Source organism: Gopherus flavomarginatus, chromosome 4 (genome assembly GCF_025201925.1).
Source record: "Gopherus flavomarginatus isolate rGopFla2 chromosome 4, rGopFla2.mat.asm, whole genome shotgun sequence".
Taxonomy (NCBI): domain Eukaryota; kingdom Metazoa; phylum Chordata; order Testudines; family Testudinidae; genus Gopherus; species Gopherus flavomarginatus.
The window spans coordinates 39,773,718-40,062,075 of record NC_066620.1 but is presented as its reverse complement, the minus strand read 5'-3'; the positions used below and the strand labels follow the sequence as shown (position 1 = coordinate 40,062,075).

General features: G+C 42.6%; 5 protein-coding genes across 16 annotated transcripts in view; 3 read left to right on the top strand and 2 right to left on the bottom strand.

Moving 5' to 3' along the window:
* Positions 1 to 12,248: 12,248 nt before the first annotated feature.
* LOC127050243 (60S acidic ribosomal protein P1-like) lies at positions 12,249 to 12,669 on the bottom strand. The gene has a single exon (XM_050951979.1). It carries the CDS (start codon positions 12,579 to 12,581, stop codon positions 12,294 to 12,296), a length of 288 nt encoding a protein of 95 aa, XP_050807936.1. The 5' UTR covers positions 12,582 to 12,669; the 3' UTR covers positions 12,249 to 12,293.
* A 62,008-nt stretch (positions 12,670 to 74,677) lies between these two features.
* Positions 74,678 to 185,790, top strand: PPM1B (protein phosphatase, Mg2+/Mn2+ dependent 1B). Of its 8 annotated transcripts, none has more exons than XM_050951891.1 (8): positions 75,434 to 75,645; positions 118,317 to 118,461; positions 155,163 to 155,407; positions 155,828 to 156,691; positions 158,428 to 158,545; positions 173,585 to 173,696; positions 174,956 to 175,013; positions 181,807 to 182,881. In XM_050951891.1, exons 4-8 carry the CDS (start codon positions 155,846 to 155,848, stop codon positions 182,110 to 182,112), a joined length of 1,440 nt encoding a protein of 479 aa, XP_050807848.1. In that variant the 5' UTR covers positions 75,434 to 75,645; positions 118,317 to 118,461; positions 155,163 to 155,407; positions 155,828 to 155,845; the 3' UTR covers positions 182,113 to 182,881. The 8 variants fall into 8 exon arrangements, with proteins under 8 accessions (XP_050807845.1, XP_050807846.1, XP_050807852.1 ...); XM_050951890.1 differs by having other exon boundaries at positions 155,160 to 155,407; XM_050951888.1 differs by lacking the exons at positions 75,434 to 75,645; positions 155,163 to 155,407 and adding an exon at positions 74,678 to 75,003.
* Positions 185,791 to 229,041: 43,251 nt separating this feature from the next.
* On the top strand, positions 229,042 to 251,145 carry SLC3A1 (solute carrier family 3 member 1). Its single transcript, XM_050951845.1, has 10 exons — positions 229,042 to 229,487; positions 231,002 to 231,181; positions 233,137 to 233,291; positions 237,825 to 237,950; positions 240,749 to 240,868; positions 241,845 to 241,969; positions 243,420 to 243,618; positions 245,115 to 245,261; positions 249,436 to 249,552; positions 250,482 to 251,145. Exons 1-10 carry the CDS (start codon positions 229,052 to 229,054, stop codon positions 250,920 to 250,922), a joined length of 2,046 nt encoding a protein of 681 aa, XP_050807802.1. The 5' UTR covers positions 229,042 to 229,051; the 3' UTR covers positions 250,923 to 251,145.
* Positions 251,146 to 252,023: 878 nt separating this feature from the next.
* PREPL (prolyl endopeptidase like) lies at positions 252,024 to 278,061 on the bottom strand. Of its 3 annotated transcripts, XM_050951842.1 has the most exons (15): positions 277,776 to 278,061; positions 276,985 to 277,339; positions 275,655 to 275,783; positions 272,645 to 272,711; positions 269,845 to 270,048; positions 268,039 to 268,162; positions 264,616 to 264,832; positions 262,908 to 263,093; positions 261,117 to 261,311; positions 260,210 to 260,385; positions 258,358 to 258,574; positions 257,701 to 257,850; positions 256,451 to 256,577; positions 253,572 to 253,654; positions 252,024 to 252,564 (listed from the first exon to the last, which is right to left on the bottom strand). In XM_050951842.1, the coding sequence occupies exons 2-15, from the start codon at positions 277,192 to 277,194 to the stop codon at positions 252,511 to 252,513; spliced, it is 2,139 nt and encodes a 712-aa protein (XP_050807799.1). In that variant the 5' UTR covers positions 277,195 to 277,339; positions 277,776 to 278,061; the 3' UTR covers positions 252,024 to 252,510. The 3 variants fall into 3 exon arrangements, with proteins under 3 accessions (XP_050807799.1, XP_050807800.1, XP_050807801.1); XM_050951843.1 differs by lacking the exon at positions 277,776 to 278,061 and having other exon boundaries at positions 275,655 to 275,875; positions 276,985 to 277,062; XM_050951844.1 differs by lacking the exons at positions 276,985 to 277,339; positions 277,776 to 278,061 and having other exon boundaries at positions 269,845 to 269,983; positions 275,655 to 275,750.
* Positions 278,062 to 278,387: 326 nt separating this feature from the next.
* The window catches only part of CAMKMT (calmodulin-lysine N-methyltransferase), a 389,892-nt gene continuing 379,921 nt past the window's right edge, over positions 278,388 to 288,358 (top strand). Inside the window, exon 1 of one of the 3 annotated variants that reach the window (XM_050951924.1) lies at positions 278,388 to 278,967. In XM_050951924.1, coding sequence (XP_050807881.1) covers positions 278,818 to 278,967 — 150 coding nt within the window. In that variant the 5' untranslated portion in view covers positions 278,388 to 278,817. The remainder of the gene's footprint in view (positions 278,968 to 288,358) is intronic. The other 2 variants (XM_050951927.1, XM_050951926.1) reach the window with 2 other exon arrangements.

Genomic DNA, 288,358 nt, shown 5'->3' with positions numbered 1-288,358 from the left:
CCCCAGAACAAGGAGAGGGGAAAGTTGAGTTGATATTAACTCTCTGCTCACCCAGGATCAGATTGTATCCCTGCACCTATTCCATTACTATTACTGAACAACTTCCTGCACTTGACATTATTAGGTTGGTTTTGTGACACTATCCTCATGCTTCTTTGGTTGTTGTTAGGCTTGTTTTTGTTCTTATGTTAGTTCTTTCTGGTTCTACACCTACCACATTTATATTTTTGGTTCTCCTCTAAATGCCTTTGTATGATGATGTCTTGAACTTTATGCTACGAGGGCCTAATTCTTGTCTCACTTATACCAACTAAGGTACCCCAGCTAATTATACCTAGATTGTGAGTGGGTTAGTGGGAGAAGCCCTCTGTGGAGGGCTCTCAGTTCTAGAATTTGTTTTCTGCACTGGTTTACTAGAGCCTGATGGTTTCTTTTTCAGGGATGATGGGCACTTATAGCTTCCATTAAAGTTGATGGGAGCTGTAGGTGTTCAGCACCTTTGAAAATCAGGCCATACATCCATGTCCTGGGTAGCATAAACTGGGGAATCTCAAGGAGGAAGAGAACATTTGTTTTATCTCTGTATTTGGCACTGGGATGGCTGCTGCTGGAATGGTGGGTCCACAATTCAAGAATGATGTTGATAAATACAAGAGGGTTCAGAGAAGAGCCACAAGAATGATTAAAGAATTAGAAAACCTGCATTATAGCGTTAGACTCAAGGAGCTCAATCTATTTAGCTTAACAAAGAGAAGGTTAAGGGGTGACTTGGTTACAGTCTATCAGTACCTACATGAGGAACAAATATTTAGTAACAGGCTCTTCAGTCTAGCAGAGAAAGGTATAGCACGATCCACTGGCTGGGAGTTGAAGCTAGACAAATTCAGACTGGAAATAAGGCATACATTTTTAACAGTGAGGTAAATTAACCACTGGAATAATTTATCAAGGGTTGTGGAGAATTGTCCATTAGTGATAACTTTTCAATCAAGTTTGGATATTTTGCTAAAAATTATGCTCTGGATATAATTTTGGGGATGTTCTGTGGCCTGTGTTACAAAGGAGATCAGACTAGATAATCACAGTAGTTCCTTCTGGCCTTGGAATCCATTAATCTATAGGAAGGGTGCAGGAATACCTGGTAGCACTGCAGGATATGGCCTCTTTGCTAAAAATGTAAGCAGTTCCCTTTCCTATACATGTTTGCAAAGGAAATGAATTTATTTAAAAAGCAATAGTGTATTTTCAAAGTGGCTTTTCCAAATTTTGTTTTATTTCCTTTCAGAACATACTGAGAGTATCATTGTTTTACATTCTGTATAAAACTCAAATGTGAAAAAACATGACATTCATTTAGTATCGTTATCCCAGCTGTGGCAAAGTACTGTATTCGGTCAAATTCACAGGCATAGCTTTGTCAGTATTGAGAAGTCACTTGCTCCCTGTGAACCCAATCACCACGGCAGGGACACCTCAAATCTGGAATACACATCATTCTATAAAGACAAAGTGGTCCAACCTCAACTCTTTGTTACTAAATTCATGAATATGATTTTCAGACATCTCAGGCTACTGCTTGGAAAAGATGATATTGGACAAATCCCTGATTAGACCCTTTGTAATGTTAACCACCCCCTTTGCGCTTGAATTGATTACGCGCATTTGGTGAAAGGCTATTTGAATGGCAAGTCACTTAGTCATATTCTGGTTTTCACACATCCTTCAGCTTCCTACTGTCCTCCTGCTCATTCTTTTCTCCTTTCTCACAACAGTAGGCACAGCATGTTCCCTCCATTGTTCAGCATAGTTTAAAATGGCATTAAGAGGGGAACAGTGATGTAAACAGGTGGAAATAGTTCCCACTGCAATGGTTAGTATTCTCCCCATGTGCACAGCTGCGGCACTCTGCTCTCCTAGGCTATAAGGAAAAGAGAGAAATTAGCAGCACTTCATTTGAAGAGATGAACTAATTATGGCAAACATATTTAGGGCCCTATCCTGCGAGATGTTGAGCACTCTCAACGCCCACTGAAGTCCTCACAGTTGAGGGCACTCAGCATTTTGCAGGAGCTCTCCTTTAATGAGGTTTACCAGTTTTCAAAAACAAGCAAACAAACCTATTTTCTGCATATTTAGTGCATTGGGGACTGAATATGAAATTGAAGATTAGACTGAGCCAAAACAGAGCTCCAGACCTGAGATCTAGATACAGACCAAATTTTCTATATTTATAGTGGGTCAAGCTGAAACTCCAGATCAAAATCCTCTCACACTTGAAGATTTTAATTCCACATTAGGGTCTGAACTTTCCCAGATTTCACGGTGTTCAAATTAGCCCTCTTTAGAGAACCATTTGCTGCAAACTCAAATCTGAGCCTGGACTCTGACCTAGAGTTTAGCGCTGGGTTGGTGGTTTCTGTTGTTTGTCTGAGTCCATCACTACCAACATCTATTACTCTGGTGGTCATATCATACTGATATATCATTTAGTTTATTAAATAACATTTACTCCTGGGGCAATTCTGCACCAAAAATTAAAAATTCTGCACACAATATTTTAAAATTCTGCAAATTGTATTTGTCAAAATAACACTATATAATAATTTCTATTATTTTGTTAATTTATTTCAAAATACCTGTCAGCAAATATGTCTGTAACAATAGAGACACACAAAAATTCCCCCAGGAATAGACAGTTAAAGAAACCCCTTTGACAATCCAGTTCCTGTTTCTCTGCCCCCAGGGCCCAGCCGAAGGACCAGACACTCACACTCCCCAGAGCCCAGCCATGATCCCTTCCAGCCCAGACACTCACATTCCCTACCCCTTAGAGGCCAGTTGGGGAGGGCCCCTAGCCAAGACACTCACACCCTCTACCTCCTCACCCAGAGCCCAGGAATCCAGAGGGAGAAACAGCCTGACGCTGGGTCCCAGGCTTGCATGGAGTTTCCTATGTGCTGCCGCCTCCTTCCTTCAGGGGATGTTGGGAACTACAGCCACCGGGAACCCTACAGTTCCGTCCACCTTCCCCCAGCCTTGTCTTCTACTTGTGAGCTGGGCTCTGTCGGGTCCAATGGCCCCTAGTGGTGGCCAACATTCTGCAGCCCATTTCTGTGGGGGGTGGGTGGGAGGAATGGAAATGCTGTGCGCACAACATTAATTTCTGCAAAATTCTGCATTGTGCAGTGGTGCAGAATTCCCCTAGGAGTAAACATTGCTTGATTTTTTTTTAAGCCAGACCTGTTAATTTTTTTTAAAGTACTCAGACTACCTGTACACTGATATTTCTCCCTTCACCAAAGTGATTATAACATTTTAAAATAACTTGCCAAAAAGCTAATTTTTAAAAGACGCTTATTTTTTAGTGTGAATGTGACAATACTACATTTTAGATTCCTAATCAGCATAATATCTCTGTGGCTTTCTGAATTGCATAGACTGGGGATGGCTGGATTCTGGTCTACTCTGGTGATAGATCAGCTTTTGCATTTTGTGAACAAAGAAACCAAAGCATATCACAGAATTGTTGAGTTCCTCATTGGAGAACTACAAATGCTCCTGCCACCTTTCACACTCAGCTACCTTCTATGCTGGTGTAAAACATCACAGCATTTAGGGGCTGATCCTGGGAATGCAGACAGCCTTATTGTGACTTCAGTGCTGAATACTGAGAAGGGCTGAGCACAGGCCCAGATTAACCAATGTGCACTTGGTGCACTTGCATGGGGGCTCCCAACCACTGGGAGAAACCCAACATCCCCCCTCCAAACACACACACATACACACAAAACCAAATCAGGGTCAGGAGCAGACCATTTTGGAAGAAGGATCCTGCCTGTTTCCTGGGTGAGAGCCAATGGGCTGGCATGGGGGAAGCTTCGGGACAAGAGTTACTGTGGGGTGAGTCAGGAGTAGGCTCATGCTCTAATGCCTCCTCTGGGACTCCCTACCTCTTGCGGGCAAGGCAGGTGGAGTGGTGCCAGTTACCATAGTGAAAACAAGTAAATTTGCTCACCATGCAAGTTTCCCCAAAGTAGACATAAACATCCTTACAGTTAAATCAAGTAAAGGAAAAGTGACTTTGTTTCCTAGCAAACATAGCTTCGGTAGCCATCAACGCTTGATCATTTACATAGAGAGGGAACTGTTAAGCTGCTGCCAACTGCCCATAGTGCCTTTCAAAAACAGATGTTACTGTTAGAAAAATAACTTATGCAGCTTGACATATGAGTGCTGCAATTTTGATTTAAAAGGGAGATGAGAAAATGTGGTTGAATTAATGAACTGAGGTAGATGATGTGCAGTATGAAAAAATTATAACAGGAGAAAGTGGCGAGTGCCCACTCGCCTGAGACAGTTAAAACCAGATTGCCTGGATTAATCGTAGATAGTAGGGAATAATCCTGCATTTGCATGAGAATGGATGGGTCTTATTGGGTCTTTTCTGACTCTAACGCCTATGATTTCATGTGGACTTTTTGGTCAATTCCCAGATGTAGTAACTGAAACTATATTGACCAAGGTCTAAGGTCAATATTTACCAGGAGGGGATTGATCAAAATCCACATGTTACATACCAATCAGTCTGTCACAAAAAAATAATGAATTGTAGTGTGGATTTTGCTATAACTTTGTTTTGATGTCTGGTGGCTTTTTCATTTAAAACAATCTTTTGCATTCTAACCTGTCACTTCAGTTTATCTGGGTACCCCCATCCTATTAGCTAGGAAGGACCTTGTCTTCAAAGGTAAATAGTACTATTTGTTGTTTATTCCATAATCAAAGAACAAGTTACTTTCGGTCTGGACAACTTAGACAGAAGGAAAGAGTAAAGAAAAAAAAGAGCAAATATAAGGGATCAGATCTGCCGCTGCAGCCAGTGGAGTGATGCCAATTTATACCAGTGGAGGATCTGCCTTAAGGTCTCCATCTGACAGCACAGTCTTGTGTTTCTGTTGGAGCAGCCAGCTTGGACTAACACGTGGGGAGTATCTCTGCAGTCAGGCTAGGTGACTCACTTTACCCAGGCATACAAAGCAGCCTTCCAGTTACTTAGCCACACGCTTCACAAATGCTCTCCTCTGCTTCTGAAAGCAGCTGAGAGGGGAATGAAAAAAGACACAGATGGGGAGATTACCAGCTCTCTGCCATGCGCCTCTTTCTGTCTCTTGAATACACCTTGGTGCCCTCTGATATAAAAGAATACAACTTTCTGTTATGATTCATCATATGGTAGCCTCTAGAAGCGCAAATAAGGACTATGGCCCCATTTTCTTAGATTTTGTGAAAGTAGTCAACATTGACATTTACCAGTTTGCCACCAGTCATGAATGAGTAAGGCTCTAATGTAGGTAGAGTCAAAAATAACTAATGTTAAAATCCAGTCACAAATCAAATACATACTGTATTTCACGCATAGTTAACACTATCTAATTAAGTCTTCAGTCTTCAGGTGTAATTTTGCTGTTCAGATTTATATACACCTTTGTAGACTATGTTCCCTACAGTGAGTCATGATGTCTCTTCATAAATGTTGTTAGGGATACAAAGAAAATCTTTTGAAGCTTGTGTTTTTTGCAGATACAATGTGACACAAGTGAGGACCTGAGAAGTTGTCCTGGTCATTCAGGTGCTGCTTACTTCATTGGGAACAAAGTACATAGCAGGGTTCAGATTACAGTGCAGTTCTGAAATCTGCTCCCAGTTCTTTTTCTGAATGGTTGTAAAGCACAGTACTGGCAAGGGCTGGGGAAACTAGACTTCTATGGAAACAGACATTCTAAAGCAAGCTATCTGCTATCTAGGCTTAGGGGAAAGTCAGAATTACACTGCAGTGATGATTTGCAATGCACAACAACACAAGGAAGTGAATTTCCTGCTTACTGAGCGTGAATTTTTGCCCAATAGGCAAAAAAATAATAATGGAAATGCACGGAATGACAGTGCTAGCTGGAATTCTGTTCTCTTTTGGGAGGAAAAGGGAGGTCCTAATACAACTTTACAATAGCTTTTTTCTGTTGTAGATAACAAAATTCTTCTAGATTACAAAAAGAATTTGGAGGGTTGGTTAAAATAATAAATCTGAGGTCACCTGTAGAAACATTATGACTGTTACAGCAATGTACACCTTTGCTGCTTGGAACATCACAGACAGCTGCAGTGGCACAGGAACCAGCAAACAGAGCTGTAAACAGGGGAGTTTGAATGGGAGTTTGCAAGGGGAGTTTGGGGGAAGACTAAGAGAGGCAGGCAGAGGAACACACAGGCTACCGAAGGGAGTGTGCAAGCAGTGTCCTGGTGCTTGTTGGGGGTTTGTTTTGCTGTGGGTGGTGGTGTTTTGGGTGGTTTGTGTTTCTCAGATTTACAGGATTTAGGTGGGAAGCCTATGACAGATACAGAGGCAGCAGTTGTAGTGACCCAAGCAGTGGAAAATACAATGAAGATGACTAGATGTGGAGGGGGTACCTGGAAAGAGTTTTGTCTGCATGAAGTGCCGTCTGATAGAGCTGACGGAAGAAAAGATCCGAGGATTGGAGATGCAGGTGGAAACTCTGGTCCAGTTTAGAAGGGAGTTCGAGCGGATGATGGAGCAAAGACATGATGAGGCTGAAGGGAAAAGGTCAGACTTGCAGATGGAAGCAGGACCAAAGAATTCTGAGGGGAGACTGCTATGTTAGGAAAGTTGACAGTGGAAGCATGTGACTAAACGAACAAGGCAGAGGAAAAGACGGGCTAGTGAAGGAGCAATAAAACTCAGGAACAGGTTTGTGGAGTTGGAAAATGAAGAAAGGGCACAGCAGGTGGTCACTGAAGGTGAGAGGGCAAGGAAGAGGAGAAGAACAGCTAGCCCTATAAGGAGAGGGGATGACAATGGAGATGACACAAAACATGAGCCCCAGGAGGATATTGGATGGGTTGCAGAGGATTGCAAGGGTGAACAGTAATCGAGAGGACTTTCAGCCAGAGGGAACAGGGGATAGACCAGAGAATCGCACCGTCACCAGGAAAAGGCAGGTCTACGTGATTGGGGACTGAGAAGAATAGACAGGTCTGTAACCAGAGCTGATCCAGAGAACAGAAGAGTGTGCTGTCTGCCCGGTGCTAAGATATTGGATGTGGACCTAAGGATGAAGAGGATCCTAACGAGAGCAGGAAGGAATCCACTGATTGTCCTTCATGTGGGAACGAATGATACGGCTAGATTCTCGCTGGAATGTATCAAGGGAGACTATGCCAGGCTGGGAAAGACCCTTAAGGAAATAGAGGCTCAGGTGATCTTCATTGGGATTCTGCCTGTTCCTAGAGAAGGGCAACAAAGGTGTGACAAGATTATGACGATCAACAGATGGCTCAGGCAGTAGTGCTATAAGGAGGGCTTTGGGATGTGTGGCCACTGGGAGGCGTTCATGGACAGAGGACTGTTCTCTCGGGATGGACTTCACCTGAGCAGGGAGGGAAATAGACTTCTAGGATGGAGGCTGGCACAACTAATTAAGAGAGCTCTAAACTAGGAATTGGAGGGAGATGGTTGGGAGATGTCCAGGTAATCTCCATGCCGGATTTTAACATTGAAAGGGAAGAAAACAAAGCAAGAAAGGATACTGTTGTGGGTAGGAGAATGGACATACGGAGGAAGGGTAGTGTAGATACAATTCTAATAGGTGATACTGGCAGTAGAATGTCTGAGCCTAATTGGGTAAAGAATGTGAGTGAAGCCAAATGGCAAGAATTAAGATGTTTGTACACGAATGTGACAAAACAGAGGAACTAGAGTTACTGGTGCAGGCAGGGAAACCAGATATTAGAGGCAAAACAGAAACATGGTGGAGTAGTAGTCATGACTGGAATACAGGTATTGAAGGCTATGTGCTGTATAGGAAAGACAGAAATAAAGGCAAAGTTGGTGTAGTAGCATTGTATATCAGTGATGAGGTAAACTGTAAAGAAATAAGAAGAGATGGAATGGATAAGACAGAGTCTGTCTGGGCATAAATCACATTGGAGAAGAAAGCTACTAGAGCCTCCCCTGAGATAGTGCTTTGGGTGTACTATAGACCGCCAGGATCTGATCTGGATATGGATCGAGACCTTTTTAATGTTTTTAATGAAGTAAATACTAATGGGAATTGTGTAATCATGGGAGACTTTAACTTCCCAGATATAGACTGGAGGATAAGTGCAAGTAATAACAATCGGGCTCAGATTTTCCTGGATGCAATAGCTGATGGGTTCCTTCACCAAGTAGTTGCTGAACCAACAAGACGGGATGCCATTTTAGATTTGGTTTTGGTGAGTAGTGAGGATCTCATAGAAGAAATGGTTGTAGGGGGCAACCTTAGTTCGAGCGATCGTGAGCTAATTCAGTTTAAACTAAATGGAAAGATAAACAAAAATAGATCTGTGACTAGGATTTTTTATTTCAAAAGGGCTAATTTTAAAGAATTAAGGAAATTAATTAGGCAAGTGGATTGGACTGAAGAACTTGGGGATCTAACGGCGGAGGAAGCCTGGAGCTACTTCAAGTCAAAGTTGCAGAAACTATCAGAAGCCTCCATCCCAAGAAAGGGGGAAAAAATCATACGCAGGAATTGTAGACGAAGCTGGGGGAGCAAGCATCTCAGAGAGGTGATTAAGAAAAAGCAGAAAGCCTACAAGGAATGGAAGATGGGAGTGATCAGCAAGGAAATTTGCCTTATTGAGATCAGAACATGTAGGGATAAAGTTAGAAAGCCATGTAGAGTTTTCCCTTGCAAAGGGAATTAAAACCAATAGTAAAAGGTACTATAGCCATATAAATAAGAAGAAAATAAAGAAGGAACAAGTGGGACCTCTAAACACTAAGGATGGAGTGGAGGTTAAGGATAATCTAGGCATGGCCCAATATCTAAACAAATACTTTGCCTCAGTCTTTAATGAGGCTAACGAGGAGCTTAGGGATAATGGTAGGATGACAAATAGTAATGAGGATATGGAGGTAGATATTACCACATCCAAGGTAGAAGCCAGACTCGAACAGCTTAATGAGGCGAAATCAGGGGGCCCAGGTAATCTTCATCCAAGAATATTACAGGAACTGGCACATGAAATTGCAAGCTCATTAGCAAGAATTTTTAATGAATCTGTAAACTCAGGGGTTGTACCATATGACTGGAGAATTGCTAACATAGTTCCTATTTTTAAGAAAGGGAAAAAGGTGATCCAGGCAACTACAGGCCTGTTAGTTTAATATCTGTAGTATGCAAAGTCTTGGAAAAAAATTTGAAGGAAAAAGTAGTCAAGGACATTGAGGTCAATGGTAATTGGGACAAAATACAATATGGTTTTACAAAAGGTAGATCGTACCAAACCAACCTGATCTCCTTCTTTGAGAAGGTAACAGATTTTTTAGACAAAGGAAATGCAGTGGATCTAATCTACTTCGATTTCAGTAAGGCATTTGATACTGTTCCACATGGGGAATTATTAGCTAAATTGGAAAAGATGAGGATCAATATGAAAATTGAAAGGTGGATAAGGAACTGGTTAGAGGGGAGACTACAACGGGTCATACTGAAAGGTGAATTGTCAGGCTGGAGGGAGGTTACTAGTGGAGTTCCTCAGGGATTGGTTTTGGGACCAATCTTATTTAATCTTCTTATTACTGACTTTGGCACAAAAAGTGGGAATGTGCTAATAAAGTTGGCAGATGACACAAAGCTGGGCGGTATTGCCAATACAGAGAAGAACTGGGATATCCTACAGGAAGATCTGGATGACCTTGTAAACTGGAGTAATAGTAATAGGATGAAATTTAATAGTGAAAAGTGCAAGGTCATGCATTTAGGGATTAATAACAAGAATTTTAGTTATAAATTGGGTACACATCACTTTGAAGTAACAGAGGAGGAGAAGGACCTCGGAGTATTGGTTGATCACAGGATGACTATGAGCCGCCAATGTGATATGACCGTTAAAAAAGCTAATGCAGTCTTGGGATGCATCAGGCGAGGTATTTCCAGTAGAGATAAGGAGGTGTTAGTATCGTTATACAAGGCACTGGTCAGAGCTCATCTGGAATACTGTGTGCAGTTCTGGTGTCCCATGTTTAAGAAGGATGAATTCAAACTGGAACAGGTACAGAGAAGGGCTACTAGGATGATCCGAGGAATGGAAAACCTGTCATATGAAAGGAGACTCAAAGAGCTTGACTTGTTTAGCCTAACCAAAAGGCTGAGGGGAGATATGATTGCTCTCTATAAATATATCAGAGGGATAAATACCACGGAGGGAGAGGAATTATTTAAGCTCAGTACCAATATGTACACAAGAACAAGTGGATATAAACTGGCTATCAGGAAATTTAGACTTGAAATTAGATGAAGATTTCTAACCATCAGAGTAATGAAGTTCTGGAACAGCCTTTCAAGGGGAGTAGTGGGGGGAAAAAGACATATCTAGCTTCAAGACTAAGCTTGATAAATTTATGGAGGGGATGGTATAACAGGATAGCCTAATTTTGGCAATTAATTTGTCTTTGACTATTAGCGGTAAATATGCCCAATGGCTTGTGATGGGATGTCAGATGGGGTGGGATCTGAGTTACTACAGAGAATTCTCTTCTGGGTGTCTGGCTGGTGAGTCTTGTCCACAAGCTCAGGGTTTAGCTGATCACCATATTTGGAAGGAATTTTCCTCCAGGGCAGATTGGCAGAAGCCCTAGGAGTTTTTTGCCTTCCTCTGCAGCCTTGGGCATGGGTCACTTGCTGAAAGATTCTGTGCACCTTGAAGTCTTTAAACCATGATTTGAGGACTTCAGTGGCTCAGACACTGGTTTGATACAGGAGTGGGTGGGTGAGATTCTGTGGCTGCATTGTGCAGGAGGTCAGAGTAGATGATCATAACGGTCCCTTCTGACCTTAAAGTCTATGATTCTATGAGATGATCCTCCTACTTCCGAAGCTAATAGATCCTCCTACCATCCGGGCTAATAGATCATCTCTAGCAGCAATATAAGCCCTAAAACATATAGCTGAGCTCTTCTGATGCTGTCCAGAGAAGAGCAGCAGTACCCGTTCACACAAGCCAGTTCAGTTCAATACTTGTATCATGCTTTCTATCCTACAGTAGGATCTCAGAGCTTGTTATAAATATTAATTAAGTCATAAAACATCTCTGTGAATTTGGTAAGTATTATTATAGCCATATTGCAGATGGTGAATTGAGGCATGGAAAGTAATAGTGACTTCTGCGGTGTCACATGGGAAATCTACAGCAGAATTGGGAATACAGCCCAGGCATAAACTAAGGGTGAATCTAGCCTGAAATGATTTTTCTGCATTAATCCTCGACTTAAAAATATTTCTCTCTACGATAGAATTAGTGCTTGATTATTTTTTGTTCAGATGATTTATTCATGTAATAATGCAGATTTTGGTGCCTAAAGAAATTAAAATAATTACAGAACTTGCGGTTGAGAGATAGTGCTGTGTTAGTAGCACCTAAATTATAAATCACATGACCACTGGCATTCATGCAGTGATTATGGCATGCAGGTCAGTGAGACCCAGACAGTTTTTAAACCACTAACAAGTGAACTCTCAGACACACAATTGAACTCTGAGACACTAGCTATTGAATTCATGTGAAATCAGTCTACAGTGGCTAAGAGCTGCTCATTCACGCTCCAACCACTGCTCTTGTAAGTGGAATTTTCAAACTACAAATAAATTATAATGGAAGGGTAAACAGGACCCCCCTAGGGAGCTGATGTACACAAAGCCTGCTGCTCTTGCAAGATCTATTTCTACTACTAGCTTTGCTGGAGAGGTTGAGAACTGTAGCAGAATGAAACAGCTAAACTATGGACTGATAAATTTGGAAATGGAAGAAAAAGAAAATTTGACATGGAAGTCAAATGTGTTAGTCTCTTGTTAGTATGAATGGGTATAATGTTGTTCATTTTCAACAGGGCAGTATGGAAGGGGGGGATGTTGTTGGAGGAACCCATGTAAACTGAAGGATAGCTCTTTCAAAACATACAATTTTGTTCTGTTTATTTCTGTATGAAAATATTTCTATCTTTATTTTGAAACATCTCCCTTTCCAACCCAAGGGTTGTTCTGTTTGCATTTTTGATGGAACTACTTGTCTTTGCAATGAAAATGTGTGAAACATTTGAATTTTCACAAGTTTAAGACAAAAGCCATTTTTGCTTGAAAACTGGACTCATTTTGACTCAGAAATATTATGTATATTCATGATACAAAAAGTCAGTTTAGTCAAAGAGACCAAAGCCCATGTTATCATCAGATTCCTCAGATTCTTCTTTCTTTTTTCTCCTCAGCAGGGGCAGCCCCACCATCAGGCGCAGAACTCCCTGAAGGAGCAGCAGCAGCTGGAGCACCACCAGCTCCTACATTACAGATCAAGCTTCCAATGTCAATGTTAGCTAGAGCCTTGGCGAACAGGCCCGGCCAGAAAGGTTCAACATTTACTCCAGCTGTTTTAATAAGTGCATTAATTTTGTCCTCCGTGACGGTGACTTCGTCGTCATGCAGGATAAGCACGGCGTAGATGCAGGCGAACTCAGAGCTGAAGGCCATGGCTGAATGGGCAGGTGGTGGTGGGGTGCGGTGCTAGTCGCCAGGATGTAACGGCCTTAGCTTCAGCTGAAGGACGCAGCATCTTTTGTGGGCAGAGAGCCAGGAACCATTCATGACACTTTTCTCAGATACACTTATTTCCATATGGAAAAGCAAAAAAAAATCAGAGTTTGTTACAGATATTTCTCACAGCTGTGCTGGGAAGTTTCTGGTCTGCACTGTGATCGGTCACATTTCTGGGGTTAACTGTATCTCTGTCCCCTCAGTGGTCTGCTTAAGGGTGCCAATTTAGGTTTCATGCTCCCAACCATCACCTCTGGATGGGTGGGACCTGCAGCCCTCTTCCTCCAGACTGGGGTGTAGGCTTGCAGTTTCCCTGCAATCCACTGTGTTTATCCCAGCAGGTCTGAGTTTAGCCTAAGGATATGTCTACACTGCAATTAAAAGCCTGTGGCTAGCCCATGCCAGTTGACTCAGACTCATGGGACTTGGGCTAAGGGGTTGTTTAATTGTGGTGGCAACATTTGGGCTTGGCCTAGAGTCCAGGCTCTAAGACCTTGCAAGATGGGAGGGGCCCAAAGCTTGGGCTGCAGCTCGAGCCTGAATGTTTACACTGCAACTAAACAGCCCCTTAGCCTGAGCCCTGTGAGCCCGAGTCAACTGGCACGGGCCAGCCGCTGGTATCTAATTGCAGTATAGACATACCCATAGAGGTCCAGATCCGCAAAACGACTTGGCATTGCAAAGGTGAGTGTCACAGTGCCTCATTTCTGGGAGCCTAGGAAATCATAGGAACAATACTGTGACACTGCAAAGCCTAAATTATGTGCCTATACTCCTATACAATGAATGGGGAGAGAGAGGTGCCCCAGAATGGGAAGCACAAAAGCCAGCACACTGTGTGGGAGAGCCATTTAAGCTAGCCAGTGGAAGATACCAATAGGAGGCATGTGTCCTAAGCTCCATCCCTCTCATGGCTATAGATACCTATCTCTGCTAGTAATCCTCAAGTGGGAATCCCTCTCCTCATGGTGGCATGTGCTGAACTATAGTATATTTTGATTTGGATCTCCCTCAATCTCTCCTGTCGATGTTGTTCCACTTTAAATAATTATATTGGGCCAGACAAAGAATGAGACTCACTCCATAACACAGCGGTTAGAGCACTAACCTGAAAGGGGTTCAAATCCTTTCTCCTCAGTATGCGGGGGTGGGAGTTGAACTGGCGTCTCCCACATCATGGGTGAGTACCCTAACCAGTGGGCTAAAGGAATATCCTCCTCCTTCCCCCTCACCTTGACTTTTTGTGTGGAGTTAGGTGGCATGTGAGCATGCTTACTGGCTCAGACTCTGCACGACTTAGGCGGAAGAATACCTATTTTCCCCCAGTTTTTGGAAGTTTTTGGAAAGTATAGGGGACAATTTCCTGGTGCAAGTGCTGGAGGAACCAACTAGGGGCAGAGCTCTTCTTGACCTGCTGCTCACAAACCGGAAAGAATTAGTAGGGGAAACAAAAGTGCATGGGAACCTGGGAGGCAGTGACCATGAGATGGTCGAGTGCAGGATCCTGACACAAGGAAGAAAGGAGAGCAACAGAATACGGGCCCTGGACTTCAGAAAAGCAGACTTTGACTCCCTCAGGGAACTGATGGGCAGGATCCCCTGGGAGAATAACATGAGAGGCAAAGGAGTCCAGGAGAGCTGGCTGTATTTTAAAGAATCCTTATTGAGATTGCAGGAACAAACCATCCCAATCTGTAGAAAGAATAGTAAATATGGCAGGCAACCAACTTGGCTTAACAGTGAAATCCTTGCTGATCTTAAACACAAAAAATAAGGTTACAAGAAGAAGAAGATTGGACAAATGACCAGGGAGGAGTATAAAGATATTGCTCAGGCATGCAGGAGTGAAATCAGGAAGGCCAAATCACATTTGGAGTTGCAGCTAGCAAGAGATGTTAAGAGTAACAAGAAGGGTTTCTTCAGGTATGTTAGCAACAAGAAGAAAGTCAAGGAAAGTGTGGGCCCCTTACCAGGGCCGGTGCAAGGATGTTTCGTGCCCTAGGCGAAACTTCCACCTTGCGCCCTCCTCTGTCCCCGAGCCCCCGCCCTGAGGCACCCCCCTGCGGCAGCTTCCCCCATCCTCCAGGGAGGAGGCAGAGCAGGGGTGAGCTGGGGCGGGGAGTTCCCCTGAGTGCTGCCCCCGCCCCACTTGCTACAGGCAGCCCTCCCCATGCCCCCTGCCCCAGCTCCCTCTGCTTAAATGCCGGTGGTGACCGGGGCAGCCGTAGCTGGGGAAGAAAATGCTGTCCCCCAATCCTAGTGCCCTAGGCGACCGCCTAGGTCACCTAATAGGTTGCACCGGCCCTGCCCCTTACTGAATGAGGGAGGCAACCTAGTGACAGAAGATATGGAAAAAGCTAGTGTACTCAATGCTTTTTTTGCCTGTCTTCACAAACAAGATCAGCTCCCAGACTGCTGCACTGAGCAGCACAACATGGGGAGGAGGTGACCAGCCCTCTGTGGAGAAAGAAGTGGTTAAGGACTATTTAGAAAAGCAGGATGAGTACAAATCCATGGGGCCAGATGTGCTGCATCCAAGAGTGCTAAAGAAGTTGGCGGACGTGATTGCAGAGCCATTGGCCATTATCTTTGAAAACTCATCGCGATCGGGGGAGGTCCTGGATGACTGGAAAAAGGCTAGTGTAGTGCCCACCTTTAAAAAAGGGAAGGAGGAGAATCCAGGGAACTAAAAGCCAGTCAGCCTCACCTCAATCCCTGGAAAAATCATGGAGCAGGTCCTCAATGAATCAATTCTGAAGCACTTAGAGGAGAGGAAAGTGATCAGGAACAGTCAGCATGGATTCACCAAGGGCACGTCATGCCTGACTAACCTAATTGCCTTCTATGAGGAGCTAACTGGGTCTGTGGATGAGGGGAAAGCAGTGGATGTGTTATTCCTCGACTTTTGCAAAACTTTTGATACGGTCTGTCATAAACAGATGGTTAAGGGTTAATGCCTCTTTTACCTGTAAACGGTTAAAAAGTTCACCTAGCCTAGCTAACACCTGACCAGAGGAACCAATGGGGGTTTCAAAAGAAAGGAGGGAAGTTTTTCCTTTGTTTAGAGTTTCAGTTTCAGCCGGAGTGAAAAAGATCAAGGAACCAGCCTCTTATCAGAGTAGTAAGTTTTAGAAAGGAATAAATAGGTTTATGTTTATTTCTTTGTAACTTGTCTTATGCAATTAGAGGTAGAATCAAATTGGGTATTTGGGTATTTTTTTTTGTGTAACTAAATTTGTGCCCAGGGGAACATCCTCTGTGTTTGAAATCTGTTATCTGTGAAAGTAGCTGGTATGCTAATCTCTCCCAGAGAGTTTTCTTTTACCTTTCTTTTCTTTAATTAAAAGCCTTTTTCTTAATACCTAATTGATTTTTTCCTTGTTTTTAGATCCAAGGGGGTTGGATCTGGATCCACCAGGAGTTGGTGGGAGAAAGGAGGGGGGATGGTTAATTTCTTCTTGTTTTAAGATCCAAGGGATTGGATCTGGACTCACCAGGGAATTGGTGAAGGAGTCTCTCAAGGCTACCCAGGGAGGGGAAGGTTTTGGGGGAACAGGGAGTGATCCAGACACTGAAAATTCTGGATGGTGGCAGCGATACCAAATCTAAGCTAGTAATTAAGCTTAAAAGTGTCCATGCAGGTCCCCACATCTGTACCTTAAAGTTCAGAGTGGGGAAGGAACCTTGACATGGTCTCCCACAGTATTTTTGCCGGCAAGTTAAAGAAGTATGGGCTGGATGAATGGCCTATAAGGTGGATAGAAAGCTGGCTAGATCATCGGGCCAATGGGTAGTGATCAATGGCTCCATGTCTAATTGGCAGCTGGTATCAAGCGGAGTGCCCAAAGGGTCGGTCCTGGGGCTGATTTTGTTCAATATCTTCATTAATGATCTGGAGGATGGCGTGGACTGCACTCTCAGCAAGTTTGCAGATGACACTAAACTGGGAGGAGTGGTAGATACGCTGGAGGGTAGGGATAGGATACAGAGGGACCTAGAAAAATTAGAGGACTGGACCAAAAGAAACCTGATGAGGTTCAACAGGGACACGTGCAGAGTTCTGCACTTAGGATGGAAGAATCCCATGCACTGCTACAGACTAGAGACCTGATGGCTAGGCAGCAGTTCTGCAGAAGAGGACCTAGGGATTACAGTGGATGAGAAGCTGGATATGAGTCAACAGTGTGCCCTTGTTGCCAAGAAGGCCAATGGCATTTTGAGCTGTGTAGCAATGCGGACTTAGCCCTGCAGCGCCTCCTGCTGGTTGTCTTGGGGAATTAGCTCTTCCAGTGTCCGGAGCGCCCTCTACAAGCCAGTGATCTGCATTACCGCTGGCCTGTGTCCCTCCCAGGACCCTGTGCCCCTTTTACCTGGGGCGCTGCCCCTCTGGCAGTAACCCCTCACAGCCTCAGGGTCTCCCCCTCCCAGGGGAATCCCCACCCACTATCCCCATTTCGCCTCAGTGTTAGGCTACCTCCAGTCCCCATCTTGCCCCCACTCACTGGGGTGGACTGCAGTGTATGCCACTCATCATAGGCAAAGGGGGTTCAGACCTGCTTACCCTGCAACCCAGTAGCTAATAGGCCTTACCAGGCCTGCAGCTTGGGGCTTTCCTAGGCAAGAGCTCCCCAGCTCCCTTGGCCTTTCCGCACACTCACTCACTCATGCCCGTCACCCCAATCGGGCTATGCCCTGCTCCAATCTAGGTTCCCTGCTTGGCACCTTGCAACCAGGCTGTTCTCCCTCTACAGGCCGAGGGAGAGTGTCTGGGCCTCTGGCTCACAGCCTTTTATAGAGGGCCAGCTGGGCCTGATTGGGGCATAGTCCCAGCTGAGCCTACTTTTCCTCAATCAGCCCAGGCTTCTTGCCCCAGCCACAGCCCTCTCCTGGGCTGTTTCAAGCCCCGCACGGCAGGAGCAGGGAACTACCCCACTACAGGCTGTATAAGTAGGAGCATTGCCAGTAGATCAAGGGACGTGATCATTCCCCTCTATTCGACATTGGTAAGGCCTCATCTGGAGTACTGTGTCCAGTTTTGGGCCCCACACTACAAGAAGGATGTGGAAAAATTGGAAAAAGTCCAGCGGAGGGCAACAAAAATGATTAGGGGGCTGGAGCACATGACTTATGAGGAGAGGCTGAGAGAACTGGGATTGTTTAGTCTGCATAAGAGAAGAATGAAGGGGGATTTGATAGCTGCTTTCAACTCACTCTCCTGAGGCTAACACAGAAAGATATAGGCCAAATGTTGCTTGAGTGCGACCAAAACCCAGGACCATTCACTGCCATGCTTTGTGCTGCAATGATTCCATACTACTTGCTACTGGCTTGCCGTGGTAAAGTGTCCTACTGTGGAGGACGAAATAAGGCAGCCCTCCCCAGAAACCTTCTGCAAAGGTTTTCAGAGTACCTCCAGGAGAGCTTCATAGATATGTCCCTGGAGGATTCCCGCTCCATCCCCAGACACGTTAACAGACTTCTCCAGTAGCTATACTGGCCGCAAATGCATCCCAATTCTTCAGGACAAATCAAAATTAAACACTATTGATTTTAAACCCTGTACTGTAGTTACAAATGTGCACTCACCAGAGGTGCCTTCTCTGGCTTCAGGGTCAGGGATCCTGCCTTGGGAGGGTATTGGCTCCTGGGTGATGAAAAGGTCCTGGCTGCCAGGAAGAACGGATTCACCAGTTGCTTGCTGTTCATTCTCCTCCTCCTCCTCCTCTTCCTCATCCACAAAATCCTTCTCCCTGTTGCGTGCGACTCCCCTCTTGCAGGTGTCCACGGACAGTGGTGGGGTAGTGGTAGGGTCCCACCTAGAATGCCATGCAGCTGATCATAGAAGTGACATGTATGGGGCTCTGACCCAGAGCAACCATTTGCCTCCTTTGTCTTTTGGTAGGCTTGCCTGAGCTCCTTTACTTTCATGAAGCACAGCTACGTGTCCCTGTTGTAGCCTCTCTCCACCACGCCCTGTGCGATTTTTGGCATATATATTAGCATTTCTTCTTTTTGATCGAAGTTTGGCCTGCACAGATTCTTCTCCCCATACAGCAAACAGATCCAGTGTGTCGTGTTCAGTCCATGCTGGAGCTCGTTTGCAATTCTGGGGGGACTACATGGTCACCTGTGCTGCTGAGCTCACTACGCTGACCAAACAGGAAATGAAATTCAAAATTTCCTGGGGCTTTTCCTGTGTACCTGGCTAGTGCATCGGAGTTGAAAGTGCTGTCCAAAGTGGTCACATTGGAGCACTCTGGGATAGCCCCCAGAGGCCAATACCTTTGAATTGTATCAATCTGCACTACCCCAAATTTGACCCAGCAAGGTCAAATTTAGTGCTACTCCCCTTGCCAGGGAGGAGTTGTTATAAACAGATAGCTAAGGGTTAATGTCTCTTTCACCTGAAGCACCTGACCAGAGGACCAATCAGGAAACCGGATTTTTTCAACTTTGGGTGGAGGGAATTGAGTGTCTGAGTCTTTGTTTTCTGCCTGCCTGCTTTCTCTGAGCTTTGGAGAAGTAGTTCTACTTTCTAGTCTTCTGTTTCTAAGTGTAAGGACAAAGAGATCAGCTAGTAAGTTATATGGTTTCTTTTCTTTGGTATTTGCATGAATATAAGTGCTGGAGTGCTTTGATTTGTATTCTTTTTGAATAAGGCTGTTTATTCAATATTCTTTTAAGCAATTGACCCTGTGTTGTATCATCTAATACAGAGAGAACATTTGTATGTATTTTTCTTTCTTTTTATATAAAGCTTTCTTTTAAGACCGGTTGAAGTTTTTCTTTACTTCAGGGAAATTAAGTCTGTACTCACCAGGGAATTGGTGGGAGGAAGAAGTCAAGGGGAGATCTGTGTGTTGGATTGCTAGCCTGACTTTGCATTCCCTCTGGGGGAATAGGAAAGTACTTTTTGCTTCCAGGACTGGAAACAGAGAGGGGGAGTCACTCTGTGTAGTTTCACAGAGCTTATGTCTGTGTATCTCTCCAGGAGCACCTGGAGGGGGGAAGGGAAAAAGGATTATTTCCCTTTGTTGTGAGACTCAAGGGATTTGGGTCTTGGGGTCCCCAGGGAAGGTTTTTCAGAGGGACCAGAGTGCCCCAAAACACTCTAATTTTTTGGGTGGTGGCAGCAGGTACCAGGTCCAAGCTGGTAACTAAGCTTGGAGGTTTTCATGCTAACCCCCATATTTTGGACGCTAAGGTCCAAATCTGGGACTAAGGTTATTTCATGAGTGGCAGCTGGTGGGAGATAGACAGAATCCAGAAGCCAGTAGAAATATTATATTTTTCTTTTCTCTGCTAAGGGCTTTTTAGCAGAGAGAAGCAGTTGGTTTTAAAAGGGAACCAGAGAGAATTTTTTTTTCTGCTCTCTCTCGCAGTTTGTGGCTTGCATGTAAGGGTCTTTTGTCATGCAATAGCCCTCCCATTAGGAGGCAAGTACCAGCACTTATATGCATGTAAATAAAGTGGTTTTTCTGGTTTCCCTTCATTGAACATTAGCTAGAGAGAGAAAAGGAAAAAAGCACTGTTGCTAGGCAGACTTCAGGAGGCAACAGAGAACCTGCAGTTCAGAAGATAAACACCGGAGGGCACCCCAACACAAGAAAACAGGAATCATGACTTCTAAGGCAAAAATTGAGGCCGAAGAACAAATCAAAGAAGCTGAACACAGGCGACAACTGGAAATAAAACAAAAAGAGATGGAGATGAAAGAAAGAGAAGAACAGATCAAAGAGGCAGCCTACCAAAGAGAACAGGCAGCCTACCAAAGAAAACAAGCAGCCCAAGAGGCAGCACACAAAAGAAAACTAGAGGAAGAAGAGTTCGCCCACCGAAGGAAACAAGAAGAAGAAGAGTTGGCCCACCGCCGAGAAATGGAAAAGCACCAAAAAAAAATGGAAAAACAACAAAAAGAGAATGAAGAGAAGGAAAAACAGAAAAAACATGAACTGGAGTTGGCAAAAGCTGGGCTGCATGTGCCAGCCAACCCTAACAACCCGGCGCCAAATATTGCTCCACAGCACAGGAAATTTCCCACCTACAAGGCAGGTGATGACACCGAGGCCTTCTTGGAAAATTTTGAAAGAGCCTGTCTTGGGTACAACATCCCCGAAGACCAGTACATGGTAGAATTGAGGTCACAGCTCAGTGGACCTTTAGCAGAGGTGGCAGCTGAAATGCCTAAGCTGCAAATGAATGACTATAAACTTTTTCAAACCAAGGCCAGATACCGAATGGGGATAACCCCAGATCATGCCCGTCGGCGCTTCAGAACCCAAAAGTGGAAACCCGAGGTGTCATTTCCCAAACACGCCTACTGCATTGCAAAAAACTATGAGGCCTGGATAACAGGAAACAACATTCAAACCTTGGAAGAACTGAACCTCCTCATACAAATGGAGCAGTTCTTGGATGGTGTTCCTGAAGACATCACACGGTACATACAAGATGGAAATCCCAAAGATATCGCTGAGGTGGGGGAGATTGGAGCCAAATGGATGGAACTGGCAGAAAGCAAGAAAGCTACTGTCAAGGGGAACGATTACCCCAGGGGGCCCACAGACCATAAACCCTACAACCGAGGACAGCCAAAGACCCCACATACCACCCAAGTAAAGCCACAGATACCCTACCCTTCAACCTCACCAGTCTCCAGTAACTCACCTCGGCCCAGTGACCCATCAGATGGAAGATGCTTTAAGTGTAATGAACTGGGACATATCAAGGCCAACTGTCCCAAGAACACCATGCGAGTGCAATTCATTACACCACCATCACACCAAAGATCCCCAGGCCTGGATGCCTCTCAAATACCCTTGGAGCGAAGGGAAAATTTGAGAGTGGGCGGAAAGAAGGTTACTGCGTGGAGAGACACGGGGGCACAAGTGTCAGCTATCCACCAATCCTTCGTTGACCCCAAATTCATCAACCCAAAGGCCAAAGTTACAATTTACCCCTTCATGTCACAAGCTGTAGACTTGCCTACAGCTCAACTGCCTGTCCAGTACAAAGGCTGGTCAGGAATGTGGACTTTTGCAGTCTATGACAATTATCCTATCCCCATGCTACTGGGGGAAGACTTGGCCAACCAGGTGAGGCGGGCCAAGAGAGTGGGAATGGTTACACGTAGCCAAACCAGGCAAGCTTCCAGACCCATTCCTGTTCCTGAACCGTCCACAGAGGCCCCGTCTGTGTTACCGGAGACCCAGACAGAGGTAGTGGACCCGGATTCCATGCCTACCACTGAAACAGCCACAGCACCTCCAGTCCCAGGCCCGGAACTGGAACAGCAACCAGCACCAGCAAGTGCAACCCCATCTTCAAACTCAACGCCAGAGGGCGCCAGCGAGCCAAAACTGGCAGAAGCAACAGACAGCCATACCCAAAAGGCTCAGCCAGAGCCTGAAATACCCTCAGGTGCACCAGCGGAGAGCGGTTCACCAGCAACGGAAACAACCCCATCACCTACATCGCTTCCGGAGGGACCAAGCCCAAGTCCACAGTCTGAGGAAGAACTGGTGACCCCAGCCTCAAGGGAACAGTTCCAGACTGAGCAGGAAGCGGATGACAGCCTTCAGAAAGCTTGGGCGGCGGCACAGAGCACCCCACCGCCTCTCAGCTCTTCTAATCGATCCCGGTTTGTTATAGACCAAGGACTTTTATACAAGGAAATTCTTTCTGGTGGACACCGGGAAGAATGGCAGCCGCAAAAACAGTTGGTGGTTCCAACTAAGTACCGGGGGAAGCTCTTAAGCTTAGCCCATGATCATCCCAGTGGCCATGCTGGGGTGAACAGAACCAAGGACCGGTTGGGGAAGTCCTTCCACTGGGAGGGGATGGGCAAGGACGTTGCCAAGTATGTCCGGTCTTGTGAGGTATGCCAAAGAGTGGGAAAGCCTCAAGACCAGGTCAAGGCCCCTCTCCAGACACTCCCCATAATTGAGGTCCCATTTCAGCGAGTAGCTGTGGATATTCTGGGCCCTTTCCCAAAAAAGACGCCCAGAGGAAAGCAGTATGTACTGACTTTAGTGGACTTTGCTACCCGATGGCCAGAAGCAGTCGCTCTAGGCAACACCAGGGCTAACACTGTGTGCCTGGCCCTAACAGACATCTTTGCCAGGGTAGGTTGGCCCTCTGACATCCTTACAGATTCAGGGTCTAATTTCCTGGCAGGGACCATGGAAAAACTGTGGGAAACTCATGGGGTGAATCACTTGGTTGCCACCCCATACCACCATCAAACCAATGGCCTGGTGGAAAGGTTCAATGGAACTTTGGGGGCCATGATACGAAAATTCATCAACGAATTCTCCAATAATTGGGACCTAGTGTTGCAGCAGTTGCTGTTTGCCTACAGGGCTGTACCACATCCCAGTTTAGGGTTTTCACCATTTGAACTTGTGTATGGTCACGAGGTTAAGGGGCCATTACAGTTGGTGAAACAGCAATGGGAGGGGTTTACGCCTTCTCCAGGAACTAACATTCTGGACTTTGTAAGCAACCTACAAAGCACCCTCCGACACTCTTTAGCCCTTGCTAGAGAAAACCTAAAGGATGCTCAAGAAGAGCAAAAGGCCTGGTATGACAGACATGCCAGAGAACGTTCCTTCAAGGTAGGAGACCAGGTTATGGTCTTGAAGGCGCAACAGGCCCATAAGATGGAAGCATCATGGGAAGGGCCATTCACGGTCCAAGAGCGCCTGGGAACTGTAAACTACCTCATAGCATTTCCCAATTCCTCACTAAAGCCTAAAGTGTACCATGTTAATTCTCTCAAGCCTTTCTATTCCAGAGACTTACAGGTTTGTCAGTTTACAGTCCAGGGAGAGGATGCTGAGTGGCCTGACGGTGTCTACTATGACGGGAAAAAAGACGGTGGCGTGGAAGAGGTGAACCTCTCAACCACCCTGGAGCGTCTGCAACGGCAACAAATCAAGGAGCTGTGCACTAGCTTCGCCCCATTGTTCTCAGCCACCCCAGGACGGACTCAACGGGCATACCACTCCATTGATACAGGTAATGCTCACCCAATCAGAACCCCACCCTACCGAGTGTCTCCTCATGCCCAAGCTGCTATAGAACGGGAGATCCAGAACATGCTACAGATGGGTATAATCCGCTCATCTACCAGTGCATGGGCATCTCCAGTGGTTCTGGTACCCAAACCAGATGGGGAAATACGCTTTTGCGTGGACTACCGTAAGCTAAATGCTGTAACTCGTCCGGACAACTATCCAATGCCACGTACCGATGAGCTATTGGAAAAGTTGGGACGTGCCCAGTTCATCTCTACAATAGACTTAACCAAGGGGTACTGGCAAGTACCGCTAGATGAACCTGCCAAGGAGAGGTCAGCATTCGTCACCCATGCGGGGGTGTATGAATTCAATGTCCTTCCTTTCGGCCTTCGAAATGCACCCGCCACCTTCCAGAGGCTGGTAGATGGTCTACTAGCTGGACTGGAAGAATTTGCAGTTGCCTACCTCGATGATGTGGCCATTTTTTCAGACTCCTGGCCCGAACACCTACTACACCTGGAAAAGGTCTTTGAGCGCATCAGGCAGGCAGGACTAACTGTTAAGGCCAAAAAGTGTCAAATAGGCCAAAACAGAGTGACTTACCTGGGGCACCAGGTGGGTCGAGGAACCATAAACCCCCTACAGGCCAAGGTGGATGCTATCCAAAAGTGGCCTGTCCCACGGTCCAAGAAGCAGGTCCAATCCTTCTTAGGCTTGGCCGGATACTACAGGCGATTTGTACCACACTACAGCCAAATCGCTGCCCCACTGACCGACCTGACCAAAAAGACCCAGCCAAATGCAGTTAAGTGGACTGATGAGTGTCAAAAGGCCTTTACCCAACTTAAGGCAACGCTCATGTCTGACCCTGTGCTCAGGGCCCCGGACTTTGACAAGCCATTCCTAGTAACCACAGATGCATCTGAGCGTGGTATAGGAGCAGTGCTCATGCAGGAAGCAACAGATCACAACTTCCATCCTGTCGTGTTTCTCAGCAAGAAACTGTCTGAGAGGGAAAGTCACTGGTCAGTCAGTAAAAAGGAATGCTATGCCATTGTGTACGCCCTGGAAAAGCTACGCCCATATGTTTGGGGACGGCGGTTCCAACTACAAACTGACCATGCTGCACTAAAGTGGCTTCATACTGCCAAGGGGAACAACAAGAAACTTCTTCGTTGGAGTTTAGCTCTCCAAGATTTTAATTTTGAAATTCAACACATCACAGGAGCTTCTAACAAAGTAGCTGATGCACTCTCCCGTGAGAGTTTCCCAGAATTCAGTAGTTAAAAAGTGTTCTTAAAATGTAGAAGTCGGTTAGTTATATACTTAGGAGTATATGTAAAGGTCTATGTGTTGTATTAATCTGTTTATTTTCAAGTTCTAGAAGGAAATCGCCGCCAGTGAGCTTCCCCACTGTCTGCAATTTGGGGGGCGTGTCATAAACAGATAGCTAAGGGTTAATGTCTCTTTCACCTGAAGCACCTGACCAGAGGACCAATCAGGAAACCGGATTTTTTCAACTTTGGGTGGAGGGAATTGAGTGTCTGAGTCTTTGTTTTCTGCCTGCCTGCTTTCTCTGAGCTTTGGAGAAGTAGTTCTACTTTCTAGTCTTCTGTTTCTAAGTGTAAGGACAAAGAGATCAGCTAGTAAGTTATATGGTTTCTTTTCTTTGGTATTTGCATGAATATAAGTGCTGGAGTGCTTTGATTTGTATTCTTTTTGAATAAGGCTGTTTATTCAATATTCTTTTAAGCAATTGACCCTGTGTTGTATCATCTAATACAGAGAGAACATTTGTATGTATTTTTCTTTCTTTTTATATAAAGCTTTCTTTTAAGACCGGTTGAAGTTTTTCTTTACTTCAGGGAAATTAAGTCTGTACTCACCAGGGAATTGGTGGGAGGAAGAAGTCAAGGGGAGATCTGTGTGTTGGATTGCTAGCCTGACTTTGCATTCCCTCTGGGGGAATAGGAAAGTACTTTTTGCTTCCAGGACTGGAAACAGAGAGGGGGAGTCACTCTGTGTAGTTTCACAGAGCTTATGTCTGTGTATCTCTCCAGGAGCACCTGGAGGGGGGAAGGGAAAAAGGATTATTTCCCTTTGTTGTGAGACTCAAGGGATTTGGGTCTTGGGGTCCCCAGGGAAGGTTTTTCAGAGGGACCAGAGTGCCCCAAAACACTCTAATTTTTTGGGTGGTGGCAGCAGGTACCAGGTCCAAGCTGGTAGCTAAGCTTGGAGGTTTTCATGCTAACCCCCATATTTTGGACGCTAAGGTCCAAATCTGGGACTAAGGTTATGACAGGAGTACAGAAGTTGATTTTAAGAGCCCTTTAGGTTGACGGAATGGGATTGGTTGTGTGGATGCATTCATTTTAAAATCAACCTAACATAGCTACATCCTAACCCCATAATGTAGACCAGGGCTAAGTCACCATTTCTCCCCCTTCATTGTATAGGAAGACTAGGCTTCCTATACAATAACTCAGGCTGTGTGGATTGCAATTGTTCCTGTTATTTTCCTGAAGCACTGTACTGTAGACCAGTGGTCCCCAACCTTTTTGTGGCCAGTAGCACATTCATGTTTTCAGAAGAGTATGGCGGGCGCCAACAATTTTTCAAGGCTTGTTTTATATTTGTACATTAAATAATACAAAAAACATCATATTTAATATAACATAATATATGAATCCAAAGAGAAGCCGGAGGAGAGCCGCGAGGACAGATAACACTGGCGCCCACAACCTGCAGCCCTGGAGTTCTCTGTCCCTGTCAGGCACGGGGCAGCGGCTTGTCTCCTCTGCTGGGCACTAGGCGGGCCCCGCGCCTGCTGGGAACAGAGAACACCATGCTCGCAGTCTGAGTTCTATGTCCCCATCAGGTTCGGGGCTGCGGCTTCTCTCCCCTGCTGGGCACTAGGCGGGCGCACATAAATGCCCTGGTGGGCGCCATGATGCCCATGGGCACCACGTTGGGGACCACTGCTTTAGACACTTCTTACATCAGCGGAAGGGGTTATTGATGTAGGTAATCCACCACTCCAAGAGGTAGTAACTAGGTTGACAGAAGGATTAGCCATGTCTGCAGTTGGGGTTAGGTCAACCTAACTACACTGCAAAATGTTTACAGCTCTGAGTGACATATCTAGGTTGATCTAATTATTAAGTGTAGACGAGGCCTAAAAGTTAGGTGTTGAGATGCTGTGTGTCACAATGCCTAAATCCCTTTGTGGATCTGGGCCTGTGTGTGCAAGTTTTAGTTAAAGGCTCAATCCAGCAGTTACTTTAAAATTAATTCTTCCAGGAATACAATCTAACTGTTTTTTGTGCAGCATACCTGGTACAAACTCTCAAAAGGCTTTACACAAAAGTATTATTCTGCTTTCCCAGGGAAATTCACTGATGCAAGCTTACAAGCAGTTTTTAATCTTTTTTTCCAGTTTTTAGTTTTATGTTCTTTTACTCATGAATATCTGATGTTTATTTATTTACTCACAGTCAGATCATGTGTAGTACATAATTACATACTTTATCATTTACTGACTGATTTATTACACGCTGTATTGATATAATAATATACCCTACCATGCAGAGCTAAGGAGCCATACCTTATCAAATGGAGCTTCAGAGGGACACACACTAATCAGAGAGCTGTCCTGTCACTGCATTTAGATGGCATTTGCACTGTCACAACATATAAACACAGTGCTGTGACACGGATATCACAATGCAGTGTCAGGACACCACTCTGCATTTGTTTTGTGACTATCAGCAACGCCATTCAGTAACATATTCATTCCTTTGTCTGCCCCTTCCTTGTTTCTTGGGAAAAGGGTGTTTCTTCTCACACTCTTTCCCTATTTCTCTTTCCTTCCTGAGGCCCAATCCTGCCAGGTGTTTTAGCATCTTGTGGAAGGTCCTGAATGCCTTTAATTGCCACTGAAGTCAGTTGAAGATGAAGATGGTCAGCATCTTGGAGCTCATGCCCCTGGGTTGCTTGAAAACTCACAGAGGTTTGGACTTACATGTTTAGGGCAGTGGCCTATGCTGCCTCACATGGGAGCACTAGGATTCCACAAGAAATAGGGTACAGAGCCCAGAGCAATTGTATTTGGCTGTAGAGTCACATGTTGGATATTGCTACATTACTATTGATACTTAAAAAAATGTCAAAATGTTTTTGAAAGTATGAGCCATTTGACTGGCCTATCTTATCACAGGATATAATCAATAAATCATGTGCCAGTTCTGGTCATTCTGCATGTCAGATGTGTCAAGTCACATGTCTACATCAGTGTCCAGACTGTTACAGATTGCGTGTTTGTTACTGTTACAGATTGTGTGTTTGTTACTGTGTCTTTCTACCTCCTCAGTGCTGGCTTAAGAGCTATTATCCCAAATTCATAGTAATTGCAAGAAAATTCCATCTGTTTGCCCCAAAAAGAAGGAAACCAAATAAAGAAATTCAAAGGAAACTGCACTACTAACCACGACATGCCACCACCTGTGGCTTTGCTAAGGGATCCTCATGCTGATGGGAATTCCGTGAAGTAAACAAAGTGCATTCCCAGTAAGCAATCTGCATAACCTCTAAGTCATGCCAGTTATCACCAACTGGTTGAGCTGAAAGATGAAAGTCACTTTTGATATTTACAGACCATGAGTTATTGATTGTTGTGTAGCATATACAGACCAGTTCTATAGGGAAAATGCTTCTCAGTGGAAAATAAAGCTGATAGTAATTTTATTGTAAGGATGCTCTTTGCCTGTCTTGTTCATCTGTCATATTGTAAACTAACCTAGTTCAAATGCAAGCTACAGTTTAAAATTGTACTGAAAATCAGACAGGAGTAAACAGATCCAATTCAGCATACCAGATGAGAATACAGATTACAAAAAATGTACAGATGTGAAGGGAGAAAGATTAAATCATCAGACTAAGAGCCAGGATATCAGGCTTCTATTCCTAACTGCCAGAGAATTCCTGTGGGACCTTTGGACATAAGGTACAGAGGTTAGTTTCCTCATCTGTGAAATTAAGGTAACAATACTAACCTATATCACAGAAGTTTTGTGAGGCTTAAATTAATATTTGTAAATGGCTTTGAGACTGACAGAAGTGCAGATCATTATTTCAGTATTATTCTCCTGGCTAGAATTTCCATAGTAAGGGAAGTTTGTTAGTGTTGATTTTGGTTTGTTTTTCTGCTAAATAAGGGGACATTGTAATGTGTTTCTGAATCTACTGTCCCTTTTGGTATGTCACCGTGGTTAATTTCCACTTAATCAAGGTTTATGGGCAAACCTTCAAAAAGCTACTCTGTTCTCACATCACATGTAGCATTTAGGAGCCTCCCTCAAGATGGCACTATTAAACTGCTTCACATACCTCTGAACACTTGCATAATCTTGTTTATGAAGTACTGAGGTCATTTTAAAGCTAAGATCACGCGATGCTAATTTGGCCATTTTCAATTTCTTTTTGGCAAAATGCCTTTTTTATGTCTAGATGTAGACATTTAAAGGCAATGTTTGTGTGAAAACTCTGCCAATAGATTTTTGCAGTCAGGGAGTGCTAACTGAAAAATTGCTGGGATTACAGTTTTGAATCTGTTTGAGAAACTGTAAATCCCACTGAATCAGTTGCAATGTTGCATTACATTCCTCTCAGTCCTTCAGCTGAAACGCAGGATGTGCACTATGGGGGAAGATACAAAGGATAGGGGGAAGGGGGATTTATTCCTCCAGGCTCTGTGAGCCTAGGTCACCTTCTGCATGCAGATATTCTTAGTCCCCAAGCACTGTGCCCCACCTCACCTCATTTCTGTTCCTGTTTTCTCCTCCATTGTCTCCAGTACTTAAATGTGGCCTGGCCTTAGTGGTTCCTCCCCTTTAGTTGAGGGTCAGGCCTTTAGTTTTTAGTAGGCCTAAACCCACCTGTCCCAATACTGCAAATAGTACCGTACCCCAGCTGGCCTCTAGACACTGTGGAGCTCCCATGGTGGGTCTGGGCTTTCTGTGCAAGAAGGGGAGAGGGGGCAGGGAAGAGCCAGGGGGATGCTCATTTTTGTCTCCCTCACCCAGACCCTCCAGGAAATCCACCAAATAGCTTCATTAATCCTGAGTCTGCATTGACCTTTGTATATCCAATCCTCCTAGCTGTGAGCATCCCCTTAATGGGTTGGGAGGTCCCACCGCTTAGGCCAATTGCTCCTTATCTTTGTTGTTCCTTTGCCACAAGACCATTACCTCTCCTCATTCATATCCTGCCTGAAGGCCGGTAACCGAGAACTTCCATCTCCATTGCCCCCCTTTACATCTCTAATCTTGGCATCATCCTTTCCCCTAAACTCTCTTACTCTGACATCAATCATCTGTGGATCTGCCTATTACCATCATATTGGCCCATATTCTGCCACCTTTATGCCAAGTGAGCAGTATCTTTCTGTTCACCTAGGCCCTGATCCTGCAAACACTTATTCAAGTGTTTAACAACTGTGGGTAGCCCCACTGATTTCAATGAGACTTCTCAGAGTAGTAAAGTTAAGCATGTGCGTAAGTGTTTGCAGGTTTGGGGTTTTAGGCCCATTGAAATCATAACTTGATGAGTAGGTGCTACTCAGTGTGAATAACAGTAGTAGAATCTGGCCCATTAGTACCATTTACTTGTTTTATGGATGGGCCCACAAAATGCTGAATGCTAAGAACACACACACACCGCAGTGCAGAGCTGACAAAGAACACATTAAATGGCTGACAGGGGTGAGATGGATAAAGTGTATAAAAGAAAGCTGAATGTATTTCCAGTCCTAGAATACCTGGTATGTCTGAATGGTTTCTGTTATGTGATGTATATAAACTACAAGGAGTATTTAAGAAATTTTTATGACTGTATGAATGAAAAATGTGTTTGTTTGTAGGGATCATTCCTTTCTCATGGAGAATATCAAAAGTATGTATTTTTACTCATACAGCTCTTCTCTTCTTATACCCATCTCCTCTTTCAAGTCTTCTATCCTTTCTTCTTCCCCCTCATTCAAATTCTTTGCATGATTTTTTTATGGCCTACACAATAATGTTCTTGCACTGGCCATATATTTACTGACTTTTTAACATGTTTAAAATCCCTCTGTATAAAAAGAACTAGAGCTGAAAAAACAAAGGGGAAAAATGAAAACAATTCACATTTCTATGTCTTCATTAGTTCATGTTTAACTCTGTACAAACAATAAAAGTAATTCTATAACAGAGGCCTAATTTACCAAATGACTTCTCTGCATAGGTTATAATGGATGCCAGTGAAAGATGCAAGAAAGTACACATTGGTTGCATTCCTAGTTGCTAAATCTATTATACACATACACGTATTGAATGTTCCTACCATGATACTCTGAAGCAATGTAACTGGCATAGAAAGATGAAGGAATATAGTATGAATTTTCTATGATTGAATGGATCCATCAGAATGGATATGGGCAACTGATAGATATTGGAATGCCACTTTGATTCCTGATAAGAATAGCAATCTTATGTGTACATAGGGGAAGTAAGAGAGCAGTAAGGTAACCTTTCACAGAAAGGGAGCTAGAATGCTGGATGGAATCTAATCAATGTAAGACTGCTTACAAGAAGGTTGGCATCAAAACACAACAGCTGAAGTGTAGCAGATGGCTAGATCTGAAGTAGATGTAAACAGAGGTTGAATAAACAAGCACTGCATTCTGGTAGATGTCAAAGTTTTCAGGCTGTACAAAGTTTAATTTAAGAACTCTACTGCAACTGCCTTACCTTCTTTTACTAAATACCCAAATGTGATACACCTCTAAGGGCACATGAAGTCTAAAAGGCAACAGAATCACTGTGGCTGTTGTGCATGGGAGGATGCCGAGCTGGCCACTGAAGGTATGTCTACACTGCACTTAAACACCTGCAGCTATCCCATGTCAGCTGGGTCAGGCTATGGGGCTGTTTAATTGCTGTGTAGATGTTTGGGTTTAAGCTGAACCCTTCCACCCCCCACAGGGTCCCAGAGCCTGGGCTCAAGCCTGAGCCTGAACATCTATATCACCATTAAACAGCCCCATAGCACAAGCTTGAGTCAGCTGACATGGGCCAGCTGTGAGTGTTTAATTGCAGTGTGGACATTCCCTGTGTGCCCATGCAGTGAGTGGGAATACGATTCCCTCCTGCACCAGGTGCTCCAGATCTGTACTCTTCAGGGATTCCATCTATAGTAGCCAAGAGAGGTTGGTGGTTGCTAGGGTGAGGAGAAGGGTGGGGTATATGGTCAATTAATACATAAATGCATGGATATCCTGGCCAACCCCAATGGCCCTACATATAAGAGGAGGTACAGCAGTTTCCCACTGCAGTACTTCCCTGTGCAAAGCTCATGTATTTGGGCTTTGTGCAAGGGAGAGGATTTGAGATGTTCATGGCAGAAAATTGGGAGGGAAGGAAGAGAAGTTAGTTGTGCAGGCTGAATGTAGGAGTCACTTATCCATATGACAAAGAGATTTCTATGACAGCTCTCCAGTGAAGTAAAGACTGAGACTTGTGAGCCATATGACTCATCATCCCTGAGCTCCTCCATGTGTTCTCTGCTAAATTGTCTTTTTTTCTCATATGTGACTTTGCATTTTCTTCCATGCCCACTCCACTTCCTGGCCACAAACACCATTCATCTCCTTCAAATCTCTCCTTAAAACACTCCTTGTCTGCAAAGAAAAAAAAATCTCCCTGAGATCTCTTCACCAACCATGTCTCTGCACTTTCTCATGCCTAAACTGTTGTCCTATGCATCACATTATTTTAAGGTGAATGCAAACTGTTCAGCGTCAATGTATTCTGTAAATTGCAAGCACATATATTGTGCTGTAGATATGATGTCTCTGAAAATTAGGCCCCTCAGACAATTAGTCAAATGTTACAATTGGGTTCTGAAGCAAAGATGAGAGACAGAACATGACAGATCTGAGTTGAATTATAATTGATATGACAGTTGAACAAGAACCTGAAAACAATTATACAGATAAGGATAGTTGGGTGAATAGTACATTTGGAAATGTTCAGAAGTGGAGGTTGGTTCAGATCCGTCTCTAGTTAAATACTCTACCTGCTCTGCTTGAAAGCAGGGAAAATCATAAAATCAGTAGTAAAACAGAAAAGGCTTGTGAGTAAGGTTTTTGTATTAACTTATCCTAGCCAGATTGCAGTTCTGGCTGTTTTCGGGTAACTTGGCTTGAGGCAAGTGATAAACACCTGATTTCTGGCCAAACAAACAAACAAACAAACAAATCCCAAACCAGCAAATAACAGTTCATTAAAAGTGCCCAATGCTTAAGTTATCCTTTCCACCATTCCTTTACTAAATATACTATTGCAAGTATTTGAGCCTTCCGTGGGGTTAAACAGGAAGAGCAGATACTATCTTATGGGCGCTGATATAAGAAGATAGATCTGATCCTCAAATACATCTGAACTTAGCTCTGCAATTTTATACCCTCCATACTCCTCTTTCTTTCAGCTATAGTCTTATTGCACCAGCTCTCAGTTGCAGCAGCAGCAGCTTTGTTACAGCAGTCACAAATTCTCCATGACTTCAGGATGTGAATACATGCCTTTAGCTATAAACTCAGCTTTTCATCCTTCAAAGGTAGATAACTTGCATATAGGAGGTCTGCCTCCCAGACGAGAGCTGAAGTGACGTCTACTATGAATGAATACTAACAATCTGGTGTCCATTTTTGTATGAGTTAGAGTTTGCCCCATGTTTTTGGCCAGAATTGCCCCTCCTTTTTATTGTAATAGAGTGTGCTCCATTTACTAGCATCAGTTAGCTGTTGTCTTGCTCCCTAATGGAGGTAGCTTTTCAGAGGTGCTTACTGTATGTGTACTAATTATCAAGCAGTTTGTGATTCCTCTAGTATTATTTTATAAACATAAAATATTATGAATGGATACTATGCCTCTATGATACAGGAACTGTGCAAAAATGTTATGACTGTGCTTAACATAGGAACAGCCAGACTGTATCGAATCAGTAGTTTCATCTAGTGTGATATTTTGTCTCTGACACTGGCCAGTAAGAGATATTTCAGAAGAAGATGCAAGAAATTCTGTAATGGACAGTTCTGGAATAACCTTCTGGTAGGTGAAACTTCTGACTAATTTCTTTTGATTAATGATTGGTTTATGCCCTGTGTGTAAGGGTTTATATCCCTTGTACATTTTTATCCTGTTTTATGGATCTTCAATAATTCTGAATGTCTATACAGGCCCAAGGAGAGTAAGAAATTTATAGAAAAAGAAATATTTGAACTAGGACAAAAAAAAGATAAAGGGAAAAAGAGGAGTGAACTAATTCTCTCTCTATCTAAAGATATTTTATATGACTGGACAAAAGCCTTTTATTTCAGGTTGCTTGGTTGCAACAATAATACTACAGTTAGAAGCTCTTTGGGTTTTGAGTCATGTGATTCCAGGGAAAGGGCATTAAAAATATTAGGTCAGCTTGTGCTCTCACATGTCATTTTGGAGTCTGTACTCTCAGTGTCATTCTGGAGTCATCTCATTGAGAACACTGGAATTGCTCTGGGTTTATACAGATGTACATGAATGCAGTATTTGGGCAACTTTTTTCATCCATGGTTGATGGCGGTATCATTTCTATTCATTCCCTTTAATTGTCAAATATTATACACTTAACAGCCCATGAGATTTGATACCCCCTCACATAGGTGCAAAGGCTTTGTCCACACAACTACAACTGTGGTGTTATAAACAGGTAGAGATACAGTGCCCTTGATGAGTTGCAAGAAATATGGTTCCATTTGTGTCACAGCCACACTTGTACATTCACCGTTCTTCCATGCTTAGCTGAATGGTTGGCCATAGCGATTGTTTGCCATTTGATCCATTCCTGTGTGGTGGCAAGGGCTTGAAGGGCCAAGAGTCCAATGTCAGAACAGACTTGATGTACACACATAATAAGGGGCCTCCCTCTGGACCGCCTCCACCCCTCGGTTAGTGGAATTTTATCCTGGATATCACAAGCCACCCAGAAAATTGTGTTCACCAGAATGTCTTGCAGCATTCTGGCAACGTGTCCAAAAAGCATAAGACATCGTCTGCAAACAATGCCCCCAGACATCCACACTGCCCAGTTTTATTTATATCAGTGCATTCTGGAACAATTCCTTACTGTCTCAATAGGCAGGACATGTACATAGAGCAGCAAGGGGAGCATGCAATGGAGGATGTCCTACCAGATAAAGAGCTGGAAGGAAGAGGACTACCTAATCACTACACAGACATAGTTTAGGAGTCCTGTCTACATAGTGAAAAAAAGGTTCTTCATTTACAGGAAATCAATCATTCTGGATGAGGCAACTGGCAGGCATGAAACACTGTTAGCTGCTACAGTTACTAACTGAATTTTAACCATGCATAGTAAGGACACAAATCATGTTTAGAGTCAGTCATGCCATTAACTGGTTCTATTAAAAGTTGTAGTGTGGACAAAATCAAAGAGGGAGTGGCTATAAGCCTGCTGCTACAGAACCTTCCGTTTTGCCAAATCTGTGAAACTTTTGGTGAAAGAAGTTTAATTTGTGACAAAGAACAAGCAAAAGTGAAGCAGCCTTCCATGGTTCTGTTTGAAATTACTGGCTCTCAGCAGTGAGTCTAAGCAGGCAGCTTGCTGTGTGGAGACAGTACTTTGGTGGCCACTATAGTTTGGATTAAATAATGCTCAGCAGAACTACTTTGCCTTTGGGGCACATTGTGTGGGTTTCTTCTCTTCACTAGGAAAAAAAGCCAAAACTGGATTTGGATTCTCAGATTTCCAATGTTTTTGAAGTCTGTCAGAGATGGCACTGAGCAGCATCTCTAAATAGTTTGGAGTGAATGTTTTTTGAATGAGTAACTGTGAACAATAGCTTGCTTTTACTGAGGAAGTAAAAAATCTGCACGTCTGATTTAAAAAAACAAAAGCAAACAAGCAATTCCAGATATCTTTTGCTTTGCTACTTAACATTTGGCTGTGGTTCTGAGACCAGAACTGGTCCTCTTGGGCTCAGTTATGTGATTCAGAGATGCCAGAGTTACTTTAGCCTCTAGCAGGACTGGAGGAGACTGAGGGTGGTGGAACAGATTGGGATAACACAGAAGGGAACTTATTGTCAGCACAAAGGAGGACAATGTTAGATACTTTTAGGGGTTTTTCAGGTATATGATTTGAGTCAAATCATTTGACTAAAATGTGTTTGAGAAACAGCATAGTAAATAACTAGTACCAGCGCATTGCACTTCTGGCATGCTGTCTGTCCAAGGATCTCTAAGGATCTCTACAACTATCAGTTAAGTCTCAAAATCCATGTGAGAAAGAGAAGATCATTTTACAAATAGTTGAACTGAAGAGCAGAAAAGTTAAATGGTTTGCACAGTGTCAATGAATAAGTCAATGGCAGAGCTGTGAATAGAACTCTGCCTATGTTCTTTGAAAAGATGAAAAATTGTCTTAATGAAGAAAATACACTTGTTTAAAAACTAAATTAAAGGAATCTATGGAAAGATTCATTCATTCCTAGTAAAAAATCATCTGAAGTGACAACTCATTTTTGGTTCCAACCCATCGAACCTCACTCTCACAAATCCAGCATCTCACTCTGAAGTAACAGTCAAGCATTACACGCTGTTGAACTGCTATGTTTGACAAATTGCTCATGAAACGTGTGCCTTTTTACTTCCTAGTCCTACTTTATAGACTAAGGCCAAACTTGCCGAGGTGGATCCCTAGGGTTAACTTAGGATTGCCAACTTTCTAATTGCACAAAACCGAACACCCCTGCCCTGCCCCTTCCTTGAGGCCCCACTTCTTATCTGAGGCCCTGCCCTTCTCGCTCCACCCCCATTCCTCTGTCGCTCACTCTCCCCCACCTTCACTTACTTTCACGGGGCTGGGGCAGGGGGTTGGGGTGCGGGAGGGGGGTGAGGGTCCTGGCTGGGGTTGTGGGCTCTGGGGTGGGGCCAAGGATGAGGGGTTTGGGGTGTGGGAGAGGACTTCGGGCTGGGGCAATGGATTGGGGTGTGGAGAGTGAGGACTCCAGCTGGGGTTGCAGGCTTTGAGGTGGGGGATGGAGATGAGGGGCTTGGGGTGCAACAGGGGGCTCCAAGCTGGGGCCGAGGGGTTCAGAGTGCCAGAGGGGATGTGAGCGGCTCTGGATGGGGATGTGGGCTCTGGGATGGAGCCAGGGATGAGGGGTTTGGGCTGCAGGAGGGGGCTCCAGGCTGGGGCAGGGGGTTGGAGGGTTGGGGAGGTGTGGGATCCAGGAGGAAGTTTGGGTGCAGGAGAGGGTTCTGGATGCAAGGTCATGGCAGTGCTTACCATGGCTCCCGGGAAATCCCTGCCCAGGAAGGCTCCACACACTGCCCTCACGCCCACAGGCACCACCCCCACAGCTCCCATTGGTCACAGTTCCTGGCCAATGGGAGCTGTAGAGCCAGCCCTTGGGACGGGGACAGTGCGCAGAGCCTCCCTGGCTGCCCAAGTATCTAGGGGCTGCAGGGACCTGGTGGCTGCTTCCAGGAGCCCCACAGAATTAGGGCAGGAAGGAAGCCTGCCTTCGCCCCAGACCTTCATTGCGCTGCTGACTGGACTTTTAACAGCCCCTTTTGGTGGAAACCCAGATGCCTGGCAACCCCAGGTTAGGTACCTAAAATAAGTGACCTGATTTCAGTGGCACCAAGCACCTGCAACTCCCGCTGAAGTCCTATGAGTTGTGGTTTCTCAGGCCCTCTGAAAAGTAGGCCACTGACTGAGGTATTTAAGTATAGATTTAGGTGCCTGATTTTAGGCACCTGCATTTGGTCTAATAAACACTGAAGTTTTTTAAATGTTTTGGCTTCTTTGAGGGCAAGTGTTCTCTGTGGGTGATATTCACTTCTGTGCAGGGGGCAACATAAGGTGTATGCTGCACTTAAATTCCATTTAAACCCTATTTTAAGGGCATATGTGAAACTTTAGGCCCTGTGGCACCCCTCTGCACAGGGTGCATTTCACCATAGCTGAATATTGCATAGATGGTGATAGTATTTTTTTCTTTTATGTTAGATATATAAATAGTGACTCTGTTTTTCCACTTAAGGTAGCAGGACTTCCCTTTGGATAGTGATTAGCTACTTAGCAATCTAGCTGTGAGTAAAAGAGGTCTTTTAAGTCACTGCTTTCTTGAAGAGCACCATCAGCCTGAGATTTACTAGGGAGTCCTCTGACAACTTGTGCCTCCCACCCCAGCCACTTAATTCATAATCAGATTTTCCCCAAAATTACCCTTAGTAGCTGGACAGGTCTGACATATATGAGTAAGTCCCTTTTCATAGTATTGCCAGTCTTAAAAGTGCAAGAATCAGGCCCCAAAATCATGACTTTTTTTTATAAAAAATTCTCATGTTTGTTCTGTCCTTTGATTTTTGAACTCTCCCTACCCATTATATGTGTGGCAGTTTCACCACATCTTCTCCAGCACCTATCCCCTCTGATTACATTTAATGTGGTAGCACTTCAAGTTTTGAAATAATCTATTAGTTTGAGGGATATTCCCTAAAAATAATATGGAAGTGAGGCTGGAACAGGTTTGATCACTATATATATATATATATATATATATATAAAAGATCACTATATATATATATATATATATATATAGTGATCTTTTAAAGTAATTTTTTTCCTTTTATTTATTGTAGAACAAACTGAAAATGCAAGGCCTTTCTTTCAGATTCAGAACCACTCCATGCGTGCACTTAGAGATGATTTAGTCATCAACTCTACAAACTCAATCTGGATCTAAAAATCAAGCTGTGATCTTTCTGGCTCATGCACTGCTTCTCATAATAAGAATTCTGCTGGCCGAATTCTCCCTCTGTTATATCTGTGCAACCCCAATGGGTCAGATTCTGATCTTGGTTAGAACTGTGTATATTGGGAGTAAATCCATTGAAGCTACTGGCCCAAAGAGGTAGCACAGGTGTAAGCGTGTGGAAACATTGGTGCTTCAGCAGGAACTCAACAATTCTGCTGATGATACACAAGACAGAACAGAATCCAGCTCACTCTCCCATAATTGTGCTGATTCTGCAGTGCTAACTGGAGTCAAAGTAGTAAACATTTATTTTTGTCCCTAAAATAAGCAGATGTGACTCAGAGCACACAGAAGGAGCTGATCTGTTGAGAAAGACGATACCATTCTTGTAATGTCATAATAGCATGGTAATGCTATTTCAATAATTTGTTTAATAATTACTATACTGTGTGTCTTTCTAAGGCCAGCCGCACTGTATTGCACTTTCAATTGTAGCTGTGAGGATGCATAAAACAAAATGAAAAGGAACAAAAAATAAAGTTTGTTTTCTTTTGTGATGTGCTGATATTTATTTGAAAAGTTTTCAGTTCACTGGTCAGTATATTTCCACAATCTGCACATCTGTACTTCAAAAAGTAATTTGAATTATGACATCCTATGGTACTCAAAATAGACTGGACCACCAGGGGAGGTGTCATGAAATGACATTTAGTAAAAGCTATTCTCTGTTCCACTGCACTGTACCCTGCCATGTCCTTCATGCCAGTTATTGATCAGACCATCATTCAATGCAAAACGCCTCTCTTTGAGCCCAGGCTTGGAATGTATTAATAAAGTAGGTCATTGATTAGCTGGAAATATGACTGACAACTCCTTCAGTTTGATCCAGATGTACTGTACATCTTGGGGGAGGAGAGCAGACGAGGATTCAGTGATGTGAAAGGAAATAAAACCCACGCTTTTCATATTTTTTGAAAGATTTGCTTCAATAAAATAGCTAGCAACAGTCCCCTCAGCAGATTAAGTAGTATGTAAATTTATAAAAAAAAAAGCACTTCTGGATTTCCTAAAGTAAAAAAAGGGAAATAGGTAAAAGTAGGACAAATCTGCCAGTAATTTATCTAATTGCAAAAGACCAAGAGCCTAGGGAATTTCTTCCTCTCTGAACAAAGAATTTTAATGGACTACTCCAGTTCAATATACTGAGCATTTTGGAAATGAACTATTAAAATCTCTATTGATTTAATATACAATGTGTTTAATACAGCATGGGTAAATTATAGGAGCAATGAGGACAAAGGGCCACACTTTGATCTCAGTTACACTTTGTAAATCTGGAGTAACTCCATTGACATTGTGGTAATGGAGACCAGAACTGGGCCTGAGAAATTCTGTATTTGTTTAACTCACTTCTAACCTTTGTCATCAATATAAAATTAATATAAAACCAGTGGAACATATTCTATTTGCTAAAATAACACTTGATACAGGATCTTCCTATTTAACACTGAAGGATAAAATTCTAGTTCTGGCTGTATTGTTGATGAATACACAAAAATCCATGGCAGCTTTTGCTCTTCAGCCACTGCTCCAGAACCTCATTACCATTTGCACAGGCATAAGGTCCACTGAATCTGCATAACTTTGAACTTTCTGACCCTCCCTTCACCTCCACTCCACTGTTTGCAGAGGTACCACTGCCTGGCTGTTGCACTGCTGGATTTCCTTGGGAAGAACCAATAGGGGGCTTAAATGGAACATGCAATGATGATTATGCCCATTAACACACTCTAGTAATAGGCTAAGTACTGTTGAAGTTTTTGTTTTTAAGGAAAGTGATTTATGAAATTTAAACCTGAACATTTTAGGTTTTAGTTTTCAAATGACTTTTAGCTTTTCTACCACAATTGTTGTTGCTTTTAATCTTTACAGTCCTGGATGAAGATGAGTAGTCCCACCGAATTCAGTAGTACTACACGTGTAACTTTAGACGTGAGTAACTGTTTTTGGGTTCAGCATCTAGATTTGTTACTCATGTTATGCTTTCACGCAGCTATTGATGTGGATTAAAAAGGGAAAATGTCTCTAGGGATGCTCATAACACTGGAAAAAGAGCAGAATTATTGTGCATTAACACAAAATACAGCAGTAAGTACAGCATTATTTGATTTGAGATTTTTAATGGGATTCCATAAAACAAGCAAGAAACATCAGAGACAAACAGCTGCTGAAGCAGTGACAAGAAATGCTGACAGAATGCATTTTCTATGTAGCTGTTGAAAATTACAAACAAACAGGGAAGTGATACATCAAACAGAGAGTAACACACAATGATCGAAGAATGGTTACTTTGGGAATCCCTCCTGCCAAGGGTTCTACTCTTTCTCACAAACAGAGGTTTCTATTCTTTTTTATTGTTCAACTGTGTGTATCATGAGGGAATGGAAATTAGAAACATTTTTTAACAGTAAATGACGTTTCAGTTTTCCAATGGGTGATATCCACCCTCTCTGCAGAAAGGCAGCAGAGGGGCTATGCACCACTATAGCCCACTTTTGAGACATAAAACTGTACCGTGACAAAAAGTGGACATAAAGCATGAGCCACCACTCAAGCACACCCTCATAGCCAGAAGTTACTCTACAGCACCCCACTTTTGTTTCCCCCTTTGCATTATTCAGATAAACTTCATTCAGGCTTTTTTGGGGGGGAGGAGGCGGTCAAAGACACCCCTCCTCATGGACTGGACAAACACAACTAGCACAAAATAAACCAAGTAAAACTAAAAAATCCCCAAATATTGTCCATTGAAAAGTCCACACAACACAACGGTGTCTCTTTCTGCCTAAGGCCTTTATAGACTTGCCCTACTTAGTCAAGGTCTCTCATAGATCAGCCTATGACAACCCTGAACTCAGGCTCTTCACAGCAAGAACAGTTCATACTATTTCCTGAACTTTCCCCTTCTCCCAGCATCCTCCTGCTGCTCTTTTTAAGGCAAACACCTGATGTCACCAGGTGTGGCTCCTCAGTCATCAGGGTTGGCTGGCTGTAGGCCTTTCAGCCTTAGGGCAAGGCACTTTGTTACAGGGCAGAAACAGGGTTGCCAACTTCCTAATGGTACAAAACCGAACACCCCTGCCCTGCCCTGCCCTGCCTTGCCCCTTCCCAGAGGTCCCATCCCTACTCTGAGACCCTGCCCCCGCTTGCTCCATCACTCATCCCTCTGTCATTTGCTCTCCCAACCCTCAATTCACTTTCATCAGGCTGGGGCAGGGGGTTGGGGTATGTGGGGGGGGTGAGGACTCTGGCTGGATGTGTGGACTCTGAGGTGGGGCTGGGGATGAGGGGTTCAGGGATGCAGGAAGGGTCTCTGGGCTGGGGCCAAGGGGTTTGGAGTATGGGAGGGTATGCACTCCAGCAAGTGTGCAGACTTTGGGTTGGGGCTAGGGATGAGGAGTTTGGGGTGAAAGAGGGGGCTCCAGGCTGGGGCAAGGGGTTGGGTTGCGGGAGGAGGTGAGGGCTCCCACTATGGGTGTGGACTCGGGGGGTGGGGCCAGGGATGAGGGGTTTGAGGTGTGGGAGGGGAGTCTGAGCCAGGGCATGGGGTTGGGGTGTGGGAGAGGGTTTGAGATGCAGGGTCCCGGTGATGCTTACCGCATTGCCTAGGAAGTGGCTGCCAGGTCCCTGAGGCCCCTAAGCGCATGGGCGGCCAGGGAGGCTCCACATGCTGCCCTCCCGCCTGCAGGTACCGCCCACGCAGCTCCCACTGGCTGCAGTTCCTAGCCAATGGGAGCTGTGGAGCAGGCACTGGAGCGGGGGCAGTGCACAGAGTGTTCCTCGCTGCCCATGCACCTAGGGACCACAAGGGCCTGGCAGCTGCTTCAGGGAGCCCCACAGAGCTCGGGCAGGCAGGAAGCCTGTCTCTGCCCCAGGTCCCAGTTGCACTGCTGACCAGACTTTTAACGGCCCGGTCCACTGTGCCAACCAGAGCCACCAAGGTCCCTTTTTGACCGGACGTTCCAGTCGAAAACTGGATGCCTGGCCACCCTAGGCAGAAATGTCTGTTTCAGCTGTCTAAATTTATACTTAATAAGATATTTCAGCATTAATAGCTGCTGGAATATGTGATTAGCTAACCAAAGAGTCTCATAGGTACCTGCAGATATTACACTTGAGGTAGGCAGCTCTCAGATTAGCATGAATCTTCCATGACTCTTACCTTTGATTGAGCCTGTTAACACTCAGAAAGTGAATCAACAAGCTTTATTTTTCTCATTTTTCTAAATATCTTTTAGCCACTTACTTACTATGAGCCAAAGCCTTTCTCCAATGAAGTCAATAGGAGCTTTGCCACTGATTTAAATGGAGTAGGTATGTATTGGCTATATTGCATTCAGAGTAGATTTTTCTTTCTGGCACACATGCTTCCATCTGAGCATGTTTACTTTAGTTGTCCTATTTTGTCTTGTGAAGAGATCAGATTAAATCTTCACCCATTGCAGCATGAAACATAGGAAGAGACAGTTTTATTTACTGTGGCTTTGTACATGTAGGAAACCATCTCTTTTTAATATTTAAATTAAGGAGTCAGTGTTGAAGAATTTAAAACTTCCTACTAAATCACGTGGATCAGATTCTGTCCTTGCTCATAATGTGCAAGCTTCTTATGTCAGTAGGGTTTCATAAGACAATATCAGCCTTGGAGGAACATAAAGCACAGCCTTGGTAGCTAATGGATATTTAAAGTGAATTAAGATGTTTCGGCAAAGAACTGTCTTATCAGTACAGAGAGCAATAAGAGCTGTGGTGAATTCTGTGGAAATGCTAGAGAGACTGAAAACAAGATGAAAGCCCTTAATAAATCCTCAGGTCTCTTACTCTGCAGGAAGATGTGGGGTTTAACATCTGGTCAACTGATAGACAGTTTATCCCTTTTCATATTTTCAGAGCATAAAATGTAATTTTCTTCTTCCTCTAATTATTAGTGGTTTTTATTGTTTCTGTTATATCAGCGCCAGTCCAGGTCTAGAGCCTTAGGCTATTACATTTTGTACAAACATATAGTAATAAACAAAATGCCAGTCACAAAGAGCTACAAATGTTACTCTGAAAAAAAAAGACATCCAGTGATGTCATGGTGCAGTCCTTCCCATTGTTTGTCACCCGGCACAGCTCAGGGTGGAAGTAAAGGTGATTTTATGCCACCTTTATATCCTCCCAATCCTGGGGCCACTGAACTTGTCCCAAGAAGCATCTTAAAGGAGCTTTAGGGCAGTTCTGGGCTGCACTACTTCCCAATGGCTCCTACGGGTCATTCCTAAAGCTGGCAATCACCAGCTTGCAGGGGCAACTTAAACCTCATCCTCCTTTTCACAAGACATGCTCCTTAAACTGAGAGAGGGGGTGGCACACCTGCCTTATACCACTCAGGGATTCCCCCTTGGTGAGGAGACCCCCAAATGGTCAGTTATACCTGCTTTAAGGATGCTTTGTGATGCCAGAGCTGTGCAAAAATAATCTTAACAGGGCAGAGGACCTAGCTATACATCTTAGGTCCTGATGCTTCCCTGATTGAAATCAATGGCAAAACTCCAACTGATGTCAAGGAGAGCAAGATTGGGTGCTTATTTTGTATAATGTCTTGAATACAAATTATATTTCTAAACAATGTACATAGCTGAACTTAGGACCTGACTGCACTATTAAAGTCAATAGGAGTCTTGCCATGCTCTTCAGTAGGTGCAGAACTACTACTTTATATAATAAATAGCAGGAAGAGAGCAAAATGAAGGAGAAATAGATAGGGGAGAACAGATGCTTCTCAGCTGAAATTAGTCCCTACAAATGCTTCTCTGCTCTTCCACAAAGCACTCAAAACGTTATTGGAAAAATCTAGCAAATAAAAAAAATCCTTCAGAACAAAATGGTCTCTGCTTTGCTTATTACATATGGAGTAATGTCAGCCAAGTAAACTTGTTTGTTATAGCAACTCATCCATTTCTAAACTTTAAGTGGAAACAATTAAAGTTAAGGGGGGAAAACCCACCTTTTCTGATCTGATCAGGCAATCAGGACTCAAACTCTAAAAGCAAATGTTGCTCTAGTCTGTAAGTTTACTGCAAGCAAGCAACAGCTTTATTTACAACCAGAGGCTTCCTTATGTGCCTTCACACTTGTGTTAGCTTTGTCTAATTACAAGGTCAGAATGAAGAAATAGCAGGAAAGAAGGTTACATGTGTTTAATTTGAGAATATCTACTGCTCTCCAGGAAAGTTGGAACCATCATTAAATGTCAGCTAGACAAAAAGCAGTAGGATGACATTATTTTGTTGCCATGAAATGCTTCTAAATTTACCTTGAAGATTCACATATCCGCCGGACTGCATGTCTGCCAGTGACTCATGCTGACTCATTCAGTAAGTGAGCATTCAGCTACTTAGTCTTCATACCCGCTTACAGTTATATGATTTCCACAGAGTGATTTCTTTAAAATGTAATTAGGCATGCTTTTGCTACAGGGACACATACAATTCTGTAATTTTAGTTTTATTTATTTATTTCTGTCTTATTCAATGTGTATTCATAAGCCGTTTTGTGCTATTATTTCCAAACCAGCTTTTAAAATGGTGTGGATAGGCACAACTATTCTTACGTCCAGCCGTACAGGTTTGTTTATACATGCTCCAGTTATACATAAGCAGTGATAATTTACTGATGTTTATGGAAACCAAAGGCCTAACACTTTACTAGTGGATTTCTGCCGTGGTTTCAACGCGAGCAGAAGCAAGGCCCAGTTGTGAAATGTTTCTAGTCTTGCACTCCGAAATAATTAATGAATGGACAATAATGGTCTGATTCTGATCTCATTTTCAATTGTATAAATCAGGAGTCAGTCCAGCAAAGTGATATAAAAATTGGTGTGAGATCAGAATCAAGTCCAATAAATTCCTAATAAGTGTAGCTATGAATATATGAATGGAAGTCACTGGGAACTTTGTCATTGACTTCAACGAAAAGAATATTAAGTCCATTGTCAATCTCTCTCTCAAGTTTAGATGTAATTCTGATATGCTACAGCAGTGAGCTGGTGTATGCCTCCAAGTAATTCTCTATTGTAAAAGGACAAATATTGCAGTGGCATAAAAAGGGGAATGCCCTGGAAACTCTCTCTGAAACAAAGAAAGTGGCACTTCTCTGCATTCCACTTCATTGCAACTTCCTGATCTTCCCTACAGTTGGGTATAATTGTTAAATCATGATTACACAAATGGTTTCATGCCAGCTCTCCACTTTCAAGGTAATTTATTTATTTTTTGTAAGGAATCTACAAGTATTTATTCAAAAGGGGTCCGGGGGGAAAAAGTGTATAAAATGAACAGGTCTAGACTTCTGTGTTGCCTGGACTTGTTCTGGAGTCATTTGCTTTTTAATCTCTTGCAATATATAACTACCCAAGTCACAGGCAACAGAAAATCAGGTCTACACAATGATCCTTCTCCCAACAGGAGTAGGATCAAACACTTAATCATGTTAGTAGGGGGCTCCAGAAACTGTTTTGCTACACTGTTCATGTCTTTGGAGAAAACAGTTCTTACCTACTCTCATGCTGCCCACTCCTTCTCCAGGATGGCAGCTTCTCTGGGAAATTGTGGCCTCTCTCTTTAGCATTCCAAGTTTGGTGGTGTTTTTATAGTTCTGGATTACATGCTTCATTTTTCTTGTTCTTGTAGTCAGTCATGGATCATACTCCTATCCTACGGTGATTCATCTATGTTTCTGTCCTTTGATCTCTCGCCCATCTAGAATCTAAAAGTGCTGGCTAGGCCATGGTGGGTATCTGCTTCACTGACTTCTTGGTAACTTAGATGTAAATTGCTTTATTTTTCCTTTAGAAAAATAGAATCCCAAAATCTCCTTAATTACTTTCCATCCACACCATCCCTTTTCACACTAGATTTCCTGCTAAATTTTTCACCAGATCACTATTGTTTCATTGTTGGGTGTGGACAGGGGAGGTGGGTTTGTATAATTTTTGGTGGTGCCCAGAAAGAGTCCAAGTCCCCCTCCCCACCTGCCTTGTAAGCCAATATATATATGTTAAAATAACGTAAAAATGGACTGGAAACAGTAAGCATTTAACTGTGGGGGTGATGTCTGTGGGGAGGGGCCAAGGATGCGGAGTTCATGGTGCAGGAGGGGGCTCAGGGTGGGGCAGGGGGTTGGGCTGTGGGGAGGTGAGGGCTCTGGCTGGGGATGCGGGCTCAAGAGTGGGGCGGGGCTGGGGATGAGGAATTTGGGATGCAGGCAGGCTGCCCTGGGGCTGGGGCCAGAGAGGAGGATTCCACAATCCCCCAGCCCTCCCCCGCCCAGCAGCACACTCACTAGGCACTGTCACTGCACGTGCAATCTCAGGTCCAGGAAGCCCCCTCACCTCCCCTGTGGTGGGTGCTGGGATGGGGTGCTGCCATTACATGTGGCATCCTCCCCAGCTGCAGCCTGCTACCCTTCACCATAGCCTCACAGGGGACGGGGCTGACCATGCCCAGCATGGGGCAGGAGTGGTGGCTGTGGGCCGCAGGGGGATGTGGATCACAGTGTCAGACACTCACCCAAGCCCCAGCAGCTGCTCAGGAGAGGTCCAGACTCCATCTCCTGGAAGTCCCCTCGGCCTCACATTTCGGGGTGTGTGTGTGTGTGGGAGGGCTGCCAGTCATGTGTGTACCTTCTTCCCTCCTCCCTCCGCAGGTGCAGCAGCCACCTCAGCCTGCCACGGCACAGCTCTTGTGTTGTAGGCAGCAGCGGCCAGCGGCAACAGTGGCAAGGGAGCGCAGAGCAGAGCTGCAGGGCAGCTGTCCATTTGAGGCAGTGACGTTCCGGGGTGAGGCACACGGGGTCGGCAGGCAGGGGCTGGGGGACACTCTGGGGGAGGCATGTGGGGGCAGCAGGCAGGACCGGGGGAGAGACCCGGCTCCAAAAATTGATAGAGCCAGGCCCCCAGGCCTTGAATATTCTAGGAGCCCAGGCACCACGGGCCCATGCAACTTGCCATCCCGGCATGTAGGAAAATATTTAATAGCATCTGGTACTGGCCAGGTTAGTCAGATCTCCTTTGGGGTCCCTTGCATATCTAAAAGATGTTTCTTTTAAAATATCAAAGTCCTATAATTCTGACATCTTGTTCCAGAGAGACTGGCTTCTTCTTCTTGCACATTTGTATTGCAGACCAAAAAAGCTCAGGAAAGCAGTCTCTCTCATGCTCTTTTCCTCAGCCTAGCATGCATCTAAAAGAAAAAAAAAATCTTATGTCATCTTGAGACTTGCCTTAGACCTTCCTGTAATTCATATATCTTTACCAGTAATTTTAAAATTCACTTATTCAATTAGGTAATGGGTAGCTGCAGCCACAGCCTGTTAAATGGACACACTATATGCAATGCATTTTCTTCTCCTGAGATTGGTGCACAGGCGTCCTTACAGTGTACACCTATATATCTTATTGGCAATGCCCTTGGTTGCAGCGTAGGAACAGAGTTAACGTTGTTAAATGTGCAGAGGAACAACGTCCCCATTGTTTATTTTATAAATTTCATGTGACGTCTGGGAACGTTCATTCATTTCCATTTTTTAAAAAATCCATTGGATTTTCTTTTTCAGGGTCTATCCTGCACTCTTTATATGGATCATACTCCTGCTAAAGCCAGGAGATTTTGTTCTGAACAACGAGAGCAGAACAGAACCTGTAGGGGCTGATCTTGCAAGTATACTATATTCTCTCATCTTCTACTGAGGACAGGAGGTGGTCAGAGCACTCAGCACCTCCCAGGAAGTGCTCAGCACATTGCAGATTTGGGCCATTGATACACTTGGCATACCTTGATTGCTCCTATGCTCCCTTTGCTACTGATGTGCAGTAAAGAGTGAACATTGCCCTCAAGCTGAAATCTGATCTTCAGACAGAGCTCAACCAATAACTGCAGAAAAGGGCAACAGATTTTCCTTAAGCAGCAGCATCAACAGCAGGAGTTCTGGAAGCTGTAGTGGCAACAGCCACTTCTGTTATGACAGTTCTCTTGTAGGTCACCATGGTGAGAATGTATCTTGGTACTTCATCTGTCCAGGCACACTAATGTCGTTTATAGACACCAGAAGAATAGTTTATATTAATGAATATTTTAGTATGAGTATTCTTCATGGGTACATGCTAATTAGAAATGCACACATACATTCCCCTTGAGGGAAGATTTAACTAATGGATAAAGTGAAGAGGGATTTAGCAGCATTTTAAAAAAATAGATTAAAGGCATATTTACCTTGGTGTGATTGCATCTTTGTGAAACTTGTTACTACACATTTGAAAAACTGGCTGTTGTTACTAAAAAAAAGGTCCTTATTAGATTTCTTACAGCTTGTAACCCTGTGTCTTCTGCCTCTATGCCATAAACATCCATATGACTTGTATGCATTTCTTCATGAATTGAAGATCAAATTTGCTGTGAATCATTAAAATAGTTAAATTTAGATTTAACAATTTACATTACATTTTAAAAAAACACATTTTGTGGTTAACTCTTAGATTAGAAAAAGCCAGTTAAAGCGGCTGCAGTTTTCTCAAGCAATGATATAAACAGCCTACAGGGTCCTGTATATATATAACAATTACTACTATGTCAGGGAACCTGTTTGCAACATGCTTGTGTCCTGATCATGTTCTGATATTGTTGGGTTTTACCTATGTAGAACAGACCAAATTGTATTATAATCTTACTAAAGAAATCATGATACAACCCTGAAAGGCATAGATAAGTCTCTAGAGATGTGCAGATGGAGCAGATTGTGAATTACCAGTCCTTTGTGACTGGATGCAGAGGACTTAGCGTGAAAAGAATTAACTCCTTGCTCAAATCTCTAGTGACAAAACCACACACAGAAAGGGTTGGGGTAAGATAATAGGACTTCTTATTGAGGCCAATCAGGGCTAAGAATTGTGGAGCTGTGTCAACTGTGTCAACGGATGATAAAGGACGGAAGAACAAAAGTTGTCCTATGATCGTGTAAACTAGGAATAAGTATACTGACACACTAGGGTATGGGTATCTATTTGTTGTTCTTTTGCTATATCTTTGAGACAGTCTTCATTTTATTTTTTTTAAATGCTGTTTAATTTCGACAGAAACTATGTTTGCTCTTGACAGGGTCAGGTGATGGTGAATTTGAACCTGGCATTTTCTCTTAATTATGGTATTAACATGAAAGCAAAGAGGTCAGAAGGGAAAAGTGGACCTTTTTGGAGAGGAAAGGAGAGGTGAGGGGAAAATTGATGGCTGCTTTCACAGCTTATATGACTATTTTGATGTCATACCTCCCTTTATTATGTCAGTGCATTAGCACACACTAGCCAGAGTGGCAATTTGGAAGTAGTGTCATCTAGCTGCAGGTTAGAGTACAGCAATATGAGTGAGGTGATCTAGACTTTTCTCTTCCCTCTCTGATAAAGTGTCTCTATGATCCAGGGCAAATTGGTATACCCCATTTTCCCCTCATCTGTAAAACAGTGATAATGCTGCCTAATAATGTGACATTTCTGACAGATCTGGATAGAACCAACTACATGACTGCAATTTAGTATTATTATAGCTATGTGTGAAATGTTTTCATGCAAGCCACTGATACTTAAATGTACTTAGTGCAATGACAAAAACACCAAACAAATAACTCAAAAAACTCCAAAGGTAATAACAAAATGTTTTTAAGTACATCAGAAGCAGGAAGCCTGCTAAACAACCAGTGAGGCCCCTGGACGATCGAGATACAAAAGGAGCATTTAAAGACGATAAAGTCATTGCAGAGAAACTAAATGAATTCTTTGCTTCAGTCTTCACGGCTGAGGATGTTAGGGAGATTCCCAAACCTGAGCCATCCTCTGTAGGTGACAAATCTGAGGAATTGTCACAGATTGAAGTGTTTAGAGGAGGAGGTTTTGGAATTAATTGATAAACTTAATAGTAATGAGTCACCGGGACCAGAGGTAATTCACCCAAGAGTCCTTAAAGAACTCAAATGTGAAATTGCGGAACTATTAACTATGGTTTGTAACCTGTCTTTTAAATCAGCTTCTGTACCCCGTGACTGGAAGATAGCTAATGTAACGCCAACACTTAAAAAGGGCTCTAGAGATGATCCCAGCAATTACAGACTGGTAGGTCTAATGACAGTACCGGGCAAATTAATTGAAATAGTAAAGAATAAAATTGTCAGACACATAGAAGAACATAAATTGTTGGGCAAAAGTCAACAAGGTTTCTGTAAAGGGAAATCGTGTCTTACTAATTTATTAGAGTTCTTTGAAGGGGTCAACAAAAATTTGGGCAAGGGGGATCCAGTGGACATAGTGTACTTAGATTCTAGAAAGCTTTTGACAAGGTCCCTCACCAAAGGCTTTTACGTAAATTAAATTGTCATGAGATAAGAGGGAAGATCCTTTCATGGATTGAGAACTGGTTAAAAGACAGGGAACAAAGGGTAGGAATAAATGGTAAATTTTCAGAATGGAGAGGGGTAACTAGTGGTGTTCCCCAAGGGTCAGTTCTAGAACCAATCCTATTCAACTTATTCATAAATGATCTGGAGAAAGGGGTAAACAGTGAGGTGGCAAAGTTTGCAGATGATACTAAACTTCTCAAGCTAGTTAAGACCAAAGCAAACTGAAGAACTTCAAAAAGATCTCACAAAACTAAGTGATTGGGCAACAAAATGGCAAATGAAATGCACATTGGAAAAAATAACCCCAGCTATACATACAGTATGATGGGGCTAATTTAGCTACAACTAATCAGGAAAGAAATCTTGGAGTCATTGTGGATAGTTCTCTGAAGTCGTCCACACAGTTCGCAGCAGCAGTCAAAAAAGCAAACAGGATATTAGGAATCATCAAAAAAAGGATAGAGAATAAGATGGATAATATCTTATTGCCCTATATAAATCCATGGTACGCCCACATCTTGAATACTGCATACAGATGTGTCTCCTCATCTCAAAAAAGATATACTCACATTAGAAAAGATTCAGAGAAGGGCAACTAAAATTATAAGGGGTTTGGAACAGGTCTTATGTGAAGAGAGATTGAAGAGGCTAGGGCTTTTCATCTTGGAAAAGAGGAGACTAAGGGGGATATGATAGAGGTATATAAAATCATGAGTGGTGGGGAGAAAGTGAATAAGGAAAAGTTATTTACTTGTTCCCATAATATAAGAACTAAGGGCCGCCAAATGAAATTAGTGGGCAGCAGGTTTAAAACAAATAAAAGGAAGTTCTTCACACAGCGCACAGTCAACCTGTGGAACTCCTTGCCTGAGGAGGTTGTGAAGGCTAGAACTATAACAGGGTTCAAAAAAGTACGAGAATAATTCATGGAGCTTAAATCCATTAATGGCTATTATCCAAGATGGGTAAGGAATGGTGTCTCTAGCCTCTGTTTGTCAGAGGGTGGAGGTGGATGGCAGGATTACCCGTTAGGTTCACTCCCTCTGGGGCACCTGGCATTGGCCACTGTCTGCAGACAGGATAATGGGTTGGATAGACCTTTGGTCTAACCCAGGATGACGATTCTTATGTTCTTATGTTAACTGTATAGCATTGCAGGATACTTTAAAGATAACTAATGCAATATAGCCCTTTATTTGGGATTACCTAACTTTTTTGGGTACAAGAGCTGTAAGTCTACAGAGCCTAATAAAAATATTGTCCTCACAATATTAATTTTTAGAGCCCAGTTTACTGTTACCCTGCACTTTGTGTAATCATTGGCATTAGTATAGAGTGAATGAAAACAATATTTCCTTTCTCCCACCTCTTAGTACTGTTTATTTAGGCCTTGTCTAATGACATAATTCCATCAGTTTAACTAAAAGTGTGATTTTAAAAAAAACCCAGTTTAGTTAAACAGGTGCAAGTCTATGTGTTGACATATTTTGGTTTGTAAGTGGCTTATTGTGGTTTAGCTTATACCAATTCCTACACAAATTAAGCTAAACCACAATAATTATTAATTATTATTTTAATCTAGTTTATAATGATATGAGTGTCCATGCTGCCTTTTGCACCGTTTCAACTAAACTGGTTTAAAATCACATCTTTAAGGCTTGTCTACAGGGGGACACTCAGGAAAGTTAATCCAAATTAACTGAACCTGTGAATTTAAAGGGGCTCAGTTAAACTGCATTAAACCTCTGCATGAAAACTCTCCTTCAGAATTGAAGTGGCCCTAATTCGGTCTTGTTTAATTCACTTTAAAATGGTGAGAGAATAAGGCAATGATTCTGTTACATTTTTTTCTTTTAGAGGGAGACTGCTTCGAAAGTGTCAAATAGATGATTTGCAATTTGCTGCAGAATTTTTTTAAAAAAATCACACTCTACCAGGTTTTCATTTAAGCAGTCTCCTATGTATGACACGTTAATCGCACAGCAGGTAGTATCACTGTTTATTAAAAGTTATTGTTAATGTACTGGCTTATTTACGACTCAGTTGCTGCCATAATTACACAACTCAGAATCCTTATCAACCAGTCAAATTGGGACTACAATCAAAATAATTTGCAATCTCCCAGAAGTCTATCTTTGATAACTCTAGTTTCTCTTCCTAGCAAAATAAGGGAACAAATATCAAAATAAAATGTCTGAAAATTAACAGGATAATATAACCAAGTGCAATGGATAGCACAGGTCTAAATAACAGACCTTGCTAGCCAAACGTGATTGCTTTTTGTTAAAATAACAAAATCAGGAGAAAAGGAACACAGTAAGTACAATATATTTGGTTATAGTTGAGCTTTTGAAAGATTTTCTCATGAAGTGTTACACTCAAAACTGATTAAAAGTTGCTTGAAGGGAATGGGAAATAATCCGAAGTCCAGCTTTCAAAGAGGGAGAAACCAAGACAGTAGTAATGCTGAAAGAGAGCTAGCAGTGATAGTGGATAGAAAACTAAGCAGAAATTTGCAGAAAAAGGCCAGTGACATTTTAGGATGGAAATTGAGACTCATCATGTCATGGAGCAGAGAGGTAAAAGTCCAGCTAATATAGCTTTTCTGTCACCATAGCTGCAATACTGCATTCAGTTTTGGACTCCTCAGTTCCAGAAAGGAATTAATGAATGCAAAGGAGCTCAAACAAAAGCAATACAAATGATCAGGGGATGAGAGGGAATGATTTGAGACGGTATTAATATAGCTAAACATATGTGTAATTTCACTATATGACTAAGGAAGATGTGGGAGATAACTGTCTAGAAACATCTGAAGGGTATCAACACCAAAGGAAAGGAATTATTCAGCATGGTACAAAGGGATGTAACTAGGAATAGTAACAGGATGAAATAAAGTTTGGCTAAACTGCAGAAGAAAGTTTTCTCACTGATTTCAATGGGACTTCTTGTGTGAGTTAAAATTGCATAATCTAGCCCAGCGTAATGTACAAAGTTGTGGATTAGGGAAACATTGGAAGCCACTTTCCTAGGGAGACATGGAACTATAATGGACAATATATTAATAAATGTACTAAAGAGGATAATCCTGAATTGGCAGGATGATGAACTAATGGGTCTCTGCTGTCTCTAGGGCAGTGCTTCTCAAACTGTGGATCAGGACCCCAAAGTGGGGTTTTAGTGGGGTCGCCAGGGCTGTCTTCAACTTGCTGAGGACCAAAGCCGAAGCTGAAGCCTGAGCTCCACCATCTGGGGCCGAAGCCTGGGGGCTTCAGCCCTGGGTGGCAGGGCTTAGGTTACAGGCCCCCTGCCTGGTGCTGAAGCCCTTGGCCCCCCGCACGGGGCAGTGGGGCTTGGGCTTTGGCTCTGGCTTCCCCATCCTGGGCTGCAGGGCTTGGGTGGGCTCAGGCTTGGGTCCCCCCTCATAGGGTCATGTAGTAATTTTTGTTGTAAGAAGAGGGTCACGGTGAGATGAAGTTTGAGAATCCCTGCTCCAGGGCTTCAGTCTCCACTGTGCTCAAGCTCTGCTCAAGCCCAGTAGAAAGGAGGGAGTTGATTGCAGCTCCATGATTCACAGCAGCACAGCTCCAGTGCATGTTAAAGCTTCAGGGCAGCAGCTTGAATTTACACCACTGATATAGGTTTTCTCAAGGGCCTTACACTAGTGAAAAACTAGGTGCACTTCCCTCCCCTTATTCTGGGACAGGGAGGCATTGTGGTGCAGGACATGACTTATCCTACAAGGGAAATTCTCAGGGGAAATCCCTGGCTACTTTGGTGCACTTTGTGCTGCATAAACAGGACAAAGTGAACTTGGCAAACCAGCGAATCTAGCTACTAATGTTAGAAAGTTTTAGAAATGGATGAATGGAAACATTGACTAAAGCCAAAGATGGACTGCAAAGAAATAAAACATAATAAGGAATGAGTGGCAGGCAACTCTTTGGATCAAATGGACTGATGTAGAAACCAATCTAGACATTTATACTGTTCCCATTCCTATAGTACCTGGACATTGTGGAATGTGTGACATTGGACATGTATCTGTGCCCCAAGTTCCTGAATAACTATGTAGCATTAAGGATGGGGCCTGAGCAAAAGCCTGGATGTGGAATGCTCACCTGTATTTTGTATTATGATCCAAACTCTGTTGTTCAATCTCATCTCTGCAGAACTCAAATAACAGTAAAAACTCCTAACACACCATTAAGTCCCAAACATACTCTACTACAGATAGATGGGATTAGTACACGTAGCTAACTTTTCACCACAGTTAAGCATCAACCCTCTTTCACTGAAATCTATATGTATCTTCCAGCCAGGTGAATCTGCATGAGAGTACAGAAGGGATGGAGAGGCAGCTTCTTAGGACATTGGAGACTTCTCATGAGGTGTAAGTTTTTATCTCCATCAAACATCCACTCCCCACTAAAAAAATAGACATCTTGAGTGGGATTCCATGCCACAGAAGTCATACATATTGTGGCTGAACAGAAGGTCCTAAATGACTTATACTCAAAGTAGCTATATCTGATTATATGACGCTTGAATACTAAGAATTAGTTGTATCAGAAAGCTGAGCACTATAGCAGCACCAAAGTATTGGGATTTACTCACTAGGAGTTCCAGGTGTTACAGTAGTTGCTGAATCAGAGTTGATCTATTTTTAATTCATTAAGCCAAAATTGCATTTGTATGACTTTAGCTGAACATCTCTTTAGTTGTATTTGCGAAGATCAGACAGATCTGGAAAGGTAAGAAACTTGTTTATATTGTACACTGACTTATCTAGTTGTGTCTTAGACATTGTTGTAAACTAGGCATCAAACCAATGCTATCTTAGCAAAGGCAGCTATGTAGAAAGATTTTAAGAACATATCAAAGCTTTATGACAACTTAGGTTCTACTTTTTAACCAATTTTATAGTACCAAGACTACACCAAGGTACATACTGAAATATCAACACTGAGAAAACAGAGTGGATGTTGGCTGCTCCTATTATGGTCCCTCTTACAGGATGATCTGCCCTTTTAATAGCCTAGGGATTGGGGGACAGGGAGCAGCTGCTGACCCTACCCCAGATAGGAGCCCAGCAGACAGGTATTGGGAATCAGCTGACACAGCTGATCAGCACCTCATGATTTGCTCAAACTCTCAGTGGGAATATAAAGGAAAGCTCAGCCATGCAGTTGGTCGAGTAGACAACTGGTGCCTCCCCATACTGGGCAGGCACAAGCTAAAGGAAGGACATGTGGCCGCTCCACATGTCATCCCGCTCAGTGACCCCTCCCACCCTGCACCCCACCCAGGGCCGCAACACTCTCCCAGCCCCACATTACCTGCAGGTGGCAGAGGGCTCTCTGTCCTTCTCTCCCTGTGCCTCCCCAGCCGCACTTTCAGCCACTCTCCCTGGCAGCTGGGCGGGGAGCAGGATGGAGCTGCTTATGCCTGAGAAAGCCTGTCTGGGAGGCTCGCTCTCACATACACATGCACTCAGCTGCCAGGGAGAGCGGCCAAACGAGCCAGGGGAGAGGAGGACAGAGCAGGCCAGTCTGGGGGTTACTTGACCCCCCCATGCTCCCACTACACGGTGCTGAATAGAGCAGGAGACTGCAGCCAGGCTATCTGGCCCTGTGGAGTGCCCCTGGGTCAGAAAGGGCTCTGTCTGGTAGCTGCCAGAGGACCCCGGTCTGAACCTCTAACCAGACTGTGTAGTCATACTTATTTTATATTCTTCTTGTTTTGTTTGGGAAGACAATAAACAGAGCCCTGAAGTAAGGGCAAGGCCGGCTTCAGGCACCAGCTCAGCAAACAGGTGTGTGGGGCGGCCAAGGGGAAGGAGCGACACGTCAGGCTCTTCGGCATCAATTTGGCAGCGGGTCCCTTGGTCCTTCTCGGAGGGAAGGACCTGCCGCCGAATTGCCGCCGAAGAAGAAAGTGGCGTGGTGGAGCTACCGCTGATTGCGATCGCGCTTTTTTTTTTATTTCCCCCCGCAGCTTGGGGTGGCAAAAACCCTGGAGCCGGCCCTGAGTAAGGGACAGAAACTTAATCTATGCATGGCTGTCTTCCTGTCCCCTACCTCATAGACCAGCCTACAGTCTCATAGAAATGTTGCATAGAGGCCACTCCAGTAGGCTCTCTGCAACAGAAGCCATGGAAGGCAGTTACTTGCATGTGCTTAATGGAATGAGTGTATTGTATTGTTATGGCATGTATCACCAGGATGTACTGCTGTGAGTTCTTTTTCTTAGCATAGAAACAAATTTTGACTCTTGGAAAGACATGCAGTGTTGTTTGTTTTCAGTTATTCAAGGTTTTGTGTGAAGGTAGCTTTGGGAGAGAGGGCGCTGAGCAAACAGCAGCAGAGTTTGCTCTCTGCTTTGAGCTCTCTTTAAAGTAAATTCTTGATGCAGAGGTACTTCATGAGAACTGGGCACTGGTGTTGGACTGAGATTCCGGAACAAAGGAATTGCCCTGCACGCTGTTTGACCATTTCATATCAGGACCAGTGTATGTGTGTAATAAACCATGTTACATTTAGTATATGCCCTGACTCCATGTCACTGATTTTTCCTCCACTGGGAAGCTGACCTGCTAGGCCCCAGACATGTGCTAATGATTTGCAGAGGGGTGACTTGGATGTCAGATGGGACAACAGTACTTTGTTGGCCAACATGGCAGCAGTCACACAAACCAGTGGGTTAAAGTATGTATGTCTATACTTACTTCCCCAGACTATACCATGGTCTCTGTGTAGTCCTTTCAGTAAATGGTTCCTGTTTTAAGTAGTAATTGATTGTATAGTTGTCCATGGGACTGTCACAACCAGAATATGGGAAAATGTTAATACCGTTTGTAGTTTGAGGCTAGGGGAGATGTCATTATAACAGTTGCCAAAACATGGCCTACTTTCTACCTAGGCAATAACACGTCTGTGAGTTTTATGACTATAGGTTACTTTAACTTCTTCATAACAAATATTGAATAGTGTAGGCCACTGCTTCTCAGAATGATGCAGAACTTCTGCCTTGGTGCAAGTGACAGTGTTAGTGTAAGTTGGAATGGGAAGTTATCAGAGATTACAGAGACAATGGATAACGGGAGGTTACCCCCAAATGTTCCCTCATTTTTGTTTGCATCTTATTCAATGGATCCTTAATACAGGAAACTATATTTACTGCAGGTGAATCAGAAGTAGTGCAGAACTATACAACTACCTGGGCAAACAGTTGGTACTGGTTCTCTAGGATTTAATAAGATGTGTCTCCCATCTACTAATACAGTTGACACTCATTTTAATATTATTGATAACTATTCTCACACTAAGGGCTTGTCTACATCACAAAGTTGCAGCGCTGGTGAGGGGGTTACAGCGCTGCAACTTAGGAGGTGTACACATCTGCAGGGCATCACCAGCGCTGCAACTCCCTGTTTGCAGCGCTGGCCGTACTCCCGTTTTGTCTCGGGTGTAGAGGATCCAGCGCTGGTGATCCAGCGCTGGTAATCAAGTGTAGACACTTACCAGCGCTTTTCTTGACCTCCGTGGAATAAGCAGGTATCCCAGCATACCTGAGGAAGCCTCTGGTAATCAAGCAGGTCTCCTTCCCCGGTTTGCTCTCGCGTTCCCCGAACCCCCCCGAGCAAGCAGGTCTCCTTCCCTGCGGTTTGCAGGGTGGTTCGGGGAACGCGAGAGCAAACCGCGGCGAAGCTGGTCTCCTTCCCCGGTTTGCTCTCGCGTTCCCCGAACCCCCGTGCAAGCAGGTCTCCTTCCCTGCGGTTTGCAGGGGGGTTCGGGAACGCGAGAGCAAACCGTGGGGAAGCTGGTCTCCTTCCCCGGTTTGCTCTCGCGTTCCCCGAACCCCCCTTGAAGCCGCCCAACAGCGCTGCAGTGTGGCCACATCTAACACCACTTGCAGCGCTGGTTGCTGTAAGTGTGGCCACTCTGCAGCGCTGGCCCTATACAGCTGTACTAATACAGCTGTAACAACCAGCGCTGCAAAATTGTAGATGTAGACATACCCTAAGTCTTATGGAGCCCAGACTGAAGAGCAGAGGTACCCAGACTTTAACTAGGACACACTTAAATCTAGTTAACAATTTAAAACACTTCAACCTTTATAACCACTCAGGCCTTGGCTACACTCACACTTTACAGCGCTGCAACTGGGGTGTGAAAAAACACCCCCCTGGGCGCTGCAAGATACAGCGCTGTAAAGCGTCAGTGTAATCAGGGCAGCAGCGCTGGGAGCGCGGCTCCCAGCGCTGCACGCTACACCCGTAAGGGATGTGGTTTACATGCAGCGCTGGGAGAGCTCTCTCCCAGCGCTGCTGCTCTGACTACACTCACACTTCAAAGCGCTGCCGCGGCAGCGCTCCCGCAGCGCTGCCGGGGCAGCGCTTTGAAATTCCAGATGTAGCCATACCCTTTGTGACAGCCTTGAAGGTGGCAATTTTGCAACAAAAAAACTTCAAAAACAGACTTCAAAGAGAGACTGCTGACTTGAATTAATATGCAAATTAGATACAATTAACTTAGGTTTAAACAGAGACTGGGAATGGTTGGGTCATTACACTAATTGAATCTATTTCCCTATGTTAAGTTCTCCTCACACCTTCTCAATTATCACTTCAAAAGTTTTTTTTCTCCTGCTGATGATAGCTCATCTCAATTGATTAGACTCTTCCTTTTGGTATGCATACTTCTACCTTTTCATGTTCTCTGTATGTATAAATATCTCCTGTCTGTGGGCTTGTCTACATCACAAAGTTGCAGCGCTGGTGAGGGGGTTACAGCGCTGCAACTTAGGAGGTGTACACATCTGCAGGGCATCACCAGCGCTGCAACTCCCTGTTTGCAGCGCTGGCCGTACTCCCGTTTTGTCTCGGGTGTAGAGGATCCAGCGCTGGTGATCCAGCGCTGGTAATCAAGTGTAGACACTTACCAGCGCTTTTCTTGACCTCCGTGGAATAAGCAGGTATCCCAGCATACCTGAGGAAGCCTCTCTGGTAATCAAGCAGGTCTCCTTCCCCGCGGTTTGCTCCGGTGTTCTCTGAACCACCCCCCAAGCGGGTCTCCTTCCCCGCGGTTTGCAGGGGGGTTCGGGGAACGCGAGAGCAAACCGCGGGGAAGCAGGTCTCCTTCCCCGGTTTGCTCTCGCGTTCCCCGAACCCCCGTGCAAGCAGGTCTCCTTCCCCGGTTTGCTCTCGTGTTCCCCGAACCCCCGAGCAAGCAGGTCTCCTTCCCCGTGGTTTGCAGGGGGGTTCGGGGAACGCGAGAGCAAACCACGGGGAAGGAGACCTGCTTGCTCGGGGGTTCGGGGAACGCGAGAGCAAACTGCGGGGAAGCAGGTCTCCTTCCCCGGTTTGCTCTCGCGTTCCCCGAACCCCCCTTGAAGCCGCCCAACAGCGCTGCAGTGTGGCCACATCTAACACCACTTGCAGCAAAGGTTGCTGTAAGTGTGGCCACTCTGCAGCGCTGGCCGTATACAGCTGTACTAATACAGCTGTAACAACCAGCGCTGCAAAATTGTAGATGTAGACATACCCTTAGTGTTCCTTTCTATGCATCCAAAGAAGTGAGCTGTAGCCCACGAAAGCTCATGCTGAAATAAATTTGTTAGTCTCTAAGGTGCCACAACTACTCCTGTTCTTTTTGCGGATACAGACTAACACGGCTGCTACTCTGAAACCTATTTACTTGTGTTATCTATTTTCCTTTTTTCGTGTGCATAATAGATAGTTTGGAGTCTGCCTTGACTCAAGCAGGTGGAATTAACACCTTTTGATTCACCCCAGTCAGCTTAGTCGAGGATATTTTTTACCCATAAATATATCACCTTGGTTCGTCTCTACCATGGCACTAGTCATAGACTTAGGCCAGTCTCTTCTACTGGCATAGATCCTCAGCTGATATAAATCAACCACACTGATCTACATTAGCTGAGGATCTGACCTACTACTGTCAGCTAAAGAATTGGAATACCATGGAATCTTTTGTTGGATTCTGATCTTTGGTTTTAAATGACTTTTCTGTATGAAGGCTCTAGTCAAGTCAGTGTCTGTCCATTCAGATGATAACGGAACCCCCATCTAGAACTATACTTATCAAACTTAAACACTCTTTGGGTTATTGGCAAATGTTTACTAGGGCACATTAAGCCAACTCATGGTGATCATAGAATATCAGGGTTGCAAGGGACCTCTGGAGGTCATCTAGTCCCACCCCCTATACCGTGGGGGGTATATCATTTATTGTGATAATGATAAATGTTGGCTTAATGACTGCTACTCACAATAGGTGAACAACAGTTTTGTTCTGTTATTTTGCTCATAGAAATACATATTTTCCACGCAAAATATTATGTTAATGTACAGTTAAGACTGAGATGTTTAAATACTCAAAATGCAAAACATTCAGGGCCCAATCCTCAGCTCATGTGATTTAGCAAAGCTCCAATTAAGTCAATGGAGCTTCACCAGTTTACAGCAGCTGAAGATCTTGCCCTCATTGCTAAGGCTCTCTTTCTCCAGTGTACTAGGAGCATTCATAACATGATCACGTATCCCTGGGCAATATAACATACTGTTTGGCAGAGCTGAATACAAAAAAATTAATTAAAAATTGAACTAATTTGGTTTGAGCTTATTCATATGCCTTTTGTGTTTGCTTTCTGCAACTGTTCTATCTAGCAAATGTACTGGTAGGACTGTTTGCAGAAGGTGAATTTTACATATATACTATAGGAGAGTACAAGTGGAAAGCATATTTTTGCATTCATAAAAATAACTATTTACACTGAAGATGTCATTCTCAGTCATCCAATCACAGAACAGGAACATGACAACTATTTCAAATACTCTGAATGAAATGCATGTGAACAATCTAAAAATCAAGAATTATCTAAAATATTAATTGGTGAATGATTTTCTCACATTTATTTATTTTTTAAAATTAATCTGCTCTGAGACAAATCATAAGCCAAAAAAAATTAATTGACAAAAACAATTATTTTTGCCTAGCTCTACTATTGGGCAAATTCATATTTTAGAAATATAGGTAAAATGTTTTAAAGTTTACACACCAACTAAGCTTGTGATATTATTTGAATTTGGTACAATAATTTGTCCCTGTAGAAGATATAGTAAAAGTAGATCAATGGGGTGAAATCCTGGCTCCACTCATATCAATGGGAATTTTGCTTTTTACTAGGGCCAAGGTACTTTATCCATGCTGATGACAAATCTCTTAGTATGATGGTCTACGCAAGTAGGAGTATCATGTGCCAGCTATTCCACATATGTAAGGAAGAACTACAGTAATACACTGTTCAAATAAATCTAGAATCTTACTCATAAGAATCAGGAGGTTGCAAGTCACTTAAAGTTAAGAAATTTCACATTTTAATTTATCTAATGGTAAAGAAGGCAATCTGATGCACATTTGCAACAATTTAAAAATTCTGCTGTTACTGTTTTTGGCCCCAGATCTGCCATCAGATTCATGTGGATGGACCCATGGGACTCTGCATGGCCACAAAGGTCCACTCACACATATCTGATGGCAAGATCAGGAGGATTAGATATTCCATCTTCTTTAGTACAGTGGGGGATCTTCTGTAACTGATACATTAATACCAGCAAATAAATGTAACCTTTATGAAAGGTTTCTTCTTCTATGGTCATACAGCAGGGAAGTCTCAAACAGAGCTCCCACCCACCTGGGAATTCTGTCAGTAGGAGAGAATTGGGGACCTTTCTTTCCTTTCCACTTCACATAGTGGGTGTAGTGTATCAAGAAGGGACTGCCCAGCAGAAGGGTGAGGAATTTTATTAATGCTATTTGTTCAATAAATGGGTTATTAGGTGGATATTACTTAGCAGGTTTGAGAAGGAGCATAGGAAGACTAAGCAGCTTGTTTTCTTTGGAGAAAAAAATCTTTGATTATTTTTATATCAAGAATGTTACTTTTCAGTGACTATAAAATGCTGTTCTGTGAAACTGGAGCATCTGCTTCTTGTGATGAAACTAGGATGGAGTCCATTTGACACGTTAGGCAGACACACGTTTCAAGTGAACAGCTAACATTTTCAGAGCTCAGAAACCAAAGGTAAAAGGTGAGATGATAATGTAAAAGTACTGTCAGCTTTCAGTATCTTTCTGAAGTTACTGATGTTATTTTGTCAAGACCTATTTCACAGCTCGTTGACTTGAGCATGAAGCAGATTTAATTCCTGAGGAGATCCATCAACAGCTATCACTGAAGAGACAAATCTATTCTCACAATAACAAAAGAACATAAAAAACGAGGACTTAGAAAAATCCATTTAATAAGAACATCCTTTCATCCTTTTTAGAGCAGCATCAAATAGAAGTTTATTGTAAATAACCCATTGACTTTGTATTTACAACTTTGTCCTGTAGAGTCCATTTCAAATCTTCTATTCAGTAGCATTTGTATAGGTCATTTAGGAATTTGCTTTCATTTTAGCTTAATTATTCTGTTTTACTTTCCTGACCGGAAAAGGAGTCTGAATATTGTTTGTACTTAAGTTTGTGCATTTATATGTATATACACACTGATATTTATATATATATATAGTTTATATATATATAGTTTTCTTTAAAACAAAATTAATTGAAAACCTCTTAAGTGAATAGCCCAACCACCAAAAAAAAAAAAAAAAGTCCTTAGCTGCCCCCTTGCAACATCCTGCCATTATTTCACCTACTTATCATCTCATCCACTTCCATTGCCACCACAATGACAAATGCCTCTTGCCACACATGCCTCTTGTGCAAATTTTAGTTCTAAGCCCTGTGGAGTGCCTAGATATTTATATTTTCTAATTGTTTGGAATGTTGAAGTGATGTTGGGTTGAGTTAGACAGTTCATGGGCTTGCTGTAGCTTTTTAGATGATGGTTATGTTTAAGTGAGTTATGTTAGATGATAAAGAAGAAAACTTTTTATTAGAAAGTGGAAAGCATTTGCAGTGTTTATCATTTTGGGAAGTTACTGTCTGCAATGTTTCTAGCACTACTCAGGTGATGTATTGGGGAAGTATGATTTTTTTCTGTCTCTTTCAAAAGCTGATGTTTATAGCTGGAGTTAAGATTTCATGTTTTGTATGGAGATGAAGGAAAGAGTCTTGTGGTGGTTGATCTGGGCAGAAAAAATAATCATGGTTGTAGATTTCTAGGGGTGGTTTAAAATTCAGCTAGTGATTTCCTGGCTTTTTATAACTGTGTTGGTGTAATATTCACTGTAGAAAGAATGCATGCTAGAAGGAGATAAATGGAAGTTGCAGTAGCAGCTAAGTGTGCCTCAGTCATATTGAGCATAGTCATTACCCCATGGCAACCATGGAGTAAAGTGGAATCTGAGTTTTATCATGTCTCTGTTTTACAGACAATCTGCCTGATTCTGCTTCTACTGAAACCAATGAGAGATAGTCCCATTAGCTTAAATGATGTCAAAATAAGATAGCCACCTTCCCCCTCCCCACCCCGTCCTCGTGTTTCTGTTTGCCACAATTCAAAGTATGGTTCAAGAATTATCAGAACTGAATGATTTTTATAGTGGCCCACACAAAAGACACAGCATTTTTCAGCCAGATGTGCCATCAATTGAATAATATATGAATTGCATTTAAAAGACTACCAGATGCAGCCTAAGTGAAAGCAGAAAAGGACTTGCTAGGTCTGTTAGAAAGTATCTTACTTAAGTCCTATGAGGGGAGATTGGAAAAATAAAACTAGGGCTGTGATGGGGCATACAAGCTGCATGCAGGCAAGGAGGGGGGTTAATGGAGGTCTTTGCCAGAGTAGCACTGCCCTGGGAGATTTTGACCAGTGGTTTCCCCAGGAATTGAAATTAGGGGGGGTGTTTGAATTTACAGGGGGGGTGTCAGGTCCAATGAGATATATAAAAGAGATATGAATAAAGTAAATGTTTTGTTAGGATTATGCAAATTTAACATAAGGAAAATGCAAGTTACACCAAAACACATAACAGATCTAGATTTCTAAAAAAAAAAAATTAAAAAAAATGTATTTAATTTAATTGTCTTTTGAAAAGTAAGCCATCATGGGATAAGAGGGCAGTCCTCTCATGGATCAGTAACTGGTTAAAAGATGGGAAACAAAGAATAGGAATAAATTATCAGTTTTCAGAATGGAGAGAGATAAATAGTGGTATCCTTGAGGGGCCAGTACTGGGACCAGTACTGTTTAACATATTCATCTGGAAAAATGGGTAAACAGTGAGCTGGCAAAATTTGCAGATGATACAAACCTATTCAAGACAGTTAAGTCCCAGGCAGACTGCGAAGAGCTACAGAGGGATCTCACAAAACTCGGTGACTGTGAGATAGGGCAACAAGGGCAAATTAAATTCAATGTTGATAAATGCAAAGAAATGCACATGGGAAAGCAATCTCAACTATACATACAAAATGATGGCATCTGAATTAGCTGTTAACACTCATGAAAGAGATCTTGGAGTCATTGTGGATAGTTCTCTGAAAACATCCACTCAATGTGTAGCAGCAGTCAAAAAAGCAAACAATGTTGGGAATCATTAAGAAAGGGATAGATAATAAGACAGAAAATATCACATTGCCTCTATATAAATCCATGGTATGCCCACACCTTGAATAGTGTGTGCAGATCTGGTCACCCATCTTAAAAAATACATATTGGAATTGGAAAAGGTACAGAGATGGGCAACTAAAATGATCAGGGGTATGAAACAGGAGGAGAGATTAAAATGACTGGGAATTTTCAGCTTAGAAAAGAGATGACTAATGGGGATATGATAGAGGTCTACAAAATCTTGACTGGTGTGAAGAAAGTGAATAAGGAAATTTTATTTAATCCTTCACATAACAGAAGAACTAGCAGTCACCCAATGAAATTAATAGGCAGCACGTTTTAAAAAAACAAAAGGAAGTACTTCTTCACACAATATAAAGTCAACCCAGGGAACTTTTTGCCAGGGGATGCTGTGAAGACCAAAACTATAACAGGATTATAAAAAGAACTAGATAAATTCCTGGAGAACAGGTCCATCTGTGGCTATTAGCCAGGATGGGGAGAGATGCAATACCATGCTCTGAGTGTCCCTAGCCTGTTTGTCAGAAGCTGGGAATAGGCAACAGGGGATGATCACTTGATGATTACCTGTTCTGTTCATTCCCTCTGAAGCACCTGGCCTTGACCACTGTTGTAAGACAGGGTGCTGGACTATATGGACCATTGGTCTGACCCAGTATGACCATTCTTATGTAAAAAATAATTATAATAATAAAAATGTTTAGTACAGAAACTCCCAATATAATGACCTCCCAAGATAGCAACAATGTGAGATAACAACCTTGGCAAATAATGAATTTTAAAAATCTTGGCCTACTAGGAAACATATTTATATAAGTTTCCATTCCCAGTCACAAATCTAGCATTCTGGAGCAAAGTGACTAAAATAAAGTCCAACAAACAAATGTTTATTTAACATGCCCCTCACTTTTCCCTCCACTGCACTCCACTCACTGGTGTTGTCCTTGGTCAGTGGAGACTCAGAGTTCAGAGGTGCTTTCACGTGAGTACACCTTCCAGGTGGGGGACAAGAAGGCACTTTGCTTGTTCCTCCAGCTGCTCACTGTTCGCTCTGGCCATGTCTGTTCGTTGTGCCACCGTTCACTCCACCACTCTGTTGCCAATGGCCCTGCACAATCACCTTCTGCTGCTATCTGCCACTGTGACCTCTGCGAGTTGGTCTCTTGAGGTTCCACCAGCTCTCGGTGATTTCAGCTGAGCTCTCAGTGCAGGAACCTCGCTCGCTGCTAGTGCAGTCTGGGCTGTCTCTTACACAAAAACACTGTACCCACAGGAACACTGTCCCCACAGCAGGACTAAGCACTTAGACCTGATTGTCAGTGATTTCAGCTGCAGTGGTCACTTAACAGAACAAAAGACTATCTATGGAGCCTAATCATCTCTGTCTTTAAACAGTGGAGAGGGACAGGTCCCCACCCTCTCTCTTGATGTCTTCAAATCATCACAGGCTACAGTTCTACTGCTCTTTTCTCATACAATAAGAACATTTCATCCCCGAGTCCCCCCACATTCAAGTGGTTTGAAACCTAACCCCAGCCAAAATATATCACTTGGACAACACAACTCTGTTTGCTGGATACCTAGGTAGATTAGGTGTGAATGTAAATATAATCTGGCCCTGAAACCTTTCCCCACAGCCCCAGCTCATCACTGGCTGTCAGGGAGAGCTCATTTAGACTTTGCTTACAAATCATCATTTGAAATTATTAGGTTGGCCAACATCACCGAAATGAATGCACTGACATCATAAAAAACAACAGCTGTATAAGGAAGCAAGGAAGCTAGTCTATGTTCATACTTTTCAAATCTATTATACTTTTTCAGATACACATATTTTATCATACACTGTATAAGCTTTTAAAGTGTGTATTAATGTTCAGTTTAAATTCAGATTTCCAAACAGTCACTGAATTGGTATGTAATTAGCTCACAAAACTGGGGGGGGGGGTGTTGGGGAAATTCAGGGGGGGTGTAGGGAAATCACTGATTTTGACTGATCAGGGAACCAGCTTTATATTGAAGGTTATGCAATAAGTGTATAAAAGAATAAAAATTAAGACTCAGAACTTCTCTTTACCACCACTGGATGGATGGGTTGGTGGAATGTTTTAATTGGATATCGAAGAACATGCTAAAGAAGTTCATCACCACATATCTTCGTCATGTGGACCAGTCCTTCACTCTCCTCCTGTTTGCAATATGAAAGGTGCCAAGCCATCTACAGGGTTCTCTTTTGAATTCTTATGGGAGGCAACTTCAAAGGATTTTGGGCTTGATGAGGGAGATGTGGGAGGAACAGGATTCTCAAGCTGAAAATGTTGTCCACTATGTACATAAACTTTGCAAGAAGCATGAAGGTCTAAGTTCCTTTGCAAGGGAGAACTTTTTGAATCTCAAGAGAGTGTGTCAGTGCTTCATTTGTGCCAGGGCTGAGTCCTGGCATGTCTACGCTTGGAAGTTCATAGTCCCGGCACCTCTGGGCTTGCTGCATCAGTTATGAAAGTAAAAAACATTCTTGAGCCCCAGCATGTAATTTCTTGAATGCTTACCCTCTTTCATTACAAACTAAGCACTGGAGTGCATACAATAAAGGACGTCATATCAGAATGTTCAAAGCTGGTGAATAGATGCTCCTTTTGCTCTCTAACACAGAGTCAACACTGTTGGCCTGATGAGAGTAGGGTGACCAAAGAGCAAGTGTGAAAAATTGGGAAAGGGGGTGGGGGGTAATAGGAGCCTATACAAGAAAAAGACCCAAAAATTGGGATGATCCCTATAAAATCAGGACATCTGGTCACCCTAGATGACAGGGCCCCTATGAAGTTATACAGCAGATAGGATCAGTAATTAGAAAACCTGATAAAAGAAAGACTAAATGGATCTACCATGGAAAGCTCAGAAGGGATTATTTATAGCCCCTTATGCTCTGGAGCCAGAATAGGGCTCTCAGATACACAACACTTGGACCACCAAGACCATATGTGTTGGGAGAATCTGATGCCAGAAGACCGAAGCACGACAACTGGCACCTACATTCTACAGTCTTTTTAGCCCATCATATGCAGATGGCAGCGGGACAACGAATCAGGGAACTGCCTCAACCTCTTCCCAGGAAGATGAAGGAGACCATAAATAAGGCTAAGATATCGTCACTGATATTTTTAGTGAAAGTCATGGACAGGTCATGGGCAATAAACAAAAATCCAGTAAAGCCTGTGACCTGTCCCTAACTTTCATTAAAAATATCCCTGACAAAATTGGGAGGAAGGAGAGTTCAGCACCCACCACTTCTGGGGCTCTGGAATCCCCTGCTGCTGCTGCAGTGAGTAGGAACTCCAGGCTCCCCCGCACAGTGGCTGGGCAGCAGGGGGTGGGTCCTCCTGCTGCCTGCTGTGGCTGGACAGCTGCAGAGTCCTCCCCCCACTGCCCACCATGCCTGGGAGCTCTGGGAAGAGGGCATATTGGGGAGCCATCCTAGTACCCATGGCTGTTTCCATTGTTTGGATACAATAGTTCTTGTTCAGTGTAAAATTGTTATGGGTGAAGATTAAATGGATGAGTTTGGCAATGAGTTTGGGCTGGATACCTGAAGGTTGTCTATTGTCTTGTAAATATTTGAGGCAGGCAGCTATGCCATCATTGTGAGGGATGTTAGTGTATAGGGAAGTGACATCCATGGCAAGGATGATGTTCTGAGGGAGGTTGTTAATGTTGTGGAGTTTGTGGAGGAAATCAGTTGTGGTCCTGGAGGAAGCTGGCCCTTTGTGTGGTGAGTGGGTTGAAGATAGTTTCTATGAGTCCTGATCAAAGTTCCCTCTAAGCTGTGCAGCTGCCAATTAAGCCCTGTGAAGGCACTCAGGGCTATGGTGGGGAGAGATGCCTCTCCCCAAGCCCTAGACCTACTGCAGCACCCCCCCTCCCCAACCCCGGACCTGCCACAGATGGGAGACAGGCGTCCCCCCACCCCTGGCCCTGACCCAGCCTTGCCCTGCTGCAGCTGGGGGACAGGCACCTCTCCCCCAGTCACTCCCTAGCTGCCCCCCCCCACAGCCTAGCCCCGGATCTGCCATGGCCAGAGGACTGGTGCCCCTCCCCCTCAGCCCAGGTGCTGCTGCAGGGAGAAAGAGCTGGGGGAAAGCCCCACTGCATCCCAAATCTCTCATCCCCAGGCCCACCCCAGAGCCTGCACTCCCAGCCAGATCCCTTACCCCCCCACTCCAACTCTCTGCCCCAGCCCTGACCCCCTTATCCCCAGCCCCACCACAGAGCCTGCATTCTCAGCTGGAGCCCTCACCCCTATGCACCCCAACCCTCTGCCCCAGCCCTGATCCCCCTCCTACACTACGAACCCCTCAGTCCCACCCCACCATATAAATTTGTTATGTGCACCAATATGGAAGTAATGTGTCAAACATCACCTCCATGTTGTTGCACATAACAAAATTCATTCTGCACGAGTGGGAAAAATTAGAGGGAACACTGGTCCTGATATTCCTTCAGTAAGAGTGTTGTAGCCAGAAATGATGCATCTGTCTGGGTTCCCTTGTTTGTGTATCTTGGGAAGCATGTAGAAGGTCCATGTGGAGGATAAGTTTGTAGAGTTTCTCTTGGATTTGTTTGGGAAAGGATTTGATGATATCTTTAAGTTTGTGGGTAAATTCTGACGTGGGATCTTCTTTGAGTTCTTTATAGTAGGTGGTGTCAGAGAGTTGTCAATTGGCCTCCTTAACCATAGTCATCATGGTTGAGGACTACAATGGCGCCCCCTTTGTCTGCTGGTTTGATCACTATCTGGTGGTTAGATTTCAAGGACCACATGGCTGTCCTCTTGGCACTGGAGAGATTATGGTGAATGTGATGTTTGTTAAGGATTTCACAGTCAATTTCCTTCCTTTAGCAATCAAGCTAATGATCAAGAGTGTGATTTCATCCGTTCTGTGGTGTCCAGTCAGATGATTCTTTTTTCCTTATAATTGTTGGTGTGGATGTGGTATTGTGAGTGGTGTCATCATTGTTGTGAAAGAATTCTTTGAGGCAGTGACAGTGAAAGAATTCTTCTAGTTTTCTACATTTTAGCAGGTCTCAGGTTCTGTAGTGAGACAGAAGTTCAGTCTCTTAGAGAGTACAGATAATTCAACTCCAGTGAGAGGTAGTCTTAATTAAGTTGATGATGTTTGGGTATCATATAGTGTCCATGTGGTGAGTACTGGTATCCTGGTTTCTCCTTTAGGTAGTGTTCTATGGGTTGTCGAGTAGTTGACATTGGTTCTACTTTTTGTTTTCATGTTGGATGGCTGTCATCGAGGATTTTTTTATAGTTGTATGGCTGTCATCAAGTTGTTTTTAATTTCTTGCATGATCTCCAGCTAACTTCCCCATTTTTTCCCTCCAGTGTATAACAGCATGTGATGATTTCTTGTTTGAGGTGGTCCCTTCTGGGGTGGGTGAGGTGCAGTGATTCCTCAGTTTCTCTGAAGTCCATCTGCAGAGCTGTTCAACATATCTAGAGTTGTATGTAGTGGTCAGAGGATTATAAGTTGTGACACCACTGGGGATGTTGTTTTGTTTTATGCATTTCCCCAGGTGTGGATGTAGCTGTTAAGTTTTGCTTCCTTTTTTTTTCATGTTGTGGAGATTCCATTTCAGATGGCTAAATAAGATCTTTTCTATTGTTGTATGCAGTGTAGTTGTAACCATGTTGGTCCCAGGATTTTAGAGAGACAAGGTGACAAGAGACAATATATCTTTTATTGGGTGATGTGTGAAGAAGTACTTCCTTATGTTTGTTTTAAATCTGCTGCATATAAAGTTTACTGGGTGTCCCTTCCTTCCTGTGTAATGTGAAGGGGTAAATAGCATCTCCCTTATTAAGTTTCTTCACACCATTCATGATTTTATAGACCTTTAACCAGTGATGAGCTCCCAAAATCCTAAGAACCGGTTCCCTACCGGGTCCACAGCGGCACTTTGGTAGCGGCATTTCGGCGGCAGGTCCTTCACCCGGAGCAAGTGAAGACCCCCACCCCACTGCTGAAGTGCCACCAAAGACCCGGTAGGGAACTGTGTGGTGAGTACAGTACAAGCCCCACATGCCTGTCTCCCTCCACACCCATCCAACCCCAACTATGTCCTGCCCCCGACTGCCCCCCTCAGAACCTGCAAGTTTCTCCTCCCTCTCCCCTCCCCCACCGGGGTAGCAGAAGCAGCTCGGGGCTCCGGGGGCTATTTAAAGGGCTCGCAGCTCTCCTGCTTCTACCACCCCGGTCTTTAAATAGCCACCAGAGCCCTGGGGAAGTGGTGAGCCTCCTGTGGCTATTTAAAGGACTGGGGCAGCAGAGGTAGCTGGAGTTCTGGCCCTCTAAATAGCCCCTGGAGCCCTCCTCTAACCCTGGGCTCTGGGGGCTATTTAAAGGGCCCACAGCTCCCCTGCTTCTATCACCCTGGCCCTTTAAATAGCTGCTGGAGCCCTGGGGAAGCAGCGGGGCTCTGGTGGCTATTTAAAGGACAAGGGCCGCAGAGGCAGCTGGAGCCCCAGCCCTTTAAATAGCCCCTGGAGCTCCCCGCTATCCCAGGGCTCTGGGGGCTATTTAAAGGGCCCGTGGCTCCCCTGCTTCTACTGCTCTGGTACTTTAAATTGCTGCCAGAGCCCTGGAGTAGTAGTGGGGCTCTGGTGGCTATTTAAAGGGCCGGGGTAGTAGAAGCAGTGGGAGCCCTGGACTTTTTAAATAGCCCCTAGAACCCTGCAGCCCTACCCCAGGGCTCCAGCAGTGCGGCTCTGGTGGCAATTTAAAGGGCCTGGGGCTCCAGTCCCTGCTGGGAGCCTCAGGCCCTTTAAAATGCCCCCCTAGGGAAGCCAGGTCACCCTTTTACCAACTGGTTCTACACCAGCTTCTAAATTTAACAACTAGTTCTTGCAAACCAGTGCGAACCGGATCCAGCTCACCACTGCCTTTAACATATCCCCCCTTATTGTTTCTTTTCCAAGCTGAAAAGTCCCAGTTTTTTTAATATCCCTTCATCTGGAAGCTGTTACATACCTCTAATCATTTCTGTTGCCCTTCCTTGTACCATTTTTAATATATAATTTGATATGGGGCAACCAGAACTACATGCAGTATTCAAGGTGTGAGCATGCCATGGATTGATATAGTGGCATTATGATATTTTCGGCCATCTTATCTATCCTTTTTTCTAATGTTTCCTAACATGCTTTTAGCTTTTTTGACTGCCACTGCACATTGAAGCAGATGTTTTCGGAGAACTGCCTAGTGAGTTCAACATGTCTTTCTTGAGCAATAAGAGTTAAGTGAGACCCTGCCATTTTGTATGTGCAGTTGGGTTTATGTTTTCCAACGTGTATCACTTGGCATTTATCAACACAGAATTTCATCTGTCATTTGGTTGTTCATACTATTCCTTTATTTTTGGACTTTAATACCCCAGAGGGGGTTATCTTAAAATGTGACCAGGCCACAGGCCAAGTCAGAGGAAGAGGTGGACCACAAGACAACCAGAGCCGCTGTGGTCATGTGGCGCCATATGCAAGGGCGGGGGTAGCTGCTACTCCACACCCAGCCACCAGGAAGCACTCCAGCAGTGAGTCCACTTTTTTTACAAGCACATACATAAATAGATTATTAGAGAATAGCCTACTCCCACAATGAAAAATCAAAGCCTTTTCCAGAGACAGTTCATGAACTTTTGCCATTGCAGCCACACTCCTTTAGATCCGAATAAAAGGAAAATGCCATGTAAACTGACTTTTATGCCCATGATCATGAGTTCTGTGATTGACAAATGTTTAGAGCATATAGTGATACATATAATTTGGGGGACATGAAACTTTAAACCAATTTAATGAAAGGGGAAGGGACACCACATTGTTGACATCAGTAAAAAGTATTAGCAAAGGAAATATTTTATGCTACTATACAGATAATAGATTAACATGTGGACACTCAAAAAAACACGTGAAGTTTGGGTCAACTTTTCTTCAGTTGAAGCCAAGGGAAGTTTTGTCACTGATTTCAATGAGTACTGGATTTCACCATTTATGTAGAGAAAAACATGATGTGGGGTGGGAGAAGGGAGAATGTACTTTATTTTCCTTTTCTGATTAAAATGGATAAATGGGGCTAATGTCAAATTATAGGCAACAATACTCCTAGAAGACTATAACACTATAGATGTTACAAAAATATTCTAGCATCAACGGGTTCTTCTGCAGAAAGTGACCTAAATACAACATAACCTTCTGGTAGCCTAGAGCCACTTACCAGGAGGATTATGGAAAGAATGAGAGCGTGAGGTGCAGCTGCCTCACGACACTATGCTGATTGCATGCTGTTACCAAAGATATTTAGGAGGCAACTTTGTATGTGAAAGGAGAGAGTTCAATTAACAGTTGCTTTGGCTGAAGACTGGCTGCAGAATTAAAATACTGTCTAAAAGGATGGCGCGTTGGTGTGCTAAGGCCCTGGGTGAGCATGCTCCCATAATCCCGTTACTGAAAGCCACTGTATCAGAGGGTAGCCGTGTTAGTCTGGATCTGTAAAAGCAGCAAAGAATCCTGTGGCACCTTATAGACTAACAGAGGTTTTGGAGCATGAGCTTTCGTGGGTGAATACCCACTTCCTCAGATGCATGTCTGAAAGCCACTGGTTGCAGCTGCTGCCATTCAAGTACCTCCCCTGTCCGCCTCCTCACTTCTGCTTTTGAAAAGCCCTGGGCTCGGGCTGCAGCCAGGCCTGGTGCGCGGGACCCAGAGACCGTGGACACGGACAGGGATCAGCCCTGCACTGCCGGCCAGGGTGCAGGTCAATGAGCCACTGGCCTGGACCGCAAGAGGGGTGCAAGGGCCTCAGTTTCCGTCTTTCTTATGCCCTGGCCTGCCCCGGCTTGTGCTCCCGGCTGCACACCGCCGCCGCCGCCGCCGAGGTGCGAAGCACCAAAACGCGTTCCCTCCTCCCCAGCAGTGGGCGGCTGAACCCCTCGCTCGCCGATTGGCTGGCGGTGATGTAATGGGAGAGCACATACGGGCATTTCTCATCACCTCTCCGACCTTTCTGCCCGTTTGCAGCTGGGGAGGGCATCCTCTTCACCCCCCGCGCAGCCAATCACAGGGCAGAGCGGCCTGCGGTTGGGGGGAAACGCTTGCTTGCTTTTTCAAAGCCGACTTAGCTCTTGCAGTCTCCTACGCCTCTTCCCTTCGGAGGAGTGATTGACAGGCATGCAGCCCAATGAGACCGGGGCTATTACAGCTACGTACGTACCCGCCCATTAGCAAGGCCGCTGTGATGTTGGACGGGAGATGGGACGTAATTCGACTGACAGCATCAAGAGCCTATGGAGTGTGGGCGACCAACTTGCTGTGTGAAAGGAGGTTCGTGTTCGGGAAAGAAGGCTGCGTGGGGAGGGGCGGTGGGTTTAACTGACAGCGACTCCCGTCAATCGTGCCCAGGCTGCAGTGCCCGGGTAAAAAAGTGCGGAAAAGTGAGGAGGACAACAGGAGAGGCACTTGATTGACGGCAGCCGCGGCCAATAGCTTTCAGTAATAAGCTAGAGTATCCGCCAATTGCCATCTGATCGGGCGGAGAGAGGACAGGACAACTGGTGAGTGGCAAAGGGGTTAACCAATGCCGCTTAGCATATGTGCTGTTTGTTTGTTTGTTGGCCAATAGGAGTCAGGAAGAGGCGGGACTAACTGAATGAAAAACATGCTAGCCAATAGACTTGAGCTGCCTATGTTGGGTCCCGAGGCCGGCTGTTGGGGGCGGATCATTTCACCCCCCACCCCCGCCTTTTGGCTGCTGACGTGAGCGGCGGGAGGGGGAGGGCCCAGCATCGGGCGCTGGGAGAGGGGTTCCCAACATGTCGGTGCTGCTGGTTGCGTTCGGACTACGCGAGCGGGCGGCTGTTGCGGCGGGGGGAGGCCGACCAGGAGCGCCCGCAGCGTGAGCCCCAGCCCGCCACACCGGCCAGGCCGGCCCTCGGACACCGGGGCACAGACTCTGCCCGCGGCCAGGTACAGGCCAGGGCCCGACTCGGCTAGGGGGCATTGCGGCGCGGGAGGCCTCTCCGCAGCGCCGGGAGTCGTCTGTCTGCGCGTGTAGCGGGGCAGGCGGGGCCTGTGCGCGTGTAGGGGGAAGGGGATGGGCAGGCGGGGCCTGTACGTATGGGGGGGACGGGCAGGTGGGGCTGAGCTCGCGTGTACGGGGGGTGGTAAAGGGCAGGCGGGGCCTGGGTGTGAAGGGGGGAGGCGGCAGGCGTGGCCTGTGTGTGTGTTGTGGGAGGGGAAAGAGGAGGGGGGCAGGAACGTGTGTGTGTTGTAGGGAGCGGGCCAGGTCTGTGAATGTGTATTGGGGGGGGCTATGGGGAGCGGGAAGGCGGGGTGTGTGCTTTGTGGGAGGGGTGCGCGGAAGGGGGCAGGATATGTGTGTGTGTTGGGGGGTGGGGAAGGGGACAGGCAGGGCCTGTGCACGCACGTGTGTGTACTGGGGAGATGGGGGGATGGCAGGTAGGGCCTACACGTGCGTGCGCTGGGAGGGTGGGGTGCGTGCGTGCAAGCCGGTATTGGGCGGGAGTACCGGGACAGGTGGGGTGTTTCCACACGCACACGTGTATGTCAGGTAGAGGGGGGTCTGTGTATCTTGGGGGATGGGTAGGGTGGCAGGTGGGCCTGTGTTCCTATATTGGGGGTAGTGTGCTTGATGGGGGGTGCTGCGCAAGCATGTGTGTACATGCAGTGGATGGGTAGGGTATCAGTTGGGAGGGGTTGTGTGTGCCTGTACTGGGGAGATGGGTAGGGTGGCAACCAGGGGGGGCTGCCTGCACCTGTACTGGGGGGGCGAATATGGCGGAGGGCCTGCCCTTGCCGGTAGTTGGTGGGAGGGGGGTAAGGCTGTGGGAAGGAGAGCCCATCTGTGCCTGTACTCAGGGGTGGGGGTGGCGGCAATGAGCGGGAGAGCCTGCCTGTGTCTGTATTTGGGGTGGGAGGGCTGTTGTACTTGGGAGTGGGTAGGGTGGCATACAGGAGGGTCAGGGAATAGGTGGAGCTGTTTGTGCTTTTGGGGGAGAAGCTGGGGCCTGTTCCTGTTTTTTGGAGGGAGAGAGGAGTGGGAGGTTGGACAGAGCCTGTGTCAGTGCATTTTTGATGGCATAGGTGGGCAGCGGAAGGGTCTGCATGTGCCTATACTGCAGGGGTGGGTAGGATGGCAGGCGGGAGGGCCTGTTCCTGTAGTGGGGGGGGTGGGTAAGGTGGCAGGCGGGAGGCCTAGTGCAGGCAAGCATGTATGTGGGCATTTGCGGACAGCAGGAGCAGGCATTGCGTGTGCACATTGGAGTGGTGGGGGAAATGTAGGCATGGTCTGTGCATGCATATGCTTGTTTGTGGGGGAAGTGAAGCCTGTGGGTGTGTGGGCACACGCACATTTGGGGGGGAATGTGGTGTGTGTGTGGGGAGGGGGCAGTGGGAGATGGGGCCAGTGCATCTTGGAGTAGGGGAATGGGAAGGGCCATGCATGCATTTTGAATGCGGGGCTGTGGTGAGAGGCAGAGCCTGTACATGTGCACCTGTTTTGGTGGCGTGGCAGTGGCTACAGGCAGGGTCTGTGTGTGTCCTTGCATTTCAGGTGGTGGTGATGCTGGCAGCACCTGTGCATGTGTACACGTGGTGGGGGTGACGAGCAGGTGGGATCTGTGCATGTGTGTATTTGGGGGAGTGATGTTGGTAGGCAGACAGAGCCTGTGTGTGTTTTGGGGGTGGTAGCAGGCAGTCAGTCAGAGCCTGTGTATATGTGTGGGAGGAAGAAGGGGGATGTGATAGGAAGGCCTGAATGTTTTGTTGGGAGGGGAGGCTGGCAGGTTAGGCCTGTAAGTGTACTGGGGTGTGGATAGGGGGAAAGTGGCACACCTGTCAGCCTGTTTTTGTAGTGGGGGTGGGAAGATAGGAGTAAGGGTCTGTGTATACTGGGGTTAGGGGAAAATGTCAGGCAGGCTGGCTGGTCTATGTGTGTATGGGTGGAGGTTAAGGGGAAGGCAGCAGGCAGGCATGTCTGTTTATAGGCAGTGAAAGTGACTTCCTGGTTCAGATAGCTTCTCATACAGCCCAGGAAAGAATTGAACCAAGGTGTTTACCCTGCCCACTGTGCTACCAAAGGCTTCTGGGGTGACTGCCTGGTTGGTAGGCAGGCTGACTTCTGAGTGTTTTTGGGGTGGAGGAAAGTGGCTGGCATATAGGAATGCCTGTGAGTGTATGGGGGTGAGGTGGCAGGGAGGTTGGCAGGCATACATGCAAATGCATGGTGGGAGCAGGGGGCTCACAGACATTTGGAGAGAGGAGGAGTAAAGTGGCAGACAGGCAGAAAAAAAATCAGTTTTTATTTAAATTGGATTATTTTTGTTTTTAATTTCATTGTTTTTACTTTTTAAAAGCAAACCTCTTTAAAATAAAATGCGAATTAATACAAAATGTTAAGGCCTGAATTTTACAATCTCTTAAAACATTTAAATGAACTAAATATGCTGAACCCATGAGCTTATATAAAAAACTAAAGTTTTTTTCTATATAAAAAGAGAATCATGGGTAAACCATTAACTTTTGAAGTTAAGCTTTATAAATATGGCACAGTAGGTCATGTATGCATATTAAACAAAACAAGCCCTTAATACACTACAATTTTATATGCTGGTTGGTGTATTTAAATTCTGCTTGCCATCCTAATGCAGCTTGCATGGGCAGACCGTTAATTTGATAGTAAATAAGCAGTATATCATTCACAGTTTCCTAGCATACTAAAAGTGTACAATTAATAATCTGAAAATATTAAGCTAGGTAATTGCTTAAGTAAATGTATATAGTTCTAGTGCATTATTCTAGGTAGCAGAAAGATGTACCAGATCTAGTGTAAAGGTTCTATTTAGTTGTAAATCAACATGTATTAAAGATTATGTCAACTAATGAGAATACACCTTTCTTTAGAAGTTTACTGAAGTACAAATGAAAAGGTTGATTAAAATTTAGAGTGATGTACATAATGATTTAAATCAGGGACTTAAATGAATCCACCCTACAGGCAGGCTTCTGTTGTATGAGGTGAGGGAAAGGAAGGTGGCAGGCAGGCTTGTGTGTATATGGGGGTGGAAAGGTGGCAGGCAGGCCTTTGTGTGAATTGGGGTGTGCGAAGTGACAGGCCTGTGTAACTATTCCATGGGAGGAAGAGTTGTTTGGGGGGGAGGGGCGGACGTACTGGTAGGTAGGCAGGCAGGTCTGTTTGTACTGGGCAGGATGTAAGTCAGGTCTTTGTGTGTATTGGGGGGCCAGAGGAACAGGAAGGCAGGCAGGCATGTGTGTTTATTTCTAGGGTTAGATGGCTAGGCAGCAGGAAAGCAAGGTATGTATTCTGTGGGCGGCAAGAGGTGGTGGTATGGACCTATGTGCGCGCTTTTTGGGGAGGAAGCAGGAAGGTGATCAGGTTGCAGCTAAGCAGGTGGGTCGTCTTCTGGTGGATTGATGTTTGTGGTGGCAGGCAGGCTAGTCTGCCTGTGTACTGGGTGGTTAGAGGAGTTGGTTGGTAGGTCAGTGTGTCTTGGGGACAAGGAGAGGATCTGGGAGAGATGAGTGTTTTTTCAGGGTGATGCTGGGAGGTCTGCATTGTCCTGGAGAGAGGAGGCCTGTTTAAATATTGAGAATAGAAGGGGCAGCTGGGATGCCTGTGTGGGTGAGAAGAATTTAGAGGGGAGTGGTGATGTCTATAGAGTGGGAGTAAGAACAGGAGAAGCTGAAAGCTTATGCAGGTTGAGAAGAGAGAGAGAGAGAAGAATAGGAGAAGCTTTGGAAGAGCAGTGGCAGTTGGGAAGTGGGCGGGTGAGAGTTAGAAGCTTGTGAGTGATTGGGGTATGTATCGGGGGAGGAGAAGTTGGGGGGGCCTTGTGTGTGTATTGTGGGGGGGAAAGGCACATGTGTACAGTATATGTATTGTGATGGCCTGTGTGTATAGGGGTGGAGAAGGAGTGGAGAAATTGAGTGGGTTACATATGTGTATGAGGGTGACATGAGAAGCTGGGAGGCCTATATGTATTGTATTTAAGGAGTGAAATAGTTGGCAGCCTGTTAAGGTTGCCAACCCTCCTGGTTTCACCAGGAGTCTCCTGGAATCACACTCTATTTCCCAGAGGCTACTTCAGCCAAACCAGGAGATTTTGGGCTCTAAAAGTCTGGCGCAGCAGGAGGTTTAAGGCAGGTTCCCTTATCTGCCTTGGCTCTGCGCCACTCCCTGAAGAAGCCGGCACTATCCCTGCGGCCCCTGGAGGGGATGTAGAGGTAGGGGGTCTCTGCATGCTGCTCCTGCCCTGAGTGCTGACTCTGCAGCTCCCATTGGCTGCAGTTCCCAGCCAATGGGAGCTTCGGGGGCGGTGCCTGTGAGCAGTGGTGCGTGGAGGCCTCTTGATACCCTGCCTAGGGGCTGCTCCCAGAGAGATGTGCAGTTCCTTTTGTGAGCCACCCAAGGTATGTGCTGACCCTCAATCCTTTCCTGCACCCCTGCCCACACCCAAACTCCCTCCCAGAGCCTGCACTCTCTCCTGCACTCCCTTCCAGAGACCGCACCCCAACCCACTGCCCCAGCCTGATGAAAATGAATGAGGATGGGGGAGAGCGAGTGATTGGGGGGGAGACTGGAGTGAGCAGGGGGTGGGGCCTCAGAGAAGGGGCAGGACAGGGGTAGGCAAGGGTCTTTGGGTTTGCATGATTAGACAGTTGGCAACCTTGAGGCCTGTATATTTGTATTATTGGGGCTGAGGAGAGGTGCGGAATCCTATGTGCGTGTTATGGGATTGGGTGTTGGATGGATGGTTTAAATGGCAGGGTGGATTGATTTAAATAAAAGCAGTTTTAAATCACTGATTTCCGTCTTGTTTTGCATTTGTACTTTTCCTAAAGAGAGATGGATTCTCATTGGTTGGAAACCATTAAGACATGTTGATTTGCAACTGAATATAGCCTTTTCACTTAATGTAATATTTTTTGCTAACCAAGAGGCTATACTATATCTACATATCTATTTAATCGTATAGCTTATGTACATTTATTCAGATTCTTAATTATGTTTTTTTAGTATGCTAGAAAATGGGTTCTGTTTGGATGGAGAGATGCATTTAAAAATTTACAAACAGCATTGAAATTTTTAAATTTGCTGGACACAAAAGATAAAATAGGTTTATCAAAACATATTTTGTGTTTAAAATGATTTTATTTATTAATCAAAAGAAGTATTTGTAGGTAATGAGTTGAACTGATTGTTTCCAGTCACAATGTCCTTCAGAATTTTAGAACTGTTAGGTCTCATTCTGTCAAACACATAGGCTTGGTCTATACTACCGAGTTAGGTCAACATAAGCTGCCTTAGGTTGACGTAACTATGTCAGTGTCTACACTACCAGTAGAACAGGAGTACTTGTGGTACACTGCCAATGTTAAGTGCCCTACTACACCAACATAACTCCACCTCCATGAGAGGTGTAGGGCTTTTGTTAGTGTAGTTGGTGTAGTCTATAGACACTCCATTGCTTGGATCAGCTGTTGGCAGTCTTGTTGGACATCTGGGAGGCGAGAAGCCCATGGGACAGCTAGGCTTCTGGCAGAGAGCTGTGCAGAGTTGAGAGCCCTGGCTGTCAGCGTCCAACACTGCCTCTCTTCAGTTGGTGGAAGCGCTCCTGGTAAGGACATATACCACTGACAGAAGGAGGGTAGTGTGGACATCAGCGTCCACAGTACCTACTGCAGTGGCTGTAAGTTGACCTAACATAGGTTGACTTAAGATTGTAGTGTAGGCAGGCTTTTATTCATAAATAAGAGTAAAACAAGCTTTTTTGTTTTTCCAGTTATCAGTTGGTTTCTTAACTTTGAGTCACCGTGGTTGAACTATATTAGTTAAATAAACTGAAATGAAAAAAATTCTCTCTGCACCTGCAGAGGAGACTGCTGCTGTCAAAAGCTGGTTTAGTGCTTTTGGAAACTAAGGTTCCAGGTGCTTAGCCAATGACTTCCACCATGTCAGTAATTTGATTCTCTTTAAAACATTGATAGTAAACATACTGCTCTATATTATTTTTGAATTTTGAATGAATTTAATAGGTTATAGTGAGTTTAGGCCTACAACATAGGTTGCTATACTTTGAAAATAAAGTTGAAATTTATTTTTTAAACTTTATTAAAAATCAGATTTTAAATTAAAAAAAAACTTTTAATTGTTTTTTTGGGCAGGGGGGAAATCATTCATTTTTATTCACCCTATGCATATGCATATTGGAATAAGGGGGCTGGGAGGCCTTAGTAGTTTTGTCTTCGCCAGGAAAAAAGTGCAGGAAAAAGATTAACTGGTGTTCACTAACAAGGTAAAATCTTAGTAGAGACACAGCAGTTTATCCTTCATAATGTTGAAGGTTAGGGTAAATCTTATGCTCTCCCATAGTCTTGACCTCAACCTGTTGACACATGTGAAGGCTACAGACTGTAGTGTCTGCTATTTTTACTCCTGAGGAAATTCTGCACCAAAAAATTAAAAATTCTGTGCTAAAAAAAATTTCAAATTTTAAAATTCTGCAAATTGTGTTTGTCAATAAATAAATGTGGCTCCAGTGTGGCGCACAGGTCACTGGCTGCACTGAGGTGGGAGATAACTCTGAAGCCCCCACCTCCTCTGCTACAGAGACTCGACAGTGAGGCTGCACCCAACTCTGACACAGTGCTTGGGCTGGACCTGGTCTAGAAACACCCCAGGGTCCTGCCCGAGGTGCACTGCGTGTGGGTGGGCAGGCTCAGCCCAGCAGGATCCAAGTGTGGAGGGGCTTAGTGTTAGGGGATCCTGGTGTGGTGTGAGAGGTTTCTGTGTGGGGCAATCTGGGTACAAGTGGCTCAGTGGGAGATGCAGATGCACAGGGGCTCCTTGGGGGTCCTGGGTGCAGGGGCAATGGGACTCTGCAGGGGATCTAGGGGAAGGTGGTTGGGGCTCAGCAGGGGGGATCTGGGTGTGGGGAGATGAGACAGAGGGTTGGTATGGGGGGCATGAGGGCTTTGTCTGGGGGGGGGGGTGGGCCGGGGCCAGGGGATTCCCTCCCTCTCCCTCCACCAGCCCTTTCTGCGTCGGCAGCAGCTCTGGGGGAGAGGTGCCTATCCCCTGCCGGCAGCAGCCTTGCGTGCCTCAACTTGCTCCTCTCCCCAGTCCCCACCCACTCCCTACCTCTGTCCTCTCCAGGCCCTTGTAGCCCCTTATAGCTTCCTGCACAGCCACACAGCTTAGCGGGAACTTAGGTGGCATCATTTTGAGAGCCATATGTTTCACCAGCAGGGCTAGAACGTTTACAGCCACCACACTGACCTTTCCCACTTGAGCTAATGGAATAACTGATAGGAGACAACAATCTTTTATTGCTCTTATGTGGACCAGCAGTAGAGGGGCATGGGACACTTTGCCCCAGTGGGTTTCACAGATATCTACTGAAAGATGAAGAGATTCAGGAATCTTGGGTTGTGAAAGGAAGTGTACTGTAGTGGCCACAGACCTTTCTGCCTATTCTCCTCAAGCTTGACCCCTCCTGGTTCAATCCTTCCAACCTATCCCAGTCTCTCTCTCCGACGCTCCTGGCTCTTGGTCCTGGTTGCATTCTCATTGCCTAACCAATCAGTCTCTGATCCTCAGACTTCTCAGCCCAGTCCCCGTCTCCCACACAAATTCTAATCTTATCCATTCAGATTTCCTATCTAGTTTCCCCCATTCTACTTCCAGTTCCAATATCCTTGCTTAGCCAGTCCTTGTTCCCCGTACTCCTTACAGGGTCTTCATCCAGTCTTTCCTCACCCTGGCCTCTAGTTGCCTCTTCCCCCACTTAATTTATATGTCCCCATTGGTTTCCAGTTGCTTCCTCCTTGCTCCAGATAGTTCCAGTCTTGCCTTTGGCTCCTTATCTGATCTCAGCCCCTCCCTCCCCATCTCCTTGTCTAGCTAGTCTTGCTCTTATCCATTCTACAGTTGTCAGGCAATTTGAGTTAGCACAGGGGGAGAGATGCTTCCTGCTCTCATTTCTGGTGTCTGGCCCAATTTGCAGAAGCCCAGAGCTGAAATTGCTGTTGAGCCCTGGGCTGGAGCATGTTCAGTGTGGACAGAATCTTGAGGAAATTTAACTGTGAAGCTCTATCAAATTGCCACTGAATAAGAGGCAACTGCAAGTCATTTAGAGGCTTATTACTGTGCCAAATTTGGGTGAAGTTTTGTGGGGACAATAAAATACACATCTCTGACACAGAGCATGGATGTGGTAGAGCAGGGGTAGGCAAACTTTTTGGGCCGAGGGCCACATCTGGGAAATTGTATGTAGGGGTGGGAGGGAGTGTAGGGTGTGGTATGCAGGAAGGGGCTCAGGGCAAGGGATTGGGGCAGAGGAGGGGTGTGGGGTATATGAGGAGGCTCAGGGAAGGGGGTTGGGGTGCAGAGTGCAGGAGGGGGCTCAGGGCAGGGGTGAAGGAGGGATGCAAGGTGTAGTAGGGGGCTTAGAGCAGGGGGTTGAGGTGCAGGAGGGGTGGGGCAGAGGTCTCAGGGCAGGGAGTTGGGATGCAGGAGGGGTGTGCAGTGCAGGCAAGGATCTTAGGGCAGGGAGTTAAGGGGTGGGGTGCAGGAGGGTTTTGGGCTCCAGGGTGGTAGCAGCATGCACTGGGGCCAGGGCAGGCTCCCTGCACACCTGCCCTGTCCCCAGCCCTGCACTGCTCTAGGAAGCATTGTGGCCCCTGTGGGGTGCGAAGGGCTCCACATGCGCTGCTCTTGCTGTGTCTCCAGGCACCTCCGCAGAAGCTCCCATTGGCCACGGTTTCCCGGTCAGTGTGGGGGTGTGTGTTTGTGTCTGGAGGCAAGGGCCTGGGGGCCCCAGGGATGTCGGGTCGGCCACTGCTGAGAGCAGCACAGGGCCCGTGGCCCCATGGGGGGCAATCATGTGGGTTGGATCCAAAGCTCTGAGGGGCTGAATCTGGCCTGCGGACCGTAGTTTGCCCACCCCTGTAGTAGAACTTCTCAAAGAAAGTCATCAGAATTTAACATGGACATAACAATGTGTTTTTTCTTAACCCTATTCTTAAATGGCTGAACTGTTTTGGCTGAGGTTTTCAATTCTAGACAGCTGACATGGAAAACTTCTGTCCAAATAGTTAATGTTTGGCAAAATTGTAAGCAAATGAAAAAGGGTCTTTTTAATGGAAAGTGTGGGGCTATCTTAAGTTGGTGCTACTGGTCTTGCTTTAATATGATGATTGGTGAAGCTATGTGGCCATGGGTGGTGGAGTTGGGAAGCATGTGGGGGAATTTGTGGGTTCTGAATGAGAATCCAAGAGGGTGAGTTGGGAGACCACACTCCATACATTTGTATTCTTCCTGTAGTGTGAAATGTTGCCAAGTGTGATTGTTCAAGAAATAAAGAAAACTGAAAAACTTTGTGTAAGGAGGCAGAAAGATAAAGTAGGGGAGAAGAGGTATTGCAATTCAGGTCAATTTCAGTTCAAGTTTCTTTATTGGCATGATAGAATATACAAGAACTGCCAAAGTGTTGCTGCTTCAAATTCCCAAAATCCCCCTTTTGCCAGAACCCTGCTGGGCCTCTGTAGACCATTAGCAATGCTATATGCATTTTTGTCAAAGAAATTTGAACTAGATACTACATTAAGATCCTGCTGGTATAAAGATTTAGCCATTACCAAATATTGAAACACAGTTTTCTGTTAAACCAGTTGGAGGCATTAAATCAAGAGAAGTATATCTTATATTGGATAATACTATCTGGAATATATATTGGATACGATATAAATTATATAAATTAGGAACTGTTATATTGATAAATGCCGGCATTGTCAGGAAATGGGGTATATGCCATCTGACATTGTGCTTAAAGGAGAACATGCTATTTTCTGGTTAGTAGAGAACACTTGGAATCTTTATTTTTCCAAGAAACTGTAGCTGTACAGAGCTCTGATAATGGCTTAGAGACCAGGGGTACGTCTATAGTGTTCGATGTATCAGGGATTGATTTATCACATCTCATCTGGATGCGATAAATCGATCTGCTATTCGATGCCTGTACTCCACCTCAGCAGGAATAGTAAGCGGAGTCAATGGGAGAGCCGCGGCAGTCGACTTGCTGCCTTGAGGACGGCCATGTAAGTCGAACTAAGATACTTCAACTTCAGCTACGCATATGTAAATAGCTGAAGTTGAAGTTGAAGTTGCCTGTCTTAGTTCGAACCCCCCTGCTAGTATAGCCCAGGCCTTACGCTTTAGTATTAGAAATCAAAACCAGGCAAGTGATCGAAGAATGGTATGCAGATATATCTGCACTGTCTGAAATGGAGGGGATGTACTTTTGTAATAAAAATGATACAGATCAGTTCACTGACATATGGACAGACTTTATAGAAATGGTGAAATAAGTTGGTGGGTGACTTTGTTAGAGTGCTAATACCTATGTGTATTCCACAGTGGGTAAATATGTGCTCGATGGGTCTGACGCAAGATTTTTCTAACAAGTAGTATCGGTCCATACCCGTACAATTGTTTCCCTCATGCTTCATACCCCAAGTATAAGGAGTGGTGCATATCAGCACCTTTCCAGTCCCCTCTTAACTGCGTCATGGCTTCAGTTGGAATCCTCTAGTGTCTAGAGCTGATCCTCTTCAATGTTTTTCTTGTAAATGTTTAAAAGTTTTATGTGTTTAGTGTTTTAGGCTATGCATAAGCTTAAAATGTTATAGCCACACTGCTATAGCACTTCAGCGTAGACATTACAGCAATGGGAGGGCTTCTCTCATCGCTGTAGGCAAACTACCTCCCTAAGAGGTGGTAGCTAGGGTGATGGAAGTGCTGTCTACATTTAACTCTCTCTCTCGGGGTGTGGGTGGTTCAGACCTCTTAGAGACACGTTTACACTGAAAAGTTAAATCAGTATAGCTAAGTGCATAGTTAAAGCCCCACCCTGGGGAATCCTCTGAATCCTTGGGGGCAGGATATAGATTATCCTCTGCCTTCCAGGGTTTGAGTTGCATCTCCTGCTCCTTTTTGGTCAGTGACAATCACCACTGCTGCCTCTACTGTCTTTGAGAAACACATATCTCCACTAAGGCTAAGTCTAAAGTAGCACTTTTGTCGTTAAAACGTATGTTGCTCAGGGGATATAAAACATCCCCCGACCGACATAAGTTATATCAAAAGAAGTGCCAGTATAGACAGCACTATGTCAGTGGGTAAAAGCTCTCCTGCCAGCATAGCTGCTGCCAGTCATTGGGGGTGGTTTAATTATGCCAACAGGAGAGAGCTCTCCCGTCAGCATAGAGCAGCTACATGGGAGACCTCACAGAAGCGCAACTGCAGAGGTACCATTGTGCCCCTGTAAGGTCTCTAGCATAGTTATAGCCTAAGTGCAGTATCTGCTGCTCCTTTCCCAGCTGAATGTGACAAGTGTGAGAACTCAGACTTTGGAAGCACCAAATGAGGCCTCAGTCAGATACAGTTCGGTGAGATGCCTCATACTTGAGCCTGAGACATTGAGGAGTGCACTTCATAGTTCGATGTCTGACTCAGGAATGGGTATGGTTCAAGCAAAGGACCTTTCATCTCTGCATTCTCATGAACATAAGAGGCACTTTGTGAACATAAGAGTTGATCCCCCTCCTAGATCTTCTAAGAGAAGGTCTCTCCCCCGTCCAAGTCAAGTGAGTCTTCGCGATCAGGATTCAAGGACTTAGATCCTCCTACGTTTTGTGACTATGATCAAAAGGTGCAGAAGAACAAGGCTCTTTCAGCCATCGTTTGCATAATCAGCACCAACCTCAATACTAAATAAAACCTAGTACCAACAGCTGAAGGACTGCCAATCTTTGGTACCAATGATAACCATGCAGATGGAGGCTCCATCACTGACAATACTACCACATCCACAGTGGAAGAAACCACTGACTACCAAGAGTTTCCTTACGCTAACTCCAGTGGCATGGGGCAACGAGATTCAGCTTCTAAGGCTCCAACATTCAGCACCACTTCAGAGGATATCTTCATCCTCCCAGACTCTCAGTCCCCCTGTTGTCTGCACTGACCCTCACCAGTGAGATTCTGATCCCAGGGAGAAGCTCATTTCCCATTCCATTCACTGGCAGCAGCTTCCCTATACCAGTACTGATGGCAACACGAATGGAACTGGACCCAGCCTTTTCATCTTCTGGAGATCTGATGTTCCAGTGGATCCATCTTCCCCTCCACCAAGAGAGTTCAGTCTGGACAGAGGTTCAAGAGCCTCCTGCTTCCACCCTTGTCCGTCCAAGTGGGACACCCTCCCCCTCCTTCAGGACCAATGCTACCCAAGGTAACCTACTTTTGACACTTCATGTTGGGCTCACTGAGGACCACATGACTTGTACGCATGAAAGCCTGAGTCTATACAATCCCAAAGGGAATGCTGTCACTCTCCCCTTAGTGATCAACCCGGGAGCCTCCTGAACCTATGGATGTCAAATTTGATTCACTTGTACCTCCGTTACTAAAATGTCATCTTCTTTGCCCAATGAGGTGATTGTTCCAGCCTGGTTTTCTCCTTCAGATTACCATAAACAGTTCCAATAATTAATTTGGCATATAGCAGAAGAACCCAAATCCCTTAGAGTAGTCATGGGACTTGCAACAGAGGCTCTTGGACATCCTACAGCCTATACAGGTCTAGACAAATAGTACTCCCAGTCAACGAGGCCATATTGCAACTGTCAAGAACTGTATGGTATGTATAGCCACTTCTGCCTGTATACCTTCGAGGATGGAAAAGTGGTACTTGGTCCTGGCTAAGGGAGCAGGTGTCTTGTGCTTTTACCATGCCCCAAGCTCCCTATTCGTCCAGGCAGCCATAGAAACATCCAGACAATAACAGGCCAGGCTTTTATACCTCTTGGGGAGAAAGGTATTTACTACTCCTGGGGGAATTCTGCACAAAAAAAATTCTGCACACAATATTTTAAAATTCTGCATATTTTATTTGTCTACATAACACAATATAAACATGCCAATTTCAATTATTTTGGTAATTTATTTCAAAATGCCCATCAGCAAGTGGGACTGTAACAATACAGACCTCCCCCCCCAAAAAAATTAATACAGGTAATGTATTTTTAACAAATAGATTTCTTACTAGGCATATTAATACACGGAGTAATTAATTTATACTACAATACAAAAACATATTTTCCTTCACCCTCCAAAGGCTTGGAGTCATGGATAACGGAGATGCTGAGGGGGAGGGAAGGAGTGTGGGAGTGAACCTGGAGGATTTTTGGGCGTGGGTGGGAAAAATATGGAACTGGTGGGGTTTTTTTGTTTTTGTTTTTTTTTGGATGGGTGGAGGGATTGTTAGGAAGCTGGAGACCCTTCCCCATGCAGACCCTTGCTGACCTCAGACCTCTCTCATTCAGTCAGGCACATCTGCCCCCATCCCTGTGTATCCCTGCAACCTCTATCCCCAGGTGGTCCCATGGCTCAAACAACTGTCACCCAAATAGCTCCTGAGCCCATGCCCCAGTCCATTCTTCTCCCCCCCACTTCCCCCCCGCCCTTTGATACCTAGTATGTGATGCCCCAGGTACCTCACTTTGTCTATCCTAACCTGGTTCCATGACTGGGTGCTCTGATGACATCGAACTGGGTGCTGGCAGCTGGGTATTCTGGTGCCACAGCAGCCTCTGGTGTGTGAAAGGCAGAACTGCAGCACTTTTACAGAATGTATTTTCGGCAAGGGTGAAAAAATTCTGTGCCAGATATAAATTATGCACAATGGCACAGAATTCCCCTGGAAGTAATTTGCTTCCACCAGCCTTCAAATTAGAATCTCCTACTATGAGGCCCTCCTTCCAAAAGGATTTTTTTTAAAGAACTACTCCAAGTTCATGGACTCTGAAGAGAAGTTGTCCAAGGAAGAGAGGGCCTGATTTCAGGCCCTTATCAGTGAAGTCAGATTGGTGGCAAGAACCTTGCTACAAGCTGCTGTTTACTCTGTTGATGCTGCTTTAGAGTCCTTGTCAAGAGCTGTAGTGATGTCCTAGGATTCTTGGCTACACTCTTCAGGGCTTCCCAAGGAGATATTGGACACACTGCAGGACTTGCCCTTTGATGAAATCTGCCTTTTCACAGAAGACAAACTAGCCTTTGCATTTGCTAATGGACTCCAGGGAAATCTTTCACTCGCTAGCCATATATACACATCAGCCCTGAAGAGGAAGTACTGTAAACAACCCTACAGGCTGAAGTCCTTACAGCAGTTGTACTACCAGTGCTCTGACAAGCCACATCACAAAAGGAAGAGGATACAAAAAGTTAGATACACTTCCCTATCTGCTTCTGCTGCAGCTACCCAACCTCCCTCTCCGACCAGAAGATGCTTTAGCTTGCAGCTCTCAAGCATCCAATCTAGTTTTGATGCCATCTCCACCTGATTCCCAGATTCACTTCGGTGGACACTTGACACGATGTCCCCACAATTGGAGGGCAGTAACAGATGGATGTTGGCTGTTATCCACTCTGGATACACCACTGAGTTTCTTTTCCTTTCCCTCTTCAGAGTCCTTTCTCACAAGGAGATCCTCCTTCATGAGGTAGAATCCTTGCTATACTGGGAAGCAATAGAGCGAGTACACTTTTGAGCATAAAGGAAAAGGGTTTTGCTCCAAATATTTTCTAGTCCCTAAGTAGACTAGAGGGTTCAGACCCAGTCCTCATCCTGAAACAACTCAGTATCCTCAGTATACTCGCAAGATAAAATGCTGCATGGTTTTGTTGGCATCGATTATACCATCCCTAGAAAGACACATGGTTCACAACTTTCAGTATGAAAAACACCTACTTTTACATAGATATTCATCTTCTCCACAGAATTTTCTTCAGAAAATCACTATCAATACAGGATACTCCCATTTGACCTTGCAGCTTCACCCAGAGTCTTCACTAACGTTTTCTGAAGTAGCTCTATACTTCAGATGGAACAGTTCCACCATCTTCATGTATCTAGATTTGCATGTCTTCTCTGTAAGAAGCCAAAGTAATAGCATTGACCTCATTGCTACTCCTTCTCCAAGCATTTCGGGGAGTCTCCGTGAACATAGAGAAGTCTAGTCTGACTGTGACCCCGATTATAGACTTAATAGGGCTAAGGTTTATCTCCCTATGGACAGATTCCAAGCTACAGACAGACTGATAGATCAAGTTATGCACAACCATTGGACATCAATCTGTTTATACCTTTCCCCTCTTGGGTCACATAATGTCATGTATAGAATATTTGCTAGATTCCACCTCTGCTGCCTGCAGGCTTGGCTTTGAACAGTATATATCAGTGGTCTCCAACCTTTTTATTCACAAGATCACTTTTTGAATTTAAGATAAATCCAGGATCTACCCTGGCCCTTCCTTGAGGCCCTGCCATGTTCACTCCATTCCCCAGCTCCCTCTGTCACTCGCTTTCCCCACTCCTCAGGAGTTTGGGGTGAAGGAGGGGGTGCAGGCTCTGGGAGGGAGTTTAGGTGCAGGGTCATATGGTTACACTGCACCTAATCTCATAGAATCCACTGGACACTTCATGAGTTTTACTTTTTAGTAGTGTCATTTTGTTTATAGATCCAAAATCCTTCAGGGATTTTCACAAATCAATATAACATTCTCAACTGTGGGGCGTGCATTGGTTGAGCCTGGGGCAGAGGACTGGGGTGCAGGAATGAGTGGTGCAAGCTCTGGAAGGGAGTTTGCACCAGCCTGAAGCCCCCTCCTGCACCCAGAGTGTTAGGATGCAGGAGAGGGTGAAGAGTTTGGGCTCTGGGGGAGAGTTTGGTGCAGGAGGGAGCTCCAGACAGTGTGTTGGGCAGAGTGTTGGGGTACAGGAGGGGGTGTGAGTTGCAGGCTCTGGCTGGGAGGTGCTTACTACAGGCGGCTCCTGGTTGGCAGTGTAGTGGAGCTCAGGCAGGCTGCTTCCCTGCCATGGCCCCATGCTGCTCCTGGAAACAGCTGGCTGCTGGCACATCTCTGCGGCCCCCAGGGTGGGAGGCTGCTCCACGCGCTGTCCCTGCTGCTCCCATTGAGCCCCACTGCACTGGATTGAGCTTGGCTCCTTGACTGATTTGCCTGGAGCGGCACGCAATCGATGGGTTGGTGACCACAGGTGTGTGTGTGTGTGTGTGTGTGTGTGTGTATATATATATATATATATATATATATACACACACACATACATATATACACACACTGAGTAAACCTAGCATAAACTCTGGAGTGACAATCCCCGTCAGACCTACTGGAAGGATCTGGCACAAGTGTGCATGGGCATTCCTTTCCTATCAGCTGTATCTGACAGAAGGTTAATCAGAGATGCCTCTTTATTAGGGTGAGTGGCTCACATGGATGATCATATGTCAGAGGCACTTGGATGCCCTGGGAAACAAGGGTCAACGTAAACCTCCTGGAACTTGGAGCTGTCTAAAAAGCATGAAGGGCATTCTTATTATTAATGCAATCTCGCCACATCTCATAATGTCAGACAATATCACAGCTGTTTGGTGTAGGGAGGAGTGAGATCTATTACCTTCTGTGTAGAAGTGATCAATCTGTGGAACTGGTGTATCAAGAATCACATCACCCTATGAGCAGCATACCTCCCAGCAACCCAGAATTCACTGGCAGACAGCCTTAGCAGGCATTTTGTCATGGACCGCAAGTGGGAATTGCACAGTTCAGTGTTGAACAGCATGTTTTCTCAGTTGGGAATCTCTGCCTGAGACCTGTTTGCCTGTCAGAAAAATAGGAAGTGCAGCATATACTGTTCCGGAGGAGCTCTTGGCCAATTCTCTAGCAGCAATGCTCACCTACTTCCTTGGGCAGACTGTCTAAACTGTGTCTTTCCTCCTTAATTTACTGTTTCCTCGAGTATTTTGGAACATTCAAAATGATAGCGCACAAGTCATTTTCATCATGCCCATGTGGCCCTGGCAGTTCTGGTTTCCAATTCTGCATGTCAGCCTGACTGCCCATCAGCATTTTTTCCTTCCCAGACCTCTTGACACAAGAGACTGGCAAGATCAGACATCCCAGCTCAGAAGCTCTTGACCTCATGGCTTGGTATTTGGATGAGCATCTGATCTAGAATGTTCCAGTTCCCAGAACATGTAAGTTGTCCTTACTAGTAACAGGAAGGACTCCTCCCCCCCCCCCCCCCCCCAAAAAAAAAAAAAAGTTTCCTTGAAATATGGAAGCCCTTCTCTATTTGGGTCCAGCACTTCCATCTCCTGAGTAATCTTATATCCTGGATTACCCTTTTTCCCTCAAGAAGTCAGGCCTTTCCCTTAGCTCAATACTTGTTCACCTGGCTGCAATCAGTGCATGTCACCTTCCATCAGATAGCTGTCTTTACTCACGCGGTCATTCCAGGTCCTTATAGGTTTTAATTAGAATTTACCCACCAGTAATAAACCCAACCTGTCAATTAGACCTTAATTTACTGCTCTGAATACTTACCAAGTTACATTTTAAACACTTAGCACTACCTGTTTGTTGTTTCATTCATTTATGAAGATTGCCTTACTATCCCCTCAGCCAGATGCATGAGCTAGGGGCCCTAATGGCAGACCCTCCTAACGCTATATTTTATAAAGACAAGATCTCCCTATGTCTATACCTGAAATTCACCCCTAAAGTAGTTTTGGAATTTTACATAAACCAGAGTATCCACTTAACTGTGTTCTTTCCCAAACCCCAACCTCAAGTATAGAAAGGAGACTTTATTTCAGGGGTAGGCAACCTATGGCATGGGTGCCGAAGGCGGCACATGAGCTGATTGTCAGTGGCACTCACATTGCCTGGGTCCTGGCCACTGGTCCGGGCGGCTCTACATTTTAATTTAATTTTAAATGAAGCTTCTTAAACATTTTTAAAACCTTACTTACTTTGCATACAACAATTGTTTAGTTATGTATTAGACTTAGAGAAAGAGACCATCTAAAAATGTTAAAATGTATTAGTGGCACGTGAAACCTTAAATCAGAGTGAATAAATGAAGACTCGGTATGCCAATTCTGAAAGGTTGCTGACCCCTGCTTTATTTCCTTGACACGAAACAAAGTTCATCCTTTTACTTACAGAGAATAGAACAAATCCGTCACCTAGGGCAGTTTCTGGCATACACGAGTTTGAGGACAAACTTTCCTCCCAGAGAATCTCGAATTGGATCTCTGGCTGCGTCACCCTTTTATGAACTGGCACATCATCTTCCCTCACATGGGGTATGGGTTCACTCTGAGAGCACAGGCAGCCTCAGTAAAATCACACCGGGAAGTACCTCTGCTTGACATTTGCAGTCAGCAGTGTGGAGTTCCATCCACGTATTCACAAGACATTTTACCTTGGTCCAGCTCTCCTTCACCTTTGCATCCTTTGGGACAACAGTTCTGCAAGCTGCCATACCACCTGCGTCTTTTCACTCTCCTTATCTCACTGTTTCTAGTGGAACATACATAGGCACCAGCCCTCGAAGAAGGAAAGGGCAGTTAGTTACCTTTTGTAACTGGAGTTCATCAAGATATGTGGTCGTTATCTATTCCACTACTCATCCTCTTTCCCCTCTGCTTCAGATTTTCTCTGAATCACTGTAAGAGGAGGAACTGGAGACTTGTGGGTCTCCACCACCCCTTTTACTTTTGGTGTGGACTATGATGGGAACAACTACACAGGCGTGGAGCAGTGAACACTACTTGCTAGTAATCTCTGGTCTTAAGCATGTGGAGTACGTGCTTACCTGCAGTGGAATACAGATAAGGATCACACATCTCGAAGAACTCGAGTTTCAAAGGGTAAGTAACTTCCCTTTCTTGTGCCCTCTCCCCTCTCTGTTTTTCCCTTTTTGTTTCCTCTCTTTTTATTGCCTTCTATATCACTTGTAGTTCATGATAGTTTTATCATCTGATTGGTAACTTCCACTGTAATATTTTGTTTTTTATTGAATTTTTAACATAATATGTAAAAAGACACTCAAATATCTTGTCTGTATGTACGGTTCACCCAGGAAGGGAAAACATACTGCTTGGCGTCTCATCCCTCTTTGTCAATTTGTCAGCAGTGTCTGTTCCTTGTCTTGTAGCAGGGTGCTACATACTGTGATGCCATCCACTGTTTCTGCATAAAAGTCATTTCCATGATTACTCTTGGGGAAATTGTGCCAAAAAAATAATTCTGTGTTCAAGATTTTAAAATTCTGCATATTTTATTTGTCAAAATATCATAATATAATCATGCCAGTTTCAATTACTTCAGTAATTGATTTAAAAATTCCTGTCAAATATGTCTGTAACAATATAGACAACAAAAATCAGGAAATGTTTTTTATCAAATAGATTCCTTACTAGGCATATTAATACATAACTTTGAGTAATTTTTTTTTAGGGGGGATGGATTGTTAGGGAGTTGGGGAGCCACCCGATGTAGACCCTTGCTGACACCTAACTTCTCCCATTCAGTTAGATGCATTTCCCTCTGCCTCCTACTCTCACTCAGCCACCCGCCATCCCCTGCCTTCATGCACACTGTCCCCTGTGTGTCTGCACCTCAACTCAGCCACCCCCCATCCCCATGTGGCTCTGCACCCCCCTCTCACATTCAGTTCCTGCCCCAGTCTGTCCTTCCCCACATTAGCCCTTTTGAATCCCAGTGTGTAATCTCTCCGCCTCCCCCAGTAATCCTGTTTGCCCTGATCTGTCTGTCCCTCCTTCTTATATCCCGTGCCTCCTGGCTTGGCCCCGCGGGCAGGGCACTGTGAGGAATGCATCCTTTCTTCCCTATGGGCTGCTGACTGCTACTGCCGGTGAGCCAGCTGCCTCTGTTCTGGTGCCACAGCAGTCCCTGGTGGGCAGAAGGCATAACTTCACTGCCTCTCCAGCAGAATGTATTTTCTGCAAATACATTTTTTTGGGGGAGACGTGAATTCTGTGCATATGTAGTGATGCAGAATTCCCCAGGAGTACATATAGTTTGGAGATAATTGCATCAGGAAAGGTTAGGATTGTGCCCTGTTCTGTTGGAGCCCCTTTTTGATGAGGCAAATTTAGTATGGACAACTTAGAGGAATGAATTAATTTTCTATCATAGTTTTAGTTTTATTAGATTTTTAAGACTTGCTTTATTTGAAAACAAGAACTAAGATGTTTTCATGTGATTATTCTTCCTTCTGGTCCCTATTTAACATTCTCCTCCCATACCAACTTAAGGTGCGTGTTGCAATTATTTTGTCTTCTTTGCTGTAACCTTCTTTCCTTCTCAGTACATTGGCCAAACCTTTTCACTCTGTTTCCATTTTATAGCTTGTCTTTCCCAGCGTTGGTTCCTCCTTTGGTTTATCTAATATTTCTTGAAAGAGAATTTCTTCTAGTTTCTATGAAAATCTAATAAAGCCAACATTTTCTTAGAGGTGCCAGTGTTTGAGTGCAATATCTTTTACATGTTTAATATGAAGTTGGTAAGCAATCTTGTAGTAAGGGAATATTTAGGGAACCGAAGTCTTGGATTTATGGACATGTTTTGCAATTTTTTTTTTGAACTGCTGTTTTTCTTCTAATTAAATTAGGAGAACTACTGAGAATTTAGTTCTGCCCTAATATGCAATGGTCCCCAACATGGTGCCCGCAGGCACCATGCGCCGCAGGGACATTTTATGTGTGCCCACTTAGTGCCCAGCAGGGGACCTGCCGGGGACAGAGAACTTAGGCTGCGGGCGTGGTGTTCTCTCTTCCTGACAGGTGCGGGGCCTGTCTAGTTCGCAGCAGGGGAGAGAAGCTGCGGCCCCGCTCCTGCTGGGGACAGAGAACTCGGGGGCTGCAGGCGCTGGTGTTCGCGGTCCTCGGCAGGTGCGGGGCCCACCTAGTGCCCAGCAGAGAAGAGAATCCGGGGCCCTACACCTGCTGCAGACAGAGTACGGCAGGGCTGTGGGCACCGGTGTTCTGTCCTCACGGCTTTTCTCCGGCTTCTCTCTGGATTCATGTGTTATGTAAATATGTTTTTTGTATTTAATGTACAAACACAAAATAAGCCTTGAAAAATTGTTGACACCCGCCACACTCTTCTGAAAACATGAATGTGCTACTGGTCACAAAAAGGTTGGGGACCTCTGCTTTAAAATATTAGACTTCTCATTGTCTTCTGGGACGACCAGTATTACAGAGTGTCCTTTACTGAGAAGGGGGAATGCTTCCATTGTAACACTCATGAACTTTACTGTAACCGTTTCTATTTCAAGATTTCTGTTGCAAACTTACTTTTTAATGCAGTATTCCTAAGTAAAAATCAGTTATTAATTATAGTTTGAAAAGGGTTTTCTAATGTTAGTGCATTACTTTGAGAAGTTTCAGAAAGTTGTACAGAATTGTAACACTAATGTAGTAGTGACAATGTTTTATGGGATAGAATATTTTTGGATGTAATTTTGAAGATTTTTCATGAAGTTCTTTTGAATGCTGAGTAGCAATAATATTCCACATCCTCCGCATTCCACATTTTTGATTTCCAATTAAAAGGCATTCATTCTCTACTGTGGACTTCTCTTGGTGCTCTCCCACCCTACTAGCAAAAGATTTTTGTACCTCATGTAGCTATCCTTTGGTTTATTCTTATTTTTCATTACAACTTCTATAGCGGTCACTTATGTTAGTGCATTTCCAGCATGGATTGACATTTCCACAGCCTCATGGGGCTTTCTGCAATGTCGAGAGGAATTAATATTTCCTGAGCGCTTAGTGTTTGCTGACTTTCCTTTATATATGTTAATGTTTAAAAAAAATCAAATCAGTAGCTACTAGCTAACAAGTCAATTCAGTTGTGGAAGCTCTTGTCAAATTATTCTTTATCATCTGAATTGCCACTTTTTCTGGTTTTTAGAAAATATATTTCTTGTATGTGAACTGGAGCTCTTTCCATCTCCAAAATGGTTCTGCTTGACATGTGAATACTTTTGGTACCAAACTCCCATTTAAACAATTGTGAAAGAAGTAATTACTTATAAGCTTTCCAAATTTTCATCAGTGTAGAATTACTGATGTGTAAATATTTGCAGTATTGAGGCCCAAGTTTTTCTTCATATAAGTAGACTTCCAACAATATGGGATATTTACTTTTAAAATCTTAGTTGGATTGGCATTTTTGCAGATCAGAAACTGATTTGTTTGATGCAGTCTTCAGGGCTCTCTCTTTGGGATAATGTATGAGCATTTTTGTTCTTCAAAAAACCCCAAAACAATTATTCAAAGCTTGTACACTGTTTATATTGTACATTAGAAGTTGCTTACCCTTTTTTGATGGATGTGGCAGAAACTGATCCCTCTAACTCTTCCATGCCTGCATTGGCTCTGCATTGCGAATACTAGTTTAAAAACTTGGTTTTGTTAATATAGTAATTAAAAGTACTTGATACAAAGGAAGCAATGCAGTGAGTAAAGTGTTTTTTTAACGTAGTCCCTTTTCTGACCAAAGCTACACTTTTTATGTACCAGTTGAATTCTGTTCATCAGATATTCTTCTGTTACGCTGGAACTAGCTATTGTATATACAAAACTCATTGCTTTGTCTATAAACTTGTCTTACTAAAGGAAAAAATGAGCTGCTTTATCAGAAACTAGTGCTCTTGTGTGTCCACTCCTTCAAACAGCTCAATTATCAAATGATTAAAACTGATGGTTCTGCTTCATTATTTTAACCTATGACAGAAGAATGAAGCCAGTAGATATTATTTCATATTCTCATTATGGTCCTTCCAATAGAACTTAGGTGTTTGCTTTACGTAGAAAGTAATTAGGTACTGCATTTTTAAAACCCTCCTATTTTAAGAAGTTTTATCCTTGTTCAAATCATTGGCTTTGATCTTGAATTCATTGAACTATTATGTTTTTGTTTTTATTTTTTATAAAGAGAAACAATTGAAAGTAGTTTTCCAGTGCTTTACCATGGTGACTTAACAAAAGATGAAAAACACTACCATTCTGTATTACTGATAATCTTTATAACTGTTATTTCATTTTATTATCACCTCTAGTGTTACTTGAGTGCTCATTTGATGTACTGATAACACTGCTCAAAACTATTCTGAATCTGTTTCCGTGTTTCAGATGTTGTAACTGGGGTAAGGAGGTGGAGGAAACTATTCAATCTGCTAATCAAACACCTGAAGTCTTTCCTCTATAGAATTATAAGCGTCTGTCCTTGGAACTTCCAACCTGATTATTTGTGGTATTTTGCTTAATGTAGGCAGGTCTAAAGTGGACTATGTATATTTTGTAGCCTTCTGTCATGGACTGTACAGTACTGGTGACTGTATACACTCAAAATATTTTACCTTGTCAGGGTAAAAGGTAATGGAAAAATATTTGAAAATTAACAATATATTGCAACTGCTAAGAGTGCAGTGTGCTCTAGTGATTAGGGCACTGGACTGGGAATTGGGGATCTGGGTTTTCTGTACTTAATTTTTTTACTTGTGTGACCTTGGGCAAATCATTGAAGTTCTTGCTTGCCCATACAGCAAATAAGGATAATCTTCCATTGTAAAGTGCTCTGAGGTCTACAGATGAAGTGTTGTATTCAAACTTAATAGTATTTTTACAAACCAAATACACAATGAGATCTGAACTTTCTCTCCTTGATTGGATGAGTTCTACTGAAAAATCTACCTTCTATCCTGTGTCAAAGTATAGATTTAAAAAAAACTGTCTAAAGAGCAGTTGAAACTTCCCCTCTTACTATATTTAAAAATAGAATAACAATCCAAGTCTTTATTTTATACTTGGGTTTTGTCTCTTAAACTTTAAGAATTGTCATGCTGTCAGTGGTACGATGCAGTTTCTATTGAATTTAAACTTTCATTGTTTTAGTGTGAGTGGAAGCTTTATTTTGGTTTTCCTTGTGGTAAACTGTTCCTGAAGTCCCAGGGATGCATTCTTAATTCTAGAATGATCTTGTGTTTCAGTCTCTTATGTGAGTAAAAATTTGTGATTATCAGGTTAGTACCTCCTTTTTAAAGCTGTAGAAATCTATATTAAAGTTTAATATCTAGATTCCAACTCAACCAGTGCAATGGAACTTGCTTTGCTCCTAAAAAATAATAATAAAAAAAATTGCATGCAAAATTCTAGCTTTATTATAGAAAGTAAAGTAGCTCAAAACAAAAGCTCCAAGTTAGTCTTTTCAACCATAATACTACTGGTGTAGATAAAACACTTACCGTAAAGTGTTAACTGTTGCATAGTGCAGTTTGCTGGGTTTGAAAGAAACTAAAGAAAGGTATAATGGACTTCTTACAGGTGCTATCATATTGAAAAATTAAAAAATTATATTTTTCTCATTTTGTATATCAAAAGTTCTCATTTTTTGAATAGTCTTTTAGCTTTAAAAGATCAATTAAATGTACGCTTCAAGAAAACAAAGTGTTGTCTTACCTCTTTCCCTGCAAATACATCACAGAAATATTCGAACTTTCAAAAGTTCTACGGGTACATTTTCCTTTCTTCCATTCACAAACAAATCTCAGGTAGTCAGGAACAGTTGAAACAAGAAGGTCTCAGGCTTCCTGAAGCACCCTGCTGACTGGCACTATTGACTTCCAATTCCAGTGTATGAAGGCTCCTGACTTAGAAGAGCCTACGGTATACAAAGTGACCTAGTTCACCCAGTTTGCAATAGATTTTCATTTGAAGATTTGTAGTAGAATTAGGCTTCCAGAAAGGTGGCTTCTAATCAGGATGTCATAGACCTACTTTAAAAATCGAGGAAGTCTTTATAATTAGAACATAGAGGCCTCTTTTCTATTAGTGCTGAGTTTGTTAAAGCCATTCAGCACTCTACTTCTGTATAGATGGGGTGTATAGATGAGCCTCAGTCTGAGTTTAAGTACAGGGTAATCTGTTGGCAGAAAGATCTTTTCCAAAAGGCAGTCATAGTTGTCTGAACCTTCGCCATCATGTTGCCAGGTTTCTGAAGATTTCTTGCTGTCATTTCAGTTATCCATGCTTTCAGCCATCAACTTTGTAAGAAGTCAGTGAATCTGGAGTCGAAGGAATCGCCTCCATTTTCTCCCTGAAATGGGCTACTCTTGGACCAGTTGTAAAACTAATATAAAATGTTAATCTTTCTGTTCACTTAAATCAGAGTTCATTTACCCTCGCTCCTTCTTCAGACCAAAACAGGATGTTATGAAATTTTGCTGCAAAAGAATGTGGTAATGTGGAACAGCCCCTCCTTATTAAGAAAGAGGCCAAAATAATCCCCCAGTGGATTAGGTTATAAATTGGATTGGCCTATATCCTCAACAAAATACCTTCCTTAATAGATGTTGAAGACCATTCTGCAAGAAGTACCTACTTCCTTGAGCTTATTAGTAGAACCTGTTCTCTGTTCATTCCTTTCTACATCGCTTTTTGTTTTCATTGGCAGATGAGGCCTTTGACCACAGTATTTTGTAGGCTGCCAGTTGAATGATCATAGCTAGTGAATGAGCTTTAATAGAAAAGGAAAAGTGTTGTTTTTTGGGTTTTTTTGTCAACTAGGGTAATTTTCTTATGGATAGGACAGCCACTATTCTAGATGATCCTATTCTATGAAATTTGTTTAATTGGTGGCTTTTGATCTCTCTGTCGGCTTTGGAAAAGCTCTGCTTGTGAGCTGCAACAATTTCTTGTGCCACTAAAGAGGAAGGATATAAAAATGGGTTTTTGAGTGAATATAATTCGTTATAGCCAGTGGGAAGGTTGACTTGGAGCTGAAGAATAACTGTCTCTTGTCTTGTTGTCTCATGGATTAAAAATTCTCTTAAGGTGAATTAACGCGTATAGGCAAAAGTACTCCCTGCTCTTAGTGTGGGAAGGGAGTAACGCATGATCTACATTTCACTCATTAGTGGAATTCCTTTTGTTTGCTTTCTCCCTCCCCCCAATCCTATTTATTTGCAGTTACCTTTATCCTTTTGAATATTCTTTTTGGAAGTGGGAGGAATTGCATTTGTAAGTCACCTCTCCACTCTTCTCTCTCCCCCTCCCCCGCCCTTACTTGGCTTAATTCCTGTCATTGCCACTTGAAAAGAAAAGCCTTATGAAATGGGTGTTGCCATACTTTAATTGTGAAGCTGTGTGGGTAGGTGTCATGGAATATTATGCTTGCTTCATGCTGTTACCAAGGAAACAGAAGATGCAGATTCTATAAGATCTCTAGGGGTGAATGAAAAGGCAGTTTAGTCTCGGAGCATCATGTGCAGAGAGCAGAAGAAAAGTCCCGCTCCTTTGGTGAGTGGATTGAAGGGTTGAGTACTCACCCTGAAGTTTCTCAGTTCTTCTTCATGGAGAAGGAAAAAGGGGTCAACCTGCTTGACTGGGCTGTTGAGTGGTGGCATCTTCAAATTTCTAAACCAACCATGGAGGTAAAATAACCCAAGGGTTATCGCCACAGATACAGAAATTGCTGAATCTTATTGTTCAACCTACAATTCTTTTCTTGATCCTGAATTTTTTGTCCCTTCCTTATTTCAAGTATTGAAACCTTGTATATTAGCTCAATAGCAGTACTGGGCTCTAAATACATTTTGTTTCCTCCACCACGTACAGGCTGCATTATTTTTAAATAACTATAGTGAAATACAGGACACAGTGTTTGGGGAATAGGTTTGCTACACACACAACATACCTGAGAAACTCAAAACCAAGGAAATGAAAAATTAAGCCTGAAGAGTATCACCCATAAGCATGCACCTTACTACTACAACTACTGTATACCACATACCTCTACAATGAAGAGCATTGGGAACCTCTGTTAGATCTGCACTTAGACTTTCTTAGCCCCCTTTCTTTCGTTAGGCTGATTTGGATTCTCAGTGATCTGCATCTGCACTGAAGCTCTCCTTTATGAAACAGTTAGAACACTGGCTCCCATCCTCAGCTTCAGCACTGCTCTGGCAACGTCCTTAAGAAAAATCTCAGACACTGTTCCTGTGAAGTCAATGACTCAGTTGACACCAGCTAGGTCTGTTTTCTAGTGCCATTTGCATACGACAGTGCATGCTCTGGCACAGTCCTCAGGCTCCTTTAGTGTAGATCTTACATCTTGTTTTGACTGTGCTTTCCTGCCCCTACTCAGCATATTTCCTTTGTCAGAGCTCAGTCTCCAAGCAAAAACAAGAAAACAGGCACCATAGCATTGAATCTGATGAGGCCCTGAAGAAAGAAGCAGTACCAGTGATCTGATGAAACCCTGGCACTACCAGCGCTAATGCTGCTTTTGGTACCCACCACAGGGCAGTAGATGTATGGGTGGGAATACAAAGGAAATCTCTGCTCCAACCCCACAGAAAGAAATGCTTTGTCCTTGCTCACTCTGGAACAGAAGTGATGACATTTGATATCTTCCTCAGTAAACAGATGTATTGTGGTAGATCTGCACTTGCAGAATGTGTGCTGAACCACTGAGTCCTTAAAAGATTGTTTATGCTGGTACCATTTCAGTCTGTTCAGGAGTCTCCTTGAGTGTTTCTTGTCTTGGCAGATGTGGAACCTGATGTGGTGATAAATACACTACATCCAAACTTTACCACTTTCTAATGCAACCTCGGGGAATGAGCTCCCCCTTGCTTGTTTCACTAAAGTATGTTGGTAGTATCTGGGTGATGTGTATCATCCTTGAGCAGGAGGGACTGAAAGATTGTAATGCCCAATGTATTGCTTGGAGATCTGTAATACTGATATGTAATCAGGATTCCTGCTGATTCTAAAGACTTCAGACTTATAAGTCTTGAAAGTGGAATCTCCAGCCATGGTTGAGGACCTCTGTAGTTACTACAGCCATTGCGATTGGAGAGTTAAAGGTAGTGCATAGTGGAAGTTCAGGTGTTGTAACCATCATATGTAATTGCTTGTACTAGGAACTAATATGGACTTTTTATGAAACTTAGCATGAAATTGATTAAAAATAAACTATTTAATCTGTATAAAAATGTAAAAGCCTTTTGTTATAGTTGTCTATAGGCATAGTTTCTGGCTTATTTTATGAAACAATTCCAAGTCAGACTTAATTCAAAATAAAACACTTGAGTGTGCTGTGTTACAGTAACTGGAATGTAGTGCTTCCAAGATTCCTGATATTTAAAAATACCATGCACTTGTAGTGGTTTCTTATCCAAGGACCTCAATGCTGTACTAGCAATAATTACAGTTGGTAAAACTTTTGTGAGGGATAATTACCCATCTTGCAGGTGCATAAAACTTAAGACACATGGTAACTTAAACAGGATAACGCCAGAGTAAGAACCTGATCTTTGACTCCTTCATGTGTTCTAAGCATTTGATTGAAGCAGCATTTTCTAATAAAGTCTGATCTGCTGAAACTCTACCTTCCATTGAACGTAGAACATGCTAAATAAAAACTGTCCGTTTTTTCCTAGTGGTAGTTCCTCTGTGTGCCATAACTGTTTCCAGCAAGTAAAACTTAGCTTATTCATCCTTGCATGTATTTCTCCTTTGACTCCTGCTTTGGGCCATATATGTGATATAGCTTTTTCACCCTTTCCTAACTTTAGAGATTCATCCTTGCAAGTGGTAGTAAAACTTTGTTGATCTATAGATACCTTAAATGAGGCCTAGTGTGACGGGTTCTCCCTGAAATTAGAGTACCACTGAGCCCTCTGACCCACCAGCCTGGGCTCCCTCTCACCCTCTGCTGCAGTGACAAGCTGCAGCCCCCCTTCCAGTTGGACACTTCCTCCAGTAGTCACACAGGTAGGGACACACCCAGCTGCAGTTACATGCAGGCTCTCTGATCAGCTATTGCATGAACCAACAATAAAGAGGCTACAGCCAAAATAACCACCAGCCTCCCACCTTATGCCCCCTTTCCCCACTGGAGTATAAACGCAAAGTTATACCATGTTGCGCTGTACAGCATAAGCTCAGAGTTTGCCCTTCCCTCAATATGGAGAGGAAATGCAACAGCCCCCTGAGCTGAGATTCCCAAGCACTTCACTCCAAACTTACTGGTTTAGATTAAAACACAAAAGTTTAAGTGATTATAGGTGATAGCAAACAGATCAAAGCAGTGTCAGGGCGTACCCATGTTAGTCTGTATCCACAAAAACAAGGAGGAGGCTGATGGCACCTTAAAGACTAGCAGATTTATTTGGGCGCAAGCTTTTGTGGGTAAAAACGCCACTTCTTCAGAAGTGGGGTTTTTTTACCCACAAAAGCTTATGCCCAAATAGATCAAAGCAGATCACCTAGTAAATAAGAATGCAAACTAAGCCTAAGATACTAGAAAGACAGGATATAAATTAACAAATTCTCTCCCTGGCTGATGGTACAAGCAGGCTTGCAGATTCTCAAGATACAAGCTGCACTTGCTTTACAGTGTGGAATCTGCAGGCTTTTTCATACACAGGTTAGAAATCCTTTTAGCCTGGGTCTGGCACTTGCCTCAGTTCAGTCTTTGTTCATCAGTTGTTTTCAGGAGTCCTCTTGTGTGGGGACTGAAGAAGAGATGATGTCACTCCCTGCCTTATATAGCTTTAGCATAGGGCGGGAACCTTTTGTCCCGCACTAAGTTTGTGGAAAAACACTGATATCCCAAGGAGGAGTCCAGAGTCGTCTGGCCTGGCCATAGACTCTTGCGTACCTTGCTGAGTCATAGCAGCCATTACTTACAGGCTGTCTGAAGCATTGTCAGGAAGGCTCACCCAGGGATGGATAAGCTTCTCCTTAGGCCTATTGATTTCCCTAATGGCTCATTACCCTGAATAGGCCCTTCCCCATCACCTGTCTAGACTGAAAGCATCTTGCCTAGTGAGTGTCACCCAGGTATAATTACATTTGAAATACAGATACATAGTCAATATTCTTAACTTTAGATAAAATGATACATGCAGGATCTGCAAATATGATTTGCTGAATATGGATTATCCTAACTTTCCAATGATGCCTCACATGACCTGTTTTATACAAAATGCATCATTATGCCATAATTATATATCACTGAAGAATATGGGATGCAGTGTCACAGTGGGGATCAAAGATGAAGGTGGTAGGTTGGGCATGGAGGCTGGCTTGTGAGTATTACATTCTCTTATCCCACTGCAGACACCAGGATGAACAGTCTGTCCTTACTGAACCCTCCACTGTGAATATGAAACTTGTGCTAGGGGTCTCAGTTCCACCAGAGCAGAAGAGAGAGAGGTCCTCTGCTTCACTGTCAGTGTTGGTTTACTCATTCAGGATATCTAGCTCTAGCTAGAGGAAGTCTATGCTCAATGGAATTACTAGGCTTACTTTGGTTTTCTATGGCTACGTCCAGACTACCCACCGTATCGGCGGGTTAAAATCGATTGCTCGGGGATCGATATATCACGTCTAATCTAGACGCGATATATCGATCCCCGAGCGCGCTTATATCGATTCCGGAACTCCATCAACCCCAACGGAGTTCCGGAATCGACACGGAGAGCCGCGAACATCGATCCCGTGCGGTGTGGACGGGTGAGTAATCCGATCTTAGATATTCGACTTCAGCTACGTTATTCACGTAGCTGAAGTTGCGTATCTAAGATCGATTTCCCCCCCATAGTGTGGACCAGCCCTATGAGTGTGACAGCACATACTTCCTCAGGCCTTTCTCCAGAACCAGTAATAGGCAGAAGTAGTGTTTCAGTGCTTGTCTTAAATTTCTCTTCTCCCTTATACCCTCATTACTTCCTGATAGAGCAAGTCATCAGTATGGTTCTTTAATCATTTTCTACATCCACCTATCCTTTTGAGGCTGAAAGTCTGTAAGGAAAGTTTTTTTTTTTTTAATATTTTTTCCTCTTCTGAAGTGTATGAATTGTCTGTCTTCTCAGAATGTCAGAAGAAATAGGATTTTCTCATAGCAGAGTGATAGGTGACATGCAGAAGTCCCCTAACTTTCAGTTCCTGAATCCCTGGAGAATGTAGTAGCCTCTAAAAGGAAAGGTACCTCTTGAGGAGGAGCAGGAGGAGTTTGTCTTATTTGTTTAAAGTTGTTAAGTCTGTCTGTCTCTGTCTCAAAAGAAGAAAATCCAAACTACAGTTTGGGATGTCATAAGGTCATACAGGTCAATCTTTAACACTAAATGGCAAGGCTCATTAAGTCTAAAAACCTGTTTTATATAAGCTATTTTGTGCAAGATAACCATATTCACTTTGTCCCATAACAAGGAGGAATGTGTGGCTGTGAGGTACAGATATCCTATCTCATGAAATACAGAAATCAGTGAAGTTTCAGAAATGTTTTGAACAGTTTTCAGGGCATCTGATTCAAGTCAGTTACATCTTCTATGTGAGAGAGGGGGAAAAATCATTTTAGAATTACATCCAGGAAAATTTTGGACATTTCAGTTTACACTTTTCCTGTTGAGTCTTCAAGGAACCACACTTATTTCTCAGGTCCAACTTCCTACCAAAAACAGAGGCAAACTGAATTTCAAAGTCCCTTACAATACTGAGCAATAAAGGCCTGTCCATTTCTCTTGCCTGTTTGCAAGTTTAACTTTTTCATTTCTCCATTTTTTCCTATATATTTGTCATGTTATCAGTACAAGTTTTCTTAAACTTTCAAAATTAGCTGTGCTATGGAGAAACCTCTTCAAACTTCTCCAAGAAGTCAGTTGCATGATTCCAGATAATAGTGGGTTAACGTTGAGTCCTCTTACTCTGCATCAGTTGGGGGTGGGAGGTCATCACACTGCGTCACTAACGCCCACAGACAAGGAATTAGCAGATGACTAATCAGTCCAAGGCTCTGGCTCTTAGGCAGGGCAGAGCCCCAAACGTTCTAAAAGTTTCTGACCCTCAAGCAGGGCAGGACAATGAGCAGTCAATTGGTGTTGGGCTCCAGGCAGGGTAGAGCAACTGGGCAGTCTGACCTCTGGCCCTTGTGCAGGGGCTGAGCAAACAAGCATTCTGTGAATTCTGTCCCTCAGGGAGGGACTGAGCAAATGAGCAGTCTATGAGCTTGGGTGTTTCTAGCGAGTTCCCACTGGGATCAGTTCTTAGCTCTACACTAGTCAACATTTTTATGAATTATATGGAAGAAAATGGGATTACTTGCCAAGTTTGCAGATGACATGAAGATTGGGGAGTGGTAAAAAATGAAGAAAACTTGACGTTGGTCTAGATCAATCTGAATCACTTAAGCAGGGCACAAGCAAATACTTTTTTCAATTCAGTGATGTGCAAGGTCACCAAGGAGTGCAATGCAGGAACGCTATACATACAAAATGAGGGACTATTCTTGAAATCAGTGACACCAAAAAAATACTTTGGGGTCCTGGTGGAAGGTAGACAGCTGAACATGAGCTCTTACTGTGATGCTGTGGCCAAAAGGGATGTATAAGGGAATACTGAGGGTATGGCTACATTTGGAATTTAAAAGCGCTGCCGTGGCAGCGCTGTGGGAGCGCTGCCGCGGCAGCGCTTTGAAGTGTGAGTGTAGTCAGAGCGGCAGCGCTGGGAGAGAGCTCTCCGAGCGCTGCATGTAAACCACATCCCTTACGGGTGTAGCGTGCAGTGCTGGGAGCCGCGCTGCTGCCCTGATTACACTGACGCTTTACAGCACTATATCTTGCAGCGCTCAGGGGGGTGTTTTTTCACACCCCAGTTGCAGCGCTGTAAAGTGTGAGTGTAGCCAAGGCCTGAGAATGTGTAGACCATTTATATTACTGCTGTACTTGGCACTGGTATGACTACCACCTTAGGCAGGGGCAGAGCAGCAATTAGTCTCATGACTCAGTCTCTCAAGCACAGTGGGGACCAGATAGTCTGTGTTCAAGCCAGGCAGAGTACCAAATAGTCTATTGGCTCAGGAGGGGCTTTTTCTGATCTCTGAGGCAGGCAGAGCAATAGGCAGCCTATTGCCTGATGTCTTGCCTCAGGTAGATGGCAGACTCTCACAGACCTTTTGGCCTAAGGGTGGAGTGGCAAGGAGAAGGGGGACCCAGACCCACCCTGGTCCGCTGGGTCCCAGCCCAGGGCCCTAACAGTGGCAGAGTGTTCTGCCACTTGGTCAGCGGAGATCCTGGCTGCAGCACGCTGACTGGGTTTCAGGGAGCACTGCAGCCAGACTGGAGTCAGCTTCCCTGAGCCACTTCCTACCCTCCCCTTCGAGTGTACCTGGATTCATGGGGTCCTCCACTTCCCTGGGGTAGGATTGGCAGCAGCAGTCCCAGCCACTTGGTTTTGCTGGTGGCTCCAACAGCTCCAGCCAGTCTTTAGCGGGGTAAGGATCCTTCTCAGGCTCGACCCCCTGGAGTGGGCAGAAACCATCCATCTCCCCTGGGCTGTTCCAGCACAGCTGAGCTTCAGGGCTCCTCCTTTATACTTCCTGTCCCGTTCCTTAACTTCCAGTGGGAGGCCCAAGCCCAGTCTGACTCTGTTCACTAGGGTTCAAGGGGCGGTCCTTCCTCTGACTCAGTGGGAGGCCACTCTGCCACTACACAGACAGGCAGGTTTTTAGATGTAATTTTTTATATTTTAGGCTTTCACTTTGAGTACAAAGCCATTGTTCATGTAGAGTGTACTTTTTGTAGTATTCGCTAGGAATTTGGCAAATAATCAAAGCTTTAATGTTCTTGAGACTTTTTATCCCTTCTCTCTTAATTTCTTTTCTTATTTAATGCTTCAGGCTTCTTTGCTATAACATATAAGAGGTTTTGGTTTCATTTGATATACCCTTAATAGGAAGCATAAATTCTCATAATTATTACCGTATACCTTTAATCAGACCTTAAGTGGTGGTAGTGTGGTGAAGCTTGTATAATTTCTCAGTGGGCTGCCTGCCTTAAATGCTATCAGTTGCACTTCTACGAATATTAGCTTAACCATGCTTACTGATGCTAGTTACTTCTCTCAGTTCTTCAAAATGTTGTAATATGCAACTTCATTTTTCTATAACAAGTCTGATCACACCCACCCACCCACTTTAAGACCCTTGCATACAGCCAGAGCAGTATAAATGAGATTTGGCCCCTTCAGTATTCTCTCTGACCAAATCCTACTTAAAATTAAGAAAACTATGAATTTAGAGGAAAGGGCAGTAATGTCATTAGTCTAATCCCCACCCCCCAAAAACCAACAAAACACCAAAAACACCCCCTGCCCCCATGAAGTAGGACATTATCCTAATACTTTTCCTTCATGTAGCATGCCATTCTAGACTTCCTGGTTATAGCCTTGACATTCACTCTTTTCTTGATTTAATCCCAGAAAAACAAGGTTTTCCCATGCCAGCTTCACTGTATGACACTTTCTGTATCTCTTGTACTTTTCAGTGGTGAACACAACTGCAACACAAAGATTAAACAAACACGGATGCATTCTTGCGCCTTCCTTGGGAGGTCTACCCTGTAGTGTGAGAACTGTAGAACACCCAGTATTAGCTCTCTCCCTATCTTATTGCATAAATGTAGATATTCTTGTACTTCTGCAGCATTGACCTCAAGACTTACCATAGCCATATCTTCTACCATCCTGGACAGAGACAAAGAACAAGAGAAGGAAACCAGTCCAGAACAACTGGACCAATACCATATAGCCTTTCCCAAAACCACTCAACTTTGTCACCTGTCAGGGGAGACTCTGTCTCAGTTCCAGCGCCTGATGACTTTCAGGATTTACTGTCTCAATTAGCTGATACACCAGAACTTGAGACAACATTAACTGAAGCTAAGGCCTATAAGATTTTAGGTATCTTGTTCTTCACTGATCCAGGTAGAATAGCCATGTCCTTATAAGAGTAACCTAGAGCTATCTGTAAAGTTCATGGCAGACCCCTGCTGCTCTTGCCTCTACAGCAAAGAGTGTAGAGAAAAGATACACAGGGCCATAAAGAAGCGTTGAGTAATCCGTTACTCACCCATTATCAGGAAGACCAGTAGCCTGGGAGGAAGCTAGTCAGTTGGCCCAGTGCGAGTGACTCCCAAAGATAAAGATCCTGACAGGCTCACTTTCATTAGTAAGAAAGCCCATTCTACCTCGCTTCAATTATGTATAGCAAATTACAAAACATTATTTGAAGTACAGATTGCTGACATGGGACAAGTCTCTTTCCCAACGAACTAGGGCTCAACAAACAAATGGTGGTAGCTAGGGGCTACCATTACCATCTTGAGTCTGAGAAGGTGTATGTATTTGTTTGACCTTCTCAGATTGATATCTCATGAAGGCTTCCCCATTTTCCCAGAATAAGGAAATATTAGGAGTGGAAATTTCTTCCTCTGAATTCCATAGACATCTCATCTATGTCTCTAAGACAGATCAGGGAGGCTCTCTCTACTTTCAGTTGGTTCTTGTGAGAAAAGTTGAAAAAGGACAGTGAAGGAATGTGGGAAATGATAAAGGATTGGAATTGGACAGAATACCCCTTAGAGATAAGTACCCATCTATTAGTGGTTGAGGTTATTCCTGTCTAAGCTGATAAAACAGAGAAGATGGCATCTGAAGATCAGTTCAGGGATGACTGTCTGGTTTGGTTGACTCTCAACTTTCATACCAAACCTGCTGTCCAGATGACTATACAGGAGGCTTGATGCCTAGTGAAGGTGGTGGTTTCCTCTGGGAGAAAACAGGCTTCTTTCTCAGAGGGTAATAGGTAGGGAGTAGGCAGGTTCTTTCTTCTTAATTAGGGGTTGGTATAATCTTTCTAAAGACACTTCACTCTATTTTGACATTTATCTCCTGTATCAAAGCAAACTGATCACTCAGCCTTGAGTTGTCTAAACTCATGGGTCACATGCCAACTTGCACTTCCATGCTAGTGAGACTTCTAAGACCATTGCAAGGCTGGCTAAGATCAATGTATGGAATGAGACTCAGACATGTTTAATTATCCTATTTCATATTCTGGCATCAATAAATTGATGGATAGAAACTCAACGCACAGAGGGGTACTTTTTCCCACTCTTTCACTTACAGAGACAGTGATCACAGATGTTTAAGGAATAAAATGTGGTGCACTCTTAAAATACCTTCAGATGCAGGGCCGTCCTTAGGCATAGGCAACATAGGCAGCTGCGTAGGGCACCTGAAAATTTGGGGCACCACTGGGTGTTAGTGTCCTCCCTCTTGTTTTCCTATTCCTGTTCTGACCCTTTCTGCAGGCTCCCACAGATGGCTGCTCTAGCCTGGTGAGTCTTCCTTGGGAGGGAATCTAGTAGTTAAAAGTGAAAAAACCTCCAGCCTGCCAGACCTATTAGCACAGCATTGAAACTGTTAAAGAGACATTCAAGGGGTAATAAAGCCATTTAACAGGCATTTGCCAACCACAAGGTATGTACTGACAGGTTTCAGAGTGGTAGTCTTGTTAGTCTGTATCAGCAAAAACAAGGACGAGTCCTTGTGTCACCTCAAAGACTAACAAATTATTTGGGCATAAGCTTTTGTGGACTAGAACCCATTTCATCCGATGTCCATGAAAGCTTATGCCCAAATAAATTTTTATACTGTCAGTTTCTGACTTTACTGACAAAAACAGTTGTGCATTAATGTAATATTTACACAGAACATGTCAGTCTACAGGACCTTAGTTTAAAATTTGCTTAAAAATATTTCATTAGTGAGCTGGTGAAGATTATAAAATCACATTTCTAAAAAATGCTTGCATAGAGTTTTAGATGCACAATCATCTTTAGCCTTAAATGCGTGGATCTTCAGACATACAGTTTTTTAAATAAATCCTTCAAAAGACCTCCCTTATCTAAAATACACATTTTAATTACTATAGTTTAAAAAAAAAAAAGGGCTTCCAAGTCTTCCTGTCCTTTCTGTCCATCCCTTCACCACCTCTCCCCCAGCTCCCCACTGAGGAGAGCCCTTAAAAGGACAACAGTCCTTCTCTTCCAGATAGCTGGACAAAGAGTTTCCCTTTCTTTACTTCTGACTATCCGACGAACTAGTTTTAAAAGAACCCTCCAGCAAAATCAGTACCTTAGTAAGACAAAATCCTTGTTATACCTAAAATCTTTGGAAACATATTTTTTTAAAGTTGGTGAAATTTCATAACCATGTCTCTTGTTATGGAGATCACACAAAGTAAATTACTGTTCCCTTTTTCTAAAAGCAATGAACATTGTTATGAACACACTAAACCTCTCTGATTAATTTAAAAGAATGTCTTTGTTTCAGTGAGTTAAATATGTAATAATCTGGAATGCTGGCTTAAAATTTGAGTATATTTAAAATATAAATTCAACTTAGAAATACTGAATAAGAAAATGTAAAACAGAGAAGAGCTGCATCATGTATTCCATTATATGTAATGTTGTATTCAGCAGGACAGCTGACTCACCCTTACTATGAAGTTTTTGCAAATAAATCTCTGACAAACTTCAAGGCATATCAAAAAACCTGTGACTGACATTTTTTATTCCCAAATTTTAGTGCTTTTAATTAGGTACTTTCTTCATGTCCATTCTGCATGAGGGAGAGTGCATGGAAGTCTCTGTGGGGAACTGTGACTCTCCGCCACCATGAGGCAGGCCGGGCATCTCATTATCCTTTGCTGTCAAGTCCCTCCTCCCCCTCCCCCACCAGGCTGTGAGCTTAGGCTGCCATCCGGCACAGGGGCACCAGTTTAATAATACTGCGTAGGACCCCATAAATCCTAAGGACGCCCCTGTTCAGATGTAAGGAATTTAGCGTCAAGAGGCGATTCATGACTTCATTTAAATTTGGAAGTTGGACAGTCAGAAAGGCTATCACACATGGTCCGTGAGAATGTGTGTCTGCAATGCATTAGATAAAGAAACTAGGCAGGGCTCACTCATTGCTCCTGTGTTGCGAGTCCATCAAGTTTTGGAATTGGTGCCTGACCCATGGGATAGCTCTGATAGCCCTTCACCTACCAGGTTTCGGAAACACCCTAGCTGATCACAAGGGGCAATCCGTAACCAATCACAAGTGGTCCCTCAAAATATCTGTCTTTATTCGAATGTGTCACTAGGGGGTACTCTCATCATAGACTTATTTGCCAAGAAAGAGAACACAATGCTCAAAATTCTGCTCCAGAACATGCGAGTTGAAGATCTGTAGAGGATGCTTTTCTCACATCCTGGAAACAAGGTCTTCTGTTTGCTTCTCTACCCAAGATAATATGAAAAATAAGACAGAATACAGCACAAACTATCCTTATTGGCCCAGCCAGTTCTGACGACAGATCTAATTCACTTATCAGCTCAACCCCTGATTCACACTACCAGATTTCCTGGACATATCATTTGGAATCAGAATAAAATTTTCTACTCAGACTTGAAGTCATTACACTTCTCAACCTGGAAGTTGGTTGGTGGAGCGCCACCGATAGACTGTTCAGTGTAGGTTTGAGAGAGTTACTGCAGAGCAGGCTTCCACAAAGAGAACCCTGTTCCTCCAAAAGGAAGAGATTCTCAAAAAGGATGGCTTAGAACAATATTGATCTTCTGAAGGCTTCCATTCCCAAGATTCTTGACTACGCACTACAGTAAAAGCTCTCATGACTCTCTAGTTCAATCAGGGTTCACTTTGCAACAATTGCAGTGTGCCACCCTCCAGTTGAGTCATGATCTGTGTTCTTACCCTGCTGTTCTGAAGCTCTTTAAAATAATTTATCTACAGTTGTCCAGTGGGGAGCCAGCTGACATCTTCCTAAGATCTCACTGTCTTAAAAGATCTTCTGGAGCCCCTCCTTGCAAGTGCTCTCTTCACCACCTTACTCTCAAGACCGTTTTTCTTGTGTCATTACATCAGCAAGAAGGATGCGACTCCCAAGCACTTGTGGCTAACTGTTCCCACTCTATAGTCCACAGGTCAAGTGGTGTTATGGTCTCCTAAATTTATTCCCAAAATTGTTTTTTAATTTTACCCAAATCAATCAATCAATTTTCCCTGTTTTCTTTCCAGAATCCCACTCCACTGGAGAAATAGCATGTTCTGGATGTGGCTAAAGCCTTGTATTATCTGGCTAGATGCTCATCTCCTTCAAAATAGTTAAGGGACAAGCTATTCTAGTATAGAAAATATCTACATGGATTACACAGTGTATTTCTATCTGTTATTAAATGACGAGCATACTTTTTGTCTTCTCTTCTACTCATTCTACTGGAGTACAGGGTTTTCCTAGAAGGAGATGTAATCAGGACATCTTTCTTGGGGAAAACAAAGTTCCAAACAGATCTTTGACCTCTAGATTCCACATGCTCCAGAAACCCACTCTTTTGTTTTTGTATATGGGTAGGTGGAGATCATCTTTAGCTAGAACAAGTGTGGACCTAACTTAAAATGCTGCTAAATTTATGCTAGCCCCAGACTTTCATTTTAGCATACACTGTTAAGGAGTTCACTGAAGTAAAGCAGAAACTAATCCTACAAGATAGAACATTCAGCAGTGTTCATTTCCAATCAAATTTTATGCTTAGACAATTCAAATGACTGAAGATGGATACTTCAGTGTTGGCTTTTCTTGTGCATCTCATTGCAACTTAAAGAACAAAACCAAATTTCTTCAAATATGGCTTAAAATAAAATTACACCGTTGAATTTTTTAAAAATTGATATAAAGCTTTGCAAAGCCTTTAGTATTCTGGGGGCTCTAGCTTTGATTGAAAGGTCTAGACATGTACTATAGCTGTGGTTATATTTTTGTAAAGTTGCTAATACTGTTTAAATTGCTCTAAAGTTATAGAGTGCTTTAAATAGTTGTTTGATATGCTGAGTTTCAGTAAGTGATGTCTCAAAGTGAAGTACCCACATTTCCTCCTTCCTTCAGAAAAAAAAAATGTAGCAGGGGAGTTTAAGTGGAAAAATTTAGCGCTTAGTGTAACATGAATGTTGAGAAAACAAATGCTCAAGTTAGAATTTTCTAAAACTCAGGTAATTCCATGGCATCTTCTTTGTACAGAAGAAAGCATAAGTTGGCACTGAGCAATTCATAAATAATGTCTGAAATTTTATTTATCTCTTGTTAAATGTAAACCTTGTTTTATTAATGCCATAAAATAAAGGGTGGGCAACATGGCTAAGGAAAGGTATCGGCTTCCCTTTTAGGACAGTGTCTTAAGATGTTATGGATAGCTTTATCCTCAAGTGAATTCTTGTTTTCAATAGATGTCCTCGGTCAATACTGATTTAGTTTGGAGAACTCTTTACCATTAGTGTTCCTCAGTGAATGAGATAATAAATCTGGAGGTTGTAGTAACCCTCTGCCTCATCCTTGTCTTGTTTAGATGCAACTACGTGTTGAATGACTTGATACTTCATGCTTATCAGATGTTTAAGTACTTGCAGGCCAACCAAATCTCCATTTGCCATTCAGCCTAAAAATGAAAATCAAACACCCAAAAAACTGATAGTCAGCTCACTCCTCCCATACATCATTTGATTACTCATATAAGGCAAGCTCTGTCACGCATGTCATTTTGCAAGACTAAAACCAGCACATTGTTGCTGTCACTCTGAGCAGGTCACTGGTGACCTGTGATAGGTATGGATGTTGAGAGCGTTTAAAAAAAAAAAAAAAAAAAAAAAAAAAAGCTGCTAATGCTGTGTTTATGCCTCTCTGTACCTGGTCATTTGGGATATTAATAGATAGTTAATTTGCAGGAATTTATTAAATTAAATATCCATGAGGTCAGCAGTTGGTAGGCCTACCCTTTTGTGGAATAAGATGGAGGTTCTCTTTCTTAATAAAAGTATTTAAAGTAACCATTTATTTACCTTGATTCTTTTAATCTCCACTTACGGATTTATACATTTTCCAGAACCGGGTTTGCATGTCTCATTGTTCTTTAAATTATTAATTTTTTTTAAGATACCTACAGTTAAGTAATACCTTTTGCAGTCATCTTATGTTCTATGGTGGTTGATTTTAATTTTCTGACAGTTTAAGGGCTTTATCTCCTTAGGCAGTTTTCAAGCAATTTAAAGAAAAAAACTTGGAAATCTATTAGCAGTTAGGGCATATTATGTATAGCATATTTACATGACTTGTAAATGTCCTAGTATTGTTTTACTTGTTGTCTGAATGTTTTAACAGCAATTAAGTCTTACTACAATCACCAAGTATTTTTTAAGCAAAAAGAATTCTAATATGTTGTTTTAGTTATTTTGGATTAATAGTATTCTGTCTGCTTATGAAATGCTTTGTTGTTCTAGTCTCCATGAATATTCAAAAGTGTATATTTAATGTATTTCCATATAATTCTTTTAAGCCTTAAAACAGAATGTTATGAAAGACTGCATTTTATACTTCTGGTCCCACAATTTATAATGATTGATTTAGCTATAGCTGTTGAATTGTATATTGAGAGCTTTTCCATACATAGGGTTTCTGAGGATTGGGAATGACTTTTGGATATTACTGCTTGTTGCTGTGTGAGTGTCTTTCTTTGTTAATATTTCAACAGTTAGTGCACTGAGGGTATAGTGCAGGCATTGCTTGGAGAACTCCGCTTCATCCAGAAGCCATAATAACCTCTCTCCTTTCCAGGAACTTTTAGTTCCAAGCAATGTAGGCAAAAATGTTTGTTGTTTTGCTAGATTCCTACTCCCTGCAGAGGGCCAAAGTGGAGCCAGTGCTCTGTTTCTGCGCTGGCACTGAACAGTGTGAGGGCTAGGCTATGGCCACATGCCCTTCACCCTGGTCATCAGAGCTGAACAGGTATTTGGATAGTCTGTTTTTAAAGTAGTGGATATTCCAGTAAGTCTTGTACTCTGCCCTCCGCCCCCCATGTCGCAGGTGAAACTCTGGCTACTTAACCATATTTTTTTCTTGGGGCTTTTGCTCCAGTCTGGTTCCTTCCACCAGTATACCAGTCTTGGTAACTTTTTGTGGAATAGAACCATGTTTGATATAAATATATTTTATATTACTCATCTTTCTTCTGTTGTGAAAATGGCATTTAAAATATTTTTGGAGTTAATTTTTTTTAAATGTATCTATCAGTTATGCAGTATTGTAGCCATGTCAGTCCTAGGATATTGGAGAGACAAGGTGTAGGTAATAATATCTTTTATTGTACCGACTTCTGTTTGTGAGAGAGACAAGTTTTTGAACTATACAGAGCTCTTCCTCAGGTCTAGGCTGACCTGAGGCTAAAATTACACATTTATTTGAGGGCCCATCCCCACAGTGATAGGCACTTTACAAACATCTAAGAGAGACAGTCTCTGTCCCAGAGAGCGTATACATTAATTATACATACTCAGCTCTCTTTCTGGTGTCTCTTCCAGCAGTAGAGATTTGTGCTTTAAAATCAGAATCTAGCCCAGACATAGAACTCAATCCTCCTAATTCACATGCATAAAAGTAAAGAAAAAGCATTAACTATTGAAATGTGAAAGCTGCCTTTTAATTAGCTAAACATGCCCAAATACATTCGACACAAACTAATCTATCAAAAACTCATCAGCTGTATTGTCATTAGTGAATCTTGAATGTATAGATTAACAGGATGCACTGATATTTTTGACAACCGGGCTAGGAGTTTTAATACAACCAGTGTATCAAAAAACCAAACAAACCCTATTCTAGTCTTAACATTCAATTAATTATTTGTATACCTTTCTGAGTAGATAACTACTTTGTTTTTTTCCCTCTCTTTCTGTAGGAAATTTTGAAATAAAGCAGATGTTGCATCGTGCACTGGTATCTCAAGGTTTTCCAAGTTACTCTCTTCTGTACGTGTTGGCAGGAATGTAAACCTAATGTTCTAGATTAATGCTGGAGGAATTGGCTAGAGGTGCAGTTAACAGGTAAGAACAGATTCTGCTAGTTTTGGGGAGGTAAGATGGAAAGGTAACCTGAAATCTTACCTTAATGACTGAGGTAGCAATTTTTGTTGTTCAGCTGTTTCAACTTGAAATTGTCTAAGGATTTATAATTTAGCATTTCTTAACATTTGTTCTGAGTTTAATTGATTTTTCTCATTCTTAAATGTAGTCGTCAACATTTTAATGTACATTTAACATTCATATCCTGGGTATATGTTGCAAACAGGTAGATCATTTCGGCTAGACATATTTTTCTGATTAAAGGATAATTAAATTTTTGTAAAACTTTCAATGGAAAACATTTTTAGTAAGTGAAAAACTGTAATTAATCAGCACATTGGTATCCAGTAATCCAGAATTGATGGGTTCTTCCTCTCCAATAAATATTGTCCTCTAGTGGCAACTAGTAAAAACTCTTGGCAACACCTGGCTGAGATCAGTTTACTGTTTCCTTTCTCTTAGGCCTGGTCCTCACTGGGGTGGGGTCAGTCTAAGATACGTCAACTTCAGCTATGCTATTCTTGTAGCTGAAGTTGCATATCTTAGATGAACTTAGAATCACTTACTTCGTGTCCTTGCGGCGCGGGATCGACGTCCACCGCTCCCCCGTCGACTTTGCTTCCGCCTCTCCTCAAGCTGGAGTTAGCAGTCGATGAGAGAGTGATCGGGGATCGATTTATTGCGTCTGCACTACACATGATAAATTGATCCCCGATCGATCCCTACCCGCCTATCTGGCGGGTAGTGTAGAAATACCCTCAGTGTCTCTCTTGCCTTAAATGAGGCAGTTGTGGCAGTACTGTCAAAGTTTCCTCTTTGACTCAGGGTATGTCTACATCTACAATTTTGCAGCGCTGGTTGTTACAGCTGTATTAGTACAGCTGTATAGGGCCAGCGCTGCAGAGTGGCCACACTGAGGGCTTGTCTACATCAGAAAGTTGCAGCGCTGGTGAGGGAGTTACAGCGCTGCAACTTAGGAGGTGTACACATCTGCAGGGCACCACCAGCGCTGCAACTCCCTGTTTGCAGCGCTGGCCGTACTCCCGTTTTGTCTCGGGTGTAGAGGATCCAGCGCTGGTGATCCAGCGCTGGTAATCAAGTATAGACACTTACCAGCGCTTTTCTTGACCTCCGTGGAATAAGCAGGTATCCCAGCATACCTGAGGAAGCCTCTGGTAATCAAGCTGGTCTCCTTCCCCGGCTTGCTCTCGCGTTCCCCGAACCCCGAGCAAGCAGGTCTCCTTCCCTGCGGTTTGCAGGGTGGTTCCGGGAACGCGAGAGCAAACCGGGGAAGGAGACCAGCTTCGCCGCGGTTTGCTCTCGCGTTCCGCGAACCCCCCTGCAAACCGCGGGGAAGGAGACCTGCTTGCTCGGCGGTTCGGGGAACGCGAGAGCAAACCGGGGAAGGAGACCAGCTTCGCCGCGGTTTGCTCTCGCGTTCCGCGAACCCCCCTGCAAACCGCAGGGAAGGAGACCTGCTTGCTCGGCGGTTCGGGGAACGCGAGAGCAAACCGGGGAAGGAGACCAGCTTCGCCGCGGTTTGCTCTCGCGTTCCCCGAACAAGCAGGTCTCCTTCCCTGCGGTTTGCAGGGTGGTTCGGGGAACGCGAGAGCAAACCGCGGCGAAGCTGGTCTCCTTCCCCGGTTTGCTCTCGCGTTCCCCGAACCCGAGCAAGCAGGTCTCCTTCCCTGCGGTTTGCAGGGTGGTTCGGGGAACGCGAGAGCAAACCGCGGCGAAGCTGGTCTCCTTTCCCGGTTTGCTCTCGCGTTCCCCGAAACCCCTTGAAGCCGCCCAACAGCGCTGCAGTGTGGCCACATCTAACACCACTTGCAGCGCTGGTTGCTGTAAGTGTGGCCACTCTGCAGCGCTGGCCCTATACAGCTGTACTAATACAGCTGTAACAACCAGCGCTGCAAAGTGGCCACACTTACAGCAACCAGCGCTGCAAGTGGTGTTAGATGTGGCCACACTGCAGCGCTGTTGGGCGGCTTCAAGGGGGGTTCGGGGAACGCGAGAGCAAACCGCAGGGAAGGAGACCTGCTTGCACGGGGGTTCGGGGAACGCGAGAGCAAACTGGCGAAGGAGACCTGCTTCCCCGCGGTTTGCTCTCGCGTTCCCCGAACCCCCCTGCAAACCGCAGGGAAGGAGACCTGCTTGCACGGGGGTTCGGGGAATGCGAGAGCAAACTGGGGAAGGAGACCTGCTTCCCCGCGGTTTGCTCTCGCGTTCCCCGAACCCCCCTGCAAACCGCAGGGAAGGAGACCTGCTTGCTCGGGGGTTCGGGGAACGCGAGAGCAAACCGGGGAAGGAGACCTGCTTGATTACCAGAGAGGCTTCCTCAGGTATGCTGCGATACCTGCTTATTCCACGGAGGTCAAGAAAAGCGCTGGTAAGTATCTACACTTGATTACCAGCGCTGGATCACCAGCGCTGGATCCTCTACACCCGAGACAAAACGGGAGTACGGCCAGCGCTGCAAACAGGGAGTTGCAGCGCTGGTGATGCCCTGCAGATGTGTACACCTCCTAAGTTGCAGCGCTGTAACCCCCTCACCAGCGCTGCAACTTTGTGATGTAGACAAGCCCTCAGTTACAGAACCTTCTGTAACTTTTGTTAACTATCCTTCATAAGTATATTGTAGATTCAACTGCTGAAAAACGTCTGCAAAGGGAAAGATATCTGAGGTGTTGCAGAGTTCCCCAGGTCATTGTTGCAGGTTCTGGTTGTTTCATTTCTATTCATTGCTCTGACTGGCAGGTTGAGAACTGTTGGAGAAGTTACTGATCTCCTTTTCACCAGAAAGTGATTACATCAACCAGGGTGTGGCATTAACATTTTTGACCCTGTTACTCTATCTGGTTGCTGTGTTCCATAGCATAGTATTTATCATTGTTTTTACCACAAAGTATATGTGTTAAACCAGTATGCTTCAGGACAGTATATTTATGCATTCTCAAATCATTTTTGGTAGCTTCCCTTTTAATATTGCAGCTGCAGTAATGTCGTCAGTGTGACTCTTATAAAAAAAAAAAAGCTTTATTTTAGTTGCTAGTATCTTTAACAATATGAGAATTACATTTGAACGATAAAAGACTCAAAATCAAATATGCTTTAGCAGTCCATCCAGTAAAGGCCTATGGCATATATGATTGTGTAATTAATTGCCTTTCCAGTACAAATCCCTGTCAAGTTTTTATTTAAAAAATTATGTTCTTGAAAAAGATCAAAACTGTAATTTAAAAATAGTTAAAGGCAGTGCCCTAGATCCAGAACCCTAGCATATAACTGGGCATGAAGCAAAGTATCATTTAAAAAGGCCATACTTAACACAATGGAGGAATATCATCTGGACATGGTTCTTAACGACCATAGATCAGTATTTTTTGGTTTAAATGCTTAAGTTTGATTCTTGTACAGATATCACTTCCAGATCATGCCTAAAATATCAATTAATTCTGTTCTAATATTTATAGCCAATATTGGGGTTTTTTATCGTGCTTTGATTTTTACTACTTTTAAATGTTACTGGTAGAGCCAAAATCTGCTAGGCTTATTCATGTGACAGGTATCATTTAAGGCACCTAAGTAAAGTGAGCAGAACTTGACCTTTAATATGAGTCTGGTTACCTTTATATGTAAGTCAGGAAAATAGGAAACAGAATAGCTGAACATATTTCATGGAGTTAGAAGAAATAGTGAATTGCAGCCTCTTCCTTGTACAACTTCACACTCCAGCAGCGGAGCCTTATTTTAGCCACGTGCTACACAAATAGCCCTGCTTTTTGGATAGCTTGCAGAAGTAAATGTGGGAGGGAAGCAAGCTTGATTATTGGCTGTAAAAAATGTGATCTGGTACAGACAGATTCAAACACAAGGAATTTCTTCAACTCCTTTACATCATGTGTAAATGGCACTTTCTCCCAGCTTTCACAGTGCCTGAATCAAGAAACCTGTCTAAAGCTGAACCTAGGTTTAAGGATGATGATGGTAAAAAGAGGAAGTACTATAAAGAACTTGCCTCCTCTGTAGTGTCTCCTTCTGTTGGGTATCACTGCCTTCAGATTGCCAAATCATTCCACGGCCATGGGGTCTTCGTGGAACATCGAACTGCTGTTGGATGCCCAAATACTCATGGAAGCCACAAATGCTCACTTTGATGTGCACCCCTTCCTGTCTGGTTCAGACCTGGCCACAGCAGTACATGCATTTGTGATTCTGGGTTGATTATTGCAATTTATATCTGAGAATGCACCTTGAAAAAGCTTCTTCTAGTACAAAATACAGCAGCAGCCTGACTGCTTAGCAACAGAGGTCATCTCGATGCTGCATTTTTTGTATTGGTTCCCCACTGAAAGCAGAGTTTATTTCAAGGTCCGTTACAAAGCTATCTGTGGTATTGGACCTAGTTACCTGAGAGATTATCTCTAACTCTGAAACCGTCACTACAACAAGTGGGCTATGTTGTTCCTCTGGAATTGTGAAACTGTAAAATGATAGTGGTAGGTTTGGGATTACAAGCATTGATTTTTACATGGATGAATGTGTTTCCTTTTAACTCTGAAAATCAGTTTGATTTATTGGACATCTATACTGTATATTTGTTAAAGAAATCAAATACTGTTAAGATAAATAATACACAAGGCACTCAAACAGTCTTAACTCTGGCCTATCATGATGAAATGCAATAATAATAATAAAAAAGGCATTTTAGTGTTTGTGGCCCTAGATGTAAATTGATTTTTAAAGGCATATTGGAGAGTTTTTTAGTAGTTTCTCTTCTGGCTTCACTACAGAGCAGATTAAGGCTCTTTGGGTGCCTTAACTATGCATTTACTAGGTTAATGTTTTTCTTTTTAGTGTAACATTTAACTTTGTTTTTGCCATAATTATAACTTCCATGTAGTGTGTTTATCTATAAATTACTGATGCACAGTCAACCATAGTTACATCTTAAAATTTGTTTGGGAATTTCTTTAACTTTTTAAAAAACTGGAGTCCCAAATACTAAACAAGAAAGAGAGAGTGCTTCCATGCAATATTTCTGGTTTGGCATTCTAGAGCTGTCCATAGCAGCTCTGTTAAAATTCTTGCTAAACCATGGACAACTGCTGCACCCAAATCTGACAGCTCTGCACCTGATAGCTTGGTTGCCGCATGGTTGAATGTGGAGGAACAGGCGTGCTTGCCCCGTGTTCAACGAGTACGGATGGGTAGCAGAAAGCCCTCCACCAGGGTGACCTACCTGGCTAAATGGAAGTGGTTGGCATGTTGGGCGTCGGACCAAAATCTTTTGCCTGAACAGGCCTCACTCCAGTTGTTCCTAGAGTACCTTCTGCACCTCAAGCTCCATGGCCTGTCACTTTCATCAGTCAGAGTCCACTTGGCAGCTGTTTCAGCCTTCTACCTTCCAGTTCAGGGCAGGTCACTCTTTGCTCATCACATGATGGTCCGGTTTCTAAAAGGTCTCAACTGGCTCTACCCTCAAGTCCTTGACCCTGTCCCAACTTGAGACCTAAACCTTGTGTTGTCAAGGCTCCTGGATCCTCCCTTTGAGCAGTTGGCTTCTTGTTCCCTCCTCCTTCCTGCTGGCAATAACATCAGCCTGTAGGGTCTCTGAAATCAGAGCCCTTACGTCAGAGCTCCCCTACACTCTAAGGACAAGGTTCAGCTGCACCCAGCCATTTTGCCCAAGGTAGTTTTGCAATTTCCTACTAACCAGGATATATTTTTTTTATTGGTCTTCTTTCCAAAACCTCATAAGTCAGATGAGGAGCATAGACTATACTCTCTGGACGTCAGGAGAATGCTGGCCTTTTATATTGACAGGACTAAGCTGTTCCGTAAGTCGACGCAACACTTAATTGCAGTGGCGGACAGGATGAACACCTTACTGTTTCTGCTCAGAGAATTTCTTCATGGATTACCGCCTACATCAGGTTTTGCTATGAACAGGCAAAGATGCCACCACCGGCAATCATAACCGCCCATTCGACCAGAGCTCAAGCCTCGTCAGCAGTGTTCCTGGCCCAGATGCTGATTCAGGACATCTGCAGGACCGCTACCTGGTTACCCATTCATATGTTCACGTCCCATTACGTGATTACCCAGCAGGCCCGGGACGACGCTGGCTTTGGAAGAGCAGCTTTGTGAGCCGCACAACCATAAATGCCGAGCCCACCTCTGGGGATACTGCTTGTAAGTCTTAGCATGGAATCAGTGTGAGCAAGCACTCGAAGAAGAAATGCTGTTACCTGCCTTTTGTAACTGTTGTTCTTTGAGATGTGGTGTTCATGTCCATCCTATTAACTGTCCTCCTACCCCTTTCTCGGAGTTACTGGTATGAAGGAGCTGAGAGGGCATAGGGCTGGCGGCGCCTCATGTACCGGTGCATGAGCATGAGAAGCCAGAGGGTACCAGAGCTGGCCCTGCGGCAAAAAATTCTGACAATGGAGCATGTGGGTGTGCACGCACCTAAAATGGAATGGACGTGAGCAACACATCTCGAAGAACAACAGTTATGAAAGGTAGGTAATGGTTTTATTGGCTCTCAAATTATCTATAGTCCTTATAATTACAATTGTGTATCGAATTGTTGTAATAGCTTAGTTTAATTATAATCTAATTTCTTAAGTGCAGGCTATCTTTGCAGATTACAGTTAATTTTAACTATGTGGAAAATAATGAAATGCCAATGTTGTTCCATTGTTAAGGTCATTCAGGACAAAGAAAAGACTTGCATACATGAAATTGTTTAAAGGACCAAGTTTTTAAACTAATTTAAAATATAAACGACTGGATTTACCTGCAGATTATCAGACAATTGATTCTTCACTTGGGGTAAAATGCTGTAAATTTGGAAGGGTGTACTTTTATTTTTCAGACAAAACTAAGGTTGAATCCCTGTGTTACCTGCAAAATAGAATGCAACTTCAGCTATGTGATGACCAGCATTTCCATAATATTTTTCTTATTATTGAACGTGGGGATAAAACTGCTCCTTTTTGTAAAGCGCTATAGATAAGAAGTGATATGTAAGAAGGTGGTTTAATTATCACTAAAACATTGTAATACTGCATGCCCACTTGTGGTGTTTACCAGGTAACAGTACAGTAATTGGTGTGTAAAATCAAGTAATAGATTTAAGTTCCTTGATTTGCTTTGCTCAGTTCAAATGCAAACAGTTAAATAGTATTCATTTTTCTATGTAGGATTTAAGAATAAAGTGGAATGTGTTAATTGATTCTTTATAAACCTGTTAAAAACAAACCAAAAACTTGTGGTGTATTAATGCAGAGCATACTGTACTAGTTCCGGGCCAGGGATTTAAGTGTTCATTTAGATCCAAATGAAATGTATGTTTTCCTTCAGAATAGTATTCTTTTCAATATTGCCTGCTGCCCCCAGATAAAAAGATCTAATAACCTGTACTGCATTGTGTGACAACGAGACTTCAGTTACTTTGGTTGTCAGTTCCATCTTCAGTTTACAAAGCGTAGAGTGTTTTCTGTAGGAATGTCAGCCTTTTTTATAGTAGGAGCACATGCACTTCGTAAAAGGCAACTCTGGCACTGTTCATTTTTTCCATAGCACTGACTTATTCAAAATTATTAGCCCATGGAGTAAACTCTTCAGAGGAAGAAAATTATTCTTTCATATTCTGTTCCCAAAAAGATTGAGACTGGGCTACCCTAGTTATATTAAAAGATGCTTTGTTGTCTTTGTATGGATTGTAAATCATCAGGGCATTATTTTACTTCAGAATAGTTTATTTGAAACTCACAAGTTATCTGAAACTTACTGTTTAATATATCAAAGATTTACTGTTAATACTAGCTTTTCAAACCTGTACCTGATAATTTAATTACACTTTTTACCTTGCAGCAAAACATCCTATAAACAGATTTTATTTTCAGCCTCTTAACTCTGAATATATGTGGAAAGCAACATGCAGGTATTTTATTTAAACATGATGGAAAAGAATTGTTAACCTTCTTGCCACCCCACCCCCAAATACCTAAACCAAAAAACCTCACCAAGAATATGCTGTAACTAAATAACGATAATTGTTTCTCTGTCATAACATTATATAACTACTAATTGGAGATAGGGATGGAGACTAATAATTTTGCTCTTCTTCACTGCCTTTCAAAGATCTTGAAATATTTTACAAACATACTTTAAAGGACAGCTACAGTAGATGAAGTGTATAAACCCATCAACATTTGTGTAATACCAATGGTTCTGTATTTATCTTTGGAGTATGTCAAGTGACCAGAATGCATAATATTAAAAGAAAAAATATTCAACCTGCATGGTGGCAAAAAGATTGGATAGCCTTACGTAAAAGAGCACGTTATGAAGCATGGGAATGAAACGGAAAGATGACTTTTAGAGAAGTATATGGTTAATAGGAAATCAGTATACAATATAAGTGTTATCTGTTAAGCATTTATATAGTTCCCTTCCCCCATCACCATAACGCCTGAGCGCCTCAGTTAGAACATGAGATTATTTGGGAGCTGTGTCAATGTCAGAGCTACTCAGTGGGTATCAAGGATCAGGATTTCTGGGCTCTGCTTCAGACTGTTAATGGGAGTGGGGTCCATCGAGTACAAACAGCATAGCCAAGGACAGATTTGCAATATTTGTTTTGAAATACAGTGGCAATGGATGATTTGAATCTGCCATATTACGGACAAGGTTTTATTCCCAGCTGTGCTAGAGAAGTGACCTGCAACCTATCACTTGCAACATCTGTATAATGGAGGAAGAGCTTGCTCCTCTCCTAGGTAGAGGTTTGAGCTAGGGGCTGTGAAGTGTGCAGACCTACTAAATCAGTAGAAGAGTGAGGATTAGAACTTCATGGTCTCCTTCTGGCTCCTAGCCCAGCTTTCCTTTCACTAGGCCAAGAGGTGGCAGCTTCTGCTGTCTCATCTGGAGCTCAAGCTCATTAGGGCTAAGGAGCATATTCAATGCAAAAGGAATATTAAAATTTTTTGAAGCAAGTTTCTAACAAGCTTTGAGTGTGTGCAAATGAGGATCCTCTCAAGCTTTTAAGCTAGCCAAGTATTGGTGAATCTTCATGAGGTCAACAAAAGGGAATCTGACATCAGAATTTACCCCCCCCTGTCAAACTTTAAGTCCTTGCCCCAAACTGTGTAGTTGCTCCAGAGCAGTGGTCCCCAAGCTTTTGCATCTGGTGGACACCAGACGACGAGCCATGGAGGAGCGTGGCAGCAGATGAGCATCCGCTGAAATTCTGCCGACAAGCGGCAACGTCAGTAGGCGTCGCTGCTGAAATGCCGCCGAAAAGCATCATCATCCAGACGGGTTGCTGCTGAAATACCGCTGAAAATCGTTAATACTAGCTTTTCAAACCTGTACCTGATGATTTAATTACACTTTTTGCCTTGCAGCAAGACATCCTATAAACAGATTTTATTTTCAGCCTCTTAACTCTTAAAATTGGTGGCATTTCAGCGGTGATGCCTCTGGATGATGCAGCTTGTCGGCAGCATTTCAGCGGATGCTTGTCTGATGGCTCACCTTAGATGCTCCGGCGCCACTGCGTTGGGGACCCCTGCTCTAGAGGTCTAAGAAATGGCTGAAAAAAAAGTGAACATTGAATTTAGGGGAAAATAAGCAGTTTTGCTATTTTTGAAGATGGCTGTATTGTTTGCTGGAACATCCTAAAAATAATAATTTTTTTTTTTTTGTTCAGCCTGAAAGAGAGAACATGCACAATATCAGCCCTCATTTGGCAAACTTACATTAGAAAGCTCCTGTTTTCTGTTATAAAGTGTTAAGCAACCTTAGCTATAGGCCTTGCTACCATCTTTGCCTTAAATACTTTATTGCACAAAATCCTAAATGCCCCCATGCGATAATCTAGTAAACAGTATACCTCAAAATATTCAATATTTTAAAAAAAACTAATAGAATACATAATCCTGTATGTTTTAAGAAACCAAGAGACAGACACACACACTGGGGGGAGGGGGGAATTGATAGTTACTTTTGACAACATCAGCCCTTTTTTTCCTCCTTTAAGTAGAGAATGTCAAATAATTATTTCCTATATACAAGTGTAATCTTACTACTGTTTTCATCATTTCTTAATGAAGAGTTCCCCATTTAGAATTTAAATCCAAGCGGGACCCAAAGTTTTATAATGCTTAATGGAAAAAAGACTCCAAAATCCTCATGAGATTTTTTTTTTTTTTTAAATCATGACCTTTGTCTTCCAACTGACTTACAATTCTTAATAAGTTTAATCTTTTTGTTGCCATGCTGTATGTTTTCACAAAACTGTAGAACTGGAAAGGACCTCGAGGGGTCATCTAACTAGTCCCCTGCACTCATGGCAGGACTATGTATTATCTAGACCAGTGTTTCCCAAACTTGGGATGCCGCTTGTGTAGGGAAACCCCCGGGTGGGCCGGACCAGTTTGTTTATCTGCTGCGTCCACAGGTCCAGCTGATCACGGCTCCCACTGGCCACGGTTCGCTGCCCCAGGCCAATGGGAGCTGTTGGAAACGGCAGCCAGTACATCCCTTGGCCCGCACTGCTTCCAGCAGCTCCCATTGGCCCAGAGCAGTGAACGGTGGCCAGTGGGAGCTGCTACACAAGCAGCGTCCCAAGTTTGGGAAACACTGATATAGAGCATCCCTGACAGTTGTGGGTGGTTGTTTTTTTTTAAACCTTAAAAATCTCCAATGATGGAGATTCCACAACCTCCATAGGCAATTTATTCCAGTGCTTAACCACCCTGACAGTTAGGAAGTTTTTCCTAATATCTAACCTAAACCCGACCTGCTGCAATTTAAGCCCATTGCATCTTGTCCTGTTCTCAGAAGTTAGGGAGAACAATTTTTCTCCCTCCTCCTTGTAACAACCTTTTATGTACGTGAAAACTGTTGTATCCCCTCAGTCTTCTCTTCTCCAGACTAAAAAAAACCCCAATTTTTTCAATCTTCTCTTACAGGTAGGCCCCTACCAAATTCATGGTCCATTTTGGTCAATTTCACGGTCACAGGATTTTAAAACTTGTAAAATTCACAATTTCAGCTATTTAAAATAGAAATTTCATGGTGTAATTGTAGTGGTCCTGACCCAAAATAGAGTTGTTGGGGGGGGGGGGGGTTGCGGTTCTGCTATCCTTTCTTCTGCGCTGCTACTGGCAGTAGTGCTGCCTTCAAAGCTGGGCAGCTGGAGAGCAGAGGCTGCTGGCGAGGAACCCAGCTCTGAAGGCTGTGATGCAGCCTTCAGAGCTAGGCCTTTGGTCAGCAACCACCACTCTCTCTTCGCCCAGCTCTGAAGGCAGTGGGTGCAGAAGTAATGGTGGCAATACTGCAACCCCCCTAAAATAACCTTGCAGCCCCCCTGTAATGCCCTTTTGGGTTAGGACCCCCAGTTTGAGAAGTGCTGGTCCCCTCCTGTGAAATCTGTATAGTATAGGGTAAAAGCACACGAGACCAGTTTTTACAGTCTGATGTGTTTTTTCATGGTCATGAATTTGGTAGGGCTGGACTCATAGGTAGTGTTTTCTAGACCTTCAATAATTTTTGTTGCTCTTCTTTGGACTTTCTCCAATTTGTTCACATCTTTCCTGAAATGTGCATCCAGAACTAGACACAATACTCCAGTTGAGGCCTAATCAGCGGAGAATAGAGCAGAAGAATTACTTCTTGTGTCTTGCTTGCAAACACTCCAGCTAATACATCCCAGAATGTTTGCTTTTTTTGCAACGGTGTTACACTGTTGACTCATATTTAGCTTGTGAGCCACTATGATCCCCAGATCTTTCCAGCATATTCCTTCCAAGGAAGTCATTTCCCATTTTGTATGTGTGCTACTGATTGTTCCTTCTTAAGTGGAGTACTGTCCTTTATTGAATTTCATCCTATTTACTTCAGGCCATTTGTCCAGATCATTTTGATTTTTAATACTCTCCTCCAAAGCCCTTGCAACCAACACCTTTTAGGTTGTTATCTGCAAACTTTGTAAGTGTGCTTTCTATGCCTAATCTAAATAAATGATTAAGATATTGAATGGAACTAGACCCAGAACTCATCCCTGTGGGACCCCACTTAATATACCCTTTCAGCTTGACTGTGAACCACTGATAACTGGTTGGAAAACTTTTCCCAGAAAGAAGTTATGCACTCTCCTTACAGTAGCTGCATCTAGGTGGTATTTCCCTAGTTTGAGACGGTCATGCGAGGCAGCATCAAAAGCCTTTCTAAAGTCAAGATATACCACATCTACCACTTTAGCCACAAGGCTTGTTACCCTCTCAAAAAAGCTATTAGGTTGGTGTAGCAAGTCAAGCACTCACCACCATGGCGCCTTCTGCTGGTTATCCGGGAATTAGATCAATTCCAGCCTTAGAACACTTCCTGCTGACTGGTGTCTCACGTGCCTTGGGTCCCTCCCAGACCCCGGTGTCCCTTTCCTTGGGGTTCTGCCCACAGCAGCACCCCCACACTCTAAGTCTCCTATCCCATGGGAACCCTCAACCCTCTAAGCCCACCTTGCCTCAGTGGCTATTGCCAGTTGTCATCTAGCCCCCATACTCTGGGGCACACTGCTGTCCGTAATGGCCACTCATCACTGGCAAAGGGGTTGGACCAGCTGCCTTTCCCTGCAGCTCCAGTATCTTCCTAGGCCTTAACACGGCCTCAGCCTGGGGAGTTGCCAGGCTGGAGCTCCCCAACTCCTCTTTCCCTTCCCTAGAATTGCTCTGCTTTATGTACTTTGTGCTCCCCTGCAGCTAGGTCCTTCCCACTCCAAAGCTGGAGTGAGACTGACCCAGTTCTGCCCTGATTGGGTGTGGCCCCAGCTGTGGCCGCTTCCCCAGTCAGCCTACCTTTCTCCCCAGGAGCGAGGTAACTGCCCCGCTACAGTTGGTTGACACAATTTGTTCTTGAAAAATCCGTGCTGACTGTTACTTAGAAGATAATAAGATGAAAAGTATTTGCAAATTCCTTAATTATTTGCTCCCTTATCTTTCTGGGTACTAAAGTTAAGCTGATTGGTCTGTAATTCCCCTTTCCCTTTTTATAGATGGACATTATATTTGCCATTTTTCAGTCCTCTGGAATCTCTCCTGTCTTCCATGACTTTTTGCAAATGATTGCTCATTTTCATAAACTATATGATTGTAAGACTTAGAGGTATTCAAGTAGAAACAGAAAACATTGGGGTAAGAGTTTATTCTTTATAAAATTAAAGAAAAGCACTCAGTAGTTAGGAAAGAGCAGAAATTAAGCTTATCTGAATCGTTTAATTTGACTGTTTATTTTATGCAGTACAGCTGCCTTTAATTACAAGATCACATCATTTTCTTCATGGGCCCCATTTTATTTATTGCATTAAGTGTTTCCAGTCTCTTTCTCCATTGAGAAAACTATATATTTTTGAATGGCCAACTCCTGAGCACAAGAAGTTCACTAGCTGTAGTTGTGACAAACTGTACAGAGTACAGAAAGACACATTTGAGATTTGCATCTGTCCCTAGAGAAGTCTGTTTTTCTGCTTTATCAAGAGAGTTTTTTTCTGGTGGAGAGACTTGCCACCAGATTAGCTGTTGAAATGGGATTGAGTCCTCAAATTCTTCTGAATTGTTTTCCAGGCATTGGTTTTTAATAGCAGTGAAACTGAGGGTTACATTTTTGCCTCCTGGTCTCAGTAGCAAACACAGTACAAGAGATGTTTCTGCTTATTAGGAGTTAGTTGAGAAGAGTCCCCTGTAGAACTGCATTTATCTTTTGGGTCCAGAGAGCTTTTCACTGGTGCCTCAAGTTGAACCTCTTTAAGGGTAAGCTCTAGTTAAATCTCCAGGTGTCTAGGATGACAACTGATCTCAGCCTCTGGAGGTGAAAAGTTTTCATGGGTTTCAAGTCATGTCACTATCTGTAGTCCCAATCTGATTTGTGTAGGGACATCAGCTTCCTGGAGTTCAGGGCAATGGGCCTGGTGATCTGATGCACTTCCTACCATAAATCTCCATTTCTGCTATCCTCAGAGAATGCAACAGATAGACAGAACATGTAAACCATTGGTGGGGGAAACCAGGAGGAGTCCTATCTCCAGGCCCTACCTGGATTGTTACCAAGGTAGAAAAGGCTCATCTGATTGTCTGGTTGACATACTTTCAATTGGTCCTGACTCAACATGTCCACCATTTCCTCTGAAAAATGGCAGCTGAACAAACAAGCTGTTCAGGATGTTGCCACACAGGGCCTATGCCAGGGTGACAACTTTGCCTTCTATTTCAGTTGTCAGCTCCCCCTGTTTTTGTTTGACACTGCGACCCTCTATCCTTGGGAGGTGGCTGCCTTCTTCAGTTCCCTCCTCCTAAATTGAGTCTGAAAACCCTGTGAAGACAAAAAGGGAGTGATTGAATTAAGGTCACTGTAATCATTTAGTATTGGCCACAGAGACCATATTTCCTCAGCCTCCTCCCAGATGTCTCTAGATTCACCCTGAATTTTACCTTAGTCTTTGGCAGACAGCTTTTGCATCAGAGACCTGTGTTGTGCCTCAATCCATTGTGTCTATCCCTAATGTGAAGTTTTGATATTCAGTTATCCAACAAATCTCATTTATTTTCTTTTTTCCTAGAAAGTATTCCAACATTAGAATTAGACAGAAAACAAAATGTCAGGTGATTGGCTGCAGCAAAACAATGCATTTCATGGCAGAAATGTTGAATTTCATAGCATCTTGGGGAAAAATACAAAATTCTGCAGCTGTGGAATCATGGAACTCACATGTTCTTGATTTAAGATTAATGTGGCAGAGTTCACTTCTGAGCTAATTGTTTCAGGCTCTGCAGACTGTTTGGGCTTGCTCAGCTCATGCTTTCATGATTTTTCTCTTAATTGCAGGATCTAGAAACATAATTTAAAAAATAAAAGTTGAGAGTTTTTGAGTGGTAAATTCAGTGGCTGTGGAATTGCAAAACACAGGGGGACATCCATTTTAATGTTACTTTCCTCATTGCTTTCACCTTGGCTCTCTTCTCCTGATGAAGTTGTCTTCAGAAGCTTCTAGGATCAGCGCAGTCTTCCATGTAAATCAAAATATTTCCCTTTTTCCCTCCCCCTCCATATCTTTCTAAATGTCTCACCTAATCCATTAAATAGTACCTCGGTAGGATGTCTCCTTGTAGAGGCATTTTTTGTAGCTCATGGCCATTAAAAAAAAAAAAAAGTCAATTTCCACAGCTACCATTTTCTGCAGGTAACCATCTGGAGATCTAGAAGGTCTCCATTGTCAGGGATTCATGCTGCTTCCATTAGTTTGAAGGCAACTTGTTTGATTCTGCTTAAAGAAGGCCTTTTATAAGATCTGTAAAATGTTGTGATTTGGCATTTCTTCATATTTTCACTGAATGTTGTATACATGGCTATAGTAATCTCAGCCTTCCAATAACAAGTGTAAGTGCGCTGACTTGCTGAAAGGCTGCTTCCAGTTGGCATATATGTGTGGCAAAATCCAAGAGTTATAAGAGAGGCAGAATTTTAGTTTATATATTTTCTCAGTTTATACATTTCTCTGTAATCCTGTATCTTCATAGTTTATATATAATAAGTTTTTATTATTCAAGTCTGGATAGAAATTCCATGCTTGAATAATAAGAGTATAGCAGTGGGAATATACTACTGATCAGCTGACCAGGATGGTGACGGTGACTGTGAAATGCTGAGACAGATCTGAGCATTTCTGGCTATAAAACCAGAAAACCCAGTAATAATGTGGGGTTTCAGCTATCTCCATAGTGACTGGATAGTCATCACCTCAGGATGGAATGAAGAGATAAAATATCTAGCCACCATTAATGACTACTTCATGAAGCAACTAGTCCTGGACCCCAATGGAGGAGGCAGTTCTTGATTTAATCCTAAGTGGTGGAACACAGCACCTTGTCCAAAAGATGGATGTAGTGAGAACCACTTGGTAGTAGCAGCCATAATGTAATTAAATGTTACATCTGTGTAGGGCAGAAAATATGAAAGAAATCCATCACACTAGCATTTAACTTCAAAAAGAGAAGTTATACAAAAATGAGGAAGCTAGTTAAATAGAAATTAAAAGGAACATGCACAAGAATGAAGTGCTTGCAAGCTGCATGGAAACTTTTTTGAAACACTGTAATAGATAAACTAAGGCCTTGGCTACACTTGAGAATTACAGTGCAATAAAGCCGCCCGCAGTGCTGTAACTCACTTCCCATCCACACTGGCAAGGCACGTACAGCGCTGTACCTCCGTGGCTACAGTGCTGCAGGTACTCCACCTCCCCATGAGCATTAACAACTGCTGCGGAGTGGCTGAGATGCTGGTGCTCCAGTGTAAATGGAGAGTAACCTTATTACACAGTGACTGACTCCGGAAACTTCCCCATAATCCTTTTAAGTGAAGCTTCCTCTCTTGTGCCTCTTTGTTTTGTTGTGAACTCCGGATGCCCCAGGAGCTGCTTACCTTTAAAAAACAAAAACAAAACCCACACAAATACTGTTTGCTTTGAATGAGTAGAGACAGGCAGGGCGGCTCCCTTTGCAATGCCCACAGCTAATGTTTGCTTGAAGAGAGAGGCTGCGTGGGGGGGGGGGGGTGTCCGTTTGGGCAAGCAGATGCTTATCTGGTCTGTGAGAAAAAAAAACAAACAGCTACTGTTTGCTTTCAGTGAGTAAGAGAGGGGTGGAGGAGGGCTGGGGGTCTGAACTTGCAAGGCAGAGTGCTGACAGTGTCAGCACTGCAAAAACCCACTCTCTCTCTGCCTCCCCCCCCCAGTCCTTGTCACACTCCATCCCCCCTTCCCTTTTAAAAGCACGTTGCAGCCACTTGAACGCTGGGGTAGCTGCCCATAATGCACTGCTCTCAGTGTCGCTGCAAATGTGGCCACGACAGTGCGCTGTCAGTGTGGACAGACTGCAGTGCTTTCCTTACTGCACTCTACGAAGGCTGGTTTAACCCAAAGCGCTCTACATCTGCAAGTGTAGCCGTACCCTTAATGTATACCCTAAATTAATTAAAACAGTAAGATGACCAAAAAATGCCACCATGGCTGAACAAGAGAGTAAAAGAGCTGGTTAGAAGCCAAAGGGCATCCTTTAAAAATTGGAAGTCAAATGCTACTGAGGAAAATAGAAAGGAGCATATACTGTAGCAAGTCAAGTGTAAAACTATAATTAGGTAGGCCAAAAAAACTTGACGAGCAACTAGCAAAAGACATGAAAACTAACAGCAAAAAAATTTAAGTAAGTCAGATGCAGGAATCCTTCCAAACAATTAGTGGGGCAACTAGATGATCAAGGTGCTAAAGGAGCATTCAGGGAAGACGATCTTAAAAAAGATGTAGTAGAATTGGAAGAAGTACAGAGAAGGTCAGCTTCCATATGAGGAGAGATTAAAAAGACCGGGACTGTTCAGCTTAGAAAAGAGATGATTAAAGGCAGATGTGATAGAGACCTATAAAATCATGAATGGTGTGGAGAAAGTGAATAAGGAGGTGTTATTTACTCCTTCACATAACACAAGTACTATGGGTCACCCAATTAAATTAATAAGCAGCAAGTTTAAAACAAGCATAAGGAAGTACTTTTTCACACAACACACAGGCCATGTCTACGCTAGCACTTATGTTGACAAAACTGTTGTCGTTCAGGGTTTGAAAGAGAGTCACAAGCTCTTAAGTCCATGAGCAACATAAGTTTTGCCAGCATAAGTGCTCGTGTACAGAGCACTATGTTGGTGAGAGGCGCTGTCACGCCGACATAGTTACTGTCTCATTGAGCCAGTTTTGTTGTGTCAACAGGAGAGCTCTCTCCCATCGGCATTACGGGACTAAACAACAGCTCTTACAGCAGCACAGTTGTTTTGGTACAGTTATGCCACTGTAAGCTTGTACGTGTAGACCTGGCCCCATCAATCTGTGGAACTTGTTGCCAACAGATGTTGTCAAGGCCAAAAGTATAACTGGGTTTAAAAAAGAGAATTAGATGTGTTCATGGAGGAAAACTCCATAAATGGTTATGGTCAGGATATGGTCAGGGACGCAACCCTCTTGCTCTGAGTGTCCCTAAACCTCTGACTGCCATAAACTGGAATTGAGACTGGATGACTGGATGGATCACTTGATAATTGCTCTGTTCTGTTCATTCCCTCTGAAGCATCTGGCACCGACTACTTGATAAGAAAACCCATTTCCTCAGGTCTTGGGAAATTTGGTTAGTTTCTTTTTATTATGGAGTCTAATTTAAAGATTCAAAACAAAAACATCTCAGTGGGGAAAATAAAAAAAATTAAAACTGTCTCGATAAGACAAGCTTCCTGAGATGTCAGTTCTTTGGCTCAGTTGGAATGAATTGCGCTGTGTGTTTTTTACACTGTTGAGCAGCAGTGTTATAACTGAAAATCAGACTCTTATTTCAGATAAGAATAGAAACATAATGATGTAGACAGGCTGAGCAAAACACTGCACTGGCATGTCACACTAATTTGCAAGTTACAAGTAATATGAGGTTTGCAATTTCAATATCTGTGTATCCAATTTCCTTGTTTATGATATGCTGGTTAATAGCTTTTATATATGAGGGCCATTGTATTAGGTCTACAAAGAGTAACAGTAAATTTGACATGCTGATCCCTGTGTCACTTGTTTTTATGTAAAGTTAAATTGCATGCTGTCGCTGTGCTTTATGCCAAAGACTTTTAAATTGACAGTGTATACCTGCATTTTAGAAGCTGGAGGTACTCTTGGGACTTCTGGCATGTGAGGAATTACTGGAGGCTGTTTGGAATTGTGGGAAAAATGTATTAGCTGCCTGTTTCTGCTCAAATAACCTGTGGTGAAATAATTAAGTGTATGGCATTTTAAATTGTCAACTTCGGTTAACATCCCATTAGAATGAATGGGGCAGTTTCATAGCTGTTCTTTGAATGCTTGCTCATGTCCATTCGAATGTAGATGTGTGCTCACCTGGAGCACAGCTGCCAGAAAGTTTTTTCCTTCGGTGGTATCAGTTGGGTTGACTCTGGTGCCCTCTGGAGTTGCACTGTCAAAGCGCTAGTATGAAGAGCCCTGCCGACCCACCACCCTCAGTTGCTTCTTACCACCTATGATGGTCACTAGAACTACGACTCGTTCTTGCTTCTGCACGTACTCAGACTTTTCTCTGTCTTATTATATATAGTTGATTTTAGAAATTTAAATTTTCAGTTATTAGTAGATAGTTAGGAGTTAGTGACCCCCACTAGGCAGGGTTAACTCTGCCCAGCACTGGGGCATACCTCGGTCTCTGAGTTTTAAGCCTTGTGAGTCCTGTCACAAGCTTAAGCCTGTGAGTGACCCCTATTCAAGCTGCGTCAAATGTCTGGAGGAAGCTCACATGCAGGAGCGGTGCAAGATCTGTAGGGACTTGAAGCCCCTCACCAAAAAGGATAGAGATGCTAGACTCCAATCTGTCCTCATACAAGAAGCACTACAATCTCCCTCGGAGCTGGGTCACTCAGAGTCGGCACCAAGTACTTCAGCTTCAGTGAGGAACACCCCAGCTACACTTTGGGATATCCAATGTCATTCAGCATCTCCGGCACTGAGGCAAGACACGCCTACTGCATCTAAGGAATCTCAGCACCATCAAACATCCTTGTTGTCTAAGAAAGATGCGCTTATGAGAGATCCTAGGCACAATTCACCGTAGGAAGATCAACAGAGGCCGATCTCCAATACCGAGGTCGGTGGGGCAGAGGGATACTGCTAGGGTGTGACCTGTGTTGGGCCACCCTGTGGCACCAACAACCTCCGCCATGCCATTGATTCGGGTCCTGTAATATGAGCCATTGAGTTCAGTGCAGATACACTTGCTGCCACGAGAGCACCGGAGTCCCACTAATCTGCCGCTACTGTCAACTCCAGAACCATTTGCAGCAGTGAGGAACTTATTCATTCTACTGGTAACTGCTGTCCCTGGTCTTACAGGAGCTGTCAGTGGCAGCACCAACAGGAAAGACTTCTGGGAGCTGGAGGCCTCAGATAGTTTCAAAAGGGAAACCAGTTGTGATGGCACAGCCCCTGTTCCCTCCTTCCTGACACCAGTTGGCATGGCTCCACACTGGTCTCGGGAGGGATCCTTGGAGGTGGAGTCTTATGTCTCGTGGAGGAGCTGGCACCACCATTCTAGCCGGCGCTATCCCGCTATGAACTCAAGCCAGGAGATCTCACCTGCAGCGTTGCCACCAGGGCAGTGGCAGTTCCTCGTTCAGTGGCTTTTCTGGAACCCTGGGCTTTTCCATCGCAGCCAGGTTCCCATTCCAGGACTGGAATGCTTCAGAGCCCAGACTGCTTCCACCACCAGAACACTGATATCTTGGCAGCACCAGGCCCCGTGAGAGTGGCATTGCCCCTGAGTGATACCATCAGGGGTCCCATAAGAACATTGTGGCAGACCCCAGCATCCTTCAGCCAACAGCTAAGAAAATACTTTTTGCTGGCTAAGGGGCTAGCGTTCCTATACAGTCACCCACCACTGGGCTCTGATGGCAGACAGGAGGGAAAGGAAGGGCCAGCAGGGACCGACATCCAAGGCCAAGAATGCTAAAAAGTTAAACCTTTTTGGGAGGAAGTGCTATTTGAAACGAGGTCTCCAGCTCAGAATCGCCAATCAGCAGGCACTCCTGAGCAGGTGCCATTTCAACTCCTGGGACTCTGTGCTGAAATTTAAGGAGTTGCTTCCCCTCAGGGGGGAGGGATAGCTCAGGGGTTTGAGCATTGGCCTACTAAACCCAGGGTTGTGAGTTCAATCCCTGAGGGGGCCATTAAGGGAACTGGGGTAAAAATCTGGGGATTGGTCCTGCTTGGAGCAGGGGATTGGACTAGATGACCTCCTGAGGTCCCTTCCAACCCTAATAGTCTATGATTCTATGAGTCCAGACAAGAATTTGTGGCTCTCATTGAAGAAGGCAAGTCTGTGGCAAAAACGTCCATTCAGGCAGCCCTGAATGCGGCAAACTTGGCAGCCGGATCCATGGCTTTGGTTATGACTATGTTGAGAAACTTATGGCGTCAATCCTCGCACTTTCTATACGAGGTCCAGCAAACTTTACATGATCTCCCTTTTGAGGGTACATTGCTCTTTTCTAAATGGATGGACCCCAAACTGCACAGTTTGAAGGACTCAATGGCCACAATTAAGTTCTTAGGCCTTCATACTCTGGCCCCCATGAGGAGACACTAAAGGCAACAACCGATGGCTCCCTTCTTCCCGCCACCTCCTTGACAGGACTATAGCAGGAGGAGGAGCAAGGGCTACAGGATGAGGGCTCCACCACAGGCGTTGTCTGCCTCTATGCCTGCACTCCCCCAGATACTTGGTGGAGTCAAAGCAGGCTTTTGGGACGCTCGGGTATGATGTGCCAGGGCCATTTGTGGATCCAAATTCCCATCTATCGGGTGTGGGCCCATCATACCTCAGACTGATGACTGCCATGCATGATAGTGCTGGGATGCACCCTTCAGTTTTCTTGTTCCTCTCCTTCCCACTTCCCTTCCCTCTTCAGGAACCCTTCTCACTAGCAACTTCTAGCCCAAGAGGTGCAGTTTCTCCTAAGGATGGGCGCAGTGGAGGAGGGTCCACTGGAGGTACGGGGTGGGGTGATCTACTCCTGCTATTTCTTAATCCCAGAAGCCAATGATGGTCTCAGACCGATTCTGCACCTGCGAAACTTCAACAGATTAATGAAGAAGCTGAAGTTCCACCTGATCTCCTTGGCCTCCATCATTCCCTCCTTGGATCCAGGGAACTGGTATGCCGCCCTTGACTTGAAGGACATTTATTTCCAGATTGCAATCTTTCAGGGACACAGAAGGGCCCTCATATTGGTCGTGAACCATGTGCGCTATCAATTTACGGTGCTCCCATTCGGTCGGTCGGCAACCCCTCGGGTGTTCACAAAGTGCATGGCAGTCATCACGGCCTTCCTGAGGAAACAAGGGGTTCAGGTTTATCCATATCTCAACGACCGCCTGGTCAGAGGGAGGTCCAGATTTCAGGTAGTGAAAGATGTGACATTTAATACAGCCGACCTTCCAGGACTTAGGTCTGTTCATAAATGCACAGAAGTCACCTTTCTCCCTGGTCTAGAAGATAGAATTCTGGACTCAGTACAGGCCAGAGCTTCTGTCCCAGAAGCATGCTTCCAGGCAGTAAAGAGGCTTATAGAAAGTATAAGGAATCATCCTATCACCACTTCGAGAAATTGCTCACAGCTCCTGGGACACATGGCATCATATGCCTATGTGATTCAGCATACAAGACTTTTTGTCTCAGACCTCTCCAGGCGTGGTTGGCATCGGTATACTCGCCACGCCAACACCCTCTAGACTTGGTCATTACAGTTCTTCTATCTGTGATTACTTCCCAGCTAGTGGGAGCACACTTGGGGTCTCTGAAAACTCAGGGCCTCTGATCCCCGGAAGAGCTCGTTACACATTAACATCAGAGAGCTCAGGGCAGTGTGCCTGGCCTGCCAGGAGTTCCAATCCCATGTAGCAGGCAGATGCATGTCAGTCCTTACAGACAACAGCCATTTTCTAGATCAGGGGTCGGCAACTTTTCAGAAGTGATGTGTCAAGTTTCATTTATTCACTGTAATTTAAGGTTTCATGTGCCAGTAATATATTTTAATGTTTTTAGAAGATCTTTCTTTAAGTCTATAATATATAACTAAACTACTGTTGTATGTAAAGTAAATAAGGTTTTTAAAATGTTTAAGAAGCTTCATTTAAAATTTAAATTAAAATGCAGAGCCCCCCGGACTGGTGGCCAGGACCTGGGCAGTGTGAGTGCCACTGAAAATCAGCTTGCATGCCACCTTTGGCACGTGTGCCACAGGTTGCCTACCCCTGTTCTAGATCAATAGGCAGGGTGAAGTATGCTCTTCCCACCTGTGCCAGGAGGCACTTCGCTTATGGGAATTTTGCATGGCCCACTTTATTCACCTCAAGGCCTCCAACTCATGGCCTAGAAGCTCCATGGCTGAACCCCTTGGAGCTAGCATGCTCTGAACCAGTTCAAGAAGTTTTTTTAGGAAGCAGAAAGCTGCCCACTAGAGCTACATACGTGGCAAAGTGGAAAAAGTCCTTGATCTGGTCGGTGCAGAAAGGTATCTCACCCATGGGGTCATCAGTGCCATTCTGGACTACTTGCTACACCTGAAGCAGCAATGGCTATCGGTGTAGTCGATTAGAGTCCACCTGGCTGCAGTTTCGGCTTTTCACCCATGGGTAAACGGCCTGTCTGTCTTTACAAACTCTGTCTGTAGTTGTTGTCTCAAGGGGTTTGACAGACTGTATCCGTAGGTACAACAAGCAATCCCACCCTGGGATCTCAACCTGGTTTTGTTATGGCTCCTGGGTCCCCCATTTGAGCCATTGGCAACGTGTTCTCCGCTCTACTTGTCCTGGAAGGTGACCTTCCTTGTGGCTATTATGTCAGCCAGAAGGGTCTCGGATATTAGGACCCTTATCTCAGAGCCTCCATACACAGTATCCTTCAAGGACAGGGCCCAGCTGTGCCCTCACCCAACCTTCCTCCCACATGCCAGAAACAGGAACAGCGACTTCATTCCCTGGATGTCAAACATGCACTTGCCTTCTACGTAGAATGGACTAAATCATTTTGGAAAACTTCTTAATTCTTTGTAGCAGTGGCAGACAGGCTGAAAGGTCTTATAGCCTCAGCCCAGAGAATTTCATCGTGGATCATTTCCTGTATCCAACATGCACCTGACGAAGGTCCCCGCTCCTGCCTAAGGGAGCATTCTACAAAGGCGTAAGCATCTTCACCTACATTAATTGCACAGATTCCTGTCCAGGACATCTGTAGAGCAGCAACATGGTCTTCAGTCCACACTTTTGCATCTCACTTTGCCGTCAGTCAGCAGGCTGGAGATGATGCTGGGTTTGGCAGAGTGGTGCTACAATCTGCTTGTCAATGAACTCCGAACCCTCCCCCACAACTGATTGGGAGTCACCTACATTGGAATGGACATTAGCAACACACCTCAAAGAACAACACTTACAGAAGGCTAGTTACCATTTTTGCATACTGTCTTCATATTCAGGAAGAGAACTTAGTGTTGATTACATATTTGTAGTTATTTTCACAGCCATAGTAGAAACATTCATTTTAAAACGTGAAAGCTTAGATTCCAGAGCACACATTTTGTGACAACGGATTGATTTCTCTTCAAATTGCACAGCTGAGTACACAGCCTTGTGTATACAGTAGTAGAACACACGCCTGCTTAAATAAAACCATATTTTTCCTCCTTGTTCATATCAAACCATTCCTTTTCACTTTTTAATAGCCACTGAAAGGAAAGGAACTTACTGTGTATAAAGTTTGGACTACCTCATCAATCATTGCTCTACATCAAAGCAGAGGATTAATCTGTGAGAGGATTTGCTGAGAATTTCTACATTGTATAACAAAACCCTATAATTAACTTTTCATAAAACACGGATTTTGCTAGTCTGATAGTAGAAGGTTGAAAATTGGTAGTGTCTTGAAGTCAAGTTGGAAAAAGAGCATTACTATTAATATTGCATGCAAAAAACTGTTAAGAAACCATTAATGTTGTAAAGGCAAGCACTCAAAAATTAGGAAACGCAGAATTAATTAATTCTGCCTTGTTATATATATTGCTTAGCACCACAAAAAACTGACTCAGCCTGGGATATAATCCCTGATCTCCTGAATCCAAGTCTAGCACTTAGTTGTAAGAGAACATTTTCTCAGCTTGCAAATGTCTCATTTATCATTCATTCTGTGCACTGAATAATGGGGTTCTGCAGAGCAAATTATATGTGATAATTACAGACTGTATCATAATGCATATGCCAAAATGGAGGTATGTTAGTTACACAAACAACTTTAATGGAGTTAGAAACATAAGGATCCCACCTCATGTGTCATTAGCAGTGTTAGTACCCAGGACCTTTAGGTTCCTGGCACAAATTGTTAAAACTTGAGCTAAAATAGTAATTGGTAGCAGCAATAAGCAGTTGTCTTCTATGTGGGAGGGCCTGCCATGGGGAGGGAATGCAAAACCCACTTTAATGGCTTACACAACTATTTGCTGGACCGTGGAACAGTATTGGCAATCGGAATTCTATTTCAGGCTCCAAGGGACAATGGACTAGAGGATAGAGCAGAGATTATAGACAGAACATCTGAATCCACAGATCTGGCATGTCTGTTCTGAAAGGCACTTTGGTTAAATAGGCCTTCCATATTAGCGCTCTAGATTTTTACCCAGTTGTGCCAGTACTTGTTTTGTGCAATCTGTTATCCCATCTGTAAAATGGGGGTGAATTATGGTAGTTTGTGTCTTGAGAGGAATATGAATGAGGCATTGTTCAATAATAAGACATGTGAAGGGCACAATTAGTTCTCGTTAGTGGAAGAGTTGAAACTAAACTTCACGGTTGTTTCCTAGATTCTAATCCAGTGCTTTTCAGCCAAAGGTTATTTTTCAGGTACTGCTTTGCCTCTCTACAATACCAGGTCATGTAAGGAACTCCATAAGGATAGGAAACATGCTCAATGTTCAGAGAGTTCCAAGGGAGTCAGAAGTTCAAAGATTTTAGCAGCCGACCTCGAACCAGCTTTATTAAGCATGTACAAATGGAAAATTTTCAGGGCCTAATTGGCCAAATCTGGATAAAATTTTATGGGGCCAGCAAAAGACATTTCTTGAGCCCCAAGACTTTCCCTGTGCCAAATTTCAGGCTTTCGCTCCTAAGTATGGCACTTCTAGATCTCTTCAGAATGCCTGGAAATAAATTAATGTTGGAAACACTACCTATTTCCCCCTAACTTTATAGTTCAAAACCATTACACCATTTTTGCTGATGGCAAAAACAAAGCATGGGGCATGGGTCACTCGCTGGAGGAGTCTCTGCACCTTGAAGTCTTTAAACCACAAGCTGAGGATTTCAGTATCTCAGACATAGGTGAGGAGTTTGTTACAGGAGTGGGTGGATGAGATTCTATGACCTGTGTTGTGCAGGAGGTCAGACTAGAAGATCATAATTGTCCCTTCTGACCTTAAAGTGTATGAGTCTATGAGTCATAGAAACTTTCAGCCTGAAATGTTAGTTTAACAAAGTTTTAAGCAATTGAAAACCAAGGAATTTTACTGGAAAATGTTAGGAAAGCACAACTATATTATATAACTATTGCTACCTGTTCTGCCCTGACTATAATGCAGGATCAAACTAGATGGATCTTCTATGGTTTTGTCTTTATAATTAATACACGCAAAACTTAGTTGTGAACCAATTATGATGATTGCATACACCTCATACCTGACAAACCCTCAAATGAGAAGAAATTAAAAGTTAAGTCATGGGAACAATTCATATCCTCTACTTCTCTACTGACAAGTGCATATCATATTGTTACCACAACTACCATGTACTGTAACTTTAACTCTGTCTCCTGTTTGTCCTTCTGCACACACCCATCTACCAGATTTTGCTTCCCAATACTAGTGTAATAGTGGCTGTTTGGTAGTGGCAGTGGTTGTGTTGTGAAAGGGTAGTTGAGTGGGTAAGTTACAGAAAGGCAATTAAAGAGATTGATGGAAGACTGGTTTTGCTAGAGGAGCAGAGGAGGATTGTGGGTATGATCTATATATGGGGAGAAGGGAAAGTGCACGTTGCTAGATGAAAGAGTGAAGAGTATGTAATGTAATATGGCTTAACTTTTAATTTCCATAATTTCATCAATTTGTGTCAGGTATGTTTAGGGGAAGCAACACTACTTGCTTCCAAACAAAGGGTTTGAGAGTATTGTGGTTTTTTGTTTGTTTTTAAGTGTGCACAACTGCAGGTGGGGACGGAGTATAGGAGTGCAGCTATTGATAGAATATTTTATCCATTAGCAGCCAACCATAAATCCCTCAGTTTGTAGCATAAAATCTGACAGAAAAGTGACATTCCTATTGAAGAAGGTCTTGTGTATGCCTAATCCACTCATCAATTGGATTTGGGTTTGCCCTTCCAAAATCCAGCAGGCTTATATGTTCATATAATCTTTCAGTAATAATGTGAATTACAGCTACAAATTATGCTAAATCCCGTATTAAAAAAGAAAATCCTGCCTGTTGGACCAGATGTGCTCAGTATCCATCTTTATCAAGTTTTGTGTAGCTAGACAAAGCTCCTCCTCCCCCAAGCTACTGGTCAACAGTGAAAAGTAGGACTCCAAGAAAAAAAAATTCATTCAGAACCCAAATACAAAGACTTATTAAAAAAATAATTGTGAAGAGAAACCAAATAAAATCTACATAGAAAATTCAAAGGGCATAGAAACTAAAGCACAGCCTAAACTATGCAGTTGCTACCAGGTGCATCCATCATATCAAGTGTTGGTACCTTGGTGTTTGTACACATTAAGGTGATTTGCTGCCTGTCATGGGGAGTTTAGTCTTGTTGTACATTGAATAATGCAGGCATAGACTTGTGAGTAATTCATTTCCTTCTAACAAAGTAGAGGTGTTGTTGGAAAATACTGTTGAGAAAATGTCCTGGGTTACTGGTAGCTTGTTGCTGTTAGAAACTCTGATGTTCTGAATGATTTACACCTCACTGAGTCACTCTCCTCATGACTTCAGTTATCAGGAGGTTAGTGCATGGAAGAGAGATTTCTAATATCACCCAGCCTGCCTTTAAGGATGAGCACCTCATTAGTGCTGCGTAGTCAAATCTCTATCCACTGGAATAATCATCCATTTCAGGACCTGCTGGCATCATAGATTCCAAGCCTAGAAGATACCGTTGTGATCGTCTAGGCTGACCTCCTGTTTAACACAGACAATAGAACGTCCCCAAAATAATTCCTAGAGTTTATTTTTAGAAAAACATCCAATCTGGATTTAAAAATTGTCAGTTATGGAGAATCCACCACAATTCATGGTAAATTTTTCAAACAGCCAGTTATTCTCACTGTTAAAAATTTACACCTTATTTCCAATCAGAATTTGTCTATCATTGACTTCCAGCCGTTAGATCATGTTATGTCTTTCTCTGCTATTTTGAAGAGCCCATTATTAAATATTTCTTCCCCATGTAGATAATTATAGACTGTAATCAAGTCACGCTTTAACCTTCTCTTTGTTAGACTCAGGGAGCTCAGTCTATTTAGCTTATCATTATAAGGGATGTTTTCTAATCGATTACTCAGTCTCATGTCTCTTCTCTGCATCTTCTGCAATTTATCAACACTCTTCTTGAATTGTTGACATCCAGAACTGGACTCTGTATTCCAGAAGTGCTCACACCAGTGGCAAATACAGAAGGTAAAATAACCTCTTTACTCCTACTCAAGATTTACGTATTGTGGCAAAGCTCTGTCCTTGTTTCCATGGGTCCTGCGCTTCCTGGCAGATTTTGCTAGCCTCAGAGGCTCACTGTGACCCTCCAGGTAGCCTTTCTCTCTAGAGGCAAGGATCACAGCCTACTGAGTCATTTTCATCATAAGCCAGTAAGGGAGGTGAGGAGAAGCTACTCTCCCTTGCACAGTCTCTGTTGTCTCCCAGTCTCAGTGATTAATTCAGGGGAAGGGAAGCGAGGAGTCCAGACCCACCCTCTGCTCCAGCCCAGGGATCCTAATAGTATCGGCTATGGTAGCTGACTTTTTGGAAACAGGATGCATACAATTCTAGATCATTGATAAAGATGTTAAATAGCAGAGGGCCAAGAACTGGTCCCAGTGGCACACCACCAGAAACAGACCCACTTGATGATGATTCCCCATTTACAGTTACATTTTGAGACCTATTAGCCAGTTTTTAATCCATTTAATGTGTACCAGGTTAATTTTACTTTCTTCTAGTTCTTTTAATCAATATATCATCTGGTACCAGACCATATGCCTTAGAGGAATCTGTTCCGTTTATCAACCAGATTTATAATTTTGTCAAAGAATTGTTTGACAGGTTCTATTTTTCCATTAAATCCATGTTGATTTGCATTAATTACATTACCCTCATTTAGTTCATTATCAGTTGGATCCTGTATCAACTGCTCCATTATCTTGCCCAGGATTGATGTCAGGTTGACAGGCCCAATAATTACATGGGTCATTCCATTTGCTCCATTTAAAAATTAGCACATTAGCTTTCTTACAGTCTTCTGGAATTCTACAGCATTCCAAGACTTTTTAAAATCAGCATTAACGATTCAGCAAGCGCCTCATCTAGCTTTTCTAAAACTCTTGGATACAAGTTATCTGGGCCAGCTGATTTACAAATGTCTAGCTTTGGTAACTTCTGACAGTGCTGAATATTTAGTTGTAATCCTTGCATCTTTGTGTCTTGGGGTCATTAACACTGGTGCCCCAGCGTTCATCTGGGTCAGCACCACAGGAACCAAGCTCCCGTTGGTGGTGGAGTCCTACAGGGACTGTACATCACTGTCTGAGGCTGTTGTCACTATTGTTTCAATACATGGAAACAGTGGAAATGCTGATGCTGGGCCTCCTTTGAAGCATTGGTGCTATGTGAAGCGAGGGAATCAGCCCCTGAGGTTGCAGACGCGAGAACTCCTTGTGGTGTACCAATGCGTTTGAAGCTGATGTATTAGCACCTGGGGCAGCAAGTGCAAAGTTCTTCAAGTGTTGGTTCCTGTTGTATTCCACTGAAGGTTATAGGTATGTGCCATGCATCTGGAGCCAGACAACTTGACTGTAGTATTGTTCGTTGGTTCATGCATGCGCCCTTGCTCCCCCTCATGGTTTCATTTGAGGCGATAAAGGGTGGGGCAGACCAACTGCATCCTTAGTTCCTTCACACCGCTGCTTGGTCTGTGTCACAGCTGCTGGTGTTCTCTCATCTTTCTCTGACACTTCGAAACAACAACTGTTTTTAGCATTGTACATAGTTTTGATTTGTTTTTCTGTAGTTTAGTCTTAGTATCGGCAGCACATATACTAAAATTGGTTCTTAGGACTGCCCCTCCCCTGCCAGTGATACAAGCACCTTAAGGCTCCACCGACACAGTGGCAGTATCCTCTGTTTTCCCAACGAAGGGGGCACTGGTACCCTGCTCTGTGGGGCCCTCCACAGCATCTGATAGATCTCTCCTGGGGGTCCTGTCTGAAGTCTTTCCCTTCAGCAAGAGAGGATTTGCCCCTCTCCCCACTTCAGCTGTCATTGAAACTGGTGCTGAGAACTGGTCTTGGAGGGGGATCTGCTCAGTCCAGGTCCGAGTGTACCACCGGAACAGGAACGATTCCCATTGTTGTCTCCTGATAACGCGGTATCCTTGGCTTCCCCCTCAGCTCTGGATGACTTTAGTCAGTTCCAGGAGCTCTTGCGCAGAGTGGTTGAGGACCTCTATACTCACTGAAGGAAGTACAGGACAAACATTAGCTTCTTGACATCCTGCATGCCTCAGTACCAGGGTTGCACTGCCAATCAACGATGCTATTCTTCAGCTTTCTTGAATGGTCTGGTACACTCCAGCTACTTTTGCACCCACTCCCAAGGTGGCAGAGAAAGAGGTATTACGTGCCTTCTGAGAGGTCTGCGTTTCTGTTCTCTGAGCACCCCCCTCTGCCGCTTCCCCCCAAATTTTCTAGTGGGAGGGTAATCGACATGAGGAGGGAATCATGGCTGAATTCGTCTGGTTTCCCCAGGGAAGTGCAGAATACTATAGAGGACCTTCCTTTCAATGAGTCACACCTCTTCAGTCAGAAGACCGATGATTCCCTCCACTCCCTCAAGGATTCCAGAGCCACTCTATGATCCCTAAGCAGCTACATGCTAGCACCGAGTCACAGGTTTTTCCTGCACAGTGGTTCAAAGCTCCTCAGTTCTTCCATCAGTGGGCCTACAAACCGCCTTGCAAGCAGCAGAAGACTCAAAGATCCCATCCTTTTGGTCCATTGTCAGTCTTCAGCATCACATGCTCAGCCTTCACAGAAACAATATTTCTGAGTGTGCCTAGAGAGTTGCCAAACACTTTGCCTCCCGCCGTTCATCTCACCCACTTCCTTTGAGGGGCATCTAGCACTCTTTTTACCAGATTGGAATGCGGACAAATGGATCATGGATGTCATTCAATATGGCTGTACAATCCAAGTTCACCACACTTCCCCATCCCCCACCCCAATCCTGCCGCAGGGACTACTCTCATGACAATATCCTCTTCCTAGAGGTGGACTCCATACCTCAAAAGAGAGCGATAAGTTGGAGGAACGGGTTCTATCAGGGCGCAGAATTTTACTTCACTCATTTCCTACTGCCCAAGAAGAAGAGTGAGGGGAGACCAATTTTAGACCTTTCTCATCTCAGTTAGTTCATACACAAACCAGAGTTTTATATGGGCAGCTTAGCAGCCATCATCCCTTTGCTAGAAAAAGGCACATGGTGTATGGCTCGCGATATGCAGAATGCCTGTTTTTCACATAGACATCCATCCAACCCACAGAAGGTTCTTAAGGTTCACAGTTGGCCTTTGGCATTTCCAATAAAGGGTCTTGCCGTTTGGACTAACCACTGCTATTTACCGAGGTTTTCTTTGTACTAGCGACTCATCTCCGGTGTCAGTTGGTCCTTATATTCTGATATCTTGAGAACTGGCTCCTAGCAGCACAATCCAGTAGGGAGGCTCAAGCCTCAATCTCCATGTTGCTCATACTCCTTTCCTTCCTGGGGACGAGCATAAACAGAAAAAAATCTACTTTGGATCCCACGCAGCCCTAGAATTCCTTGTGGCCCCCTTCAGTGCGGTTCAGCATGAGCCTACCTACCGAGGGAAAGATTTTTAGACTCTACAGGAACTGATTGTCAAAGTGGTGACCAATCCTTCTGTCCAGGTCAGGGCTTGCCTTTTTCTCCTTGGCCACATGGTGGCCTGCATGTAAGTCTCCATCTTTGCTTGTCTGCACCTTTACTGTTTTCAGCTGTGGCTCCAGAAGGTGTGTTCTCCCATATGACATATCCTGGATCTTGCTGGATGTCCTCTCTCTCGGATGGTGGACAAACCTAGGTCAGGTCTGCACCAGGATACCCTTCCTTCAATCTTCCCCACGGATGCGTCACTTGCCGGATGGGGTACCCACATGGGCGAACCACTTGGGAATCCGGTACGAACAACATTCAGGAGCTTCAAGCAGTACAGAGGGCATGTTGCATGTTTCTCCCATCATGTTCTCATTATGTCGGGCAACGCCACCACCATTTGTTGATGTAATAAATGGGAGGGTAGGTGGGGAGAGGGACATGTGGTCACCAGTGCTTTGTGCAGAAGCATTCCAGTTGTGGGATTGGTCCACAAGATCCTGTTGTTGGTAGCCTATGTTCCAGGGACTCAGAATGTGATTGTGGACTCTCTCAGCAGGAAATTTGTGACCGACCATGAATGGGAGCTCCATGACACCGTAGTCAACGACTTTTTGGACCAAGGAGCCCTCCATGCCAACAGTAAATGCATCACATACTGCTCCAGAAGAGGGCGTGGCATCCATTCCCAAGATGATGCCCTTGTCATCCACTGTTCAGACCAGATCAATTACCTCTTTCCTCCACTGCTGCTGCTGCCATGTGTTCTCTGCAGTATCAGGAGGAAAAGAGGCATGGCTATTCTGATAGCCCTATTCTGGCCTTGCCAATTCTGGTTTCCTCATCTTCTCAGCGTGTCAGTGTGTCCTCCACTTCCACTGCCAGCTTTCGCAGAACTGCTTATGCAACACGGCTGTGGGATCAGGCATGTCAGCCTGCAGACAGTTCACCTCGGAGCTTGGTTTTTGGATGACCATCTTTGCTAGAATGGGATTGTTTGTTTGCAGTATAAGGACCTCCTCTTGAGCAGCAGCAGAGAGTCCATAGGGTGTTCCTGTTAGGCCAAGTGAAAGCATTTCACCTCCTGAGCCAGGCAGAGGGGTCTCGCCCCAAAGGATGTGGACATTCCCCTTATGTTGGACTACCTTCTGTCCCTGAAGATGTCAAGGCTTGAGCTCAATTCCATCAAGGTGCACATGGTGGCTTATTAGTGCTTTCCAACCCCTTGTAGAAGGAAGCTCAGTGTTTACTCACCCATTGACTGCCATGTTTTGGAAAGGCCTTCTTAGAATTTATCCACCCATTCAACCTATCACTCCCCAATAGGACCTCACCATGTCCTCTCGACATTAATGAAATCATCCTTTGAACCTCTGGCTTCATGCTCCTTGTCTCTCCTTTCCATTATGGTCACCTTCCAGCTTCCACAGAAGCTGTTACTTCTGTGAGAAGGGTAGGAGAATTGTGAGCCGTGATGACTGACTCTACTTTACCACATTCCATAAGGACAAGGTTTCCCTGTGTGTACATGCCAAGTTTCTGCCAATGGTGGTATCCCGTTTTCATCTCAGCCAACCTATACACTTACCTACTTTCTTTCCAAAGCCTCATGGCTCAGTGCCACCTTCACTCCCTCACGTTGGCCTTCTACCTTTGAAGGACAAGACTATTTAGAAAGTTCCCTAGGCTGTTTATCACTATAGCTGAATGGATGAAAGGGAAGACAGTCTCCACGTAGAGGATCTCTAAGTGGGTTTTGTGTCTGTTATTGGTTACCGGGACTGTCCCCACCCCTTGGAGTGAGGGCCCATGTCACGAGAGCGCATGCATCAACTACGGCCACCCCGCATGATGTACTGCTTCCAGACATATGTAGGGCAGCCACGTGAAGTTTGGTACATAGCTTCGCTTCATGTTACATCTTGGCGCAAGACTCTGCAATGGATGCTTAGTTCCATGCAGCTGTCCTCCATTCAACCATTCCATCTTCCTCCTTGCATCCTCTGCATACTTAGGTACTGCTTCTTATTCACCCTCAGTGAAATATGATAGGAACCATCACTCGAAGAAGAGGAAGTTACTTACCTGTAACTTGGAGGTTCTTTGATGTGTGGTCCCGATCTGTATTCTGATCCCACCCTTCTTCCCCTCTGATTCAGAACTTTAAGTTACATGTAAGTAACCTCCTCTTTTCCTTTGTCACAGTAGTGCTTTGGTCTAGTTGCACCTGATCCCTTTGCTGCACCAACGGGGTTGTGAAGCCCGCACATTAGTATACTACTGGCACTAATCTTCTGCAGCACAATGAATCATTAGCACTAGGCCCACTTCATCACATCAGTGCTGTGCAAGACCAGCACCTGGGACTTCCAGTGTTGGTGCACTTTGGCACACGAACACTTGGTGAGAATGTGTTGGTGCCTGGGGCTGTTTACCTGGGACATGAGCAGCTAGGGTAGTTGGTGTTGTACATTTTCTCCCACGTTTTCAGCTCCAGCATCATGTTGGCTTTATCTGCAGGTTCCTGTTGGTGTGCAAATGCCTTCCTGGGCAATAGCATTTCAGGCTATTGGCCCAACAACTTTTTTGCTCTCTGGTGCTCATTAGTCAGTTTTTTGGGGCCTGGTAAGATCAGTACTTTGCCCATCACCCCTCTGACACCTTGCTGAGTGGGCACAATGTCAGAACCTGATTGACTTAACCGGTGCTTGCATCTGACTTCAGTGCCTCACTTCATAGGGGCTCATTGTATTTTCTTGGCATATACTCAGTGTATTGTGTTTGCCTTCTTGAAGAATGAGAGGAGCTGGGTGCTTCTTGACGGTTGAGAGGGTGCAATACTCAGTCCATGCAACCAAGTCATTAGTGTTCTTAGGATCCATGTAATTTTCCTTATGAGTCCAGTTTTTTATTTCAAGGTGATTGATTGGAATTGAACCCTGGTAGGTTTGGCACAAGTTAGGATTTTAATTAGGATCCTAGGCCATTACTAATGTAATTGAAAGGGCATGTAACGAAGTCAGTTCTGTCTTGAATGTCCTATCTCTATCAACTTGGCCTATGGCAGAACAGTTCAATAGCCACAATGCCTTTAAGCAGATGGCCCAAATCATCCCAGCCTCTCAGAAGCAATCTACGCCAAAGGGGTTTTCATTGTAGGAAGCTGAGATGAGAGTATTGCAAATGGGCGTTTGCAAATCCTGTTCTTTTCTTTAAAAAAGAAAAAAAAAACTTACATCTCTCATTGCAAGGCTTTACAACTGCCTTTGTGTTACTGCAAAATAGGAGCTGCCAACTGGTAGAGGTGGTGGCATCTGATAGTTTGCTCATTCTGTGGAGTCATAAGGCAAGTCTTCTCTCTCCGCAAAACCTCAAAGTATTTTAGCTCTAGGTGAACTTTCCAAGCAAGTTCAGCCTTCCCACATTGGCAGGCTTCCATGGGAAAGCATAATAAAGCCTTTAATTCTTCATCTGTAACTGGATTTTGGTTCAAAAAATCCCACATAAAAATGAATTGTATACCTGATTCCTCAGGCAGCCCATACCTCTGGCATTTTAGGCAGTTCAGTAGCTCACAGGGCCTCACTTTTCTGTTACAACTGGTGTGGTTAGTTGAACTTCTGAATCCATAAGGTATTTATTACATAAAATTAAGATATCTGAGGATGAGGTTCTTTTTAAATTACCAGGCATGTCTTTTATAATATGGAGGACAGAACACCGAAGTTAGTCACTTAAAATATCTAGTCTGAAATTGTCAAAATACTACTGAATGTCATACTTACTTTTTTAATATCAGTAGCTTCCAGTACTCTGCTTAATGAAAAAAAAAATTAGCTGAGAAGTTTTTGATATGTAATATGTATGAAGATTATGTAATTAAAAGGATATGCCTAGGTGTATCTTAAAGGTTTAACAATATAATACTGGCAGAGTCATGTACCTGCCTTGCAGCACAAGATAATCTAGTCCTAGAATGAAAGAGGAGAACATGAGTTCCAAAAAAGAAAAAATGGTGCACATGGCACTTTTTAACCTTTGCATTAGAACTTGAACATGGATATGGCTTATTGTAAATTTCCCTCCATTCACATTTCTTTCTACAATAGATATTCTGCCATTTGTGCACCTGGGCCCTCAGGGTTGATTACGGAAAACTCTGCCTCGATCTGTCTGTTTTTCAATCTGACAGTATCTGCCTCAGGACTGTATAGAGCATTTAAGAAAAGGGTGGGGCTGAATTATGTCATTTAGTCATACCAGTTTCTATCAACTCTGGCTTGACCCTTAGTTGAACTTGAAACTTTTGTACTGAAGGGAATGTTAGTGCAAACGAGAACTGAAATGACTTGGAAAAGAAACGTATAAACCAAGATAATACAGCATAAAACTAGAACAATAATTAATGTTGTTTCTCATTGTGATAATCAGAGTGAAAGATACGACTTCTTTCTAAAATGAGACCAGTAAAAAGATATTGTTTAAAGGGAACGTGTGTGAACTGCAAATTCACTATTTGGAGTAAATTATCTGCCATGATCTTAGAAGGTTGCTGTCCTTATATCCATTTAGTTATTTTATTTTAAATAGGTTTTTAATTGGAACGGAAGAACTGTATTTGTTTTGTAGTTCTTGATTTTTCCTAGTATTGTGAACGGTGTGATTTATTTGCAGTATGATAATTTTAATTTAGGCAAATATATATTTTTGAATTTTAAATTGCATCCAAAATTAGTTTAAGAAATGTGTTTTGGAAAAGTTAAAAATTGGAAGTGCTTGCACAAACAGGAGGCCAGATTGTTTCCAGACTTCTCTTTAAGCAGGGACTTCTCTGAGGATTCTCTTCTGGAAATTACTCCCATCTTCTTGCTGGTGGATGAGAGAGAAGGATTTGTCCTCAAGCTCCTCTTGGAAAAGTTGCCCCCAAATTTAGTGTTCCTGTAGTAGGCCGGCCTCTCCCTACCAAAGTTACTTCACTTCCTCAGCGCTATCCAGGACTCCCCTACACTGGACAGCTTCTGTGGAGCTATGGAGAAAAATTAGTGGGAGGCTGTACTAGTTTTTCCTGGTAACTTTTATGGAATTGGAGGGACATGGATTGGGGAGGAAGGGATGGTACTACAGAGGCAGCAAAACTGCTCCTTCCATATGAAGGACTCCTTCATTTATATATGTAAGTGAGCATGAAAAGTTCCTAAGACAAAGATAAGCCCCATCTCCCCCCTTGAGGGCAGTGGTGGGTAAGCTACCAAAAATGTTTAATTTGACAGGATCACGTTTTAAAAAAAATGATACTGACCTTATTTTTCCCCCATAGCTAACCTGAATAAAAATGCATACTTTGTTGTACACACTTTGTTATACAGTAATTCACTGACTACTGTAAGAAAAGCCACAAGGAATTATATATGAATTGTTTCACAGATTGCTGTACAAGATTTTTGTAGGATAAGAGATTTATAAATAAGATTTTTCTTTTGTTTTCCAGATTCAATATTAAATAAACATGGGTGCATTCTTGGATAAACCAAAAACTGATAAACATAATGCTCATGGTACAGGGAATGGCTTGCGTTATGGCCTCAGCAGTATGCAGGGATGGAGAGTGGAAATGGAAGATGCTCACACAGCTGTTGTAGGTATTCCTCATGGCTTAGAGGACTGGTCCTTTTTTGCTGTCTATGATGGTCATGCAGGATCTCGTGTGGCAAATTACTGTTCAACACATTTATTAGAACACATCACCAACAATGATGATTTTAGGGCGTCAGAAAAACCAGGATCAGCTCTTGAGCCTTCAGTGGAAAATGTCAAGAGTGGAATCAGAACTGGCTTTTTGAAAATTGATGAATATATGCGCAATTTTTCTGACCTCAGAAATGGAATGGACAGAAGTGGCTCAACAGCAGTGGGAGTTATGATTTCACGTGAGCATATATACTTTATCAACTGTGGTGATTCACGTGCTGTTCTCTATAGAAATGGACAAGTGTGTTTTTCAACACAGGATCACAAACCTTGCAACCCAAGGGAGAAGGAGCGAATCCAGAATGCAGGAGGTAGTGTAATGATTCAGCGTGTTAATGGCTCATTGGCAGTTTCTCGAGCTCTGGGCGACTATGACTACAAATGTGTTGATGGCAAAGGCCCTACAGAACAGCTTGTTTCTCCAGAGCCTGAGGTTTATGAAATTTTAAGAGCAGAAGAGGATGAATTTATCATCTTAGCTTGTGATGGAATCTGGGATGTAATGAGCAATGAAGAGCTCTGTGAATTTGTTAAGTCTAGGCTTGAAGTATCAGATGACCTGGAAAAAGTGTGCAATTGGGTGGTTGATACTTGTTTACATAAGGTATGTAACTATTTTTCCTAAAAGTTGTTACACAATTGTTGATCTTTATTTAGATAAATACAGTACCAGTTACAAAGAAGAATTTCAGTTCCCTCTGGTTGTAATTCAGGTAATGCAAATAGCTTGCACTTCCTTCTTGTTGCCCAGAGAATTCTTCATGGTTGCATTGTAGCCTGCAGCACACACTGTAAGCTTTGCTTGAATGTGCTGCTGTTTTTCCATCCAGCAACATCTGCAAGGCTTGTGCATGTGGCATGACTACTATAATATACATAATGCTTAATTGAGCTCTGCTCTTACACTGAGCTCCATATAGGCAGATTCAGTATAGGGCACTGATGTCCAAATTCCATGTGAATAAGTTCATACCAATGCCAAGATTGGAGTTGAATTTGAAGTTTTAGCCTCAATGTTCTGCAACTCTGGAAGAGGAGGGAATTTTTTGAGTTCCAACAACTATCTTTTATTGACTGCAAAAGGTGAGAATCCTTTTTGGCCTGGTGCAGAAGGAAACTTTAAAAACAAAGACCTTTCTACTATGGTGTTCTCCCTACTCCAGAGTCCTATTGTGCTCCTGCAAGAGAGTGGGTGTGATGATGGGTGCTAGGATCTGCCTGCTGGTGTAGGTCTGAACAAAAAGGGCTACATAAGGACTAGTAACCCTGGGTTTACCATATTCATTTGGCTACTGGTGGTTGTCACAATATTCTCTCCAGATTCGCAGTGCAAGAATGGATAATTTCTTAAAACCCTCTTTCAAATCTTTATGCTATATAAAAGCAGCTAGGATACCTATTCTTCTTCCAGTCCTTACTAAACTCCTTTACAAGCTCCTCAGACTACAACATCAAGAGTTTCAGTTAAGCTTATACAAACATGGCAGGGAGAGGGAGGAAAGACCAAACTTTTGATTGATCAGCTCTGTGGGGGAATTAGCATACACTCTGGGAATGGGTGTACAGTAGTAAAGTAAATTAGGGCAAGCATTATAGTTTTGCAAATTACTACTGAGCAAAAAGTGAGGTACAAGAGAGATTCTGACAGAAAATAGTGTTGATGTGTTCGCACAGTATGTGTTGAACTGTAATAGCTGGAAATGTGTACAAATTTCCATGTGGGAGATTAGATTAATATTAGAAATTTGTAGTTTTGCATAATTTGCAAGAAAATCGAGTGTTCCAGATTAACTGTATATTAGTGGCTGACCTGGGGAGGTGGATAGAGAAACATAACGTTATGTTGGTTCTTGGCCCATATAAGTGATCTTATTCACTTTTGGACTTCATAGCATCAAAATGAAATGCAATTTAGGCAGTGGCACAAATAGAATTTCAGATGAACGAATATATTTGGAATGAGCTGTAATGTCTCACCTGAATATTTTCATAGAATAAAATATTAGCTTTTTAAATTTGTTAGTTTGGGTAACAGTTAAACAATTTCATCATTTTAAGTTATGATCTTTTTGTTGTTACCTTTTTAAACAAGTGAAGAAATGCTTAATAATTATATAAGATAATATATAAAATTACAAGACTATAAAATCTTTTTCTACATGACATATATTGCAGCTAATTAACATGTTACAAATGTGCAATAAAGTAATTGTGTTAACAGTGGTTCATTGTAATATCTATCTTAGAACAGGCTAGAGTGATTAACAGTGAGGAAGGCAAGAGCTTTAAAACTAAGGATCCCTCTCATGTGCTTTTTTTTTTCTTCTCTCCACTATATAGGGAAGTCGTGATAACATGAGTATTGTACTGGTTTGTTTTTCAAATGCCCCTAAGGTCTCAGATGAGGCAGTGAAAAAGGATACTGAGCTGGATAAGCACTTGGAATCACGGGTTGAAGGTAGGAAAACTACTTGGTGTATTAAAAATGCTGCTCTCTTCATAATCTTAAAAACCTAATGGTTCTCAAGTTTTAAATTATTCTGTGCCAAATTCAGACCTGATGTAAGTAGATAAAACTCTGTGGATTTCCAAGATTAGAAAAAGTGTTAAAAGTTATTTGGGGTTAGCTAACCCCAACATAACCTATATCTTTTCCTTAATCTAGACATGAGTTAACACCTTCTTCCTCCGCTTAGTTGGCTGAAGTCAGTCACAGGCTTCATCCTAGGGTTGACCTCGACCTGTTAAATTGTGGTAAAAAATGTTAACCTGTGCCTGTGGTAAGGAAAAGGTTGGGGTTAGCACTTGATTTAAGCACAACTTCTCTGCCTAATCTAGGCAATTCCTATTGAAGTTGGTGGAGATGAACTTGCTTATATCGTGTCTTGAATGTAGCCCATTATATTTAAACAATGTATGCTAATCAAGCCTATAGTGAAAAAATTGTATTTAGGAAATAATGCCTATTGTCTCCCACCCTCCTTTTTTATATTTTGTCACACATAAACGTTTTCCTTCAGTCATAATTCAGCATTATTTTATCACGATGCATCTTGCTATCTTTTTCTTTTAATGGCAGAAACACCATTCTTTTGTAAGCTATGATGCCACTGAGGTAACTTGAGTAATCTCTGGTTTTTAGAGAGCATGTGCCTCATATCAGCCATGTGTATTGTAGGATATATTGGTAGTTTGGTATTTTTAATTATTATTGCAGCAAATACTCAAACTGGCTCTCGAATTGGTTTTCTGTTTGTCTCCTAAATTTTGGCATAAATTAGATATTACTTGTTCAACAAATAAATATGGATTCTAAACATTTTGTCATTACATATACACCTCTACGCCGATATAATGCTGTCCTCGGGAGCCAAAAAATCTTAACCGCATTATAGGTGAAACCGCGTTATATCGAACTTGCTTTGATCCGCCAGAGCACGCAGCCCTGCCCCCCCGAAGCGCTGCTTTACTGCGTTATATCTGAATTCATGTTATATTGGGTCACGTTATATTGGGGTAGAGGTGTATTGTAATATAATGCTAACAACTTATTCTATATGGTTGTGAAGGCACTTTTGATTTACTCTTTTAGACTCTATTTCTAATGTTTCATTTCAACCCATAGGTTTGATGATTTGATTTTATTTTTATTTTTTTTTTAGGTTTGAAGGAAAGCTGTTGTTTTTTAGTTAATGTGAAATAAGCTTTTCGTGCACTAAAAATTGTTCAGGCTCTTTTAACATTTAAATAATTCAACCAATTTTTTATTTTAAAACTTTGAAGTTAGCATATAAATAGTCCTCAGTGAAAAATGCATGCTTTGCTAAGACTTTAATTTTAAAAAAGGAAAGAAAAAGAGGGTGTTTGACTGAAAACAACTATATGCACGAGTGCATTATGTTTTCCGGAAGGGTTAAGTGTGCGCCAAGTGTTCTATGTGTATGTATAAGCATGTGTGTGTATGGATATCTGCATGCAGAACCCTATCAATCAGTGTCTTTGTTAATTTCTACCAATCCAGAGACTTCAGTAAAGTTCCCCTCTCTCTGTAGATGCAGATTTCTGAAGGTGACACTGCATGTGTAAAAGTGGCTTGCTGGCTCAATTTTTTTTTCCTTATCCTTCACAGTGCTCTTAATTCCAGAAATTCATTGCTTGATGCTATCTCATCAACTATTGTTTCTTTATTGAATCTTATATTTTTGGTTAAGATTATGTAAAAAGGCTGTGGCAAGACAACTCTCACAGTATCTAATGGCCTCTCATCTCTTTGACCCTTGTCTGTCTTGTTGCTGAGCTAAGTATGGCACAGACACTCCTGTTAGTGATAGATGAAGATCACATGTTCATGATGATGATATCAAATATGTCATCTACCTTGGATACTGTTAACTACATTGACTCATTTGCAAAACCACCACAGGAATGAATTGGGGCTGCTTTTGGATGGTTTCAGTCTGACTTTGATGAGTGCTCTGCAGGTGGTGGTATACAATTGCTGGTCACTGAGGGCACTTCCATTTGAGTTTCTAACAGTTTCCTTCATCACCCCTCTTGCTTAATATTTACATGACTGTTGGAAGGATTAGTGAGAAGCACGGATTGAGTGTCTTCAGTATGTTGATGATGGAGCTTTATAGCTCCATCTTCACTGACTTGGCTGAAGCTATCAGTTGTGTTACTCAGTGTTTTGGGGGACAGTGTAGGTAGAAATCAGGGCTACCTGTCTGAGGCCCAATCCAGATAAGACTGAGATGAGATGGTGGTGGGTTATGTTGGTCTTTCTGTAAGTATGTGGACATGCTTTTATTGTATGTAGAATAGTAAACATCCAAATAAAATAAATAGGGCTAGAGGTAACTGTAGTGATATTTTTTTACTTTAGATATTAAGGAGAGTGATTCTTCTCAGACTCTTGAAAATATCTAAAAGAAAAGCATACTACTAACTGTTCACAACTTATTGTATACCTACTACAGTACTGTGCAGGACACAGCATTTTCTAGTGGTTTCACCATATGCCTTGCCTTACCACTTTTACCTTGTGCAAATCACCTAACTTCTTCATCCTTAAGTTTCCTTATCTGTAAAGCAGAGGTACTATTACTTTATAGGGATGTTTTGAGATTTGTTTTAAAATTCATTGAACTCCTTGAATGAAACTTGCTGTAGAAGTGCACAATAAACATTATTATTAAGCATTCACTTGCTTAGAATTATGCAAAGTTAGTTAAACCTTATTTGTGAAAATCATTCTTTCTAAGAAAATTACTTCACTTAATATTCTTGTTGCACACAGTCATATACAGAATTATATGGCAAAATAAAGAAGTGGGTCTAAACTAAACTTTTCTTATGTGCATTAGTGTCTTAGTGTTTAATAATACATTCATGGTGGAATAGCTGATGATACATACAAGACCCTAATATTTAAAAAAAATATTTTTGGTGCCTTGAGGCCCTGATTCAGGATGGCACCTAAGCATGTTGTTGTCTTTTAAGCATGTTAGTAGTCCCATAGACTTCAGTGAGGCTACTTGTGAACTTAAAGTTGAGTTCAGGCTTTGTTCTTTGCTAACTTGGGACCTAGATTAGTTATCTTAATAGGTGGTCTGATTCCACACACCCTCCCCCCCTCCGCCCCTCAGGGGTAGTGAGTTTTTGCAGCTCCCGCTGAGTTTAATGGTAGATAATGGTGACTTCTGAAATGCTAACTTTTGGCATATTTCCTTGAAAATTTTTGGTGTAAATTCTTTGACTTCCTAGATGACCTATTTTAAGATAAAAATATATATCATTAAGTGTATATCTGTTGAATAAGTGAACATACAAACTGTTAATGGACTCTGGGAAAGCCACCCACACTCATCATTGTCACAAATTTTCTCATGCTACTTTGCTTTTCTCAGCTTTTTTGGTGTCTGTTTCTGATTACACTGAGGCCTGGGCTACACTGTAGGGGGGGAAAGGGGTCGATCCAAGTTACGCAACTTCAGCTATGTGAATAATGTAGCTGAAGTTGATGTACTTAGATCTACTTACTGTGGTGGCTTCACTACGGTGAGTTGACTCTGCCTGCGCCTCTTGCTGAGCTGGAGTACAGGAGTCGACGGAAGAGCACTCGGGGATCTAGACTAGACACGATAAATCAATCCCCGCTGGATCGATTGCTGCCCACCCATCTGGCCGGTAGTGAAGACATACCCTAAGTAGCTATGAAATATGTAGAACAGTAAAAACAGGGCAGCTTTTGTAAATGCAGATTACTGAAAAGTTTAAGAGGTGGCCTGTCAGATAATTCCCGAAATTAACCCACTCAAACTAAATAGAAATGATCTGGGAAGTATACTACTATTATAAGCTACTGCTTTTTGTTTATAACAGTCCACCAAATCTAATTTTGGACAGAAATATACATAATTCAGATTTTGAAAAATAGACTTATATTACATAAACATAAAATAAAGTCTGAAACCCATGACCTTTATTTCAAATATAGGGGAATATTCCTTTTGATCTAATACTATTTTGAAATAACTCAAAATATAAATGACTGGTAAGCCGGAGTATTCAACAGAAATAAGTTACCCAGACATTTGTCAGTCGTATTATTTCAGTTGTTTTTGGTTTTCCAACAGGAGTTCCCCCTGCCATTCAATGCTCTGTACGTTGGATAAAGTATAAGACCTTTAAGTGACATACACTTGACAAGAAATGAGAGTTAGTAGTCAAGGAATTTATATCAAGAATAGAAGGAAGTAAGGACAACAGAAGACAAAGCAGAAGAACCCACAATATTTCCCCTCCCTTTTTTTCTCCCAGCATATTTTGTCGATCCTCAATAAATTCATTATCTCTCTAGCCTTTTGACTAGATGTGTATTGTTTCCTTAATAAAGTGGCTGAATTCTGGTTTAAGAGATTGGCAGCCTATAATTTTACTATTAAATTTTTTCATCAAATATGTATAGGACAGAAGTAGACTTTTTGTGGGAGCTTGAAGTAGACACTTTAGATGGTTTGTTTGCTATTTGAGTGTGGGAAAATTGTTTGACTCCATTGCGTCTGTTGTGTCCAGATAACTTATATAGTTTGTCTTTAAAATTTACGTTGTGACATGTATTTACTCTTCAACGAGGAATATGTTTGGTGTCAAGTTTGGAACAATTGGTTGAATATTTAAAAAAAAAGTAGCAGCTTTGTAAATGAGAAGGAGCCTCTTTTTAAGAAAACATCAGAAGAGAGCTAATTGCTCTCACCAGTTTTGCATGCATTTTTGGATAGAATGCACTCTGGAGAATAGAGTGCAAGAACTGGTAATTTGTGAAAGTCGTTTAGTTGATTTTGCAATCTAATACACTTTATAGTCCCAGCCTGTTAAATGGAAGAGTTGGGTTGCTGGTGAGAGTGTGCCAGGTGACCCACTCTTTTTGTTTGACTTCCTGCTTCCTAATGCATTTTTTTTATTAGTATTTTTTATGTAGGTATATTCTTGATGTACTCATGTTTATAATGGTCAGTAAGACTGTGTCTTCCCATGTTCACAGTCACTGTAGTGATTGTTTTCAGGCCCAAATTCAGCAAGGTACTTAAACATGTGCCTAGCTTTCAGCACATGACTCATCCCATTGATGCCAATGGAACTACTCGTGTGCTTAAGTTAGTCATATGCTTAAGCGCTTGGGTGGATCAGGCCTCAAGAGTAGCGTATAAATACATAAAGATTTGCCTATCCAAACAGAGTGAAATATAACTGACCTTTATTTTAAAACAAATTACTTAGTTGTCAACTGAAGGACATGAGTTCTCTCAATAATCTACAGTCTTTGATCTTTGAGAGGTGGTAGTGGTCCAATGGATTGCAGTAAGAGTACTATTTTGTTCTTTGGAATGAAGAATTGGAAAGTGGTATCTTCATCGTTCAACCAGTATTTATAATTAACAGTCCCTTTTGATATGAGACATGATGGAGTAGTTGAATAAAATAAATATGTGAGATTTTAAGGAAAAGGTAGCTTCCTAAAGTTACAGCAGAGAAAAAACTTGTATTTTCAGTTCACTGCTTGGCCCAGGATTCTCAATATCAGCAATGATAACTGGCAAGACTTTGGTCAGCTTTTACTCTGCCTCAGTGTGACAAAATTCAGTAACATCAGAGGTACTGTGAGCTGTTCGTCTGCAGGCTTAAGAATACACAGCAGCAGTTTATACTAAGTTAATATTTTCAAGATTCATTGCAACTGTAAGGACTAAATATCTTTTTTGTTGTTGTTGTTTTGAAAAAAAGAAAAATGGATCTTGCAGAATTTAATGGCACTCACCAAGGAAAGCTCCCCTCTCTTCCCAGCAGAGTGGATTTTTTTATGCTCTCCTCATACACCAGTAATCAGAGTGTACCAAGAAAGTAAAATTCTGTGTTTCCATGATGCAGACAATGAGGGGAAAAAAAATGCAGGACCTGGACTAGTCTTTGAGAATGGAACATAATAAGTAATTTCAGCTACAGTTAAGTTACATGTGGTATTTCACAAAAAGACTAGTGTAGGGTTTACTTGCCATGAGGAATCAGATTTTTCAAATGTTAGGTGTTAAAAATGTGCATGTAATTTCAGACTAATTTGAACTTGCAGTTGTGCGTGTGATTGTAATGGTCTTTTGTGTTCCATATGTACGTTAAAAATTGCCTCAGGGTTACTAATTCTGCCCAGCTCCATAGAGGCACTCTCCCATAGACTTCACAGAAAAGCAGAGACAGGATCATAGCCCAAGTGTGTGTCAAGATATAGTCTTTATCCAAAGGATGAGGTCAGGAGCAGAGAACAAAAAGGGAACTAGCAGAGAAGAGAATTCAGATATCCAAGATCCAATACTGCATCTTTCTACCATTGCTTACATATCAGAAGAACTTGGTCCCATTCAGCTACTGGTCCACTGTTTCTATAAGGGAGCAAAAGTGACCTCTGCTTCCCGCTGAGAAGCGTTAAGGAGGGAGGAGCTAAGAAGAGAGAGTGTTTGAGGAGGAACAGAGTATGGTGGAAAATGCAGGAAAAGAGAATAGTCTGTTCTGGGGGTGAGAGGGAAGGGGATGGGAAAAGAAAATCTAAAGATTTAAAGAATAGGAAATACAAGCTTTGTCATTTTGCTTGTTTGGGTTTTTCTTGTTTTAAGATTTTTTTCAAAGAAAAGGAATTGAAGGAAAAGGAGAGAATGAAATAGGAAGGGGGAGGGGGAGGAAAATTAACTTTTAGGATGTGTGAATTTGTTCTCTACCAGATGGACACAAAAGAACAGGATACATTTCTTCTAATCACATCGGTCATTTTATGAAATAACGTTTAATAAGGCTAACATTTACGGGGGGCAGTACAATGATAGTTGTGCTTTCAAATTTTAAAATGCTATCTGCATCCTCAAAGAAAGAACTTGGTAGAAACTACCATTGAGTACTGGATGGCAAAAATATGTTGCCAATTAAAATATTGTGTGAAAGTGTGCTCAACAGCAAAAGTAAAAGCAGTATGGTTTTGTATTGTATTTAATTTCAAGCTAGCATTATAAAGAAAAGAGATTGGATAATTCTGTTCAAATAAGTATAATAGATCTTAGAACTGTTAGAATGTGAAATAAGACACTAAATTGCAAAAAAAACAAACCAACAACATTGTTTACTAAAAGGAAGACTGTTTGACTTAGCCCCCTGTTAAGTCACCACATAAATCTTATAACACTTTTATTAATCTCTGCTTGTTCTGTCCATAAAGTCTCTTAAATTGAAAAAGTGATGTAAAGTTAATTATGTCTAATAAGAATGATGTAGCATTTGTTTTACTTTTGAAATACCCAAGTTAAAAATATTCCAAATGTTGTTTTTTTAAAAGAGCTCTTCCATGATGTATTAAACCGTGATAGCTAAGAGGCTATAAAAATTTAAATTAATTTCTTTTTTAGATTTGAGATATTTGCACCTGTCAATAAAAATGCTTTAAGTAAATATTGTCCTGATGTGAGTTCTAAATATGCCAGACCTTTTGACTGAGAAATATACTTCCTGAAGCAAAGCACTTAAGTCACGCTCATAGAAATGACATTTTTTTCCACTCACTACAGAAAAGTTCTGTAGATTTTAATGGGATACTAGCTCAATTTGATAACCAAGACATTATTTTTATGTTGGTGGTTGTTTAGTGTGCTAAGGGTGGTGATGTGGATATAATCTTGTGTCTTAAATCACAGTTTGTCTTTTAATATAAAACCCCAAAGTAGTGAAGAGTATGGTTCTTGTTAGGTTTGGACACATGATTAAATTGTGTGGTATGTAATGGTCTGTAAAAAATCAAGCTGTTCTAGGGCTTACTAGTAAAGTTCAGTGACCCTATGTGCTTACAATTTGATTTGACTGTTTCATATGCCTTTCTCAAGCGTTCAGTGCACTGCTTAGAAATCACTTACGCTCTCAGCTGGGTCTGAGATTGTTTTTAAAGGGGGTTATCTACTGTAACTGTTATAAAGCTACTTTTGTGTCATGACATCTACAGTGTGTTCTACCATATTGCAAAGGCACAAGCTATGAGTAGTTCTGAAGCCTATTTGTAAAGTTGCATTTGATGGATCAAGGTCAATAATTTATTTATCCAACAATGAACATGGCTAGCTATCTCAAATATTTTAGTTTCTTCATTTTAATGGGAGCTCTTCAGGTGATTTATTTACAAAACAAACCAACCAACTTTGGCAAATAAGTGATGTGCATGAGACAGATTATTCAGGGGGTGGGGGATAAGTTAGCTATGTTTGCTAGTATTAACTTGTTTAGAAATAGTAGGGTATCTGCCAAGTGTTTTTAAGAAAAGCTACAGATGTGGCCATAGAGGGAGAAAAAACAGGGACATGACAACTTGATTTAATAGATTGAGTTAGTTATTTGGAGGGACATAGTGTGGTGTGAGGGAGATAATTATTTTGTTTAGTTAAAGGGAGTGTTGCTGTGGATAACTTCAGTTATTTTTTAGTTCACATCATATTCTTGTAGTTGAATGATGGCTTGATTAGTGTGGTAGTCCATTTGTTGATACTTTTCATGATATGGAATGGTTTTATTCTGCTTATGATATATGAAGCAAAGGCTTTCAACTATTGGATTTATACAGTAATGGCCTGGCTCTTTTCTGTCTATGCCACACTGCTGCAGCTATGGTCAGCAGAGGCACTTCAGTTGGAATCCCATAGTTATAAAAGGTGTTGGCAGGGCATCATTCTCTGTGAGTGCTACAAGAATCAGGAACTTACTACTCCTCTTAGTCTGAAATATCCTGTATTTTATGACCTTTTTTGGGCATGGAGCAAAACATATATTTGATAAGATTTTTTGAGAGCTGGAGGTATACTTCCTGAAATGACGACAGTTTGGAAATGAATTGGTTTTGTGGCTAGTTGGCTGGCTGAGAGAATTCTCTTTTGAATATTTATTTTACTGCTGATTAGGATTTGTTGTAGTATTAATTATGTGTTAGGGTGCCCAGAGTCTTGTATAAGTGTCTTTATTATTTAAATCAAAACAAATATTTTATTTAATTCTTAATTGAGTACATACACACTCTGGATTTAAAGTACACTTACATCTTTTTGGCCCAAATTTTAGGCTTTGTTTAAAAAAAGGTTTTAAAAGTAGTGTACTTGGTTTTTATGTCACATAATTGTCTTTCTTGGGTTGCATAGGTTTAAATGATTGTGTCCTAGTAAGTAAAGTGTTGATGTATGAGACAGAATAGATTCCAACTTACTCAGCCTTAGCTAGGTTGGGTCTGCAGGAATACAAAGGATCTTACTGTGAATACACCAAAAAAAAAAAACAAAAAAACCTTATAAGTAAGATGCCATTTTTATACTGTCACTATTTAAAACTAGTGTCTTTGATAATGAATTACTCCTAATTCAAAACTATACTTTTCTCTTGGTCAGGTTCAAAGCCTACTAGTGTAGAGTATATTAGTTGGCAGATAATCGTAACTATAACTTTTTTTAGTTCCTTCGTGAGGAGTAGAAATGTTTTTTTTTTTTCCTCCTAAAATATGGGTAATCATTTATTATACATCTATATTCAGTTTGTTTTCAGTTCATTACTGTTTGTTCCCTTTTAATACACACATAGCTAGAAATGTTAAATGCTTCAGTTTTTTTTAACCTAGTATATCCTGTACCTTACCAATTCATCTGGAACTTGGCATGACATGAAAATAGGCAAGAAATACCAAGTCTCTGACCTGTGGCTAAAATGCCTTGCTTCAAAAATCTGGTGGTAGAGCATATGTATACTCTGCCACACAAAACCTGTTAAAAGAACAGTGGAGCAGCAGCTCTGTAGAAAAGATAATGTGATCATTTAATTAAATTGTACAATAATGCATACATAGAAGAAGGCCAAATTGAGGTTGCACAGGCAACCTTAATTCTGGCATTTCCTAGCTTTTGAGTGTGAAATTGAAAAATGTTGTTTTTCAGATAGATTCTTTGTTTAATTTCCTACATTTTAAAAAAGCAAACTGAAAAAACAGATTCCATCATGTGACAACATACTGATACCCACATGGGTCAGCAGCAGTGTTGGGAACCTTTAGATTCACTGCACAGACCTTTGGCACTTGAACTAATAGAGTAACTGACAGGAGTAAAAATAGGAGTACTTGTGGCATCTTAGAGGGTATGTCTACACTACAGGATTATTCCGATTTTACATAAACCGGTTTTGTAAAACAGATTGTATAAAGTCAAGTGCACATGGCCACACTAACCACAGTAATTCTGCCATGTGCGTCCATGTACCGAGGCTAGTGTCGATTTGTGGAGCGTTGCACTGTGGGTAGCTGTCCCGTAGCTATCCCATAGTTCCCGCAGTCTCCTCCGCCCATTGGAATTCTGGGTTGAGATCCCAATGCATGATGGTGCAATAACAGTGTCGCGGGTGATTCTGGGTAAATGTCGTCACTCATTCCTTCCTCCGTGAAAGCAACGGCAGACAATCATTTTGCGCCCTTTTTCCCTCAATTTCCCTTGCAGACGCCATAGCATGGCAACCATGGAGCCCTTTTTGCCTTTTGTCACTGTCACCATATGTTTACTGGATGCTGCTGACAGAGGCGGTACTGCAGCACTACACAGCAGCATTCATTTGCCTTTGCAGGGTAGCAGAGACAGTTATCAGTCATTCTGTACCGTCTGCCATGCCAGTGTAAATTGCGATAAGATGACGGTTATCAATCATTCTGTACTGTCTGCTGCTGTCATGGGTGCTCCTGGCTGGCCTTTGCTGAGGTTGGCTGGGGGCGCAAAAACAAAAATGGGAATGACTCCCCGGGTCATTCCCTCCTTTATGTTTTATCTAAAAATAGTCAGTCCTGCCTAGAATATGGGGCAAATGTACTAGAGAACCAGAGAGCACAGCCGCTCCATGTCAGATCCCGCAGAAATGATGAGCTGCATGCCATTCCAGGGGGTGCCCCTGCAACAACTCCACCCATTGCTTCCCTCCTCTCCCAGCCTTCCTGGGCTACTGTTGTAGTGTTCCCCCATTTGTGTGATGAAGTAATAAAGAATGCAGGAATAAGCAACACTGACTTTTTAGTGAGATAAAATGAGGGGGAGGCAGCCTCCAGCTGCTATGATAGTCCAGGCAGGACATTAAACGGGAGTGGGAGGAGAGGAGCCCAGCATCCCGCTGCTAAGATAGTCCAGGCAGTGCAGAATCTTTTCTTTAGACGTGAAGGGGGGGGAGTGCCTGATGGAGCTCAGCCCCCAGTTGCTATGATGAAGACGGTTATCAGCCATTCTGTACCATCTGCCAGGAATGACCGGGAGTCATTCCTATTTTTACCCAGGCGCCCTTGGCCGACCTCACTTGAGGCCAGCCAGGAGCACTCACGGGATGATGACGAGGACGGCTATCAGTCATTCTGAACTGTACCGTCTGCCACCGGGGAAGGGAGGGGAAGAGGATGCTGCTGTTCAGTGCCGCAGCACCGCGTCTGCCAGCAGCATGCAGTAGACATACGGTGATATTGAAAAAAGTCAAGAAACGATTTTTTTCCCTTTTCTTTCACGGGGGGGAGAAGGGGTAAATTGACGAGCTATACTCTGAACCACCCCGGACAATGTGTTTGACCTACAGGCATTGGGAGCTCAGCCAAGAATGCAAATGCTTTCAGAGACTACGGGGACTGTGGGATAGCTGGAGTCCTCAGTACCCCCTCCCTCCCTCCGTTAGTGTCCATTTGATTCTTTGGCTTTCTGTTACGCTTGTCATGCAACACTGTGCTGAGTCCCTGCTGTGGACTCTGTCTATCATAGCCTGGAGATTTTTTTCAAATGCTTTGGCATTTTGTCTTCTGTAACGGAGCTCTGATAGAACAGTTTTGTTTCCCCATACAGCGTTTAGATCCACTATCTCCCGTACGGTCCATGCTGGAGCTCTCTTTGGATTTGTGACTGTATTGCCACCCGTGCTGATCAGAGCTCCACGCTGGGCAAACAGGAAATGAAATTCAAAAGTTCACGGGGCTTTTCCTGTCTACCTGGCCAGTGCATCCAAGTTCAGATTGCTTTCCAGAGTGGTCACAGTGAGGCACTGTGGGATACCGCCCAGAGGCCAATACCGTCGATTTGCGGCCACATTAACCCTAATCCGACATGGCAATACCGATTTCAGCGTTACTCCTCTCATCGGGGAGGAGTACAGAAACCGGTTTAAAGAGCCCTTTATATCGATATAAAGGGCCTCGTTGTGTGGACGAGTGCAGGGTTAAATCGGTTTAACGCTGCTAAATTCGGTTTAAATGCGTAGTGTAGACCAGGCCAGAGACTAACAAATTTATTGTAGCATTAGCTTTAGATTGTCCTCCTCCATGAACGAACACTAGAAGGGTCGGGACGCTGTGCCAGAGAGTTTCACAGATGTTTGCTGATAGTAAAGGAATGGTGAAACTCAAGAATCTTGTATCGGGGGTAGCCATGTTAGTCTGTAGCCACAAAAATGAGTGCCACCGGACTCCTTGTTGTTTTCAGGAATCTTGGGTTCCATTCCCACTCTAGAGAGGAGTGTTCTCGGCTGGTCACAGACTCTTCTGCCCATTCTTCCAAGCATTACCCAAGCTATCTGTGGATCAGTCCAGTCTCTTTCCCACCTCTGGCTCCTTGTTCCCATCTCTCACTTCTCAGGTTTCTCATTCCAATCCCAGTCTTCTTGCCCAACCAAGCCTGCTCTCACCCCTTGCCAGCATTTTATACAAAATGTATTTCATTGGACATCATTCCGCAAATAGAATTTTAGAATGTCTGTGTTCCTAAAATTCCTCAGCTAAGTGAGCTACTGCCACCTCCTTTGGTATTTAATAAGAGATGAGAGCCACAGTGGGCAAACAGGAATCAAGAAGCATTTTCCAGAAGTCCCTAAAAGTGCGGCCAACAGCAAAACCTTGCCACCTCATTATACTTGTGTAAGCAGTAGTGCAGTGTTTGTTTTCAGGATTTTCCAAATATCTTTGAAGATGGTAGCTTGGTATAATTTTTTTCTTGTCTACTGTATAACCATTTTTTTTATGGTTGGAGTATTTATATATGTGCTCTGTTTTTTCATACTTTCTCTTCTGTTCCCTTGAAGTGTTCCTCTGTCAGTCTAGAGCCACTTCTGCCTAAATCTTGCCAATTCCTATATGGGAGAGAAGTATATAAAAATTTCTCTTTTCTAGGCACTAGCTTTGGCCTTTTAAAAGCCAGCGCTGGAATTTAAATGCCAGTTTTTCTGCGTCCAGCAGCAAACTAACACCTTCAATAGTTTTTCTCATCTAATTGCTTTGAATATTTTTCTTGGGTTCCTCCTTTCTCTGCTGCCTTCACTCCTGGGTCCCATTCCACGCCTGTGGGACCCAGTTTCTGGTCAGCAGTTTCTTCTTCTCCATATTCATTCATAATCAGCGGTGGAATTCTTCAGTGAGCTGCAGCAGCAGTTGTGTATTGTCTGTTACAAGTTGCAAGCATTTCCCAGCTAAAGAGTAGTTTGAGTAGGGTTTGTCAATCTGCGGAGTCTCCAGATACAGTGGCCAGTTTGTTTGATCAGTCTCCCCAATATAGCTTAGTCTGCTTCCACTAGCTTTCTTTCTACCTGCACTGATCTCCCATTCCTTGAAACAGCGGTGCTCAGTAGGGCTCCAAACTGTATCCCAGACCCCATCAGGTTCCCTCCTGTTGTTGGAACAAATTTTCAGCCTGCCAGGTGCAGCAATGCTGAGTCTTTGGTGGGACAGCGCTGTTCTCCAAGGTCAACAGCAAGCAGAAGATGCATGAGCTGTTCCTCTCCCTCCCCTGTATCTCAGCCTTCTGAGGAGACCTACCAGCCCCTCGCACTCTCTTTGTGGAAGCCTTACTCACCTATCTGATCTCCTTTGGGACTTCTGTGGCCTTCTTCAGTAGTTCAAGAAAATTGCAACATTGGTCCAAGAAATCTCTTTTCAGAAGAAGGTAAAATTGCATTCTTATGTTCTTCTCCTTTCCACAAAAAGCAAAATTCTTAGGAAGATAAAACAAGGCCTAGTGCACCAGGCTACTGCTATGGAGACAGATAATGTAGGCATACCCCAAAAAGGAATTCCTTCCAACTAAAGAAATCTGAAGAGAAACTGTCCTTTCCTATGCCAGAACATTGGGAAATATTTATGGATTTCTTGTAGTTATGCGGAGAGTGCAAGTGATCAGCATACCTTGTATAAGGTCTAGAAGGACGGTTATCCAGTTTGCCTTGATACACAAGCTGTCCTCTTAATAGCAAAGCTTTTAAAAGGGTAATCGTGCTAAAAGCACTATCTTTCACATACACTGAGCAGTCTCTTAAGAGATGACGACAAGGCTTTCTGGATCTGACCTAAAATTCACTGTGACCTGTGTACATCTAGGGTACATCTCTCTCCTTTATTTCAACAAGTCTCCACCCTGGTCAGATGCAAAAAAAAGAAAATCAAACCCCTCTATACCATCCAGAAAGGGCTTTTATTCTCCCTGTGTTTTGTTTATGGTAATTTGCGCATACCTGATAATAGATGCAAGTGGTGTGACCTTACCTTGTAGCAGCTCTGACTTTTCATGAGCAGTCCTTAAGGTGAATTAACAAATAAACCAAAGATGTTCTATTTTCTGAAAATAAATCATGTAACATAGCATTACATACACAGCAATTCAAAAATTTCAGATTGCCAAATGTTTTAGTAAAGTATATCTGGTTATTTTGGAAATGCATTCTGTTTACAGAGCCCTTACTGCAACAGGCCTCAATCCTGACTGGGCCTACCTACCATCATACGAATAATGTTGCTTATGTACAATGGGGAAAAAAGATTTTTTTATTTTGAAATTGAAATCTTTTTCCATACTAAAGTAATAGAACTTGGATTTTATTTTACTGTTTGCAGCTGATTGATTTTTAACTAATAATTAGGACTTTTTTTGTTTTAAACCAGAAATTATGGAGAAGTCGGGTGAGGAAGGAATGCCTGATCTTGCTCAAGTAATGCGCATTTTATCTGCAGAGAATATCCCAAATTTACCACCTGGGGGTGGTCTAGCGGGCAAGTAAGTACAGTGCTGGAACAATTTATGGCTTTTAGTAATTTATAATTTTGACTACAAATACAAGTACAACATGTTTCTTCATTAACTGAAGACTTGATTATCTTTAGTAAAGAAGATGTACAAACTTAAGTTACTAAAACATTTAGCATTGCTCAGTTTTTCATATATTAAACTAGTTCACTGTCTGCACTACAGAAAATACAGGCAATACTTTCTGTTCTCCCACTACCAGCCCCCAACTCCATCCCAAATAGGGAAGAAAATAGACTATTTTGATACATAACATATTGGTTTACCATCCCATACAATTACATTTAAAGATATAAAATTTGGCATATTTGGATTTTTAGTTCTTTATATTTGTTCACTATCTATAGAAAGTGATAAAATCGAAAATTGAGCAATATTCATGCTACTCTGATTTTTTGGTCTCAGGGCCCAACGTGTACTTGGGTCAGTGCCAGCGTTACGCTCTTCGAAGAAAAATTGCACCCATTTTGTTTAACATGTCAGCCTGAAAGTTTGAAAGGTAGAAAGCACTTTTCAGTATTAAAATTGTGAAATGTTTTTTAAAATGATGTTTTAGGAAAAATTGAGGTAAGCCTGTGGTGGGACACTAGTTTTTTTTGCAAGCCTATAGATGGGACACCAGGTTTTTGCTAATGATTTGTTTGTGTCACTGGCAGTATGAGCCCAAGAGAGAATTTTAGTGAACTGTTGTTTTGGTTGTTTAAGCCATTATTAAGCCAAGGTACAGACCTGTTTAAAATCTTCTACATTGGGATTCCCATACATGGTATCATTTCCTAGCATAAGACTCAAAAATACCAATTTTAAAATATATATTTTCACATTTCACAGTTTGTTTATGGTAAGAATTGCTGCTCACCTTAGGAATTCTTAGACTGCTGGGCTTAGCTGAAAGTATGGATGTAAAACTTGGAACATTCTGCATGTACATGGTGGGAATTTATGAAATGTTCAAGCAACTCTGAAGATATAGCGGGATAAAAACCTGAGAGGAGAGGAGGGCTGGGAAGCAAAAATTCAGAAGAGGAAAACCTTGGTCGCATAAAAACCTAAGCCTTGAAAAATCCTTCGTTACCATTAACTGAACTCTTTATATGCAAAGTAGACAAACAGAAGTTTAGACATGAAATATTTCTTCGTTTGTCTGGTAGGATGTTCTAATGTATTTGGCATTTCGCTGCTATATTACAGGGGTTTTTTTTGTTTTTTGTTTTTTTCTTCATTTTTAGGCGTAATATTATAGAAGCTGTGTATAACAGGCTGAATCCACACAGAGAGAGTGATGGGGTAAGTTTTACTTTGGGGTCTTAGACTTCACTAATAATGAGGAAACCATAGTACTTCAATGCAGGTGGGGTACAGAACAAAATTTAAGTAACCCGTATTTAAATATTTGATATATATTTGCATGTATATCATTGTTCAAGAACTTTATTGTTAAAGGGACAGTGATGTTGTGTGTGATACCCAGTTCTGAAGAATTAATTTTTAATATAAATGGCTGCTTCTGCTTTTCATTCAAGACCATGGAGCCACAATATGGGAACGTACTTTAGGAGCTGTTGGTAGTTTACTTACTTCAAAGCCAGAGTACATTTAATGAGATTGTAATTTTGTTACGTGTCCTGTACTTGAAAATCTAGTGTCAAATTCTGTGTGCCTGTAAGAATCATATTTATGTAGAAAATTTCTGTTGAGTGTGCACTAAGTGAAAAGGGTTTTGGTAGTGATATTAGCATGTTGCACATATGATTCCAGTGAAGGTTAGTGTATTTCAGTTTTGAAGATCTTTTGTGAAATCGCTTAGAACTAGTATAATTTACACTTGAATGAAAGTAACAAGTTCTTTGTTCATCCTGATTTAATTTTTTTAATGAATTATTTACGCCTATCTGTTCAACTCCTGAACACGTGAGCTTTCAAATCTTTAAACATTCAATTAGACAAAAAAAAATTCAACACTATGAAATATAGTGGGTTGCAATAACTGTTTAAATTACTACATTACTGGATTGAGTAAGGAATAAATGTGAAATTTATAGTTTACACTTTTTTTAACATCTGTTTTACAAAGTAATTGTCACAGCCATTCCATGTCAGTCAGCTCCATAGTGACAAATTGGTTTAGAGACTTGTATAGGAGACTAAAACAATTTTTTGACTTGTTTAGATAGCCTTTTAAAAGTTACTGATGATTTCTCATTGCTTAGCAAAATGTTGACTTACCCATAGTTCACTTCCTAAGCTAATTTGTAAAGCTACTACTCTGTTCTCTAAATGGTCCCCAGGAACCATGCATGCTGAGATGCCTAAAAAAAATTCAGTCAGCAAGTGAAGGCTCTGGTGAGAGGGTAGATAGGGATGTCAGATTTTATTTATTTATTTTAACTACTTTGAAATTATTCTGAATCTAATTGTGCATATAACTAGCCTCTGTAATTATATGATCTTATTGTTATCACTGTCTTTCTCGCCTCACTCCATCTACTTCCCTTCTGTTGGCTGTTAGCTTGATATGTTGTGTTGTCTTAAGAGTGCATGTGCAATTGCAATGTTGGCAGCTGTATGCCAGCAATAAAGTTACTGTAAAACTTTCTAGTGTAAATGTGGCCTTAGATTGCAAGCTCTTCAAGGCAGGACCCATCTTTCTGTGTGTCTTTATAGAGACTAGCACAGTTGGGGGCCTTGATTCTGATTTGGGCCTTTGTGTGCTATCGCAATACAGATAAATAGCTAATGCTTTCATTGTCGTGTCTGTCTTTTTTTAAAAATTAAAATTTGTTGTTTATATTATGTTTTTTGTCTTAGATCATAAAGGTTAGAGTTAAATTTTACATCCTTAACCCTTTCAAACTATGCCACAGTTCCTCCCAAAATAAACCAGCATGCTTCCAAGTGTCTCAGCTGTCTTCATATCCTCAAACATCTGTGTTTCCTTAGTAACTCTGCATCCTTCCAACCCACCATGACTCCTAACAGTTGGAATACTAGATTTTTGTCTCTGCCTCAGTGTCTTTTTACCCATTTCCAAAAATGAAAATGCTTAAGATTAGTTAAAGCACCCAATTCAGAACATTTGCAATGAAAATAAAAAATCTGGTTTCTCTGTCAGATAATTATAAATGCCTGCTGGTGCTGCAGCATATTTGTGACAAAGAAAGACTTTCAAAAGAAAACACAAAGGACCAAATTGTTATAATTTGTGTAGCTCCACAAAGGCAAAAACCAGAGTAAACAAATATGATAAGCATTCTCTCAGCTACTGATGAATCTCAAGAAATGTCTTGGACCTGCTTCATCAGTTCTTAAATATTATCTATTTGTATTTTATTAAACTAATTGGTTAATTCTTACACAAATTCAGGTCTGGTGGGCATAGTAAAAACAAAGGGAGGGCAGGCTTACTATTAAAGGTTATATTTACATTGAATACTTTATTATCCCAAAACTGTGGACAATACAGTGCAATACACTTTTTGAGCTATATAAATATAGTGCTCTTTTCTGCTAGAATTGAATAAAATCCCTATATTAAGGGAAATCTCTGTGATCTTTGAGTATTGGAGGACCAAGAGGTCCTGTAGACCTGGAACTGCAGTTTAATGCATCAGCCACACTAGGTAAAGGATAGAGTTTGATTCTCTGATAGGAGTATCTACTTCATTTGGCAACAGCATTATTTCCCTTCTCTGTCCTCGTCTCATATGTCCCAGAAGGGCTTGAAGGGAGGAGAAAACTCAGTGCTGCCATTGGACAACAGAGCTGACACCTCTTTGTAGTACCCCAGTAGATGAAAGGTACTTTCCTTTCTCCGTAAGAGAGGCTGAGCATAGTAGTTCATGTGCTGTGTTGAACCTGATAGTCTAGGTCAGTGTTTGGCAACCTTTTTGATACCAGGGACTGGCTTACTGCCTTACTAAACTGTTTCAGGCAGGGACCAACTCTGGTCCGTGGACCAGTCCTTGAGAAACACTGCTCTAGGTCAGTGCTAAACTCGCCCCCCTAGCCCCTGGACTTTCCTTCAGTCTCCTGAGCTTGATGCTTAGAGAAGAAAACTGAAGAAGGAATAATTCCATTATTAGTTAAATGCTTCTGTTCTTCTTTGTGTTGTGATAGCATAACTGGAGTACCCCTACAAACCTGCATTCAAGCAGATACCAAAGGAAAGGGCTGGATACATACAACACACCCAGTTAGTGGTGGCTTGTAAAGTATGTTTCAAAATGAAATATCACAATGCTCCTAGTGTACGTGATGTTATAGCAAAAGCAGAGCTTTATATTAAAAATTGTGGGCCAGATCCACAGCTAGTATTAATTTGCACAATCTGGAGCTGCATTCATTTTTACGTTGCTGAGAGTCTTACCCTATTTTGGTGAACTGTATTCTTACATAGACTAAGAAGAATATGCAATGTTGTTGTAACAATCTTTGAAACGCCTTACTTATGGCAACATTCAGAAATCTTCAGTCATTCATTTAGTGATGCTTAATGTATTTACCGACATTCCTTATAATTAATTTATACAGTATTGATAAAGTCGTCATATATAGATATGATTTGCACTGCATATTTTTAATGTAGGGTCAACAAAATATATGGTGTGGGATAAAACCTGAACTGATGAAATTATAAAGTAAAAGATATTTATATGAATTTTGCATGTGAGCAGATGTCTAGCTTGTAACAATATACTGCAGTGTGAACAGCTTAAATAAAAAAAGTATCAGGGGTAGCCTTGTTAGTCTGGATCTGTAAAAGCAGCAAAGAATCCTGTTGCATCTTATAGACTAACAGACGTTTTGGAGCATGAGCTTTCGTGGGTGAATACATGCATCTGACGAAGTGGGTATTCACCCACGAAAGCTCATGCTCCAAAATGTAGGTTAGTCTATAAGGTGCCACAGGATTCTTTGCTGCTTTTAAATAAAAAAAGTAATCTTCATTTGATGACAAATGAACTTTATCGCTTGATGATCAAGAATTTTCAGAAAGCATCTTTTATAAATTATTTTTTTCAGAATACAAATGTTTTTATATTTTTCACAGCGATAAAGGCTTTTATTTAAATTGTAGTCAAGCTCAAGAATTTTGTCCTTGGGTCTCGTGCACTTTCTTGTGGTAACTATTTAATTTCTCAAATATATTTCTGTTAAATAATGACTTAAGAGCAAATCCTTAACATAGTGCACAGCCTATATATCAGGGGTCGGCAACCTTTCAGAAGTGGCGTGCCGAGTCTTCATTTATTCACTCTAATTTGAGGTTTCGCGTGCCAGTAATACGTTTTAACATTTTAGAAGGTCTCTTTCTAAGTCTATAATATATAACTAAACTGTTGTTGTATGTAAAGTAAATAAGGTTTTTAAAATATTTAAGAAGCTTCATTTAAAATTAAATTAAAATGCAGAGCCCCCCAGATTGGTGACCAGGACCCGGGCAGCATGAGTGCCACTGAAAATCAGCTCGTTTGCCGCCTTTGTCACCCGTGCCATAGGTTGCCTAACCCTGTTATATATGCTTACACTGTACTGGAAGAGATCTGTGGAGGAAGGAATCCTCCCTATAATGTTGCAGCGTTGTTTTGTGGGTGGTATTGGAGCCTCCGAGATGTTGTAGTCACTGGACTCCTGTGCACTGTTACTTGGTGTGGAGTGGAGTAGTTGGGATCCTGGCTCATCTGGGGATTGGTCCTGCTTTGAGCAGGGGATTGGACTAGGTGACCTCCTGAGGTCCCTTCCAACCCTGATATTCTATGATTCTATGATCACTGATCCCTAGGGGCATGCTTGGTTACCAGGAACCCTTGAGTAGCACTCTTGTGTAGTAATTTCACCATTTCTGTTGTAGACAAGGATCTCCATAGATAGGAAGGTGGAGAGAAGATCTGCTCCTTAATAGCACTATAAATGTATGTGATGCTGTACAGTAATCAGTACCCAACATGTAATAGACCCTTGCACCAAAAGGTTTGCAGTCTAAACGAATAGTATAATGCATTTTTGCTAACTTGCATTTGATTTTCTTAATGCTGTAGCTGAAGGATTTAAAATGGAAACAACTTATAAAAATTATTTTAAGAGGGTTACAATACTACCAGAAAAAATCATTAGAGGCTAGCTAAAATGTAATAGGAAGAGTTATTTTATTAATTTAAAAAAGAGGTTGGATTGTTCTCTGATATTGGAGGTTTTTTGTGGTGGTTTTTTTTAAGTGGCTGTATTTTCAGTAGTTCTTCATACATACACTGTACTGATTAGAGACCAGTATACAGTAGGTTGATGTAGCTACAGCATTCTGGGGTGTGAAAAAGCCACACCTGAGTGCCATAGTTATCCCTGGTGTAGATGCAGCTAGATTGATTGAAGAATGCGTCTGTCAGCCTACCTTACCATCACTTGGGTAGGTGGTATTCCTAATGAAAAACTTCTTCCATCACTGTAGACTTTATTCACTATGGGGTTATGCTAACATAGCTATTGCACTATAGCTGTGTTACCCTAGTCCCTTGTTGTAGCCATGGCTTGAGACATTGCAGCTCCCCTTGAATGCAGAAGTCTGAACTGTCAGTACTAGCCACCTTGGAAAAGTGTTTCAAATTTCACAGGACAGGAAACCTCAGTGGAGTTTCAAATATTAACATTTTATGTTCTCTGAAATAAAGAAATTTTACAGTTTTATATTCAATAACAAATTTTGAAAACGACACCCACATTTTAAAACCAAGTTATTCTGATTATTGGAATTGAAGGTTAGAGAAAAGAGATGTTATGGCAGCCAATATTTTCATGACCCCCCTAGAATTAGATATTGTTTGACATTTGTAAGGTTAGGATTCCAAGTTCTCAGATAGCTTACAATGTTGGTTACAACTCTGAAAGATCTCAAGAATAGGGGCCACTAAAATCAGATCAGAATTGAAGGAGGCAGTGGGAAAACATAAGTGGCAATCAGGATGATTTGCCTATAATATCTTTTGTAGTGAGAATCACCAGTCTTACAGTGATATCTAGCTACTATTTCTAGCATGATCGTTAGTGAGGCATCAATCATTAAAATATCTTCTGGTCCCTCAAAGCAGCAGAGCTGTTTTGGCACTGATCAGGAACTTAAAATAGCCAGTTTGGACCTCAGAGCCATGCAACTTTTTCTCCGGGAAAAAGCACACTAAACACCGTCACACAGACTAACAAGAGGGTTTTTTGGTTTGCTTTACCCATTTGGTTGAAGTAGTCTACAGTGCTTCTGCAGCTTGAGGGGGAGGATTCCTTCCCACATCATAGGCTACAATTCGAGATGGGTGCCTAAATTTAGGTTGTTGGATTTGGCTTTAGCTAGATATTCTGGATATTCATTTTCCTGACAGCAGCTTGGGAAGAAAAATTGCTAGATCATTGGAGTTTTTGTGAAACAGTATCTTTGTGATGCTGATTGGCAATAGCTTGGCCTTCTACCTTCTGCATTGTACACATGAAGAAAATCAGATTTCAAGTGTTAATACTTACCAATTAAGTGAATTCTTATACTACAGCATACATTATTGGCAATAAACATTTTTAATTAAGCTGTTCACATCAGGTGTATATTGCTACTGAATCAGTAGTACTTTACATTTTAAAATATTAACTCAATAGTTAGTGTAAATTTAAATGGCCAAGTTCTTCACTCTTTGGCTTCCACTGAAGTCAATGACTGTCAGACATCTATGTGCATCAAAAGACATAGTTTGAACTAAGGGCCGATTTATTCTGGGGTCATCTTTTTTATATTGTTCTTTGTGCCTCACATAAAGTAGATTGAAATGTTTGTCAATACTGGAAGTCTTAATAGAAACAATTTAAATACAAGGCATTTTCTTAAATGCCCATTCTAAAATAAACAAACGTGAATCAAATAACTTAATTTTAGGATGAATGTTGTTAACTTAAGGTATTTTTATATATGCATAGGAGGGCATAAAGTTCAGATCTTTTCCTCAATCAGAAATGACTTTTTATATAATGTATTTTAAAATATATGTATCATTCTAAAATATCCTAGTTTAACTACTGATTTTGGGGTCTTGAATCTTAAAAAAAGGACCCTGGCGAACCTGAGGAAAGTGGAACACAGGGGAAATTGGTGGAAGCTCTCAGGCAAATGAGAATTAATCATAGGGGCAACTACCGCCACCTTCTGGAGGAGATGCTGACTAGTTACAGGCTAGCTAAAATACAGGGAGAAGAGTGCACTGCTGAACCAGCTACAGCATCTACTTCTGATAATCTTGCTGGACCCAGTGACCCAGTGGCAGACACCCAAACAGAATCTGAGAATCATCTTGCTGAAATGCAGAGCTCTAATGAAGATTCAGGGAGAAATGAGATGAGTGATAAACAGGTGTAATGTCTTTGTGTTGCATATAGCTGATTTGATAGCTTGACCTAGCTGTTCTAATGTATTCATATGTCAGCACATTGTTGCATCAGTTCTAGAAAGTTAGTTTGTTTGTACCTACATTTATATGTACAGACTTTTTATATGAAAAGTCATTCTTTTTTGAGTAATTTAAAAGTTACTGTTTACTGTAGTTTGGATTAATAAACAAAATGTAATTAAATTTTATATTATGTGTAGCAGGAAACAGGACATCTACATTACTGGTAGTTGGTAGTCTTAAGGTTTTACTTTTTTAAAACCCTGTGACACCAGCAATAGGGATTTTTGACAAATGCAAAGCAAGTTTTTCTTTGTGTTGTAAGCGCATTCCTAGTGAGTGCTGAATTTTAATACTTTACATTACATATATTGGCATCTTAATCAAATACATCTTTTTGTTCAAATTTCTGAATTGAATTATTTCACAGCATACTATCCGACATATTGCATGTTTGTTTGAATTGTATATAGTTCACATTATCATAGTTACAAAAATAATTTTTCACTTGTTTTAGGATTTATGCCACTCTTTTTTTCCTCCATGTATGGTCCTTTCAATTTAGACTGTATCTTCTGTTCAGTGTGAATATCTTATTTTCTCGAACTGTATCCTTCAGTGTTCCATAGGTTATAGCATAATGTATATCAGACAATAATATGTACTTAGAATTAGTGTTTAGCGTGAAGCTCTAAAAATTTGTTTAAATCCAAATAAAAAATATGATGTGGAATAATATCTGTATGCATATTGACTTTTTTTAAGTAATTTTGTTGATGATGTGCTACCTCAAGCTTTTTGGAAGTTCATTTGAAATACTAATTATCTAGTCATGGTTTGGAAATATTTGTAGCTACTGTTAATAACAGACAACAAGGATCCTGACAGTGTTTATTAAACTAGCTATTCACACAAATATTCTGGGAGTTTTTATTATCATAACTGTAATCTGTGTTCTAGCAATATTTCATAGTTTTAAATTAAACACTACAATAAAATTGAGGCAAACATGCGGTTGTATTTTAGGTTATAGTCTACATTTTGTGTTATATTCCTCTTCATTTTGTGTACACACATGCACATACACACTTTCAAGTAGATTAGCGTATTACTATGTTAGTGTGAATCTAACTGCCTGTAGTTTATTTCTGAAATGCCATTGTCAAAAGTATGCCATTGTCAGCAGTGACAAAGGTATTTTGTTACAGTTTCTATTATATTTTGGTTGCAGTTGTTGAAGCACTTGCACAAAATTATAGCTTTTATCATCCAACAAAGATATAAATGAAAGTTCACTACCTCAGTGAGTAAGTTCCTCTGAGAACCTCTTGCTAAATTCCCTTTCAAGAGTTCAGAAATCTTCCTTGGCATTGCACAGATTTTTATGTTTTTGTTTGTTTGTTTTGTTTTGTTTTGTTTTTCTTTCAAGTATTGGTTAGCTGGTAGATTGATGGACTAATACACTGGGTGATTTGTTTAGGTTTTTATTTATATTCATTGCAGTGCATTATTTTTATTGCATTAATATGTTCTGTAAGAGAAAAGCATAGCTAAGCTTTTAATCGGTAGTCATGCTGCTTCCAGAGATGAATTCCAGAGATTCTGTGAACAGAGATATACATGGAAAAACCAATTTTGTGTATGTGGAAATTAGTATAGAAAACATGGCCATTCCTTTCATTTTTTACTTGCTCGTGTTACATTTTATTATGTTGTTAGAATTCAATTAATTATGAATGTAGTTTTTTGTATTGGTGAGTATTAATATTTTCCCTCTTCTTTTCCTGTAGGGTGCTGGAGATCTAGAAGATCCGTGGTAGCCTTACAAATCTACTAAAATGCTTTTGATTCTGAAAAAAATGGGGGAAAAAACTTAATCAGTTTTCTTCAATACAAGGGGAAAATTCTGGTGGATTTCCAACATTTTGTGAAATGGGCAGAAAGATAGTTTTCCATCACTTGTTTGTTTTTGTGTTTTCTGATATTGCCACTCTTAGCATTGCCTGTGTTACAGTATCTTTACCAGCCTCAGGCATACTGACTCCATCTTTGTTGAACTTTTAGCCCTAAAAAAACAAGGAAAAAGTGATTCTTTCAGCAAATCAATATATGTACCTGAGGTGCGTGGGATTGTAGTTGTACTCTGAAGATACATTATGGTTTAACAAAACTTAACATATAAGCATGAAAGAGTACAAATAATTGTATGAGACGTTACTTATTTCACTTTACCAAGTTGGAAGGCTTTTGCAGCTCTGTGGCTTGGAAGTAATTTCAGTTGGGCAATATGCTATAGGATTTGTCTTTTTTTTTTTTTTTTTTTAATTTTCCAGTTTTACCTGTATTACCAGACTGTTAGGTTTCCCTACAGTGTCCAAATTGTGATACATTGCCTACTGCTTGCTTGATAATAAATGTATTTGGCAATAATAGAAGATTTTAGGCATCTAAAACCAATAGGAATTTTACGCACGCGTACAACATATCCTTAAACTCTTGCTAGAAAAAAAAACTTTTAAAACCAAACTGATTAATTTATGGTTAGATGTAACTTAATTTGACATTTCACTCACTGCTGCAGGTTTTTTTAAAAATGCTGAAAATTTGCCTTTATTATAATGTAAAATGTGATTTTTGTTCTACATGTGGTTTTCTATAGTTTCCTCTGATTTTTCAGCTTAAGATACAGACAGAAGTCTTGTGTAATATGGATATAATTTTTAATTGTTTGCATTATTTTCAAAGCTCAAATTTATCACTTTGAGATTACTATAAATACAGTTAAAATTATCTATTTTAAATCTAAGAAAATATTAGAGATATTTTCATGGGTTCAATGACCTTTCATTTTATAAGCAATGGGCATGGTACAGAGTGGCTGTCATGTAAGGTACTTGAAGATTCTTAGTTTAATTCTATTTTTGCAATAACTTTGATTTTTTTTCTGAATTCTTTTGAGTTGTGCATGTATTGAGTCCAGTAGATGCTAAAAACAGAGAAAAGTAAAGTATTTATCTAAAAAAAAAATTAAAAAAAGCTATTGGGGAGGGGAAACAATGAATGTATCCATCTGTACATGCTTTACATGCTGTGGATGCCTTGTAAACATTTTCCTATTTGTTTAAACTGTGTTTCAGCGAGGATGTAATTGCCCTTGTGTGTAGTTTAAGCTAATGACAGTCATCAGCTGGTTTTGTGTGAAATGGAATTCATGCTATTCTTCTGTAACTTTATCCCCATGCTGAGTCTGTAAAAACACACTCTCTCTCTCTCTCTCTCTCTCACTGGTGCCTATGGGCAGCTTTCCCAATCATTTTGATTCATTGTGTATCTGATTTTTTTTGTTTTGTTTTGTTTTTTGTTCTAGAGAGGATTATTGCCACAATATATTTTATTTATTCATTAGATTTTAGCCTTGTAAGTTAAATTGTTCTAAATGACGATGTTAACAGATTTTTGTCCCTTTGCTGGGTTTTTGGGTTGTTAAAAGATTGGGAATGAAGAATGCAAAATGGTTTATTGTTCAGACTGTCCGCTCTGGTCCAACCCTGTACTGATAGTACCTTCCCAGTATGATATTGTGATGTTTCATACAATACAGTGAACATAACCAACTTGTTATCTTCAATAAAGGATTGCTAAAACAGTGTGATACACTATTTTGTGCAGAAGGGATTTATGCTGAAAAGGTAGAAAGTTAGATTATCTTTTCTTTTGTGTAATTTTAAATATTCAGTTTTGTTTTTGCTGTATTGACAAGGCCAAGACTTCAGGAGTTGGTCCTTTGGTGACATACAAAACCAAAAATCTCCGAATAGGCACGTCTGTCACAGAATGGTACAAACAGTGGGATGAATTTGGCCTTGTAACTGCCAACAACCTTTCACCTTAGTTTAGTTGTAGTTTATCCATTATTCTAGAGATTGGAAAGTGTAAAATCAGGTCTGGTAAGAACTTCCGATGGAATTAAAACAAAAGTGATCAGGATTTGAATTCTAGCCATAAATTCATGGAAGATCCCCAGCTGCATCTGCACAAATAAAATTGAGACAAACTGTCCAAGTATAACAGCTTGACAATCTCAGACAGGGGCGGCTCTATGTATTTTGTCGCTCCAAGCATGGCAGTCAGGCAGCTTTCGGCAGTATGCCTGCGGGAGGTCCGCTGGTCCCACGCCTTCAGTGTACCTACTGCCGAATTGCTGACGAAACCGCAGGACCAGCAGACCTCCTGCAGGCATGCCGCTGAAGGCAGCCTGACTGCCACCCTCACAGCACCCGTCAGGCTGCCCCCTGTGGCTTGCCGCACGCTCTTGGAGCGCTGGTGTCTGGAGCCGCCCCGTCTCAGGGTAAATCTGCAACTTCCAACAGTGGCTTTATACTTTCTGCTAAAGTACTAGGTAGCAGTTACTCTCTAGCAAAGATGTTACTGGTAAATAGTAATTAATTTTGGCCTCTATTAAATGTTTACACTGTAGTGGAATGTTGTGGGAGAGGGTTAGAATAACAAGTTGACAATTTTGTTATTTCAGATACAAAATTTGTTGTAATTCCATGGATGAAGTTTTAGTATGAAATACAGATACCTGCATCTCATCATTGTCCAAATCAGAAGCCATTTTATCTGAAGCCAGATTTGGCCCATTTTCGCAGACTTCCAGCTGTCACACAAATCAGGGCCATTTTTCTCAGAAGAGATCTTAATTCTTTCCAGCAGTATCCCAGGTTGAGATTCTAAAACAGGCATTTCACATAAATTTCAGATCCTGAACTTCGTCGGAAAAAGTGCAGTCATAATGTTCATGAATGGCTCTTAGCAGGACCCAAATATTGAGCCAGAAAACATTTTGTTGCTTTTATAAGGTTTGTTTTATTTTATTTTGGTCAGATCTGTTTGTAGAATGCAATTTTTGTCCTAAACGCCTGATTAACTAGCCGTTTTAGTTCCTCTTTATAGTGCAGTAGGAAAATTTGCATTTCTTCTCAGGGCCCTGTTTCTGCAGTGGTTTATATTTATAGTCACAGTACATTGTGAACAAATGAAGTCAATGGGACTACTCAGTTGTGTAAAGTAAAGTGTGTGTAGAAGTCTTTGCAGGACAGGGCCTTAATCCATACAACTACCTTACAAATGTAAAATAGGTCGTTCTTTCCCTTAGATACAGATGTTTATGCATCTGCTTTTTCAGAAATTATGCCATTCGATGTGTGTCTGCTTTTGGTTGTTGGGTTTAGTGTGTGCTTGCTGGTTGGTGGCAGACTAGATGATCTGGGGTCTTTTCTGGCTTTAAACTCTGACTGTGACTTGGACACCAGATACGTTCCATCACCAGGGCTGTCGATTAATCGCAGTTAACTCATGCGATTAACTCAACTTTAATCGTGATTAATCGCACTGTTAAACAAGAGACTACCAATTGAAATTTATTAAACATTTTTGGATGTATTTCTACATTTTCATATATATTGATTTCTATTACAACATAGAATACAAAGTTTTGTACAGTGCTCACTTTATATTTATCATTTTTACAGTGCAAATATTTGTAATAAAAGAAATAGCATTTTTCAGTTCATCTCATACAAGTACTGTAGTACAATCTCTCTATCATGAAAGTGTAATTTACAAATGTAGATTTTTTTTCTTACATAACTGCACTCGAAAACAAAACAATGTGAAACTTTAGAGACTACAAGTCCACTCGGTCCTACTTCTTGTTCAGCCAATCTCTAAGAGAAACAAGTTTGTTTACATTTACGGGAGATACCTCTGCCTACTTCTTATTTACAATGTCACCTAACAGTGAGACAGGTGGTCACATGGCACTTTCGTAGCCAACGTAGCAAGGTATTTACGTGCCAGATTTGCTAAATATTTGTATGCCCCTTCATGTTTTGGCCACCAGTCCAGAGGACATGCTTCCATGCAGATGATGCTCGTTTTAAAAAAAAAAAATGCACTAATTAAATTTCTGACCAAACTCCTTGGGAGAGAATTGTATGTCTCCTGTTCTGTTTTTCCCGCTTTCTGTTTTTCCTGCATTCTGTCATATAGCACTCTTGGATGATAACCCAGCACATGTTTGTTTTAGGAATACTTTCACTGCAGGTTTGACAAAATATAAAGAAGATATCAATGTGATATTTCTAAAGATAGGTGCAACACTCGACCCAAGGTTTATGAATCTGAAGTGCCATCCAAAATCTGAGGTATGAGGTGTGGAGCATGCTTTCAGAAGTATTAAAGGAGCAGCACTCCGATGCATAAATTACAGAACCTAAACCACCACAAAAGAAAATCAGCCTTCTGCTGGTAGCTTCTGACCCAGATGATGAAAATGAACATGCATCAGTCTGCTCTGTTTTGGATCGTTATTGAGCAGAACCCATCAGCATGGATGCATGTCCTCTGAAATGGTTTGAAGCATGAAGGGACATCTGAATTGTTAGCGCATCTGGCATAAATATCTTGCGAAATCAGCTACAACAGTGCCATGCCATCGCCTGTTCTCACTTTCAGGTGACATTTTAAACAAGAGGCAGGAAGCATTATCTCCTGCAAATCGTAACCAAACTTGTTTGTCTGAGCGACTGGCTGAAGTAGGACTGAGGGACTTGTAGGCTCTAAAGTTGTACACTGTTTTGTTTTTGAATGCAGTTTTTTTACATAATTCTATATTTGTAGGTTCAACTTTCATGATAAAGAGATCTCACTATAGTATTTGTAATAGGTGAATTGAAAAATACTATTTTTTTTACAGTAAATATTCATAATGAAAAATAAAAAGTGAGCACTGTACACTTTGTATTCTGTGTTGTAATTGAAATCAGTATATTTGAAAATGTAGAAAACATCCAAAAATATTTAAATGGTATTCTATTGTTTAATAGCACAGCTGTGTGATTAATAGAGATTAATTTTATTGTGTGATTAATAGCTATTTTTAAAATCGCTTTACAGCCTATATATCACACTTCAGCATACCTAGACTTGCTCTGTAAGAGAACATGCTGCTAAAGTGGTGATGATCTCAAAATAACTTGGTTTTCTTTTAATAGTGTTATAGTAGTTGGAAAACATGCTCATCTTTGACTTCCACACTGGTGTGAAAAAAAGCTAGAGGTCTGACATTGCTTACTCTAATCAGTAATTTGTTCATTTATTCAATCTATAACTGGTATGGTCAGCTAACTAACAAATCTGGTTTTTATTATATTCTTCTAACAATACCATAATGGAAATATCCTGAGACAAGGATGAAGAGAATTGTTCATAGAATCCTGGTGGGGCGAAGTGTCATTCCCCTAAGAAATTGTGTTCATACTAAAGAAATACAACTCACTTTGCTTCATATGTGAATATTTTCAGATAGCTTGTAACTTGTCATGGAGTGTATTGTCCGGATCTGATGGTTTTGATTTAACTGTGAAAATAAAATAATCAGGTATCTTGGTTAAGCATATAAAATGAAATATGGAATAAAACAATAAGAAACTAAGGCAAATGTTGCTACACTGTGGCCCTATTCCTGGAAAGTCTTACTGTATGTTTACATTTAAGCGTACAAGTATGCCTCTTGACTTTAGTGGAGCTACTCATGTGCTTAAGCATGCGTCAGCCTTTGCAAGATTGGGCCAAGGTGCGTATTAACTTTGTGGTAACTTTGGTTATCAGGAATCCTGACACACACGCTACTGCTAAATTTTGAAGAATTTGTGGTTATTGCTGCTATTGTATTGCAATAACATCATGCTCTGATCTGTCCATATCCATGCATACAAAGAGTCCCTGTGCTGTGGAGCTCACAATATAAGAAAAGCAGCATAAGAAGGGAAGGAGAAAATGGCACACTCCAAGTATTTAAATCATCAATACTCCAAATACTGCCCCACTTTGCCAGTTGGCTAACTTCTTGTGGACACTATGCATGAAGTGAGTTTTGAGGGGAAAACTTCAATTGAGAGCCTTCTCATGCCAATAGCCCCAGTCACTGATTTAATCATTCAGTATGAAGTAAGAAAAATGCATTGGATCCTCAAAGACCAAATCCTGCAATTTTGGTAATTAAAAATTCATAACGAAGTCAATGGGAATTTTGGATCTGTGTGGAATGTGGATTCAGCCACAAGTGATGCTTTTGAAAGAGCTTATGTCCATTTTAAACTGTGACATTTACTCTTTAGTTAATGGAAAGTGTACTCCAAATTTTAGCTTTACATTTATTCATTTAAAAACAGAAAATGGGAGAGAACTTTGCAGTTTTAACAATCACAAAATGAATTAACTTTACAAGTCCTACATTTCCTTCTTAAGTTTCAGGTCGTCCTGGACTGAAATGACATGAAGAATGAAAGCACCAACAACAAAACTAGATATACAAAACTCAACTTGTGCCTTTATTTCTAAAATGAGTTCTGTTACCCATCTAAAAACACGTGGACATAATTACAATGCAGTGTTTTAAACAAAAGACAATCCCTCAAAACAAACTACCTCCAACCCAGCCTCTAGGCAGGTGTTTGCCTGAAACTGCCCTCTAGGATCCCTTCAGAAGTTAACCATTTGGACAGTATTCAGGTAGGGATTGCAGGCAATTCAGTAAAATCTTTCCAGTGCAGATAGATCTAAATGTATGATCATGGGCCGCCACTGTTTTTACTAGGGGACATCATGCTTGATTAAAAGCAGTTTAGCCTTGTGTGCAGCCAGCTGTCAAAAAAGCTAACAATGTTGGGAATCATTAAGAAAGAGATGGATAAGAAGACAGAAAATATCGTATTGTCTCTATATAAATCCCTGGTACACCCACATCTTGAATACTGCATGCATCTTAAAAAAGATGTATTGGAATTGGAAAAGGCTCAGAAAAAGTCGATTTAAAATTATTTGGGATATGGAACAGCTTCCATATGAGGAGAGATTAATAAGACAACTTGGAAAAGAGACAATTAAGGAGGGATATGATTGAGATCTATAAAATCATGATTGGTGTGGAAAAAGTAAATAAGGAAGAGTTATTTACTCAAAACACTTGAACTTGGGGTCACCAAATGAAATTAATATGCCGCAGGTTTAAAACAAACAGAAGGAAGTGTTTTTTCACACAACATGGTTAACCTGTGTAGCTCTTTGCCAGAGGATGTGAAGGCCAAGACTATAACTGTTTAAAAAAAAAAAAAACTATATAAATTCATGGAGAACAGGTCCATCAATGGCTACTAGACAGAGCTAGACAGAGATGGTGTCCCTAGCCCAAGGGTCCCCAATGTGCCCGCGGGCGCCATGGCACCTGCTGGGGCATCTGTGTGCACCCGCCTACTGGCCACCAGACAAGCAGCTGCCAAAATGCCACCAAGAAGCAGCAACATCAAACGCTGCCGCCGAGATGTGGCAACGTCAAGAAGCGTTGCCACCAAAATCCTGCTGATTTTCAGCAGCAATGCCTCTTGACGCCGCTACTTCTCGGCATTCAGGCAGCGATGCTTCTTGTCATTGCCGCTTCTCAGTGGCATTTCAGCGGCTGCTTGTCTGGCGGCCATGCTCCTCGGCGGCTAGTCGGCCGGCACCTGCCACACGGAAAGGTTGGGGTCCACTGCCCTAGCTTCTGTTTGTCAGAAGCTGGGAATGGGCAGCAGGAGATGGATCACTTGATTATGTATTCTGTTAATTCCCTTTGGGGCATCTGGCATTGGCCACTGTTGGAAAACAGGATACTGGGCTTAATGAACCTTTGGTGTGACCCAATCTGGCCATTCTTATGTTGATTGTATGCAAATAGAGCAGTGCCTATCTAAAAATAATAAACATTTACCAAGTTATGCTGGTATCTGAGATACTCTGAGATCCAATTATTTATTCCCTACTCAAATTAGTAGAGGGAAGTAACTGCAGTATCTATACTTCTGTGGTAATGGTAGGTAAACACTTTTTTTTTTTTTAGTTAACCACTGTCAAGTGCTGCTTCTCAAGATGAACCAAAGGGGAACCATAGCCACATTACCACCACAAGCCACATTCTTCTTACAGTAGATGTAGATGTTGTGTGCTCCGCAAGCCAGAGATGAAGGCTTTTTCCTGGCAGTGCTCATAGAGGGGCAGCACTATGCCTGTAGCCCCTCCCCTGGCTATATGAAGTGGCACCACCACAACCTCCCCTCAGTTCCTCCTAACCACCCATCTGCTGTAGTCGGAGCCCTGCATGGTTGCTGCTTCAGAACCTCACAATTTACGTCCTGAGCCTAGTTTTATTGTACATAGTTAATAATGTTAGAGTAAAAGTTACAGGATATAGTATAGTGGCAGCGGAACTGCTCCCTGGTTATACCTTCTCCAAGGTTCAAGTGTTGCCCTTTGTGAGGAGTGGCAATTCACAACAGTGAGCCCACACACGCAGTTCCTGCTCTGCCTTGGTGAAGCCCACCTTAAAGAGTGCTGTTTGATCTGTAGATTGCTCAAAAAGAGGGCTCAGATGGCATGGGACTTTTGCCTTAAGCAGCGTCTTCCTGAACTGGCCATAAGGCCTGCCCAGTACCAAGGACTTCCTGGGGCCGCAGATAACCTCTTGGGGTCTGAAAGTGCTGCTGCCTCCCGTTTCCAGGTGGGACCTTCTCCAAAGTAGTACAGGAATTGTTCTCCGTTGTCAGTGCCAAAGAAGAGGTCATATAAGACTGAGTGATTGTGAGTGTTCCAGGTCCCAGGGCAACTCTGGTGCTAGCTCCAACACACGGGTGCTCCCTGACCCTTCCTTGGTACAGGATAGGAAAGTATAGACACTCTGTACCTCATCCTCCCACTCTACTGGAAGAGGTCCAAAGACCTCTGGTATGGCTACTAGGATTGGCATGCACCGCCAGGGGATGGAGGCCCTGGCATGGCACCTATTGGCCACCTCTCACCCATACCAGTGGCCCCCTTGGTCCCAGAGGTTTTGCTCATCCAAGTCAAAAGCATGATCACCTGCTCATGTGGTATTGGTTGCTGTGGATCAGATGCAAGTCCAAACACCTTGGAGAGTTGCCCTTCTAATTAATGAGGTGCTCCTTGAGCCTGTGATGGCTCCTTGGGGTGTTAGCCTTGGTGCTGTCAGTGGCCAACCACTTGGAGAAGCTCTGTTTTGTACCTGTACAGGGATATTGGGGTTTATTTCCATCCAGCCCCAAACTCCCTAATGGTCCTGGCAGTGAGCAACTGAATCTGGCAGGTCAGGTTCAAATCCTCCCTCAAGGATAGAGACTCAAAGTGCTTGGAGATTTTGGCCAGAAAGATATACACATCCTCTTGACTCCAAATGAGGATCACAAACCAGCAAGCTTTGCTGGCCAAATATGACTTTTTCAATTGGTTGGCTGTGTCCAGTTTTGAGGAGTAGTTGCTCGAGGCTTCCCAGGGTAAATTTTGGGCATTTGTTACTGAGGTTTGATTGGTGGCTGAAATATCTCTGCAGTTTGCGCTTGTGCAAACACTTATGCCAGGACCATGATCTGAGCAATTACTGTAAGGGCAGCCTTCTGGCTCCAGAACTCGGATCGCACTGGATGTCCAGCAAGCAATTGATGACTTGCTGTTCTATGGCCAAACCTTGTTTTTGGACAAGACTGATGAAACCTTGCATTCCTTTAATGATTCGAAAGCTATGCCCTACTACAGGGAACAGCAAAAACAGCTGTACGGGCCACAACACCTTTTGGTGCATCCCTTCCCCCTGAGACAGCAAGACTACCACAAGAAGAGGGATAGGTCTCACAAGAGGAAGCATTCAAGCTCATGGCCTGGCTGCTACGGACTTTCCTTTGGCACCTGCTAAGCGCCTATTTTGACTTGGTAGTCCAGAGCACTATTCCACTTGTTGTTCTTCCTCCCTGGTCTCTCTCCCTCTCCTCCCAATTCCTTTGGGGACAAGCTAATCTGCTTTTACAATGTCTGAGTCTCTACAGCTGGGTCCTACACACTGTCAAATTGGGTTATGCCCAATTCCACTCCCATCTCTGTCCCTCTTCAGGGACCCCTCTCGAGACACTACTCTTCGAGCAGGTCAGCTCTCTGGTAGCATTGGGAGTGGTGAAGATGGTTCTGAGTGAACACTGAGATTGCAGCTTCTACTGACAGTATTTCCTGATATGAAAATCCAAGGGCAGAATGGAGCCCATCCTTGACCTCTGCGGACTCAACAAATGCATCAAATACGTGAAGCTCCACATGATCAGTCTTATCAGCTGTCCTCCCTGCTTTCTCTTGGAGTGACTGGTTTGCTGCTCTGACCCTTCACGACGCTTACTTCCATGTGGTCATTCTGCAAAGTCACAGGAAGTTTCTTTACTTCATGGTAAGAGATCGCCACTTTCAGAACACAATTCTCCAATTTGGCCTCTCTTCTTCCCTCCCGCCTCCTCCCCCCCCCCCCCCGAGTTTTCACCAAATGCATGGCAGTGGTCATAGTGTACCTCCAGAGGCAGGGAATCCATATCTTCCCTTATGTCAATGATTGGTTGCTGAAGGGTGCCCCCAGAGAGAAGGTTGTCACCTATATCGAAAGCAAGCTATGTTTACTCATAAGAATGTCCATACTGGGTCAAACCAAAGATCTATCTAGCCCAGTATCCTGTTTTACGACAGTGGCCAATGCCAGGTGCCCCAGAGGGAATGAACAGAACAGATAATCATCAAGTGATCCATCTCATGTCGCCCATTCCCAGCTTCTGGCAAACAGAGGCTAGGGACACCACCACTGCTAATAGCTATTGATGGACCTATCCTCCATGAATTTATCTAGTTCTTTTTGCAGCCCTGTTATAGTTTTGGCCTTCACAACATCCTCTGGCAAGGAGTTCCACAGGTTGACTGTACATTGTGTGAAGAAATACTTCCTTTTATTTGTTTTAACCCTGCTGCCGATTAATTTAATTTGGTGACCCCCTAATTGTTGTGTTATGAGAAGGAGTAAGTAATGCTTCCTTCTTTAAAATCATGATTGATGTGGAGAAAGTACAGACTTCAATCATATCCCCACTTAGTAGTCTCTTTTCCAAGCTGAAAAGTCCCCTTCTTATTAATTTCTCCTCATACAGAAGCCATTCCATACATCTAATAATTGTTGTTGCCCTTTTCTGAACCTTTTCCAATTCCAATATATCTTTTTTGAGATGAGGCAGTATTCACGATGTGGGCGTACCATGTATTTATATAGAGACAATATGATATTTTCTGTCTTATTATCTATCCCTTTTTTAATGATTCCCAACATTCTGTTCGCTTTTTGACTGCCACTGCACATTAAATGGATGTTTTCAGAGAACTATCCACAATGACTCCAAGATCTCTCTCTTGAGTGTTAACTACTAATTTAGACCCCATCATTTTAGATGTATAGTTGGGATTATGTTTTCCAGTGTGCATTACTTTGCATTTATCAACATTGAATTTCATCTGCCATTTTGTTGCCCATCATCCAGTTTTGAGAGATCCTTTTGCAGCTCTTCGCAGTCTGCCTGGGACTTAACTTGAGTAGTATTTGTATCATCTGCCAATTTTGCCACCTCGCTGTTTACCCCTTTTTGCAGATCATTTATGAATATGTTGAATAGGACTGGTCTCAGAACAGACCCCTGAGGGACACCATTATTTACCTCTCTCCATTCTGAAAACTGTTTCCTATCTTTTAACCAGTTATCAATCCATGAGAGGACTTGCTTATTCCATGACAACTTACTTTGCTTAAGAGCCTTTGGTGAGGCTTTCTGAAAATCTAAGCACACTATACCCACTGGATCCTCGTCCTCCTGCTTGTTGACCCCCTTAAAGAATTCTAGTAGATTGGTGAGGTTCTCTTTACAAAAAACATTCTATTTCCCAACAAATCATGGTCATCTGTGTGTCTGACAATTTTGTTCTTTCCTATAATTTCAACCAGTTTGCCTGGTACTGAACTCAGGCTTATCGTGTGTGAATACCATATGGTCCTGGTGATTTACTACTATTTAGTTTATCAATTTGTTCCAAAACCACCCCTGACACCTCAATCTGAGTCAGTTCCTCAGATTTGTCACCTAAAAAGAATTGCTCAGGTTTGAGAATCTCCCTCAAATCCTCAGCCATGAAGACCGATGCAAAGAATTCATTTAGTTTCTCCGCAATGGCCTTATCATCCATGAGTGCTCCTTTAGCATCTCGATCATCCAGTGGCCCCACTGGTTGTTTAGCAGGCTTCCTGCTTCTGATGTATTTACTTTGAGTCTTTGACTAGCTGTTCTTCAAATTCTTTTTTGGTCTTTCTAATTATATTTTTACAGTTCATTTGCCAGAGCTTATGCTCCTTTCTATTTTCCTCACTAGGAATTAACTTCCACTTGCCTTTTTGCCTCTCACTGCTTCTTTACTTTGTTGTTTAGCCACGGTGGCACTTTTGGTTCTCTGTTTTTTAATTTGGGGTATACATATAAATTGAGCTCCTTTTATTATGTCTTTGAAAAGTTTACATGCAGCTTGCAGGGATTTTACTTTTGGCACTGTGCCTTTTAATTTCCATTTAACTAACCTCCTCATTTTTGCGTAGTTCCTATTTCTGAAATTAAATGCAACAGTGTTGGGCTGCTGTGGGGTTTTCCCCACCACAGGGATGTTAAATTTATATTATGGTCACTATGACCAAGCAGTCCAGTTATATTAATCTCTTGGACCAGATCCTGTGCTCCACTTCAAGAATTGCCTCTCCTCTTGTGGGTTCCAGGACTAGCTGCTCCAAGAAGCAGTAATTAAAGGTGTCAAGAAACTTTATCACTGCGTCCTGTCCTAAGGTGGCATGTCCTAAGGTGGCATGTCAATATGGGGATAGTTGAAATTCCATATTATTGAGTTTTTCCTTTTAATAGCCTCTCTAATCTCTCTGAGCATTTCACAGTCACTATCACGATCCTGGTCAGGTGGTCAGTAATATATCCCTACTGCTATATTCTTCTCATTAGAGCATGAAATTACTATCCATAAAGATTTTATGGTGCAGTTTGGTTCCTTTAAGATGTTTGGTTCATTTGATTCTATGCTTTCTTTCACATATAGTGCCACTTCCACACCAGCATGAGCTGTTCTGTCTCGATATATTTTGTACCTTGGTATTACTGTGTCCCTTTGATTATCCTCCTTCCACCAAGTTTCTGTGATACCTATATCATCAATATCCTCATTTAATATGAGGCACTCTAGTTCATCCATCTTATTATTCTAGCATCGGTATATAGGCACTTTAAAAATGTCACTTTTTAGCTGTCTGCCATTACATGTTGTAATTGAATAGGACTTTTTTTCATTTGACTGGTATCAGAGGGGTAGCCGTGTTAGTCTGGATCTGTAAAAAGCAACAAAGATTCCTGTGGCACCTTATAGACTAACAGACATATTGGAGCATAAGCTTTCGTGGGTGAATACCCACTTCGTCAGACGCACTCGTCACTTTCATTTGACTGTTTCTCATCAGATCCTACCTGTATTTTATCATCATCCATCCTTTCCTCCTTACTAGGACATAGAGAATCTCCATTAATAGATCCTCTCCTAAGGGATGTCTCTGTCTGAACCACATGCTCCTCTGCACCTGTTGGCTTTCCCAAACTCAACCACTTGGGACTTATCCTAAACACTGTGAAGTCGACCTTGCCTTCAACTCTGCAATTAGAGTTCATTGGGGCCCTGTTAGATTCCATGAAGTCGATAGTGTTCCTGCTGACTGCTTCCAGGCAATTTGATAGCTGTGCCTCAATTTGCAATCAACAGTCCGTAAAAATCCATGTGTATCAAGCCTGTTGTCCACTTTCACCCAGTGGTCCACCTCACCTGAGTGCAACTTCACCCTCTTCAGATGTGGCTCAGAATGGTTTCCTGCCTTGCCCTGCATTCTCTGGATAGGTTGGTTTGCCTTCTTCCATCAGTCCTGGAGTCCTTGCACTGGTGGGAATTCCCATGCAATGTGTGCCAAGGAGTATTCGTCGCATGGCCCTCTCTGACCAAGTCACTGGTCACCAGCATGTCCCTTCTGGGTTGGGGAGCGCATCTGGACTCGTTGAGGTGGCAGGGCCTGTGATCAGAATGGGAAGTCTCACTCCACATCAACATGCTGGACCTTTGAGCTATCCACGATGCATGTCGTGTCTTCCAGGTAAATACCAGACACTCATTGGTTCACATACTCACCAACAATACAACCATCATGTACAAAGTGAACAAACGAGGAGCTCGCTCCAGACCACTCTGCTTGGAGGTGATCAACTTGTGGCAGTTCTGCATCAAAGAGGTAATCACCCAAATCGCTGTCCACTTTACTGTGGGTCAAGAACTGTCTCACAGGTCATATCATCAGAGTTTTCTCCTCAAGCCATGAATAGGCCCTAAGGGCAGAGGTCCTTTGGATGTTTTTGTAACATGGGGGATCCATGTGATCAACCTCTTTGTGATGAGGGAAAACAGGAAGTGCCTATTTGTGCTCTTGGGAGGGTCTCAGTCCAGGTGCTCTCTCCAGCACTTTCCACTGCAACTGGCAGTCGACTCTGCTGTACGCATTCCCTCCTGTCCTTATTGTTCCCCATGTTGTCACCAAGCTTAAGGCGGATTGAGCCAGGCTGATCCTGATCTCTCCCATCTCGTGGCCGAGGCAGTGCTGTTCTCGCATCTCCTTGCTCTCAGTTCAGCCTCCCATGCTGCTTCCTCCCCTTCCTGAGCTCCTCACACAGGACCGCAGCTGCATCCTGTATCTGGCGATTGACTCCCTGCACCTTACAGCATGGCTACAGCATGACTGAATGAGGATGAAGAGCATTGCTCAGAGGGTGTCCAACAGATGCTATTTAACAGTAGAAAGCCTTCCACTGGAACAGCCTACTTGGTGAAGTGGAAGAGTTTTTCCATATGGTCCTTGGCTAGGGGACCCCTCCAGTGGAGACTTCAATCCAGGACATCTTGGAGTACTTGCTACACCTTCAGGAATCTGGCACTTAGCACTCAGTTCTCTGAGCGAGCACTTGGCAGTGATATCAGGGTTAGATAGAGAATCTCCATTAATAAATTCTCTCCTAAGGGATGTCTCTGTCTGAACCACGTGCTCCTCTGCACCTGTTGGATTCCCACATATCCAAGGAAAATCGGTTTTCTCCAATGCCATGCTGATGAGATTTCTGAAAGAACATCTCCATCTGCATCCTCCAGTCCAAGAGCCGGTCCCCTTGTGGAACTTGAACACAGTTTCAGCAGCTTTAATGGGGCCTCCATTGGAGCTCCTTGCTTCCTGTCCACTGTCCCTCCTGTTTCAGAAAGCTGCATTCTTCTTAAGAGTGCTTGCTCATGTTCATTCCATGTTAGGTGTGTGCGCACCCATGTGCACAGCTGCCAGAGAATCTTACCTTAGTGGTATCCATAGGATCGGCTCTGGTGCCCCCTTGGAGTTCCCTGCTTTTGCGCCAATATTTGAGGCACCGCCAGCCCTGTGTCCTCTCAGTTCCTTCTTATCACCAATGATGGTTGTTTGAATGTGATTCTTGTGTATAGTTATTCATAGAGTGAGTTAGTGGTCCCCTGAAGGACTTTGTCCCAGGGACAGGCGTGCCCCTGTCCCTGGGCTTCAAACTGTGTTCCGATTGTCACAACCCTATGATGGTCAGAGACTCCCATGGAAGCTGTCTAAGCGTCTGGGGGAGATGCATGTTAAATAATTTGTAAGAATTTCAGGCCAAGAACACAAAGGGCAAGGGACATCCTTGTGAAAGTCCTCTTGATGGAGGCGGCTCTTAGACCAGCCTCAGAACCATTCCATTCTGTCTCTGCACTGAGCATGTCTATGTCAGTATGGAGTGCTTCACTGGCACCAGGCTTACCCTGGCACCATCCGCCTTCATTGGTGCCAAGAAAGCAGCATAGGAAACAGCAAGGACACTCCCTGGTGCTGATCAAGGACAAGAAAGGGGTGGCAAGCAAAGAACTTGTGCTGGGCCACCTGCCCTCTCTGGAGTGGCATGGGGCAGCTTCTCCACCAAGGGCCCTGTTCCCTCCTAGGGAACCACTTCTGACTCCTGGGAGTGGTACCTTTGACATCAGGAGCGTTTCAGACAACCAAGTACCTCATGGCCCTACCAGCACCACCTACACCATGAGATCTCCTGCCAGCTGCAGAGTCAGCAAAGGCACTTACCTCCATGGAGCTGTTGCAGTGGTCACTTGGCCATCACGGGTCCCCAGAGTCACGGCACCTCTCTATCACACCACAGCCTGGATCTCTCACAGTGTGACTGCAGTCTCTGATCCTGCTGCCCAGGTCACCTGCTCCATATTCGCGTTCTCTGGCTTTGCAACGTGAATCACTGACTTCATGACATTGGTCCCCTTCCTCCCGGTACTGGCTGCCCTCCTGTCAACAATGGTTGCTGACACCACAGCACGGATCACTGACCCCTTGAAGGTCCCCGATGCCTCGATCACCAGCTCCGCGTCACTCTCCACCGCCTTGGCACCAGTCCCCGCCTATGCGGTACCGTTCTCAGGAATGCCACCGGTCACCTTCCCCTCGGCACTGTTCTCCGGTTTCCCATCATAGTTGACGGAGGCACCAACAGCCCCGCCATGGTCCCCGAGGGAGGAGTCCTCGGACTCAGTTCCCAGCCTCAGAAACACTGGTCAGCTTTGGCACCAGACTTCAGAGCGGAGACCGCAGCAGGCGCCTGGCATCAAGAACAGTGGCCAGTACACTGGCTATACTGGAATCCATGGGGGCTCCACAGGATGCCAGGGCCATATTCCAAGCAATCATCCATGGCTGCATCTGAGAAGTGGTCCACAGCACTGCCTGCACCAAGGCAGGAGCCAAACTCAGGCTCTGACGCCGTTGCCAAAGGGTAAGCATCAGCCCCAAGGGAGACTCCCCCGGCAGAGGAGGGGACCCCAGCCCCTGTCCTGATATTGCCATCATCGTCCTCATCCACGGACAAGGCGGTGTCACAGGACTCAGCCACTCCCTCCAGATAACTTTCAGGCCCACCAGAGACAACTTAAGTGAACTTGGATTTAGAGGGGGAGGACCTCACGAAGCCCACAGCTAGCCACTTCGATATTCTGGTGGCTATGGCACCCTCTAAGATTGTTCTGCCAGTGCATGAAGGGGTACTGAAGATAGCCAAGACCCTTGGGCAGACCCTGTCCTCTTTGCCACCAACATCTAAAAGGGCAGAGAAGAAAAATTATGTTCTGACTAGGGTGCTATATGTGCTTATAGTCTCACCCGCCCAATGGATCTCCTGTAATGTCTGCCACAAATGAGTGGGACAGGCGAGCCCTATGCCTAAAAACAAGGATGCTGAGAAGCTGGATCTTTTTGGGAGAAAAATTTATTCTACTGCCAATCTCCAATTTAGAATATCTAATCATCAAGTGTTGCTGGGGAGATACAACTATAACATATCAGACTCTGTGGATAAATTTAAGGACTCCTTGCCACAAGAACTTGGACAGAAGTTTGTGTCCATCCTGGAGGAGGGCAAAGCAATGACCAGAGCCTCTCCACAGATGGTGTTGGATGTGGCTGATTTGGCAGCCAGATTGATGTCCTCTGCTGTGTCCATGAGACCTAGCTCGTGGCTGCAGTCCTCTGGGCTGTCCCAAGAAGTGCAGCAGTGTATCCAGGACCTTCCATTCAAGGGCAATGCTCTATACCAGACTATTGGCCTGACAGAGTCCCGTGCCATACTTCGCTTCTTGCACCTGTACACACTTCAGGCCTCCAGAAAACATTTCTGGCCACTTCCACTGTCTAGATTCTCTGCATCAGAGCTCCTACAAGAGAAAGGACAGAGGCTTTAAATGTCGCTGTCCCGCATCATCCTCCTTGGCTCCCCAGTCAGGCCTTGTGCAACCACCCAGGTGGCAGGCATTTTGAGGGTGCACCCAAGGACGATGTTCCAGTCCAGCCTCAGAATCAATACCCCTGTTTGTTCCTGAAGCATTTGTCTCCTTTCCAGGATACCGCAGACTATTGGATGCTCAACACCATTACAGTTGTTTACACCCTACAGTTTTCCTCCATCCTCCCTCCTTCCCACCCTCCTCTGGGACCCTTCTCATGAGCAACTCCTCATCCAGGAGGTGGAAACTCTCCTATGGGTAGGGGCTGTAGAGGAAGATCGCCAAGATATGAGGGGAAAGAGGTTTTATTCCTGAGATTTCCTGCTCCTGCAGGCCAAAAGGGGCCCCAGACTCATCCTAGAGTTGCGTCGCCTCAACAAATATCTCAAGAAGTTGAAGTTCCACTTGGTCTCCTTAGCCCCCATCATCCCTTCACTGGATCAAGGAGATTGGTCTGCTGCCCTTGACTTAAAGGACACCTATTTCCATATTTCTGTTTTCCACAGACAGAAGATTCCTCCGATTTGTAGTGGGCCAAAGACATTAAAAATTCACAGCACTGCCCTTCGGCCTTTTGTCTGCTCTGAGGATCTTCACAAAGCATATGGCACTAGAGGCCACTTACCTGAGATGTTGAGGGGTGCAGATCTACCCACACCTTGATAACTAGCTTATCAGAGGCAGAGCACAAGTCTAGGTTCTAAGCAGCATCAGTCTGATGCAGGCCATCTATAGGGATCCTGGGCCTGCTTATAAACTAGCAGAAATCAATTCTGAACCCTGTTCAGTGGATAGGGTTTATAGGAGCAGTACTCGATTTGACCTAGGCCAGGGCCTTGCTGCCAGAGTCCTGGTTCTGAGCCATGTCAGACCTCATCACGCATGTTAGAGCCCATCCCCTCATGACCAACTGTGTATGCCTCAAGCTGCTGGGCCATATGGCAGCATGTACTCACGTGGTCTGTCATGCGCATCTACGCCTCAGACCCTTGCAGACTTGGCTGATGTCAGTTTACGCTCCCAGCAGGCACAATTTGGACCTGGTGGTCACAGTCCCATCACATGTCCTGTCATTTCAACACCAATAGAGGGTCTGTCCACCAAGCCAGGAAGGAATTCCCTTCGTGGTCCCATCTCCATTGGTGACGTTGGTCTCTGGTGCTTCAGATGTGGGGTGGGTAGCCCACCTCAACAACCTCAGTACCCAAGGTCTCTGGTCGCAGAAAGATCATTCCCTCCATATAAATGTCAGGGAACTCAAGGTGATACCCTTGGCCTGCTAGGAGTTTCTTCCCTGCCTGATGGGCAGAGTGGTTCAAATCCTGATGGACAATACTGCTGCGATGTTCTACATCAGTAAGCAAGGTGGAGCTTGCTCATCAGCCCTGTGCCAAGAGACTCCCCTGTTATGGGACTTCTGTGTACAGTATGCCATTCATCTTATGGCTTCACACCTCCCAGGGGCCAGGAATGCACTGGCAGATCTCCTCAGCAGGTTCTTCTTGTTTCACCATGAGTGGTCACCACCCAGAGGTGGTCAGCATGATCTTGCAGAGGTGGGGGACTCTCCAAGGGGACCTGTTTGTATCCAAGCAGAACAGAAAGTGTCAGCAGTTCTGCTCGATCCACCGGCTCTCCAGAGGTTCCCTTTCTGACGCCTTCTTACTTCTACTATACATCTTCCCACCGGTACCACTGGTTCACAAGGTCCTCTTGAAGATCAAGCGGGACAGGGTGAAGGTAATCCTGATAGCTCAGGTGTGGCCACATCAACACTGGTTTGGCATGCTGATAGAGCTTTCGATAGCAATCCCGTTGGAGCTATTCTCACAGAACCACGGCCGTCTACTGCACCTGAATCAAGTGTCCCTGATGGCATGGCTGCTGAATCATTGAATGCATGCTCAGTGCAAGTTATGCAAGTCCTGATGGGTAGCGGAAAGCCCTCCACCAGGGCGACCTACCTAGCCAAATAGAAGCACTTTATATTATGGGCCTCAGAACCTTTCTCCTTCCCGGGCCTCACTACAATCCATCTTGGACTACCTGCTACATCTCAGTCACTAAGGCCTGGCCCTCTTGTCAGTTAAGGTTCACCTGGCGGCCATCTCAGCCTTCCACCTCCAGTCCAGGGTAAATCAGTCTTCTCTCATAACATAACTGTCAGGTTCCTAAAAGGTCTGGAGAGGCTTTACCCTCCAGTTCATGACCCTATCCCACCTTGGGACCTGAAAAGCTCCCAGGGTCCCCCTTCGAGCCATTAGCTTCTTGTTCTCTGCTGCACCTCTCATGGAAGGTCTCCTTCGTGGCAATTACTTCAGTCCAAAGGGTCTCTGATATTAGAGTGCTGACATCAGAACTCCCCTATATGGTGGTCTACAAGGACAAGGTCCTGCTGTGGCCCCGCCCAGCCTTCTTACCAAAGGTGGTGTTGCAGTTCCACAATACTCAGGACATATTTCTTTTGGTGTTCTCTTCCAAAATCTCACAAACCAAGCAAAGGGAATGTAGGTTACGTATTCTGGATGTTAGATAGGCCTTGCCCTTCTGCATCAGAAGAACTAGACAACTCTTCATCGTAGTGGTGAAAAGGATAAAATGTCTCAGTTCTCTCTCAGAGGAACTCCTTATGGATAACCACCTGTATCAGATTCTGCTATGAACAAAGGTGTTGCCACACCAGTTATAGACAGTGCCTGCTTCTGCAGATTTTTCATGTTCATTTCCTCCCTTATTTCAACATTTGTAACTTTGTATTTCTTGCTTAACAAATAAACATATCAGCAATAATATGAGGAGCATCTGTCATCTCATAAGAGGGAGATTGAGACCATTCCCCACAGGGAAGAAGGAAAAATACACAAGAACTTAGGCACCTTCCTGGCAAGGGAATCTTAGTGCAGTTAACTTAGCTAGTTTGAGCCAGCTTGGTTAAATTGGTCCAGGTATTTTGGAGATACTTGAAGAGTGGAAGAGGAGATCCTAATAAGGAAAATTTGAGAACCCTTGTGCATGTGGACATAACTACAAAAATATTAAATGGAAAGTTGTATATGTTTCATTGTGACTTGTGAAGCACAGGATTATCTTACAGAACAGTGACTCTAGAATCTCTTCTCTTTCCCCTGCCAGTTCTGGACTGATTGAAAGACTTTAATGTAGCAGCTATGGGAAGAATTGCTTATATATAACAAACAGGCTGAGACTTAATTCTCAAGGGTATTATTTAGTTACAGGCATGTCTGTCACTTGCTGTGGTATCTGAATGTTTGAATACTGTGGAAAAAGATGAACAAAAATAAATATGTACTACATTAATACTAATTAAACATGGGCAGAATAATCCCCTGTTGTAATTCCATTGCCTTCAGTGGAGTTCCATGAAGGATGAATTTGACAAGATAACAAGTGTGAAAAATTGGGAGAGGGGGAGGGGAGTATAGTGTATACAAGACAAAGTCCCTAATATTGTGATGGTCCCGATAATATCTGGACATCTGGTCACCCTAGCCAATGATGTCCAAAAATGATAGACTTTATGTAGCAACACAGGGTGGGTGAAGTCTGGCCTGAAGAAGAGCTCTGTGTAAGCTTGAAAGCCTGTCTCTCTCACCAGTCCTGGGACCAACACAGCTACAACAACACTGCATTCAGATTTTTATTAGGCAAATAATATTTCCTGCTACCCCTGAAAAAACACCTGAATGGGCAATTAAATCCTGCCTGGAAATGGAAATCTGACATTCCCACTGAGGAGGCTGATGACATCTTGAATTTTCACCAAACAGAACTCTCATGCCCGTAAGTGGTTGCAGCATTGGACCCTTAAACTGTGTATATGAAATGTCTATGAAAGAGGAAACCCTTTTTTTCCTCTAGTTTAATTACTCGCAGATGACTTTTGCCTGCAATATTTAGAATAATCAGCAGCAACCATTTGATTAGTAGTGCTGGAAGGGAGTTTCATTTTGTCTTTTTTCCGCCTTTTCATCAGTATTTCCCAGTTAAATTAAACTGTGTTGATAAGGTAGCTTGGAATGCTACTGCAAAGTCTGTCTGAGAGATTATATTGTTAAGTGTTTGGGGAGTAGTGCAGAATGAATAAATGTCATCCCAGATTACTAACCTATAATGAGTGCATTCTTTGTCTCTTCTCTTTATTTTCTGGAGGGCAGAGGGGCTTGGAATGTTCTTTTAATATACACTTGCTGAGGTTTATTGAATGTTTTCCCCCATTAGACTATAAGACTAATAATAATAATAATTAATAATAATGAAACTCAGTGCTCTACTTCTGGGTCTGCTCCCAAGTATTACTTGTATTGCTCTCTGTCTATTTATACTGTATTCATCACTGTGGTATGAGTGTTCATACCTACGTGTGATATCTGAGTATTCTCTAGAGGACACAAGTTTGACATTACAACATTGCACTTTACAGACAGCAACTTTGATGTAATGGAGTAATTATGAAGGATGGGTTTTTTTAGAGTGGATAATACTTTGTGATTTTGTAATCACAGAGCACTGTACAGGCAGTAACTAATACTCACAACATTCATATGAGCTAGGTTAGTAAATATTATCCCTATTTCCCAGATGGAGAGACTGAGACCTGGGATAATTAAAGACACTTTTATGAAGCTGCTATAAACCTTGAGACTCGGTCACTCCTAATCCCATGTGTAGTCCACTTGAATGTTTTACGTTTCAAGAAGATAAAGGATGCAAGGACATCACCCAAATGGAACATACTAAATTCAGGGCATTTAAGTATTTACATCAGAAATAAATAGATTCAGATAATTTTTTCTGGGTGTTTGCGCTTTTACTATTTATAACAAAAAGGAAGAAGGCATGTAAACATGCCAGAGGAATTGTAATCAAAGGAATAGTTCTGTACAGATCAATAACAGTACAGCAAAAAGGCAGCCAAAGCAGTGCAAGATTAGGGAATTGTCATGAACCCGATTAACCCAGTTAGGGCTTTTCAATACATAATTTAAAGACCAGGATATCATGGCAGTATAGAAGATCCTGTTGAGAGGTTGAGCGGGTGGGCAAAGAGGCGAGCAGGGAGCCAGCAGGCGTTCTAGGGGCAGGCATGGGGGTTTCTGGCAGGGGAGGGAGAAGGTGAAAGGAGGCAAGTGGTGGGTGAGGGACTGACTAGGGGGGATGCAGCAAGCCAGCGGGGGGCTAGGGAGTGAAGAGGAGTGTGATGGTGGGGCTGATCGGAGAGAGGGTGGGTCCTATTTTACTGCTGTGATCTGGTCACCCTATGCGTGCTGTTTCTTTCCCCCGCCCCCCCTTCCACGCCAAAAAAAAAACCTTTTCGGCCCACAGCTGTTTCGGCAGGGCAGCTCTGGGGAAGGAGGGTTTGTTTCCATGGGGCGGGCAGCGCTGGGGGTGGCGGTTGTTTCTGCGGGGCCAGGTGGCACTTGGGGGGGTGTTTTTGGGGGGATGGGTGGCACCTGAGGGGGGAGGGTGCAATTTTATATTCTTGCCTCGGGCGCAAAAATAGCTAGTTACGGCTCTGAACAGGTGAATGTCCCAGCTCCGGCCATCTTAATCACTCATTCCACAAAGAGCCCAGGCATCATCAGCAGTGTTCCTTGCACATGTCCCAATTTAGGACACCTGCATACCTTCACATCTACATGGAGCATACCTTCGCATCTACACCACTACGCAAACACCCAACAGGACCAAGGCAACGCCAGTTTCAGAAAAGAAGTGTTGCAGTCAGCATGTCCATGAACTCTAAGCTCACCGGCATACTGCTTGTGAGTCACCTAATACGGATATGAGCAAGGATTCGGGAAAGAAAACGGTTACTAACCTTTTGTAACTGGTCAAGATGTGTTGCTCATGTCCATTCTACAACCTACCCTCCTACTCCTCTGTCAGAGTTAACATGCAAGAAGGAACTGAGCCAGTGATGCCCCTTATACCAGCACATAAGCACGTGGCTCTGAAGGACCCCAGAACCAGCCCAACAGATATCACGAAGGGAAAAATCTCCAGAAATGGTCACATGGTGCTCACACACCTAACAGGGAATGAACACAAGTAACACATCTCAAAGAACAACCGTTATGAAATGTTAGTAACCGGGTTATTTTGTACACTTACTATACCTAGCATTGAACATGCTCAAATAATACTATTTTAAGTCTTGACTATGACATTCAGATTTTATATTTTGATTATAGTTGATAGGTGCTTATTTTGTTACTAGAAGTAAGACTGCTGGAAGTCGATACCTAAATTAATTCCAGCTGCTGCCTTTAATGGAAAAAAACAGAATAAAACTATTCTTTGACATATTCACAAAGGAGCTTCAAGTGGCTCAAGCCTAATTGGCCACTAAATATTACCATGGTTCCACTGAAATACAGCTGCAGGTGCATAAAATTGATTATGAACAAGAAGGATGCAAAACAGAGATCAGAAGAGAGATTTCTAGGAATGTATATGAATATTAGTGTTGCATAGGTCTTGTGAGTTCTCTGCACCAAGGTGAATTTCATCAAAAATCTCCATACACTCTTTTTAAAAGTCTATTATATTATCATGATTTGCCAATAGGAATGTCTGATAATATTTGAAGTAAGGAATGAGGGAAGAGAATACAGTATTTGTTTAAAAGTAATTAATCTGCATTTGCTTTGGGAGGCAGAAATGCAAAGTGTGTGAGATGTATCCGTAATTGTAATTTTTGCTTTTTAAAGTTATTTCCATGGATACACACTTGTGGATTCTTTATACTGTATTATCATAGTGGTTGGAAGCAGATCAAGTGAGATAGCTGCTCTGGAAAGAAATGCATTGTTCCCTTCTCCACATTGAGAGATGCCATGCCATTCATTTTATGTATTTAGAGAAAAGTGTACAGCCAGTATATGTTAAAGCAGTTCAAAACAACATAACCATGGACTCAACTGGCTGTATGTTATTTTGTGCATGAAGCCAGTTTGCAGTTACAGGTTGATTTGATTTGTAGAGATTGCTAGCCCTCCTTATATCTACTGGTGTTCATTATAACATTAAAATGTGTAACAGAGTTTAAAATGCTGAAATCGAATAAATAGAGTAGGTGAATTTTTAAAATAGTAAGATAATGTGTTATGGCAAGGTACCTCCTTCGTCTCACCAGACTTAGCACTTCCCCCTCTGGTGATTGCGGGCCTGGGAAATGAGCCCCGCTCTGGGCAGGGTTTGTCTTCCCCCTTCCGTGCTCCTTTTGCCTGTGTATTGACCTGAAGTAACCCCTTCTCAGCTTGTAGGGCCTTTTAACATTCTAGGGCTAATATATTGGCCTAACCTTTAGATTTTAGATCCTAAAGGATTGGCAACAGCGTGATTTGTGGGTAAGATCTAATTTGTATATTGATCTGGGTCTGGGGCTTGGTCCTTTGGGATTGGGACAACCGTTTTCTTTTACTGGGGTATTGGTTTTCATAACCATTTGTCCCCATAACAAGTGGCACTGGTGGTGATACTGGGAAACTGGAGTGTCTAAGGGATTTGCTTGTATGACTTGTGGTTAGCCAGTGGGGTAAAACCAAAGTCCTCTCTGGCTGGCTGGTTTGGTTTGCCTTAGAAGTGGAGAAATCCCAGCATTGGGCTGTAACTGCCCTGCTCTAAGCAATTTGTCCTGAAATGATACTCTCAGAAGTGTCCCACCAAGGGCAGCATTGTTATAACCTGTCATCAGCATTTTGTTCTCTAACTGATGGTATATGCTTGGGTACCACCTTCTGCAATACATTAGCTATAGGAACCTCTAACATTTAGTGCAGCAAGAGAATCTAACAGTATAGGGAAGGTGGAGATAGGATACATTGCAATGCTGGACATACAGGCCCTGTGATATTTCATCATCATCATCGCCTCCTCTTTGCAACATATCAAATATTTTGCTCAGTTAACATGTATTTATCTGTATTATAGTAGCACCCAGAGACCCCATCAGGATTCATTGTGCCTGGCACTACACAAACATCAACTGTAGAAAAATCTTCTACAGTCCAAGAGTGTTATGGCTTTAGAAGAATTTTATCTTCCAACCAAGTCCTCTATGATCATATGAGTCAAAGAGAGGCTTCTCTTTTATTGTCAAGAGAAGGAAGCCTAGTTGGGCTTGAGGATTAAATTATGGAAGAATATGTTGCTGCAGTTTTACTGAGAGAGTCTCAGATGTAATTGAGAGTTCTCTAAATGAGTAAATCCATAATTTATATTGAGTGTGCAGCTAAAAAAACTTGGCAGGATCCAAAATTTTAAGAGTTTACCATGTTGCACTACAGCTCTTCTTCCCTCTTATCCGCATTTACTGCACCATTCGCCGCCTGTTTCCAAGACAACCAAGCAAATTAGGTGATGGGCAGATAAATGTAAATTTTAGGAGGCTACTAATTTGGAATAGAATATCAGGGTTTGAAGGGAACTCAGGAGATCATCTAGTCCAACCCCCCTGCTCAAAGCAGGACCAATCCCCAGACAGATTTTTGCCCCAGATCCCTAAATAGCCCCCTGTCATAAACAGATGGTTAAGGGTTAATGTCTCTCTTATCTGTAAAGGGTTAAGAAGCTCAGTAAACCTGGCTGACACCTGACCAGAGGACCAATGGGGGGACAAGATACTTTCAAATCTTGGTGGAGGGAAGTCTTTGTTTGTGCTGTTTGTTTTGTTCGTTGTTCACTCTTGGGGCTAAGAGGAACCAGACGTGCACCCTAGGTTTCTCCAATCTTTCTGAAACAGTCTCTTATTTTCAAAATAGTAAGTACTAGCTAGAAAAGGCGGATTAGTCTTATGTTTGTTTTCTTAACTTGTGAATGTGATTTTGCTGGAAGGATTTTACCTCTGTTTGCTGTAACTTGAATCTCAAGCTGGGGAGGGGAAGTCCCTCTAGTCTATATGAGCTGAATACCCTGTAAACATTTTCCATCCTAATTTTACAGAGATAATTTTTATTTTTTCTCTCTTTCATTAAAAGCTTTCTTTTTTAAGAACCTGATTGATTTTTTTTCCTTGTCTAAGACCAAAGGGAATTCGGTCTGAACTCACCAGGGATTGGTGGGGGGGAAAGGAGGAGGGGGGAAGGTTAATTCCTCTCTGTTTTAAGATCCAAGGAGTTTGGATCAATGTAGTCTGTCAGCGTAGCCCAGGGAGGGGGAAAGGAGGGGGGATGGTTTATTTCTCCTTGTTTTAAGACCCAGGGGTTTGGGTCTTGGGTTCCCCAGGAAAGGTTTTGGGGGAACAGAAAGTGTGCCAAACACTGTATTTTGGCTGGTGGCAGTGCTATCAGATCTAAGCTAGGAATTAAGCTTAGAAGGGTACATGCAGGTCCCCACTTTTTGGACGCTAAAGTTCAAAGTGTGAAAAATACCTTGACACCCCCTCAAGGATTGAACTCACAACTCTGGGTTTAGCAGGCCAATGCTCAAACCACTGAGCTATCCCTCCCCTGTGAATAAATTAAGTTTTTTGTCATAAACTTGGAGTAAGTGGCCCTCCAAAGTTTGAGTTTGTGAGGTGCCCAGTACCACACAGAATCAGCCCTATGTGAAGGCCATATGGTCTAGCAGGTAGGGCACTGGGATAAGAGTCAAGAGACCATAGGTTGTATTCCTGGCTCTGTAACTGGTTGGTCATGTAACCCTGGACAAGAAGTCAATGCTCTCTCTGCTTCAATTTCCCACCTACAAGATGAGAATAAAACTGCTTTCTCATCTTTGTATAGCACTTTAGCATCTGCATATGAGAAGTACTACACATTTATTAACAGCATTTTTAGCTAAACTTTTACTAGTGTTTGAATAATCAGTGCTTTTAGAAGTAGTATTAACTAGTCAGCGATCTGTTAGCAACTCAATTACAGTGGTGCTTCGATGGAATTCCAGAGTGTTTGAGAACTGGGAACAGAGGGGATCTATAGAATGGTAATGGATTATTGAACTACACACACTTTTGCTTTTCAGCCCCATCATGTCACTGAATTCTTAGAGTGGGATTTTTGACAGGACTCAGCAGTAGCCTAGCTCTGAAGCCAATGGGAGCAGTTAGGTCAAAAGCTGACAAGACAAGAGAGCTTCCTACTTAGGAGAAGCTTCCTAGAGCTCAGATCAACTGAAAGAAAACTACAAAAAATGTACACTTAGACTGAAAGCTCTTTGAAGCAATGTGTGTTGTTTTGTTCTGTGTTCTGACAACACCTGGCAGAACCCGGTCCTGGTCCCTAACTGGAGCTCCTAGGTGCTGCCACGATACAAATAAGTAACAATAACTTACAGTATATGAGTCTCCTTAACTTTAAATCAGTTATTGGGGTTTAGTTACTGAGGATTGTTATCAATTTCTTAGTGTGATTAACCCTCTCATTCCTGAACTAAAGTGCACTAGGAGAGTAATAGTCAGATTGGAGAGGATTCAGAGGGAATGACCGCCTGGTAGTGGGGGAGAGAGGTTGGAAATGGAAGTGGGAGTGTCACTCAGGAGGCACTAGGGAGAACTGGGGTGTGGGGTAGGTGAGGTGATGTTAGACTTGAGGCTGAGTAGTGGTGTTCAGGTGCCTAAGACCAGCCCTACTGGATCAGACCAAAGATCCATCTAGCCCAGTATCCTGTTTTCCGACAGTGGCCAATGCCAGGTGCCCCAGAGGGAATGAACAGAACAGGTGATCATCAAGTGATCCATCCCATTGCCCATTCCCAGCTTCTGGCAAACAGAAGCTAGGGACACTATCCCTGCCCATCCTGGCTAATAGCCACTGATGGACCTATCCTCCATGAATTTATCTAGTTCCTTTTTGAATGTACATGTGCAATTATGGGGAGGGTCCAGAGGAGTGGGAGTCAGCAGGAAGGATCAGGTGGACCTGGAGCTAGGGAGATGCTAGTAAGATGACAGTGTGTCAATATAGTTGGCAGTAAGTGAACCAATGGGTTAACATGGAATAAATAAAAGGTGATCTCAGTATTGCCTTTCCAGCTGACCAGGAACACACCTGACAACAGACTTCAAAGGACCCCTTATCTTTTTTAAAATTCAGAGTGAATTCCTTTCAGGGGTAGACCTCCTTGCAGGGTTACAGCTTTCAGTGGCTACAACAAAGGAATGATGATTCAGTAACAGAATGTTACTTGTTACAATGTAACAGAATGTTACACTGATTACTCATTAACAATTGCTTCCTTTCTCATGTATTTAAAAGTGCTACTAATACAATAAACCTAGCCTGTTAGAGATTATTAGTGCCAAGTAGAGGATAACAGTGTCAGAATTTAACTCACTAGCCACCTCCCCCTCCCCCAAAGGGGTAGGTAATGGTTAATGTAACATTGAAATGTTGCATTATAAAATGTAATATTTTATATTTGATTGATTCAGAGATGGTATCACATCCATGCGTGGTTCAAGAATCATACATGATTGAAGTTCAGGAAGCTGTGGCCATATTTGATGGTCTGTGTTTGCAGAAAGCAAGAAGAAAGTTCAAGTCCATGATATACATGTGATTGGTTAAAACCAAATTTGGACTCAATCTCATCAAAATGTTGGATCTGGAATAAATTACCCTGTTTGGAAAAAAGTGTGACTGGTTTTAGAAAAAAGATTAATGAAACCTTGAGACTACTTAATTTCTAAGTGAAACTTTAATTAAAAAATCATGCTTAAATACATCAAAAAATTGAAACCTTTTATAAAATTTACTAGTATTAGGATATTAGGCACAGCAGAATCTTTGGGAAAGGAATTTGTTGTTTGAAAACATTTTCTGTTTGTTGAATTTCCTTGTTTGCTTCATCTCAACAAGGACAGTCAAAGCAATTCTGGCATTATGAAGAGGGAAATGTAGGATTATAATTTTCAGATAAAAGGAATTTTTTTCCCTGATGTTAGCAGAACTACTTAAAACCATAGAAGAAAATTCTTAGCACTACACAGTGAATTGTTGTCATTTGGCTATAAAACTTCCATATTGTTTCTATAAAAATTGATACTTAACAGACACTTTTAAATAATTTTTACTATGACAATGTAGACATCATCTTATTGACATAATGGGGTCAAAATCCCATCATTTAAATGAATTTGTTAATTTAGACCCAATCCTATCAAGTCTATGCACGAGTTTATCTTTACATACCATGAGGTAGATCCTGAGGTGGTGTAAATTATCACTGCTCCATTGACTTCAAAAAAGTTATGACAATTTACACCAGCTGAGGCTCTGCCTGAGTGTGGACTCTCTGATGCATGGAGACCCATGGAGTATAGTCAACATTTTTGTTTGCAGTGTTACTGTAGCCATATTGATCCCAGGATATTAGAGAGAAAAGGTGAGTGAGGTAATATACTTGCAGTGGTGACAGAGACAAGCTTTCGAGCTTACACAGAGCTGTTCCTCAAGTCTGGGTAAGGTACTGACAGAATTGCAGCTAAATACAAGGTGGAACAGACTGCCATGTCTACATCTAAAATTTTGCAGCGCTGGTTGTTACAGCTGTATTAGTACAGCTGTATAGGGCCAGCGCTGCAGAGTGGCCACACTTACAGCAACCAGCGCTGCAAGTGGTGTTAGATGTGGCCACACTGCAGCGCTGTTGGGCGGCTTCAAGGGGGGTTCGGGGAACGCGAGAGCAAACCGGGAAAGGAGACCAGCTTCGCCGCGGTTTGCTCTCGCGTTCCCCGAACCACCCTGCAAACCGCAGGGAAGGAGACCTGCTTGCTCGGGGGTTCGGGGAACGAGAGAGCAAACCGCGGCGAAGCTGGTCTCCTTTCCCGGTTTGCTCTCGCGTTCCCCGAACCACCCTGCAAACCGCAGGGAAGACCTGCTTGCTCGGGGTTCGGGGAACGAGAGAGCAAACCGGGGAAGGAGACCAGCTTCGCCGCGGTTTGCTCTCGCTTTCCCCGAACCACCCTGCAAACCGCAGGGAAGGAGACCTGCTTGCTCGGGGTTCGGGGAACGCGAGAGCAAACCGGGGAAGGAGACCAGCTTCTCCGCGGTTTGCTCTCGCGTTCCCGGAACCACCCAGCAAACCGCAGGGAAGGAGACCTGCTTGCTCGGGGTTCGGGGAACGCGAGAGCAAACCGGGGAAGGAGACCAGCTTCGCCGCGGTTTGCTCTCGCTTTCCCCGAACCACCCTGCAAACCGCAGGGAAGGAGACCTGCTTGCTCGGGGTTCGGGGAACGCGAGAGCAAGCCGGGGAAGGAGACCAGCTTGATTACCAGAGGCTTCCTCAGGTATGCTGGGATACCTGCTTATTCCACGGAGGTCAAGAAAAGCGCTGGTAAGTGTCTATACTTGATTACCAGCGCTGGATCACCAGCGCTGGATCCTCTACACCCGAGACAAAACGGGAGTACGGCCAGCGCTGCAAACAGGGAGTTGCAGCGCTGGTGGTGCCCTGCAGATGTGTACACCTCCTAAGTTGCAGCGCTATAACTCCCTCACCAGCGCTGCAACTTTCTGATGTAGACAAGCCCTAGCGTAAGGAGTTAATGTTGTTAGAGACCATTCAAGGTGAAGAGGGCAGTTAACACCTCTGCAGTCATAGAACAAAGTGGATTAAGCCATAAATTCAGTGTCTATTTTTATGGTAAACAGCATGTGTCTTGTACCTTAGCCTCATCTTGCAATCTGCTGCCTCTGTGCAGAGCCTCATTCACTCACCTGGGACACCATGTGAGCACAGCAAGGTGCCCACATGCAGGGAATTGCAAGATCAGGGATTTATGGTTTATAACACTAGTCTATATTTCTTTATTGTAACCACATGACAATAATGTTACTTGAGACAATAAAAATATAATTAAAATATATTTTGCTTGTCTCAAAAGTTAGCTGTGCATTTGAATGATTTTGAAGACTAACATGATTCATTTTGTACTGTTACTGGTGGGCAAGAAATTTTATACATCATTCTTGTTAGTGATTAAATCACTCTTTAACGTCACTATTCAGAATGTTTTATTGGAACAGGGATTGGGGTGCAATCCAGACTAGTGAGAGGTTGTGTCATCACTTGCCGTGAAGCCCTGGGTGCCTCACAGTACTTGGCTGCTGTAGCTCCCAGCCTGGGATGCTCACAGCCAGCCTACAAGCATGCAAGTCACACCCTGCGTGTCCATGTGCTAGACAGCGCTAGTTCAGCAGCTCTGACCCCACCAGCCTGTGTACAGTCCCACCAGCCTTGGTTACAAAAAACAAGGTGACCCCACACACTCCAAATCCTGAATTTTCCCAAAACCGTGTCTTATGCAATGTCCATGTGCTCTGCAATTCTCCTGGACAGTTCAGAGAAATTATAAGGTTAGTTTGTTCCTCTAAAGACCCCAAACCGCATCACAGCTTATTAATTTAATTGGGGTAAATACACCTATGATGCTGGCAAATCAGGTGCCAGCTCTTGCCAAGATTGCAGGCATTAGCTAAGAACTAACAAACTCATAGCTGGAGACCAGACAGCCTGACAATTGGTGTAGTTGTGGCAGGGTTCATATGCCACAGGTCAAGTAGGTTTATAGCTCATAATAAGGCTACAATTATGTTATGGAGATCAAGGAAGTTACGGAATCTATGACTTCCATTTTCCGCCGTGACATTTTCTGCCCAGCCCCCAGTCAGTCCCACCCCCGCAGCTGCCCAGCCCCAACTGGTGGCTGGGGGACCAAGACCCCACAGCAGCCCAGCCTCATGGGCAGAGGGACCCCAGAGCTCCCACACACCGCAGTGGTGAGGGACCTGGGAGCCCCCCTAGTGGGTGCTGAACCTGCCTCCCCTTTTGCCAGGGACATTTTTAATGAAAGTCAGAGACAGGTCAGGGGCTTTTGTGAATTTTTGTTTATTGCCTGTGACCTATCCATGACTTTTACTAAAAATATTGGTGACAAAAACTTACTCTTAATCATAACCCAACCACTGTTAAAAGTTGATATTGAGAGTTTTTAAGTGCTACAGATTAGTCAAAAAGTGTGAACCATAGTCATGTGAAGGTCTTGACACAAAAGGCCTTGAAAAATTATGTTAAAATAGGGGAATATTACATAAAAAAAGTTCAGATCAGGAACTCAGAGCTTTGCTTAGAGACTTTGAGCAAGGTCTGAACACCCCCAGACCCTAGATGCCACAGGGACTGCTGCAACATAGTTAGTTTGGCTGGAGCTCCTGGAAGCCTAGAAAGAATTTGAGCACTAGATACTGATAGCGGAAATCCAAATCAAGGAGAAGAAAGAGACCAAGCAGGTAGCCTGCTAAAGATGCTGCTGAAATAGAGGGGGAAGCTCACTGAAAATGCATATAACAACTAGAAGCTGAGGAAAGACCATAGCAGAGCTAGATGTAAGCTTATGCACTACAGTTATAGAATATCAAGGTTGGAAGGGATCTCAGGAGATCATCTAGTCCAACCCTCTGTTCAAAGCAGGTCCAATCCCCAGACAGATTTTTACTCCAGTTCCCTAAATGGCCCCCTCAAGGATTGAGCTCACAACCCTGGGTTTAGCAGGCCAATGCTCAAACCACTGAGCTATCCCTCCCTTGCTACCATTGGTATAGTTCTTCTGGGGGGAATTTGTGCAACATGTCTTTTAGAGTATGGCTAAACCGTTCAACCAAACCGTCGCTTTGTGGATGGTAAATGGAGGTGCGCAACTGCTTGATCCCCAGGAGCCTACACACCTGCCGCAGCAGTTAGGAGGTAAAGTTGGTGCCCTAGTCAGTGAGAATTTCCAGTGGCAGGCCTACACGAGCAAAGACCTTCACGAGCTCTCCCGCAATGGTTCGGGCAGTGATGCTCCGCAGCACTACTGCCTCCAGGAAATGAGTAGCATAATCTACTAGGACCAACACATACCAAAATCCTGTGGTGCTTTTCGGGAGGGGCCCCACCAGGTCCATGGCCAAGGACGTTTCAACTATGGGCATGAGGACCAAAGGGGCCTTGGGTGTCTGGGGGAGTGCGACTAGCTGGTACTCTGGGCAGGAGTTACAATAGTTCCATACTTCCTGATGCACACCAGACTAGAAGAAGCGTGTCAGTATCCAGGCTAAAGTCTTCTCTTGGCCCAAGTGCCCAGCAGCAGGGACATTGTGGGCGAGTTTCATTACTGCCTGCTGGTGACATCAAGGCACGAGTAGTTGGCTCTGGGGTTCTCCCGTGCGTGGGTCCCGTTCTACCCAATAGAGCCGATCCTCTCGCAGTTTGAAATGTGGCCACTGCTTTGCCCGGTGCGGGTCAATTACGGCTCCATCAACTGTGGCTAGTTGCTCGTAAGCATGACTGAGGGTGGGATCTGCCCTTTGATCATGATAAAAGTCAGTGTGAAGCAGGGGTTCAGTGGCAGCTTCTGGATGGGAGTCCTCAGGCTCTTCTTCCCAACCATTAGGGGCTGGTGCCTCCTCCCCCTTGGACAGAGTCTCAGGGAAGCTCCCTTCCAGTACTGGGGTAGTTGTGGGCCTCTTGTTGGCATTGGAGAGGAGGACTTCTGGGAAGTCTGGCCAGTCCCGCCCCAGGATCACCAGATAGGTGAGCCGAGGAGCCAGGCCAACCACCATCGATCACGTGACCCCATCCACAATCAATCAGGCTTTGGCACTGGGATAAGGTCGTACATCGCTGTGAATGCATTGTAGATGAATCGTGCCCAGTCGAGGGTCGGCCTGGAGGCCTAGGCTTTGGTGAACCAGCGTCTGACCACAGCCTGAGTCAACTAGAGCCAAGGTTGGCCAATCCCTGACAACCACTGGCACTGTAATTTTGGTGGCCTGTGAGCATCGGGCGCGGGCTTCTCTCATGCAGACCTGGCCAAAGCTACAATCCACCTCGGTGCAGTTTCCCTGTAAATGGCCATATTTCCCACAGGAAAAACAGGGCCCGATATCCGAGCACCTAGGCCAGGACAGTGTTCCTGCCTGGCCCCTGGGAGGACTTTGGTTGGTCTCTCAGGCATCTGTTCGAGGTGCCAGGACCTCAGCAGGTCGGGGTTGGGGCTCCAGTCCCCGTGATGGATTTCATGGTTTACTCCGGATGGCCCCCCTTTTCTCTGGGTTAGGGTGCTCCAATTCTGTCATGGCGGCTCGAGTGATCCATCGAACTGGTGCTTCGGCAGCGAGGAAATCCTCCATCAATGTGATGGCAGCAGTTAAGATCATAGGCTGATGGCAGAAGACTCAGGCCCTCCTTCGCGATGGGAGAATTGCTCCAGAATAATTTGTTCCATGTGCTCATCCGGGGTTCGCCTTTCGGGTTGTAGCCACCACTTGCAGGCTTCCCTCAACTTTTGGGCTACCATCCGGGGTCGGGCTCCCATAGGGTAGACCAAGTTCCGGAACCACTGTCGGAAGGTCTCTGGGCTAAAATCCAGGGCATCTAAGATTGCCGCCTTTACCCGGGTGTAGTCCCGAGCCGCGTCCATGGACAGGCCCCGATATGGTTTGGGCCATCCCAGTCAGATATTCAAAATCCTGGAGCAGCAAACACATCAGGGAGTGGGAGAAAGCCCGCCCAATTCATCAAGAGACTGACTTTGTTGAGAGACTGTGTGATATCCGCAAGATCCCAGATAAATGGATGCCTATCCTTGTAACCAGGTTAAGAACATAAGAACGGCCTTACCGGGTCAGACCAAAGGTCCATCTAGCCCAATATCCTGTCTACTGACAGTGTCCAACGCCAGGTGCCCCAAAGGAAGTGAACCTAACAGGCAATGATCAAGTGATCTTTCTCCTGCCATCCATCTCCATCCTCTGACAAACAGAGGCTAGGGACACCATTCTTTGCCCATCCTGGCTAATAGCCATTTATGGACTTAACCACCATGAATTTATCCAGTTCTCTTTTAAACGCTGTTATAGTCCTAGTCTTCACAACCTCCTCAGGTAAGGATTTCCACAAGTTAACTGTGCGCTGCGTGAAGAAGAGCTTCCTTTTATTTGTTTTAAACCTGCTGCCTATTAATTTCATTTGGTGACCCCTAGTTCTTGTATTATGGGAATAAGTTAATAACTTTTCCTTATCCACTTTCTCCACATCACTCATGATTTTATATACCTCTATCATATCCCCCCTTAGTCTCCTCTTTTCCAAGCTGAAAAGTCTTAGCCTCTTTAATCTTTCCTCATATGGGACCCTCTCCAAACCCCTAATCATTTTAGTTTGCCCTTTTTCTGAACCTTTTCTAATGCCAGTATATCTTTTTTGAGATGAGGAGACCACATCTGTATGCAGTATTCAAGATGTGGGCGTACCAATGATTTATATAAAGGCAATAATATATTCTCTGTCTTATTCTCTTTCCCCTTTTTAATGATTCCTAACATCCTGTTTGCTTTTTTGACCACCTCTGCACACTGTGTGGACATCTTCAGAGAAATATCCACAATGACTCCAAGATCTTTTTCCTGACTCATTGTAGCTAAATTAGCCCCCATCATGTTGTATGTATAGTTGGGGTGATTTTTCCAAGTACTTTACATTTATCCACATTAAATTTCATTTGCCATTTTGTTGCCCAATCACTTAGTTTTGTGAAATCTTTTTGAAGTTCTTCACAGTCTGCTTTGATCTTAACTATCTTGAGCAGTTTAGTATCATCTGCAAACTTTGCCACCTCACTGTTTACCCCTTTCTCCAGATCATTTATGAATAAGTTGAATAGGATTGGTCCTAGAACTGACCTTTGGGGAACACCACTAGTTACCCCTCTCCATTCTGAGAACTTACCATTAATTCCTACCCTTTGTTCCCTGTCTTTTAACCAGTTCTCAATCCATGAAAGGACCTTCCCTTTTATCCCATGACAGCTTAATTTACATAAGAGCCTTTGGTGAGGGATCTTGTCAAAGGCTTTCTGGAAATCTAAGTACACTATGTCCACTGGATCCCTCTTATCCACATGTTTGTTGATCCCTTCAAAAAAACTCTAGTAAGACACGATTTCCCTTTACAGAAACCATGTTGACTATTGCTCAACGGTTTGTTTTTCTATGTGTCTGACAATTTTATTCTTAACTATTGTTTTGACTAATTTGTCCGGTACCGACGTTAGACTTACCAATCTGTAATTGCCGGGATCACCTCTAGAGCCCTTTTTAAATATTGGCGTTACATTAGCTAACTTCCAGTCATTGGGTACAGAAGCCGATTTAAAGGACAGTTTACAAACCTTAGTTAATCGTTCCGCAATCACTGCCTGTTAGCTTCACTCCCTCTGGGGCACCTGGCATTGGCCACTGTTGGTAGACAGGATACTGGGCTAGATGGACCTTTGGTCTGACCCGGAACGGCCGTTCTTATGTTCCCTGAGACGAAACTTAAAGAAGAGAATGACCTGGAGTTACTCTCATTTATGTCTAGGCGCCCCTGACCGACCTCACCAAGGTCGGCCAGGAGCACCCAGGCGATGACGACGGTGGCTAGCAGTTGTACTGCAGTGCCTGCTGCCGCAAAGGCAAGGAGCTGCTGCTGTATAGCAATGCAGTACCATGTCTGCCAGCAGCACCCAGAAGACGTATGGTGATGGTGAGCTGAGCAGGCTCCATGCTTGCTGTGGTATGTCGTTCGCATGGGTAACCCAGGAAAAAAGGTGAGAAATGATTGTTTGCCATTGCTTTCATGGGAGGGGTTGACGACATTTACCCAAAACCACCCGCAAAATTTTTTTTGCCTCATCAGGCATTGGGAGCTTAACTCAGAATTCCAATGGGTGGCGGAGACTGTGGGAACTGTGGGATAGCTACCCACAGTTCAACGCTCTGACAGTTGATGCTAGCCTCGGCACTGTGGACACACTCTGCCGACTTAATGCACTTAGTGGGGACACACCCAATCAACTGTATAAAATCGATTTCTAAAAAATTGTCTTCTATAAAATCGACCTAATTTCGTAGTGTAGACATACCCTTGGTTGCACTGAGGTAAGGGAACCGATTCTAGATTACATTGTTGGGGTCTAGACATATAGGAATTTGACATTGAAATAATTCATATCAAGTGAAAGGAAAATGTAGTGGCTGATGCCTTATTGAGAATGGGGAGGGGGGTGCTAAGGCAAATTCAGGAGCATCAGTAACACCCCTTTTTAAGCCACTTTTGCACTGACAAATGAAGTGCCTTCTCTTGCTAACACTGCAGGCACTAGCTAAGAACTAACAAACTCATAACTAGAGACATGACCTTCACCTGCATGTTAGTTTAGCTCAAAGTAGGTGTTCATTTTATAAGAATATTTTTAGTGTATAGACTCTGAAATGTTTGTAAATTGTGGCATGCATTAATCTCACTTGTAATGTTGGTATTCCATGCCATAAGAAATTATGTAAGTTTTGCGTTATAACTTTGAAAATGTTTGCTCTGAATTTGTGAACCCACCCATCCTGAAGGGCTATCAAAATCAGATGGGCCTTGAAGGAACATCATAATACAAAGGACTGCTCAATGGCCCTATCACACCATGGAAATGCTATGTGCAAGGAAGCTCATCCCGTGGACTTGGAAGCTGAACAAAAAACAAAACAAAGTCATGGGAAAATTTTCCCTCTCTTTGCTTTTTGATCTCCGACTGGGCAAGAGAGACCAAACTAAAGCCAAATATCCCTGGGGTTGCCTCCTGGATCTGTCCTGAAAGACACTTCGAATTGACAGATCACAACAACTCTGGCACTCTTAAGATCTAGATGGTAACTCACTTGTGTGTATATGTTTGCTTGCTTTAACCTTTAAATAACTCCCATTTCTTTTTCCTAGTTAATAAACCTTTAGACAGTTTATTACAGAATTGGCTACAGACGTAATCTTTGGTGTAAGATCTAGAGTACCAACCGATTAGGGGTAAGTGATTGGTCCCTTGAGACTGGAAATAACCTGAATATTGCTTGATTTTTGGTGTTTATGACCATTTATCACTAAGTCCACTTTGTCTGGGTGGCAAGATAGACTGGAGGGTCTAAGGGGATTGTCTGTGACTCCATGGTAAAACTGTTATATTGATCCAGGAGTTCACATTACTGGCTTGGTGAAATATAGTTGTAGACTGCACCACCAGTTTATGGTGTCTGTCCTGCTTTTGACAGTCTGCCCTGAGATAGGCACTCACAGTCGTGAGCCACTCCAGACAGCGTGGCAACACCCTTCCCTTTAAACATGGCACTGAGTTGGTTTATAGTAAAAATAAAACAAATTTATTAACAATTAGACATAGGTTAAGTGATGCCAAGTAAAAGGAATAAAGTTAGAAGGGTAACAAGCAATTGAAAGTGAAAACATGCATCTCAAAGTCTAAAACTTACCACAGCAAATGTACAGGCTTTGTTCAATATTGCTTCTTTCACCAGTCATTCTTCTTCCCAGACATGCCTGACCAGGGATGGCTCCAGGCACCAGCCAAGCAAGCTCGTGCTTGGGGTGGCAGATTCTACAGGGCAGCATTCCGCCCAAACCTAGGGTGGCACAGCTGCTTTTTTTTTTTGTTTGTTTGCTGCTCTGGCCGCCCTGTAGGGGGCGGTGGCACAGAGGAGGGGAGCGCCCTGCACCAAACTCGGCAGGGCAGCCCGCGTCCTTCCCTCCCCCCTGACTGGAGCAGAGCAGAGCCCTCCCAGCAGGCGGCTCGGTGGTCGGGGCTGCATGGCAAGCGCCCTGCTGAAGCGCTGGCTGCCCCACTTCTCTCTCTCTCTCTCTCTCTCTCTCTCCTCCCCCCGCTCCTTCTCTCTCCCCCCTCCCCTCCACTAGACCGAGCACACACTCTGCAGCACAGGGGGTCCCGCTGCACCCTGGCTCCGGCCGCCCTCTAGGGTTTTTTGTTTTGTTTTTTTTCCCCTGCTATGCCAGCCGCACCGGTGTTCCCCTCCCTGCTTTGCCGCTCCAGTCACGCCATGTTCCCCCCACCCCACTTTGCCGCTCCAGCCGCACTGTGTTCCCCACTCCCCACTTTGCTGGTGCAGATGCACTGTGTTCCCCACTCCCCACTTTGCTGCTGCAGACACGCCGTATTTTCCCTCCCCCTGCTTTGCCGCTCCAGATGATCCGTGTTTTTTTTTTCCCCTGCTTTGCCGCTCCGGCCATGCCCTCCCCCATTTTTTTTTTTTTTTTGCTTGGGGCAGCAAAAAAGCCGGAGCCGGCCCTGTGCCTGACTTTCCCTCAGTCAGGATCTTACACAAAAGTACAAGGCTCTGTCTTCCTTTGTCATCCTAGATGAAAGGTCTTTGTTTAAGCAGATTTCTCACCTATATTCAGTTCTCAGAGACTTGACCTCCCCCCTTGGTTGAAGGACCCATCCTTCTCATATTGCAACAGTCCTGTTCCTTTTCATCTGCTTCATGATGGATGTCAAATATGGCTTCTGTCTCCCAAAGTTCAGTGACTTTGTTTCAAGAGTCAGGATGGTCTCCTGCTGTTCTTCCCTTCCTGTGGACTTCCCATCTCCGTGTATGTAAATAGAGGTTTCATTGTTTTGATTCCACCATGCTTAATTTACAGATAAATAGACCGATAAATAGCTGCCTTCTCTCCTGTCAGGAAGAAACAGGTTCCCTCCCAGTTTGGCCAGAGATTTTAAAACATGATATTATGTATCCATATATCCTCATATAGCATTAATACTATTAATCACCAGTGTGTCATTAGCTTTCAGAAAAGACCCCACTCTGTTCACTAATATAGTAATATTATACACAATCAGTTGATTCAATTGCTTAACAGTCAAGGTTCAACCGTCCTGTCTTTATAGACCAGTGAACATTTGCAATGGATTCTTCTCACGGTAACCCCTAAAAGTAAAGTTTATTCAACCTGGGAGGAAGGCGACATGAAATTTGGTGGTGAAAGAAGCTCCATGCTCTTTCTTCCCCCAGTTGGTAGCTTAATAGCTTTTCTAATATGTACAAAACAAAACAAAACAAACCACTTCATTGGTTTTTTTTCCCTGAAGACTGGGCTGGCCAGAGAACCAAAGACACATTCTTTTGTCTAAAGCAAACCTGTATATCAACTTCCCATGACATACCAGGTCCAAGCACACTGTAGTCATAATTTGGATGTGTATATCTATAATGCAGGGGCAGGCAAATTTTTTGGCTTGAGGGCTGCATCGGGTTTTGGAAATTGTATGGAGAGCTGGTTAGGGGAGTGGGGGTCGTTGCTCGCTCCCCCCATCCACCCTGCCCCGGGGACTCCTGCCCTATCCAATCCCCAGTGTTCCCTGACTGCCCTCCCGGGATCCCTGCCCCATCCACCCACCCCTCCGCTCCTTGTCCCCTGACCACCCCCGGAACTCCCACCCCCCAAAGCCCCATCCAACCCCTCCTCTCATTCCGGATGGCCCCACTAGGACCCCTGCCCCATTCAACCACCCCTTCTCCCTGTCCCCTGACTACCCCCAGAACCCCTGTTCCTGACTGCCCCCCACTGCCCCATCCAACCCCTCCTCTCATTCCTGACTTCCTCTCCCTGGAACCCTTGCCCTCATTCAACCCCCCTGTTCCCTGCCATCTGACTGCCACAACCCCTATCCACACCCCCACCCCCTGATTGCCTCCCCCCGAACTCCCCTGCCCTCTATCCAAACCCCCCCCCTTCTCGCTGTCCCCTTACTACGCTGCGTGGAACACTGGTAGCTGGTCTGGCTGGAGCCAGCCACGCCATTGCCACCACGCAGCACAGAGCACTGGGTCAGGCCAGGCTCTGCAGCTGCGCTGCCCCAGGAGCTCGTCGCCCGCCACCCAGAGCATTGCGCTGGTGGCGAGGCGAGCTGAGGCTGCAGGGGAAGGGGAACAGCAGGAGAGGGACCGTGAGCGAGCCTCCCGGGCCAGGAGCTCAGGGGCTGGGCAGGAGGGTCCCGCAGGCTGGATGGGGGCTGCAGGCTGTAGTTTGCCCACCTCTGCTACAATGCTTAATATTTCTTGCATACATACATCACACAAGAATATTAATGATCCATGAGTAATTAGCCTTGAAATAATAGCTCACAAGGCATATTTTGTAGAAGATAATTACTATAATGTGTAGGGCATGAATATAGGGATATTTAGGGCCACACCTCCCCCCTTACAATGCTGCAGGAGGGTTAGCTACATGCTGACCCAGAGGTAGCATATCAAACCCACTGTGCGGCAACACTTCAATATGTTTAATTATATCTGAAATGACCATCCTAAGCCCACATATTATGGGGCACCTTCCACTGTCCTTAACATATATACTTCCCTTCACACTTGCTTCTCACCCATCTGGGTCACCCAGGCCAGTAAAGAGTCCTATCACTCCTGAAGATATTAACTCACTTCTCTTACTACTCTTAATCTGCCCTACTGTCAGTGGAGTGCTGGCCCTCAGCTGTTTACCTAGCTGTGCTAGAGTCCCACCACTCAAAACAGATCCTGTGCCACAGCACAAACAAACTGTTTTTTAAGTACATCAGAAGCAGGAAGCCTGCTAAACAACCAGTGGGGCCTCTTGACAATCAAAATACAAAAGGAGCACTTAAAGACGAAAAAGTCATTGCGGAGAAACTAAATGGATTCTTTGCTTCAGTCTTCATGGCTGAGGATGTTAGGGAGATTCCCAAACCTGAGCCAGCTTTTGTAGGTGACAAATCTGAGGAACTGTCACAGATTGAAGTGTCACTAGAGGAGGTTTTGGAATTAATTGATAAACTCAACATTAACAAGTCACCGGGACCAGATGGCATTCACCCAACAGTTCTGAAAGAACTCAAATGTGAAGTTGTGGAACTATTAACTAAGGTTTGTAACCTGTCCTTTAAATCGACTTCGGAACCCAGTGACTGGAAGTTAGTTAATGTAACGCCAATATTTACAAAGGGCTCTAGAGGTGATCCCGGCAATTACAGACTGGTAAGTCTAACGTCGGTACTGGGCAAATTAGTCGAAACAATAGTTAAGAATAAAATTGTCAGACACATATAAAAACATAAACTGTTGAGCAATAGTCAACATGGTTTCTGTAAAGGGAAATCGTGTCTTACTAATATATTAGAGTTCTTTGAAGGGGTCAACAAACATGTGGACAAGGGGAATCCAGTGTACATAGCATACTTAGATTTCCAGAAAGCCTTTGACAAGGTCCCTCACCAAAGGCTCTTACATAAATTAAGCTGTCCTGGGATAAAAGGGAAGGTCCTTTCATGGATTGAGAACTGGTTAAAAGACAGGGAACAAAGGGTAGGAATTAATGGTAAATTCTCAGAATGGAGAGGGGTAACTAGTGGTGTTCCCCAAGAGTCAGTCCTAGGACCAATCCTATTCAACTTATTCATAAATGATCTGGAGAAAGGGGTAAACAGTGAGGTGGCAAAGTTTGCAGATGATACTAAACTACTCAAGATAGTTAAGACCAAAGCAGATTGTGAAGAACTTCAAAAAGATCTCACAAAACTAAGTGATTGGGCAACAAAATGGCAAATGAAATTTAATGTGGATAAATGTTAAGTAATGCACATTGGAAAAAATAACCCTAACTATACATACAATATGATGGGGCTAATTTAGCTACAAGAAGTTAGGAGAAAGATCTTGGCATCATCGTGGATAGTTCTCTGAAGATGTCAGAGGCAGTCAAAAAAGCAAACAGGATGTTAGGAATCATTAAAAAGGGGATAGAGAATAAGACTGAGAATATATTATTGCCCTTATATAAATCCATGGTACGCTCACATCTCGAATACTGTGTACAGATGTGGTCTCCTCACCTCAAAAAAGATATTCTAGCACTAGAAAAGGTTCAGAAAAGGGCAAACTAAAGTGATAGGGGTTTGGACAGGCTCCCATATGAGGAAAGATTAAAGAGGCTAGGACTCTTCAGCTTGGAAAAGAGGAGACTAAGGGGGGATATGATAGAAGTATATAAAATCATGAGTGATGTGGAGAAAGTGGATAAGGAAAAGTTATTAACTTATTCCCATAATACGAGAACTAGGGGTCACCAAATGAAATTAATAGGCAGCAGGTTTAAAACAAATAAAAGGAAGTTCTTCCCACAGCGCACAGTCAACTTGTGGAACTCCTTACCTGAGGAGGTTGTGAAGGCTGGGACTATAACAATGTTTAAAAGAGAACTGGATAAATTCATGGTGGCTAAGTCCATAAATGGCTATTAGTCAGGAAGGGAAAAGAATGGTGTTCCTAGCCTCTGTTCATCAGAGGATGGAGAAGGATGGCAGGAGGAGATCACTTGATCATTGCCTGTTAGCTTCACTCCCTCTGGGGCACCTGGCGTTGGCCACTGTCGGTAGACAGGATATTGGGCTAGATGGACCTTTGGTCTGACCCTGTACTGCCGTTCTTATGTTCTTAGTTTCCCTCACACAGACCAGTAAAGAGTGAAACCAGACCTCTTAGCACTCTGAGTCTGCCCTGTTCCCAGCAGAGTTCTGGTCCACAACTACTCTTACTTGTGCCAGTGTCTGTATATGCTCAGCAGTTTTGTGCCACAGCAACGTCCAGCTGTGCCTCAGTTTCTCTGCTTTCAGTGGCGTTCTGGCCCACAGCTTTCCTAGCTGTGCCAGGGGTTCACCAGTCTGATATTTTGTACAAAGATTACAAACATGCTAGTGTGCAGGGTGTGAATACAGGCATGCTTAATGTCATATTTACACTGGAAAGTTTCTCACTCAGTAGATAAGTGACTTGCTAAACAAATGTCATGCCAGAGGGCCAGGCAAGGCCTCTTCTTTTCATGGTTGCAATAGGCAATAAAAATCTAGCTTGGCTAGCAGGAGCATGAGCAACTGAAGACATAACTTTGATCAGTTAGCGTAAGAAATAAAGCTGAATCCTAATAGCACTAGGCTATGGCCATGCTTCTTTGCAACAGTTTGCCATTTAGCTGAAGACATCTATTATGCAAAAGAATAGGAGCACTTTGTCCTTTTCATCTTCATTGTACTTTGACGGGTTAGTCAGGTTTATTTATAAACCACAGGCTAATTACCTTGCTTCCCGTTTCACTGAACAAAGGTATGTTGCCACCTTTCCTAGCATCAGCAAGACTTCTCATAAGGACAAGACGTTCTGACCAAAAATGGCTGAGGAGGAAAGTAAGAGCTTCTCTGTTGAGCTGAGTGAGAAAGGAGGTTTAGAAAACAAAGGATTTGTTCAAAATGAGGTGCTTAATGAAAAGGAATGCAATGCCAGCAGCCAAGAGGAGATACCAGAAACATGCGTTGTTGGCATCAACTCAGCAGCTGTGCAGAACCAGGACTGTGAAGTTTTGAAGCCCTTTGCAGGAATGCCTAAGGAAGTCTTGCTTAAATTCTCAGGTCAGGCACGGTACAGAGTCACCAGAGAGATCCTCTTCTGGCTCATAATTGCATCTACACCAGTGCTTGTCGGTGCTACAATTGCAATTGTTGCCGTGTCGCCAAAGTGCCTGGACTGGTGGCAAGCTAGTCCCATTTATCAGATCTATCCACGTTCATTTAAGGACACCAACAAGGATGGGAATGGTGATCTGAAAGGTGCGTGCTCTACATTTTTGTGACGTTCAGTCCTTGGTAGCATGAAGCTGTGTGTATTAGATATGTTTCTGTTACCACAATCTCTCATTCCCTAAAAAGTGTATTAACAGTAGAGGCAGCCACCGGATTAGAGACATGTGGGATCACAAGTTAGCTAATAACCCACAGGCAGCCAAAACTGTGATTATCATTAACCATCTAATCAGGAAGGGCACAAGTTGCTGAGTCTAAATCTTTATCAAAGTTAAAACCTCCCCAAAGTATGCCACTGTTCAGATCTGGAGTTTTGATTTGACCCATCAGAGAGAAAAAGAGAGAGAACAGCTGCAAAATTGCAATCTGGATTAGAATTTCCCACCAAAATTTGGAGAGTGTTTGGAATCCAATGTGTTATTAGACAATCAGTTAATTGCCATTTTGGATTTTGCTCCATAAAAAATCTGAGGGGGAAAGAAACCAGTTAAAAAATGAAAAAGGAAGAAATGCTATTTTTGAGCCTTTAGGGAGACTCAATACCTCAATACAAATGTATCTGATACACTATATAGATGGTGCCAAATATTAAGAACTCAGTTGACTCACACATTTTACTACAAAAAATGGATAGGAAAAGACAAAAAATAAACTTATATATATGTGTGTATATATATATATATATATGTGTATGTGTGTGCATATATATACACACACACACAAAATGTACTAGAACATCATATCTTCAATCAGGAAGTGAAGAACAGTGTGTTTCTATAGGTGGATAATATTTGTGACATGCCATGAACGTATATTAGTTTTGATTTAAGAGGAGGGTGACTGGAATGATTTAGGGACTGGAGACAGTATTAGAGTGAGCAGTAGAGAAAAAGTACAGGTTAAAAGAAGTGGGGTTTTTACTCACAAAAGCTTATGCCCAAATAAATCTGCTAGTCTTTAAGGTGCCACCGGACTCCTCGTATGGATACAGACTAACATGGCTACCCCTCTGATAATAGGTTACAAGAGAACATCTTCTATCTAATTGGAGGTGAAGCCTAGGGCTTTTTCATTTAAATTGCACTTACCTGCTTCTCAGGGTGGTTGTGAGGGTTAACTCACATTCCTTGACAATGAAAATAAATAATTCAAACATTTTATTAGAATTCATTAATCTCAATATTCCAGAACTGAATGTTACATTTAACGAATGAAAGAATAAAAGCTGTAAGCCAGGGTGTAAATGTTGCTTGAATTAGCATCTTTGCTCTGTTTTTCATGATTAATCTTTTTCAGTTGCTTATTATAGAATAAAGACCTTTAGTTGCCCTCACCCTTTTAACATACTGTGATCCAATACTGCACCACCAAAGCTTTAGGATTCTGCTACCTCTAGCCATAATGAAAGGGAAAGAGATCTCCGCCCATGGACCTGTGTACGTCTTCCAGATGAGGGAAACTTAATTTCAACAGAAATGATAACTTTGACACAGACACATTGTTTTTGTCCTTGCAAAACAGACTTTTTTCTTTATTTACAGGTATCCAAGAAAAACTGGATCATATCACGTATTTAAATATAAAAACGATCTGGATTACTTCTGTTTATAAATCACCCTTAAAAGACTTTGGGTATGGAGTTGAAGACTTCCGGGATGTTGATCCTATGTTTGGAACGATGAGGGATTTTGAAAACTTGATTGCAGCTATACATGACAAAGGTAAACTTGAGCTATGACCAAAAAAAAAAAAAAAATGCACTGCTCACACATGGAATGTAGATGTACTTTTCTTTTTTTTACTTCACATTTTGTTGTTTTGTGTTTCGATTTGTGTGGCTTCCATGGACAAAGGGGTTCAGAACCTGACACATCGAATGGGGATTCTGAATAGGGTTACCAACTTCCTAATGGCAGAAAACCAGAGCCCCTCGTCCTCTCCCACCACTTTCCTGAGCTCTGCCCCTTTCTTGAGGCCCCGCCCTCCATTCCCCCTCCCTCCGTTGCTTGCTTTCCCCAGTCCTTATTCACAGGGGGTTGGGGTGCAGGGGGGGTGAGGGCTCTGTCTGGGGTTTCTGGTTTCAGGGTGGAGCCAGAAATGAGAGGTTTGGGGAGCAGGAGGGGGCTCAGGGCTGGGGCAGGGGTTGGGGATGCAGGGTGCAGGCTCTGGAAGGGAGTTTGGATGTGGGAGGAGGATCAGGGCTGGGGCAGGGGGTTGGAGTGCAGGAGGGGACTCCAGGCTTGGGCACAGGGTTAGGGTGTTGGAGAGAGTGTGGGCTCTGGGAGAGAGTTTGAGTGTGGGAGGAAGTTTGGGTGGGGCAGAGGGTTGGGGGATATGAGGGTGAGGAGTATGGGCTCTGGGCGGTGCTTACCTCAGGTGGTTTCTGGGGATGCTGGAATGTCCCTCCGGCTCTGTGTGCTGCTCCCACATGCAGGTGCCGCTCCCACATGCAGGTGCCACCCCCACATGTAGGTGCTTCCCCCGCAGCTCCCATTACCTGTGGTTTCCAGCCAATGGGAGCTGTGGAGCCGGTGCTCGGGTTGGGGGCAACACATAGAGACTCTGGCCACCCCTATGCCTAGGAGCTGGAGGGACATGTCGCCACTTCCGGGATCCTCATGAAGCCAGGTAGGGAGTGTGCCTGCACCGCCAACTGGACTTTTAGTGGCCCAGTCAGCTGTACTGATTGGAGCCACTAGGGTCCCTTTTCAACCTGTTGTTCCAGTCAAAAACTGGTTACCTGGCAAGCCTAGTTTTGAAGGGATGAGTACTGACTGCAGCATTGCAACCCTTTCTATCAATCTTGCAGAAGCCTCTCCATTGAGGCTTCATGCAACTTGGCCTATGCAACATGGATGGGAGCTAGGCATTGGAAGAGGGAAGCCAGTACTGTAGATCCTCTAAAATCCACACAGCTCTCAGGATGGCTACTGGTGTTTTGGAATGAAACTCCTTTCACGTTCTATGTTGGGGGACCGGCCCTGTTCTTTTTTTGACAGGTTGTATTTATTAGACCCTGCAGTAATCTTCTGAAGACTGAAGCCTGAGATGCTGTCACTTCTGTCTTTGCATCCATAAGCAATAATGTTCTTGCTGGAGTTAGAAAATAAAATTAAATTAAGAAGATTAGGAAAAGTTGGGTTCTTTCACTAGCATGACCTCCTTTGTCTGTCTGTTTAGACCCCAGTCCCACAAACATTTATACAAGCACTGAACTACATACAGTTGAGTGGTCCCATTGACTACAAAGGGACTGCTCATATGCACCAAGTTAAAGAGCTATGTAAGTGACGGTCGGATGGTGCCTGAGTGTTTGTCTAGACTCTAAAGGGTTTCGCCAGTATAGGTTATACCAGTTCCCCAAATTAAATGACCTACACTGAAAAAAGGACTTTTTGCATAACATTTTGGTATAACAGCATCTAAACTAGGGCTTTTGCTGACACAGAGATCAGTGGTATGAATCTTCCACTCCCCCTCTTAACAGACAGCTATGCTGGCAAAACTTTTCTGGGTAGACCAGGCCTTAGACTCTAAGCCCTTGAGGACAGAGGCCTCTCTTAACTGTATGTCTGTAAAGCCACCAGTGTTATTTTGGCTTCTATGTTAATACTGTAAATTTTGTGACTTGGGATGTTTTGTTTTGATTTAATCTTTCCCACATTTGATTTGTAAGGTTTAAAGGTGATAATGGATTTAATACCAAACCACACAAGTGACAAACACAGTTGGTTTCAGCTGAGTCGCAATCGGACTGGGAAGTATGCGGATTACTACATCTGGCATGATTGTGCACACACTGATGGGACAATCACTCCTCCCAACAACTGGGTAAATACAAGGTTTGGGTTCACCTTCAAATCACAAAATGAACAGGAAAATCACAGCAATGTAGTGAATATGAAATCGTTGTGTGGTGGCTGCTTACACAGCATGTAAATTCAAATCTTTTGTTTCATTTGTAACTTCTGCTCGTATTTGAGTTCATCTGAACAACGTGAATTAAAATACAAGAATAAGACAGCGAGGCAGCATTGCTTTTCTTTGATTTCATTTGGTTTTAATCTATTTTGATTTCTGTTCCTCTCCTTTAATTTTGTATCTAACACATTTTGGTATATGGTAGGGCTGTCAATTAATTGCACTTAACTCAAGTGATTAACATAAAACAAATTAACTAGATTTTTAAAATCGCAGTTTTAATCACTGTGTTAATAATAGAATACCAATTTAAATTTATGATAAATTTTGGATGTGTTTCTACATTATCAATTATATTGATTCCAATTACAACACAGAATACAAAGTGTACAGTGCTCAATTTATATTATTTTGATTAAATACTTACACTGTAAAAAAGATTTGATAAATGGTATTTTTCAATCACCTCATACAAGTACTGTAGTGCAATCTTTATAGTGAAAGTGCAACTTACAAATGTAGAATTATTTTTTTCCACATAACTGCACTCAAAAATCAAACAATGTAAAACTTTAGAGCCTACAAGTCTACTCAGTCCTACTTCTTGTTCAGCCAATCGCTAAGACAAACAAATTTGTTTACATTTATGGGAGGTAATGCTGCCTGCTTATTTACAATGTCATCTGAAAGTGAGAACAGGCATTCACATGGCACTGTTGTAGCTAGCATTACAAAGAATTTACGTACTAGATATGCTAAACATTTGTATGCCCCTTCATGCTTCGATTTATCTTTTTTACAGTGAAAATACTTGTATTAAAAATAATAATATAAAGTGAGCACTTTACATCTTGTATTATGTGTTGTAATTGAAATCTATATATTTGACTATGTAGAAAATATTTATCATAAATTTAAATTGGTATTCTATTATTGTTTAACAGTGTGATTAGAACTACCATTAAATCATGACTCTTTTTAAATCTCATGATTAATCATGATTATTCCTTTTAATCATTTGACAGCCCTAGTATATGGACATTCCATTTGGGGAGCTTCTTACCAGTTGCCCTTTATGCATGCCAACTATGAGGTCAGAAAAACAAACCAGCACATTGTTGGATTATTGCTTTCCTTTCCTAGCCTTCGTAGCAGGCCAAGATGCTGGAAAATGACTTATCTACTTATTTTCCGTGTTTTAATTGGAAATCCAACCATTTACTCTATAATAAGAACTTGCATCTTCTAAACACATGAGCTAGAAACCAGCAAATTAACATATTTGACCATAATTATTTTTAACTTAGTAACACAGCGACAGTTTTGAGAAATATCTTGAATATTGTCTCAAATCTAACTCACGTACAGCTGATGACTTTATTATTCTCAAATATTCATTGTTGCTGATATTTCAGAAGAGGCTGTTATGTCAGTTGAGACTTTGTAGAAACAAGTTTCACAAAATATATGTCAACTAGAAATGCTCCCATAAAATTAAAGAAAATTCTCAATTAAAACCTGCTTTTAAAAAACATGAATCCTTCCTGTGAGTATTTATAGCATGGGCATACCAGCTGGTTTATGAGATCTGAAAATGAAATTGTCAAGAAAAAGTGTAACCGACTAGTTTATTTTCATTGTCTAACCTGAGTGAAATGTAAAAAGTAAACAAGAAACATAATTATTTAGAATCCAGTTTACTTTTTACAATTATTTTCAGAATTCATTTTCTAAGTTGTTATTAGTAACAGTAATGTAACAGCTGCTTATTAGCAACAATAATAATAAATAAGGCTTTTTTAAAAAAAGGTATGAAGTTTAACTGTACAGTCTCCCTTTAAAACTTAGTTCCACAAAAAAAGTTTATCATTTCTCTCCATATCTTTTTCTCACAGACTAATAGGAAGAAAAGTCCAGCTCAACACATTGCAAGCTCATCATGTATTTTATAGGCCTGTCAATTAATTGCAGTTAACTCACACGATTAAGTAAAAAAAAATTGTGATTAAAAAATTATTCATGATTAATTGCAGTTTTTATTGCAGTGTTAAACAATAGAATACCAATTGAAATTTATCAAATCTTTTCGATGTTTTTCTACATTTGCATATATATATTGTATTCTGTGTTGAAATTGAAATCAAAGTGTATATTATTTTTATTACAAATATTTGCACTGTAAAAATTATAAACATAAGAAATAATTTTTCAAGTGACCTCATACAAGTACTGTAGTGCAATCTCTTTGTCATGAAAGTATAAGTTTCAAAGGTAGATTTTTTTTTGTTACATAACTGCCCTCAAAAACAAAACAAGGTAAAACTTTAGAGACTACAAGTCTACTCAGTCCTACTTCTTGTTCAGCTAATCGCTAAGACAAACAAGTTTGTTTACGTTTGCAGGAGATAATGCTGCCCTTTTCTTGTTTACATTGTCACCAGAAAGTGAGAACAGGCATTTACATGGCGCTTTTGTAGCCAGCATTGCCCGATATCTACATGCCAAATATGCTAAACATTCATATGCCCCTTCATGCTTCAGCCACCATTACAGAGGACATGCTTCCATGCTGATGATGCTTGTTAAAATAATAATGCGTTAATTAAATTTGTGACTGAACTCTTTGGGGGAGAATTGTTATGTCCTCTGCTCTGTTTACCCGCATTCTGCCATGTATTTCATGTTATAGCAGTCTTGGATGATGACCCAGTACATATTGTTCATTTTAAGAACACTTTCAATGCAGATTTCATAAAACACAAAGATGGTACCAATGTGAGATTTCTAAAGAAAGCTACAGCACTTGACCCAACTGTAAGAATCTGAAGTGCCTTCCAAAACCTGAGAGGGATGAGGTGTGGAATATGCTTTCAGAAGTCTTAAAAGAGCAATACTCCAATGCAGAAACTACAGGACCCAAACCACCAAAAATGAAAATCTTCTGCTGGTGGCATCTGACTCAGATAATGAACATGAACATGTGTCGGTCAGCACTGCTTTGGATTGTTATCCAGTAGAACGCATCATCAGCATGGATGCATGTCCCCTGGAATAATGGTTGAAGCATGAAGGGCCATATGAATCTTTAGTGAATCTGGCATGTAAATATCTTGCAACGCCATCTACAACAGTGCCATGAGAATGCATGTTCTCACTTTCAGGTGACATTGTAAACAAGAAGCAGGCAGCATTATCTACTGCAAATGTAAACAAACTTGTTTATCTGAATGATTGACTGAACAAGAAGTAAGACTGAGTGGACTTGCAGGCTCTGATGTTTTTCATTGTTGTATTTTTGAGCGCAGTTATGGAACCAAAAAAAATCTACATTTGTAAGCTGCACTTTCACAATAAAGACACTGCACTACAGTACTTGTATGAGGTAAATTGAAAAATACTATTTCTTTTGTTTTTTACAGTGCAAATGCTTGTAAAAAATTAATATAAAGGGAGCACTGTACACTTTTTATTCTGTGTTGTAATTGAAATCAATATATTTGAAAATGTACAAAACATCCACAAATATTTAAATAAATGGCACTCTATAATTGTTTAACAAAGCAATTATTTAAGCAATTTAATTCACAAATTAAATTGTTTTCATTGCTTGACAGCCTTAGTATTTTATTAATAGTCCTTTTCATTACTGTTGAAATTCTTAGAAGCACCTATATTGCTTGTACAAAATATACTAGGCTTGGGAAATCGTTAAGCAGATTTTATGCTGTTTGGTGAGCAATTTTGGAATTTGAGCAAATAAATATATAATATGAGATTGACCAAACACAAATAGGTCTATTAAAGGTGATAAATACCAGGTCATAGGCAGAAGTGTACTAGGGTAGATGATTTGCATATGAAGGACCATATAGAGCAGCTGGTCATGTCTCTGCAGGTTAAATAAGTTTGTAGTAGTAGTAGGTGAAATAATATGGAAATTGTTTTATAGTTGTGGATGAGATTTACACTTGTATGTAAATGTGAATTTATTAGGTTAAAGTTAAGGAATGTTAATGTTAAGGAAAAACATCTCATTTAAATGAGGGTATTTTATGTTTACCTTTATTAATGAAAAATAAAAAATTAAAAATAGAGTAGGCTGAGTAATATTAAATTCCATTTTTTAGTCATCGTAATTTGAAGATGCACTGAGTACATGCAGCTCTCATTGACTTCAATGTTTTTTATGTAAGAGCCATATATGTTCAGTAAATTGGATTTTAAATAGTTATATTGCATATTTACTTTTGCATTTCTCTCCTTTGGACAATGAAAACAGACTAATCAGTTTCAGGCCAACTGTTATGGATAGTAAGTGAATAGTATTGACTAAGTGATGCATGCCTTTCTACATGCTTGTGAAGCACTGTGTAAATTACAATGCTGTGCAAATGCTCATTGTTTATTAAGTAATTAATAATCATCATTTTCTTATGTGATCAGGTGAGTGTTTATGGGAATTCCAGTTGGCAATATGATGAAGTGAGAAAGCAATGTTATTTTCACCAGTTTGGGAAAGAACAACCAGATTTAAATATCCGCAACTCCGCTGTGCAAGAAGAAATCCATGTAAGTATATAATCCACTGCTGCTACTCCAGTAGCAAGGAAACTGTTGGGTTTTATGTTTGTTTTTTAATTTTTAGAATGTAATTTCTTTATATAGTTGACAATCCAGTGGGAAGTAATTCAAGGATTAGTGTCTATGCAAACAATGCAGACAATGAAGAGTCAACACAAATATACCTGCTTAGGCAAAATTTAAACCATTTATTGTAATGCTTCAAGTATCAGAGTCTTATCTTTGAAGAGTCTCCTGCTAATTAAAAAAAAAAAAAGAGGCAGCATCCCACTGAGAGAGTCCCATACATTGCAGTACAATGGCCTGTAGTTTGCAGTGTTGTGACCATTATTGTATGATACTTTTAAAAGGATTAATCATATAATATCTAGGATCTAGTTTCTGTGTGTGCGGCTTACACAAATGTACACCTCTCCTTGGCTGCTCAGATGCAGACTGCACTCATCTCCTGACTTCTAAGATACAGGACCTACCATGTATGTCTTATTATGGTCTTGACCCAGCAGCCAAAAAGTCTTTGCCACCTCCTGCCTTGGGACTTCTCTGCCTGGGTATCAGCAGGACCATTTCCCTAAAACCCCCTCCTGCTGCCCCAGAACCTTGTCTCTGCTATAGGGCTGTATGTGAAGGGAGGGCTCAGTGGCAGGGCAGATGTGTGTCTTTAGCCCCAAAGCTGTTGCACTGAGCTATGCCAAACCCTGAAAATCTTGGGATTGGAGGAGTGTCTCACTTCATTGTGACAGCTCTTCCTGAAGCTGTCAAAATACCATGCTTGTGAAGGGTTCACACAAGAGATCATTGCCTTCCCCAACTGCTTAGAGGGAACTCCCCTTACCCACACCCCACAGGCTGGGGGAGCTCCCACTTTATCCTCTCCATCACCCATCCCATCATTGTCCTTTGCACCCCATTCACCTGCAACCTCCAAATCTGTCTCCTGCCCCCCTAATGCCCTGCTCCCCCTCACTCCCTCCTTCACTTCTCAGTGTCTAGGCTGCTCTCAACAGTCTATGTGGCCCGCCTTGCCCCCTGAATCATTGAGTGGCAGCCATTTTGCCTTTGGGCCTGGCTTTAACCTCACTGAAAATAGTGGGAGGTGGCAGCCAACTTTATTAAGAGCAGCCTGACTTCAGGCGCAGTTAAAGTATTGGAAAATGGCAGCCATCTTTCTGGCTTTGGCCCCACTGACAGTAATAGATGGTGCCATTTTGAATAAGGGAAAATTCATGGGTTGGCACCTGTCATTGTGTTTTCATGAAAGGTTAAAAGAATATAGCCCCAAATCGTTAGGGGTGCTCAAATCATGGGAGCTGGCAATACTGCGCATCCCAGAGTGCCTGCAGAAAAATACTCTGGACTAGAACAATCTAATACATTTCAGAAGTGCTTCTGAGCACCACTAGTTCTGTCAGTGTTTTAAGGTACAAGGAAACAGTAGGTTAGTGTTTTAAAATGAAGCTCTATTTCAAAAGGCTGGTGCTTTGTGACTTAATAGGAGACCAGGGCTACTCTGTGACAAAGTATAAATCTTTTACATTCTGTGTGGATAAACCAAACAGGGGAAGCAGGAACAGTCAAGCTTTACCAAAACTCTGCCAATGTGCTACAACCAACCTCTGTGTATAAAGATAGTTCAGTCTCCATGGCCCAAACCATCCTCAGTGTTTTTGTGCTGGTTCTAATTGAGAGGTTTTTACAATGCGCACAAGTGCTCAGATGAGACCTCTTTCAGTGTGTGAAATCACCGTAGAGGCTGTTGACATGGATACCTGTAGTTGTTTTCAGAATTACTGTAAAGGGACAAGCAATTCAATAAAATGGAGTATGTGTTGACCTAATAAAATCAGTGACTCTTTAACATGGACTAGTTGAATTCCATCATATTTTTGATAGAAGTCCTGGCTTGTGAAAGTATATTGTATGTGTAATAATAATAAATGACAGCACTGTGTGCATAATCTATTTTTATTACTTAGTTGAAAGATATTGTCTAGCACATAGTAACATTTACACAGATTGCTGCAGGGGGATTAAACTTTGGACTCATCTGTTAAAATGTAGGACCATTAAAATTATAGTAATAAAATAACATGCACGCATGATGTTCTTTTACTGATAATAGCTAAACTCTGAATTTGATAAAGAAACCATAGATCCATAACTTAGGTAATCATTTTTCATTTTCCGGATAACAAATCTGAATTCTTTTCACATCAGTTAAATAAGAGAGAACAGATTTAGGAAGTGTGTAAAAGAAAACCCAGTGTCAAAAGGTCTGTGCAGAACAATGAACATTTGTATCAATATGTTCTGATTGCCTGCAGGCTTGATGAGTGTACACCAACCATAGGACTTAGTAGAACCAGCTTGCTTTACACTCTTTTCCTCTTGATTAGGTATTTACAAACTGCTATAAGGCCCAGCTTCTTTGATAGACTAGATTAAAGGTGGCTTCCTGTGAGATATGGAGTTTTTCTGTCCCCTGTCCTCCTTGAATGCTTGGGGTAGTCACGGCTGTATGTCTATTATGGTTGAAAAATAATTCAAATAATTCCGGTTTAGTAAGACAAACTCAGCCATAGACAGTAGCTTCAATCAAAAATGGTCAGCTTTAACATTACTAAAATGTTAAATTTAAAAATGATGTATTGTTATATAATGTTACATTAGATAGTGTTATATTAGTATGTGTTATGTATTTCATAAATTATGTGCAATATATTTGATTTAAATTAATATTTGGAAAGCAGGTGACTCATCAAGAATTATCTTCATTTTATGTTTAGGATATTATCAAATTTTGGCTTGGCAAAGGCATTGATGGGTTTAGTATCAATGCTGTTAAATTTCTTCTTGAAGCAACACACCTGAGAAATGAACCTCAAGTGGATAAATCCCAAAATTCGGTAACACATTTTCTGTTTTGAATTTGTTTGCTCCTTATTGTCTTTGGAGATGTACCACTAATACATTTCCCCTTTGAAATGCTAATGGGACTCACTCTTTGTTTTTCTGGTAGGTTTTTCATTGACAATAAATTACAGTGAAATGTGTACAGATAAGCTTCAAAAGTGTATGACTAATTATTTATGGAACTTGCCTTTAGCGGGGCTGTGGGCCCAATAAAGTCAGGAGATGATGCCAACACTGAGCGGCAATAACATTACTGAGTTGACAGAAAGATGTGTATCTTGTTGACTTTGCAAGTCACTACAAGAATCTCATTTATATTGCTTCTGCCTGGAGTCTGGTATTCAGCAGCACCTACTGTATGTGTCATGATCACTGGTGTAAACTGAGTTATCTAGATTATTCCTCATTTAGATTGATATGTTCACCAAATATTTAGCCCCTCATCTAGCATAGCATTAGATAAATAACTAATGAAGATGCAGCTCCAAAACTGTGCCATTAATGTATTATTTCAATGATTCACTATTTCAGATAGATATTTGGAAATAACTGTATTCCCCATAGGGCCACAATACTTGCTATCTTTACTCACAATGAGCGGTATCTTATTTTGTGAGTAGTCCCACTGAAATCCTCAGGGAGCAAAAACATGAGTAAAGGTGGCGGAATCGGGGCCTCATTCATCAAAGTCTGTTTCTAGGGAGTAGGGGCTTGGGGCAGTGAGTGGTGCAATCCCTCTCCCTGCTGCAGTCAAGCCAGCTTCAGGGCATGGAAAAGGAAATGCCAGGAATGTGGGCTACATTATATCTTCTTTGCAGCACCAGGAAAAAAGAGTAGGTAATATCATTATGCCCCCAGTTTGCTAACAGACTCAAGTAAAACATTATCTGAAGTGGTGCACTGTCTTTTGAAAGTGTAATTCAATGAACAATAGAAGGGCTAATGCAAAATGTTGCATTATTCTTCAAGGAGAGCATCTCAGCATATTCTGAGCTGTATCATGACTTCACCACCACGCAAGTCGGCATGCATGATATCGTCCGCAGTTTCCGGCACACCCTAGATGAATTCAGCGTTGAGCCTGGCCGATACAGGTAACTCAGTTTGTTAGCATAGCCGTATTGAATTTTCCCTCTAATGCTAAAGGCACAATCTCACCAGTGGATAAACAAGTTGTTCATGGTAGGATGCTTTTGCAAGAATACCAGCCAGTAATAGTGACATATAGGTATGTGATATATAGAAAGAAAAGGAAATTCTTTTAAAAGACTGTGATGTTGCAGTCTACATGGTTTTATAAAAATATGCTAATGAGTGTCTATAATGTAACTGGAATATGCTTCATGCAAAAGGTCTCTTGTAAGGTATCATTACAAAGCTTATAATCTACTGAGTGTGATCATCCTATTTGTATAAATGTAACACTCTTGTATCTGAAACTAGAAATATGAAATGTAACTCTGAGGGCCTATTGTAATTATGCAAAGTGTGGGCCATTAATGGTGGTTTGGAATCTTGATGACTCCAATTAACCAGGACAATTGACTTCAGATGGCTGTGTTTTACCTGTAAGTCTTCCTGTATGTGTGCTGGCAAGTGGGCAATGAAGTCTTGCAGTGACATGTGATCATGTCACCTGAACTGGAATCCATCTTTAACCTGGTGTCTTTCCATTGATAAGGAGGGGGTGGGAACCCAGAGAGGGACAAAGGATTCCCGCCTTATGCAAAAGATATATAAAGGGGTGGAACAGAACAAAGAGGAGAGGAGCCGTCATGAAGAATCCCCTAGCTACCACCTGAGCTGAAACAAGAGCTGTACCAGGGGAAAGAATTGTGCTCAGGCCTGGAAGATGTCCAGTCTGAGGAAAATCTTACTGAAGCATCTCTGAGGGTGAGATTATCTGTATCCAGTTTGATTAGACCTAGATTTACACATTTTATTTTGCTTAGTGACTTACTTTGTTCTGTCTGTTACTACTTGGAACCACTTAAATTCTACTTTCTGTATTTAATAAAATCACTTTTTACTTATTAATTGACCCACAGTATTAATGTATTAATACCTGGGGGAGCAAACAGCCATGCATATCTATCAGTGTTATAGAGGGCAAACAATTTGAGTTTACCCTCTGTAAGCTTTATACAGGGTAAAATGGATTTATTTGGGTTTAGAGCCCATTGGGAGTTGGGCATCTGAGTGTTAAGACAGGAACACCTCTGTGAGCTGCTTTCAGGTAAACCTGCAGCTTTGGGGCAAGTAATTCAGACCCTGGGTCTTTGTTGGAGCAGACAGGAGTGTTTCACTCAGCAAGGAAGGATGCTAGGGTCCTGAGCTGGCAGGGAAAGCTGGAGCAGAGGTAGTCTTGGCACATCAGGTGGCAGCTCCCAACAGGGGTTCTGTGATCCAACCCGTCACAAAGACAGTGCTAAATTATTAGATACATCAAGGTCCATTCTAATTCCATGCAATTCTGATGAACTCTGAATGAAAGCAGTTTTCATTTTCTTTTTTAAAAGAACCCACTTGTGTGCTCCTTTGTAGGTTTATGGGGACTGAAGACAATAACCAGGAAAACATCGAAGCAACAATGATGTATTATGGAACATCTTTTATCCAAGAATCAGATTTCCCCTTCAACTTCTACCTAATTAACATGGAAAACTTCTCAGGAAATAGTATTTTTGAAACTGTATCTTTGTGGATGAAGAATATGCCTAAAGGAAAATGGCCAAACTGGGCGGTAAGAGTTCAGACATTTAAATGGCATGTTCCTGCTCCTATTACAGCCCACAGCAAAGCTCTCATTGGAGTAAGATCAAACCCAAAATAACTATAGCTGTTGTATCTGTGAAATCTACCGTGTTCTCTCAGCCCACTACAGCAATGGCTCTAGCAGGTCCAGGTTATCCATCCCAAGCATATTTACAGGAGTGTGCTAGCATTTTTGCTTAGTTTTAAACTTCATCAGGCCCACTTTTTTATTCTTTCAGGATAATATTTCACTCCCTCTTTCCTTGGCCAAACGAGGTTTGTGCCAGGAATGATACCAGGATTTGGGAAAGGCGACAGAATCCCTCTAAACCTTGAGGCACATTTGAAACCGCTCCAGACTGCTTCCATGTCAGCTGCTGCAGCTCTGGGACTGGAATAGAGGCTCTGACCCTATGCACCTTCTACCTAAGGGATTATGGCCTCTGATTCTGTGCATAAAGTGGCTCCGCTCTGCCGCTCTTTTCCCCCATGTTGGCCTGTGGTGCAAGCCAAGCTGCCCAAGTGTGCCTGCTTCTTGGATGTCTGCCTCCAGTGCAGTGGAATCACCATAGTCCCAAAGTGCTGAGAGGCTTCCATTGCTCCTATTACAATGGATGAATGCTACCCTCACAAAACCAGCACTACGCAGCAGAAAAATAACTGTGGTCAGTGAAGCAAATGTTGGCAGAAAGACATGAGAACTGTAACCGAGGGTGTTTGTGTTAGAATGGAAGACACTGTTGGCTGGGATGCTAATATATCAGCATTGCTTACTTCGGTCTGTCATGCTGTTGGTAGTATTTCCAGATTTCAGTTGTCAGGCAGCAAATTGTACTGATATAAAAATACTCAAATCTTTCTCCTTGAGGATATGGAAGTGAAAGAAAGAAGTCAAATAAACTTAATAGTTTGCATTGTAGGATTTAATGTAGAAAACCTTTTGAAAATATAAGAAAAAAGATCATATAAAATTGATGCAATGATCAATGCATCCTGAGATTTATAGTTAACATTTTGTTACATTAAAAAAACCCACCTCTTTTACTTAATATGATAAGATCTCATTCTGCATTCAGTGATAATGGAATAGATTTGCTACCATTATACCGTACAGAGCAACATCTCTTGCGGCAGGGAGCAGGAGGGAAGCAATAGTAAAACAGTTATGCTACTGAGCACTCTTATCATAAAGCATGTAAGTGCTTGGACAATATAATAGAAATATATGTGAAACTTTTTTCCTCTGGGGCTACTAGCTACCCAGTGCTTTTAACATACATCATTTCACAAGGGAACAGAGCCAGATTCTCCTCACTTACACCTCTATAAATGCAGAGCAAGTCCACTAGTTTAAATGAAGTTACTCCATGTTTACATTGATGTAAATGAACAGAACTTGTGTTAGACTAATGTCATATGGATGTTTTTAGTTTTAGTATGGACCTTTATTCTTGTATTTTGATATAAGAAATTATTTTTGTTTAGGTTGGAGACCCTAGCACTGCTCGAATTACATCTCGGATTGGAAAAGAATACACTAAGGTCATAAATATGCTCCTTTTAACTCTTCCTGGGACACCTACAACTTATTATGGTGAAGAAATAGGAATGGAAAATATTGCAACTGAAAATGTGAGTGAAGGACTTATAAATTCAAATACCCTAAGGAGCACTATTAGTTCTGAGTACACAGAATTTCCCAACAAAACAGTAACTTTTGTTTAATTAAGCACATATGTTAGGGGGCTTATTCCGTCACCCTCTCACTTCCCTGGTCCTTCTCGCATTACCAGAGAACAACAATACCCAAAGTCCAAAGGCGCAAACAATTTGATATTTATTAGGGTGAACTTCCAGCAAGCATAATTCCAGCTTCCTTCCTCAGTGTCCCCCTTCCCAGCTCTGACACCACAGAGCTGTCCCTGATCTCATTCCCTGTTCCCATTCCCCCTTAATCAAAACTTGATTCCAATTCTCCTACCCCCATTCCCTGTTCCCATCCCCCCGCCTTACTTCCTGATTGACTGCAGACTGTATAGTAAAACTTAAGTTCTGCTTAGCAATACCTTAACCAATCATTTTACTGAAATTTAACTAACCAATCCTGACACATTGTAACATGGTTATTTAACCAGTTATATCCCACCACCTTAGTTTACACCCAACAAAATTAATTATATAGCAAACAGAAACAGTCACAGAACCAGACAGAGATTATACAGACAAACAATAGGGAAGTGGAGACTACAGTGATAGAACAATACAGAAATGAGGATTTCACATCCCAGCTTTTGATAAGTCAGTTCTTGCCAGACAGGATGCTATCAAACTAAATTTCCTTTTACATCTTCTAGGCTCTTCCCTTTCTCTGGAGGTGATAGGAATACAATCCTGTCCTGATATTCCTAACAGCCCAATAGCACCTTATTTCAGTGTGACTAGTTTGGACTGTAAGGATGTGACCATACATTTCCCAGGTTATGGCTGCCTCTGCTGCTTAGCCGAAGGCTTTAGCCTAAGAACCAGGCCTCAGACTGTCACAGTGAGAGAAGGTCCTTACACACAGAGTGATTTTGATTCTCTCTTTTATTGCTCTATAACTAGATAAGTGATAAGAATACACCTAAATTCTTAAAGTATAGGCCTTTGCAGACAGGCCTGAATATCAATATATTTCTCATTCCATCCCCAACCACTGTCCTGTTTCTAAAATAATCTTTCCCCAGTGAATCGGGAGCAACCACTTGATTATTCTCATTATTATCTTAATGAAAAGACAGCATTGAGTGGGAGCATTCTGAATGGCAAATGTTCCTCCTTTTTTGGTTTCTTACTCACTCGCTATGGGAGAGAACTAAGTGTGTGAGAACCAGAGTAGCTTCATCTCCTCATGCCCCTGCACAGAGCTAGTAGTTATCCAGCCCTAGATGACCTGAGCACAAGGACTGCATGTGGATAACAGCAATCGTAGGACTAGCCTTCCCAAAGTAGGCTCCTCTGCCCACTGACCCCAGCCCCAGTAGGGCTGAAGGAAGTATATGGTGTTTAAGGGTGTAGTAGAATAAAACACACATTGCAGTCTCATGGCTAATAGTGATAATACACATCTAGGCACCAAAGTAGCCTGCCTTGGATGCTGAAAAGAGTTCTGTGTTGAGGAAAAGAGTTTCAGTGACAAACCCACTTTTTCCCCTGGCCCCTTCCAGTGGATTAATGAGTCCTTCTAAAAGTTTAAATCTTTTCAGGAAAACTTTCTTTCCTTCCAGAAATATGCTGACAAAGCTTCTCAAGAGCTTATTACTATAGATCCCAGAGCCATGTCTGCTGCAAACACAAAGCTACTTCTTAGAAAGGTCTCACCCTTTGGCACAGCCCTCTCACTCTGGGGTTTCAGTGGCCATCCAGTTCTGAGCCCTGGGCCACAGGACGGAAAGAAAGGTTTCCTTTAACCATCAGAGACAGGACTCATGAGCAGGGTCTCTGAGAAAGGAGGAGTCATTTGCTGAGGTACACTTCTGCAGCCACGAAAATTTACTCCTGGGGGAATGCTGCACTGAAATATTAAAAATGCTGCACACAATATTTTAAAAATCTGCAAATTTTATTTACCAAAACAACACATTATAATCATACCAGTTTGAATTATTTTGGTAATTTATTTCAAAGTACCCATCAGCAAGTATGTCTGTAACAATAGACAAAAAAATTCAGGAAATTTCTTGACGAATAGATTCCTTACTAGGCATACTAATACAGAAGTCTAAGTAATAATTCATTTAAATGACAATACAGAACCGTATTTCCTGCACCCCTCAGAAGCAGTGTAAACGCTTGGGGTAGTCAGGGATAATGGAGGAGTCGAGGGAAAGGGAAGTAACCGCTGGGAAAGAGTCTAGATGTGAACTTGGAGGGTTGCTGCATATGGGTGGAAAAAGTATACAACAGGTTTTTGGGGGGGGCAGAGAGGGATTGGTAGGGAGCCTCCCCCATGCAGACCCTGGCTTATTCTTAGTGTCTCCCACTCAGTTGGACACATCTGCCCCTGTCCCCATGTGTCCCTGCACCCCCTCCCCATGTGTCTGTGACTCCACTCAATCAACCCTCTTCCCCCATGTGGCCCTACACCCCCCCATCCCCATGTGTTCCAGCACCTCCACTCCCGTACAGTCCCTGCCCCAGTCTGTCCTCCCACAGTAGCCTTTATGAACCCATCTTTGTCCCCCCAGCAGCCCCACTTTGTCCACACTGTCTGTCTCTCCATATTCCCTTTCTCCTGATGTGGCCCCACCAGTACCATGAAGAAGGCAGGCTCTTTCTCTTCCCTTTGAGTGCTGAGGCTGGCAGGGGATTGGCTGCTCTGTTCTAATGCCACAGTGGCCCCTTGTGGCAAAAAGCAGAACTGCAGCAACTTTCCAGAAAGTTTTTCTGCAGGGGAAAAAAAATTGTGTGTGGCACAGAATTCCTGCAGGAGTAACAACTGAAGCCCCAGGAGATAAACGGAATGCGGTGAGGGAGCATTACAGGGTACAGACATCTGGGACTGGTGGTTATCCTGCCTGTCAGAACATGTGAGCAGGAGAAACCCAGTATCTATATTGCCACAGAAAGGAAAGTGGTATAACTGGTCAAAATTTTCACTAAGGCCTTTTTTCTTTTTTTTTTTAAACACACACATACTTTTTTTTCTTGGTGAAATCGCTGAAATGAGTGTGTGACATTTTGTTTTTAAAATTTTACAAAATTTATCAAATCATTGCAACTGTTGCTAGAGCTTTTGATCATTTTAGATAAGGTGTTCAATCACATTCAATAAATTTTTTACAAAAATATTGAACAACATTCAGGAAATGTTTTTGAAAGTCTATTTTGAACTTTTCAAAACAAAACTTGGAAGTTTTCACAAAGTTAGCTTTTCATTTTTTGATCAAATGTAATAATTTGTTTTGCAACATACAGTACAACTGTCACACGTCTCAATTTTAAATAATTTCTTATGTTTTGCAAGCAAGTTTTGACATGTTTTTTATTTACCTGTTACAGACCATGAGTTCCAAGAGTATATATTTCACTTGAGAAGGGAATTCTACAAAAGGACTGATATATTGAAAACTGTAATATATTTACAAAGCACCCATCAGGACAGATTAAATTTTCTCAGATAATTAGAGCTAAAATATAATACACACTAGAACAATTAACAAGCACTGATATGCTACTGAATAAGGTACTTACAGTCTTCACATTTAATAGAAACTTTGATTATTCAAATATTAGTACAGTATCTCTTTCCAGGATACAGATCACTCCATATATCCACTAACTGCATTTCTACCTGTCAAAGAATTTACATGACCCTCATTACTGTAGAATCTGACCACGTAATAATCATTAATAGCTTTTTATCCTCACACCACTTCTGGGCAGGGTAGGCAAGTAGTATCTCCATTTTACAGATGGGGAACTGATGCAGAGCAGATTACGTAACTTCCCAGAAGTCACACACAAAAATCTGTGTCTCAGCTGGGAACTGAACACAGATCTGCAGCACCCAGTCCAGTGCCAAACCCATTACACAGTTTTTCCTCCCCCCTTTCAGTGATAGCTTCTGATTCTCTCTCTTTATGATCCCCCTACACTTCTGGGATTTTTAATTACTTCCTGTCTAAGACCTAATTAAAGTCTCCTGTGAGATGGAATAATCTTGACATGAGAGATAAACTTGAGCAAAAGATTATTTAACTGGATCATTCTTTAGCATATTAACGAGGATGTTTTTGAATGGTGCCCAATACTCTCTTCTTTTTAGGTGACCTTTCCAGAGAAGTCACCCATGCAGTGGAATGGCCACCTTCATGCCGGCTTCAGTGAGGGTAACATAAGCTGGTTACCTGTTAATCTGGACTACCAAAATGTAAATGTCGAAGTAAGTATTTAAATTAAGGACACAGTCATATGGGTTACAAAAAAATGCTAGCAAAATAGCTTCAGCTAAATGAAGCTCTAATTTGTTTTGATTAGTGGAATGTGGCAGTTTAGCTAAGTAAAACTAAAACTAAGAAAAAACGAATCTGCTTGAAGAAAAATGGTAAAAAAAATCTTATTGCAGCAGCAAAGGCTATTTTACCAGCCCTCATTTAACCAGAAAAATATGGTGATACTGAAATGATTTTTTTTTAGTCTAATTCATTTAATCTTTCAACATTAATCTGAAATTCTCTCACCCCCATTTTAATTTAGATTAATACAAGTAGGCTTTGTTAAATTTAGCAGGGAAATAAGATGGATGCATTTCTAGGTTTGCATATATTGATCTGTCTAAGACCAACCTTGGCAGTTGCCATTACACCAGGTAGGTCAAATACAGGTATTGTTGATCTATAACAGTGAACAACAGCAAAGAAAAAAATACTTGAAACTAATCCATTGGGGGTTGCTTCTGCAGCACTGAAGTCAGTGGGAGCAAGATCCAATCCTTGATGCTGAATGCTCTGATTCCTTGGTATGGAATGCTTTGTTTACAAAAAGTGTATGAAGCGCATTGGAAGGAGCAAAGACAGTTGTAGGAGGAGACAAGGCTATCATCATTGGTGGAGTGGCAAAGGTGGACAATATGGGGAGAGAGAGGGCAGATAAGTATATGGAGAGGCAGAGTTGTGAAGGTCCCCAGAGGCTGAGGACAAATAGCTTCAACTTGAATCTGTGGAAGGATTTGCAGTGGGGGCGTAGTCAGAAAGGTGGGAAGATAATCTTAGCAGATGTGGTAACCACTTCTGTACTTCAAAGTAACATTTTCAATATTTAATGAGGAATAAATGACTACGGTAATGATGTGACTTTTTTTTTTTAAAACAGGTTCAAAAGACTCAACCTAACTCAACACTGAATCTATATCGAGAGCTAAATTTACTTCGCAACAATGAGCTGCCCATTCATAGGGGATGGATGTGCTATATTTGGAATGACAGCAATGTTTTTGTGTATCTGAGGGAATTAGATGGATTAGACACAGTCTTTATAATGGTTCTCAATTTTGGACAGGAATCAATCATAGACCTGAAAGCTGTAGTTTCTGAGCTTCCGTCTGAAGCTACCATAAGGCTAAGCACTAATTTTAGCAACACTGGTAAAGTTGTAAATACCAAAACAATTAAAACTGAAAAAGGGGAAGGAATTGTCCTTGAGTATAAAACAAGGAAGACAGTTCATACTACGGAAGCTTTCCAAGGGAAGTGTTTTGTGGCTGAAAAAGCATGTTATTCTAGTGCCTTGAATATACTCTACATGCACTGCTAAGCGCGAGGGCATGTAGGAAATTTTGTTTTATGCATTTAAGGCAGAAAGTGTTGATTTCAGGTAAATACTGTGGCAATGGCTTTTTAAACTTGCTGATTTGTGTATCAAATGAACAGCAGTCCATAAACAAACTAATGTGGCTTAATTGTCTGGCCTCTTTTATTGGTGTGTGAGCAATGGTGGTGAGTGGAGGGCAGAAGGTGCTTACCTTAAGGGTAACCAATTAACCAACAACCAGGGAGGCTAGGAGCTTCCAGAGGGATTTGAACAGGCACCAGGAAGGGTAAGGATCCTCCCTTGTAAAGCCTCCCTGGGGCTGGTCCATTCAGATAAGTATTTGTGCAAGGGTAGAACACTAACCATATGCCTATAAGGCTCCTAGAGGCATTGTGCCTAAGGTATAAAGCTCTTAGGATTTCCTGCTTGTGTGTTGTACCTGTCCACTGTATCTGACTGCCACAACTTAGCCGCAAATCCTTTGGCAGTTTACACTCCATAGTACTTGTTTTGCAAGTTTCCTATTTGTGTAATGGGCACTGAATTGTCTGAAATAGTTAGAAGCAAATAAGTCATCAGGTCAGTTTTAAAACAACTCATTTAGAGGAAAGAGAAAATTGAGAGATGATCAAGGTAAATATGTAACAAACAAGTGTTTAGTATCAGCTGGAAGAGAAATTTACTTACCAAACATGTCATAATTAAAGCTACGATTTAGTCACAGAGGTCATGGCAGTCATGGATTCTGTGATTTTACCAGATCTCCGGGACTTCTAGGGCTTCAGGATGGGGAGGCAGGACTGTGCACTCCTGCCCTGTAACTGGGGCTGGCTGGAACCAGGACTCTAGGCTTGGCAGGGGTTGGGGGTCATGCACCCAAGCCCCATGGCTTTTGCCAGGGGCTGCATCCCCCTCCCCAGCTGCTGCCAGGGTTTGGCAGGGGATGCAGCTGGGGCCATGCTTCACTGTCCCACAGCTGCAGCCAGCTCTGGAACGGGGGCTGTAACCCTTGCCATGGCAAGGGGCTTGGCCTGTCAGTCATTCCCCCTCATCTAACCCCCTCCTCCAATTATTTGTAGTAAAAGCCATGGACAGGTCACGAGCTCTGTGAATTTTTGTTTATTGCCCCTGATCTGTTGGTGACTTTTATTAAAAATAACCAATGTAAAATCTTAGCCTTAGTCACAAATTCAATCTTCATAGAAGAATTATAAGGGATCCACCCTCCTCTGTAGATTTGGGATGGATGTTTGTATTCATTCACATTTTTTGTTTGCACAAGGAACTGGCGGCTGGAGATGCTGCTCCTCTAATGCAGCAGGGAAGGAATTTACCACCTGGTATGTATATGTAAGCCAGTAGCTCACACAACTCTGTCTTTATGAGCTCCTGGTCTGGTTATGCACCGGAAGCAGGGACCCATATATAGGGATCTATTACAGCTGGTTCCTTTGGAGAATGAGTGCTCATTTTTTACATTTACAGGTATGTGATTATGGCTTTTTCAGAAGTCTAATGTGTACATACAGTTTTTAAATCTTTCAACAAATTCTGAAATAACTGTGCATGTTAAATAAACCACTTTTTCAAGTTATTCTCTCTCAAGTCCAAATTCTTTGTAGAGAAAAGCAAGGTGGCTTGTAACCTAAAACAATAAAAATTTGGTTAAAAAATCAGAGGACTTATTCTAAAAAATCTTTGGATTTCTGTCAAACCTTCCCACACTTTTTCTGGTCCCTTCTTACATTATTCACCCTGATAGCCACTGGTGCCACTAAATACCGACCTGCAGCAATCTGAGATGTAAACAGATTTTCTTGCTCAATTTTCTTTAGAAAAAAAGCAGCCACTGAGATCTGAAAAGCTTCCCAGTAAGAAAACATTGGGCATGGGACAGCAGTAACAGAGAAGGAGGTGTCACCAGGTGCTTTCAGAGTTGATTTGCTTAAACTATAATGTTATTTTTAGGAAGCTTAGGAGTTTAAAAAAAAAATCCTACAGCCCCAGTCCCAGGCTTAGCAGGGGTTCGGGTCATTCACCCAAGCCCCATGGCTTTTGCCAGGGGCCGCATCCCCCTCCCCAGCTGCTTCCATGGTTTGGCAGGGGATGCAGCTAGGGCCATGAAAATCTGGAATTTCTAAAAGACAAATTGCCACCCACAGTATAAACCAAACTTGCAAAATTTAAAGCTGCAGAAACACATTGGTGATTTTCTCAACCAAGAAGGCTGATGAGAGCAAATGAAAGGCAATTTAATCAGAACATTTGAAGCCTTTACAATTGGATGGTGTAAAGCTTTCGCTATTACTGTACTAATACTTTGCACTATTTAGAGCTGTTCATCCAAAGGTATCAAAGCATTTTACAAACACTTAAAGCTCAGGACACTGGTGAGCAGTTCCATAGTTAATTACTCCATTTAAAAGATGGGTAAGCTGAGGCACAATGAGGTTAAGTGACTTGTCTATGATCACACACACAGGGAACCAGGAACAGCAGCTGAGCATTCTAACTCCCAGGCCAGTGGTTCTCGTTTGTTAGCTCCAATGTGTATTAAATAATACACAAAAATGATATCATAGTGTTAGTATACACTTCATTATAGATTTGTTTTTGTCCTAACTATAAAAATGTACAATAGAGGAATCATACCTCATTTAATGAGTCCTCCCACAATGGAGCACAATGACTGCCTCCTGCCTGAACATTTAAGATGATATTAGGTATCAGGTTTCCTGAAACAAAAACATTTAACGTCGGTCACTGTTGAACGAACACAGAAAGGTGGAGCTGTGTGTATTATGTGTGGAGAGGGATGATATTACCACTATCCTGGACAAGATGTCTGTGTAGTTCTACAAGCAAGAAAATTGAAAAAAACAACCCAAAACAAACAAAACTCCAAATTGTATGACATTAAACCACACGTAATAGGTTGATGGATGAACTATTTGCATTAAATGGTTCCTGATGATTACATATTTCAGGAAGTATATATATACACAATTGTCTCTCCATTCTTTTCAGAAGGATGGATTTTTTTTCTTCATGAGCAAGGCAGGAGCAGCTGCCATCTTTACTTATTCCCTGCAGCTAGGCTCCCAGCTGACAGGAACAGCTAATTCAAGAGCTAAAACTATGAAAGAGGGCCTCTTCCCCTCATTAGTACAGATTAGTTGGATTCTGTTGTACTAAAAAATAATTTTAGCATCTGTTACTGAAAGAAAGTTCTTGGCTGGTGATAACTTCTATCAACAATATACAGCTTCTGTGCTTTAACAGTCATGTCATTGTATCTCTGGGAATAGCATGTCTACAACTTCAGAATGAACAGGGAAATAGTAGGTTTGTGCAGGCTCTGAATAATAAAGGGCTTTAAAATTCACAGCAATGGAATGATAGATGAAGTGGATTATTTATTTAATTTTTTAAAAATAATTATTTAGCACCCATTAGCTTGACTATTTTAAGGCAAATTTTAGATCTCAAATTGATGAGTGCCTTTTAAGATTCTGGAGAACGAGTACTAAAAGCTTTAGCCCTACCCATATCATTACAAGTAGGCAGCTTAATGCATCATCATAGACCCAGGCCAATTGGGTACAACAAAGTAGTAGAAGGCAGATATACTGGCCACTGGATTAGCAGTTTTCTGTTCACTGACTGACCAGAGCAGGGGCTGCTCCAGCCTAATGAGAACACCTGACTCCAATTAACCTGCAAAGAGTCAGGTGAGTCCATTAAGGTAATGTGAACACCTGATTAATTAACGACCTTTTGATACTATAAAAGGGTTCACTCCACTGAGGCTGAGAAGAGTCAGGGGAGAGAAGTGCGGCTGATGGGCAGGTTAACGAAGACATCCTCAAGCCATCGGTAAGGGAGCTGCAGGAGAGCTGTGGGGAAGTGGCCCAGGGAAATGTAGCAACTCTGGCAGTGAAAAGTCAGCTGCCAACAGCTGTTACCATTAGGGTCCCTGGGCCGGAACCTGGAGAAGAGGGCAGGCCCGGGTTCCCCCCAACCTGCCACTACAGAAACACCTCCTGGGAAGGGAAGACAGGCCCCTGTCAGGACAGGAGGCTAAACTCTTCTGAAATAAGCCCTAGGGCCAACAGAGACTGTGGAAGTTCTCTCACCAACCTCCTTGCTGGCTTATGATGAAAAGGGCTCAGTGGACTGTAACCCTGGCCCTTGAGGAGAAGGGCTATGTGGAGGGTCAGTGTTAGGATATAGATATTCAGGTCTGTCTGTAAAGGCCTATACTTTAAGAATTTAGGTGTATTCTTATCACTTAGCCAGTTATAGAGGTATAATAGAAAATCAAAAAATCACTGTCTATGTAATGGCCTCCTCTTACTGTGACAGTCTGAGGCCTGGTTCTTCAGCTAAGCAGCAGAGGCCAGCCATAAACTGGGAAGTGTATGGTCACATTGAAATAAGGCAATCTGGGACTGTTAGGAAGGTGATTCGATCTATCACCTCCAGAGAAAGGGAAGAGCCTAGCAGCCGTAAAAGAAAACTTAGTTTGATAGCATCCTATCTGGTAAGAACTCACTTATCAATAGACACAGCTGGAAAACCCTTATGTCTGTAGTTGTGAAATCCTCACTTCTGTATTGTTTTGTATGTTTATTTGCATGGTCTCTGTCTGGTTCTGTAATTGTTTCTGTCTGCTGTATAATTAATTTTGTTGGGTATAAACCAATTAAGGTGGTGGGATAGAATTGGTTAAATAACCATGTTACAATGTGTTAGGATTGGTTAGTTAAATTTCAATAAAATGATTGGTTAAGGTATTGCTAAGCAGAACTCAAGTTTTACTATATAGTCTGCAGTCAATCAGGAAGTAAGGGGGGAGGGGATGGGAACAGGGATGGGGGAATTAGGATCATGTTTTGCTAAAGGGGGAATGGGAACAGGTGATGGGGACACAGGCAAGGCTCTGTGGTGTCAGACCTGCAAAGGGGGACACTAAGGAAGGAAACTAGCATCATGCTTGCTGGAAGTTCACCTCAATAAACATTGAATGGCTTGCGCCTTTGGACTTCGGGTATTGTTGCTCTCCGTTCATGCGAGAAGGACCAGGGAAGTGAGAGGGTGAAGGAATAAGCCCCCTAACAGTGGTAGTGAGCCACTGAGGCTAGCATAAACCGTCTCGAAGCGTGGGACCCCCAGGGACAAGGTCGGAGCTCTGTCACACTATACAATAAATATAGGTAGACTAATTTCTCAAGGTTATAGGTACCCTGAATTGCTTCCAACCTTTCGATATTGTGCTTTATATAGTACACACATGCATAATGGAACAAATTATCTAGGGAGGCTGTGAAATCCCTGTCATTGGAGGTTTTTAAGAACAGGTTTGACAAACATCTGTCAGGGCTGGGAGCTGCCTCAGTGCAGTGGACTGAACTAGATGACCTATCAAGATCCCTTCCACTCTTACATGTCATATGATTGATGGATAATTAATTATGTGACTTTTGTGTGTGCTTATTTAACAACATATATAAAAGACACTTTCACATTACCTTTCTTATTCATGCTTCTAGCATGATCCCTTTCTGCTCTTCTAAGTTTATGAACGTATCTTAATAATCCTATCAGTGGTATTCGTTGATCACTTTCATATGCTGTGATTAAAACTGAAGGATAAGCCTAAAAGAGAGATGGAGGGGGAGTTATTAACATTTTCACTTCCTCAAATGTGAACAACCTGAAGAGTTCCACTTCGAATCCCTATACTATTACAGTACTTGAAGGCTTGTTACATTTGACAATGATTGAGAAAAGATATCTTCTATATTTAGCATTGCAGCCAGCTTCTTTTTATAAAGCCCTACATTAGCATCCCTATAATTTTAACTTGAAAATTGGTTTGGTCTGAAAACTGCCAGATTTATCCTCAAGGGACCATCTGCCATGAAGTGATAACCGAAGCGCAGAATACTCTGACCATGCCTCTCCCCTCCTAACAAAATCCCTCTGCTGAGAGTTACTGGAGCAACTCCACACTTCCTGGGGACTGCCTCACCCATGTAGGACTGAGGCAAAAGGAGCTCTAGTCACTTATCAGCTTACAAATAAGCAATTTTACTTACAATTAAATTTACTTCTGGCTGTGATCTTAATTTACAGATAAAAAGAGTCAAACTTTGCATCAAATTAGATGTAGTAAGAGTTCACATACACAGAAGACTATCTTTAGGGAAGTTGTACAGCATTAGTAACCAGTCACAGTTCAGAGAAAATGAATTAGCCATTCAGAAATGACACTGAAACACTTGCTTGCACCATGTGTCTAGTGACATTACTTGTCTTCCACAGTGACAATTCCCTAGTCTGTCAGGAAAACTATTTAAAAATCCTCACAAGGGAAGCAGCAATATTTTTCATGCTGTGGTTTGCTGTATAATAGGAATAATCTAATACTTTATAGTATGCCAGCAATAAAACTTTTGAGATTGCTTGTCTAAGGGGAGGTGTTCAATTAATTTCAGCAGCTATTTATGATTTTGTACACTACAGGAATAATCTATATTGCTTTGAACTAACTAGCCAAAGATGGCTTCTTCATATTCAATCAAAATTTATCTTTTAAGAACACATAGTTCACAATCTCAGAGCTTTTTTAAAGCTGTATGTTCCAAAGGCCCTAAAGAATGAATCTTTAGAAAATCCAACTCTGCATTTTCATGATTAAATGTTTTATTTATTTATTCTGTGTGGTACTATACATTGTATTAAGAAAAAGCAGAATGGTTTAATTACTCCTTAGTACCTGTGGCTTAATATTATGATAAGGGCAGTAACTTTTAATATATTCCATGTACTTTTCATCTGCTAATGGATTTCCCCATTCTTCCTGTTCTTCAATTGTCAGTGGGAGATCAGTGTCCAACATTGTATTTAGAACATCTACGAAAGGGGCCTAAAAACAAAACAAAAAGATACAGTTAACACAAGGACACTGGACCTTCACGTAAAGTCCAGTCTACTCTACTAGAATCCACTAAATGTCTGAAGGCACAAAATTACAGCGTGACCCAATATCCAATGAAGTCAGTGGAAAGACTCCTTTAATCCTCTTGCTGATGCTCACAAGTTTACACGATTATAAAAGTGTTTCCAAATAATTATTTATTCTATGCTGTGTATGTATAAGCACCTCGATTCTACCTATGCTGAAATCCTTAGCCATACTTCCATCTCTCTTACCTTCACTATGACAACTCTCTTTTCTATAGCCTTCCCTAGTCTTAGCTCTTCAGGGTAAAGAATGTCTGTCTGCTCCCTCATATAATGAAATTGCAACATTACCCACTTCCTTGAACAATCTTTCACTGAGTAAGAAATTGTTGACTAATTCTGAAATTAGAGAAGATAAAATAAACAACATAGTTTAACCTCCTATTCCATTAGAAATCTGTCATCTCACCTGTAAAACTACGGCTCTGATGAGGTCAGGATCAGCATTGCACAGAGCTCCTGCAAGAACTCCTCCTGCACTGCTACCTGTTAGCGCTGTATACTTTGGCTGAGAAAATCCTAGTCCATGCAAGAGCATTATACAAGCCTTAAGGTCGTGGAGACCTTTGAGTTTATTATGCATACATCCATCTTTATGCCAGCTCAGGCCTAACTCTCCGCCACCCCTGAAATTTAAAACAATTCAAGTCACAAATGGCACAGAACTTATGTTTCAAATATTAAGACATCATCATCTGTGGTAGTACAAAATAATATTTTAGTATCCATAACTAACCTTCCCTTCCTTTCTATCATACAAACACCTACTCACTTCATGGCAAAATGCAAGGGAAAAAGCCCCATGAACTCTGGTGAAACTTTAAAAAACCCCAACCTAGTATGTGTGCACTGTCTCTAGAACTGCACATGCACCAATCTGCTTAGTGTGAATATTCCATAAAGTCATCAGAGAAGGACTTTGAGGGAAGGTCTGCCTGGGTTGTTGTCACAGTAGATCAATATTTTAAGTTACCACATTAAATAATATCACTCTAAAATTATTTATACACACACTTAAAAAATAAAGGGAAACTCAAGAAAATATATATTTTTCCATCTGTGTGTTACTAATCCATTAAACCAGTTTATTTTTCACTCATTACATTCATTGAGATGTTGCCTTTCATTCAGTTTGAGTTAGGACACTAGGCTAATCAGTTTCACTTTCTGGTTCACATACACTTGCACATCGCTACAATATGCGGTTGCAAACACTTCAAGGGAAAGTTTAATTCTATTTTTTTAAAATAATACTTCATTAATATTGTTAATCATATGAAACATCAGAAATATTTTTCACAAACCAGTAATTTGGATCTAAATTACTTTATGGCATCCTTCAATTTAGAACAAAATCGAAACTGAATAAATTGCCAGAATTCTTCATCTGTAATGTTATCATTGTAAAACAAGTAAGACTTGGCTAAGTCATAAGATGCTAACAGAAAAAGAACGTTTTCCATTGAGCAATATCAGAATATAAATGTAACCGTGGACTCCAAAGATGATTTTATAGTTGAACTAGCTTCATGAGCAATAATATTTCACCTCATGTAGGCAACATTTTTTCCCTGTTAAAAAACATAACTGAGAAATAATGGAGTTTTCCTGTATCTTTGCTCAGACGAATGAATTTTTTAGAACCAAATGAAAGCTGGAAAGAGACTGTGTACACTGTGGTAAAAGTGTGATTGCAACAGGATTGCAGCTGAACAGAAAGCAGAGAGGATTTAGCCAAAAAAGAGACAAACAGGTTACAGGCTTGGATACTGTTTTTAAAAGGCAAATGCTTTTCAACAGATACAGATCAAACATGAATGTATGCTACCGGCCTGGGAATAAGAGGGGGATGGTAAAACCTTACACCGTGAACATAATAGCAGAAATTATGTTTTTGAGCAAGGACAAGATGAGACTTTACAGAAAATGGGGTGTGTATTAGAGAAGTCAGATACTGTCAGGGCTAAGCTGAAAAATCAAATACAACCATCCTATAGATATGTAGAGACATTCAAACACTGTGCATGGATCTTGTGAATTTAACCTTATTTGCTTTAGGGCATTTGAGTTGTAACTGAATCACTTAATTACCAAAAAGGATACCTATAATTTTATGGAGAGATGGAAATGTGATGGTATAGGAATGGCTACGGTACAAGACAGCAAAATGAAAAAGCTCTTCCTAACAGTCCAGATGAGTCTCAAGAATATTGACCATGTGCCCTACAAATAAAAATCTTTATTATATAACTACAACTTACCTAACATGGCAATATGCTAATATCCAACCATCTTCAATTAGCATCAGCTTCTCAGCTTTAAAGCTCATGTTCAAATCTATGCCGTAAGCTCCATATACATGAACCAGAAGTGGTTTCCTATGTAGCTCTTTAGAATTTGCATTATAAAAAACTGTAATTGGCACCAAAATTTCATCCTGAAAATGAAGGAGTATTTTACAGTAAAGGATGTTTCAGAGTTCACAATGACACATGGCAATGAAAACTTCAATTATTTGTTTTAAATGTGTGTTTTTGATTACAGTAATTTTTTTTCCCCACTTAGATTGTACAAAGCACTCTTGAAAAATAAAGCGAGAGACTGAACCTCTGCTGGGCTGGTTTACTGATGCAGAGTATAAAATTCATTTAAGTGCAACACCTGAGGTGTTTTTAAAGTATCAAAGTACCCAGCTCTTCCATCCCCTTATAACACCATCAATATGTATTGTGAACTGAATAGTTTAGCACTTACTGTAGCAGCAAACTTGTTATTAACTTAATATCTCAACTTTTTTAAACTCCAGAAGGATGTTAACTTTTTTCCCTTTTTGACTGATGTATGCTGTACATCATTTTGGCATTTTTTTTTGTTTGTTTGTCATAAAGACATAATACTAATACAACTGTATCAGGTTATGTTCAGCTACATCCTCTTAACTATAGCATACCAGCTCCAAGGTATACCAAATCCGGAAAAAACATTACCACCACCTTTTCCTGATCTTTTTTTCTATAGCGCTGGAGAAAACACCTACTGTTCTAGTAAATATGGCACCAGTAGTTCTTTATGGTATTTATTCCCGAGTCCCTTCCACAAACAGTTTCTACAGAGAGGGTAGAGTGTGTGGGGAAGGTAGTGGGGAGGGGAAATGGCTGAAAATCTTACCTGGCTCTTAGCTTCTAGCCGTACAATGTGGCAATTAATTGTAATTGGTGCCTCCTGCTCAACGAGATGATTTTCCACTAATTTATATGCAAAACGTTTAGGGGGTTGTACTGGGGAGGTGAGCTGAAAATAGCAAGTGCTGGCATTGTACTCAGGATGGGGTTCTGACTCAAATGCACAGGCCCATGCAGGTAACTGAAAAAATGAAGATTGTTGTTAATCCCAAAAATTTAAAGTGAAACCTTTTATTGCTTTTATAATTATGTCCATTGCCTCCTCTCATATGAAAAGATTTGGACACAATGCTTAATTACCTCAGTTTGTATTTAACACAAGCTCCATGTCTTATACATTAAAATGTTTAATGAAACAGTGTCAGCAAGTGTAAGATTTTAGCTAATCTTTTTCTACAGCCACCTAATGAGGTTCAACAATGATGTAAAATGGAATATAAAACCTAATTCCAAAGTTTTTCATAGAGAGGACAAAATAAATACAGCCATACTCAAAAGACTGTTTGAAAATGGGAATACTGTATTAGCAAGATTTTAAAAAAATATAATTAAGATACTCTTTCTTTAGGGATTACCTTGTATTCTACTGTATTGTTAAACAATTTTCCTTCTCTCATTTCTCCTCTGATCTACCACTTCTTGTTCAACTTGTAATACAGCCAAGTCAATGTCAGTTATTACTCCAGTGCCGTAAGTTGACTCAGTAGTGCTCAGCCACTTAAGACCCCTGCCTCTAACTTTGTTCCCAGTGCTAGCCACTGAGAAGAACAAAACCTTTTCTTGGCACATCTACACTCAGAAACTCACTGCTATTATGTTTAAGATTTTTAACTCTACTAAAAATGAAAGGAATCAAGATTCATTCTTTGAGAGCAGCAGGGTCCTGTGTCAAGCCTCCTGCTAGACCACAACTTACTTTCTTTAAGGAATTCTGGTTAGCAGGTTGATAGAGGCTTCAGAAATTGTGCCACTAAAAGTCAAAGTTTTACAGAGAAATTTCAGTCCCTTCTCTGAACAATTGATTCAACTGAACAAGATCATTTAAAAAAGCAACAGTCTCAGCAACTGTGCTGGGAGTGTACTATATTTACCTATGGGAACACCATTAGGAAGGAGGTTTGTAGAATACAACATTAGTAACTTATTGCAACAAGGTTAAGTATTCTTCAGATTTTGTATTTTTGAATAAATACAAAGAAATAATTTTAAATCCTGTGGTTGAATTGTTTATCTGCAGAAATTAAAGTATTTTGATGAGATAGGAGTTAAAAGGAAAAAGATTAAAGTCATAATGAAAATTTGGCATCTAACAACTAGGAAAAGTAGGCAATATTTACTTGTATCAATCATACTGTAATAAACATAATTCTTCTAAATTACTTAATATTAGGGTGTGTCAGCATTACACTTTGGTCTTTTGAATATTCTTTCAATATATTGACTTCGGCTATCTGTCTTGCTCTTCTCAGTGTGCCAGATTATGATACTCTAATTTTCACTGCATAGTACCACCAGTTGGCCCATTGAAGTCAATGAGACTACTACTTAACCTGATCAAGGGGATTGGAAACTGGCCTTATGGTAATAGGTCTGACTGTAATATAAGATCAGAGGACAGTAACGCACACTTGAAAGTACACAAAATGACATGTCACTGTTGTCGTATACACAGCTTTTCTGTTGCTGACATTTATATTTTCTACTTTTACATTAAAAGCCAAATGTGAATGTCTTCATGTAATAAACCAATTGTTTTAAAATTAAATCTAAACTATACCTTAATAGACTGAACTGAATGAGAAACAAGAGAAATCACATTTAAATAAAGATGACCGTAGTGTTTCAAAAACATCACACAGTGATCTCTGAACATCTCTAAGTCTATTAGCTTAGTCTTTTCTTTCAACGTGTAAACCAATTGCCAGTTCTCCATACCATAGGAACCAACTGGAGTCTTCATCAACTACAAAATGAAAAAACATACATGAATGAAATGATAGGATTTGCAAAAATAATGCATACACACTTGGGAATTATCATACTGGAAGGTGTTAATGGCTGCCATCAATCACAGACCTGGTTAAAGTTGATGGGCATGCTAACCACCCTTCCCTTCAGGCTAAATGGGAATGGAAGGAGCAATTAAATGTCCCTTAATGTAGTGGATTATAACTTGAGACAATAGGAAGCCACTGTCCAAGCAGGTAAGATGTGTGAGCTGAGGGGTTTCTCTAGAACTGAGGGTAAAATTCAGGGGGAGTTAGAGTATTGATTGGTTGCAGTTGTGTGCGTGAGAGAGGCAGAGAAGCAGAGGTGAGTGTGGAGCAAAGAGAGAGCTTATTGGGCCATAGAACTCACTGGCATGACCGTAAGAATGGCAAGCTAAGAAATTGCCTGTTTGTTTCTACTGTGTTTAGGGACTCTGTGTTTCCTTGTAAACAGGAGTGCAAAAAAAAATCTGATTTGTATATTTAATTTCTCCTAGTAGGCAAAACAACCCAACAAAGTCATGAAAATTGATTAACTGCTTGGGCCATCAATGCAACTGTATAAACACTGGTATCTAGCTATCTCTGCCTTCAGTAATGGCTAATAACTGATGCTTTAGAGGAATGTGAAGTACCTTCAAAATAGATTTAAGCCTGTTGTGTGAATACTGCACATGCTTATTCAATTTCTCTGACTTGTGTACATAACGAAGAGTGGTATAAACCAGCCAGGCAGAATGTTGGCGGCAAGTTAGATGTCTATTCCAACAAAGTACAAGGCTTTCTGTTTACTATAAATCAAAAAACTGAGAAACTGAATAGCACAGTGTTTCTTTTAAAATAAACCTTGCAGTATTTTCTATGAGATTCTAAACAGCTCAGTAGGAAAGTCAATTAAAAGATGAAGTGGTGTCCAAGAGGACAATGTATGCACTAAAGACTGGGAATAGAACTGGATGGTTAAAAATGTCTAGTGCATATTGTAGAAATGTACATTTGTAGAAGTAAGGTTAGTGCTGATGCAATGTGAGAGACTGATGCCCTGCAGACTAAAATTCTTTTTTTATATCTAACAGCATGGGCAATGGCAGTACAAACTTCCTCACACTGCTCTGCCAATGTACTTCATCACTAACCTGTGAGTGGTATTTTTTCCAATAGATACGCTGGTCAGCTAGAAATTGGACTGAAACTACCAACACATTTTAATATAGGCTCAACAACCATCAGAGAGTAATAATTTTCAGTCATTACCAGATGGGCTAGAGTGAAACTAGCATTCCTAAAGGTGAAAGACTCCATATACTGTTGTTAGTCCTTAGAGCCATGCAGTCCCCTATGTCTAGTTTGTTTTTTTTAAATTCCTCTAGTAAGCTGTCAAACACAAATAAAATCAACTTTCTCACCCCTTACAGATAAATTCAAGTCATACTTCCATGTGATTTGTAGCAGGCATCTGAACAAATACAATGCTTTAGTAGTTTGTCAGAAGATTACCTTGTATTCCGCAGGCTCTCCATAAGTAGTAAGAATGTATAATTCATCATTTCTGTGCTCAACGTGATAAATGACCCCTTTAGTTCTCTGTTGCACGAGAATAGGTGAATTAAAAGGATTGCTACAGTCAACCAACCAAACTTCGGAGCTAGTCTTGCTGTTACTGTTGATAGTAAGAAAACGCCTGTCTTTTGTGCAATATATATCCACAAAAAATCTGCAAGAAAAAAAGGAAGTTAAACTCATGGAGTTCTTATTTTAAAAAATCCTTAGTTCTGTCAGAATCAAGTAATTCTATCTAAGTCAAGAGGAAGCATACGTAGGGGTTAGGGCAAGGAATGGGAAGTTCAGCCACCTTGGATTCTAGTGGTAGATGTGTTGTCTCCTTCCTGAGATTCAGAAAAATGCAGTTATAAAAAAGCTGGAATCCTCCAAGGAAACATAGATGAGAGGTAAGTTTTGAAATCAGTTGGACAAGAACAGATTTTCTTGATGTTTTAGGCCAACTGGCAGTTCATCGATGTATAACCACTAACCAGGCTCAAAAGATGCAAAAACAAAACAAAAGTTCCTTTATGAAAGAACATCAAATTCTTCTGCCCAAATGAAAGGCTTGGTAAAGCGTTCAAAATCATCACTGAGAAAACAGGAAAAACTTCCCTTTGTTATAGGTAGGAGTGAGACACAAAGGGTAACGGCAGCTGCTTCAGAAAAAGACAATGAATCAGACGTTAACACTGGCTAGTATGAGACAACCCAACAATGGCTGAGATGCTTAAGACCACGGAGGAAGAAATGACAATTTTCTTTTCTTTAAAAAGAACAGTATGAGGATAATATGAAAAAGATTGATACCAAAAAGAAAATGGTCTAGATGAAATCTGGTGTGGCGGAAGCAAGAAAAAATAAATTTCCTGGGGAACAAGTAGAAAGAAAAATCTTTGGAAGCAGAACACAAAACTAAAGACAGAAAGGGAACAATATCTCCCTCCCCCCCAAAAAAAATTTTATGAACCTGCTTTAGAAGTAATAACATCTGCCCTTTGAGATGGTGCGATGTTGTGGAGGTGCTTAATATTTTCAGTGGGTTCAGTCTGACTGGTGCAGTAATTGGAATGGGAGGAGAGACTGGCATTTTGGTTTGAATGCTAGGATAACCTTAATTGGATCCACTTTGGGATTGAGAGAAGAGGGAATAGGCATGTAAGTGAGACATCCCGAGCTGCACTGCCTCCTCTTCACTTGCATGTGCTGCATTCTTCTTGCGTAACTGCAGAGGTTTGTAAAAATGTCAAATGAGTTTTGGAGTAATTTCACTCTAGTGGATGTCAGTATCAATGATGCTTTGAGACTATGGTATTAGGCACTATACCAAAACCTTAGACAGTGTCCTATCAGTCACTACCGGATCACAAAAAAACAACTGAGTTCTCAGTGTGATACTGTATCTAAGGGGACTAATGTGATCCTTTAATGTACAAGTAGGGGAAGTAGGAGTAGGGAGGTGGTACTACCGATACTATTAATGGAATACTGGGCCTGCTTCAAAAAAGGGGGTTGAAAAATTGGAAAGAGTACAGAAAAGAGCAATAATAACTTGAAGTCTAGAAAACACACCTTATAGTTAGAGACAGAAAAAGCTCAATGTATTTAGTTTATCCAAGAGAAGATTAAGAGGTGAATTGATAACTCTCTACAAATACCTACATAGGAAAAAGATTTCTAATAGCAGATGGCTATTTATTCTAGCAGTTAAAGGCACAATGACAGCCAATGGTTGGAAGCTGAAGCCAGATAAATTCAGACTCGAAGCAAATTGTTAACAGTAAAAATAATTAAACATTGGAACAATTTACCAAGGGATGTGATGGATTCTTCCATCACTTCAAAGATGTGCATTGACGGCATGTCTTATTAAGGCGACATATTATAGCTCAAGCAGAAGATATGGGCTTGATGCAAAAGTTACTGGGTGAGGATCTATGACCTGTGTTATGCAGGCAGGCAGACTAGATAATTATGATCCTTCCTCTGGTCATAAAATCTACAGAGAGGAATTAACAAAATCTTTGAAGAGCATTTTCAGGGCTTTAATTTAACCTTTTTACTGTCATGGTAGTTGTCTTCCCCACATTGTCTGTGAATGTTCCAGAACTAATTACTGTTTGCCTCTCCCCTAGGTCCCCACTGTCCTGCTCTGCTTCATTCCTTTGCCTCCTTTGTGGTGGTGGTTAGAGCTTCTAGACTTTGCAGAGAATAAGTCCTCTGCTTACCCATTGCCTACCAACTGAGCAAGAGGAGAACTGCACTCACTCTACCAGGATTCCATGGAGGTCAGGCTGTAAAGTGCTCCATTCCTTTCACAGAAGTGTAAGGTCCTGGTTTTATTTTTTTTTACATTATTATTAATCAAGGCTTGAAGTCTTTAGCGTCTTAGAAATGTTATACTGCAAATCTCAAGAGCTCGCCTGTTCACCTACATCTTCCTGATGTATAATAGTAACACAGGAGAATTCTTTACACTTCTTTTGCCCACAAAGCAAGTGGTTCAGCTATGCACTGCACTAGAACATGAGCCTTTACACTCAGCTTGCTGTTTGATTTACAGTAATGACTGCGACCTTCAGAACTCTCAACAATTTCCCCATGGGGAAGTGTCTGGTCAGTGCAACTTGTTCCACTTGATTCTGCCACCTGCTGTATAGTTTTATACAAGTGGATGTATAAAGCGCAGTTGGAAAAAGGATCTCAGTTATTTCATCACAGTTGTACAGCATCAGTCATGCTCCTGTTAAAAAACTATTTCTTTACGGAGAATGTAATTCAGTAAGACAAAACTAACATATTTACAATGTACTGTATAACACTAAGATCCTCAGACAGACTAGATCATGCTATAGAGCTGGAAAACTAGTTCTGCAGTCAATTTAGCAAGAATCTGCTTTTCTTCCTAAACCACTGCTTCCAGAAAGGTTACTGAAAGGGTATTCAGTTGACAACAGTTGGATATCACAACGGCTTCAGACATAGACTACCCACAGCACCAAAGCTTAGCCCAAACATTCTTTTTTAACAGATATAACATACACACTTACAGTAGAAAAAAAACGCAACTTGGTTTTCACCAAAGAACATCTTGACCTGAAACTGACCTTGAAATTTACGAACCACTAAGCAGGTAACTGAGAACAATTAAATTTAAGCTGATCACAAATCAGACAGAGCACATTCTCCAAGAACACCTGATAATCAGTAACAGAAAAAATAGGCTTTACATGACTTAACACAAAGCATGGCCAAGAAAACATTTTCTAGATTTCCTGAGAAATTGTGTTTATATATTTTATGATAATTATGAATTATAATTCAACACATACAAGAATATATAAGGGGAAGTTTAATATGTTTGATGAGAAATATTACCTTGGATCTTGTTCCACATAAACTAGCTCAGCATATTTTCTGTTAGTGAAAGTCGCCAGAAGCACCTTATGGCATACAAGGTTCTTTTGACTGGTGTAGAACAGAACATCATTTGTAGCCCATTCTGAAAAAAAGATAAATACAAGTGAACTACACCACAGTATTTTGTGCTATTGAAGGGAAAAATAAAAGCAAATATTTTGCCCATCCCAAAGCAAGTTTCAGAGGAGATTTGTGAAAAAGTTTGATCTTGGGAATCTAATCTGAATTTAATTAAGCTAAAAGGTGACATTAAGTTTTATTTTTTTCCAAAATTAAAACTTATTTTTTTTCTGGCCATGACTTTAATAGTTCAGATTTGGTTTAAAGAGGAAATACAGGTTTTTGCTGGCAGCACATCCCACAGCTATACATTATCAAGCATTTCCCTTCTGTCTGTCTATTACACATTATGCACTAGGAGAAAATACTTTGCATAGACATATAAGGTCCAATTCTCTACTGCACAGAACCTTGAAGTCATTCACACCTGTGCAAGGTGGGTGTGAATAGCTACCATTCTGATTAAATAATGTTTTGCACAAGTATACACGACCACACAAGGTGGAAGACATTGAAGAATCAAGCCTATTGTGCTTTTCCTTTTAAATATTGAATCATCTGGCAGATCACTCGGAAGATTCTAGTCATGATGAGAGAAAATAATGCCAGCGGACTGTTCAAGGTACTAGAACAGCATGTGTACGAACACCTACTGAATTGTCAATCTGCTTTATTCTGATCAGTGAATTAGGAAATTTTGCCCAGAGTTTTACAGTTCATAGGCCTAGCCAAAGGATCACTGAATATAGGATAACGCATCTAAAATCAGTCTCCATACTGGCCAACAATAATAATAGTAATAATAAATAATCAATCAGTATGGACATACATATGGTGTAACAAAACAGTACACTCTCTCCACTGTATTGCTCTAATATGCTGTAAGGGCAAAGAAAGTTCTCCACTTCCATTTCAGTATTGTGTTGTATATTTTACCAGCAAAACTGAGAGCTAGTAAATTTTCCTAAGTTAAATTAAAGGCCCCGGGGCCCCAACCAAAGCCTATTGAAGTCAACTGAAGGACTCCGAGTTGACTTTAGGGGGCTTTGAATTGGGGCCCATATCCTGAAATCAACTGGAACTGTAGTTGTTCAACATTTTCAAAACGTATTTGGTGCTTGGGTTCTAATTTTCAGAGGTGCTGATCACCTGCACCACTGACTTTAGTTGGAGCTGCAAGTGCTTGCTAAACCAGACATGAAAACCCTGATCCTGCAAACGTTTACATATGTGAATAACTTTACACACATTTACAAGCCTACTGAACTCAATGGGCACATTCACATACATGAAGTTAATCATGTGCATAAATGTTTGCAGGAACCATGTGTAACAAAGGAATGCCCACCCTACTAAATAAGCTGCTTTTGTTTGAATTGTAAAACATGTACAATTTTGCAGTATAAAAGACAAACTTTTTGAGCCAGTAAATCTTTGTAATCAATTGAGAACCGTTCTGCACTTTTAAAATGTGTGTGTCTTGATATGACAAGATAGATACAAAAATATGACCTGACCTACCTTGTCTCTCTCCTGGGACCAACATGGCTACGGCTACAGCAACAGAGCTTTATAATAGATATCAATTTTAACATGGCAGTCCTTTATTTTGTTAAAATATTATTACTGATTCTAAATTGCAATATATGGAGCATTTTATCTTGCCATTTTGTATATTCCACATTACATTTACAGACTACTTACCAAAACTGAACACATTTGGGATTATATATTCCACCATAGGTAACTTCTCAAATTTTGTAACAATACAGCTTGACTCTTCAGAATTTGAGCTTTTTATGCTGGTAGCCATATACCTCTGATCTGGGGAAATTCTGATGCGCTGAATAATCGCATCATGAAAACCAAGATCTTCAGTACTGAGTAAAACCTCAACACTTCCTTCATCTAGTACACAACAGAATATAGACAACAACATTATCCAAGAACCAGCATAATGAATCATAATAGTTTATATTCTGCTTTGATTCTGCTAATGATATCCAAAAGTGGAATTTGTTAGCACGGAATAGTTCAGTTGTCTTAACTATGCTAATAAACAGTATCATAACTGAGTTTAATGGCATGTGCGAAAAAGATTTTGCTGTTGCTATTTTTAAAAATATTTTTTGATTTGTAAATTTGCCTGAAATGGAGACCATACTTCTGAAGGAAGGTTGAAATTTAAAGTTAAACCTTTGAGGTATTTGTGTGCAATAAGATGAGAAATATTTTTCACCCTTTTGGAATTAAAAAATGGGTGAATTAATTTTGCTTATTTCCCCCCCCCCCAGTGAAGTGGTCTGTTTTGTAGAAGCCCAAAGTGCTGACTGAAAAAAAAAAATCCAGAAATTTATGACCATGTGAAAACAAGAATTTATAATGGAAGTCTCAACATAGCTTTCGCTACTAATGTAAATTGATAACTCCTCACTCTCCCTGGTATTTATTTAAGTTAAGTGCCAATGTTGACACAAGAACAAATGGATATAAACTGGCCATCAACAAGTTTAGATTTGAAGTTAAACCAGAGATCCCCAAACTGTGAGATATGCCCCCCCTAGGAGGGGTGGAGGAACGTCCAGGAGGGGTGCAGCAGGGCCCGGGCCCAGCCCACATGGGGAGCGGGGAGGGAGTGCCACCAGCCTCTCCCTGCTCCCCAGCTCAGCTCCAGTCCCACCCTCAGCAGCATCCTTGGCTCTGTGACTGGCCCCACCCCCAGACTCAGGGCGGCTCCAGTCCTGGCCCAGGGCCAAGGCTTGGGGAGGACTGGAGCTGCACCTGACTGCGGGTCTGGCTGCTGGCCCCCACCACAGCCCGGCTGGGGCTCCACTCCCATCTCCAGCTGCAGATCCCAGCCTTGACCCCTTTACTCCTGTCCGCATCCATGTACCCGCTCCTGGCCTCAGCAGGGAGCATGGACAGGGTAAGGGGGGGGGGCCGCAACCACACAAGCTTGGGGACCGCTGAGTTAGACAAAGGTGTCCAACAGTCAGAGGAGTGAAGTTCTGGAACTGCCTTCCAAGGGGAACAGCGGAGGCAAAAAACCTAACTGGCTTCAAGACTGAGCTTGGTAATTTGATGAAGGGGATGGTACGATGAGACAGCCCACAAGGGTATACAGCTGATCTGTGACTGCTAGTAGCAAATATGCCCAAGAGCCAGTGATGGAGCACTAGATGGGGAGGGCTTTGAATTACTACAGAAAATTCTTTCCCAGGTGTCTGGCTGGTGAGTGTGGCTGATGTGCTTAGGGTTCAACCGACAGCCGTATTTTAGGGTTGCCGGTTTTTGACCGGAACGCCAGTTTGAAAAGGGACCCTGGTGACTCCAGTCAGCACTGCCGACCGGGCCATTAAAAGTCCAGTCAGTAGTGCAGCAGGGGCCCGGGGCTAAGGCAGGCTCCCTACCTGCCCTAGCTCTATATCGCTCCTAGAAGTGGCTGCCAGGTCCCTGCGGCTCCTAGGTGCATGGACAGCCAGGGAGGCTCCCCGAGTGCTGGTTACACACCTCTCACTGGCCGGGAACCACAACCAATGGGGATCTGCGAGTGGTGGCGCCTGTGGGTGCGAAGGCAGTGCACGGAGCCTCTCTGGCTGCCCATGTGACTAGAGGCCACAGGGACCTGGTGGTCACTTCCTCGGAGCCGCAGTAAGTGTCACCAGGACCCTGCACCCCCACCCCAGAGTCTCCTCCTACTCCCCAAATCCCTCACTCCCCCACATCTGAACTCCCTTGCCCAGCCCAGAGCCCTCTCCTGCACCCCAAACCACTCATCCCCAGCCCTCAACCCCCCACACTTCAACCTCCTACCTCATCCCAGAGCCCCCTCCTGCACTCCAAACCCCTCATCCCCGGCCTCACCCCCAGATGAAGCCCACAGCCCCCCCTGCACCCCAAACCCCTCAGTCCTAGCCCCACCCTAGAGCCAACACCCCCAGCTGGAGCCCTCAAGCTTGCCTCCCCAACCTCCTGCCCCAGCTGGTGAAAGTGAGTGAGGGTGGGGAAGAGAGAACAACGGAGAGAGGGAGGATGGAGTGAGTGGGGAGCAGGGTCTCAAAAGGGGCAGGGGATGGGCAGAGCCTCTGAGAAGGGGCAGGGTAGGGGTATTCAGTTTTCTGTGATTAGAAAGTTGGCAACCCTAGCCGTATTTGGGGTTGGGAAGGAATTTCCCCCTCGGTCAGATTGGTAGAGACCCTTTTCGCTTTCCTCTGCAGCATGTGGCCCTTCTGACCTTAAAAAGTTTGAGACTTTAATTTGTGTAATCATATGACATTATTCCCCAGTTCCTGTCCTATTCTCCTTTCTAGATTCTGAAGCTTTTAGTACTTTTATAAAATTTATTACTTAAATTACTTTTATTATGTAAAATAAAATAAAAATAGCTCAAAAGGGTAAGTTAAAAAAAAATTAAGTAACAGGGATGGTTAAGCTTGAAGCTTAGTAAAGTATCCTAAAACGTCAATGCATGCGGAAAGATCAGAGAATCCAAAAAATATCTTACCAGCATCTGATTTTGAACGAAATATGCAGCCATTTTCTTCAAAGTAAACACAATCCCCAAACCTAATCTGTTAAGCACAAAACAGACATGTTGCCAATATATAGGCAGAATTAAATCATGGTCAGACCTTAGAGGTCAAAATATTTCCTAAAAGCCACTACAAACAATCTGTTTTCTGCTAAGGTTATATAGTAGATGAATAGGCCTATGGTTTTATGTATAAATAAAATCTAATTCAGCAACATATACATAATATTTTATATATAAATAAGACAACAAAATATAAAAGATGTGCTTGATACACTGAAGGATTTTGTTAGCCATATTCAGAGGAATGAAAGGGAGTCACTGATACACTAAGATTTTCTTTTTTTAAGTCAATCTACCATAATACAGTGGTCACCAACCTGTCGATTGCGATCGACTGGTCGATCCTGGAGCCTCGGCCAGATGATCGCAATCTCCGGGCTGCTAAAAGTCCTGCACTGCAGGGGCTCAGGCAGGCTGCTTACCTGCTGTGGCCCCACACAGCTCCCAGAAGCGGCAGACACGGCTCTGTGGCCCCTGGGGGAAGGGTGTGTGCGTGCGTGCGAGAGAGGTGGCTCCGCCTGCTGCCTCCAATCCAGCACAGTCCCCATGGGGGCAGTGCTTGCAGTGCACAGAGACCCGCTGCCCCCTCCCTCCCAGGGGCTGCATGCAGAGCCGTACCAGCACCCAGCTGCTCCCAGGAGGGGCATCAGCCACAGCAGGCAGACAGCCTGCCTGAGCCCCACTGTGCTGCCAACCAGGAGCCGCCTGTGGTAACCGCCTCTTGGCTGAAGCCTGCACCTCGCACCCTCTCCTGCACCCCAGCCCAGAGCTCCCTCCTAGCCCCCGCACCCTCTCCCATACCTCAAGCCCCTGCCCCAGCCCCCTCCTGCATCTAAACTCCCTCCCAGAGCCCACACCCTTCACCCCCGCCCACACATCCCAGCCCCCTCCTGCACCCAAGCTCCCTCCCAGAGCCCTCACCCCCCTCCAGCTCCCCAACACTCTGCCCCAGCCCTGAGCTTCCTCCTGTACCCAAACTCCTTCCCAGAGTTTGCACCCCTCACTCCTGCTCCTCAACCCGTTGTCCCAGGCTCAGCCAATGCACACCCCACAGCTGAGAATGTTACACTGACTTGTGACGATCCCTGAAGACTTTTGGATCTATAATCCATAAATGGCACTAATAAAAAGTAAAACTCATGAAATGTCCAGTGGATTCTGAGATTAGGTGCAGTGTGACCATATGACACCTGCACCCAAACTCCCTCCCAGAGCCTGCACCCCAACCCCCTGCCCCAGGCTCAGCCTGGAGCCCCCTCCCACACTCCACACCCCTTGGCCCCAGCCCAGAGTCTGTGCCCCCTCCCGCACCCCCTGCCCTATCGCGGTGAAAGTGAGTGAGGGTGGCAGGGGAGAGCGAGCAATGGAGGGATGCAGGAACGGAGTGGATGGCGTGGAGCCTTGGGGAAGGGAAGGGGTAGATCCTGCATTGATCTTAAGTTCAAAAGGTGATCCTGTGCATAAAAAGGTTGGAGAGCACTGCTGTGAGACTCTGACAAATGGAGAAGACATTTCTCTGGTAACTACACAAGCAAAAAGCATTATCCTATGAACAGCTGATTTAACAGAATTACTCGTTACCCAAGCACATGTGGTTTGCAGGATTGGACCCTTAATCCGTGTGCCTACAAACACATATGTACCATTAAGCACAGGAATAGTCTCACTGAAGTAAATAAAAGCTATAACAACAAATAGGAAGAAGTATGCTAACAACTTAGGTTCAATGGGACTATTCACTACTTAATGTTAAAAAAATCAGAATTGAGTTTAAGGATCAAGGCCTAAGGGCCCAATCCTGCAAACACATATGCATGTGCTTAACTTGAACTATTCCAAGTAGACCAATTGACATCAATGAGATTACTCACGGTACTTAAGTTAAGTGTCTCTAGAACTGGAGTCTAAGGCCTGGTCCACACTACGCAGTTAAATCGATTTAAACGCTGTACCCGTCCACACTACAACACACTTTAAAGCTCTTAAAATCGATTTCTGTACTCCTCCCCAACGAGAGGAGTAACGCTAAAATCGATATTACTATATCGATTTAGGGTTAGTGTGGACGGAAATCGAAGTTATTGGCCTCATCATTTTACAGTAGCTACCCACAGTGCACCGCTCCAGAAATTGACGCTAGCCTCGGACCATGGACGCACACCACTGAATTAATGTGCCCTAGTGTGGACGCATAAAATTGATTTTATAATATCGGTTTTATAAAACCGGTTTTAGTTATTTCGATTTTATGCTGTAGTGTAGACGTAGCCTAAGAGAGCAAAGGTCTGCAGTTTATCATAGCCTATCGGTGCATGGAATCAAAACTCCACAATTCAGTTACCATTTCCCCCCCTAAATCTAATAATGGCTAGAAGCATTTAAATCTTCTCTTGGATCATATAATCTACACTGTTTGCCAAAAAGCCAGTTTAACTTTATCCTACTTGTTAATTATTATTGCTTCTATTGACTGTGGTGGCATTAAGACTGTTGTTCAGGTAAAAGTATTCAGTTAGATCTAAGATACGGTAAGCATACTTCAGACTATTTTGTTCATACTTTATAAATATCAAGCAATAAAGAGTACTGTGGCACCTTAAAGACTAACAGATGTATTGGAACATAAGCTTTTGTGGGTGAATGCATCTGACGAAGTGGATATTCACCCACGAAAGCTTATGCTCCAATACATCTGTTAGTCTTTAAGGTGTCACAGTACTCTTTGTTGCTTTTTACAGATCCAGACTAACACAGCTACCTCTCTGATATAAATATCAAAATATTTAAAAATCAGGACTATGAACACAAAATAGCTTAACCAAAAACATGTAGTGTAAAGACATTTCATAGTAGGTACAGCTTCACTGACTCTTACTTGTACTAAACTATAATGCATTTTTTAAAAAAAATTGCCACTCACCGCTGGGCTGCTCATGCTGAATGTATACTTGTTGTACATTACTTCTAATTTCTTCTTGATTCTTTCTGCTGTATCCATATATCTTGCTGAAGCTACTTTCCAGTTCTCCTGCTCTGATTTCAGAAGATCCTGGTACAAATATGTCAATGCAATCAACCTCTGATTTTAAATGTCCAAAGTTATGGATGGATGCTCTTGTCTCTCAAGGTCATGTTGCATCACTTATGCAATACAAAATTAACTTAAATTGGCTGGGCTGAAATCCACCTTTTTGAAAATCATTTTTAAGTCACCCTTAAATAAACACTGTCAATATAAAACAACTCAAATTTCTGTCTGGAAATATTTCACCTACTATGTACTTCAAGTAACACCTAAGATTTATACTATTGAAAAATATCAGAATTTGTTCTCTGCTTTTTGTTTATTGCATGCATCAGACATGGACGCTGATAAATAATTTTCATTATTTCCCCTCCAAAGTCAGTCAGATTTAATTGGAGGATCAAGGTCTGGCCAGGCTCAATGGGCTGCCAGTAGATCCAATTATGGATACAGACTGACTAGTCTGTATAGACAAGGACAAGTTTTGTTAATCATTGTGTCAGCTAGCAGTGGTTAAATCCTGGTCTCATCACTCTGGAGATTCTTTATACAGTTCTATCCTGATACCCTAATATTATCTTTCTGGCAGCTATTTAGATTTTAGGAAAAAAGCTACAGTATGTTGGGGGTACCCTCTGGGACCTTATCCACTTAGTAGCCTCCGAGACTTGATCTACTTGCTTCCCAAGTACTCAGCTCAACTCAACTGGTCACTGAGATTTTTTTTATTGGCATACAGTCAAACTATGCTTCAGCTGATCAGGCTCAAGCATAGGTACACGGAATACCATACACCCAAAGTTACACAGAAACTCCCTTCCTTTATATAAACGTATACATCACATTACATTCCCTATACATTGCATCACATATTTTGGGATTGGTTTGGTCACTTTGTAGGAACCAATCCCAATTTACTTTTTACCTCATCTTGTGTCCCAGGTTTATCTTGTCCGTTATCTTATACATTGTAAATGGTTCCCTGGGTGTTCCCCCTTATCTGTTTCCAGCCTGCTGATCCATTTACCTCTTCTGTCTCCCAAGAAAAATAAGTACAGAAACTGACAAGTTGAACAACGCCATTTGTCTCTGAGTATACTTGAAATCCCAATCCCTATCTCAAACCCTTTGGAAAAAAATGTTTCCTTAACATTTGAAACAGTGTGACTGTCATTACTGATACAATGGTCATGATGGTTGTTGGCATTATATTTAAACTGCATACCTTGCAAGAAAAGGATCTCCGTGGCACAGTGTGCCCTGGTGAGTCTATGTTGTTCCCTGAATTTCCCAAACACTTTGTAAACTGAAATTCTTGCGGTTTTATTTGACTGCAAAGAGCTATTCTCAGATCACTGTTATGGTTAAAGTAGTATCTGCAGTAACCAACACTGAACTTCAGAGTCTGGAGAAAAGATTTCACAGTCCGATGCATGATGCCCAAATCTTGACTTGACTGACTGTACTCACTCTGAACTTTCCAAGAATCCAAAATTATGTTGCGCGCAATTAAACTGGGTACCTGAAATGTTCAGGGTGAAACTGAAGCAGCGATTTCTTCAAAAGTGACGGCTTTAAACCTAAATGGGCAAAAGATTGAGACTGAATGCTGTAAACTTTAGTTACCATGTGAACAGCAGGGAAAACAAAAGCAAACCAGAAGCTGCCTCCTCTAACTCTTTTCAAATAAATCGTTTGTACACTTAAGCAGCGTGTTTCTCCCCCTGGCTCCAGGCTCACACGGTTGAAGGGCAGACCCTGGCGGGCCCGGAGCTGGGAGGGTCAGCCGCAGGCATCCTGCCGGATACTTTCCTGTTCAGATGTGTGACCAGTTCAAAGAGCTTTTAAAATGTGAGCGATTTTCAAGGCTCACTGAACTGTATTTAGACACAATCCGTCAGCCCCGGCCAGTGGCTTTAACGCACCGCTTGGAAAACATCCAAGCCTGCACGAGGAGGAGCGGCTCTGAGATCTGATCCCACCCGGCAGGTCTCGGAGCGCCGCGCACATGCTAACCACCCACGCCTCCAGTCGGGCAGCCGGCCCGGACTAGCTGGACAAGGCGCTCGGCGGCTGTGACAGACCCCTCCAGGCCTGGTCGAGGCAGGGCACCGGACAGAGACCAGAGGGCTCCTCACTCGCCCCCGGCGGCGCAGATGCTGGAAATGGAAACGGCTGCGGAACGGCTCCCCCCGCCCGCGGGGACTCGTCCCCTCTGGCAGCTGGGAGGAGCCCCGGCTGCTGCCACTTGTGAGACTCAGGCCGCCGCCCCAGCCCCCGGACCGGGCGCGCAATGATGACATCACAGAAGAGCATCTCTATTCCGCGCCGAAGCCAGAGACTCAGCTGATTTTCCTACACGCTGAGCGGCCCACAGTCAAGATGATTCACGGGCATGCCCATAGCCAAGATGGCGTCCGAACCAATACCTCTCTATACGCGGTTACCAGCAGTCAAGATGGCGACAAAATCTGTGCGCTCTGTCGCCATCTTGGTTATGGGCAGTTGGCCAGATACTTATTCTAATCTGTCCGGTTGTTGGCTTTAAGGCATATTAACATTTTCTTTGCTATTTTACCCCAATTTCGTGCCTGGAAATGTTTGCTTTCGGGCACCTGCCTCTTTCGATAACCGTAACTTAATAGAGAAAAGTGGATATGTAACAAATGGGTTTATTATCGCGAGATGCTCCTTGTAGTAATCCCACGAGCTCCTCAAGGTTACAGAGACCCAGGTGAGGCGCTGTATAGGTTAGGGCAGAAACACGCAGGACGGTTTCCACAGGGCCCTCTTGCCCTTATCAAAGATGGCTGCTGCCGTCCCGCCTCCCTAGCGTGTGCTGGGAGAGCCTAGCCCGCAGCAGTTGTAAGGGCAAGTCCTTTTTCTGGGCTGCCGAGCGCACGTCTCTTCCTCCCCACCTATTCAGTCCCCCCTTTGTCTATCCCTGGCTGCTGCTCCCCGGGCGGGGACGGGTCAGTGAGTGGCTCAGGGCTTGTTTCCCCTTGAGCCCCTGGGGGTGCCCTCAGCTTTCCCCTAGCCTGCTCCCAGCAGCCGCAGCATGACTGAGGCTACAGCCTGTCCCGGGAGCATCCCAGCTCCTGTTGCTAGGTGTGAGTCAGGAGGAGGAAAAGGAGAGGGAGACGCTGAGGAAGGTCCGAAAGGAAGGAAACAGGGAGCCGCTAGAGCCCGGTGGAAACTGCTCAGAGAGGTATAATGCTACTTTACATTTCCCCAAGGCCCTTTCCTCCCAAGGGTGCCGCAGAACCTGCTAACCTGTGCACAAGGCCACTGACATGCAGCCACTTCTGGGGTGGTGGGCGATAGCTAGGCTATTGTCCCATGGCAAAGCAGCCTGGGGGCGGGGGCTTTTGGTCACACACTGTGGACGAGTCCTGCACTTAGGAGAATGCTCTCCAGGGGCACTTGAATGTCTATGCACAACAACGAAGGCTGCAGTTTTTAAGGGCTGTGCTGAAAGATGCCTTAATGCTTTCAATTGCAATTCACCAGGATGAAGGGCTAAGATAACATCGCTGGGGTCTAGGCTTGTGGGCACAGGGAGTTTAAGTGTTTCAGACCTGGTGCTGAGACCACTAAAGCACCTCCCAGAACATACATTGTGCACTTCCATTGCAACATGCTTCACCTGAGAGCCACAAAATGCTGTGCAATCACTTAGCTTGTTTTCACAATATTTTGGTATGGTATATTTGCAATGACTGGGGAACTGCAGAGCTATTGCAAGCTGTGACTATTCAAATGAGTGGAATGTTAAAAAAGGCATTGAAATACAAACAGCGAAACCCTTCACCATAAACTGAGAAACTCTTAAAAATTAACTTTCAGTTGATCTGTAGGGGTGGACCAATGGGCATTAGTGCATAGTGCCCATTCCTGCAGGCAGCCCCAACTTCATTGGGGCTCTGCACAGATGGCAGTGTCTGCCCATGCAGGGCAAATTGCAGGCTCAGAGCCTTAGGCAGCAACAGTTCTGAGCAAATGGGAACTAATGCCTCAAAATAGTATATGTACTATTAACTGGCATTTCTATTTTTCTATTAACTGATTTTTCATAAAGAGACAAAAATGGTAAATGACCTACAGCTTGTATGTTTTCAAATACTGTATCCTGGGCTTGCCAATGGAATTATGGAATTGTGCAATTTTACAGATTGTCAAAGCTGCAAGTTCAGAAAATACTGCATAGACATAACGTGTTAGAGTGGGTGTAACAGTAATAAAATAGGAAAAGACGTACAAAAATAGGGAGAGGAGGGAAGGATGTGATGAGGGTTGGGGAGGAGAGGAAAAAAGGAGAGGTTAGGTGGAATGGAAAGGACTTTTCATCCTAAAGGATCACACAGTGCTTTCCTATACTTTAAAGGTAATCAGTGTTGCAAATTCTCATGAAAGAAAGAATATGAATAGATGAGAATGTCAGTGTGTTTGTTTGTTTTTGTAATAGCAGGTTTCTAGTCCTTATGATTGTGGAGAAAAGTTTGAAAACGTGACCTAAATGTTTCCTAGAGGCTCAAAACCCAGAAGACAAATAAAAACAACCTAAAATATATGATTTTTTAAAAAGTATCATGATCTCTAAACAAATCTCCTGATTTTTGGGTACCTGAATCGAAATTTTTGAACGCTTAAAGTGGATAATTAACAAAGTCTTACAATACTTGCGACGTAGATGAGCCTTATGGTTAAAGGGACACTTGTCGCTTTAAAACTCACACTTCTCTTTGAAAATATTGTGAGTGTTATTGTTGCATGTGATGCCTAATGCATCAGTTCTGCATTTAGCTATGTGCAGGCAGACTCCCGCACTTGCACGGAGCCCCATTGAAGTCTGTGGGCTCAGAGGGTCAGCCTGTGAGGAACCAGCTATAGGCTTAGGACCCAAGATTGCTGCTGTATAACTGAAAGGCATTAGAGAAAGAGAGGGGGTTTTGGTATTATCTTTCATTTTGTTTAATCTGTGCATTTGACAACACCTTATGTATAGTCAGTTTCCATCTCTGTATATGCAAGTAGAGCCCAGTCCTGCAAACACACATAAACAATGCCACTGAGTTCAGTAGGACTGCTCACATAGGTAATGTTAAGGACAAGCTTAAGTGTTTGTAGGTATCATAAACCTAGTCCCAGATTTGGACCTTAGCGTCCAAAATATGGGGGTTAGCATGAAAACCTCCAAGCTTAGTTACCAGCTTGGACCTGGTAAAGCTGCCACCAGCCAAAAAATTAGAGTGTTTTGGGGCACTCTGGTCCCCACAAAACCTTCCCTGGGGACCCCAAGACCCAAATCCTTTGAGTCTCACAACAAAGGGAAATAAACCTTTTCCCTTCCCCCCCTTCCAGGTGTTCCTGGAGAGATATACAGAAGCAACCTCCGTGAATCTAAACAGAGGGAGTCCACCCTCTCTAATTCCAGTCCTGGAAACACAAGCACTTCCCTCTTCACCCAGAGGGAATGCAAAGTCAGGCTAGTAAATCTAACACACACAGATTTCCCCCTGACTTCTTCCTCCCACCAATTCCCTGGTGAGTACAGACTCAATTCCCTGGAGTTCCCCACTAACGAAAAACTCCAACAGGTCTTAAAAGAAAGAAAAAATACATAAAAATGGTCTCTCTGTATTAAGGTGACAAATACAGGGTCATTTGCTTAAAAAATATTGAATAAACAGCCTTATTCAAAAAGAATACAATTCAAAGCACTCCAGCAACTATAGACATGTAAATACAAAAGAAAAAAAACAATAACCCTTATTGTTTTTATGAACTCTGTACTCACAACTTGGAAACAGAAGATTAGAAAGCAGGAAATAGAAATCCTCTCATAGCTGAGAGAGCATACAGGAAGAAGACCAAGAACAAAGGAGTCACACACAAACTTCCCTCCACCCAGAGTTGAAAAAATCCTGTTTCCTGATTGGTCCTCTGGTCAGGTGCTTCAGATACTTATTTCCATGTGAAAGAGACGTTAACCCTTAGCTATCTGTTTATGACAGTAGGTCTGGGGCTGAAGTGTAAAATTACTTATGTTTAAGGGTTTGCAAGATTGAGCATAAATGCCCCAATCCTGCAAACACTTATTCATGTGCTTAACTTTAGTTGAACAAGCAGTCCCATTGTGTTCAATGGCATTACTTTTGTGCCTAAAGTTAAGCATATGCATAAGTGTTTGCAGGATTGGGGCCTAAAGGTAGTATGGGTGGGATCCACAAAGGTACTTAGGTGTCTAAAGTCCAGACTTAAGGGCCTAAATCCCAGTTTTGTCTCCACTGCAATCTACGAAATTGCAGCTGAATCCTGTAGGTGCCTAAATCCACTGGGCCCCTAAGTTTTCAGAATAAAAGTTCACTAGCTCCTATGTTTCTGGCTCTGGGCATGCATACTGCTGCCTCACTCTAGGAACTGAGATGCCCACCTCTCTGTCTAAGCCCCAGAGCAATTCACAAGCCAGGGGTAGATAGACATTCAGCTCTCTACATTGCATGCGGGGCCTGATCTAGTTAGTAGGTGTGCTCAGAGGTCACCTACCAGATCAGGTCCTGTCCAAAATCTGGTCAGAGAGGAGGTGGTTAGAGCATGTGCCTGGGTGTGGGACATGCAGGTTCAATTCTCCCCCCTCTGCGAGAGAGGGGGAAAGGATTTAGATAGGGGTCTCCTACTTCTCAGCAGAGGTGCTTGAACCACTGATCTCTCTCTCTCTCTTTATCTGTCTCTGTCCTGGATGTGGATTTTACACCTACCTCTTCTTCAAGATCACTGTCATGCCAGAGCAAGCCAGCCTTCCACCTGGCTGGTAAATGGCTTGGCATCACCAAAGTGGACAACAGGAAAATGGTGTTTTGAAGCATTGCTGACATTCTGCTCTCCACCAAAATTTGAACTGTCACACGAGCTGTGTCTACACCAATCTTTTTTTTCTTAAAATTTCCCGCTGCTGCTGCTTGCTTCCATGAATTCAGCTCCACTCATGGCAGCAGTAAAAAGAGTGGCAGCAGCCACCAAAACCTTCCAGTATTTCAGAGAGAAGTAAATTCATAGATTTTAAATAAAAAAAAAGAAGTCATGAGATAATGTAGTCCGACTCATAATACAGGCCATAGAACTTCTCCCAGTAATCCCTGCGCTGAATCTAAAAACTTGTGGTTTAACTAGGTATATCTTCTGGAAAGACATCCAGTTTTAATTTAAAGATTTCAAGTGTTGAAGAATTTACCACACCTTTGCTAAAACTCTTCCTGTGGTTATTTAATCCTCAGTGTTAAAAATCTGCACATAATTATTTTAGAGCCCCAAGGTAATTGAAAAGTCTTTACATCATTTCTTTAATTTCACATCCGTTCTAATTTATAAAAGGTTCATTTTTTAAGCTCAGTTCTCCCTTTATTTCCTTTGTCAATTATCTGAATGTTTTCCCTACCAGTACATGCTTGGTGGATGATAGTCACTGTTTGCTTCCTCTCCTAAATTACAGCAGAACTTCTGTCCAGAAGAGTGGAACCAGTGCAGAAGAAAAGCAATATTAAGGCCCTGATTTTGCAAATATTTACACTAGAGGCTGTAAATATTTGCAAAGGCTGTTTAAACACCTATATATATATATATATATATATATAAGGCTGTTTAAACACCTAACTACCCCTCAGGGTGCCTAAGTCCAACATTTAGACCAGTGGTTGGCAACCTTTCAGAAGTGGTGTGCTGAGCCTTCATTTATTCACTCAAATTTAAGGTTTTGTGTGCCACTAATACATTTTAATGTTTTTAGAGGGTCTCTTTCAATAAGTCTATAATATATAACTAAACTATTGTTGTATGTAAAGTACATAAGATTTAAAAAATGTTTAAGAAGCTTCATTTAAAATTAAATTAAAATTAAATTAAATGCTGGCCAGGACCCGGGCAATGTGAGTTCTTTGGCATGCATGTCATAGGTTGCCTACCCCTGATTTAGACAATGCTGGTATTCACAAAACCCTCGCTCAGCTGTCGCCTAAAGGTGGGCACCTAAAGTCATGAGGTGCTTGAGTTTCTGCTTTTAAATTTCCCCTCTGCAGGATTTATAAACTAGGCATTCCCCGGCTATCTAGCCTTCAAGACTCAAGCTGGTATATGCGCTTAGAGTATGCCTATATCCATGTGAGAGGATGAGGAAGAGATGGTGCCACTCCCATCCCCCTTATACCTTTAGCCAGTGGTTACTGCACTCAGTTTGTGGGAGACTTCGGTTCAGTTTCCCTCATTGCCTTATATAGAACAGGCATTTGAATTTGGGTCTCCCATCACCCAGGAGAGTGCCCTAACCCCTGGGCTATAGAGTATGCTGGGATGGGTCTTTTTGAATCTCTCATTTTGAAGCTCTTCCACTGTATGTAAATGATTAAATATTAATTGGGCCAGAGAGAGGGAATGACTATATAGCCTCATGGTTTAGGCACTCAGATTGGAGACTCATGTTCCAGCTTCTCTGCTCCAATGAATCTATAGTTATTTATACACAGTACAACAGCTCCAGCAGATTCAGAGATATCACTACTACCATGTTTCTTGAAAAACCATTCACCTGGCTTAGGCACCTAACTCCAGGAGGGGGTTCAAGGCTGTGAATCCCATATGGAGATAGATGCTTCCCTCTGGCCTGGAATTAGGTGCCTAAGTCTTTTTGAGGGTGGCACTTAGTGCACACAGATCTGCAGCATTTCTGTTGGCTATCTTAGGCAGTTCCCTGCTCAGCATGCTGGCTTTTGTGAATCCCATTAGGTGCCTAACTCTGGCCATGCATTGAATAGGGAGTCTCGGAGCCTAACTCAGGGTTATGAATTCCATTAGGTGCTAGGGAGTCTGAATCCTCTAGTGCAGAGGTCCCAAAACTGTGGGGCGAGCCCCTATAGCAGGGTGTGGAGAACGTTTGGAGCGGGGGTCAGCAGGCTTGGGCCAGTCCCCGGGGGGAGGGGCAGGGAACAGAGACGGATGGCCACCCAGTCCTGCCTCCAGCTTTGCTTCAGTCCTAGCCCCTGCTCCTGGCCCCGTCCACAGCCTCCATGTGGCTCCGCTCCTGGCCCCACCACGGCTCAGCTACAGCTCTACCCCGCCTCTGCCTCCTTGCCTCCTGGCTGCAGTCTGGAGGTGGGGCAGGGCTGGGAGCGGAGCCGCGCCTGGCCATGGGCCCAGCTGCCAGTTCCCACTACAGCTTGGTTGTGGCTCGGCCCCTGGCCACGGCTCCGTCCCTGCTCCCGGCCCCAGACCCACTCCCAGTGTGGCACCAGCCTCGGCCCCCTTAACCTTGTCTGTGTTATCCTGCCCGGGAGCCATGGGTGGGGGTGGGGCACAGACAGAGGTAAGGGGGAGGCGCAACCCTGAAAAGTTTGCAGACCCCTGCTCTAGTGAATCCCTCCAAGGTTCTTCATTTTAAACATGTGAGTAGTTCAGTTGACCTCAGTGTGATTAGTCAGCTGTCTAAAATTATACATCTGCATAGGTGTTAGTAGCATTAGGGTCTTAATTTTAACTTTTTTTTAATGTGTAATTTTGATTTCCCATAATTTGGAGCAGTGGCCCTGGAAAGACTGCCCATATGATAGTATTGTTTAATGGATATGTTTGGTTTACTATGAGATTCTCTGTTGTTGTCCTTTAAGTTAAGATGAGGGAATGCCAAACAAGGCTAATGTGTCACAGTAATTACATCCACACTACAATTCTGAGCATTTGTTCAGTTTGTTCATGGTAATTATTGTTCTAGTGTTATACCTTCTCAGCTTTGGAAGTTTTTGTATGGGGAAGGTTTGGTTGGTTCAGTGAGCAAACCTGCCAACCGGAGGAGCCTTTAGTCTGTTTTTACCCTCTCCTCCCACAACAAACACCGAAAACAGCCAACCCTCCCCTGCCTCCATTCAGTTTTATTGGACAAAATTCCTATAATTATAATTTATGTTAAAGAAGGAGAACCATAATAGGAAATTCAGACTTACAGGTAAGAAAATCAAATCTGTAAATTCCTTTTTCAGTAAATTATGTTGGCTGGCTATGCACTACACACAGAAATATTTCCTTTAATTTGTTTTAATTGTACTGCATGTTAATTGTGTCATGTTCCCGCTTAAAACACAAAAAACTGCAGAGAACTCAGGAGCAGTGTCTAGGGTGATGCATTTCTGAGTGTGTGGGGAGAAGGCTTATGTTCCCTCCTCAACCTGTATGTATCTGTGACCTTTTCCTCTGCAGATTTCTTGCTTCTTCATGTTCTTTATTAGTTCTTCTATAGGTTTTACATGGTCCAATGAACAAAGATCAATTTAATCTTACTGGTCCATCTGAAGAAAAAATCTGTTCTGCACTCTTTACCAATAATGTTCAGATAAATCCATGAATCACAGAGAGCGAGATGGGGACAACCTTCCTACATATTCTCCTTAAACAAAGCATTTTGAGCAGTGGTTCTCAGATGGCATCTGGAAACTGGTTTCAGGGGAGTCCTGATGCCCCCAATGGGGCTGGAGCTCCTCCCTCAGCCCCACGCAAACCCTGTATCAGTAGCCAATATTGGTACTTCTACAGTACAGGTAAACTCAGGAGAAAGTGATGGCCAGATTGGCCAACAGACCATTTTTTACAATCATGTGGATTATGTTTGAACAGCTGCGAACCCCCAGGGTATATATGGCTCTCTACATGCCCAAGCAGTGCCTCCCACATCTTCACTGCTATTTATGCCCATGCTAGCTAGGAGTGCAGTGTCTGAGTTATACATGCTGCCGTAAGTGTAGACAAAATTTAAATGAGTGACAGACATTTTCAAACATAGTCTTTGCAAAAAATGGTCTTTCCCCACTGCTGAAGCCTTTCACTACCAAACATTGCATATCTCAGTGTCTAAAGGACAGAGCAGTTCATCTTGCAAAGAATGGTCTGATTTAACATAGGGGGGAAAGGAGGGCATCTTAATTTTTGTTGTTAGTCTAAAACAGTGGTTTATAATTAAGGCTATGTTTTAGTTATGGGTATTTTTAGTAAAAGTCGTGGACAGGTCATAGGCAGTAAACAAAAATTCACGGCCCATGACCTGTCCATGACTTTTACTGTATATCCCTGACTAAAACTTGGGCTGGGGGGACGTGGATACTCTGTAGGGGGGACAGGCCAAGGGCTCCGCAGGTGCTGGGGTTGTGTGGCCCAGGATCCGTGCTGGTGGGAGGGAGGCTGTAGATGGTGGCGTGTGGCCCGGACCCATGCTGGGGGAGGGTGCAAGTGGTGGCACGGCCTGGGACCCCTGCTGGGGAAAGGGAGGGCTGGGTGGCGGTGCATGGACCGGGATTCCTGCTGGTGGTGGGGGTGGGCGGTGGCACGTGGCCTGGGACCCATGCTGGGCGGGGGAGAGTTGGCAGGGCTGGCAGGTTCCCTACCCACCTCTGACTGGCATGTCCCTGCAGCTTGTGGGGGGAGGGGCGGCTAGGGGGGCTCCACACGCTGCTCGTGCCACAAGCGCTGGCTCTGTAGCTCCCATTGGCTGGGAATTGCAGCCAATGGGAGCTGCAGGGGTGGTACCTGCGGGCACAGGCAGCATGCAGAGCCCCGTAGCTCTTCTGCCTAGGAGCTGTAGGGACATGCTGGTGGGAGCCAGGTAGAAAGACCCCTCCCCTCGCCCCAAGGTAAGCACTGTCCCACACCCCAACTCCCTGCCCCAGCCCTGAGCCGCCTCCCGCACCCAAACTGCTGCTGCTGGCTGCTGGCCGCTGCAGAAGTCACGAAGGTCACATAATCCGTTACTTCTGTGACAAACATGCAGCTTTACTTATAACCAGACAGAACACCATTCTTCAGGACTGAATTGTCTTAGCACAGAGCAGTAGGGAGAAAGTTGTGGTTTCCCACTAATCCCAAACTTGGAGCTAGCTGTCACTAATGGTCTCTCTTCAGTCTGTCAGGATTTCCTCAGTTGTTTGCAGTGGTGTTGTAGCCATGTCGATCCCAGGATATTTGAGAGACAAGGTGGGTGAGGTAATATCTTTTACTGAACCAACTTTTGTTGGTGAGAAAGACAAGCTTTTGAGCTTACATAGAGTTCTGTAAGCTCAAAAGTTGGTCCAATAAAAGATACTGCCTCACCCAGCTTGTCTCTTCAGGATTTCCTCATTAATTTTCGTATCATGCTGTTTAATGTATGATGACAGGCTACGATGGATGGTATTGAGAACATGACCTATGAAGGAAGGCTGAAACAATTGGGTTTGTTTAGTTTGGAAAAGAGAAGACTGAGAGGGGACATGATAGCAGTTTTCAGGTATCTAAAAGGGTGTCATCAGGAGGAGGGAGGAAACTTGTTCACCCTAGCCTCCAATGATAGAACAAGAAGCAATGGGCTTAAACTGCAGCAAGGGAGATTTAGGTTGGACATTAGGAAAAAGTTCCTAACTGTCAGGGTAGTTAAACACTGGAATAGATTGCCTAGGGAAGTTGTGGAATCTCCATCTCTGGAGATATTTAAGAGTAGGTTAGATAAATGTCTATTAGGGATGGTCTAGACAGTATTTGGTCCTGCCATGAGGGCAGGGGACTGGACTCGATGACCTCTTGAGGTCCCTTCC

Excerpts from the sequence above, each read along its gene's own strand:
- SLC3A1 (XM_050951845.1), top strand. The coding sequence starts at position 229,052 with ATGGCTGAGGAGGAAAGTAAGAGCTTCTCTGTTGAGCTGAGTGAGAAA. Across the intron at positions 229,488-231,001 it reads TGGGAATGGTGATCTGAAAG|GTATCCAAGAAAAACTGGAT; the intron begins GTGCGTGCTCTA and ends CTTTATTTACAG. Across the intron at positions 233,292-237,824 it reads TCACTCCTCCCAACAACTGG|GTGAGTGTTTATGGGAATTC; the intron begins GTAAATACAAGG and ends TTATGTGATCAG.
- PPM1B (XM_050951888.1), top strand. The coding sequence starts at position 155,846 with ATGGGTGCATTCTTGGATAAACCAAAAACTGATAAACATAATGCTCAT. Across the intron at positions 158,546-173,584 it reads CTTGGAATCACGGGTTGAAG|AAATTATGGAGAAGTCGGGT; the intron begins GTAGGAAAACTA and ends GTTTTAAACCAG. Across the intron at positions 175,014-181,806 it reads CACACAGAGAGAGTGATGGG|GACCCTGGCGAACCTGAGGA; the intron begins GTAAGTTTTACT and ends TCTTAAAAAAAG.
- LOC127050243 (XM_050951979.1), bottom strand. The coding sequence starts at position 12,581 with ATGGCCTTCAGCTCTGAGTTCGCCTGCATCTACGCCGTGCTTATCCTG.
- PREPL (XM_050951842.1), bottom strand. The coding sequence starts at position 277,194 with ATGCATCGGACTGTGAAATCTTTTCTCCAGACTCTGAAGTTCAGTGTT. Across the intron at positions 268,163-269,844 it reads CCCAAATGTGTTCAGTTTTG|AATGGGCTACAAATGATGTT; the intron begins GTAAGTAGTCTG and ends TCTTTTTTTCAG. Across the intron at positions 253,655-256,450 it reads TAGAAGCATGAATAAGAAAG|GAAACCTGATACCTAATATC; the intron begins GTAATGTGAAAG and ends TTTTTGTTTCAG.